At 44.3% G+C, this 288,358-nt stretch overlaps 1 protein-coding gene and 1 long non-coding RNA gene across 4 annotated transcripts; both read left to right on the forward strand.

Annotated features, from left to right (window-relative positions):
• The first annotated feature begins 42,229 nt into the window (after positions 1-42,229).
• Positions 42,230-188,101, forward strand: LOC138671992 (uncharacterized). 2 transcript variants are annotated; one of them, XR_011319518.1, is made up of 3 exons: positions 42,230-42,306; positions 66,644-66,731; positions 187,982-188,101. It is a non-coding gene; the product is annotated as an uncharacterized lncRNA (long non-coding RNA). The 2 variants fall into 2 exon arrangements; XR_011319519.1 differs by lacking the exon at positions 66,644-66,731 and adding an exon at positions 170,957-171,247.
• A 4,491-nt stretch (positions 188,102-192,592) lies between these two features.
• On the forward strand, positions 192,593-252,518 carry RAP1A (RAP1A, member of RAS oncogene family). Of its 2 annotated transcripts, XM_069761723.1 has the most exons (9): positions 192,593-192,995; positions 220,216-220,274; positions 234,705-234,794; positions 240,939-241,007; positions 242,011-242,067; positions 243,214-243,354; positions 247,866-248,009; positions 250,608-250,726; positions 251,761-252,518. In XM_069761723.1, the coding sequence occupies exons 3-8, from the start codon at positions 234,738-234,740 to the stop codon at positions 250,695-250,697; spliced, it is 558 nt and encodes a 185-aa protein (XP_069617824.1). In that variant the 5' UTR covers positions 192,593-192,995; positions 220,216-220,274; positions 234,705-234,737; the 3' UTR covers positions 250,698-250,726; positions 251,761-252,518. The 2 variants fall into 2 exon arrangements, with proteins under 2 accessions (XP_069617824.1, XP_069617825.1); XM_069761724.1 differs by lacking the exon at positions 234,705-234,794 and having other exon boundaries at positions 192,833-192,995.
• The last annotated feature ends 35,840 nt before the right edge of the window (positions 252,519-288,358 follow it).

Here is a 288,358-nt window from a genome sequence, read left to right on the forward strand (position 1 = left end):
AGTTTACAGTTTATGAATACTTTGTACAAGTATTGTAAGTGCACATTCACATTGTGGCAATTAACAGACAAATATAATTTAGAATAAAAATATTATAGCCTGCAGTAAGAAAATAAATAGTAGCAACACATGTAAAAAAAACACAAAGCACTTATTTGACTTTTTTCTTATTAAAAAGAGTAAATGTTTATTCTTTTGAATAAATCAAACTCAGTAAGTCATGATGATTCGGGCTACAAAACATAGGCCTGTACACGGCTACCATGGCATTTCTTCGCAGCCAACCAACTTTATAGCTCAGGCAGCCCTTACATTAGAGGTAGCTGCAAGTGGAAAGGCAATGAGTTATGAGAAGAAGATGCAAGAAGCATTGGTAAGGCCAAGTTCACACTGTCAGAATTTGGTCAGTTTTTTACCTCTATATCTGTTTGCCAAATTTAGTAGTGGAACATTCAGAGGAAAAGTATAATAGAAACACGTCACCTCACCACTTCTGCATTTATCAACCACTCCTGGTTTTGCCTTACACATACTGATGTAACTGTTTCCCTTTCATTACTCTCTTTGCCTTCCCTGTATATAAAAACGTAATATCTAATAGAAATATTGAAACACAAATACTGATGTAAAATACGAATCAAATACCGAACATGTGAACATGGCCTAAGAGTTCTGTGGCTGGCACACTATTTTCAGACATCTTTAGCAATAGAGATATGTGTAGCAGATCCTGCTCCTGGAGCATCTGTTGTGGACACTGTTTTGGGGGCATCTATGGCTGAAACTAGATTTACAACATTTTTGGCTTTACTGTCTAAAGCTGCCGTGAAAAAAATATTCATAATTCATGTCTCCAACGTCAACAATACCCTGTGGACGGACAATCAATGAAGATTTGTCACCACATTCACCACTAACTAGAAACTTCTATGGTGTGGGTATATGCATATATGCTGATTTAAGGAACATACAGATTATATTAGCATAAGCACTGTAAATGCAGCTGTATAGAACAGTGCATGCATTAGTTAACAATAGAGGCACGGATGATTGACCTCGTGGAGACCAAAACATCCAACACCGCGGAGACACCATCACGTGTTTTTCAACGCAGTGATCCAGAACACTGCCCCCAAATATGCAAATGCATGTAGAGGAGTTGCGGAGACACCATCACGTGTTTCTCAACGCAGGCAGTGAATAGCCAGGCCTTTCCCCGGGAAGGAACAACCAAGGGAAGGGCAGCATCCAATAAAGGAAAACCACCTATGCCAAGCATGGTATCCATCCACAGACAGCTGTTTCAGGGTTTTTGCCTCTCATCAGTGTGGAGTAGGAAACTGGCTATCAGGTGGATGGATACCATGCTTGGCATAGGTGGTTTTCCTTTATTGGATGTTTTCCTTTATTGGATGCTGCCCTTCCCTTGGTTGTTCCTTCCCGGGGAAAGGCCTGGCTATTCACTGCCTGCGTTGAGAAACACGTGATGGTGTCTCCGCAGCTCCTCTACATGCATTAGTTAACAATAGCGCAATTAGTTGTGCATAACTCACCTGCCACCATCAATGTGAAAACTGCTGAACCAATTATGGCAGGAATTCAGTAAATATGTTCAGGAGACCTTTTATCAGGGAATTTATTATCCCTTGTACATCAGAAAACCAACAACAAAAAGTTCAAAAAAAAATGTTATGACTCTTTGCCCTTTTGCACTGGCCCAGATATTTGATCAAAAAGTATGTAGAATGAAATAAAAGGGGACATTGTCACACTACAAGTTTCATATAATGTAAAAATTTACAGAGAAACTAGAAAAAATGATATAAGAACATCCAAAAATATATATAGTGTGACGCCCGAGAGACCGGGGTACCCAGCACCGGACCAATGGGGTCTGTCTCTTGAGGGGGATGTCACGGGTGGCTTGACCCGGTGCTGTGGCCTCAGGCAATGCACAGTGTAAAGGGTATCGTGAGGGAACAGGCACTTACTTGATCAGCAGCAGGTTCTCCCAGCGGTGATGATCCCAATCCTGGATAGATGGCTATTGTCCAAATGAAAGACTGAGGCACTGAAACGTTTAACCAGTTTACTTTAACAAAAAAGGATTTACAACCAGTCCTGTCACCGGAGTCTGTATGGGAACTCTGAGTTACTTTGACCCTGCCGGGGTCTTCGCCTCTTATTGTACGCAATATCTGTGTGGCCCTGCTGCTGTATGTGAACTGGCTGCCGGCCCAATCTGTCCCCTCCGGGTCCTGGTTCGACGGGCAACCCGAGTCCTTTTATCGGCTTACCCCCTCTGGGAGTACCGCTGAACTCTGTGTCTGTTGCTGCGTCCGGCCCTAGTGAAGCTGATATCACCTCACGTTTTTCCGGTTGCTGTATTATATATAATGAATACAGCCACGGATCCGGTATCCGTCTTTGCGCCTTTTCTGGGTAGTGATTAATGCTACCCGGTTCTCACAATGTCCTTTTTCTCTATCCCTCTTCTCCTCAGGCCGGTGATTTGGGCCTGGAAACCGTCATAGGGCTGTTAGAAATTCAGCTGTATGACCTCTCACTTTCAGCTCCTTAGCCCAACTGCCCAACTGCCAGTTCTTCTCTCAGACCAGAATGGATCAAGGGGAGTCTCTGGAGCTCCCCCTTCTGGCCGGAGGAGGTAGTGCAGTCTTGCTATTTTAGTATTTGTATTCAGTGTCAGTAACTATATTTGTGGCAAATACCTCTAGGGGTGCCACAATAGCAACATAAAAAGTATCGTTGTTAAAAATTAGTGAATCTTTATTAGATAAACTCATTAAAAATACCCAAATAACAACACAAAACTATACATGTAAGAGGAGGAACAAAACATAAAAAGCAATAAGGTGGGAAGGGGAACTGGCACCTACAGTATGCCCGTAACACCCAAATTCTTAGTTGCCCCTACCTGAGCTTCGGAGGTTGGTACCATAAATTTGCGTAATGGCGCCCCTGCTCAACGTAGGCTAAGCCTAGCAATAGATTATTTTAGCCTATTGATAATACTATGGAAAAAACAAACAGGACATCTTACAGTGTATAATCATAGATAGAAAATACCTTCATAATATAAAAAGGTACGTTTTTCCAAAACCGTTATTGCCTCAATGCGAGTCACCTGTGATATATCAAGTTCCTCAGGATGCCAGGAGGAACAATAAGTTATCATTCCTATATAGGATGATGCAGAGGGATGCCTATATAGTCCTCTGGTGTGTGTAGGGTGATACAGAGCTTAGCTTTCAAGGAATTGGTAGATCTGCTGCAGACAAAACTGTGATTTTATCAAAACTGCAGCGAGGAGCCCAGTAAGTGACATATCACTTGTCCCTTTATCATGCTAGTTTCAGGTGGAGTATTTAAATCCTGGTGAAATCTGTATCTTGGGGTACCGTCACATTTAGCGACGCCCCAGCGATATAGACAACGATCCGACCTAAACTAGATCGCTGGAGGGTCGCTGTTAGGTCGCTGTAGAGATGTCAAACACAGCAACTCCAAAACGATACAGGAGCGATCCAGTGACGTACTTATCGTTCTCGCTGGTTGTTAGCTCTGTGAAAAAACATTGCAGGCATCGTTGCTTTTGCTGTCAAACATGACGAATCACGCCGACCTGACGACCAAATAAAGTTCTGGACTTTCAGCTACGACCAGCGATGTCACAGCAGGATCCTGATCACTGCTGCGTGTCAAACACAACGAGATCGCTATCCAGGACGCTGCAACGTCACGGATCGTTGTCGTTCTCGTTGTAAAGTTGCTCAGTGTGAAGGTACCTTTGGTCCAATAGTCATGGACCATAATGTTTGGACAGGTCGTGGATGTCCATTTGACATAGAAATATATGGAGATGTCGTGCTCTAGTTGAGAGAATACATGCATTGCAGTCCATGATCGAACCAAGACGTCTTCATGAGCCCCTCAGTTTTTTGTTTCCAATATAATAATATGAAGCTTACCAAACTTAATGTGAAACAGTATGGTTTCACTAGTCATTTTTTTAGTGTTCTGGATCCATTATTTTAAAATTTTGGCCATATGTCAAAACGTCAAAGATTATTCTATCAACTACCCAAAGAAAAACTAAGTGCTGGATCTCCTGTTTTCTCTGGTGTTGGGAGTGTTATCCCTTTAAGGCCTCATTAACACCTCATCAGTATGTTATCTGTGTGTCAATCAGTGTTTTTCACATTTGGATAAAAATCTTTTATACATTGCAATGTTGAACACATACAGCAGATGGATTCGCCCTTGTCATCAGTGATGACGGAAAAAAACGGACATGCTGTCTTCTGTTTTGCACAGACACACGGTCCGTGAAAAACATGGACATCTGAACAGCAGCATAGGTTAAAATGGGTTCGTGTATCAGTGAGAAAAACATACCACACATACATGCATCACGGACATCTGAGGCCTAAGGTTGGATTCCAGTATGCAGTCGGTGAGCTGACTTTTCTGTGTTTCCATATACTGCTGGATTTTTACTTGTACACCTGCTTTTGCAATTTAAAAGGTCATTAATATGAGATTTAAAGACAACAATGAATTTGGAGCCTGTAGGGATGTCAGAACAGCCTACAGTGGAATGTAAAAGTTTGGGCACCCTGGTCAAAATTACTGTTATTGTTGAAGTGAGTAACTTGAAGAATAAATGATCTCTAGAAGGACTAAAGTTAAAGATGGCACATTTCCTGTATTTTCTGCAATTACATATATAGGTAGTCTTTTTTTTTTCATTTTAAAAACTGCCAAAAGGAAAATGGGCTGATGCAACAGTTTGGGCATCCTTGGAGATTCGTGTGCTCAGATAACTTTAAGCAAGGTTTCAGACCTTAATTAGCCTGTTAGGGTTGTGGCTTGTTCACTATCATCGTTAGTAAAGGACAATTTCCCAGCTTAATATAAAAATTCAGCCTCCCCTAACCTTGTGCCAAAACCAGCAGGCATGGCTTCTTCTAAGTAGCTGCTTAGCACTCTGAAAGTGAAAATGATGGAGGCCCATAAAGCAGGAGAGGGCTACAAGAAGATAGCAAAGCTTTCTTCAAGTTGCCGTTTCCTCAGGTCAAAATGTAATTAAGAAAATGGTAATTAGACATACCAGTAATTGTGTTTCCAGGAATCCATCCTGACAGCACTATGGAGGTCGTCCTTCTTATCCTTACTGGGACAGGAAACAATGAGAGGTTAAAAGGACCCTTTCATCTCCATCCCACAGTGTCTTTTCCGAGTACAACACCAGGATTGATGCAGCAAAATTTATTAACCATTCTTTATACAAACGTTACGTCACATAAGTATAGAATTTCTCAGAAGGGAGGGAACTAGACGTGCTGTCAGGATGGATTCCTGGAAACACATCCTGGAGACATATCTGAAAACATATCTGATAGTATTAAGGCAGGTGGTAATTATCTATTTGATGCCAAAATCTCATGCTGCATCGCCTCAATGCATTTCGCTACTCAGCTCATCAGGAGGCTTGATAGAATAAAAGGGTATGATGCTGTGGTAATGATGCTGGCCACGATGCTGGCCCGCAGAGATGGTGGCACTGGAAGTGGTGCCACAGGGGATTCAACGTGTCCGAGGCAGACGATGGAGCCGAGAGACTCCTGGCATGAGGAAGCGGCTCGCAGCGCTCACCAGTTAGGCTGAGGGACACCCATTGGAGGACGTCAGCCACAGACTGCATGAGAGTGGGAAAAGAAAGGCTGGGCCCCCGATCCGTGCTGGGTCTGCCAGGTACATGCCTTCTCTCATTGTTCCTATCCTCACTGGGACAAGAAAAACACTGAGGCACTGAGGGGTGGAGATCAGTGGGTCCTTTTAACCTCTTGTTGTGTCCTGTCCCAGTAAGGATGAGAAGAACGACCTCCATAGTGCTGTCAGGATTGATGACCTGGAAATGGCACTTAACAGGAACAACGGAGATCAAGATAAGGTCTGGAAGACGAAGCAAAATCTCAGTGATTGCTGCTCATAGGATTGCTAGAGAAGCAAGTCAGAACCCTGGCTTGACTGGAAAAGACCTTCAGAAAGATTTAGCAGACTATGGAGTTATCATACATTGTTCTACTGTTCAGAGACACCTGCACAAATATGACTTTCATGGAAGAGTCCTTGGAAGAACACCTCTCCTGCATCCTCACCATAAAATTCTGCATCAGAAGTATGCAAAATAACATCTAAACAAGTCTGATGCATTTTGGAAATAATTTATGTGTACTGATGAGGTTAAAATAGAATTCTTTGGCCACAATGCTTAAAGGTATGTGTGGAGGAAAAGGGACACATTAATCATGCTTTGGGGTTGTGTTGCAGCCATTGGCACAGGGATCATTTTACTGATAGACGGAAGAATAGATTTAATGAAATTTCAACAAATTCTGAGATGCAAACATAACACCATCTGTAAAAGCTGAAGTTGAACTATGTACCACAACTCCAGGGTCTGCCAGATTTTTCTGAAGGCCTTTTGCAGTCAAGTGTGGGTTCTGATTTGCATCTCTAGCAATCATGTGAGAAGCTCTCACTGAAATTTTGCCGGATCTTCCAGACCTCATCTTGACCTCCACTGTTCCTGTTAATTGCCGTTTCTTAATTACATTTCAAACAGAGGAAAGGGCAACTTGAAAATGCTTTGCAATCTTCTTATAGCCTTCTCCTGCTTTGTGGGCCTCCACTAGTTTCATTTTCAGAGACCTAGGCAGCTGAATAGAAGAACTCCTGGCTGCTGTTTTTTGGCACAAGGTTAGAGGATGCTGGTTTTTTTATAAAGTTTGGAAATTTGCATCACCTTGCCTTTTCTAAAGATTCAAGTGAACAAACCATAACTCTAACAGGCTAATTAAGGTCTGAAACCTTGGTCAAAGTTTTCTGAGCACACAAATCTCCAAGGGTGCCCAAATTTTTGCATTGGCCTATTTTCCTTTTTGCAATTTTTTTAAAATGAAAAAAAGACAATATATATATTTTTTCAAAATACAAAGACAATGTGTCATCTTTAAGTTCAGGCCTTTTAAGGATCATTTAATCTTCAACTAGCATAACTGTTCACAATAACAGTGATTTTGACCATGGGTGCTTAAACTTTTACATGCCACTTTATTAATCCAGAGGAAGGTAAAAACCCCATAGTGCAGATATTAATAGTTCCATATTCGGGGGAAAAATTCCTTCCCTACTCCACAAACAGCAACCATGCTAGCTCCCTCGATCAACGCCCCATTAATCAATTTAGTGCCAATAACCTGAAACATTACACTGGTCAACGCAATTTTTCTGGCAAAAGGTTTTAAAACATATTTTAAGTCAATTTTGGCTGCTGATTACGAATATGAATTCCATTTTTGGCTATCACATCAAGAGTTCGAGATATTTTCAATTTTTGATGAAAATTACTCCTAATGTTTTATGATAAAAACATATGATTTTTGGTACTACATTTTGGATATTTTTAATCAAGGAATAACAAAGATTACAAAGTCTATGTACAACAAATAAAATATACTTACAGAATTAAACTGCAAAATATAAAAACACATATACATGGCACACAGATGAATGAGAAATGACAGTTATTTGAGCTTTCTTTTCTTGGCTGATCTGTGATGTACAGCTTCTGGTTTGTCTCTCATCAAGCTCCAGCAATAGTCAGCCATCATATGTGAGTCTCACCGGCCTTGATACCGTTCTTCCATTGTTTTAATGTCCTGATGAAAACGCTCCCCTTGTTCCTCGCTCACATCTCCAAGGTTCTCTGGAAAAAAGTCCAAATGGCTGTGTAAATAGTGAATCTTGATACTCATTCTGCATCCATGATTTCGCAGACTCATTAGTAGCTCTTCCACAATCTCTTCATAGTTGTCTGCTTTCTTATTCCCTAGAAAATTCTGCACCACATTACAAAATGCATTCTAAGCTCTTTCTTCTGTCTCATTCATTGATGTGATAAAATTTGTGTCTCTCATAAGTGTTATTATTTGAGGTCCATCAAATATTCCAGCCTTTTTCTTCTCTGCACTAAAACCAGGAAAAGTTAAACATATATAGTTAAAGCATTCTCCACTGTGATTGAGAGCTCTGACGAACTGCTTCATCAATCCAAGTTTTATGAGTAAGGGAGAAAAGACAATGTCCTTCCTATCCACTAGAGGATCATGGATGACATTCTTATCACCAGATGCCAAACTCTGTCGCTGAGGCCATTCAGTTTTCACCCAATGCTCTGCTGTAGCTCTATTGTCCCAGTAGCACAGAAAACAAGGGTGTAATCATAACAAATGGGAATTATGCATGTTAAAAGAAAACAAAGATATTCTCACATTTATTGGGAGACTAAATGAAAACTAAATTTATCTTAGTGAACCGTATAAACCAGCACTTGTCATACACTACTTATATTTGTCATGGAATTCTTGAAAATGGGCTATATACCTATTGCGCCATCCACCTCTCGTGTCTCCCCTTTTCCTCATAGTTTGTAAGCTTGCGAGCAGGGCCCTCATTCCTCTTGGTATCTATTTTGAACTGTGATTTCTGTTATGCTGTAATGTCTATTGTCTGTACAAGTCCCCTCTATAATTTGTAAAGCGCTGCGAAATATGTTGGCGCTATATAAATAAAAATTATTATTATTATTATTATTGCGCAAAAACGTGATGTGATAGAGAAATTGTAAGATCAAATTTGAATTCAGCACCCTCAAATTAGTCTAAACTGTTCTTAAAGTTCATGCCAGAAATTTTTTTTTTTGTAGACCAGTGTTATATTTATCAAAAAAGGCATCAAGATCCTTCTTCAATTTTAGTAGTAAATCAACCTTTACAACATCATGCGGCAGAGAGGTCAATATTCCCACTGCTCTTAAGGTACCTTCACACATAACAATTTCGTTAACGATATCGTTGCAACGTCACGCTTTTTGTGATGTAGCAACGATATCGTTAACTAGATCGTTATGTGTGACAGCGACCAATGATCAGGCCCCTGCTGGGAGATCGTTGGTCGCTGGGGAATGATCAGGACCTTTTTTTGGTCGCTGATCACCCACTGTCATCGCTGAATCGGCGTGTGTGACGCCGATCCAGCGATCTGTTCACTTGTAACCAGGGTAAATATCGGGTTACTAAGTGCAGGGCCTCGCTTAGTAACCCGATATTTACCCTGTTTACCATTGTAAAAGTTAAAAAAAAAACACACTACATACTCACATTCCAATGTCTGTAAGGTCCCCCGCCGTCAGCTTCCCTGCACTGACTGTCAGCGCCGGCCGTAAAGCAGAGCACAGCGGTGACGTCACCGCGGGGGACATGACAGACATTGGAATGTGAGTATGTACTGTTTTTTTTTTTTTTACTTTTACAATGGTAACCAGGGTAAATATCGGGTTACTAAGCGCGGCCCTGCACTTAGTAACCCGATGTTTACCCTGGTTACCCGGGGACTTCGGCATCGTTGAAGACAGTTTCAATGATGCCGAAGTCGTTCCCCTGATCGTTGGTCGCTGGAAAGAGCTGTCTGTGTGACAGCTCCCCAGCGACCACACAACGACTTACCAACGATCACGGCCAGGTCGTATCGCTGGTCGTGATTGTTGGTAAGTCGTTTAGTGTAACGGTACCTTTACAGTAAAGAATCTGCGTCTGAGATAATGATAAAACTTTCAATTCCTCTAGACTTAAAGAATGCCCCTTTGTCCCTGTCACAGGCCTAAGTGTAAAAAGATCATTGCAAAGATTTTTGTACTGTTCCCTCATATATTTGTACATGGTAATAAGATCGCTCCTAATCCTTCGTTTTTCCAAACTGAATAACCCCAAGTTTAACAACCTGTCTTGATATTGCAGTCCACCCAATCCTTTAATAACCTTTGTTACATTTCTCTGCACCCGCTCTAGTTCAGCTATGTCCTTCTTATACAGCAGTATTCTAACTGTGGTCACACTAATGACTTGTTCCCGTCATGAACAACTATGCCTCTTGTAATGCATCCCATTATTTTATATTTCATGACAGCAGAAACCTGACACTGATCACTAAAGTGGAGTTCAAGTATACACCCAAGTATTTTTAAGTGACAGTTTTACCCAGTGTTTTACAGCTTAGTACATAATTATACATTTTATTTCCACTGCTAAAGAGCATGACATTACATTTATCTGCATTAAACTTCAATTGCCATTTCACTGCCCATAATTCCAGCTACATAAATCTTTCTGTAATATTTAATTATTTTCCTCTGTGTTGATTACCCTGCAGAGTTTAATATAATCTGCAAATATTGTAATTCTTCTCTATATGCCCCCTACGAGGTCATTAATAAATTTGTTAAAAAGAAGAGGGCCCAGTACTGACCCCTGTGGTTTCCCACTGTTAACTGTGACCAAGTGTGTTCCATTAATAACTATCACTTGTTTGCTATCACTTAGTCACTTGTTAACACACTTAAGGTACCTTCACACTAAACGACGCTGCAACGATCCAGACAACGATCCGGATCGCTGCGGCGTCGCTGTTTGATCGCTGGAGAGCAGTCACACAGACCGCTCTCCAGCAACCAATGATGCCGGTAACCAGGGTAAACATCGGGCTACTAAGCCCAGGGCCGCGCTTAGTAACCCGATGTTTACCCTGGTTACCATCCTAAAAGTAAAAAAAACAAATGCTTCATACTTACCTTCCGCTGTCTGTCCCCGGCGCTGTGCTTCTCTGTACTGGCTGTGAGCACAGCAGCCGGAAAGCAGAGCGGTGACGTCACCGCTCTGCTTTCCGGCCGCTGTGCTCACAGTGAGTGCAGGAAAGCACAGCGCCGGAGGACAGACAGCGGAAGGTAAGTATGAAGCGTTTGTTTTTTTTACTTTTAGGATGGTAACCAGGGTAAACATCGGGTTACTAAGCGTGGCCCTGCGCTTAGTAACCCGATGTTTACCGTGGTTACCAGCGAAGACATCGCTGAATCGGTGTCACACATGCCGATTCAGCGATGTCAGCGGGAGAGCCAGCGACCAAATAAAGTTCTGGCCTTCTAGCCCCGACCAACGACATCACAGCAGGATTCTGATCGCTGCTGCGTGTCAAACTAAACGATATCGCTAGCGAGGACGCTGCAATATCACAGATCGCTAGCGATATCGTTTAGTGTGAAGGTACCTTTACACATATGTTCCCCTATTCCCATTGTTCTCATTTTATATACCAACCTTTGTGTAGCACCATATCAAACGCCTTTGAAAAGTACATTTAGACAACAGCCACTGTGATTCCTTTGTACAGTTTGGAACTTACATCCTCATAGAAGCAGATCAGATAAGTTTGACAGGACCAATCCCTGATAAACTCATGTTGTTGCTGGGTCATGGCACTTATTGAGATACTCCAGGATAGCATCTTGTAGGAAACTCTCAAGGATTTTACCCACAGAAGAGGTTAAACCTACTGGCCTATAAATTCCAGGCTCAGTTTTTCTCCCTATTTTAAATATTGACATTACATTTGCTATGCGCCAGTCCAGTGGTACAGACCCGGTTATTATGGAATCTATGAATATTAAAAATAATGGTCCGTCTATCATGTTACTTATTTCCTGCAGTTCTCGGGGGTGTATGTCATCCAGCCACGGGAATTGTCTACTATAGTGATTGGTTAAGCAGATGACATTTAGTGGAGCATTTCTAATATTATGATATGCTAATACATGCTTATTCTACGGTATAAGTCACAGGCAATTATTTCAGTTCCGAACACCAGCAATTTTTCTTCCTTTGACATTACATTGACCTTACCATCTCATTGGATTACATGTAAAAGTGTTTAAAATTGTCATGGTTTATGTCATGTGCGCAGAATTCTGCCACAATTTCCATTGGCCTGATTGGGGCTTGCCTACATTCCTTTGGGAGTTGGTCTTTTAACCCTGCTGTTCTGTTGGTCAAAAATGACCGACTTTGAACTTCAATATTCTTTAAAATATTCAAGATGCGGCTCTGAAACCCATGGCCGACCGACCCATCCTCATTTAAGTCAATCAACCACAAGTTTCAGAACCGCATCTTGAACACCCCAAAAAATACCAAAGTTCAAAATAGGTCTCCCCAGACCGAACAGAACAGCAGGGTTAACCTACCCTTGGATTAGAAAGCATGGTCTATTCACAAGTCCACTTAACAGAAATAGCAGATTAACAGCCTTTAAATCTAAATTATACAGTATGAGTGAACTTGCCATCACACATGCTTCATTGCATGCATTCTTTGCGTTTATTTCTGTCACTATAAGTGGTAATGTCCTGTTCAGCGAATAAGGAAAGAGGTTGTGAACATGCAATACATCTTGCCGACAGAATGTTTACTTAAAAGGGTTATCCGGTTTCTAAAGAAAAATTAGGATAAAAGAACAGCTCACCTCTTCTTTCCCTTAGTGATCCAAGGCATATTTTGTGCATTCCCCCTGATTCTCCAGTTGCCATGATGCCGTGAATGAGTGGATACAGAGGTCATACGCCGTTCGTTAATGGCATCACTGTTCTCGGTTGAACCATGGTACTAGAAGTGAAACATGTGACCATCTACTCATGACTGCAGATTCATGACTGCAAATTCTGTCTACAATGTCTAAGAGGTAACATTAATTATGTACCTGTAAAATGCACTTTACCACAATCACAATCTTTGGAGCACTTAGGAATATCGTGCAGGGCTCCCCTTCTTCATCACATTTGTAGCCTTGGCATAAAGATGGAAGACAGTAATACTGGCATAATTGGAAACTCCTTTTTTCTTCATCTTCCAATATTCTGTGTGAATGTAATAAAATCGTTACCTGAGCCTGGCTTTCGTCTGACGGCATCTTCCATGGATATCAGTCGCCTGCCAGGGCCGTGGGATACTCGGTACTGGGTCCGGAACTTAAAGGGGTTGTTACGGTGACGGCGACCCAGTCTGTGGCCCTGGGTGCCCAAGTAAAAAGGGATGTCCTTAGAGGGGTTTGGAATAAAGTTTGTGTTCGTGACGCCACCTGTGGTATTTGGTCAATGGGGACTGACGCTGCTTAAAGGGGTCTCTTTTAGGTTTGCAGTCTCTTTACCTGGTTTACTGAAGGCTTCAGGCAGCTGCAGTCCATGGCACCAGATCACAGTTACAGGCAGGGACCGGCTGGCTTGGAAGCAAGTTCAGAGTCCCCTTTACCAGGTGTAGATGAAAGCCTTCCTACCAGCGCTTTGGTGTAGTACCTTGCTGCCTGTGGCTTCTGAAAAGGTCCTCACTGTTCTTTCTGCCCTCCATAAAGGTGGGACACAAACCCGTATGACAGGTGGATTGAGCCTTTTTACAAGGTCTCTATCATGACCCCGGCTCTATGTGCCACTGTGCCTCCTGAATAGACTGTTAAAATTTGCATTATGGCAAGAAAAAAGCAGCTAAGTAAAGAAAAACGAGTGGCCATCATTACTTTAAGAAATGAAGGTCAGTCAGTCCGAAAAATTGCGAAAACTTTGAAAATGTCCCCAAGTGCAGTGGCCACAATCATCAAGCGCTACAAAGAAACTGGCTCACATGAGGACCACCCCAGGAAAGGAAGACCAAGAGTCACAACTGTTAAGAGGAGACTTTGTGCAGCAGGCCTTCATGGTAAAATAGCTGCTAAGAAACCACTGCTAAGGACAGGCAACAAGCAGAAGAGACTTGTTTGGGCTAAAGAACACAAGGAATGGACATTAGACTAGTGGAAATCTGTGCTTTGGTCTGATGAGTCCAAATTTGAGATCGTTGGTTCCAACCACCGTGTCTTTGTGCGATGCAGAAAAGGTGAACGGATGGACTCTACATGTCTGGCTCCCACCGTGAAGCATGGAGGAAGAGGTGTGATGGTGTGGGGGTGCTTTGCTGGTGACACTGTTGGGGATTTATTCAAAATTGAAGGCATACTGAACCAGCATGGCTACAACAGCATCTTGCAGCGGCATGCTATTCCATCCGGTTTGCGTTTAGTTGGACCATCATTTATTTTTCAACAGGACAATTACCCCAAACACACCTCCAGGCTGTGTAAGGGCTATTTGACCAAGAAGGAGAGTGATAGGGTGCTACGCCAGATAACCTGGCCTCCACAGTCACCAGACCTGAACCCAGTTGAGATGGTTTGGGGTGAGCTGGACCGCAGAGTGAAGGCTTAAGGGCCAACAAGTGCTTAGCATCTCTGGGAACTCCTTTAAGATTGTTGGAAGACCATTCCCGGTGACTACCTCTTGAAGCTCACCAAGAGAATGCCAAGAGTGTGCAAAGCAGTCATCAAAGCAAAAGGTGGCTACTTTGAAGAACCTAGAATATAAGATATAATTTCAGTTTGAAATGGAAAGAAGGTGGGCACCACTTAATAAAATACAATTACACCATACAGCCAGGTGCTACTCAATGAGCAACCAGAATTATAAAGTGTAAAGAAAAAGAGCGCAAAATATAGTGCACACAAGGCAATAATAAATAGAAAGAGGCTTTATTACAACAACAACAATGCCAAGACAGACAAAAAAATCAATTAAAAACAATTAAAATCATGATGGAGCGACATGCAAGACAATAAAAGGCAAGTGAAATAGGAAATGTGCAAAATTACAAAAATCTTCAAAAATGATTATAAAGGCAGTCAATATTGTGAATACATGATAGATATGGTATAAAAGAGGCAATGAAAGGATTTCCAGGGAAAATGATGTCAAATGTCCATGGCTGGGAAAGAAAATAATATTGGGTGTCTAACAGACTATGTGATATAATAATGAAATGTTCAAATAACTGTAGTAAGCCAACTGATCAATCTTCCTGAGAATCGAATCTACTATATAATTGTCTAAGGGTCACTTCCGTCTTTCTGTCTGTCTGTCTTTCTTTCTGTCACGGAAATCCCAAGTCGCTGATTGGTCGCGGCAAAACGGCCACGACCAATCAGCGACGTGCACAGTCCGGTGGCAAAATAGCCGCTCCCCACTCTCCTGCCTTCAGTGCCTGCTACATACTCCCCCCCAGTCAGCGTTCACACAGGGTTAATGGCAGCGTTAACAGACCGCGTTATACCGCGGTGTAACACACTCCGATAAAGCTGCTATTAACCCTGTGTGACCAACTTTTTACTATTGATGCTGCCCATGCGGCATCAATAGTAAAAAGATCTAATGTTAAAAATAATAAAAAAAATAAAAAATCATTATATACGTACCATCCATGGGCCCCTGGATGCAGCCCAGGCCTTTCCCGCTCCTCGCGATGCTTCGGTGACCGGTCCATGCATTGCGGTCTCGCGAGATGATGACGTAGCGGTCTTGTGAGACCGCTACGTCATCATCTTGTGAGACCGCAATGCACTCTTGGGACCGGAGCGTCATGAGAAGCATCGGTAAACGCCTCGGCTGGATCCGGGGGGCCGACGGAGGGTGAGTATATAACTATTTTTTATTTTAATTCTTTTTTTAACAGGGATATGGTGCCCACATTGCTATATACTACATGGGCTGTGCTAGATACAGTGTGGGCTGTGCTATATACTACGTGGCTGTGCAATATATTAAGTGACTGTGCAATATACTATGTGGCTGTGCAATATATTACGTTGCTGAGCAATATACTACGTGTCTGTGCTATATACTATGTAAATCAAACAATACCCCTAAGGACTGGAAGGATACTTTATAAATATAAGTCAACTACAATCACTTTTTATAGAATATAAATATATATCCAAACCAATTGATAGTAGGCACCTGTTCTACGCTAAATATATAGGAACATATAGAGACTGAAGCGTATTTAGAACAAACATATAACAATCTTTATTGAAACACGATATACAAAAGTCTAAAAAAGTACCCACAAGAGGTGTTAAAGTAGATGAGCCAAAAAATCTAAAGTGGTACCATAACTGAGCAGATGGTCAGGCAAAACCCAGTAACCCACATATAACATGGCACACTACTATACACATATTACCACTGCATAAGAGAACGTGATGACACTAAATACTAAAATTGCTGAGAGCAACTAGATAAAGCCAAATTGGCATGTCAACGTTACTCTGCATGAGACATGAATAAGCAGCCAAAAAAGTCCCGCCGCACTAGTAGTTACTGTCACAGAAGTAATATAGCAGGGTCTTACCAGGGCTCAGGAGATGGTGCCACTACCATAATAATAAAAAAAGTGGCACCTTCCCCTGACGAAGCGGCTTGCTTTTCGCCGCGATACGCGTTGGGTTCAGCTGCCTCCCGGGCCTGCTACACTCCTGGCTGCTACCTCCTGCTGCTGCCTTCACCCTCCCTACTATAGGTGATTATTGGGTGCCGGCGCGGCATGCTGCTTTGCTTAGGGTACTTCTTCCTTCTGGGACCATTTTGTTGCCGGCCTGTATTTGAAGGCGGTTTGGAGTATATCCGCTTTTCTCTGTATTCTGTTCCCTAATGGTGTGCCAACTTTTTGGTCTGAATCCGTGCATCAGTTGGGGGTTCAAGGGATCATTCAGGTGAATATATAACCAAGCGTTGATATTCCTTACGTGTGGTGATTACCTTGTATTTGTATACATTTGGATCCCTCGGAGTGGTTTATTACAGTGATTTGTATATTTGTATGTTTTTGTATTCGCTATTACTTTGGGGTTATATTTGCAGCATGTGAGGGGTGTACAGGCCGTATACATGGGGGGTAGGCAGCTGGTAATTGTATTGGTTTTAACTGTTTTTAACTATGCTTCCAATAAAGTTGTTCCTTTTTGATATATATTACTGGTGGTGTGCGAATATGTTGTAGTGGCATCTTTTTCTTCTTGTCTTCACATTATCTTGCCACTTAGGTTCGCACCCCCATTTGTTCTTATATAAGTTACTAATATCAGAGTGCGCAAGCTTTTTACAAATAAGTGAGAATCAGGCCACCATCTAGTCATATATAAATACCCACCTAACAAGTGCTGTATATAAAAAATATAAACATGCATGAATCAATGTATAAAGTCATAGATCACCAGAGTGGAGATAGTCCATCAGAGGCTCAAACACACATGCAAACACTCAGAATGTGTTTGTGACAAAATACTAAGGCAGAAATAAGCATCACATGTGTGAACAAGCCCCCATGGTGAGCTGACAGTCACCAAGTTTCTCAATAGAGACCGCACAAATATCTAAACATACTTACTAAGTCAGCATGCCCTAGCTCTGCCCTGATATAATAATGAAATGTTCAAATGACTGTAGTCTAAGGGGTAACGTTTCTCCTTATGGAGAGTGACACACTAGCTGGCTTGTCAAGGTAAGGAGGCTTATTCGCCATGCAATGCTCCTCTGGGAAATTAAATATGCAAATTGCCTCTTCTGAGAAAAAGAGGACTTAAACTCTATAGCACCACCTGTTGGAAGTAGCAATCCTACAAGTCACAGTCAACCCTTTAACGAGTCATGCAATATGACTTAGGATAAAAGCCAAATCAGTATCTCAATTCGCAGACACGGTGTTTCGGGCTGTTGGCCCTCGTCAACAGGTTGCACTATAGAGTTTAAGTCCTCTTTTTCTCAGAAGAGGCAATTTGCATATTTAATTTCCCAGAGGAGCATTGCATGGCAAATAAGCCTCCTTACCTTGACAAGCCAGCTGGTATGTCACTCTCCATAAGAAGAAAAGTTACCCCTTAGACCCCAGTCCAGAGCCTCTCACCTAGCCAAATCAGTTCTCATGCTTCACACTGACGAGGGCCAACAGCCCGAAACACCGTGTCTGCAAATTGAGATACTGATTTGGCTTTTATCCTAAGGCTGCCGTCACACTAGCAGTATTTGGTCAGTATTTTACATCAGTATTTGTAAGCCAAAACCCGGAGTGGGTGATAAATACAGAAGTGGTGCATATGTTTCTATTATACTTTTCCTCTATTTGTTCCACTCCTGGTTTTGGCTTACAAATACTGATGTAAAATACTGACCAAGTACTGCTAGTGTGACGGCAGCCTAAGTCATATTGCATGACTCGTTAAAGGGTTAATTGTGACTTAGGATCGTTACTTCCAACAGGTGGTGCTATACCACCTAAGCCTCCTTACCTTAACAAGCCAGCTGGTATGTCACTCTCCATAAGGAGAAACGTTACCCCTTAGGGTATGTGCACACGATGCAGATTTACTGCAAAATTAGTGCAGTTTTGCAGCAGATTTTTCTGCAGAACTGCATTGTGATTTACAGTACAATGTAAATCAATGTGAAAAAAAAAGCTGTGCACATGGTGCAGAAAAATCTGCGCAGAAACGCTGCAGATTTCAAAGAAGTGCATGTCACTTTTGTTGTGCGTTTCTGCAGCATTTCTGCACCTCTCCATTAATAGAAATCTGCAGTGGTAAAAACTGCACAAAAAATGCACAAAATCCGCATCAATTCCGCACAAAAACGCACAAAAAACGCACTAAAAACACATAAAAAACGCATAAAATTCTGCACCACATTTCCTACGTGTGCACATAGCCTTAGACCCCAGTCCAAAACCTCTCACCTAGCCAAATCAGTTCTCATGCTTCACACTGACGAGGGCCAACAGCCCTCTCGAAAACACCGTGTCTGCGAATTGGGATATTGATTTGGCTTTTATCCTAAGTCATATTGCACGACTCGTTAAAGGGTTGACTGTGACTTGTAGGATCGCTACTTCCAACAGGTGGCGCTATAGAGTTTAAGTCCTCTTTTTCTCAGAAGAGGCAATTTGCACAAATGACTGTAGTAAGCCAACGGATCAATCTCACTTAGAACCAAATCATATATAAATACCCACCTGACAATTGTCATATACAGGTCCTTCTCAAAAAATTAGCATATAGTGTTAAATTTCATTATTTACCATAATGTAATGATTACAAGTAAACTTTCATATATTATAGATTCATTATCCACCAACTGAAATTTGTCAGGTCTTTTATTGTTTTAATACTGATGATTTTGGCATACAACTCCTGATAACCCAAAAAACCTGTCTCAATAAATTAGCATATTTCACCCATCCAATCAAATAAAAGTGTTTTTTAATAACAAACAAAAAAACCATCAAATAATAATGTTCAGTTATGCACTCAATACTTGGTCGGGAATCCTTTGGCAGAAATGACTGCTTCAATGCGGCGTGGCATGGAGGCAATCAGCCTGTGACACTGCTGAGATGTTATGGAGGCCCAGGATGCTTCAATAGCGGCCTTAAGCTCATCCAGAGTGTTGGGTCTTGCATCTCTCAACTTTCTCTTCACAATATCCCACAGATTCTCTATGGGGTTCAGGTCAGGAGAGTTGGCAGGCCAATTGAGCACAGTAATACCATGGTCAGTAAACCATTTACCAGTGGTTTTGGCACTGTGAGCAGGTGCCAGGTCGTGCTGAAAAATGAAATCTTCATCTCCATAAAGCATTTCAGCCGATGGAAGCATGAAGTGCTCCAAAATCTCCTGATAGCTAGCTGCATTGACCCTGCCCTTGATGAAACACAGTGGACCAACACCAGCAGCTGACATGGCACCCCACACCATCACTGACTGTGGGTACTTGACACTGGACTTCAGGCATTTTGGCATTTCCTTCTCCCCAGTCTTCCTCCAGACTCTGGCACCTTGATTTCCGAATGACATGCAAAATTTGCTTTCATCAGAAAAAAGTACTTGGGACCACTTAGCAACAGTCCAGTGCTGCTTCTCTGTAGCCCAGGTCAGGCGCCTCTGCCGCTGTTTATGGTTCAAAAGTGGCTTTACCTGGGGAATGCGGCACCTGTAGCCCATTTCCTGCACACGCCTGTGCACGGTGGCTCTGGATGTTTCCACACCAGACTCAGTCCACTGCTTCCTCAGGTTCCCCAAGGTCTGGAATCGGTCCTTCTCCACAATCTTCCTCAGGGTCCGGTCTCCTCTTCTCGTTGTACAGCGTTTTCTGCCACATTGTTTCCTTCCAACAGACTTACCATTGAGGTGCCTTGATACAGCACTCTGGGAACAGCCTATTTGTTGAGAAATTTCTTTCTGGGTCTTAAGGTACCTTCACACATAACGATATTGTTAATAAAATCGTTATGTGTGACAGCGACCAACGATCAGGCCCCTGCTGGGAGATCGTTGGTCGCTGAATAAAGTCCAGAACTTTATTTCGTCGCTGGATCTCCCGTGGACATCGCTGGATCGGCGTGTGTGACACCAATCCAGCGATGTCTTCACTGGTAACCAGGGTAAACATCGGGTAACTAAGCGCAGGACCGCGCTTAGTAACCCGATGTTTACCCTGGTTACCATCCTAAAAGTAAAAAAAACAAACAGTACATACTTACCTACCGCTGTCTGTCCTCCAGCGCTGTGCTCTGCACTCCTCCTGTACTGGCTGTGAGCGTCGGTCAGCCGGAAAGCAGAGCGGTGACGTCACCGCTCTGCTTTCCGGCCGCTGTGCTCACACAGACAGTACAGGAGGAGAGCAGAGCACAGCGCTGGAGGACAGACGGCTGTAGGTAAGTATGTTCTGTTTGTTTTTTTTTACTTTTAGGATGGTAACCAGGGTAAACATCGGGTTACTAAGCGCGGCCCTGCGCTTAGTTACCCGATGTTTACCCTGGTTACCGGCATCGTTGGTCGCTGGAGAGCTGTCTGTGTGACAGCTCTCCAGCGACCAAACAGCGACGCTGCAGCGATCCGGATCGTTGTCGGTATCGCTGCAGCGTCGCTTAATGTGAAGGGGCCTTTACCCTCTTGCTTGAGGGTGTCAATGATGGCCTTCTTGACATCTGTCAGGTCGCTAGTCTTACCCATGATGGGGGTTTTGAGTAATGAACCAGGCAGGGAGTTTATAAAAGCCTCAGGTATCTTTTGCATGTGTTTAGAGTTAATTAGTTGATTCAGAAGATTAGGGTAATAGGTCGTTTAGAGAACCTTTTCTTGATATGCTAATTTATTGAGACAGGTTTTTTGGGTTATCAGGAGTTGTATGCCAAAATCATCAGTATTAAAACAATAAAAGACCTGACAAATTTCAGTTGGTGGATAATGAATCTATAATATATGAAAGTTTAATTGTAATCATTACATTATGATAAATAATGAAATTTAACACTATATGCTAATTTTTTGAGAAGGACCTGTATACAAAATATAAACATGCATGAATCAATGTATAAAGTCATAGATCACCAGAGTGGAGACAGTCCATCAGAGGCTCAAACACACATGCAAACACTCAGAATGTGTTTGTAACAAAATGCTAAGGCAAAAATAAGCCAAATAGGGATCACATGTGTGAACAAGCCCCCATGGTGAACTGACAGTCACCAAGTATCTCAACAAAGACCTCACAAATATCTAAACATACTTACTAAGTCAGCATGCCCTAGCTCTGCCCAACGCGTGTCGCTCAAAGCAGCTTCATCAGGGGTAGTCATTGTTGTTGTTGTTGTAATAAAGCCTCTTTCTATTTATTATTGCCTTGTGTGCACTATATTTTGCGCTCTTTTTCTTTACTCTACATAATTTTAGCTGTTTCACACTTTTTTGTTAAATATATAATTTCACATGTGTTAATTCATAGTTTTGATGCCTTCAGTGTGAATGTACAATTTTCATAGTCATGAAAATACAGAAAAATCTTTAATTGAGAAGGTGTATTCAAACTTTTGGTCTGTACTGTATATAGGAGAGCCACCCACAAACTGGATCAGAGATCCCCCTTCTGGCCTGGAGTGTGAACAAGTTGCATGTTTGTGTTACCTGATAGAAGAGATCTTCCCTTGCTTCCAAGCGTGACATCACTCTCCCCATGAGGAAAGCAATGCCACTGTAACAACCAGGACCCTGGGGTGTTATGTAAAGTGTAAAGTGACTCATGAAGGAGGGTTTTCTGCCTGGGTGTGTGGACTTGTGCTGTGAGGGTGCTACACCTGTGCCAACTACATGCTTCCGATGTTGCTGGTTGGCCAGGACCACATGTTTGAAAGATGAAGGAGGGAAACCACCAGTTTAAAATAAACTTTTTACTGCAAATTAATGTGGGGAGAGTTATGTGCGTTTCCTTAACAATACTAAAATATTTAGAATTGAGACTAAAACAAATTCTGAAGAATCACATATTTATGCACAACATAGCACAGAGGAAAAAAAAAGGGGGGGGGAACCATGGATAAGACATTTGTTTTAGTCTTTGCCTGATGAAGAGACCTGTGTAGTCTCGAAAGCTTGCAATTTGTTACCATCTTTTCAGTTAGCCATTAAAAGGTATCAACCACTGATGACTCTCAATTCTAAATATTTTTCTATCTACTGGCCAACACGGTACCAAGATATATATCTTTCCCTTAACAATAGTAAACATTTTTCTCACACAAATTCAATCCCTTTCTCTTCTCTTTCTCTATTTGTCCTCTGTCTTCATTATTCCTCACTACTTCACCACAACCCAGCTCAACACTACAGGTCAGCTAGCAAGAGTCCTTTACTCAACCCCTGGATCTGCTTCTTTCTTCCCCTTAGGGGAGCTACTTTGCCAGTATGGCCAGTAGTTATCTTCTCTTATGCCGATGCCGGGGCACTCTCTTTGTCTTGCGTGTACTCCATCCTGTCTAGGCCCATTACCTTTAGGCGTTATAAACTCTGGGATGTACTGCAAGGTGTCCTCTCTCAGGACCCATCTCTGGTAAACCACTCTGTCTCTCAGTCATGCTTCCTCGTTTCTCCCCGGATCATCATCTCTTTCTCCTCATCTCCTCTCACTGCTAGGGACACCCAAAAAATGCAGCACTGCTCTCACCAGACCATAAGTCTCTTCTCTATGCATTCTGAGCCCTATCTGACATCCCAATGGGAAACTGTCTCTGTCCCTTCAGCTTATCACTTCCCACTCTGGGCTAGTCCCAAACATTAACTGTTGCTTTCCCTGTAAACTACCTGTTGCTGGGCAGAGCACAATACACACAACATAACACATTTCACATTATACATCAACAATACACATATTCTTCAAGGGGGAATGTGGGCAATATGTACATCTCCTTACACTGCTCTATATTAGGATTACTTCTTTAAGGTCCTGTATGCTGAATGTTGAAAGATTGGGAGAGAAGCAGTTTTGTGTGCCTAATTATGCCGTTATTGCCATTTTCCATCTACTGTACATGCTGATGCAGCAATTGTTGTGAAGTAGGGAAGCCCTGGAAGATATTCTTTCAAATTAAAAAAATTGATATTGTGGTAAAGTGCATTTTACTTATTTGTCCTTGATGGAAGTGTTTAGACGGCTTCTTTGAACTTTTCAAGCACCAGTCTTTTTTGTTTGTGAGTTGGTATTGTACTTGACTGTTTCCTAATTAGTTATGCTTATGATATCTATGTTTCTATTTGGGTAAGCAGTCATCATACAGTCCTTCTACTGATGTTTTGGGACTTTTGTTAATATAATTTTAGTAACTATCATAATTTTAGGGTGAGGTCACTGCTAGGGTTGAGCGAAACGGGTCGTTCATTTTCAAAAGTCGCCGACTTTTGGCAAAGTCGGGTTTCATGAAACCCGATCCGATCCCTGTGCGGGGTCGGCCATGCGGTACGCGACTTTCGCGCCAAAGTCGCGTTTCAATGACGCGAAAAGCGCCATTTCTCAGCCAATGAAGGTAAACGCAGAGTGTGGGCAGCGTGATGACATAGGTCCTGGTCCCCACCATCTTAGAGAAGGGCATTGCAGTGATTGGCTTGCTGTCTGCGGCGTCACAGGGGCTATAAAGGGGCGTTCCCGCCGACCGCCATGTTACTGCTGCTGATCTGAGCTTAGGGAGAGGTTGCTGCCGCTTCGTCAGAAGCAGGAAAAGCGTTAGGCAGGGTCCATTAACCACCAAACCGCTTGTGCTGTAGCGATTTCCACTGTCCAACACCACCTTCGGTGTGCAGGGACAGTGGAAGCTACATTTTTTTTTTTTTTCCTCAGTGCTGTAGCTCATTGGGCTGCCCTAGAAGGCTCCCTGATAGCTGCATTGCTGTGTGTACGCCGCTGTGCAAACCAACTGCTTTTTTCAAAGCACAAATCCTCTTGTTCCTTCCTTTCTGCACAGCTATCTTGTTTGTTTGTCCACACTTTTTATTTAATTTGTGCATCAGTCCACTCCTTATTGCTGCCTGCCATACCTGGCTGAGATTACTGCAGGGAGATAGTAATTGAAGGACAGTTCCTTTTATTTTATTTTTTATTTTTTTTGTGGGAGATTAAGATTGGCATTTCTGCTAGAGTGCCATCCCTGTCTGTGCCATCTCTCACTCAGTGGGCCATAGAAAGCCTATTTATTTTTTTGCTTGATTTGGGTTCTAAAATCTACCTGAAAAAATCACTACATCAATCAGTGGGAGAAAAATATTGGCCTCAGGGCTTGTGTGCCACTCCTGACTCCTGTGTGCATCATCACTCACTCAGTGGGCCATAGAAAGCCTATTTTTTTTTTTTTTGCTTTATTTGGGTTCTAAATTCTACCTGAAAAAATCAATACATCAATCAGTGGGAGATTAATATTGGCCTTTGGGCTTGTGTGCCAGTTCTAAGCGTGCCATCTCTCTCTCTCAGATAGTGGGCCATAGAAAGCCTATTTATTTTTTTTATTGGGTTTATAAATTTTCCCTGAAAAAAAAAAAAAAAGTGGGAGATTAATATTGGCCTCTGGGCTTGTGTGCCAGTCCTGAGCGTGCCATCTCTCTCACAAATAGTGGGCCATAGAAAGCCTATTTATTTTTTTTTTTTTGTTATATAAATTCTCCCTGAAAAAAAAAGGGAGATTAATATTGGCCTTTGGGCTTGTGTGCCAGTCCTAAGCGTGCCATCTCTCTCTCTCAGATAGTGGGACATAGAAAGGCTATTTTTTTTTTTATTGGGTTTATAAATTTTCCCTGAAAAAAAAAAAAAAGTGGGAGATTAATATTGGCCTCTGGGCTTGTGTGCCAGTCCTGAGCGTGCCATCTCTCTCACAAATAGTGGGCCATAGAAAGCCTATTTATTTTTTTGGTTGATTTGGGTTCTAAATTCTACCTGAAAAAATCAATAAATCAATCAGTGGGAGATAAATATTGGCCTCTGGGCTTGTGTGCCACTCCTGACTCCTGTGTGCGTCATCTCTCACTCAGTGGGCCATAGAAAGTCTATTTTTTGTTTTATTTGTTTTCTAAATTCTCCCTGAAAAAATCGTTTTATTTTATTTGGTTTCTAAATTCTTCCTGAAAAAATCATTTTTTTTAATTATTTTTTTTTTCTAAAGTCTCCCTGAAAAAAAAAAAAAATCAAATCAGTGGAAGATTAATATTGCCCTTTCTGCTTGTGTGCCAGTCTTGACTCCTGGGTGTGCCATCTCTCTCTCTCTCCAATTGTGGGCCATAGAAAGCCTATTATTTTTTTAGCTTGATTTGGGTTCCAAAATCTACCTGAAAAAATCACTAAATCAATCAGTGGGAGATAAATATTGGCCTCTGGGCTTGTGTGCCACTCCTGACTCCTGTGTGCGTCATCTCTCACTCAGTGGGCCATAGAAAGCCTATTTTTTGTTTTATTTGTTTTCTAAATTCTCCCTGAAAAAATCGTTTTATTTTATTTGGTTTCTAAATTCTTCCTGAAAAAATCATTTTTTTTTATTATTATTTTTTTTCTAAAGTCTCCCTGAAAAAAAAAAAAATCAAATCAGTGGAAGATTAATATTGCCCTTTCTGCTTGTGTGCCAGTCTTGACTCCTGGGTGTGCCATCTCTCTCTCTCTCTCCAATTGTGGGCCATAGAAAGCCTATTATTTTTTTAGCTTGATTTGGGTTCCAAAATCTACCTGAAACAATCACTACATTAATCATTGGGAGAACAATATTGGCCTCTGGGCTTGTGTGCCACTCCTGACTCCTGTGTGCGTCATCTCTCACTCAGTGGGCCATAGAAAGCCTATTTTTTGTTTTATTTGTTTTCTAAATTCTCCCTGAAAAAATCATTTTATTTTATTTGGTTTCTAAATTCTTCCTGAAAAAATCATTTTTTTTTTATTATTTTTTTTTTCTAAAGTCTCCCTGAAAAAAAAAAAAAAAAAATCAAATCAGTGGGAGATTAATATTGCCCTTTCTGCTTGTGTGCCTGTCTTGACTCCTGGGTGTGCCATCTCTCTCTCTCTCTCTCCAATTGTGGGCCATAGAAAGCCTATTATTTTTTTAGCTTGATTTGGGTTCCAAAATCTACCTGAAAAAATCACTACATCAATCATTGGGAGAACAATATTGGCCTCTGGGCTTGTGTGCCACTCCTGACTCCTGTGTGTGTCATCTCTCACTCAGTGGGCCATAGAAAGCCTATTTTTTGCTTTATTTGTTTTCTAAATTCTCCCTGAAAAAATCATTTTATTTTATTTGGTTTCTAAATTCTTCCTGAAAAAATCATTTTTTTTTAATTATTTTTTTTCTTCTAAAGTCTCCCTGAAAAAAAAAAAAAAAAAATCAGTGGGAGATTAATATTGCCCTTTCTGCTTGTGTGCCAGTCTTGACTCCTGGGTGTGCCATCTCTCTCTCTCTCTCCAATTGTGGGCCATAGAAAGCCTATTATTTTTTTTGCTTGATTTGGGTTCCAAAATCTACCTGAAAAAATCAATAAATCAATCAGTGGGAGATAAATATTGGCCTCTGGGCTTGTGTGCCACTCCTGACTCCTGTGTGCGTCATCTCTCACTCAGTGGGCCATAGAAAGCCTATTTTTTGTTTTATTTGTTTTCTAAATTCTCCCTGAAGAAATCATTTTATTTTATTTGGTTTCTAAATTCTTCCTTAAAAAATCATTTTATTCTATTATTTTTTTTTCTAAAGTCTCCCTGAAAAAAAAAACAAAAAAACAAATCAGTGGGAGATTAATATTTACATTTGTGCTTCAGTGACAGTCCTGCGTGTGTGGCATCTCTCTCATTTGTTGCCACCAAAAACAAAGTGTGTAACATTGTGCCTGATTTTCCTTGCGGTCTCACCCACCTGTAAAGGGGTAGCTAAATCATACTGAAGTTATAGCTCACCATGTAAGTTGTGTGAAAGCAACAAATACCGTTAGTTTGGTTACGTTTTTAAAACAATGAGGAAGTCTGGTGGAAGAGGTCGTGGCCGGGGGCGTTCATTGTCAGCTGGTAATGAGGGTAGTGGTAGTGGTGGAGCATCAGGTGGTCGTGGGAAAAAAAATATTGCACCTAAGTCTGGAGCTGTGGAGCCAGGTTCGTCGTCTGGCTACACAAGGCCTCGAACGCTCCCTTTTCTGGGAGTAGGAAAACCGCTTTTAAAGCCGGAGCAGCAAGAGCAAGTTTTGGCTTATCTTGCTGAGTCAGCCTCTAGCTCTTTTGCCTCCTCTCGTGAAACTGGTAAATGTAAAAGCAGTGCGTTGTTAGTGGATGTTCACGGTCAGGGACAAGTCGCTTCCTTGTCCTCTTCAGCAAAAACAACAACAGAGAAGAATGCAGCAGGCGACACAATGGGTTACTCCATGGAGCTCTTTACACATACCGTCCCTGGCTTAGAAAGTGAAGCAGTTAACAGTCCATGCCCATTACAAGTTGAATCTGACATGGAGTGCACTGATGCACAGCCACAGCCAGACTACTATGCTGGTCCTTTGACTCAGACCACAACATTGCCCTCGCAGGGTAATGATCAAGAATCAGACCCTGATGAGACTATGTTGCCCCATCACGAACGCTATACCACCGACCGACACGGTGACACAGACGAAGTTGCACACGAGCTACAAGAAGAGGTAATAGATGACCCAGTTCTTGACCCCGATTGGCAGCCATTGGGGGAACAGGGTGCAGGCAGCAGCAGTTCTGAAGCGGAGGAGGAGGGGCCGCAGCAGGCATCAACATCGCAACAGGTTCCATCTGCCGGGCCCGTATCTTGCCCAAAACGCGTGGCAAAGCCAAAACCTGTTGGAGGACAGCGTGGCCATCCGGTTAAAGCTCAGTCTGCAATGCCTGAAAAGGTATCCGATGCTAGAAAGAGTGCAGTCTGGCATTTTTTTAAACAACATCCAATTGATCAGCGCAAAGTCATCTGTCAAAAATGTTCAACTACCTTAAGCAGAGGGCAGAATCTGAAAAGTCTCAATACAAGTTGCATGCATAGACATTTAACCACCATGCATTTGCAAGCTTGGACTGACTACCAAACGTCCCTTAAGGTTGTAGCACCCTCGGCCAATGAAGCTAGTCATCAACGCAACATCCCTTCCGGCAGTGTAGGGCCACCATTTTCCGCACCACCTGCAGTATCTGTGCAGGTTTTTTTGCCAGGCCAAAGCAGTCAGGGTCAGGGAATCACCAGTTTCGTAGTAGGAAACACTGCATCTAGGGCACCGGCGGCAACAATACCATCTCCCACCGTCTCTCAGTCTGCCATGTCCACCGGCACCCCCGCTAGTTCCACGATCTCCAGCTCTCCAGTCCAGCTCACCCTACATGAGACTATGGTTAGAAAAAGGAAGTACTTAGCCTCGCATCCGCGTACACAGGGTTTGAACGCCCACATAGCTAGACTAATCTCGTTAGAGATGATGCCCTACCGGTTAGTTGAAAGCAAAGCTTTCAAAGCCCTGATGGACTACGCTGTACCACGCTACGAGCTACCCAGTCGACACTTTTTTTCCAGAAAAGCCATCCCAGCCCTCCACCAGCATGTTAAAGAGCGCATCGTCCATGCACTCAGGCAATCTGTGAGCACAAAGGTGCACCTGACAACAGATGCATGGACCAGTAGGCATGGCCAGGGACGTTACGTGTCCATCACGGCACACTGGGTGAATGTTGTGGATGCAGGGTCCACAGGGGACAGCAATTTTGGGACAGTTCTGCCTAGCCCACGGTCTAGGAAACAGTTGGCTGTAGCCGTTCGCACCCCATCCTCCTCCTCCTCGTCCTCCTGCAGAAGCGAGAGCTCGTCCACAGACCGCAGTCGCACAACCACTCCATCCGCAGCTGCCACTGTTGCACACCAGGTCTCCCATTATGGGGCAGCTACTGGCAAACGTCAGCAGGCTGTATTGGCTATGAAGTGTTTGGGCGACAACAGACACACCGCGGAAGTTCTGTCCGAGTTCTTGCAGAAAGAAACGCAGTCGTGGCTGGGCACTGTAGATCTTGAGGCAGGCAAGGTAGTGAGTGATAACGGAAGGAATTTCATGGCTGCCATCTCCCTTTCCCAACTGAAACACATTCCTTGCCGGGCTCACACCTTAAACCTGGTGGTGCAGTGCTTCCTGAAAAGTTATACGGGGTTATCCGACCTGCTCCTCAAAGTGCGTGGACTTTGCTCACATATCCGCCGTTCGCCCGTACACTCCAGCCGTATGCAGACCTATCAGCGTTCTTTGAACCTTCCCCAGCATCGCCTAATCATAGACGTTGCAACAAGGTGGAACTCAACACTGCACATGCTTCAGAGACTGTGCGAACAGAGGCGGGCTGTTATGTTTTTGTGGGAGGATACACATACACGGGCAGGCAGTAGGATGGCAGACATGGAGTTGTCAGGTGTGCAGTGGTCGAAGATTCAAGACATGTGTCAAGTCCTTCAGTGTTTTGAGGAATGCACACGGCTGGTTAGTGCAGACAACGCCATAATAAGCATTAGCATCCCCCTAATGCGTCTGCTGATGCAAAGTTTGACGCACATAAAGGATCAGGCGTCTGCAGCTGAGGAAGAGGAAAGCCTTGATGACAGTCAGCCATTGTCTGGCCAGGGCAGTGTACAGGACGAGGTAGCGGGCGAAGAGGAGGAGGAGGACGAGGAGGATGATGGGGATGATTATATTTTTAGTGAGGAAGCTTTTCCGGGGCCACTGGAAATTGTTGGCGCGGCAAGGCCGGGTTCTGGTTTTTGGAGGGACACAAGTGACGTGAATTTGCCTGAAACTGCCCCTCAACCAAGCACAACCGCAGATTTGAGAACTGGAACTTTGGCCCACATGGCGGATTATGCCTTACGTATCCTCAAAAGGGACACACGCATTACTAAAATGATGAACGATGACGATTACTGGTTGGCCTGCCTCCTTGATCCTCGCTATAAAGGCAAATTGCAAAATATAATGCCACATGACAACTTGGAACTAATATTAGCAACCAAACAATCAACTCTTGTTGACTGTTTGCTTCTGGCATTCCCTGCACACAGCGCCCGTGATCGTTCTCACACGAGCTGCAGGGGCCAGCAGACCAGAGGTGTTAGACGGGCAGAAATCAGAAGTGGCGTTGGCCAGAGGGGTTTTCTGACCAGGTTGTGGAGTGATTTTGCTATGACCGCAGACAGGACAGGTACTGCAGCATCAATTCAAAGTGACAGGAGACAACATTTGTCCAGTATGGTTACAAACTATTTTTCATCCCTTATCGACGTTCTCCCTCAACCGTCAGTCCCATTTGATTACTGGGCATCCAAATTAGACACCTGGCCAGAATTGGCAGAATATGCATTGCAGGAGCTTGCTTGCCCGGCAGCTAGTGTCCTATCAGAAAGAGTATTCAGTGCTGCAGGTTCAATACTAACAGAAAAAAGGACTCGTCTGGCTACCCAAAATGTAGATGATCTAACCTTCATTAAAATGAACCACAACTGGATTTCGAAATCTTTTGCCCCACCTTGCCCGGCTGACACCTAGCTTTCCTATGAAAAGGTCTTGCCTGTGGACTATTCTGAATGACTTTTCCAATCTCGTAATTTTCTGCACCTGATTGTCCAGCATACGACATGTTTACACCTCACTAAATGGCCAAACTCCCCACACGGGGCCGTGGTATCGCCACTTGGCGCCAGCACCCGTGAGAGTGCTGTTTGTCTGAAGAGGTGGGTGTGCCCGCTTTTGGTCGACGGCACTGCCACTGGGTCCCTCATAGTACAATAAAGTGTCTCTGGCGGTGGTGGTGCGCACCCAACGCCAGACACACCGTTGTAATATGAGGGGCCCTGGGCCTGTACCGCCGGCCACAAGACAGTTCCCCTCCCCAGCTCAAACAGTGCTCTACCACTTGCAAAATTATCTCTCACAGCTCCACCAATGTTTAGTCTATGCGCTGACATCCTTCAATGCCTGGCACTGACAATACCATTGTATTGACATTTTTGTTATGTTAGGCCTTCGAAGCCTGTCTGCGGTCCCTCCTTCCACAAGGCCTCCACTGACCATTGTACTGCTGCCCGTGTACCCCTGGAACCAATTTTAAATTGCCAACAGCCCTATTTTTTTATGTTAGGCCTTCGAAGCCTGTCTGCGGTCCCTCCTTCCACTAGGCCTCCACTGACCATTGTACTGCTGCCCTTGTACCACTGGAACCAATTTTAAATTGCCAACAGCCCTATTTTTTTATGTTAGGCCTTCGAAGCCTGTCTGCGGTCCCTCCTTCCGCTAGGCCTCCACTGACCATTGTACTGCTGCCCGTGCACCCCTGGAACCAATTTTAAATTGCCAACAGCCCTATTTTTTTATGTTAGGCCTTCGAAGCCTGTCTGCGGTCCCTCCTTCCACTAGGCCTCCACTGACCATTGTACTGCTGCCCGTGTACCCCTGGAACCAATTTTAAATTGCCAACAGCCCTATTTTGTTATGTTAGGCCTTCGAAGCCTGTCTGCGGTCCCTCCTTCCACTAAGCCTCCACTGACCACACCACTGCTGCCCGTGTACCCCTGGAACCAATTTAAAATTGCCTACAGCCATCTGTTATTATGTTAGGCCTTCGATGCCTGTCTGCGGTCCCTCCTTCCACTAGGCCTCCACTGACCACACCACTGCTGCCCGTGTACCCACGGAACCAATTTAAAATTGCCTACAGCCAGCCCAATTTTTTTATTTTAGGCCTTCGATGCCTGTTTGCGGTCACTCCTTCCACTAGGCCTCCACTGACCACACCACTGCTGCCCGTGTACCCACGGAACCAATTTAAAATTGCCTACAGCCATGTGTTATTATGTTAGGCCTTCGATGCCTGTCTGCGGTCACTCCTTCCACTAGGCCTCCACTGACCACACCACTGCTGCCCGTGTACCCACGGAACCAATTTAAAATTGCCTACAGCCAGCCCAATTTTTTTATTTTAGGCCTTCGATGCCTGTTTGCGGTCACTCCTTCCACTAGGCCTCCACTGACCACACCACTGCTGCCCGTGTACCCACGGAACCAATTTAAAATTGCCTACAGCCATGTGTTATTATGTTAGGCCTTCGATGCCTGTCTGCGGTCACTCCTTCCACTAGGCCACCACTGACCACACCACTGCTGCCTGTGTACCCACGGAACCAATTTAAAATTGCCTACAGCCATGTGTTATTATGTTAGGCCTTCGATGCCTGTCTGCGGTTACTCCTTCCACTAGGCCTCCACTGACCACACCACTGCTGCCCGTGTACCCATGGAACCAATTTAAAATTGCCTACAGCCAGCGCAATTTTTTTATTTTAGGCCTTCGATGCCTGTCTGCGGTCCGTTCTTTCTACAACTACTACACTGACCAGGCCACTGCTGCCCGTGTTCCCCTGGAACCAATTTAAAATTGCCCACAGCAATGTGTTATTATGTTAGGCCTTCGATGCCTGTCTGCGGTCACTCCTTCCACTAGGCCTCCACTGACCACACCACTGCTGCCCGTGTACCCACGGAACCAATTTTAAATTGCCTACAGCCATGTGTTATTATGTAAGGCCTTCGATGCCTGTCTGCGGTCACTCCTTCCACTAGGCCTCCACTGACCACACCACTGCTGCCCGTGTACCCACGGAACCAATTTAAAATTGCCTACGGCCAGCCCAATTTTTTTATTTTAGGCCTTCGATGCCTGTCTGCGGTCCGTTCTTTCTACTACTACTACACTGAACAGGCCACTGCTGCCCGTGTTCCCCTGGAACCAATTTAAAATTGCCAACAGCAATGTGTTATTATGTTAGGCCTTCGATGCCTGTCTGCGGTCACTCCTTCCACTAGGCCTCCACTGACCACACCACTGCAGCCCGTGTACCCCTGGAACCAATTTAAAATTGCCTACAGCCAGCCCAATTTTTTTATTTTAGGCCTTCGATGTCTGTCTGCGGTCCGTTCTTTCTACTACTACTACACTGACCAGGCCACTGCTGCCCGTGTTCCCCTGGAACCAATTTAAAATTGCCAACAGCAATGTGTTATTATGTTAGCCCTTCGATGCCTGTCTGCGGTCCCTCCTTCCACTAGGCCTCCACTGACCACACCACTGCTGCCCGTGTACCCCTGGAACCAATTTAAAATTGCCTACAGCCATCTGTTATTATGTTAGGCCTTCGAAGCGTGTCTGCGGTCCTTCCTTCCAATAGTTCTCCACTGACCAGACCAATGCTGGCCGTGTACCCCTGGAACCCAGCTGAAAGTGCATGTAGTCTCCTTTTTTTCTTTGTTTTATATTTAGAAAGCCCAGATGAACTACGCTGTGCAACGGTTCAAGCTACCCAGTCGACATTTCTTTTGCGAGAAAAGCCATCCCAGCCCTCCACCGGCATGAAAAAGTCTGCATTGTCATAGCACTCAGGCAATCAAACAGTAGAAAGGTGCACCTGACAAGAAACGCATGAACCAGTAGGCATGTCCACAAAAAGTTACGTGTCCATTACGGCGCACTGGGTTAATGTGTTGGATGCATGGTCCACAGGGGACAGCCTACAAAGTCTGTCTGCAGTCCCTAATTCCAATTTTCCTCCACTGACCACACCACTGCTGCCCGTGTACCCCTGGAACCAATTTTACAGTGTCTACAGCCTAATTTTGTTATGTTAGGCCTACTACGCCTGTCTGCGGTCCCTCCTTCCAATACTCGTCCACTGACCACACCACTGCTGCCCGTGGACCCCTGGAACCTATTTTTAATTGCATAGAGCATCCTTTTTTTAATAGAAGGCGTACAAAGTCTGTCTGCGGTCCACTATTGAAATTGTCCTCCACTGCCCAGAGCACTGCTGCTTGTGTACCCCTGTAACTTTTTTAAGCTGCAGTGAGCCACATTTTTGGGTTAAGTCCTACTACCTGTGTCTGTCTGCGCCACTCAATTCAGCTGTGTTCCTTTGAAAAAAGCTGAGCGTCAATAGTCTTGTTTTCAGCCTCTAGGAATTTTAAAACTGCATTGGGGGTACAACTTTGGTAGGGCCTACTAACGGTGTCTGCCTACCCAAGGTGTGCCCCAGGTTTCCTCGCCATTGCTTCGATCTTAATGCTCTCGTTTAGTAGTTGTTGGAAACTACGCTGCATTAGGCCTACAAATTGGGTATGGGGTGTAGAGAGATGGTGTGTTCCACTCCAAGGTGTTCTCCAGGTTGCCTTTCCTGAGCTTCGATCTTCCGGCTCTCGTTTAGTAGTTGTTGGAAACTACACTGCATTAGGCCTACAAATTGGGTGTGGGGTGTAGAGAGATGGTGTGTTCCACTCCAAGGTGTTCCCCAGGTTTCCTCTCCATTGCTTCGATCTTCATGCTCTCGTTTAGTAGTTGTTGGAAACTACGCTGCATTAGACCTACAAATTGGGTATGGGGTGTAGAGAGATGGTGTGTTCCACTCCAAGGTGTTCTCCAGGTTGCCTTTCCTGAGCTTCGATCTTCCGGCTCTCGTTTAGTAGTTGTTGGAAACTACACTGCATTAGGCCTACAAATTGGGTATGGGGTGTAGAGAGATGATGTGTTCCACTCCAAGGTGTTCCCCAGGTTTCCTCTCCATTGCTTCGATCTTCATGCTCTCGTTTAGTAGTTGTTGGAAACTACGCTGCATTAGACCTACAAATTGGGTATGGGGTGTAGAGAGATGGTGTGTTCCACTCCAAGGTGTTCTCCAGGTTGCCTTTCCTGAGCTTCGATCTTCCGGCTCTCGTTTAGTAGTTGTTGGAAACTACGCTGCATTAGGCCTACAAATTGGGTATGGGGTGTAGAGAGATGGTGTGTTCCACTCCAAGGTGTTCCCCAGGTTTCGTCCACATTGCTTCGGTCTTCCGACTCTCGTTTAGTAGGTGTTGGAAACTACGCTGCATTAGGCCTACAAATTGGGTATGGGGTGTAGAGAGATGGTGTGTTCCACTCCAAGGTGTTCCCCAGGTTTCCTCGCCAATGCTTCGATCTTCATGCTCTCGTTTAGTAGTTGTTGGAAACTACACTGCATTAGGCCTACAAATTGGGTATTGGGTGTAGAGAGATGGTGTGTTCCACTCCAAGGTGTTCTCCAGGTTGCCTTTCCTGAGCTTCGATCTTCCGGCTCTCGTTTAGTAGTTGTTGGAAACTACACTGCATTAGGCCTACAAATTGGGTATGGGGTGTAGAGAGATGGTGTGTTCCACTCCAAGGTGTTCCCCAGGTTTCCTCGCCAATGCTTCGATCTTCATGCTCTCGTTTAGTAGTTGTTGTAAACTACACTGCATTAGGCCTACAAATTGGGTATGGGGTGTAGAGAGATGGTGTGTTCCACTCCAAGGTGTTCTCCAGGTTGCCTTTCCTGAGCTTCGATCTTCCGGCTCTCGTTTAGTAGTTGTTGGAAACTACACTGCATTAGGCCTACAAATTGGGTATGGGGTGTAGAGAGATGGTGTGTTCCACTCCAAGGTGTTCCCCAGGTTTCCTCTCCATTGCTTCGATCTTCATGCTCTCGTTTAGTAGTTGTTGGAAACTACGCTGCATTAGACCTACAAATTGGGTATGGGGTGTAGAGAGATGGTGTGTTCCACTCCAAGGTGTTCTCCAGGTTGCCTTACCTGAGCTTCGATCTTCCGGCTCTCGTTTAGTAGTTCTTGGAACCTACACTGCATTAGGCCTACAAATTGGGTATGGGGTGTAGAGAGATGGTGTGTTCCACTCCAAGGTGTTCCCCAGGTTTCCTCGCCAATGCTTCGATCTTCATGCTCTCGTTTAGTAGTTGTTGGAAACTACACTGCATTAGACCTACAAATTGGGTATGGGGTGTAGAGAGATGGTGTGTTCCACTCCAAGGTGTTCTCCAGGTTGCCTTTCCTGAGCTTCGATCTTCCGGCTCTCATTTAGTAGTTGTTGGAAACTACGCTGCATTAGGCCTACAAATTGGTTATGGGGTGTAGAGAGATGGTGTGTTACACTCCAAGGTGTTCTCCAGGTTGGCTTTCCTGAACTTCTATCTTCAGGCTCTCATTAAATTGTGGTTAAATGGAACAATTGCATTTGGCGTACTAGTTGGTTTGGGGCCTACTATCGGTGTCTGCCACTCCTTGCTGTTCTCCTGGTTTCCTGTCCTGAAATTCCATTTTCAGGCTCTCGTTAAGTAGTTGTTAATGTTAGACTGCATTTGGCCTACTAGTTGGGTTGGGGCCTACTATTGGTGTCTGCCACTCCTTGCTGTTCTCCTCCACTGAACAAAGCTGTGCCGCCTGTTTACTACGGTTGCCAATTTTGAACTGCATTTCGACTACTTACTGATTTGGGCCTACTCTCTGTGTCAGCCTCTCATTCCAGTTGTCCTCCACTGCAATGCCCCCTGGTTAGTCCTGTGTTACCAATTTTGAACTGCATTTAGCCAACTTTATTCTTTGGGCCTATATCTGTGTTTCCTCCTCATCCTGCCCATTGCCCAGCCAGTGATAGATGAGTCTGCTGGTACATTGACCCATAACGCAAAATTCCCCGTGCACGCTACACAGCAAGATTGTGACCCTGCTGAATGTCAGGTTCCTCTTCCCGCATACCATACCACCTTACACGGGGACAAAGAGGAAGGTGCAGATGAAAGTGCAGGTTCCTTCATCAGGTGGGGAGAGGAATACTAGTTGGCGACGTCACTGGCACAGGGCCTCTCATAGTACGCAAAAGTGTTGCTGCCGGTGGGAGGTGCCCCCGCCGTGCAAACACACCGCTGTACTTTGAGGGGCCCTGTGCCAGTGCCAATGCCAACGAGTGGGCCCCCCCTGCTTGCTCAGGATCACAGCACTTGCAAAGTTGAAATACTTACCTCTCCCTGCTCCACTGCCGTGACGTGGTCCAGATTTACTGGGCCCACTAATTACTTGAACCAGCCCTACCCCCCACAACTTTAGCCAAATGACCCCCAATTTCAAATGCCTTCCAATTATTATAAGCTAAATTACGATTGACAAGCTTCTGTAACAAGAATGGATGTTTTTGCCATTAAAATGGGCAGTGTAGGTGTTTTCCTGGCCTCCACTCACTGCCGACTATGCTCCCCCATTGACTTGCATTGGGTTTCGTGTTTCGGGCGATACCCGACTTTTCGCCATAATCGGCCAATTCCACTCGACTCGACTTCTAAGATAGTGGGGTTTCGCGAAACACGACTCGACTCTAAAAAGGTCAAGGTCGCTCAACCCTAGTCACTGCACCTACAGCAATGGCTAATTGTCCCATGATTTTGTTTCACAATCATGTAACCATTGGATAGCTGCAGGTGAGTAGATGTTTCACTTCGTACTGAGCTGCACCTTTGGATGCACCCTTCGTGTTCACAGCAAAGACATTTAGAAAAATTCATATTAATGGGGTTTTCCCAAAATTATAAGTTTTCGATAAGTTATAGAATAGCTTGTTGATTAGTAGGAGTCCGTCCTCTAGGAGCTCTGGAACCCCATGAACAGGGCACTGTTGCACCAATAGTACCCTGCAGCGATGAGAAATAGGAGACAAGTTAAAAATTTGGGAAACCTCTTTAATATTCTGAACTATGGACCTTCATTATTTGTCATCTGTAGCATTAATGGTTTTTCAATGTGACTGTAATCTTTATCCAGAGAAAAACAAAAATAAATTTAGCAATCCTGTTCTACATCCTGGCATCTATAGAGATGGCAAGCACTTAGGCTCAAATTCAATATACACTGCTCAAAAAAATAAAGGGAACACTAAAACAACAGAATATAACTCCAGGTAAAACAAACTTCTGTGAAATCACACTGTCCACTTAGGAAGCAACAGTGTTTGACAATCAATTTCACATGCTGTTGTGCAAATGGAATAGACAACAGATGGAAATTATTGGCACTTATCAAGACATACTCAATAAATGAGTGGTTCTGCAGGTGGGGACCACAGACCACAACTCAGTACCAACACTTTCTAGCTGATGTTTTGGTCACTTTTCAATGTTGGTTGTGCTTTAACACTTGTGGTAGCATGAGACGAACTCTATAACCCACACAAGGGGCTCAGGTGGTGCAGCTCATCCAGGATGGCACATCAATGCGAGCTGTGGCAAGAAGGTTTGCTGTGTCTGTCAGCGTAGTGTCCAGAGGCGGGAGGCACTACCAGGAGACAGGCTAGTACACCAGGAGATGTGGAGGGGGCCGTAGGAGTGCAACAACCCAGCAGCAAGACCGCTACCTCAGCCTTTGTGCAAGGAGGAATAGGAGGAACACTGCCAGAGCCCTGCAAAATTACCTCCAGCAAGCCACAAATGTGCATGTGTCTGTGCAGCGCCCGAGGGTCCTGGTCATTGCAGTAATATCATTCTCCTCCAGGGGGGAGTGATGTTACATTTGGAGGCAATAAAGGAGATCTCTTTACCAGGTGTCACAAACAAGCAACACATTTCATACTCCAGTCCACGAGGGGGAGCTATGCTCCTATTTATTAGGGCACTCTTCACAATTAGGTAAAACTGGTGGTCTGGATATGAAGTTAGGCAGAAGCTGGCTGAGCTTTACTCAGCCAGATGCTGGCTGAGCTTCGGCTCAGGTAGTGGGTCCCTGGCAGGGGTGGGATCCTCTCAGAGGCCTAGACAGAAGGCTACGGAGCTGCACCTGCCCCACGTGCGGCAGCTTCCAGAAAGAGACACGAACAGAGAACTGTATTGTAGAGGGTGATAAATGAAGTCATAGCAAAAGGAGAGGAAACTAGAAGGAGTTCTGCCCTACACAGGCTGCCTCCTTCTGAGGCGCAGGATTCTGGTAGCCGGAACACCGAGGGAGCAACAGTTCTTTATGCCTTGCTCCAGAGACCGGCAGGACAGCTAATTCCACGTTACCTGCCCACTTTATACCCAGGAGGCATGGTGGCACCCACGAGAGGCTGGGGCATGATAGAGTCCCTACAAAAAGCCTCACGCCACTGGTCATACGGGTTTGTCCTATCCATCTGGGGGACAGACAGAGAGAGACACAACATCTAGAACATCTACAACAGTTGTGAGGACCTTATGAGAGGCTCAGCAATAAGGTACTACAACACCCAGGCACTAGAGGAAGGTTACTGATTTCCACCTGGATAAAGGGACTTCTGGATTTGCCTCCAAACCGGCCAGACTCTGCCTGCCCTGTGATCTGGTGATCTGGACTCTGGATGCTGAAGCTTTCAGTAAAGGTATAGAGACTGCAACCTTGTGTCCTTGTTCTTCACTGCGCCTCACACCATTCACCATCTACACACTGGAAAGCCCTGTGGACATACTTCACCTGTGGGAAGGTATACCATCTAGCTTCCATAACATCACCCCAGCAGACCCCTCAAAGCAGTGTCGGTCACCCTGACCGAATACCACAGGTGGCATCACAAACTTTCCCTTTAAAGAGCTTTCCCCTTTAACACGGACCTCCCGAGGGCCACGGACTGGGTCAGCCACTGTGACATCCCCCTTTGAGAACCGAAGGACCCGGTACCGAGTACCCCACTACCCACGGGGGCGCTCCATCTGCACAAATGGTTAGAAACCGACTCCATGAGGATGGTCTGAGTGTCCGACGTCCACAGATGGGGGTTGTGCTCACAGACCAACACCGTGCAGGACGCTTGGCATTTGCCACAGAATACCAGGATTGGCGAATTCGACACTGGCACCCTGTGCTCTTCACAGATGAAAGCAGGTTCAAACTGAGCACATGTGACAGACGTGAAATAGTCTGGAGGGAGGCACCGTGGAGAGGGATCTGCTGCCTGCAACATCCTTCAGCATGACCGATTTGGCAATAGGTAAGTAATGGTGTGGGGTGGCATTTCTTTGGAGGACGGCAGAGCCCTCCATGTGCTCTCCAGAGGTAGCTTGACTGCCATTAGGTACCGAGATGAGATCCTCAGACCCCTTGTGAGACCATATGCTGGTGCCGTTGGCCCTGGGTTCCTCCTAATGCAAGACAATGCCAGACCTCATGTGGCTGGAGTGTGTTCGCAGTTCCTGCAAGATGAAGGTATTGAAGCTATGGACTGGCCCACCCGTTCCCCAGACCTGAATCCGATTGAACACATCTGGGACATCATGTCTCGCACCATCGACGAACGTCATGTTGCACCACAGACTGTCCAGGAGTTGGCGGATGCTTTAGTCCAGGTCTGGGAGGAGATCCCTCAGGAGACCCTCCGCCGCCTCATCAGGAGCATGCCCAGGCATTGTAAGGAGGTCATACAGGCTCGTGGAGGCCACACAATACTGAGCATCATTTCCTTGTCTTGAGTCATTTCCACTGAAGTTGGATCAGCCTGTAACTTAATTTTCCACTTTGACTTTGAGCATCATTCCAACTCCAGACCTCCGTGGGATATTAGTTGTTAATTATGTTGATCATTTTTAGGTTTTATTGTTCTCAACACATTCCACTATGTAATGAATAAAGATTTACAACTGGAATATTTCATTCAGTGATATCTAGGATGCAGGATTTTAGTGTTCCCTTTATTTTTTTGAGCAGTGTATATGCCAATTTGCCCAAATAATTCAATGACCTAAAGTACCGTATGTCAAATGGTGCTTCTGGCAGAGGCTTGACTAGAAAATATTTGGATCCTGCAGCACCAATTATGCTTGTTAGTAAATCTGTATATTATTTCTTTTACATAGCAAAACATGACAGATGAATGCAATGTGTATAAACATAATGATTGGATATTTGTTTAGTGGGACAATACAGTACACTGATCTTCAAATCTTCAGTCTTGATGAAATCTACTATAATCTATTAGGATTAGTACAGTACTTATATTAGTCTATTCAGGGTAAATCTTAGCGAAGTGCCACCTTTTTTGTTGCACTGGTTCATCAGTAGCTTCTAATTGGAACTATAGTTATTCTACAGTTCACAGTGAATGCAGCTAATCTTTTTGTTCCCAATTTTCAAAAGTGGACATACATAATCTAACCTCTTGGGAACTGGATATAAAACAATATATAGTAGGGTATCAGACACACCCTTGAAAAATTAGGAGCAAGAGTCAGATCATGGCCCTGTAGATATGGTAGAGAAGGGGGACACTAAAAATTACAAGAAATGTATGTCTTTGTTTGGATGGGAAGGGGTGCATGGTAATACACTCTGAGGCAGTGGCCAGTGTTACATGTAGGGGTCACTGTGTGTTCTTCCCAGGATGCGCACAGAGGCATATTGAGGCCATGGGAGTGCATTGCAGTCACAGATGTAGTTGTGATTGCAATGCAGAATAAAAGTGAGTATTGGTTCTGGGCATGCTATGTGTCCAGGGCAGATTTAGGGAAAACCTGTGCTGGGCTTTTGTGTTTTGAAACAGACTACAGGATGGTAGTCATGCAGTCCATTTCATTCCTGGCTGGGTTTTCCATGTGGCTGAAGGCCATTGGTTCCTTGTAAAAACACCTGAAGCAGAGGGTTGGGTGTGTCAGGGTCAGTGTCCGTCTGGTGTTGATAGGAGTACAGAGCAGGAGGCTCTACAGAGCTCCACCTGTGTGAGGCCGCACAGGCAAGCTGAGCCAAACAGCCAAGGTAGTTGAAATGCCTGGCACCCACAGCGTACACAGTGGTGCAGTCGCCCACAGCAACTAGTCTCGGAGGTGGACTGGCGCATTTATTGGCTGCAAACTGGAGGATATTGTGTACTGTGTAGTGCTGTGAGTTGAACATTAACACGGCGGTGCAGGCGCCCATGGCAACAGGTCACAAAGGTGGGCTGGCCTGTTGGCTGCAGTCCAAAGGATATGTTTCCCGGCTGCAATCCGGAGGATATCGTGTGCTGTGTTTTTGTGAGTTGAACATTAAAGGGACGTTTTGCTTTGAACTTTGCTGGGTCATTGCCTCATCACTGCACAGTGTGGATACTGCTGCACTACAACACCCTCGAAAAAGGAACATAATATTTGACTTTATGTTCCACTGCTCTCATCATGTGGGATTGCAAATTCTGGACCAATCCATACATTGTTCATTTTGATGAGAGTCAGCATGTCAGCACTCTGACAAACGCTATCAGCCGGACAGGCAAGCAACTCCTAGACATAGAGGGACAGTTCATGCAACGTGACCAGCTTGAACACTCAATAGCTGTATGGCACAGAGGAATCACGGAGGATGCCGGTAAGGTGGGCTAGGTAGTGTCCCCCTGTCTCTGTTGGACCTGTTGTGTGTCTTCCTCTTCTCTACTCCTTTGTTGTCCAAAGAACTCTGACCTCTGATGCCAGCATTGTCAGATGGGATTTTTTTTACTACTTCTTCTACTAAGGCCTTCTTATATTACACCATTTTCGTAGCCCTCTCTGCCATAAGAAGTGGTGGAAAGTTATCCTTGTAGCATGGGTCAAGAAGTGTGAACATCCAGTAATAGGTGGTGCCCAAAATGCTTATAACACTAGGGTCACGTGAAAGGCAGTGGGACATAAAGTCTGCCATGTCTGCAAGACTCACAACAGTCAAAACTTCCCTGTCCTCAGTAGGAGGACAATTTTACATGTCCTCCTACCTCTCCTCCTTTTCAGGCCATCTACGCTGAAAAGACAAGACGCTGACATTGGTAGTACCCTCTGTAGCTCAAGTAACCATCTCCTATTCCTCCTCATTATGACAAAATCCGCTCTGTGAAGATGAGATGAGCCAGAGCTGGGTACTATGACCCTGTCTACTTTCTTCCTCCATTGCCATCTGGCATCTTTCATTGTGAACAGCTGTAGCTGACTTGGGGAAAGAGTACACACATCGCATAACTTGACAAGTAGCTCAGGCAAATCAGGGTGACTTTTTGGAAAGCGCCTAACCACTAATTGAGCACATGGGCCAAGCATGGTACTTTATGAACTTTATTGAATTTACCAAATGGCTGCAATGAAACTAAGAGTGAAAATTTTAAAGTGGTCTGATTACTTTCCATACCCGCTATATGTGTGTGGTAGCATGCATTTGTGTATGTATGTGTGAACATATTTGTTTTGGTTGATGTACTGTAGTTGTAATACTTAATTATAATTGTTGATACAGTAATTGTAAAGAATAGGAAAATCAACCTGGCTCTTCAAAGGGTAGGGAGCGCTGCATGGTCTCCTCAGAATACACACGGAGGCGTATTGAGGCCATGGGAATGCATGGCAGTTGCAGGCATATGTTTAATGGTGAGACAACGTTCGGCATTATTGTAAATGGCAAGTATGTGTTGCAGAGAAGCTCCTCTGCACTGTAAGCTGATAATGTTGCTTTGGGACCTGTCGTCCTATGAGCCTTGTGTTTGTGTAGCTTTAAAGGGAGGCTTACACAGTTAGTCAGAAAGCTGGGCAGGTCTGACTAACCACACATACCTCCCACCTATGGGAGTGGTTACAGGTACATAATGTGACCTTGGTGTGGTCACGTGTTGTGAATTCTGCTCTTGGGCTCCCTCCGGTGGTTGTGAGTGGTAGTGCTGCTGTCTTTGGATCGCAGCATTTATCAGGTGTGTCCACTTAATTGCAATTTGGACTGGGCTATTTAGTCTTGGTTGATCCTGTAGTCAGTGCCAGTTGTCCATTGTTTTTGGAGGATTCACATCCATTCCTGGTCTCTCCTGTTTTGCTGTTCTTTTCAACAAAGATAAGTTCTGGCTTTGTTTTTGCTGTCCACATGCTGTGGACCTTATAGTTCTGTGCATTTTCATGTTTTGCCTTGTCCAGCTTTGTCTGTGAAGGATTTTTTGCAGCCAAGCTGTGTCTCTGGAGATGCAGATATACCCTCCATGTCTTTAGTCAGATGTGGAGATTTGTATTTTCTGTGGTGGATATTTTCTAGTGTTTTAATACTGACCGCATAGTACTCTGTCCTATTCTTTCTTTTTAGCTAGAATGGCCTCTTTTGCTAAATCCTGATTTCTGTCTGCATATGTCATTTCCCTCTCCTCTCACAGTCAATATTTGTGGGGGGCTGTCTATCCTTTGGGGATTTTCTCTGAGGCAAGATAGTTTTCCCGTTGTTATCTTTAGGGGAAGTTAGTTCTTAGGCTGTGTCGAGGGGTCTAGGGAGTGTTAGGTACTTCCCACGGCTACTTCTAGTTGCAGTGCTAAGTTCAGGGTTTGCGGTCAGTACAGGTACCACCCTCTCCAGAGTACGTCTCATGCTGCTCCTAGGCCACCAGTTCATAACAGTACAACTGGCCAACAATGAGTTAAATGCATCTCAGAAGAAGGGAAGAAAAGTGCTGAGCCATTTTTTTTCTGTAGTCTGTTTTGTCTTTCCTTCCCTCTTTTCCTCTGGGTGGCTCAGGAGTTTAGCGCTGGCATGGAGGTTCAGGAATTGGTTTCTCATGTGGACCAGCTTGCTGCTAGAGTACAGGGTATTTCCGATTATATCGTTCAGACTCCGGTTTTAGAGCCTAGAATTCCAACTCCTGATTTGTTTTTTGGGGACAGGTCCAAATTTTTGAGCTTTAAAAATAACTGTAAACTGTTTTTTGCTCTGAAACCCCATTCTTCTGGTGATCCCATTCAGCAGGTTAAAATTGTTATTTCTCTGTTGCGTGGTGATCCTCAGGATTGGGCATTTTCCCTGGAATCTGGGAATCCTGCTTTGCTTAATGTAGACACCTTTTTTCAGGCGCTAGGGTTATTGTATGATGAACCTAATTCAGTGGATCATGCAGAGAAGACCTTGTTGGCCCTGTGTCAGGGTCAAGAAGCAGCAGAATCGTATTGCCAGAAATTTAGAAAATGGTCTGTGTTGACTAAATGGAATGAGGATGCCTTGGCGGCAATTTTCAGAAAGGGTCTTTCTGAATCTGTTAAAGACGTTATGGTGGGGTTCCCCACGCCTGCTGGTCTGAGTGATTCTATGTCTCTGGCCATTCAGATTGATCGGCGCTTGCGCGAGCGCAGAGTTGTGCACACTGTGGCATTGTCCTCCGAGCGGAGCCCTGAGCCTATGCAGTGTGATAGGATTTTGTCTACAGCTGAACGACAAAGATTCAGGCGTCTGAATAGGTTGTGTTTTTACTGCGGCGATTCTGCTCATGTTATTTCTGATTGCCCTAAACGTACAAAGAGAATTGCTAATTCTGTTACCATCAGTACTGTACAACCTAAATTTCTGTTATCTGTGACCTTGATCTGCTCATTATCGTCATTTTCTGTCATGGCATTTGTGGATTCAGGCGCCGCTCTGAACTTAATGGACTTAGAATTTGCCAGACGTTGTGGTTTCTCCTTGCAGCCTTTGCAGAACCCTATTCCTTTAAGGGGGATTGATGCTACACCGTTGGCTATAAATAAACCTCAGTTTTGGACACAGCTGACCATGCGCATGGCGCCAGCCCATCAGGAAGATTGTCGTTTTCTGGTGTTGCATAATTTGCATGATGATATTGTGCTGGGTTTTCCATGGTTACAGGTACATAATCCGGTGTTAGATTGCAAATCTATGTCTGTGACTAGTTGGGGTTGTCAGGGGGTTCATGGTCACGTTCCTTTGATGTCAATTTCCTCTTCCCCCTCTTCTGAAATTCCTGAGTTATTGTCAGATTTCCAGGATGTATTCGATGAGCCCAAATCCAGTTCCCTTCCACCGCATAGGGACTGTGATTGTGCTATTGACTTGATTCCAGGTTGTAAGTTCCCTAAGGGCCGACTTTTCAACCAGTCTGTGCCAGAACATGCCGCCATGCGGAGCTATATTAAGGAGTCTTTGGAGAAGGGGCATATTCGGCCATCTTCTTCACCTTTGGAAGAAGGTTTTTTTTTTGTTGCCAAGAAGGATGGCTCCTTGAGACCCTGTATTGATTATCGCCTCTTGAATAAGATCACGGTCAAATTTCAATACCCTTTGCCTTTGCTTACTGATTTGTTTGCTAGGATTAAGGGGGCTAGTTGGTTTACTAAGATTGACCTTCGAGGGGCATATAATCTTATTCGTATTAAGCAGGGTGACGAATGGAAAACTGCATTTAATACGCCCAAAGGCCATTTTGAATACCTTGTGATGCCATTCGGACTCTCTAATGCCCCATCTGTGTTCCAGTCCTTCATGCATGATATCTTTCGGAGTTATCTTGATAAATTCATGGTTGTATATTTGGATGATATTTTGATTTTTTCCGATGATTGGGAGTCTCATGTGAAACAGGTCAGGAGGATGGTATTTCAGATCCTCCGTAATAATGCTTTATTTGTGAAGGGATCGAAGTGCCTCTTTGGAGTGCAGAAGGTTTCTTTTTTGGGCTTCATTTTTTCTCCCTCATCTATAGAAATGGATCCGGTTAAGGTTCAGGCCATTCATGATTGGATTCAGCCCACATCTGTGAAGAGCCTTTAGAAATTTTTGGGCTTTGCTAATTTTTATCGTCGTTTCATTGCCAACTTCTCCAGTGTGGTTAAACCTCTGACCGATTTGACGAAGAAAGGTGCTGATGTGACAAATTGGTCCTCCGCGGCTGTTTCTGCCTTTCAGGAGCTTAAACGCCGATTTACTTCTGCCCCTGTGTTGCGTCAGCCGGATGTTTCTCTTCCATTTCAGGTTGAGGTTGACGCGTCTGAGATTGGGGCAGGGGCCATTTTGTCTCAGAGGAATTCTGATGGTTCCTTGATGAAACCGTGTGCCTTCTTTTCTCAGAAGTTTTCGCCTGCGGAACGCAATTATGATGTCGGCAATCGGGAGTTGTTGGCTATGAAGTGAGCATTTGAGGAGTGGCGACATTGGCTTGAGGGGGCCAAGCACCGTATTGTGGTCCTGACTGATCATAAGAATCTGATTTACCTCGAGTCTGCCAAACGACTGAATCCTAGACAGGCTCGATGGTCCCTGTTTTTCTCCCGTTTTGATTTTGTGGTCTCGTATCTTCCGGGTTCTAAGAATGTTAAGGCTGATGCCCTCTCTAGGAGTTTTTTTCCTGATTCCCCTGTGGTTCTTGAGCCGGTCGGCATTCTGAAGGAAGGGGTGATTCTTTCTGCCATCTCCCCTGATTTACGATGGGTTCTTCAGGAATTTCAGGCTAATAAACCTCACCGCTGTCCTGTGGGGAAACTGTTTGTTCCTGATAGATGGACTAGTAAAGTGATTTCTGAGGTTCATTGTTCTGTGTTAGCTGGCCATCCTGGGATTTTTGGTACCAGAGATTTGGTTGGTAGGTCCTTTTGGTGGCCTTCTTTGTCGCGGGATGTGCGTTCTTTTGTGCAGTCCTGTGGGATTTGTGTGCGGGCTAAGCCTTGCTGTTCCCGCGCTAGTGGGTTGCTTCTGCCTTTGCAGATCCCTGGGAGACCTTGGACGCATATTTCTATGGATTTTATTTCAGATCTTCCGGTTTCCCAGAGGATGTCGGTTATCTGTGTGGTTTGTGACCGGTTTTCTAAGATGGTTCATTTGGTACCTTTGCCTAAATTGCCTTCCTCTTCTGATTTGGTTCCGTTGTTTTTCCAGCATGTGGTTCGTTTGCATGGCATTCCGGAGAATATTGTGTCCGATAGAGGTTCCCAGTTTGTTTCTAGGTTTTGGCGGGCCTTTTGTGCTAGGCTGGGCATTGATTTGTCTTTTTCTTCCGCATTTCATCCTCAGACAAATGGCCAAACCGAGCGAACTAATCAGACTTTGGAAACTTATTTGAGATGCTTTGTGTCTGCTGATCAGGATGATTGGGTGGCTTTCTTGCCATTGGCCGAGTTTGCCCTTAATAATCGGGCTAGTTCTGCTACCTTGGTTTCGCCTTTTTTTTGTAATTTTGGTTTTCATCCTCGTTTTTCTTCAGGGCAGGTTGAGCCTTCTGATTGTCCTGGTGTGGATTCTGTGGTTGACAGGCTGCAGCAAATTTGGGCTCATGTGGTGGACAATTTGGTGTTGTCTCAGGAGGAGGATCAGCGTTTTGCTAACCGTCGTCGGTGTGTTGGTTCTCGGCTTCAGGTTGGGGATTTGGTCTGGTTGTCTTCCCGTCATGTTCCTATGAAGGTTTCTTCCCCTAAGTTCAAGCCTCGGTTTATTGGTCCTTATAGGATTTCTGAGATTATCAATCCAGTGTCTTTTCGTTTGGCCCTTCCAGCCTCTTTTTCCATCCATAATGTTTTCCATAGATCTTTGTTGCGGAAGTATGTGGTGCCCGTTGTTCCCTCTGTTGATCCTCCGGCCCCGGTGTTGATTGATGGGGAGTTGGAGTATGTGGTTGAGAAGATTTTGGATTCTCGTTTTTTGAGGCGGAAGCTTCAGTATCTGGTCAAATGGAAGGGTTATGGCCAGGAGGATAATTCTTGGGCTGTTGCCTCCGATGTTCATGCTGACAATTTGGTTCGTGCCTTTCATTTGGCTCATCCTGATCGGCCTGGGGGCTCTGGTGAGGGTTCGGTGACCCCTCCTCAAGGGGGGGGTACTGTTGTGAATTCTGCTCTTGGGCTCCCTCCGGTGGTTGTGAGTGGTAGTGCTGCTGTCTTTGGATCACAGCATTTATCAGGTGTGTCCACTTAATTGCAATTTGGACTGGGCTATTTAGTCTTGCTTGATCCTTTAGTCAGTGCCAGTTGTCCATTGTTTTTGGAGGATTCACATCCATTCCTGGTCTCTCCTGTTTTGCTGTTCTTTTCAACAAAGATAAGTTCTGGCTTTGTTTTTGCTGTCCACATGCTGTGGACCTTATAGTTCTGTGCATTTTCATGTTTTGTCTTGTCCAGCTTTGTCTGTGAAGGATTTTTTGCAGCCAAGCTGTGTCTCTGGAGATGCAGATATACCCTCCATGTCTTTAGTCAGATGTGGAGATTTGTATTTTCTGTGGTGGATATTTTCTAGTGTTTTAATACTGACCGCATAGTACTCTGTCCTATTCTTTCTTTTTAGCTAGAATGGCCTCCTTTGCTAAATCCTGATTTCTGTCTGCGTATGTCATTTCCCTCTCCTCTCACAGTCAATATTTGTGGGGGGCTGTCTATCCTTTGGGGATTTTCTCTGAGGCAAGATAGTTTTCCCGTTGCTATCTTTATGGGAAGTTAGTTCTTAGGCTGTGTCGAGGGGTCTAGGGAGTGTTAGGTACTTCCCACGGCTACTTCTAGTTGCGGTGCTAAGTTCAGGGTTTGCGGTCAGTACAGGTACCACCCTCTCCAGAGTACGTCTCATGCTACTCCTAGGCCACCAGTTCATAACAGTCACGTTAGAGAGTGTATGGACCTGATTGGTCCTTGTGTTAGGTCCTGGAAGGCCTATTTGTTGGAGGTGCTAACTTCCTGAAGAGCACATGGTGAGGCTTTGGACCTGGTGGCCTGTATGTTGGACGGTTCCAAGTGGGGATGGACGTCCAGAACAGCACACAGAGAGGCCGTGTTTGCAGAGTCAGTGATGGTACTGCGTTTGGGGGAGCTACCTTATGTCTGAGGATCTGGACTGTCGGGAGTGCACTGGTCAGAGGGACGATGATCCCAGTTCGGTAGCTTCCCCAGGAGAGAGGACTGATAAGAGGTCAGTGTGTGGAGCAGGAGCTCCAGGAAGTTAACTCCAGCAAGGGGGTTGTAACGGCTGGGCTTTTCTTCTCTTAGTAAAACAACATTGCGTGGTTGCTGCTATTGTCCTGGGCACTTAAGCCCGTGTGGACTGTCTGGGCACCTGGGTCCTTCTAGCTAGATTCAGGAAATGCTCCTTCTCTTAACTGCAGCTGACCCCTCCTACATTAACTAGTTCCTTACTATGTGGAATTCCCATCTAATACTATGTACACTATTCTAAGGTACTCCATCTAATGGGCGAACTTCAGCACTACACTTTCCCTATATAACAAGGACAAGCAATAGAACATCACATACTGTACATTAGGCACATAGCAGCAATAATAACTTTATCACAGGAGAAGGGGGTGGAATATGATATGTACTGCCACATCCCCTACATATACATACATGCACACACATACACGCATATACATACACTCATACACTCATATGTGCATAGATACACACACATATACTGTACATACATACATACATAAACATATCCATACACACACACACATGCATAAACACACATACACATACATAAACACATGCATACATACACACACACACACATATACACATGCAAATACATACACAAAAAATATGCATACACAGACATTCATAAATACTTACATACAGACACAGATGCACAAATACACAGACACACAAATGCATAAACACATACACAAATACATGCTTAAACACATACATACCTATACACACATACAGACACACATATGGATGCACACACATGTATAAATATATAAATACACATACATGCACAGACAGACACACAAGGCTGGCTCATGGTTTTCATGGGCTCCAGGGAAAGAGTCTCTTGGGTTCTTAAACACATACCAGAATTCATGATGCACAGATACGACAGAGATATATAGGTATAGTACAATGCCAAAGATATCACTTCTTAGATTACATAATTAATATCTATTGTAAATTCTACAATACCATACAGCAGAGGGGAATCAGGTGATCGAGAGTCCACAGGTTTCAGGGTCTCAGTACCTGTAGTATTAGGCTGCCATCACACTAGCAGTATTTGGTCAGTATTTTACATCAGTATTTGTAAGCCAAAACCAGGAGTGGGTGATAACTGTAGAAGTGGTGCATATATTTCTGTTATACTTTTCCTCTATTTGTTCCACTCCTGGTTTTGGCTTACAAATACTGATGTAAAATACTGACCAAATACTGCTAGTGTGACGGCAGCCTTAGAGGTAAACAGGATATTGATAAATGTACTCTACCAGTAGAAACTGTCCTCAGCAGTGTACCCTTTATAAAAGTCAATTTCATCCTATATAGTTCTCCATACATTATGGGTACCACATAGTGCTCCATTATATGGGACCATTATACTGTATGGATGATTATATGGGGCCCATTTTTCTTTAAGGAGCATTATATGGGGTCCATTATACTGTATGGGGCATTATATGGGGCCCATTATACTGTATGGAGCACTGTGTAGGGCCATTATACTGTATAGAGCAAGATATGGTGAGATTTTCTGTATGGAGCAATATATTGGGCCCATTATACTCTATGGAGCAATATATGGAAACCATCGTACTGTATAGAGCAATACATGAGGGCCATTATTCTGTATGGAACAATTATTGGGCCACTATACTGTATGGAGCACTGTGTGTGGCAATTATACTGTATGGAACAATATATGGGGCCCATTATACTGTATGGAGAATTATACAGCTTTGGCAAAAATTAAGAGATCACAACATCAGAGCCCTGTCATGGGTAGCCCATTCTCTAGACCTAAACCCCATTGAAAACCTCTGGAATGTAATCAAGAGGATAATGGATAGTCACAAGCCATCAAACAAAGAAGAACGGCTTATATTTTTGCTCCAGAAGCAGTGTGAAAGACTGGTGGAAAGCGTGCCAAGACGCATGACAGCTGTGACTAAAAATCATGGTTATTCCTCAAAATATTGATTTCTGAACTCTTCCTGAGTTAAAACATTAGTATTGCTGTTTCTAAATGATTATGAACTTGTTTTCTTTGCATTACTTGTGGCTTGAAAGCACTGTTTGTTTTTTATTAATTTTGACCATTTCTCCTTTTCAGAAAAAAAAACAAAATTTATTGCTTGGAAATTCGGAGACATGTCAGAAGTTTGTAGACTAAAAGAACTATTTACATTTTTGATCCAAAATATACCTATAAAGAGAAAAATCAGACAAACTGAACATTTTGCAATGGTCTCTTATTTTTTGCCAGAGCTGTATACTGTATGGGGCCCATTTAACTATATGAAGCAATATATGGGGCCCATCATACTGAATGGAGCAATATATGGAGCCACTATATGATATGGAGCCTTGTGTGAGACCAATGTACTGTATGGAGCATTATATGGGGCCCATTATACTGTATGGAGCAATATATGGGTCCCATTACACTGTATTGAGCTGTATATGGGGCTCATTATACTGTACTAGATGGAGGCCCGATTCTAATGCATCGAGTGTTCTAGAATATGTATGTACGTATGTACGTCACGCTTAGCACAGCCATGTAGTATATAACACAGCCACGTAGTATATAACACAGCCACGTAGTATATAGCACAGCCACGTAGTATATAGCACAGCCACGTAGTATATAGCAGCCACATAGTATATAGCAGCCACATAGTATATAGCACAGCCCACGTAACACAGACAGTCTTGTAGTATATAGCACAGCCACGTAGTATATAGCACAGCCACGTAGTATATAGCAGTCACGTAGAGTATAACACAGCCCACGTAATATATAGCACAGCCCACGTAATATATAGCACAGCCCACGCAGTATATAACACAGGCCACGTAGTATATAACACTGCCCACGCAGTATATGACACAGCCCACGCAGTATATAACACAGCCCACGCAGTATATAACATAGCCCACGTAGTATATAACACAGCCCACGTAACACAGATAGCCACGTAGTATATAGCACAGCCATGTAGTATATAGCAGCCACATAGTATATAGCAGCCACGTAGTATTTAACACAGCCCACGTAATATATAACAAAGCCCACGTAATATATAACACAGCACACGCAGTGTATAACACAGGCCATGCAGTATATAACACAGTCCACATAGTATATAGCAGCCACGTAGTATATAACACAGCCCATGTAATATATAGCACAACCCACGTAATATATAGCACAGCCCACACAGTATATAACACAGGCTATGTAGTATATAGCACAGCCCATGCAGTATATAACACAGCCCACGTAGTATATAACACAGCCCACACAGTATATAACAGAGCCCACGTAGTATACAGCAGTGTGGGCACCATATCCCTGTTAAAAAAAAAAATTTATCTAAAAAATAGTTATAAACTCACCCTCCGGCATCCAGCGAAGCTGTGCCGATGCGCGCGATGCTGCCGCCAGCTTCCATTCCCAGTGATGTATTGCGAAATTACCCAGATGACTTAGCGGTCTCGCGAGACGGGGCGACACACTGGCGCTGACTGGAGGGGAGTAGGGAGGGGGCACTGACTGGAGGAGAGTAGGGAGGGGCCAATTCGCAGCCGGACTGAGCCTGTCGCTGTCAGCAACGCAGGATTTCCGTTACGGAAGTTGCAGACAGACAAACAGATGGAAGTACCCCTTAGACAATTATATATAGAATTAAATGAAGGGGCCCAGGATGATGAGGACATTATTAAATAAAGGGGCCTAGGATGGGGACATTCTTAAATAAATTGGCACAGGATTGGGAGATTATTAAATAAAGGGGCCCAGGATGGGGAAATTATTACTGGAAGGGGCCCAGGATGGGACATTATTACTGGAATGGGCTGAGGATGGGAACATTATTAAATAAAGGGGCCTAGGATGATGGCAACATTATTAAATGAAGGTGCCCAGGATGGGGTCCTTATTAAAGTGTACATAGGGGTCCAGGATGGGGGCAACATAAAGGGGCACAGAATGGGGAAATTAAGTAAAGGGGTGACATTTTTACTGTATGGGGGTCAATTGTTATGGAGGCAATCCAGTAACACAGTGTGCCAGTAATCAGAGCACATACAGTGATCTGACAATAACCCAAAAACAATAGAACGAGCTCTGAGACGTGGAATCTCTGTAGACCGCAATACCTGAACCTATCCTAAACACAACTAAAGGCAGCTGTGGATTGCGCCTGACACTACCTATGCAACTCGGCACAGCCTGAGGAACTGACTAGCCTGAAGATAGAAATACAAGCCTGACTTGCCTCAGAGAAATACCCCAAAGGAAAAGGCAGCCCCCCACATATAATGACTGTTAGCAAGATGAAAAGACAAAACGTAGGGATGAAATAGATTCAGCAAAGTGAGGCCCGATATTCTAGATAGAGCGAGGATAGCAAAGAGAACTTTGCAGTCTACAAAAAACCCTAAAGCAAAAACCACGCAAAGGGGGCAAAAAGACCCACCGTGCCGAACCAACGGCACGGCGGCACACCCCTTGCGTCTCAGAGCTTCCAGCAAAAACGAAAAGACAAGCTGGACAGAAAAAACAGCAACAAAAGCAAAGAAGCACTTATCTAAGCAGAGCAGCAGGCCACAGGAAAGATCCAGAAGCTCAGATCCAACACTGGAACATTGACAAGGAGCAAGGAAGAAAGAATCAGGTGGAGTTAAATAACAAGGCAGCCAACGAGCTCACCAGAACACCTGAGGGAGGAAGCCCAGAAGCTGCAGTACCACTTGTGACCACAGGAGTGAATTCAGCCACAGAATTCACAACAGTACCCCCCCCTTGAGGAGGGGTCACCGAACCCTCACCAGAGCCCCCAGGCTGACCAGGATGAGCCACATGAAAGGCACGAACAAGATCTGGAGCATGGACATCAGAGGCAAAAACCCAGGAATTATCTTCCTGAGCATAACCCTTCCATTTAACCAGATACTGGAGTTTCCGTCTAGAGACACGAGAATCCAAAATTTTCTCCACAATATACTCCAATTCCCCCTCCACCAAAACAGGGGCAGGAGGCTCAACAGATGGAACCATAGGTGCCACGTATCTCCGCAACAACGACCTATGGAATACATTATGTATGGAAAAGGAGTCCGGGAGGGTCAGACGAAAGGACACAGGATTGAGAATCTCAGAAATCCTATACGGACCAATAAAACGAGGTTTAAATTTAGGAGAGGAAACCTTCATAGGAATATGACGAGAAGATAACCAAACCAGATCCCCAACATGAAGTCGGAGACCCACACGGCGTCTGCGATTAGCGAAAAGTTGAGCCTTCTCCTGGGACAAGGTCAAATTGTCCACTACCTGAGTCCAGATCTGCTGCAACCTGTCCACCACAGAATCCACACCAGGACAGTCCGAAGACTCAACCTGTCCTGAAGAGAAACAAGGATGGAACCCAGAATTGCAGAAAAATGGAGAGACCAAGGTAGCCGAACTGGCCCGATTATTAAGGGCGAACTCAGCCAACGGCAAAAAGGACACCTAATCATCCTGGTCTGCAGAAACAAAACATCTCAGATATGTTTCCAAGGTCTGATTGGTTCGTTCGGTCTGGCCATTAATCTGAGGATGGAAAGCCGAGGAAAAAGATAGGTCAATGCCCATCCTACCACAAAAGGCTCGCCAGAACCTTGAAAAAAACTGGGAACCTCTGTCAGAAACAATATTCTCAGGAATGCCATGCAAATGAACCACATGCTGGAAGAACAAAGGCACCAAATCAGAGGAGGAAGGCAATTTAACCAAGGGCACCAGATGGACCATTTTAGAAAAGCGATCACAGACCACCCAAATGACTGACATCTTTTGAGAAACGGGAAGGTCAGAAATGAAATCCATCGAAATATGTGTCCAAGGCCTCTTCGGGACCGGCAAGGGCAAAAGCAACCCACTGGCACGTGAACAGCAGGGCTTAGCCCTAGCACAAATCCCACAGGACTGCACAAAAGTACGTACATCCTGTGACAGAGATGGCCACCAGAAGGATCTAGCCACTAACTCTCTGGTATCAAAGATTCCTGGATGACCAGCCAACACCGAACAATGAAGTTCAGAGATAACTTTACTAGTCCACCTATCAGGGACGAACAGTTTCTCGGCCGGACAACGATCAGGTTTATTAGCCTGAAATTTTTGCAACACTCGCCGCAAATCAGGGGAGATGGCAGACACAATGACTCCTTCCTTGAGGATACTCGCCGGCTCAGATAAACCTGGAGAGTCGGGCACAAAACTCCTAGACAGAGCATCCGCCTTCACATTTTTAGAGCCCGGAAGGTACGAAATCACAAAATCGAAGCGAGCAAAAAATAACGACCAACGGGCCTGTCTAGGATTCAAGCGCTTGGCAGACTTGAGATAAGTAAGGTTCTTATGATCAGTCAATACCACCACGCAATGCTTAGCTCCTTCAAGCCAATGACGCCACTCCTCGAATGCCCACTTCATGGCCAGCAACTCTCGGTTGCCCACATCATAATTACGCTCAGCAGCAGAAAACTTCCTGGAAAAGAAAGCACATGGTTTCAACACTGAGCAACCAGAACCTCTCTGTGACAAAACCGCCCCTGCTCCAATCTTAGAAGCATCAACCTCGACCTGGAACGGAAGAGAAACATCTGGTTGACACAACACAGGGGCAGAACAAAAACGACGCTTCAACTCCTGAAAAGCTTCCACGGCAGCAGAAGACCAATTAACCAAATCAGCACCCTTCTTGGTCAAATCGGTCAATGGTTTGGCAATGCTAGAAAAATTACAGATGAAGCGACGATAAAAATTAGCAAAGCCCAGGAACTTTTGCAGACTTTTCAGAGATGTCGGCTGAGTCCAATCCTGGATGGCTTGGACCTTAACCGGATCCATCTCGATAGTAGAAGGGGAAAAGATGAACCCCAAAAATGAAACTTTCTGCACACCGAAGAGACACTTTGATCCCTTCACGAACAAAGAATTAGCACGCAGGACCTGGAAAACCATTCTGACCTGCTTCACATGAGACTCCCAATCATCTGAGAAGATCAAAATGTCATCCAAGTAAACAATCAGGAATTTATCCAGATACTCACGGAAGATGTCATGCATAAAAGACTGAAAAACAGATGGAGCATTGGCAAGTCCGAACGGCATCACTAGATACTCAAAATGACCCTCGGGCGTATTAAATGCCGTTTTACATTCATCTCCTTGCCTGATTCTCACCAGATTATACGCACCACGAAGATCTATCTTAGTGAACCAACTAGCCCCCTTAATCCGAGCAAACAAGTCAGATAACAATGGCAAGGGATACTGAAACTTAACAGTGATCTTATTAAGAAGGCGGTAATCAATACACGGTCTCAGCGAACCATCCTTCTTGGCTACAAAAAAGAACCCTGCTCCCAGTGTTGATGACGATGGGCGAATATGTCCCTTCTCCAGGGATTCCTTCACATAACTGCGCATAGCGGTGTGTTCAGGCACGGATAAATTAAATAAACGACCTTTAGGGAATTTACTACCAGGAATCAAATTGATAGCACAATCACAATCCCTATGCGGAGGTAGGGCATCGGACTTGGGCTCTTCAAATACATCCTGATAATCAGACAAGAACTCTGGGACCTCAGAAGGAGTGGATGACGAAATAGACAAAAATGGAACATCACCATGTACCCCCTGACAACCCCAGCTGGATACCGACATAGAGTTCCAATCCAATACTGGATTATGGGTTTGTAGCCATGGCAACCCCAACACGACCACATCATGCAGATTATGTAGCACCAGAAAGCGAATAACTTCCTGATGTGCAGGAGCCATGCACATGGTCAGCTGGGCCCAGTACTGAGGTTTATTCTTGGCCAAAGGTGTAGCACTTTCACAGAGAAAAAGTTGAACTATGGGGACCTCTACTTTTAACAACTTCACAGAAAAAAATCCCCAGTGTAAACTAGATAAAAAATACCTTTATTAATTAATTAAAACCTATAATAATAAGTGCACTTCACATAAACCATCACCATGACAACAACATAAAATAGAAAAGACCAGGGTGATGCCTAGCCCTGTACTGCACTACCTGCACCCTACCTACCAGCGGAGGTTGGCACCCTAAAGACCTGCGCAATTGGCGCCCCCGCTCACCGTCGACTATCCCTTCTACCCCTATTGGGCCCTAATAGGACGGGATGAAAATACATACACAGTCATACAAAAGTGCTATAATATGATGGAGAAACAGGGGGAGTCTATATTGCTACCTGCTCTTCCCCTACCTCTCAGCGGAGGTTGGCACCCTATGATAGTACGTGGCGCCCCCGCTCAACGACGACTGTACACTAAACTGTCCCTTTTTTAGATGTTTCGGGAGATAAACTACTGTATGTATAGTAAAGTGCTGTAGTGCTTGTAAACCATGTCTAAACACACTCCACAGGTTTAAATATACTTGTATGGATTCTCTTTATATATATATAGCGCTCATTCATAAACCAGGTACTCCAGACAAAGTGAAGTTTGATATACACAAGATGTAAATAATCAGTGTTCATCAAGATAAACCTGATGCACCGATTGGACACCCAAATACCTAGTCCAAACCCACTAGGCTGAATCCCCAGTCAGGCCACAAACAAAAAAACACAGTCAGTCGGTACCTTTGTTATAGAGAATCCCTACATAACAACCATTTGGGTCACCCCAATACCCTACTGATGTATATATATAAACACAATTAGTATATTCTCAAACAAAGCCTCCCTTGTAGACTCGACGCGTTTCCCCTCACTGTTACATGAGGTTCATCAGGAGTAAAACACGATAATAAGGGGTTACTTAGCTTGTATTAGATGTCAAAACCGAAACCGATACATGGTATAGCATCCCAGGGCTCCAGGGCAGATCCCCTCTTGATATGGCGCCTCGAAAGAAGTGCTAAAGTGTATGCGCTTTATACCTTGCTTTTAGATTGTGCCACCCACCTTGTAGCTCTGCGTACATGCCGGTATAGACTTCCGGTAAACTCTCGGCGTTCCGGATGTGATCACATCACACAAGGGACTCCAGTGTGATGTGCGCATGCGCAGAAATCTCGCGCACGCGCTGACGCTCAAGCGTTCCACAGATGCGTTCCAGTTGCTGCGCTTGCGTGGTAACACGTCCCCACAACTGTACCAGCGTTATACAAAGGCACTATGGAGACTGCGCATGCGTCCCCCTCAATATGGATCCAGCGATCTGTAGACATATCAAAAGCACTGCGCCGGCGCAACCCACATATGTATGGGAAGCGCTAGTACCGCACTACAAACCAAGAGCTGAGGTACCACAACTGACACAGATGTAGAAGGTACCGTGTTACCAATGCTGCAGACATAGATAATGGTAAAAATATGATTAAACCATAACCCATAGAAATAGCCGATAAACTTATTGCAACCATACCTTAATATCACAATTTAGGCTTTTACTACCCATATTTACACTATACATCTCTAAGCGCATATCACTACTAAATCTCATTATGATTCATGTGTCCGGGAATATATTTCCACAACACACAATTAGATGCAGTATCTCAAAATTGAGATCAGTGAATATATATTTATACAAGTTTGTCCCATTAGGAACAATACTGCAGGAGAAAAATCAGGTGACCAATATTTTATCAACAGGGAATAATTTACAGATAACACCCAAAGTTCATCTGTTCATTGAGTCCCCTAGGGAAAACCGTGTCCAACCTATGGATCCATTTCAACTCCTTCTGTAGAATGGTCCTATCCCAATTTCCACCCCGAACTGATGGGGCCACAACCTCCACTGCACAGAAAGAAAAGGAACTGAGGTCACCCTGGTGAACATCACGAATATGTCTAGATACGGGAGTGTCCCTAGCATGCCTGATGTCACCCAGGTGTTCACCTATCCTTCTTCTCAGTTCTCTTTTAGTTTTTCCCACATAGTTCTTTGGGCAGGCACACTTAAAAAGATATATCAAACCACTCGTTTTGCAATTAGCAAAATGTCTGGTCTCAAAAACTCGACCTGTACTAGCACTGGAGAAATGTTTACCCGTAGAAATATACCCACAGAAGGAACATCCTCCACATCTAAAAGTACCCATCTGTCTTTTGTCAAGCCAAGTACCACTCTTTCTTGGGGGGGTAAAAGTGCTGTGCACCAATTGATCCCTCAATGACCTCCCCCTTTTATAGGTAATGGTCGGTGTTCCTGGTAAAAATTCATGAATGTCAGTGTCTGCCAACAAGATATCCCAGTGCCTGCCGATAATATCTCTCACCTCCCGGGAACAGTCATCAAAGTTACCTATGAGTCTTACAATGGAGTCAGATTCTACCTTGCTCTTAGATTGTAACAGGCTGCTTCTTGGGATTTTTTCTACATACTTAAATGTATCCCGAAGGATATTATTGGGGTAACCCCTTTCACGGAATCTATTTCTCAGGTTTCTCGTTTCAACGTAAAAGGATGAGTCCGTGGAGCAATTTCTCCTTGCCCTCATATATTGACCTTTGGGTATCCCCCTTCTGAGCCCATAGGGATGATGACTGCTCCATCTGAGCAGATTGTTAGTAGAGGTCGGCTTCCTGTATATTGCGGTTTCCAGGCGACCCTCCTTATCCTTACTGATAGTAACATCCAGGAAGTTGATTTTTTCTTTATCAATCTCAGCTGTAAACCTTAGGCCAATGTCATTCTTATTCAAACCCTCTATGAAGGTGTTGAAAGAAATGGTGTCGCCTGTCCACAAAATCAGAACATCATCTATATATCGCCCCCAGAATAGTATCTGGGGGCACCACCAAGATGACCTCCCTTCATCAAAAACCACGGTATCCTCCCACCAGCCCAGGAGCAAATTGGCATAGGTAGGGGCACATGAGCTACCCATAGCCGTGCCCCTGAGCTGGTGGTAAAATTTGCCGTCAAAAAGAAAATAATTGTGGGTCAACATAAAATTTAATAGGCGACCTATGAACCGGTTATGCTCCACAAACTGAATCCCCTTAGTTTTTAGAAAATAATCAACAGCTTGCAAGCCTGCATCATGAGGGATACTGCTGTATAAGGCTTCCACATCAATAGATGCTAGCCATGTATCCTCCCCAACTGTGATATCCTCTATTTTTAATAAGAGATCAGCAGTGTCTCGTATATATGAAGGCAGAGCAATAACAAATTCACGTAAGACTTTATCAATGTAGATGCCACAATTCTGTGAGATTGAGTCATTACCCGAAACTATCGGTCGTCCCCTCAAAGGTACCAGCCCCTTATGTACCTTTGGCAAGGCATAGAATACAGGTATTGTTGGTGTTTTTTGTACCATAAAGTCCCTTTCGTTCTTTGATATTAGCCCCTGTGTCAGAGCCTCATCCAATAAATAGACAAGTTCAGAGTTAAACCTATCAGTAGGATCCTTCCTCAAGAGTCCATATGTTGACTCGTCCTTTAATATTTTAAGACACATATCTCTATAGTTGTCACAGTCCAGGATCACGAGGTTACCCCCCTTATCCGAAGGTTTAAACACCAGCTCCTTCTTTTTTGATAGAGCATCAAGGGCCCTCCTTTCACATGATGTTAAGTTTGACATATTGCTCTTCTTTTTGGCACCTAGTCTCTTGAAATCAGTCAATACCAACTGTGTAAATATATCTATACTGGTGTTTATAGACAAGGGGGGCATCCTCGTGCTTCCAGGTTTGAGTTTAGTAAAAGGACCCATGCCCATTGGTCTCATACCTTCCTCCAACATATCTGTCAGAATTCTTACATCAGATAGTTCAGTTATGTCAATACCCAAACTTAGGCACTCAGCTTGATCATGACTCTTGAAGAATTTTTTCCACTTTAGTTTGCGAGCAAACAGATTAATATCCTTCACCCACTCAAACTCATCGAACCTATTAGTCGGGACAAAACCTAAACCTTTATCAAGGACTCTCTTTTCTACATCCGACAAGGTATAAGATGATAAATTAATAATGCTGTTATCATTATTTCCTTTTCTTAGTACCGGGGAGTTCCCAGTCGCTCCCTTAATTGGTAGGGGAGCCCTCGTCTCTCTAAAAAAGTGGAAGCAGAGGGCACAGTTGAGGACCCAGATGTACCAGAATGACCCGGATAAGGTGGTTGATAGCCCATTCCACCTCTTGGTGCACCATATCTCTTTTTTGTATTCCTTCCCCATCTCTCTCTACGGGGTCTGAAAACTGGACTGGTATTATTACTTCCCAGATACCTAGAGGACCCACTTTTTTCACTATCTGATGTCTCAATGTCTGATGATGATACACTTGCCCCTTCCCTTCTCTGGGGAGGGTCTTCTTCCAGAAAACAAAACACCCTATTATCCTTAAAATCACGACTATCACGATTGAACTGTTTGTGTTTCCTTTCCTTGATATCAGTTTGGAATTTTTCTATGTTAGTTTGAAGGGTTGACTCCCTCCGATTGAAATCTGGATCACTCTTATGTTTAATAATGTTCTCTATTAATTCAGTCAATCTCTTACTTGTTTTGTCAAAAGTATTTTTTTCTTCTTGTAAAAGAATCTGCATAAGTCTCACCGAGCTCTCAATCAACTCATTCCGCCACTTATGCAATAATTCAGGTGTTCTAGCCCTACGTGCTGGAATAATGTTCAGTCTCAGTCCTTTAGGTATAATTTTAGTCTTAATATAATTCTCCAGTGACTGTACCTCCCACCAAGACCTGATGTTATCTCTGTAGCAGCCAGTCAATTCATGAAAAAGATCCCTTAGATCAGGTGAGTAGGTTGGATCATTGGTATCCCTAGGGTCACTATATACATCCCTGGCGTCACATGCCCATGATTCCCTGTTGATTGGTCCTGCAAGAAACCCTGCCATAAGACTAATTGTAACACTTTCACAGAGAAAAAGTTGAACTATGGGGACCTCTACTTTTAACAACTTCACAGAAAAAAATCCCCAGTGTAAACTAGATAAAAAATACCTTTATTAATTAATTAAAACCTATAATAATAAGTGCACTTCACATAAACCATCACCATGACAACAACATAAAATAGAAAAGACCAGGGTGATGCCTAGCCCTGTACTGCACTACCTGCACCCTACCTACCAGCGGAGGTTGGCACCCTAAAGACCTGCGCAATTGGCGCCCCCGCTCACCGTCGACTATCCCTTCTACCCCTATTGGGCCCTAATAGGACGGGATGAAAATACATACACAGTCATACAAAAGTGCTATAATATGATGGAGAAACAGGGGGAGTCTATATTGCTACCTGCTCTTCCCCTACCTCTCAGCGGAGGTTGGCACCCTATGATAGTACGTGGCGCCCCCGCTCAACGACGACTGTACACTAAACTGTCCCTTTTTTAGATGTTTCGGGAGATAAACTACTGTATGTATAGTAAAGTGCTGTAGTGCTTGTAAACCATGTCTAAACACACTCCACAGGTTTAAATATACTTGTATGGATTCTCTTTATATATATATAGCGCTCATTCATAAACCAGGTACTCCAGACAAAGTGAAGTTTGATATACACAAGATGTAAATAATCAGTGTTCATCAAGATAAACCTGATGCACCGATTGGACACCCAAATACCTAGTCCAAACCCACTAGGCTGAATCCCCAGTCAGGCCACAAACAAAAAAACACAGTCAGTCGGTACCTTTGTTATAGAGAATCCCTACATAACAACCATTTGGGTCACCCCAATACCCTACTGATGTATATATATAAACACAATTAGTATATTCTCAAACAAAGCCTCCCTTGTAGACTCGACGCGTTTCCCCTCACTGTTACATGAGGTTCATCAGGAGTAAAACACGATAATAAGGGGTTACTTAGCTTGTATTAGATGTCAAAACCGAAACCGATACATGGTATAGCATCCCAGGGCTCCAGGGCAGTAGTTTATCTCCCGAAACATCTAAAAAAGGGACAGTTTAGTGTACAGTCGTCGTTGAGCGGGGGCGCCACGTACTATCATAGGGTGCCAACCTCCGCTGAGAGGTAGGGGAAGAGCAGGTAGCAATATAGACTCCCCCTGTTTCTCCATCATATTATAGCACTTTTGTATGACTGTGTATGTATTTTCATCCCGTCCTATTAGGGCCCAATAGGGGTAGAAGGGATAGTCGACGGTGAGCGGGGGCGCCAATTGCGCAGGTCTTTAGGGTGCCAACCTCCGCTGGTAGGTAGGGTGCAGGTAGTGCAGTACAGGGCTAGGCATCACCCTGGTCTTTTCTATTTTATGTTGTTGTCATGGTGATGGTTTATGTGAAGTGCACTTATTATTATAGGTTTTAATTAATTAATAAAGGTATTTTTTATCTAGTTTACACTGGGGATTTTTTTCTGTGAAGTTGCCAAAGGTGTAGCATCAATTCCTCTCAACGGAATAGGACACCGCAAAGGCTCCAAGAAAAACCCACAACGTTTAGCATAATCCAAATCCATCAGATTCAGGGCAGCGCCTGAATCCACAAACGCCATGACAGAATACGATGACAAAGAGCATATCAAGGTAATGGACAGAAGGAATTTGGACTGTACAGTACCAATGACGGCAGACCTATCGAACCGCTTAGTGCGCTTAGGACAATCAGAAATAGCATGAGTGGAATCACCACAGTAGAAACACAGCCCATTCAGACGTCTGTGTTCTTGCCGTTCAACTCTGGTCATAGTCCTATCGCACTGCATAGGCTCAGGTTTAATCTCAGACAATACCGCCAGATGGTGCACAGATTTACGCTCGCGCAAGCGACGACCGATCTGAATGGCCAAAGACATAGACTCATTCAAACCAGCAGTCATAGGAAAACCCACCATGACATCCTTAAGAGCCTCAGAGAGACCCTTTCTGAACAAAGCTGGCAGCGCAGATTCATTCCACAGAGTGAGTACTGACCACTTCCTAAATTTCTGACAATATACTTCTATATCATCCTGACCCTGGCACAAAGCCAGCAAATTTTTCTCAGCCTGATCCACTGAATTAGGCTCATCGTACAGCAATCCGAGCGCCAGGAAAAACGCATCGACACCACTCAATGCAGGGTCTCCTGGCGCAAGAGAAAATGCCCAGTCCTGAGGGTCGCCGCGCAAAAAAGAAATAATAATCAAAACCTGTTGAACTGAATTACCAGAAGAATGAGGTTTCAAGGCCAGAAATAGCTTACAATTATTTTTGAAGCTCAGAAACTTAGTTCTATCACCAAAAAACAAATCAGGAATAGGAATTCTTGGTTCTAGCATAGATTTCTGATCAATAGTATCTTGAATCTTTTGTACATTTATAACGAGATTATCCATTGAAGAGCACAGAGCCTGAATATCCATGTCCACAGCTGTGTCCTGAAGCACCCTAATGTCTAGGGGGAAAAAAAGACTGAACACAGAGCTGAAAAAAAAAATGATGTCAGAACTTCTTTTTTCCCTCTATTGAGAATCATTAGTTTGGCTCCTTGTACTGTTATGGAGGCAATCCAGTAACACAGTGTGCCAGTAATCAGAGCACATACAGTGATCTGACAATAACCCAAAAACAATAGAACGAGCTCTGAGACATGGAATCTCTGTAGACCGCAATACCTGGACCTATCCTAAACACAACTAAAGGCAGCTGTGGATTGCGCCTGACACTACCTATGCAACTCGGCACAGCCTGAGGAGCTGACTAGCCTGAAGATAGAAATACAAGCCTGACTTGCCTCAGAGAAATACCCCAAAGGAAAAGGCAGCCCCCCACATATAATGACTGTTAGCAAGATGAAAAGACAAAACGTAGGGATGAAATAGATTCAGCAAAGTGAGGCCCGATATTCTAGATAGAGCGAGGATAGCAAAGAGAACTTTGCAGTCTACAAAAAACCCTAAAGCAAAAACCACGCAAAGGGGGCAAAAAGACCCACCGTGCCGAACCAACGGCACGGCGGCACACCCCTTGCGTCTCAGAGCTTCCAGCAAAAACGAAAAGACAAGCTGGACAGAAAAAACAGCAACAAAAGCAAAGAAGCACTTATCTAAGCAGAGCAGCAGGCCACAGGAAAGATCCAGAAGCTCAGATCCAACACTGGAACATTGACAAGGAGCAAGGAAGAAAGAATCAGGTGGAGTTAAATAACAAGGCAGCCAACGAGCTCACCAGAACACCTGAGGGAGGAAGCCCAGAATCTGCAGTACCACTTGTGACCACAGGAGTGAATTCAGCCACAGAATTCACAACAGTCAATATGAGGAACATACATTATTGATTTATGGTGGCATGTGGGGACATAATTACTTTGGGGTCCAATCAAAGGACATTATTAGTGCTGTAGTGTATCTTACTTTTGAGGATACTGTCTTGCACTAGGGGGAAAAAAGTAGGTTCCTGTTACTGTGCAGAGCGGCTCTTTGTCACTTTTTTTCTTTGTCTAAGTAAAAAGGGCAGCACACTGCAGCGCCAAAACATGCAAACTTGAAAACACGAAATTTGAACTGCATTACTGCACTAGAAATATGAAAAATGAGAGCTTTTAGCGCATAAAAATGGCCATATTTATGTGTACCTCGTAGCCACTTTACGGCATCTCTCTTATACGAGGTCCTACGCTTGACCTACCTCACCGAGAATAAACGTCTCCATCTGAATGGGTACATGTGAAACCTCTTCTTGGACTCAAATTCTCTCTTTCTGTGGAGGGGTATTGGACCTACTATAATTAAAACACCTGTGGCTAGGAGGCGGGGAGTGCACGATCAGAAGGCTAAAGAATACATTTCAAAAACCTGACCTGCACATCCAAACATAGACTGAGTGTGAACAGCACCTGTTCACCTGTTCACACTCAGTCTATGTTTGGATGTGCAGGTCAGGTTTTTGAAATGTATTTTTTTCTTTGTCTGACATACTGGAGAAGTTGGGAATGTGCTCTGCAAGCAATCAGCTATTGATAACTGTCTTATTTTCTGCAGAGATGATTTCTGGATGGAAGAATTGATGGCGGTCTGCACTGGATGAAGAAGAAAATCGAAGATGAATGACTACAGACATCACTGATAAGTCAGTTTGTTACCTGTACACTGACACTATACACTGTATACACAGAGCTTCTGTATTTAATGTCACTGGTGGTCACTTTATTGCATGTACACTATATACAGAGCTCCTGTGTATAGTGTCACTGGTGGTCACTGTATTACCCATACATTTATATCTAGAGGGGAAAGTAAGCATTTGATATACTGCCAATTTTGCAAGTTTTCCCACCTACAAAGAATAAAGAGGTCTGTAATAGTTATTGCAGGTACACTTCATCTGTGAGAGACAGAATCTTTAAAAAAATCCAGAAAACCACATTGTATGATTTTTACATAGTTAATTTGCATTGTATAGCATTAAATAAGAATTTGATACATGTGATGCAGTGACCCCTGTTACAGCTAGGGGGCGCTGTGTGTGCTCCTCGGAATATGCATGGAGTCGTATCTGTGGTTATAATGATGGTGAAACAGTGACTGGCAGAGTTGTAATTGGCTGATAGGTGTCGCAGAGGGAGTTTGCGCTGTAAGCCTGAAGTAATGTTGTTGTTATGGGACCTGTAGTCCCACAAGTGTTTGTATAATTGTGAAGGGAGGCTTACAGGGCTAGTTATGAGAGCTGGGTGGGTCGAACTAGCCACACACATACACACCACCCACCTATGGGAGTGGTTACAAGTATATAATGTGACCAGGGTGTGGGTCACATGGTTCCTGTGTATGAACCTGAATGGTTCCTGTATATGGACCTGAATGTTCTCTGTAGTGGAGAGTGTGAGATCCTGGACGGCTTGTGTGTTGGGAGGTCCTACATGTGGACTGGATCCCTGAATAGCGCACTGTGAGGCCGTGGATCTGAAGACTGGTGTGTTGGGAGATCCTGGGAGTAGGATCGGATCCCTGAACAGCGCACTGAGAGATTTGTGTGTTGGACTGTCCCAGGTGGGGACGGATGTCCTGAATGGAGGACTTCCTGAATAGCACAACCTGTGTTGGGAGTCCTGGGAGTAGGATTCCTGAAGAGCACATGCGAAGGAGTGGAGGCAGAGTCTGCAATGGCACTGCACTGGGGGAGCTACAGCCCGTCTGAGGATCTGGACTGTCAGGTGGCCTAGTGAGCAAGGCATTGTCCGGGATGTGATCCCAGGTGGGCAGGTTCCCTGAGAAAGAGAGGACTCACAGGAGGTCAGTGTGTGGAGCAGGAGCTCCAGAAAGGTAACATCTGGGAAGGGGGCTATTATAACAGCAGATAAGTATCTGCTAGTGGAACAGACTGTTGGTGCTTGTTGTGTTCCATGGACATTGATGAACTGCTCGGAGTACGGTCACCCATGGTAACTGGACGAAGTGAGAGATCCAGCATGATTAGTGTCTGTGAGTTAAAGACGTATATGAAATATATGAGTTAAAGCTGCAACTTAATGTCACCGGTTGGTGCCTTTTGTGTTCTATGAAGTTTACAATGAACTGTGCATAACCCAGTTTATAACTGCATATTAAACCCTATGGACTGTTTTTGTTAGAAAAACATGCCTGTGTGACTGAATCCCGTTGCTAAGCGAGTGTCCCCCAACACATACCATAAGCGCTATTTCACATGCAATAGAAAAACATAGCTTAAGGGTATGTGCACACGTATCTGTGAGGGCTGCAGATTTTTCCGCAGCGGATTTGAAAAATCCGCAGTGCAAAACCGCTGCGGTTTTTCATGCGGATTTATTGCGGTTTCTATTGCGGATTCTGCTGCGGGTTTAAACCTGCAGTTTTCTTTTGGAGCAGGTGTAAAACCGCAGTGGAATCCGCACAAAGAATTGACATGCTGCAGAATGTAAACCGCTGCGTTTCCGCGTGGTTTTTTCCGCAGCGTTTCCGCGCATTTTTTTCCGCAGCATGTGCACTGCGGATTTCATTTCCCATAGGTTTACATTATACTGTAAATGCATGGGAAACCGCTGCAGACCCGCAGCTGCGGATCCGCTGCAGATCCGCAGCAAAATCCGCAGTGTGTGCACATACCCTAATATTTGTTAAAGAAACCTTTGCTTCCTGAAATTCTTGACCAATTTTGCACACACTGCTCCATACAGATCTTTTTATCTTTCAGGTGTCGGGGCTGTTGCTGGGCAACATTGAGCTTCAGCTCCCTCCAAATATTTTCTATTGGGTTTAGGTTTGGAGACTAGCTAGGACATTTCAGGACCTTGAAATTCTTCTTGCGGAGGCACTCCTTAGTTGTCCTGGCTGCTGGTTTTTCATGCTGTAAGACTCAGCCATGACCCATCTTTAATGCTCTTATTAAGGGAAGAAGGTTGTTGGCCAAAATCTTGTGATAAATGACCACATCCGTCCTCCCTTCATTACAGTACAGTTGTCCTGTCCTCTTTGCAGAAAGGCACCCCTAAAGTATGATGTTTCCCCCTCCATGCTTCAAGCATGGGATATTGTTCTTGGGGTTGTACTCACCTTTTTTCTTCCTCCAAACACAGTGAGTGAAGTTGATACCAAAAAGTTCCATTTTGGTCTCATCTGACCACATTACCTTCTGTCATGTCTACTTTGGATCATCCAGATGGTCATTGGTTAACTTCAAATGGGCCTGGACATGTGCTCGCATGAGCTGGGAGACCTTGCGTGCTCTGCAGGATTTTAATCCATGACGACATAGCATGTTCCTAACAGTGATGTTTGAGACTGTGGTCCCAGTTTTCTTTAGGTCATTGGCCAGGTCCTCCTGTGTAGTTCTGAGCTGATTCCTGATTTTTCTTAGAATCATCCTTACCCCATGAGGTGATATCTTGCATGGAGCCACAGACCTAGGAACATTGACAGTCATCTTGTGTTTCTTCCATTTTCTAATAATTGTTCCAACAGTTGTTGCCTTCGCACAAAGCTGCTTCCTATTGTCCTGTAGCCCATCCCAGCCTTGTGCAGGTCTACAATTTTGTCCCTGCTGTCCTTAGACAGCTCTTTGGTCTTGGACATGGTGGAGAGGTTGGAGTGTGCTTAATTGAGTGTGTGGACAAGTGTCCCCACTGTACAGAGCTCCTGTGTATAATGGCACTAATGAACACTGTATTACTTGTATACTTTATACACAGGAGCTTTGTTTATTTTGTAATGTCACTGATGATCACTGCATTACCTGTACACTGACGCTACATACTGTATACTATGTACAGAGTTCCTGTGTATAATGTCACTGGTGATCACTGTATAACCTGTACACTGAAACTATATACAGAGCTCCTGTGCATAATGTTAGAGGTTATATTAGTGTTATTAGCATTGTGGTTTTTATTAATGGTCAGTATTGTAGTATTTGGTTACTATGTAGTGGTAATATGTGATCTGATCATGGTGTGGTAGTATTTCTCTCTTGTATGTGGTATTATTTGGTCGCTATAAGGTGGTAATATGTTGTCTGATTATAGTTTGATTGTATTTATGCCCTGTATCTGGTATTATTCAGTCACTATGTGGTGGTAATATGTGGTCTGGTCATGGTGTGATGGTATTTATCACCTGTATGTAATATTATTTGGTGACTGTGTGGTGATAATGTACAGTCTAGTCACGGTGTGGTGGTATTTGTTCCTTGTATGTGTATTATTGGTCTTGGTATTAGTGGATTGTGTTGTGTATGGAGGTCACTTGCTCTCTCTGATATCAATAAGGGGAAGATTCTTGATTTCCAATAGAGATTAAATACTTCACTGTTTAACCCCTCCTTGTAATGTGACTATAAATATGCACTTACCGAGGTTCAATGGTAAAAACAAGTAATCACTTATCTAAAACCATGTTCACACATTCAGTATTTGGTCAGTTTTTTGCCTCAGTATTTGTAAGCCAAAACCAGGAATAGTTGATAAATGCAGAAATGGTAACTACTAGTGTTGAGCCACCTCCCTAGTGTTCGGGTTCGGTTCGTCGAACAGGGAGGTGTTTGCCGAACTGTTCTTCGAACGTTCGACGAACACTGTCGAACCCCATTGAAACCAATGGCAGGCAAACACAAACACATACAAACACATGGAAAACACATAGAAAACACCTTAAAAGGTGTCCAAAAGCTGACAAACTGTTCAGAAGACACAACAAACATAAAAAGTCACAACTGCATATAGTCATGCAAAAAGAAAAGAGGTGGAGGAGTAAAAGGAGGAGGAGACACAGATATAGGCATGTCATGCCCTACTAAAATCAAGAAAGGATGGAGTAAAAATCTAAACTCACTCTACCAACACCCAGACGTCTTGACAAAAAAAATAAAAAAATAAATATCTTTAGGTAAAATGGCGACGGGTCCATTCAGAATACATTCCTTAGAAGACGTAGTGGTACCCCCATTGGGAGTTGTGCCAAAAAATGAACCCAATACATTCAGACTAATCCACCATTTGTCATATCCAAGGGGCAGGTCAGTAAACAACAACATCAACGCAGAACCAAGTACAGTACTGTACCTCCTTTGACAAGGCAATCAGGTGGGTCAAGAAGTTGGTAAGGGGCACCCTAATGGCCAAAACAGACATTACATTGAGGGGGTGTTCTGGTTACTACCTGTGCCTCAGAATAGTGTCCTCCCATTGGGCTACTTCTGTGAAGGAGCATACTACATAGATCGCTGTTTGCCCATGGGGTGCTCCATATCCTGCTCACTATTTGAGGCGTTTAGTTGATTCCTCGAATGTGTCGTCATGGACGTTTGTAAGGCGGCACATATTATCCATTACCTCGACGACTTCTTATGCCTGGGCCCAAAAGATTCGCCACAGTGTGAATACACGCGGTAGTCCACCTGTGAGAAGGAGAGAGCTGGAGGGAGAGTGGACACCCCAGAGACGAGGGGTTAGATTGAGAAAAAAGTGCTACTAGGCCCAAAAGGATTTCCTGGGCCAGATGCCGTTAAAAAATAGCACTTAGGTAAACAGGCAGTGTAGCTTGCTTCATGGGTGGGGTACACTGCTGAGTAGCACTAAATTCTACTAGGCCCAAAAGGATTTCCTGGGCTAGATGCCATTACAAAATAGTAGTTAGGTAAACAGGCGGTGTAGCTTGCTTCATGGGTGGGGTACGCTGCTGAGTAGCACTAAATTCTACTAGGCCCAAACGGATTTCCTGGGCTAGATGCCGTTAAAAAATAGTACTTAGGTAAACAGGCAGTGTAGCTTGCTTCATGGGTGGGGTACTCTGCTGAATAGCGCAAAATGCTATTAGGTACAAAACGATTTCCTGGGCTAGATGCAGTTAAAAATTTGTAATTAGATCAACAGGCGGTGTTGGTTGCTTCATGGGTGGGGTACGCTGCTGAGTATCACTAAATTCTACTAGGCCCAAAAGGATTTCCTGGGCTAGATGCCGTTCCGAAATAGTAGTTAGGTAAACAGGCGGTGTAGCTTGCTTCATAGGTGGGGTACGCTGCTGAGTATCACTAAATTCTACTAGGCCCAAAAGGATTTCCTGGGCTAGATGCCGTTACAAAATAGTAGTTAGGTAAACAGGCGGTGTAGCTTGCTTCATGGGTGGGGTACGCTGCTGAGTATCACTAAATTCTACTAGGCCCAAAAGGATTTCCTGGGCTAGATGCCGTTACAAAATAGTAGTTAGGTAAACAGGCTGTGTAGCTTGCTTCATGAGTGGGGTACGCTGCTGAGTATCACTAAATTCTACTAGGCCCAAAAGGATTTCCTGGGCTAGATGCCGTTCCAAAATAGTAGTTAGGTAAACAGGCGGTGTAGCTTGCTTCATAGGTGGGGTACGCTGCTGAGTATCACTAAATTCTACTAGGCCCAAAAGGATTTCCTGGGCTAGATGCCGTTACAAAATAGTAGTTAGGTAAACAGGCGGTGTAGCTTGCTTCATGGGTGGGGTACGCTGCTGAGTATCACTAAATTCTACTAGGCCCAAAAGGATTTCCTGGGCTAGATGCCGTTACAAAATAGTAGTTAGGTAAACAGGCTGTGTAGCTTGCTTCATGGGTGGGGTACGCTGCTGAGTATCACTAAATTCTACTAGGCCCAAAAGGATTTCCTGGGCTAGATGCCATTCCAAAATAGAAGTTAGGTAAACAGGTGGTGTAGCTTGCTTCATAGGTGGGGTACGCTGCAGAGTATCACTAAATTCTACTAGGCCCAAAAGGATTTCCTGGGCTAGATGCCGTTACAAAATAGTAGTTAGGTAAACAGGCGGTGTAGCTTGCTTCATGGGTGGGGTACGCTGCTGAGTATCACTAAATTCTACTAGGCCCAAAAGGATTTCCTGGGCTAGATGCCGTTACAAAATAGTAGTTAGGTAAACAGGCTGTGTAGCTTGCTTCATGGGTGGGGTACGCTGCTGAGTATCACTAAATTCTACTAGGCCCAAAAGGATTTCCTGGGCTAGATGCCGTTGCAAAATAGTAGTTAGGTAAACAGGCGGTGTAGCTTGCTTCATGGGTGGGGTATGCTGCTGAGTATCACTAAATTCTACTAGGCCCAAAAGGATTTCCTGGGCTAGATGCCGTTACAAAATAGTAGTTACGTAAACACGCTGTGTAGCTTGCTTCATGGGTGGGGTACGCTGCTGAGTATCACTAAATTCTACTAGGCCCAAAAGGATTTCCTGGGCTAGATGCCGTTACAAAATAGTAGTTAGGTAAACAGGCGGTGTAGCTAGCTTCATGGGTGGGGTACGCTGCTGAGTCTCCCAAAATTCTACTAGGCCCAAAAGGATTTCCTGGGCTAGATGCCGTTACAAAATAGTAGTTAGGTAAACAGGTGGTGTAGCTTGCTTCATGGGTGGGGTACACTGCTTAGTATCACTAAATTCTATTAGGCCCAAAAGGATTTCCTGGGCTAGATGCCGTTACAAAATAGTAGTTAGGTAAACAGGCGGTGTAGCTTGCTTCATGGGTGGGGTACGCTGCTGAGTATCACTAAATTCTTCTAGGCCCAAACAGATTTCCTGGGCTAGATGAAGTTACAAAATAGTAGTTAGGTAAACAGGCAGTGTAGCTTGCTTCATGGGTGGGGTACGCTGTTGAGTATCACTAAATTCTACTAGGCCCAAAAGGATTTCCTGGGCTAGATGCCGTTACAAAATACTAGTTAGGTAAGCAGGCAGTGTAGCTTGCTTCATGGGTGGGGTACGCTGCTGAGTATCACTAAATTCTACTAGGCCCAAACAGATTTCCTGGGCTAGATGCAGTTACAAAATAGTAGTTAGGTAAACAGGCAGTGTAGCTTGCTTCATGGGTGGGGTACGCTGTTGAGTATCACTAAATTCTACTAGGCCCAAAAAGATTTCCTGGGCTAGATGCCGTTCCAAAATAGTAGTTAGGTAAACAGGCGGTGTAGCTAGCTTCATGGGTGGGGTACGCTGCTGAGTCTCCCAAAATTCTACTAGGCCCAAAAGGATTTCCTGGGCTAGATGCCGTTACAAAATAGTAGTTAGGTAAACAGGCGGTGTAGCTTGCTTCATGGGTGGGGTATGCTGCTGAGTATCACTAAATTCTACTAGGCCCAAAAGGATTTCCTGGGCTAGATGCCGTTACAAAATAGTAGTTAGGTAAACAGGCAGTGTAGCTTGCTTCATGGGTGGGGTACGCTGTTGAGTATCACTAAATTCTACTAGGCCCAAAAGGATTTCCTGGGCTAGATGCCGTTACAAAATACTAGTTAGGTAAGCAGGCGGTGTAGCTTGCTTCATGGGTGGGCTACGCTGCTGAGTATCACTAAATTCTACTAGGCCCAAAAGGATTTCCTGGGCTAGATGCCATTACAAAATTGTAGTTAGGTAAACAGGCGGTGTAGCTTGCTTCATGGGTGGGGTCCGCTGCTGGGTATCACTAAATTCTACTAGGCCCAAAAAGATTTCCTGGTCTAGATGCCGTTCCAAAATAGTAGTTAGGTAAACAGGCGGTGTAGCTTGCTTCATGGGTGGGGTATGCTGCTGAGTATCACTAAATTCTACTAGGCCCAAAAGGATTTCCTGGGCTAGATGCCGTTACAAAATAGTAGTTAGGTAAACAGGCTGTGTAGCTTGCTTCATGGGTGGGGTACGCTGCTGAGTATCACTAAATTCTACTAGGCCCAAAAGGATTTCCTGGGCTAGACGCCGTTACAAAATAGTAGTTAGGTAAACAGGCGGTGTAGCTTGCTTCATGGGTGGGGTCCGCTGCTGGGTATCACTAAATTCTACTAGGCCCAAAAAGATTTCCTGGGCTAGATGCCGTTCCAAAATAGTAGTTATGTAAACATGCGGTGTAGCTAGCTTCATGGGTGGGGTCCGCTGCTGGGTATCACTAAATTCTACTAGGCCCAAAAGGATTTCCTGGGCTAGATGCCGTTCCAAAATAGTAGTTAGGTAAGCAGGCGCTGTAGCTTGCTTCATGGGTGGGGTACGCTGCTGAGTAACACTAAATTCTACTAGGCCCAAACGGATTTCCTGGGCTAGATGCCGTTAAAAAATATTACTTAGGTAAACAGGTGGTGTAGCTTGCTTCATGGGTGGGGTACGCTGCTTAGTATCACTAAATTCTATTAGGCCCAAAAGGATTTCCTGGGCTAGATGCCGTTACAAAATAGTAGTTAGGTAAACAGGCGGTGTAGCTTGCTTCATGGGTGGGGTACGCTGCTGAGTATCACTAAATTCTACTAGGCCCAAACAGATTTCCTGGGCTAGATGCAGTTACAAAATAGTAGTTAGGTAAACAGGCAGTGTAGCTTGCTTCATGGGTGGGGTACGCTGTTGAGTATCACTAAATTCTACTAGGCCCAAAAGGATTTCCTGGGCTAGATGCCGTTCCAAAATAGTAGTTAGGTAAGCAGGCGCTGTAGCTTGCTTCATGGGTGGGGTACGCTGCTGAGTAACACTAAATTCTACTAGGCCCAAACGGATTTCCTGGGCTAGATGCCGTTAAAAAATATTACTTAGGTAAACAGGCGGTGTAGCTTGCTTCATGGGTGGGGTACTCTGCTGAGTAGCACAAAATGATATTAGGTACAAGACGATTTCCTGGGCTAGATGCCATTAAAAATAGTACTTAGGTAAACAGGCGGTGTAGCTTGCTTCATGGGTGAAGTACGCTGCTGATTAGCACCAAATTCTTTTAGGCCCAAAAGGATTTCCTGGGCTACATGCCGTTAAAAATAGTACTTAGGTAAACAGGCGGTGGGTGGCTGGGCTACTCTGCTGACTAGCAGACACTGAAGCTTTGGAGCAGACCTCTGAATCCCAGGCCATAGTATGAGGAAACAACTCTGCAGACGACCCCACCCACCTGGAATTGATGATGGCAACGTCATATAAAACTCAGCAAGGGGACTAAATAAAAGAGTCTCCATTTTTTCCAAAAATTCGGCCACAGACACTACTTAAGTGGCATTAATTTCGGCAGAGTTTTTTAAAACGGTTGGTGAGGTGATTTTCAAAAATCATCAAGCTTTTAGTCTCCCCAAGATGACACAGGGGTAGAAAAGTCCTTGCGGATCCAGGATTTGTTCATCTTGATGAACGTTAGTCCGTCTACATTGTCATTGGACAGCCGCGTGCACTTATCTGTTAGCACACCACCAGCAGCGCTGAACACACGTTCAGAGAGAACGCTGGCTGCTGGGCAAGACAAGATCTCCAAGGCATGAGTGGCGAGCTCAGCCCATTTTTCAAGATTGGAAGCCCAAAATGAGCAAGGGTCCAGTTCCACAGGCATGGCATCGATGTTAACTTGGAGATACTCTTTTACCAACCTCTCTAGGCGTTGGCTGTGCGTCAGTCTTCTTGTCTCCTGTGACCATGCAAAGGATGGTCTAAAAAAAATCTTGAAACGATTGGAAAAAATTGCAGTTACCACCAGATACAATGTTACTGTTACGGTTTGAGTGATGACTCGATAGTCCCATGGTTGGTAAGTTAGAACTCAGAGATTGACTATGTGCACCACTGGTGTTTTGTGGAAAAGCAGATGTTAGATTCTGTAACAGTCTCTGCTGATACTCCTGCATGCGTGAATCCCTTTCTATGGCAGGAATTATTTCACCAAATTTGCTTTTGTACCAGGGATCTAAGTGTGCGGCAACCCAGTAGTCGGCATTAATTCGGATCCTGACAATCCGAGGGTCATGTTGCAGGTAGTGCAGCAAGAAGGCACTCATGTGCCTTGCGCATCCAGGAGGACCAAGTCCTTGTTTTCTTGGTGGTGGCAAGGTGAGAATCATGCTTCCTTCGTCTGTCCTCTCCCCCCAACCTCGCACAACAGAAATTTGATCAAGGTCTCCCTCATCTGATGAGTCTTCCATGCCCAGCGACAGTTCGTCCTCCACTTATTCCTCGCCTCCTGCACCTTCCTCAACAGTTTGACTGCTACCATGCGCCCTCGGTAACCCCTCTCCCCCAGCCTCCAATTCCAGCCGCCTTGGTGCTGCCAACCTTCTTGACCTTGGAGATATGATCCCTTCTGCATACGACTCCTCCTGTTCCTTCTCCTCCTCCTCCTCCTTTTGTTCCACCACCTGACTTTGAACACTGTGTAAGGTGTGCTCCAGCATGTAAATCACCGGAATGGTCATGCTGATAATGGCATCGTCAGCACTAAACATCTTCGTTGCTATTTCAAAACTGTGCAGAAGGGTACATAGGTCCCTGATCTGAAACCACCCCTGCAGCGTGATTTGCCCCACCTCTTGATCTCATTGGCCCGGGCTATACGTCATAACGTATTGCACCAGGGCTCGTCGTTGCTGCCACAGTCGCTGCAACATGTGCAGAGTTGAATTCTACCATGTGGGCACATCACATTTCACCCGGTGAACTGGCAGGCCCAACGACTTCTGTAGAGATGCAAGTCGTCGAGCTGCGGGATGCATTGTTGCACACAGCCTTCCCTGGCTGCAGGTTGAGTGGAGACAACCATTGATGGAACTCGGTCTCCAGAGCTGACCACAACTCCTCTGCTGTGTGACTCACATTTCCCAGACATTTCAATGTAAACACTGCCTGATGCCGTTGAGCCCTGGCATCAGCATAGTGAGGAGATGTGCAGGATTCCTTCTGCGCAGTTACAACGCGGGTGGCATTACAGACAGGCTTTGGGTGCAGGTGGAGGACCGAGAGGAGGTTGAGGAGGCAGAAGCAGTGGAGGAACTTCTAGATACAGAGGATCGATGAGCAACTCGTGGCGATGGCAAGACTTGGACAGCAGCCACTTCTCCTGATGTCGCCGTAGTTACCCAGTGCCCAGTCACCGACATGTAACGCCCCTGTCCATGTCTACTCGTCCAGGTGTCTGCGGTGAAATGCACCCTGTCACACACAGAGTTTCTCAAGGAAGCGGTGATGTTGTGTGCGACATGCTGGTGTAGCACAGGCACAGCTTTCTTTGAGAAGTAGTGGCGACTGGGCATCTGGTACTGGGGCACTGCGACGGACATAAGGTCTCGAAAAGCCTGTCCACCAGGCGGAAAGGCAGCATTTCTGTAGCCAACAGCCTGCTGATGGAGAAATTCAACCTCTTAGCTTTGTCATGGCTAGGAGGAAATGGTCTTTTACTTGTCCACATCTGAGGGACTGAGGGCTGGCTGCCGTGCTTAGACGGAGTTGAGTAGGGTGTCCCCGGCAAACTGCTGGTCTGTGAGGAAGGTGCAGGCGGAGATGTTATGTTGTCTTGATCAAAATGTGGTGTCGATGTCAGAGAGCGCTCAACACTAGCAAGTGTTTCCACTAGCAAATGTCCTGACGACCTGCCAATCACACTGGCTGTTGCGGGTAAAGAGGTCTGCATCCAAAACTATGTGCGACTGCTGTCCCCACAGACACAGAGGATGAAGAGGATGTGGATGCACTTGATGGGGCAGACGGTGGTTGACCCAACCCACTAGGCAGCATTGGAGCACAGTGAGCTTCCCACTGCAACTTATGCCACATATCCATGTGACAGTTCATGCATGAAGTACTCAAGCTAGTGATTTTTTGGCCTCTACTGAGATTTTGTTGACAAACCTTACAGACAACATGAGTTGGGTCATCCTTTGCGATGTCAAAAAATGCCCAGGCTATGCAAGGCTTAGAGCCCGTGCGACCTGAAGAGCCACCACGACTTCTGGTTTGAGGCACAGTTGGGGTTGAGGATGCATTTGTTGACGTGCTTCCAGTACTCCGTCTCTGTCCAGGAAGGTGCACCGTTACCTCATCATCAGACTCGTCACTAGCATCCTCCTCCACCTCCTCTGCTGACTTCATGGACTGGCGGACTGGGGGTTGACAGTAAGTGGGGTCTACAACCTCGTCATCATCATCCTGTGTGTTCTCACACCCCTCTTCCTGCCCCGACCGAAAAGTCAAGTTTTCGTTCCAATCAGGTATCTCAGTCTCATCATCATCTTCCTCATTGTCTCCACCAACAGGAGTTACAGTTTGGGAACGAGGGTCTACATTATGCTCAGAACCTTCATCCTCTGGGCCTGGATCCAACTCACAAAGATTCAGGGCATCAGTGCAGATCATTTCCTCGTCTGGATTCACAGAAGCTCTGGAGCAGACCTCTGATTCCCAGGCTATAGTATGCATAAACAGATCTACAGACTCAACCATGTGTGTTACCCCTTGCTCAGACGGGCGGCTGGAACCTTGGGAGCTGTGAGGAAGCAAGTGCGATTGGGGTGACAACTTTGAGGACTGGAGTAGTTGTGATGTTGAAGTTGACATGGAGGAGAGCCCACTTGAACGAGCACTTGATATCCGTTCAAGCACCTGCTGTTTTTGTGCCTCATCTGGAATTTTGATCCACGAAAAGAAGTAGACATCTTACTTTGGCTGGAAGATGGTCTTTCTTCTGCAGATGTTACTGTTGCTTTACCACCTCCCCCACGGACACAACCTTTTTTTCCCTTTCCCACACGCCTATTCCCCTTTCCACCAGCAGCAGGCATTTTGCCACTCATTTTAGTGCTTAACTAATTGGCAACTCTGTATCTGTAGTTGTTGGCACACAACAATAACTGGATTAGATGCAGTGAAAATAGAGATACACAGGCGGTATGGTTTGTTTCACAGGCGGGCTACTCTGCTGACATGCAGACACTGCTCCTAGGCCCTAAACTAATAACTGGATTAGATGCCGTGAAAATAGAGATACACAGGCGGTTTAGTTTGTTTCACAGGTGGGCTACTCTGCTGACGTGCAGACACTGCTCCTAGGCCCTAAACTAATAACTGGATTAGATGCAGTGAAAATAGAGATACACAGGTGGTATAGTTTGTTTCACAGGTGGGCTACTCTGCTGACGTGCAGACACTGCTCCTAGGCCCTAAACTAATAACTGGATAAGATGCAGTGAAAATTGAAATACTCAGGCGGTATAGTGTTTCACAGGCGGGCTACTCTGCTCACGTGCAGACACTGCTCCTAGGCCCAAAACTATTAACTGGGTTAGATGCAGTGAAAATAGAGATACTCAGGCGGTATAGTTTGTTTCACAGGCGGGCTACTCTGCTGACGTGCAGATACTGCTCCTAGGCCCTAAACTATTAACTGGATTAGATGCAGTGAAAATAGAGATACACAGGCAGTATAGTTTGTTTCACAGGCGGGCTACTCTGCTGACGTGCAGACACTGCTCCTAGACCCTAAACTAATAACTGGATTAGATGCAGTGAAAATAGAGATACACAGGCGGTATAGTTTGTTTCACAGGCGGGCTACTCTGCTGACATGCAGACACTGCTCCTAGGCCCGAAACTAATAACTGGATCAGATGCAGTGAAAATAGAAATACTCAGGCGGTATAGTGTTTCACAGGTGGGCTACTCTGCTGACGTGCAGACACTGCTCCAAGGCCTTAAACTATTAGCTGGATTAGATGCAGTGAAAATAGAGATACACAGGCGGTATAGTTTGTTTCACAGGCGGGCAACTCTGTTGACGTGCAGATATTGCTCCTAGGCCCTAAACTATTAACTGGATTAGATGCAGTGAAAATAGAGATACACAGGCAGTATAGTTTGTTTCACAGGCGGGCTACTCTGCTGACGTGCAGACATTGCTCCTAGGCCCTAAACTAATAACTGGATCAGATGCAGTGAAAATAGTGATAGACAGGCGGTATAGTGTTTCACAGGCGGGCTACTCTGCTGACGTGCAGACACTGCTCCTAGGCCCAAAACTATTAACTGGGTTAGATGCAGTGAAAATAGAGATACTCAGGCGGTATAGTTTGTTTCACAGGCGGGCTACTCTGCTGACGTGCAGATACTGCTCCTAGGCCCTAAACTATTAACTGGATTAGATGCAGTGAAAATAGAGATACACAGGCAGTATAGTTTGTTTCACAGGCGGGCTACTCTGCTGACGTGCAGACACTGCTCCTAGGCCCTAAACTAATAACTGGATTAGATGCAGTGAAAATAGAGATACACAGGCGGTATAGTTTGTTTCACAGGCGGGCTACTCTGCTGACATGCAGACACTGCTCCTAGGCCCGAAACTAATAACTGGATTAGATGCAGTGAAAATAGAAATACTCAGGCGGTATAGTGTTTCACAGGCGGGCTACTCTGCTCACGTGCAGACACTGCTCCAAGGCCTTAAACTATTAGCTGGATTAGATGCAGTGAAAATTGAGATACACAGGCGGTATAGTTTGTTTCACAGGCGGGCAACTCTGCTGACGTGCAGATATTGCTCCTAGGCCCTAAACTATTAACTTGATTAGATGCAGTGAAAATAGAGATACACAGGCAGTATAGTTTGTTTCACAGGCGGGCTACTCTGCTGACGTGCAGACATTGCTCCTAGGCCCTAAACTAATAACTGGATTAGATGCAGTGAAAATAGTGATAGACAGGCGGTATAGTGTTTCACAGGCGGGCTACTCTGCTGACGTGCAGACACTGCTCCTAGGCCCTAAACTAATAACTGGATTAGATGCAGTGAAAGTAGAGATACACAGGTGGTATAGTTTGTTTCACAGGCGGGCTACTCTGCTGATGTGCAGACACTGCTCCTAGGCCCTAAACTAATAACTGGATTAGATACAGTGAAAATAGAGATACACAGGCGGTATAGTTTGTTTCATAGGCGGGCTACTCTGCTGATGTGCAGACACTGCTCCTAGGCCCTAAACTAATAACTGGATTAGATGCAGTGAAAATAGAGATACACAGGCGGTATAGTTTGTTTCATAGGCGGGCTACTCTGCTGACATGCAGACACTGCTCCTAGGCCCTAAACTAATAACTGGATTAGATGCAGTGAAAATAGAGATACACAGGTGGTGTACTTAGTTTCACAGGCGGGCTACTCAGATGACTATTAGACAATGCTACTAGCCCAAAAGGAATGGCTGAGCTAGATTACACCAAATGCTGTGACAAACACTGGCACAACACTGGCACATACCTGCCTGACAAACAGTGCTATGAACTGCTGTAACTTACCCTGAAAAGGGCTGATATTACAACTAGTCCCGACTCCTCCCGACTCCCTAAACCTATCTCTCTGACAATTCGCTAAAAAAAAACACTCCTTGTCTGTATAGCGGCCACAACAGCAGCAGCGGTGCCGTCTAATACTAAGCTGCAGCAGTGAGGAAATGGTGGCAACGGGGCAAATGGCTAGTTCTTATAGGTCAAGGACATGTGACATACATAGCCAATGACACATGCCCTTGCTTGTGTGCATCACATGCACATTGCTGTGTGCGTGCGCACTGCTGATAGGCTGAGAGACTGCACCGCCCCACTGTAAATGCGGGAAAGAAAATAAAAATGGAGATCGGCGTTATTTCAGCACAGATCTATCCCCCGCCCACTATACACTGAAACAGTCTATTAACAATGATAAACAGTTTTAATGTGCAAATCAAGCGAGGCTTTTGCTGAATGAACAGTTATCAAACAGAAACTCGAACAGCCGAATTTTAAGCAAATTGTTCGGGTTCGTCGAACGACTCGAACACCGCCCAAAACAGCTCGAATTTGAGATTGGCGAACAGTTCGACTCGAACACCTCTCATCTCTAGTGGTAATGTGTTTTTATTATACTTTCCTCTTATTGTTCCGCTCCTGCATTTGGCTTACAAATACTGATGTAAAATACTGACCAAACACTAAACGTGTGAATGGGGCCAATCGAACGTGATAAGTTATTAATTGGTGGGTGTCTGACTTCTGGGATCTGCACCGATCTTCAGGATGTGCAACTTTTTCCCCCATTAGAATGCAGCTTGATGTACGACTTGACCACTTATCCATTCATTCCCTAAGTGACTGCACTTGGCTTTTACTGGAAGCCCCCAAAGACTATGACTGGAGCTGCTCCATTCTAAAATGGGGATAAAATGGGGATAAAAGTTCCCTATTCTTCCAATCAGTGTGGTTTCCAATGGGTGGTTTCCACAGATCAATAATATATCTCCTACCTAACCTGTGGATCTGTGATAACTTGTTTTCATCATTGAACACCTTTAGTGCGCATATTCCTCACTGTAATGAGCGGGACCATGTGACCGCTCACACAGGACCTGCTGCCGGCGGCCGCTGAGAGGAGACATCGCGGGAGCTGGAAGCAGGGTGAGTTTTTCCCGGCAGCATGCGTGGGGGGCGCACAGGGGATGGGAGGCGGGAGGGGATGCACAAACTTTATTTTTAAGGGAAAATAAATAAAAAAACATGGATTTTTCATTCCTTCTCTCCAGCGAACTGCAGGGGAGAAGGGATGAATACAGGCTTCAGCACCACACGCAGCGGGGACAGCGCTTACTGTAGCGCTGTCTCTCCTGCGGGCGGTACGTGCACACGGAGGAGAGTGCACACTGTTCTCCATGTGCACGTGTGCTGTCCGTATTGTGGTCCGTGCTGCCGGTAAAAAACGGACATGTCTACGTGTTTTGCACACGGACACACGCACATGTGCAGAAACACATAGATCCTAATGGGTCTACGTGTGTCAGTGTCTCCGGTACGTGAGAAAACTGACACTACACGTACCGGAGACACTGACGTGTGAAAGAGGCCTTATAGTCAATGCTGCACTATAGAAGGGATAATGGCTCACAAGTATTTGGATATACACTGTGTGCAGAATTATTAGGCAAGTTGTATTTTAGAGGATTATTTTTATTATTGATCAACAACTATGTTCTCAATCAACCCAAAAGACTCATAAATATCAAAGCTTAATATTTTTGGAAGTTGGAGTGGGTTTTTTTTTGGATTTGGCTATCTTAGGAGGATATCTGTTTGTGCAGGTAACTATTACTGTGCAGAATTATTAGGCAACTTAATAAAAACCAAATATATTCCCATCTCACTTGTTTATTTTCACCAGGTAAACCAATATCACTGCACAAAATTTAGAAATAAACATTTCTGACATGCAAAAACAAAAACCAAAAAAATTAGTGACCAATATAGCCATCTTTCTTTATGATGACACTCAACAGCCTTCCATACATAGATTTTGCCAGTTGTGTAAACTGTTTACGATCATCATTGCGTGCAGCAGCCACCACAGCCTCCCAGACACTGTTCTGAGAGGTGTACTGTTTTCCCTCCATGTAAATCTCACATTTTATGAGGGACCACAGGTTCTCTATGGGGTTCAGATCAGGTGAACAAGGACCCCATGTCATTATTTTTCCTTCTTTGAGACCTTTACTGGCCAGCCACACTGTGGAATAGTTGGAGGCATGTGATGAACCATTGTCCTGCATGAAAATCATGTTTTTCTTGAACGATACCGACTTCTTCCTGTTCCACTGCTTGAAGAAGCTGTGTTCCAGAAACTGGCAGTAGGTCTGGGAGTTGAGCTTCACTCCATCCTCAACCCAAAAAGGTCCCACAAGTTCATCTTTGATGATACCAGCCCATACCAGTACCCCACCTCCACCTTGCTGGCGTCTGAGTCGGAGTGGAGCTCTCTGCCCTTTACTGATCCAGCCTCTGGCCCATTCATCTGGCCCATCAAGAGTCACTCTCATTTCATCAGTCCATAAAACCTTTGAAAAGTAAATCTTAAAGGGAACTTGACACCCCCAAAATCGAAGGTGAGCTAAGCCCACCGGTATCAGGGGTTTATCTACAGCATTCTGGAATGCTCTAGATAAGCCCCCGATGTATCCTGAAAGATAAGAAAAAGAGGTTAGATTATACTCACCTGGGCGGGTGGTCCGATCCGATGTGCGTCGCAATCCGTTCCGGGGCCTCCCATCTTCATACAATGACGTCCTTTTCTTGTCTTCAAGCTGTCTCTGGCGCAGGTGTACTTTGTAAGAAGATGGGAGGCCCCGGACTGGATCACGATGCCTATCGGACCAGACTGCAGTGGGGAACGCCCCTGGGTGAGTATAATCTAACCTCTTTTTCTCATCTTTCACACATACATCGGGGGCTTATCTATAGCATTACAGAATGCTGTAGATAAGCCCCTGATGCCAATGGGCTTAGCTCACCTTCGATTTTGGGGGTGACAGGTTCCCTTTAAGATATTTCTTGGCCCAGTCTTGACGTTTTATCTTATGTTTCTCGTTCAAAGGTGGTAGTTTTTCAGCCTTCCTTATCTTGGCCATGTCCCTGAGTATCGCACAACCTCTGCTTTTGGTTACTCCAGTAACGTTACAGCTCTGAAATATGGCAAAACTGGTGGCAAATGGCATCTTGGCAGCTTCACGCTTAATTTTCCTCAATTCATGGGCAGTTATTTTGCTCCTTTTTTGCCCAACACGCTTCTTGCGATGAAACGCTTGACTATTCGGTGATCAAGCTTCAAAAGTTTGGCAATTTCAAGACTGCTGCATCCGTTTGCAAGACATCTCACAATTTTGGACTTTTCAGAGCCCGTCAAATCTCTCTTCTGATCCATTTTGCCAAAAGAAAGGAAGTTGCCTAATAATTAAGCACATCTTATATAGGGTTTTGATGTCATTAGACACCACCACTCCTCATTATAGAGATGCACATCACCTGATTTACTTTATTGGTAGTTGGCTCTCAAGCCTGCACAGCTTGGAGTAGGACAACATGTATAAAAAGTATCATGTGATCAAAATACAACTTGCCTAATAATTCTGCACACAGTGTAGATGAAGGGTTGGCCCTTAGAGTCCATTCCTCCTGTGGACCCCAGACACCCTAGTCCGACCCTGTATGTAGTGGTTCTAATTATGCACTGTTGGGTATGGTTATACAATGCTGGCATTGTTGGGCACCATCCTCATGCTGGTCCTGTGTTTATTATACAAACTAGTAATTCTTAGAGACCAAATTAATAATGTGTCCTGCAGTTATACTGAACAGAGAAAGAATAATAATAATGTTGTATCATTGCCAAGGCAGTCATCGGCATCAGTGTCATGCTATGGCTTGTCAGATATTCCCTTTGAATTTAGTGTACTGTCTGTTATGTGCCTAACACCATCTAAGCATCTCAAAACTTCAAAATGAGAAACTGGCTGTAGGAGATATTATCATGACCTGTCAGTTTTATTGCATCCGCTGCAGGAGACAGAGTTCTGTGCAAAGCTCACAGTTTTATCTGTGTCTAAATAGATGAAACCATGGTTTCCCAGAGCTTTCCTCTGTGCGTCTGCGCAGAAGCTGATAACTAGACCATGAAGCTTGTACAGATGCTGCTGTTCCCATACATGGAAACAGTACTAGCACTACATATGTTTTCCTTGCTTGTACCTCACTGCTCCTTGGGTGGAGCTCTTGTGTTAGGATTTCAGGGATTCCTGAAAGATCGTAAGTCAGGATCATTTGATGAAGAGCAGATATTCGTGATAAATATGTAGCAGCGTCTGCTGACACTTGTATGTGTGCAAGTAGCTATTCCAATCATTTAGATGGGATGGGAGTGAATTTCGAATGTGATGCCTAACAGCTGCGAGAAACAGACGCTCATGAGAAAAATGCTGGATTGCGCACCTGTGTTTTACAGCATATTACTGCCATTGTTAACTCAAAAATAAAAAAAGTGTGTTCAGGAAACAAAACAGTTAAAGGGTTATTTCCCCAGATCAAAAATGATATGCTACCCATAACTTGCTGATTAATGGGGGACAACCACTGGGACCTCCTGCGATCAGGAGATCAGAGCTAAGCTATGGAAGCTTAAATATTGGTCATGAATGAAGTGGTGCACATTCTCATCCTCTTACCACATCGTTCATTGGACTGCCAGAAGCAACTAAGTACAGCGCTCTGCTTTGTCAGTCCCATAGAGAATTAATGGAGTAGATGCTAGTCATCAAATTATCCCTTATCCTTACATCTAAGGGATAACCTTTTTCCTTGTGGAGAGTAACATACCGGCTCTGGGATCCATTGTAAGGAGGCTTAAGGTACCTTCACATTAAGCGACGCTGCAGCGATACCGACAACGATCCGGATCGCTGCAGCGTCGCTGTTTGGTCGCTGGAGAGCTGTCACACAGACCGCTCTCCAGCGACCAACGATGCCGGTAACCAGGGTAAACATCGGGTAACTAAGCGCAGGGCCGCGCTTAGTAACCCGATGTTTACCCTGGTTACCATCCTAAAAGTAAAAAAAAACAAACGCTACATACTTACCTACAGCCGTCTGTCCTCCAGCGCTCTGCTTCTCTGCACTCCTCCTGTACTGTCTGTGTGAGCACAGCAGCCGAAAAGCAGAGCGGTGATGTCACCGCTCTGCTTTCCGGCTGACCGACGCTCACAGCCAGTACAGGAGGAGTGCAGAGCACAGCGCTGGAGGACAGACGGCTGTAGGTAAGTATGTAGCGTTTGTTTTTTTTTACTTTTAGGATGGTAACCAGGGTAAACATCGGGTTACTAAGCGCGGCCCTGCGCTTAGTTACCCGATGTTTACCCTGGTTACCAGCATCGTTGGTCGCTGGAGAGCTGTCTGTGTGACAGCTCTCCAGCGACCAAACAGCGATGCTGCATCGATCCGGATCGTTGTCGGTATCGCTGCAGCGTCGCTAAGTGTGACGGTACCTTAAGGCAATGTGGAAGTAAAAAAATTTACATTTTACTTTTTTCCCCCAAAATTTGCTTTGGAACCAATTTTTTTTTTATTTTCACAAGGGTATTGGGAGAAAATGGACCACAAAATTTGTTGTGCAATTAATCCTGAGTACACCAATACCCCGTATGTGGGGGAAAGCCACTGTTTGGGCGCGTGGCAAGGCTCAGAAGGGAGGGAGCACTGTTTGACATCGGCCCTGCGCTTAGTTACCCGATGTTTACCCTGGTTACCAGTGAAGACATCGCTGGATCGGTGTCACACACGCCGATCCAGCGATGTCAGCAGGAGTCCAGCGACGAAATAAAGTTCTGGACTTTATTCAGCGACCAACGATCTCCCAGCAGGGGCCTGATCGTTGGTCGCTGTCACACATAACGATTTCATTAACGATAGTGTTGCTACGTCACAAAAAGCAACGATATCGTTAACAATATCGTTATGTGTGAAGGTACCTTTACTCACTGTGAAAATTAATATGCAAATTGGCTCTTGAGAGAGGAAGAGGATTTGAACTCTATAGCGCCACGTGTTGGAAGCAGCAATCCTACAAGTCATTATCGATCCCAACAAGTCTTGCAATATGACTTAGAATAAAAGCCAAATCAGAATCTCAATTTGAAGACATAGTGTTTTGGGGTATTGATGAGGGGAAGGACCCCAAAACACTGTGTCTGCAAATGGAGATTCTGATTTGGCTTTTATCCTAAGTCATATTGAAAGACACGATAAAGGTTTGACAATGACTTTTAGGATTGCTGTTTCCTACAGGTGGCACTATAGAGTTCAAGTCCTCTTCCTCTCTGAAGAGGCAATTTGCAGTTTAAATTTCCCAGTGGAGCATTGCACGGCAAATAAGCCTACTTATATTGGTATGCCAGGGCCAATATGTCACTTTCCACAAGGAGAATTGTTTCCCCTTAGACCTCAGTCCAGAGCCTTTCACCTAGCCAAATCAGTTTTCATACTTTGCACTGATGAAGGCAATACCCTTAAACACAGTGTCTGCAAATTGAGATTCTGATTTGGATTTTTATCCTAAGTCATATTGCAAGACTCATTAAAGGAGCGATAATGACTTGTAGGATTGCTGCTTCCATGATGACATGTGCCTGATCATGCTGGTGGTGGTTAAGTGCTTAGTGGTCAGGCCCTTGCTGATCTTGGTATGGCACAGGTTTCAAATGGCCATTTTGTTTGTCTCAGAGCTCTCTTTAAAAAAGTCCCAGACTGGGGCACACCTAACTCTTTGACGGAGAAATCCAGGAGTGTCGGTGCTCTGCGGAACTACTGCCCGCCTTCTCCCTCTGGCCACCCCACTGCCTCTTCCTGTCTGTTTCTGTGCTGCCGATCTTTCATCCTCACTTTGCACGCCAGCTTCCCAGGTTGGGTCGGTGACTTCGTCATCCACCACCTTCTCTTGCAACACAACACCTTGGTCCTCCTGACTTCATGACTTAACAACAACAAGACTTAGCGGCAACTGTGTCTCATCATCTTCCTCCCTATCCCAAATTTGTTGTTCCCCATTATCATGTTCTTGTGGCCATGACAGCTCTAAGTTTTGTGCATCACTAAATAGCATGCTCTCCTGTCCCTCTTGGAGCATGCAGGTCGAGAGGCCGCAATCAAGAAATGCTGTAGTAAAGAACTCCTCAGTGTCCTAGTGTGTGATCACTAGTCTCCCGGGACTCAACATGGTGGGAGGAAGGAGGATCAGGGTGAAGGTTAAGTGATCCAGACTTTAGGCTGGTGAGACTGGATCATGTGTGGTGCTGCCAAGCCTGCTGGAAACATTATCTGCTATGCAACGGACCACCTGTTCGCATTGCTCTTGCTTCAGAAGTGGTGCCTTCCTGTGAAATGGGACAGGAGCTTGTGTGTCATGGTTGGGCGTGTTTCTTGTGCTCCAGCAGCAAGCATGTTCTCACCTGCCTCACTTCCTGTGCATCTGGGTGCACCATTATCAGTACTTCCACGTCCCCATCTCTTACGCATTTTGTAATTGCTATGTCTCTTAAAACAAAGTTTATTTTTAATAAAAGAAAAAAAAGTTCACCTGCAGCAATCAAATCAGTTTTTGGGAGTTTTCTCCCCCATACTAAAACAGAAAGAAAAAACACAAAAATGCATGGAAATCAATGACATTCAATCCAGAAAAAGGTTTCAATGTTTTTTTTTTCAGTTTTAGAGATCACAGAAATGTTCACAGACCACGTAACACTGTATGTTTGAGAAAAAGAAGCCTTCAAAAAATTTTAAGAGCTTTTGTTCACTTTTATAGATCACAGAAATGTTCACAGACCACATAAAACTGCATGTCTGAGAAATGGAAGCCTACAAAAATTTTAAAAGCGGTTTAGCAGTTTTAGAGATCACAGAAATTGACTTCACACTACATAATAGTGTATGGCTGAGAAATGTACCCTGGGAAAATGTTTAAATGATTTTTGGGTGTGTTATATTATACAAAAAAGGACCTCAAAGCACGAAAGGGTTGATGGATCAAAATATATTAAATTTTTTCAGTCCCAACAAAAAAACTATATATTTGCCAACGGACTGCACAGACCTAATCCCTGTCTACAGAATGGATACTGTCAGTCTTCCTGCTCCTGCGAATCTCTCTCTCTCCCTAGGCTTAATGTGGATTGTATGTGCTGCAAACGATTAGCCCTCAGAAAGGCTGTTAGTATGATGGCTCAGCTTTAGCATCAGTATCAACACTACAGGCCTCTGATTCGTTATACTGTGAACACAGGCCTAGTCAAGCACTCTCTCCCTCCAATACAAAGTGCCACAGAGCTGTGCAATGGTGTCAGCATGCTGAGCAGGGCAGCGCCTGTCCGTTTATAAACCCTGCTGATGTCAGATGGGCTGGCCACAACCACAATCACAGTAATGCCACAACCAAGATGGCTACGGCATTACAGTGACTCACAGGTAATCCCCGCATGCTTATTGGCTGCGTAACAGGCATCAAAGTTGTGGGGCGGGAAATCGAGCTTTACATGAAGTACTGAACATCACTCGCCGAGTAACAAGTACTAGAAAATATGAAAAATTGAGAATACTTAGAACATTCAGTAAATTGACCAATTCTTGTGTACCTGGCAGCCACGATAAGGCAATTCTCATTGCTGTGACCTGCCTAATGTGAATCCAGATCTTACCTTCCTATTTACCTTTTCAGATTTCCTAATGCAGTAATGCAATTCAATTTTCATATTTCATGCTTGCATGCTATAGCGATACAGAGTGCTACTTTATCTGTTTAGTTGTATATGAATATGGCTACTCTTAGTAAGCACCTGTTCACACCTGATTTCTGTTTGGAAGTGACGGTCAGTCTTGTGATATTCCGATATAGATCGGACATGATGTTGGAAACTGCGGACAGTCACTGTAGTACAGCGGGGGTAAGGGCAGAGGATGAAGTGTATAGTTGTGTGTCATCAGTGTGAGCAGGTAGCGGGATGCAGTAACGGACAGGAGGCAGAGCAAGGGTTAACGTTACTTTACTTGAACATGGGGTTGCTCCGTGCAGGGAGAGGAAGGGCTAAACAGGAGTATAGTGGGTAAAATAAACACAAATGGTGTGCAGAGTGAGATAAACAACAACAATAAGTAATGCAGCAGTTCTTTAAGGGTTAACTTATTGGTCCGGCGGCTTCCTGACTGTAGAGTCCTTGTATCAAAAGGTGATGCCAATGCAGTTAGCGCGTGGTGAATTCGGTATCATCCTGAAGGCATTGACGATCCGGTTTCCGGCAGTGACAGTGGGTCCTTGTTGTCTTGGATGGGGTCCTGAATCCAGGGTTCGTTGTGCGGTATGAAGTGCAATCTCCAACTCTGTTGGAACTTAATGTGGCTTGACAGATGTAAGTGGGTGAGATGGGGCACAGTTCAAGGTGAGTCCCCTGGTCCTTCCTAAGCGGCACGAGCTGAACTTACTGGCCCGGAGCGTTTGGCACCTCCAGCTGGAGGAGCCAACAGACACACAGCACGTCTCTCATCACAGTCCCTGTACATGGTGGCAGGGAATCTATCGCGCAGGCCTGCGCTGCCACAGTGCTCAGAGGATGGAGCACCAACTGCTCCCTGCTGCATGCTGCTTATTTCCGCAAGGACTGGCTGCTTCCGCGTGCTCACTGACCTTTTTAGTTTAGCCACGCCCCCTGCTGCCAAGTACAAAGGTTGGTCCGGGTTTATAAGCTTTCCCCCAGACAGCAGAGGAGACATCCCCAACAGTTCTAGACACGGTGCAAGAGAAGTACCCCCGGTCCTGTCCTTCTTCTCACATCAGCATAAAGATGATACTGAAAGCTAAATTTGCCCAGTTGGCGCCGTGTAGAGAGAGAAGAGAAGAGGGCAAAGGACTGAGTCCTGAGGGACCCCTATAGTGAGTGGAAGAGGAGAAAAAGTGGAGCAAGCAAATGATACACTGAAGGAGAGGTCAGAAAGACAGGAAGAGAACCAGGAGAGAGCATTGTCCTTTATGAATATTGATTGGAGCACAGAGAGTAGGAGATGGTGGTCCACAGTGTCGAACTCTGGTGCTATAGAGTGTAAGTCCTCTTTTTCTCAGAAGTGGCAATTTGCATATTATATTTCCCAGTGGAGCATTGCTCGGTGAATAAGCCTCCTTACCTTGACAAGCCAGAGATGATATGTCACTCTCCATAAGGAGAAACAATACCCCTTAGACCCCAGTTCAGAGCCTCTCACCTAGCCAAATCAGTTCTCATGCTTCGCACTGACGAGGGCCAACAGCACGAAACACCGTGTCTGCGAATTGAGATATTGATTTGGCTTTTATCCTAAGTCATATTGCATGACTCGTTAAAGGGTTGATTGTGACTTGTAGGATCGCTACTTCCAACAGGTGGCGCTATAGAGTTTAAGTCCTCTTTTTCTCAGAAGAGGCAATTTGCATATTATATTTCCCAGGGGAGCATTGCACGGTGAATAAGCCTCCTTACCTTGACAAGCCAGAGATGGTATGTCACTCTCCATAAGGAGAAACAATACCCCTTAGATCTTATAAATGGTGTTGGGACCATCAGTTGTGTTGTGCAGAAGTCTGGTGGATACACAGCTGATAGTGTGTTATGATAGGCAATTCAGTAACACAATGTACATAGCGATCAGAGCACATACAGTGATCTGACAATAACCCAAAATAATAGAACGAGCTCTGAGACGTGGAAACTCTGTAGACCGCAATTCCTGATCCTCTCCAAACAAAACTAGAGGCAGCTGTGGATTGCGCCTAAGGCTCCCTATGCAACTCGACACAGCCTGAGAAACTAACTAGCCTGAAGATAGAAAAATAAGCCTACCTTGCCTCAGAGAAATACCCCAAAGGAAAAGGCAGCCCCCCACATATAATGACTGTGAGTAAGATGAAAAGACAAACGTAGGGATGAAATAGATTCAGCAAAGTGAGGCCCGATATTCTAGACAGAACGAGGATAGGAAAGATAACTTTGCAGTCTACACAAAACTCTAAAGAAAACCACGCAAAGGGGGCAAAAAGACCCTCCGTACCGAACTAACGGCACGGAGGTACACCCTTTGCGTCCCAGAGCTTCCAGCAAAACAAATAGACAAACTGGACAGAAAAAATAGCAACAAATAGCAAAGAAGCACTTAGCTATGCAGAGCAGCAGGCCACAGGAATGATCCAGAGAAACACAAGTCCAACACTGGAACATTGAGAGGAAGCATGGATAAAAGCATCAGGTGGAGTTAAGTAGAGAAGCAGCTAACGACCTCACCAGATCACCTGAGGGAGGAAACTCAGAAGCTGCAGTATCACTTTCCTCCACAAACGGAAGCTCCCAGAGAGAATCAGCCGAAGTACCACTTGTGACCACAGGAGTGAACTCCGCCACAGAATTCACAACAGTACCCCCCCCTTGAGGAGGGGTCACCGAACCCTCACCAGAGCCCCCAGGCCGACCAGGATGAGCCACATGAAAGGCACGAACAAGATCGGGAGCATGGACATCAGAGGCAAAAACCCAGGAATTATCTTCCTGAGCATAACCCTTCCACAGAAATCCTATACGGACCAATAAAACGAGGTTTAAACTTAGGAGAGGAAACCTTCATAGGAATATGACGAGAAGATAACCAAACCAGATCCCCAACACGAAGTCGGGGACCCACACGGCGTCTGCGATTAGCGAAAAGTTGAGCCTTCTCCTGGGACAAGGTCAAATTGTCCACTACCTGAGTCCAAATCTGCTGCAACCTGTCCACCACAGTATCCACACAAGGACAGTCCGAAGACTCAACCTGTCCTGAAGAGAAACGAGGATGGAACCCAGAATTGCAGAAAATGGCAAAACCAAGGTAGCCGAGCTGGCCCGATTATTAAGGGCGAACTCAGCCAAAGGCAAAAAGGACACCCAGTCATCCTGATCAGCAGAAACAAAGCATCTCAGATATGTTTCCAAGGTCTGATTGGTTCGTTCGGTCTGGCCATTAGTCTGAGGATGGAAAGCCGAGGAAAAAGACAAGTCAATGCCCATCCTACCACAAAAGGCTCGCCAAAACCTCGAAACAAACTGGGAACCTCTGTCAGAAACAATATTCTCTGGAATGCCATGCAAACGAACCACATGCTGGAAGAACAAAGGCACCAAATCAGAAGAGGAAGGCAATTTAGACAAGGGTACCAGATGGACCATCTTAGAAAAGTGATCACAGACCACCCAAATGACTGACATCTTTTGAGAAACGGGAAGGTCAGAAATAAAATCCATAGAGATATGTGTCCAAGGCCTCTTCGGGACCGGCAAGGGCAAAAGCAACCCACTGGCACGAGAACAGCAGGGCTTAGCCCGAGCACAAATCCCACAGGACTGCACAAAAGTACGCACATCCCGCGACAGAGAGGGCCACCAAAAGGATCTAGCCACTAACTCTCTGGTACCAAAGATTCCAGGATGACCAGCCAACACCAATGAAGTTCAGAGATAACTCTATTCGTCCACCTATCAGGGACAAACAGTTTCTCCGCTGGGCAACGATCAGGTTTATTAGCCTGAAATTTTTGCAGCACCCGCCGCAAATCAGGGGAGATGGCAGACACAATTACTCCTTCCTTGAGGATACCCGCCGGCCCAGATAAACCCGGAGAGTCGGGCACAAAACTCCTAGACAGAGCATCCGCCTTCACATTTTTAGAGCCCGGAAGGTACGAAATCACAAAGTCAAAACGGGCAAAAAACAACGACCAACGAGCTTGTCTAGGATTCAAGCGCTTGGCAGACTCGAGATAAGTCAAGTTCTTATGATCAGTCAATACCACCACGCAATGCTTAGCTCCTTCAAGCCAATGACGCCACTCCTCGAATGCCCACTTCATGGCCAGCAACTCTCGGTTGCCCACATCATAATTTCGCTCAGCAGGCGAAAACTTCCTGGAAAAGAAAGCGCATGGTTTCATCACTGAGCAACCAGAACCTCTCTGTGACAAAACAGCCCCTGCTCCAATCTCAGAAGCATCAACCTCGACCTGGAACGGAAGAGAAACATCTGGTTGACACAACACAGGGGCAGAAGAAAAACGACGCTTCAACTCTTGAAAAGCTTCCACAGCAGCAGAAGACCAATTGACCAAATCAGCACCCTTCTTGGTCAAATCGGTCAATGGTTTGGCAACACTAGAAAAATTGCAGATGAAGCGACGATAAAAATTAGCAAAGCCCAGGAACTTTTGCAGACTTTTCAGAGATGTCGGCTGAGTCCAATCATGGATGGCTTGGACCTTAACCGGATCCATCTCGATAGTAGAAGGGGAAAAGATGAACCCCAAAAATGAAACCTTCTGCACACCAAAGAGACACTTTGATCCCTTCACAAACAAAGAATTAGCACGCAGGACCTGAAAAACCGTTCTGACCTGCTTTACATGAGACTCCCAATCATCCGAGAAGATCAAAATGTCATCCAAGTACACAATCAGGAATTTATCCAGGTACTCACGGAAGATGTCATGCATAAAGGATTGAAACACTGATGGAGCATTGGCAAGTCCGAACGGCATCACTAGATACTCAAAATGACCCTCGGGCGTATTAAATGCCGTTTTCCATTCATCGCCTTGCCTGATTCTCACCAGATTATACGCACCACGAAGATCTATCTTAGTGAACCAACTAGCCCCCTTAATCCGAGCAAACAAATCAGATAACAATGGCAAGGGGTACTGAAATTTAACAGTGATCTTATTAAGAAGGCGGTAATCTATACACGGTCTCAGCGAACCATCCTTCTTGGCCACAAAAAAGAACCCTGCTCCCAATGGCGACGACGACGGGCGAATATGCCCCTTCTCCAGGGATTCCTTCACATAACTGCGCATAGCGGTGTGCTCAGGCACAGATAAATTAAACAGTCGACCTTTTGGGAATTTACTACCAGGAATCAAATTGATAGCACAATCACAATCCCTATGCGGAGGCAGGGCATCGGACTTGGGCTCATCAAATACATCCCGGTAATCAGACAAGAACTCTGGAACCTCAGAAGGGGTGGATGACGAAATTGACAGAAATGGAACATCACCATGTACCCCCTGACAACCCCAGCTGGACACCAACATGGAATTCCAATCCAATACTGGATTATGGGCTTGTAGCCATGACAACCCCAACACGACCACATCATGCAGATTATGCAACACCAGAAAGCGAATAACCTCCTGATGTGCAGGAGCCATGCACATGGTCAGCTGGGTCCAGTATTGAGGCTTATTCTTGGCCAAAGGTGTAGCATCAATTCCTCTCAATGGAATAGGACACTGCAAGGGCTCCAATAAAAACCCACAACGTTTAGCATAATCCAAGTCCATCAAATTCAGGGCAGCGCCTGAATCCACAAACGCCATAACAGAATACGACGACAAGGAGCATATCAAGGTAATGGACAGAACAAATTTAGACTGTACAGTACCAATGGTGGCAGACCTAGCGAACCGCTTAGTGCGCTTAGGACAATCAGAGATAGCATGAGTGGAATCACCACAGTAGAAACACAGCCCATTCAGACGTCTGTGTTCTTGCCGTTCAACTCTGGTCATAGTCCTATCGCACTGCATAGGCTCAGGTTTAATCTCAGGTAATACCGCCAAATGGTACACAGATTTACGCTCACGCAACCGTCGACCGATCTGAATGGCCAAAGACATAGACTCATTCAAACCAGCGGGCATAGGAAATCCCACCATGACATCCTTAATGGCTTCAGAGAGACCCTTTCTGAAAATGGCTGTAAGCGCAGATTCATTCCATTGAGTGAGCACGGACCATTTTCTAAATTTCTGGCAATATAGCTCTATCTCATCCTGAGCCTGACAAAGAGCCAGCAAATTTTTTTCTGCCTGATCTACTGAATTAGGCTCATCGTACAGCAATCCAAGCGCCAGGAAAAACGCATCGATATCACTCAATGCAGGATCTCCTGACACAAGAGAAAATGCCCAGTCCTGAGGGTCGCCATGCAAAAAAGAAATGACGATCCCAACCTGTTGCGCTGGGTCACCAGAGGAACGAGGTTTCAAAGCCAGAAACAGTTTACAATTATTCTTGAAACTCAGAAATTTTGTTCTATCTCCAAAAAACAAATCTGGAATAGGAATTATCGGTTCTAACAAAGAATTCTGAACCACAAAATTTTGTATATCTTGAACTCTTGCCGTGAGCTGATCTACACATGAAGACAGACCTTTAATGTCCATTGTAACACCTGTGTCCTGAACCACCCAAATGTCTAGGGGAAAAAAAAGACAAATCACAGTGCAAAGGAAAAAAAATGGTCTCAGAACTTATTTTTTCCCTCTATTGAGAATCATTAGTACTTTTGGCTTCCTGTACTGTTATGATAGGCAATTCAGTAACACAATGTACATAGCGATCAGAGCACATACAGTGATCTGACAATAACCCAAAATAATAGAACGAGCTCTGAGACGTGGAAACTCTGTAGACCGCAATTCCTGATCCTCTCCAAACACAACTAGAGGCAGCTGTGGATTGCGCCTAAGGCTCCCTATGCAACTCGGCACAGCCTGAGAAACTAACTAGCCTGAAGATAGAAAAATAAGCCTACCTTGCCTCAGAGAAATACCCCAAAGGAAAAGGCAGCCCCCCACATATAATGACTGTAAGATGAAAAGACAAACGTAGGGATGAAATAGATTCAGCAAAGTGAGGCCCGATATTCTAGACAGAACGAGGATAGGAAAGATAACTTTGCGGTCTACACAAAACCCTAAAGAAAACCACGCAAAGGGGGCAAAAAGACCCTCCGTACCGAACTAACGGCACGGAGGTACACCCTTTGCGTCCCAGAGCTTCCAGCAAAACAAATAGGCAAGCTGGACAGAAAAAATAGCAACAAATAGCAAAGAAGCACTTAGCTATGCAGAGCAGCAGGCCACAGGAATGATCCAGAGAAACACAAGTCCAACACTGGAACATTGACAGGAAGCATGGATAAAAGCATCAGGTGGAGTTAAGTAGAGAAGCAGCTAACGACCTCACCAGATCACCTGAGGGAGGAAACTCAGAAGCTGCAGTACCACTTTCCTCCACAAACGGAAGCTCCCAGAGAGAATCAGCCGAAGTACCACTTGTGACCACAGGAGTGAACTCTGCCACAGAATTCACAACAATAGTGCTACTGAATAGACTGTTAGGCTGCCGTCACACTAGCAGTATTTGGTCAGTATTTTACATCAGTATTTGTAAGCCAAAACCAGGAGTGGGTTATAAATGCAGAAGTGGTGCATATGTTTCTATTATACTTTTCCTCTAATTGTTCCACTCCTGGTTTTGGCTTAAAAATACTGATGTAAAATACTGACCAAATACTGCTAGTGTGACGGCAGCTTTAGAATTTGTATTATGACAAGAAAAAGCAGCTAAGTAAAGAAAAACGAGTGGCCATCATTACTTTAAGAAATTAAGGTCGGTCAGTTCGAAAAATTGGGAAAACTTTGAAAGTGTCGTTAGGTGCAGTTGCAAAAAACAAGCGCTACAAAGAAACTGGCTCACATAAGGACCGCCCCAGGAAAGGAAGACCAAGAGTCACCTCTACTTCTGAGGATAAGTTTACCTGCGTCACCAGCCTCAGAAATCGCGGGTTAACAACAGCTCAGATTTGAGACCAGGTCAATGCCACACAGAGTTCTAGTATCAGACACATCTGTACAACAACTATTAAGAGGAGACTTTTTTCAGCAGGCCTTCATGGTAAAATAGCTGCTAGCAAACCAATCCTAAGGACAGGCAACAAGCAAAAGAGACTTGTTTGGGCTAAAGAACACAAGGAATGGACATTAGACCAGTGGAAATCTGTGCTTTGGTCTGATGAGTCCAAATTTGAGATCTTTGGTTCCAACCACCATGTCTTTGTGCGACACAGAAAAGGTGAACAGATGGACTCTACATGCCTGGTTCCCACCGTGAAGCTTGGAGGAGGAGGTGTGATGGTGTGGGGGTGCTTTGCTGGTGATACTGTTGGGGATTTATTCAAAATTGAAGGCATACTGAACCAGCATGGCTACCACAGCATCTTGCAGCGGCATGCTATTCCATCCAGTTTGCATTTAGTTGGACCATCATTTATTTTTCAACAGGACAATGACCCCAAACACATCTCTAGGCTGTGTAAGGGCTATTTGACCATGAAGGAGCATGATGGGGTGCTACGCCAGATAACCTGGCCTCCACAGTCACCAGACCTGAACCCAATTGAGTTGGTTTGGGGTGAGCTGGACTGCAGAGTGAAGGCAAAAGGGCCAACAAGTGCTAAGCATCTCTGGGAACTCCTTCAAGATTGTTGGAAGACCATTCCCGGTGACTACCTCTTGAAGTTCATCAAGAGAATGCCAAGAGTGTGCAAAGCAGTCAGCAAAGCAAAAGGTGGCTACTTTGAAGGACCTAGAATATAAGACATATTTTCAGTCGTTTCACACACTTTTTTGTTAAGTATATAATTCCACATGTGTTACTTCATAGTTTTGATGCCTTCAGTGTGAATTTACAATTTTCATAGTCATGAAAATACAGAAAAATCTTTAAATGAGGTGTGTCCAAACTTTTGCTCTGTACTGTATGTTGTGTCATGTGAAGTATAGTATGAATAGTGTGTTGCAGTGTTATAAGTAATATAGGCAATGTTTGTAATGTATAATGTAGGGAGTGATAATTTAATGCATAGTGTGCGATGTAGCATTATAAGATAGGTTGTATAGGGAAGTAGCATATTGGTCATGACCGCTTTATAACCACCCTCTGGCCAGTACCCAACCACCCCTGGATGAAGCATTTCATTGCGAAACGCGCATCGGGTGTGGTGGGTCCTCGGGTGCTCGCAAATGGTAACTATACCGTTATTTATTATTATGCATTTATGGTGCACATCCTAATGGTTTAGTGCACTTCACTTGTGCCTATATGATTTGAAATTACTTACCAGCATTTTATATATTTTACACATATTCTTACATGTTTTATATGCACAGTTATTTGGTATATATTTATTGTTTGTATCAGTATTATTTTGGTGTTTTTTTCTTGTTTATTACAATGTATGCTTCTAATATTATAGTTGCCCCCGAGTGAGTCCCACCTTTGCTGTTGCACTGGTGACTACTGCCCCGTTTTATTCTTTTTATATATATTCAATAAAGTTTGTACTTTTTATATATATTTGGTGGTCCCCTTTTTATGAAGGTTTTTCGCTTTGGTTCTCTCTCATTGGTTCCTTCATGGTCCAGTCTGGGATATTATTTGGTGTTTTTTGTGTTTGTTTACCTTTAAGGTAATTCATATCCCTATCCACTATGGATTTTAGAAGTAGAGATGCTTCTAGGACTATTCATGCTCAAAACGTGTTTGGCGGTAGTGGCTCATCAGTGCAGGAGCCGGTCCAGAAAACAGCTTTGAAGAAAACCTTTAGTAGTCTGCTTAATCGTCGTACAAGGCTATGGTGGAATAAAATTTCATTAGAGAACTATGTGTCCAAGAATCTTATCCCTAGAGGGCTGTGAGTCCAGATCTTCCCCTCATTCCCGGTCAGTGATGTGTCTATGCGGTCTAGATGGGAGACAGCGTGCCATTTGTGTTCCATTACCTTTATGAACATTCTTATTGATATCAATGGTAAATCCATCAATGAATTGGGAACTGAGATTGATGAGATCCATAGAAAACTCCAGATGGAATGTACCCCTGATGAGCTCGATAAATTCAAAAAGGTAATGGAAGAGTGTTGCGATACATGGGAGAAAGACATCTCCAGTAGAAAAAATAAAAAAATTCTGCGTGATCAACAGGATAAAACTGATAACAAGGTATATAAATGGTATCATCAGGAACCTGCTAACAAAACTGGTCCTACCTCTGAGTCTATTAGTGTCTCCAGTGCCAATTCTTCCACGTCATCTGTGGGCCAGCCAGTGGAGCGGCATTTGCGGTTTAATCAGAGGCGGAAGAATGACCGTTTCCGAAGTTACAATACTAGGAGGCGTGCGAATAATCAGGATCCGGACTACGACGATGCGCCCCAAAACACCATTATGAAGGTAATTAACCTCTCTGATATCAATCTTTCTTGTGCCCAAATGTTGCTCCTAGCGAAGGGTCTTACTTTTGCTCCATCATCGGCCCCTGACCGATTTTCTGTCCTTAAGGATTTACAACTGTTCACACGAAGGTTGTTTTTTAAAAGACTGTTTTTTCATGACACACAGGATGACTTTTCTCCCACAGAAACCGAGGCAGAGACAATCCAGATTTTAACGGAATTGGCTGAAGAAGCAGATGGTTCTACCACCAGGAATTTTCCTAAACATCTCCTTCCGAAGTCCAAGCGTTTTAAAAGACTGTTTTTTCATGACACACAGGATGACTTGTCTCCCACAGAAAGCGAGGCAGAGACAATCCAGATTTTAACGGAATTGGCTGAAGAAGCAGATGGTTCTACCACCAGGAATTTTCCTAAACATCTCCTTCCGAAGTCCAAGCGTTTTCCACCAACCAATACTGTACCTGTTCTTGATTTGTTCGTTAAATCTGTTATGAAAGAGGTAAGCATGGTCCCTGAGACCATTAGAGGTGATAACCTTAGCAGAGACGAGAGATTGGCTCTCAGGGAATTGAAAAACATCCAGGGGGTGGTCATTAAACCATCTGATAAAGGTGGCAATGTGGTGGTTTGGTCGGCCTCCGCCTATGAAAAGGAGATGATGCGACAATTGAAAAATACATCTTGTTATCACAAATTGACTTTCAACCCCCTTTCTAAGTATAGAGACGAGCTGAGAGCCCTTTTGCAAGAGGCTGTGGATGATGGTGTCCTGACGATCAAACAGATGGAGGGCCTGTGGATTGAAGAACCAACGGTTGCGAGCATTTATCTACTTCCAAAGATTCACAAAGACCCTTTAACACCTCCAGGTAGGCCCATAGTTTCTGGGACCAACAATATCTCTGATCCAATCTCCAAATTTGTCAATTACCACCTCAAACCCCTGGTAGAAACCCTACCTTCGTATCTTAAAGATACTACAGATACTTTGAGGAAACTTGACGGTATCCAGCTAGAACCCAATATGATCCTTGTGACATGCGACGTTGAGTCGTTGTATACATCTATCCGTCATGCAGAGAGTGTGGCAGCTGCTACTTTCTTTTTGGGTCACAGTGGTCTCCATGAGAATTTGTGTGTCTTTCTCATCAAGGCTCTGAGATTTATTCTGACACACAATTTTTTCATGTACCGTGACTCGTTCTTTCTTCAAATACAAGGCACCGCTATGGGCGCGTCTTGTGCGCCCTCATATGCGAACCTCTTTTTGGGCCTTTGGGAAAGAGAGATTTTCCAGACGTGTCCCCATCAGCTGAGTGCTAGAGTCGTTTCCTGGTGGAGATATATCGACGACGTGCTCATGATTTGGCAAGGCACATGTGAAGAATTAGATGCCTTTTTCACCGTCCTTAATGACAATTCCAAGAATATTAAATTGACATATAAATATAGCACTAGTTCTATTGAATTCTTGGATATTTTGATTTTTGTCGACAGTGATGGTTTTTTACAAACTGACCTATACCGCAAAAGTACCTCAGCCAACTCACTACTACACGCCTCCTCTCAACATCCCCGACATCTAATTAGAAACATTCCAACAGGTCAATTTCTGCGTGCTAAAAGAATTTGTTCAAATGACAATCTTTTTGAAAAACAGGCATTGGACCTTTCTAAACGGTTTAAAGAAAGGGGCTATGGAAGGAGGACTATTTGTCGTTCATATCAGCGTGCTTTCCGGAGCCGGAGGATGGATTTACTACAACAGAATAGGACCACTGAACAACAAGACCAGGTACAGTGTATACTTGATTATAATTCCAGGAGCCAGGAAATTAGAAACATCATTGCTAAGCAATGACATATTCTTCAACTTGATGATATTATCTCTAAATTGATTGGTGATACACCTGAGATCACTTTCAGGAGATCACAGAATTTGAGAGATCAACTGGTTCACAGTTATCACAGTGGTCCACAACAGAAGTATATTTTTGGCTCAAAAGGCCCTAAGTGGGGGTGCACCCGATGTGGCAAGTGTGTTGCCTGTAAAAATATCTGTGAGACTACGGAATTTTGTAATTCTACTAAGGACAAGAATTTTGTTATTACTCACACTATTACGTGCACCACCAAGGCGGTAGTCTATCATGCCACGTGCCCTTGTGGCTTAATTTACGTGGGCATGACAACACGTGAGCTCCGCCGCCGGGTGCGAGAACAAATCTTGGATATAGAGAATGCGTCTACTGAGGAGGACATCTATAAACTCAAACCCATACCTCGCCATTTTAAGTCCGCACACAATTGTGACTCTACCGGATTAATGGTCAAGGGTATTGACCGCATCTTTATTGGGCCTCGTGGTGGCAATTGGAAGAGACTCCTAGCCCAAAGGGAGACGAAGTGGATACATAAACTCAAACCCATTAACACCATATGTTCTTAATGACCACAATAGTTTTGCCCCTTTTTTACCCCCTTAGGGCATTTATATAGCAGACTTTTACTGTATGCTGTTTTCTGACCGTTGTTGCTTTTACTGGCTTTTTCTTAATAAACTTGCTTTTACTCATTTTTGTTTTTATTTTTTATTTTTATTAAGGTGATCAGTCGTTTTTGGTCATGTCCCATTAGTTGTACTTCATTCGTCTTTCTCCCTTTCTGGCTCTTTATACTGTGGACTTACGGATATATTGGACCTTTTGGCACACTTCCATGAAGACTTCCAGATTCCCCAGCAATCAAGTTGCCTTTTGCTTCACATTGTTTTTGTTGTTTTGCTTTCACTTTTGTCATATTTTTACATTTTAGCATTTATATTTATTATCATTTTTGTTTATATGGTGCCTTAATCTCTGTTTTCCAATTGTCGTATATTTATTCTTATTTCTTTGTCTTGGGTCACTTATTTTGTGTTAGCATGCCTGCTTACTAATTATGTTCCTTTCACAGGTCACTGTTCATATATGCACTCATGCAGCGGTTGCTAGGACACTTGTGTTTGCGCTGTAGCGCTGTGTTTGTTTGGAGTTTCCATCTCCGAGTTCGACCTGTTTTTTATATGTAGTAGCGCTTCAATTTTTTTACAACGCTTGCTAGGTCGCATGCGCCTGCGCTGTAGCGTTATGTTTTATTGGCACTGTCTCTTTCGTGCCTTGCCTACGGTCTATATTAGTCGCGCTTGTTTGATTCATCTATTTTGGCTGCTAGGTTACCCGCGTTCTTGCGCTGCAGCGCTGTGTTTGGATGATGCCGCCACTTTCAGTTTTTGTTTCCGTGGGCTGATGTGCTCATACTTCCCTGATTGTTTATTTACAATGCTTGCTAGGTCGTACGCGCTTGCGCAGTAGCGTTGTGTTTGTTACTTTGGTTGCTGGGTTTCACGCGTCTGCGCTGTCGCGTTGTGTTTGGCCACTTCCGGTTTCTATCTCCACGGGCTTATGTGTTTGTTTACGTATTACGGTTGCTAGGGTGCTCACGTCTGCGCAGTAGCTCAGTGCCCGGTCGGCGCTTCCATTTCCGGTTCCGGTCCCTTCGCGCTGATGCGCTCTTCTGATTCCCTCAGGATATTTTTTATTCAGGTGCCAGTACTAATTTCTTTTTTTCTATTGGTCATGACTGCTTTATAACCACCCTCTGGCCAGTACCCAACCACCCCTGGATGAAGCATTTCATTGCGAAACGCGCATCGGGTGTGTTGGGTCCTCGGGTGCTCGCATATGGTAACTATACCGTTATTTATTATTATGCATTTATGGCGCACATCCTAATGGTTTAGTGCACTTCACTTGTGCCTATATGATTTGAAATTACTTACCAGCATTTTATATATTTTACACATATTCTTACATGTGTTATATGCACAGTTATTTGGTATATATTTATTGTTTGTATCAGTATTATTTTGGTGTTTTTTTCTTGTTTATTACAATGTATGCTGCTAATATTATAGTTGCCCCCGAGTGAGTCCCACCTTTGCTGTTGCACTGGTGACTACTGCCCTGTTTTATAATTTTTATATATATTCAATAAAGTTTGTACTTTTTATATATATTTGGTGGTCCCCTTTTTGTGAAGGTTTTTCGCTTTGGTTCTCTCTCATTGGTTCCTTCATGGTCCAGTCTGGGATATTATTTGGTGTTTCTTGGGAAGTAGCATAGGTAAGATAAGCAATTAATGTTTGGGACTAGCCATAGAGAGAGGAGACCGAAGGGGAAGGATAGTGAGATCCTGAAGAAAAGTGACTGACGAGACAGAGTGTCTTTCTGGAGACGGGTCCTAGGTCTGGGTCTTAGGAGAGGACGCCGAGCTACGAGACCTAGAACTTGCAATGCAGAAGGTAATGGGCCTTAGCAGGACTGGAAGATGAGGACTAGTGAAAGGTAATTCCAGGGAGCCAGTAGTGGAAGAAAAAGAACACGGAACTGCAGAGTAAGGCTGGAGTCACACTCTGTTTTCCAATTGTCGTATATTTATTCTTATTTCTTTGTCTTGGGTCACTTATTTTGTGTTAGCATGCCTGCTTACTAATTATGTTCCTTTCACAGGTCACTGTTCATATATGCACTCATGCAGCGGTTGCTAGGACACTTGTGTTTGCGCTGTAGCGCTGTGTTTGTTTGGAGTTTCCATCTCCGAGTTCGACCTGTTTTTTATATGTAGTAGCGCTTCAATTTTTTTACAACGCTTGCTAGGTCGCATGCGCCTGCGCTGTAGCGTTATGTTTTATTGGCACTGTCTCTTTCGTGCCTTGCCTACGGTCTATATTAGTCGCGCTTGTTTGATTCATCTATTTTGGCTGCTAGGTTACCCGCGTTCTTGCGCTGCAGCGCTGTGTTTGGATGATGCCGCCACTTTCAGTTTTTGTTTCCGTGGGCTGATGTGCTCATACTTCCCTGATTGTTTATTTACAATGCTTGCTAGGTCGTACGCGCTTGCGCAGTAGCGTTGTGTTTGTTACTTTGGTTGCTGGGTTTCACGCGTCTGCGCTGTCGCGTTGTGTTTGGCCACTTCCGGTTTCTATCTCCACGGGCTTATGTGTTTGTTTACGTATTACGGTTGCTAGGGTGCTCACGTCTGCGCAGTAGCTCAGTGCCCGGTCGGCGCTTCCATTTCCGGTTCCGGTCCCTTCGCGCTGATGCGCTCTTCTGATTCCCTCAGGATATTTTTTATTCAGGTGCCAGTACTAATTTCTTTTTTTCTATTGGTCATGACTGCTTTATAACCACCCTCTGGCCAGTACCCAACCACCCCTGGATGAAGCATTTCATTACGAAACGCGCATCGGGTGTGTTGGGTCCTCGGGTGCTCACATATGGTAACTATACCGTTATTTATTATTATGCATTTATGGCGCACATCCTAATGGTTTAGTGCACTTCACTTGTGCCTATATGATTTGAAATTACTTACCAGCATTTTATATATTTTACACATATTCTTACATGTGTTATATGCACAGTTATTTGGTATATATTTATTGTTTGTATCAGTATTATTTTGGTGTTTTTTTTTTGTTTATTACAATGTATGCTGCTAATATTATAGTTGCCCCCGAGTGAGTCCCACCTTTGCTGTTGCACTGGTGACTACTGCCCTGTTTTATAATTTTTATATATATTCAATAAAGTTTGTACTTTTTATATATATTTGGTGGTCCCCTTTTTGTGAAGGTTTTTCGCTTTGGTTCTCTCTCATTGGTTCCTTCATGGTCCAGTCTGGGATATTATTTGGTGTTTCTTGGGAAGTAGCATAGGTAAGATAAGCAATTAATGTTTGGGACTAGCCATAGAGAGAGGAGACCGAAGGGGAAGGATAGTGAGATCCTGAAGAAAAGTGACTGACGAGACAGAGTGTCTTTCTGGAGACGGGTCCTAGGTCTGGGTCTTAGGAGAGGACGCCGAGCTACGAGACCTAGAACTTGCAATGCAGAAGGTAATGGGCCTTAGCAGGACTGGAAGATGAGGACTAGTGAAAGGTAATTCCAGGGAGCCAGTAGTGGAAGAAAAAGAACACGGAACTGCAGAGTAAGGCTGGAGTCACACGCAACGTATAAAAAAATCAGTCCGTTTTTCACGGACGAGAATCGCACAAGTGTTTCATGAACAGTGATCCGTATGTCATCCGTGTGCAATGCAAGGATGTGATTTTTTTCTCAAAAAATGTATCCATATGACATCCGTATGGTATCCGTATGGTGAGATTTTCTCGCCAGCTTGCAAAATGGACATATAATGGATCCATGGTCTCAAATATTCTTGAAAACATATATCTAGTCCATATATATATATATATGTCAGTGAGACATACATGTATATGTATATATATATATATATATATACATATATATATATAAATTTCATACAGAGTTAGATAGCAGAATAGCCGATCATTCAATTGTCGGCATCTGTAAAATCATTACCAAACCCGACAGGATATGAGACAGGGTTTACATACAGTAAACCATTGCATATCCTTTAGATTGTTATATGTTCTTCACTAACAAAGTTAGTATTGTGTGTGTGTGTACAATTTTGGAGCTGTAGGTGTTAATTTAAATGATTAAATCTCGGAAAAAACTTGCGTGGGCTCCTGTGCAATTTTCTCCACCAGAGAGGGAAAGCCAGTGACTGAGGGTAGATATTAATAGCCTAGAGAGGGACCATGGTTATTGCCCCCCAACGCTAAAAAAATCTACCCACAGCCACCCCAGAAAAGGCGCATCTGTAAGATGCACTTAGCCACTCTCTTCCCATTGCTCTGTAGCATTGGCATATGGGGTATTAAGGGGTTAATTTCACCTTGCTATTGTGAGGTGACATTAATCCTGTTTAATAATGGAGAGGTGTCAATAGAACACCTCTCCATTATTAATCCAATAGTCTGAAATGGTTAAAAATACACAAGCACACTAAGAATAAAGTCTTTTAATGAAATAATAAAACACACAGGTTTTACATCTCTATTGCACTCTCAATCCCAGCGAAGCCCTTGTTCTTGTATAAAAAATTCCAAAATAAAAAAGCAACAATATCCCATACCTGTCCGCCGTACAGTCAAGTCCCACGCTGTAATCCACCTCAAGGGGTTAAATGGTTTACAACCCGAAGCGGTGATAATGCTACCGGCCAGGTTGTAAACCACAGAGGAATAAATGAAAAGCTGCCTGCGCAGCCTCCTTGCCTGACCGGACTTGAACTCTGTAGCATGGGAAAGTTTCAGAACATTTTCTCACGCTGTCAAGTTCACATCAGGACAGGTGGGGCCGATTATTGCTGATGTCACTGAGCATGCGCAGACTCCCCGCCTGATACTGTGAACTTGACAGCGTGGGAAAATGTTCAGAAACTTTCCCACGCTAATGAGTTCATGTCCGGTATTGTGAACCCTCCCTCCAAGCAATGGCTATAAATGTGGAGAATGTGGGTTGCTCCCTCAACTTATTTTTGAGCTCCAAAGAGCTTCACACAGTAGACACCTGGAACAATTACTTCAGAAAGGGACAGTAGATTTCTGGGTCACAAAAGCCATATACCAGATGATTTTCTACTATGCATCAAACAGCGAGTCTCATGCTGGATGGCTCCGACGTTTGTGCAGAGTACTGCTTCCTACATGGCACACATCCGAAACTTAATTGTGCAAATTTTCTTAAAGGAATGAGGAAGTTGGTGGCAATGGCCAGGGAACTGTGTGGTCATTTCAACCAGTATTACCAACCCTCCAGGCTTTGCAAAAAACAGTCGGCTGAGGCAGCAGAGATTACAGTATATGTCTTGATAGACCAGAATGTTTTCTCCGCTAGTGCACCAACCTGATGCATTTCAGCAAACAGAGACGCACCACCTGAACAGCCATATTCAGTCATATATGGAGTGTTTTCTTTCTCCAATAGATACCTTGAGCCCAGACACCATGGACTTCTGGGTCAGTAGATTGGACTGGTGGCAAGAACTGGCCAGGTGTGCCATAGGTGTACTGTAATGTCCAGATTCCAGTGTACTGTCAGATTAGGTATTCGACACTACAGGTGGTTTTGTCATTTGGACCAGATTGTCCTACGCAAGAACATTAAATCTTGTATTTATCAAAATTAAACAGGCATGGATCAGCTGTAGCATCTGCCTGGCAGTCCATTGTGGTCTACACTGTAAAGCTGCTTCTGGTGCTGATGACTTTAACGCTGCTAGGTTTCTCCTCAGTGTCCATTATGTTATATCTACACTGTGCTGTTGCCAGGGTTGCCAGTGCTGGCCACACACAACCTGACATTTCTTTGCCTGACCCAACCTATTCTATAATATGTGGCTTATCCAAAACATTCACATGTCAAAAAGTTTGATCATCTCTAGTTTTAAATATGTGTATCAGAAGTGTAGCTGCAGGGAGAAAATGAGGTTATATTCTCCCTGCAGCCACTTTTTTTCCTGTCTTTGGGGCAGCACTAGGATTGTGACTATTTACAGCACGCTCATTGTGTAGTGAGTGCTGATGATTCACAACCCTGGAGTAGCCTCAGTGACTGGAAGTGATCGGTTGCAGGCAGAATAGTTTCATATTCTTACTGTAGCCACATTTCCAATTAGATTAATGCACATAATTAAAATAGTTTTCACCTGCAGATTACCACTGTGGCTGTAGATAAATACCATTTTTTGTCTGACAAGTTACCATTAAAATTAAAAGGATACAAGGGTTGAACATTCACTGCAAATAAACAATCCAATGCCATTGAAGAAGTTCACATATTAAACTGAAAAGGGAAAGTTAATAAATAACTTATTTAGCCTGATGCAAATACATCCTTATAAATGAGTTGCTAAATCTTTTGGCAGTATGTCATAGAAATCAAATTCCAGCCTGGCATGTTACTCTATCATCCATGAGGGCCTCGCTCTAACATTTGAACTTTCTTGTTTTATGCTTATTCATCTACATAGAAAAATAGATCTTGCTTTGCAGACAAGTGGACAAATGTATAGAGTTTTACAGCAAGAAAGAACCTACACAATCCTCTTATTAATCCTTATTCTCTAATATTAATTCCCTCCAAGCTTTATTAACCCCTTCCCGACCTGTGACACAGCGTATGCGTCATGAAAGTCGGTGCCAATCCGACCTGTGACGCATATGCTGTGTCACAGAAAGATCGCGTCCCTGCAGATCGGGTGAAAGGGTTAACTCCCATTTCACCCGATCTGCAGGGACAGGGGGAGTGGTAGTTTAGCCCAGGGGGGGTGGCTTCACCCCCTCGTGGCTACGATCGCTCTGATTGGCTGTTGAAAGTGAAACTGCCAATCAGAGCGATTTGTAATATTTCACCTAAAAAAATGGTGAAATATTACAATCCAGCCATGGCCGATGCTGCAATATCATCGGCCATGGCTGGAAATACTAATGTGCCCCCACCCCACCCCTCCGATCGCCCCCCCAGCCCCCCGATCTGTGGCCCGCTCCCCTCCGTCCTGTGCTCCGCTCCCCCGTCCTCCTGTCCGCTCCCCCGTGCTCCAATCACACCCCCCCGTGCTCCAATCAAACCCCCCCGCACTCCGATCCCCCCCCGTGCTCCGAACCACCCCCCCTGCACACCGATCCCCCCCCCTGCACACCGATCCACCCGCCCGCACACCGATCACTCTCCCCCATGCTCCGATCCCTCCCCCCCCGTGCTCCGACGCCCCCCCGTGCCCTGATCTCCCCCCCCTGTGCCCTGATCTCCCCCCCTTATACTTACCGATCCTGGCGGGGTCCGTCAGTCTTCTTCCCCGAGCGCCGCCATGTTCCAAAATGGCGGGCGCATGCGCAGTGCGCCCGCCGAATCTGCCGGCCGGCAGATTCGTTCCAATGTGAATTTTGATCACTGTGATATAATCTATCACAGTGGTCAAAATAAAAAAACAGTAAATGACCCCCCCCATTTGTCCCCCATAGATAGGGACAATAATAAAATAAAGAATTTTTTTTTTTTTTCACTAAGGTTGGAGTTAGAACTAGGGTTAGGGTTAGGGTTAGGGGTAGGGTTAGGGGTAGGGTTAGGGTTAGGGTTAGGGGTAGGGTTAGGGGTAGGGGTAGGGGTAGGGTTAGGGGTAGGGGTAGGGTTAGGGGTAGGGTTAGGGTTAGGGTTAGGGTTTCGGTATGTGCACACGTATTCTGGTCCTCTGCGGATTTTTCTGCAGCGGATTTGATAAATCCGCAGTGCTAAACCGCTGCGGATTTATGGCAGATTTACCGCGGTTTTTCTGCGCATTTCACTGCGGTTTTACAACTGCGATTTTCTATTGGAGCAGTTGTAAAACCGCTGTGGAATCCGCAGAAAGAAGTGACATGCTGCGGAATGTAAACCGCTGCGTTTCCGTGCAGTTTTTCCGCAGCATGTGTACAGCGATTTTTGTTTCCCATAGGTTTACATTGAAATGTAAACTCATGGGAAACTGCTGCGGATCCGCAGCGTTTTCCAAAGCGTGTGCACATACCTTTAGAATTAGGCTATGTGCACACGGTGCGGATTTGGCTGCGGATCCGCAGCGGATTGGCCGCTGCGGATCCGCAGCAGTGTTCCATCAGGTTTACAGTACCATGTAAACCTATGGAAAACCAAATCCGCTGTGCCCATGGTGCGGAAAATACCGCACGGAAACGCTGCGTTGTATTTTCCGCAGCATGTCAATTCTTTGTGCGGATTCCGCAGCGTTTTACACCTATTCCTCAATAGGAATCCGCAGGTGAAATCCGCAGGTAAAACGCAGTGCCTTTTACCCGCGGATTTTTCAAAAATGGTGCGGAAAAATCTCACACGAATCCGCAACGTGGGTACATAGCCTTAGGGTTAGGGTTGGGTTGGAATTAGGGTTGTGGTTAGGGTTAGGGGTGTGTTGGGGTTAGGGTTGTGGTTAGGGGTGTGTTGCGGTTAGGGTTGTGGTTAGGGTTACGGCTACAGTTGGGATAAGGGTTAGGGGTGTGTTGGCGTAAGAATTGAGGGGTTTCCACTGTTTAGGCACATCAGGGGGTCTCCAAACGCAACATGGCGCCACCATTGATTCCAGCCAATCTTTTATTCAAAAAGTCAAATGGTGCTCCTTCCCTTCCGAGCCCCGACGTGTGCCCAAACAGTGGTTTACCCCCACATATGGGGTATCAGTGTACTCAGGACAAACTGGGCAACAATTACTGGGGTCCAATTTCTCCTGTTACCCTTGAGAAAATAAAAAATTGCTTGCTAAAACATCATTTTTGAGGAAAGTAAAATGATTTTTTATTTTCACGGCTCTGCGTTGTAAACGTCTGTGAAGCACTTGGGGGTTCAAAGTGCTCACCACATATCTAGATAAGTTCCTTGGGGGGTCTAGTTTCCAAAATGGGGTCACTTGTGGGGGGTTTCTACTGTTTAGGCACACCAGGGGCTCTGCAAACGCAACGTGACGCCCGCAGACCATTCCATCAAAGTCTGCATTTCAAAACGTCACTACTTGACTTCCGAGCCCCGACATGTGCCCAAACAGTGGTTTACCCCCACATATGGGGTATCAGCGTACTCAGGACAAACTGGGCAACAATTACTGGGGTCCAATTTCTCCTGTTACCCTTGAGAAAATAAAAAATTGCTTGCTAAAACATCATTTTTGAGGAAAGAAAAATGATTTTTTATTTTCACGGCTCTGCGTTGTAAACGTCTGTGAAGCACTTGGGGGTTCAAAGTGCTCACCACATATCTAGATAAGTTCCTTGGGGGGTCTAGTTTCCAAAATGGGGTCACTTGTGGGGGGTTTCTACTGTTTAGGCACACCAGGGGCTCTGCAAACGCAACGTGACGCCCGCAGACCATTCCATCAAAGTCTGCATTTCAAAAGTCACTACTTCCCTTCTGAGCCCCGACGTGTGCCCAAACAGTGGTTTACCCCCACATATGGGGTATCAGCGTACTCAGGACAAACTGGACAACAACTTTTGGGGTCCAATTTCTCCTGTAACCCTTGGGAAAATAAAAAATTCTGGGCTAAAAAATTATTTTTGAGGAAAGAAAACGTATTTATTATTTTCACTGCTCTGTGTTATAAACTTCTGTGAAGCACTTGGGGGTTCAAAGTGCTCACCTCACATCTAGATAAGTTCCTTTCGGGGTCTAGTTTCTAAAATGGGGTCACTTGTGGGGGGTTTCTACTGTTTAGCCACATCAGGGGCTCTGCAAACGCAACGTAACGCCCGCAGAGCATTCCATCAAAGTCTGCATTTCAAAATGTCACTACTTGACTTTCGAGCCCCGACATGTGCCCAAACTGTGGTTTACCCCCACATATGGGGTATCAGCGTACTCAGGAGAAACTGTACAACAACTTTTGGGGTCAAATTTCTCCTGTTACCCTTGGGAAAATAATAAATTGCAGGCTAAAAGATCATTTTAGAGAAAATAAAATTTTTATTTTATTTTCATGGCTCTGCGTTATAAACTTCTGTGAAGCACTTGGAAGTTCAAAGTCCTCACCACACATCTAGATTAGTTCCTTTGGGGGTCTAGTTTCCAAAATGGGGTCATATGTGGGGGATCTCCAATGTTTAGGCACACAGGGGCTCTCCAAACGTGACATGGTGTCCGCTAATGATTGGAGCTAATTTTCCATTTAAAAAGCCAATTGGCGTGCCTTCCCTTCCGAGCCCTGCCGTGCGCCCAAACAGTGGTTTACCCCCACATATGGGGTATCAGCGTACTCAGGACAAACTGGACAACAACATTTGCGGTCCAATTTCTCCTATTACCCTTGGCAAAATAGGAAATTCCAGGCTAAAAATCATTTTTGAGGAAAGAAAAATTATTTTTTATTTTCATGGCTCTGCATTATAAACTTCTGTGAAGCACCTGGGGGTTTAAAGTGCTCAATATGCATCTAGATAAGTTCCTTGGGGGGTCTAGTTTCCAAAATGGGGTCACTTGTGGGGGAGCTCCAATGCATAGGCACACAGGGGCTCTCTAAACGCGACATGGTGTCCGCTAACAATTGGAGCTAATTTTCCATTCAAAAAGTCAAATGGCGCGCCTTCCCTTCCGAGCCCTGCCGTGTGCCCAAACAGTGGTTTACCCCCACATATGAGGTATCGGCGTACTCTGGAGAAATTGCCCAACAAATTTTAGGATTCATTTTATCCTATTGCCCATGTGAAAATGAAAAACTGAGGCGAAAAGAATTTTTTTGTGAAAAAAAAAAGTACTTTTTCATTTTTACAGATCAATTTGTGAAGCACCTGAGGGTTTAAAGTGCTCAATATGCATCTAGATAAGTTCCTTGGGGGGTCTAGTTTCCAAAATGGGGTCATTTGTGGGGGAGCTCCAATGTTTAGGCACACGGGGGCTCTCCAAACACGACATGGTGTCCGCTAACGATGGAGATAATTTTTCATTCAAAGAGTCAAATGGCGCTCCTTCCCTTCCGAACCTTACCATGTGCCCAAACAGTGGTTTACCTCCACATGTGAGGTATCGGTGTACTCATGAGAAATTGCCCAACAAATTTTAGGATCCATTTTATCCTGTTGCCCATGTGAAAATGAAAAAAATTGAGGCTAAAAGAATTTTTTTGTGAAAAAAAAGTACTTTTTCATTTTTACGGATCAATTTGTGAAGCCCCCGGGGGTTCAAAGTTCTCACTATGCATCTAGATAAGTTCCTTGGGGCGTCTAGTTTCCAAAATGGGGTCACGTGTGGGGGAGCTCCAATTTTTAGGCACACGGGGGCTCTCCAAACGTGACATGGTGTCCGCTAAAGAGTGGAGCCAATTTTTCATTCAAAAAGTCAAATGGCGCTCCTTCCCTTCCAAGCCCTGCCGTGCGCCCAAACATTGGTTTACCCCCACATATGAGGTATCAGCGTACTCAGGACAAATTGGACAACAACTTTCGTGGTTCAGTTTCTCCTTGTACCATTGGGAAAATAAAAAAAATGTTGCTAAAAGATAATTTTTGTGACTAAAAAGTTAAATGTTCATTTTTTCCTTCCATGTTGCTTCTGCTGCTGTGAAGCACCTGAAGGGTTAAAAAACTTCTGGAATGTGGGTTTGAGTACCTTGAGGGGTGCATTTTTTAGAATGGTGTCACTTTTGGGTATTTTCATCCATATAGACCCCTCAAACTGACTTCAAATGTGAGGTGGTCCCTAAAAAAAATGGTTTTGTAAATTTCGTTGTAAAAATGAGAAATCGCTGGTCAAATTTTAACTCTTATAACTTCCTAGCAAAAAAAAATGTTGTTTCCAAAATTGTGCTGGTGTAAAGTAGACGTGTGGGAAATGTTATTTATTAACTATTTTGTGTCACATAACTCTCTGGTTTAACAGAATAAAAATTCAAAATGTGAAAATTGCGAAATTTTCAAAATTTTCGCCAAATTTCCGTTTTTATCACAAATAAACGCAGAATTTATTGACCTAAATTTACCACTAACATGAAGCCCAATATGTCACGAAAAAACAATCTCAGAACCGCTAGGATCCGTTGAAGCGTTCCTGAGTTATTACCTCATAAAGGGACACTGGTCAGAATTGCAAAAAACGGCCAGGTCATTAAGGTCAAAATAGGCTGGGTCATGAAGGGGTTAAAAAGTTCAACTGAGACTAATCAGCTTCATCTCCCATTATCATTAGCCAAGAGATTAAAGTATTGCTTATATCCTGAGCACCTGTTTCACATACACAATCGTATAATGACACCATTTTGATTTCTTAATAAGTAATCGTTTGCAAAAAGGCGATTATCCTATGTGTTCAAGAGAATGACAGACTGGTATGAGAAACAAAACAGAGATAGGCCATGCACACACATTGCGGATTTTGATGCGTTTCCGTGGCATTTTTGGACTCATGGAATTGCATCAAATCCACAGTGTAGTGCACCACCAATGTTAGTCCATGGGAAATTGAAAATTGTTGTGCGCATGCTGCGGAAAAATACACGCGGATTTGCAGCGTTTTACTTTCCGCAGCATGTCAATTCTTTTTGCGGATCTGCAGCGTTTCTGCACCCATTGACTACCATTGAGACAGGCAAATCTGCAGGTTTAAAAAGATCTGCGGTTTTGCTGCAGAGTTGCGTGCGAGAAACACTACTGATCGGGAGGAGGAAGAGTGTGTGGGTGGAGACTGTGTGTGAGTGGAGATGTGCATGTCTGTGTAGGGCAGTCTGTGTGTATTTGTGTGTGCGTGTGTCTGCGGGTGTGTGCGGTGCTGTCTGTGTGTGTGTGTGTCTGTATGTGGGCAAGCATCGTCCGATGGGACTACTAGTCCCTTCCGCCTATGCCTGCTACAGTGACAGCTAGCCGATGATAGTACAGTAGTAATCCCATCATCTGGCTACTGTTTTCAAGTGTAAAAAAAAAACAAAACAAAACACATACACAAATATACAGTACATACTCACCATACAGCTAATCCTCGACACACTCGATCACCTGTCAAAAAAATAAAATAAACCAACAGTATACTCCTTGTTCCGACTTAATCCATTTAATAACGAGTGTCCCACGACGATCTCCCGTGTAGAGCTGTCACTTTTTCATTATGTACTGAAAATTTCAGCAATTTTCCAATATTAGTTGTGTATATCATCATACTAGGAATTCTATATTTGCATTTCAAATCTCTTAACATTTCCATATATCTGAATAGGGTTATTTTGCACATTGATTTCCCGTGTAGATAAATGGAAAAAGGACAAAAGTGTCTGAATCCAGTCTTCCCACAGTGAATTATATATTTTTTTGTCTTTTGATAACAAAATAGCAAACTATTTAATATCACATTCACATTTAGTTTGAAGCAATATCTTCACTGAAATAAACTAAGGAGGGTTTATTGCTAACATTTTACCTTGCCTATGCTCTTATTTATAGCGGAATCTTACATATTCGCTGAAGACAGATTTTACCCTCGAATTGAGAATTTCGAGGATGAACGATCAGAAAGAAGCAGGCTTCTCTGATAAGATATATTACAAAGTTTCTTATTTTTATTTGTAATATAGATCTATGGAAAAAAATAAAACAATGTTTAGTGTTTAACATTTCAGTGGTGGGAATGAAAAGAATGGATGAAAAGAAAGGAAGAATCTGCTGTAAAAAAATGTTTTTATTTTAGCAAATTATCTTTCTGTAAAGCAGCAGCTTAAATAATTCTACCAAAATATCAGGACTTTGGTCTCATCAACGTTACTGTTAATGTGCAATGCACAGCAGAAAAAGGAACTGGGGGCACTGGTTGCTACTATGGACATCCTGCTGAAGTATGGAAACCTATAGGAAAGAAAGTATGCAAATTACCATACCAGAATAAAATTGACAAATTGTTTCATTTATTTTGTATGCGGCTTATTTAATTAAATTTGAAAATAATTTTTGGTAAGAATCAAGCAGTCATCAGTCCATATGCCACGATTTACAGTATCATTACGAACCCAGATGGCTCGTCAGCATTGATAATCAACCATTGATGACCAGTACAAGGTAAACATATTAATTCTGGTTACTGTAAACGTGTTATTAGAAACAAAACATTGAATCTTGCAAACTCACCTAGCACATCAATGAGGCTTCTGGAAAAAGGGAAGACCTCCTGAATAATGTCCTGGTTGAACACACAAGGAAACAATTACGTTTTTGCTACCAAACACTGGAAGGCGCCATCATTAGATGGCTTCTCAGGGTCCAATTGAGCAGTCAAAGCTGTGTTGACTCAAAAGGTCATGAACACCAGTGAAAATAGCCAAATCACTAAATCACCAAGTAGCTGTCCATGTATGCAACTTGTGTGCGGTGAAGAACTTAACATGGCAGTGGTCACCATGTAACCATTCTACAACATTCTTTTAGCATGCTTCCAACATTTTTTCCCTCACTAAAGGGGTTGTTCACTCTTGGACAACCCCTTCTTAAAGCACCACTGCAATATTTTTTTTTAGCACTGGAACTAATTTAGTTTCCCTTAACCTAGTATTATACTTACCAGCCGCCATTTTCATATCTTCTCAGAGCTACTCTTGTCCAATCTGCCATCTCATGAACGCAACTCGGTACAGGGTCTGGTGTTCACAGGGGGATGTCATGGTGGCTGTGACCCGGTCTGTGGCTTTGGGTGCCCATTTAAAAGGGAAAGGTCTTTAAAGGGATAAAGTCTATTGTTCATGATGCCACCTGTGGTATTCGGTCAGGGTGACCGATGCAGCTTTAAGGGGTCCACTGGGGTGATGTTATGGCAGCTAGATGGTATACCTTCCCACAGGTGAAGTATATCCCCAGGGCTTTCCAGTGTGTAGATGGTAGAATGGTGAGAGGTGTAGTGAAGAACGAGGACACGGAATTGCAGTCTCTTTACCTTGCTTACTGTTGGTTTCAGCAGCCACAGTCCAGAGCACCAGATCACAGGGCAGGTAGGGTCCGGCCGGTTTGTAGGCAAGTCCAGAGTCCCCTTGTCCAGGTAGAAATCAATAGCCTTCCCTTGGCTGTAGTGGTGTAGTCCCTTACTGCTAAGCCTCTCGTAAGGTCCTCACAGATGTGGTGTTTCTCTCTCTCTCTGTCCCCCATATAGGATAGGACAAATCCCGTATGACTGGTGACTTGAGCCTATTTATAGGGTCTCTTAGATAACCCGACTGTGTGGGGTGTCACCGTGCCTCCTTGGTGTAGGTGCGGACAGGTAACATGCAATTTGCTGTCCTGCCGGTCTCTGAAGTAAGGCATAGAGGTCCTTACTACCTCGGTGTTCCTGCTACCGGTTATCTGCGCCACAGAAGGAGGCAGCCTGCTGGTCCCCTTCTGGTATCCTCTCCCGTGCCTTGCTTTCCTGCACGCATGTTGCATGCTTGTGGTACCTGGCGACAGTTATCCTTTCTTGCCTCCAAATGTAATATCACCCTCCCCGTGAGGAAAGCAACATTACTGTGACGACCAGGACCCTGGGGCGCCACACTGCCCCCCCCCCCACCACCACCACCGTTAACTCCAGTACTCCCGGACTGGGAAAAGAAGAAGAACAATACATGTTAATGCAAAAAGACATACAATTTTTGGAATGCTGTAAACTTATAAAACTAATTAATATTATATAAACTAGAGCTTCCCTTCATGAGCAGTAAGGACACTTGAACGTTACAAAAACTTATTTACATTGTACGCGTACTTTTAGGGATAGAACAACCTAATTAACCAGTGCAACAATTAACTAACTATGAAATACGATGACCCTTACGGGTATACTATATTTTAAGTGCAAAGTCTTCATCCAACCCCTGCAGGTTACTTTATTTTCTCCATTTTATCCAAAAGTGCATCATCTACTTCTTTCATATAATACTATCAAAATATCAGTTTATTCGAGTTCACAATATCAGCTTACTAACTGCTATATACTATTGGCTATATAAAATACAATTCTATCTAAGTTCAAGTCTCAATTTTTATTCTTACTCACTATATTAATTCTTTAATATATTAATTCTCTGGCATATAGAATACAACTTTAACCAACTTTGGATATTAATTTCAGCAAAGTGCAACAAATCAACATTCAAGTCTTCTCAATACTGAGGCAATTAGTACGCAAGTCAATCATCAATATTCGAGTCAATCAACAACTCTGTAACAGCAGCAATGAACAAGGGACCCGTCATTAACCCTCAACGTTGGTCTTGGGCGGGCTACAAGGCGTGTATCGAGACCTGGAATCCTGCCGCACCAAATGGGTTTTTCTTCAGGTCTCTGGAAAACAAAACAACTTTCAAAGCAATATTTGACATAGTCTCTTTAAAAGCTTCTTTGTAAAACCAGTAGGAAGCACCTTGCAAACTATCTACAAGCAAAGTTTTTATCATGCACAATTCATGATTCACAGTTCTTTAATCAAGAAGGCAACTTGTGCAAAACATAGGATCCCTTTAAACAGGGGAGCCCTTTAAGTGTAAACCTGGTCAGGTTTAATAAATCTCTGAACAGCAACAGTCATTTTAGAAACTTGTATCAAAAGAGTTAAATTAACTATTTACAGTCATTTTTAGCGTGTACTTTATCTTGGCTGTGGTAGTTTCCACGGTAGCACCTGTGGATTTGGGCGATCCCCACGCAGTACATATAGGGAGTTAGGGAGTCCACGCTCTGAATAGGCTTCTGGGTGCCCACTGAGGTTTGTCTGATGGTAGTTTGTGTGGCCTTCGTACACATGGTGACCGGTGCAGGGGTCACCTGGCCAGGTGGAGGCGATGATGGGGAGTATGGAGCTCCTGGTGGTAGTGGCTCCAGGCCGCGAGGTGCCGGTTTCACCTCATTTAGCTCACATTTATGAACATGGAGGGCATATCACCCCTTATCTCCTTTCTGGTATCCTCACCCGTGTTTTGCTTTCCTGCACGCTCACCGCAACGTATTTGGCTTCCTATATGTCTCTTTCCTGGGAGCTGCAGCTCTTAGGGCATGCACAGCTCTGTGAACCCTCTCCTCTGTCCTCTGACAGGAACTTGCTCCTGCCAGGAACAGCTTCCCTGAAGGACTGACCAACTTTCCCTACAAAAACCACAATATATATATATATATATATGTAGGGGAGTCACCTAGTAAAATAGGATCAAAAGCCCCTCCTTGTGGCCTGGAGTGTGAATATGTTGCATGCTTTTGGTACCTGACGACAGTTATCCTTTCTTGCCTCCAAATATAACATCACTCTCCCAGTGAGGAAAGCGACATTACTGTGACGACCAGGGCCCTGGGGCGCCACAATAGATTTACACTGAGTTGTGACTTCCATATCACCCAGCAAATACTGTAGCAATCCAGAAGCTCAAAACCTGCAGAAGACCAACTGGAGTAGTGCTGAGAACAGAAGAAGATGGCAACTGGTAAGTATAAATTCTAGGAGCAGAGAACTTAGATTAGATGCACCACTCCAGCACTGCAATAAGAAAAAAACCTGGAGTGATGCTGTAAATTATAAAATGCCACAATAAAATGTAAAAAACACATACCTTTGAAACTGGTGCTGCTCCAGCTGATCGCTGCAGTCTACACACTTCCATCCAAGGGAACTGTGAAGGTTGCAGTGACAGACTGACATAGCAATGTCTTCTTACTGATGGAAGAGCTTAAACAGTGCCGATCTGGGAGGTACAGTATGTGGTTTTTAAAAGAAATTCTAGAGCATGTTAACGTTTATAAGGGGTTGTACAGTAGCGGCTATTATGGGATGAGCAAGCCATATATTAATGAGTGTGCCACCTAATATAATCTCACAGAAACATGTCTACCTGATTTAAATTCTTCACATTGGGTAAGTTCTGATGACTCATTATTTATTTCCTCATTTAGAATTTATTTTAGGCCCATTCTGCCTAATGCTCGCTGAGGCATGAACAATTAAATAATGGTTGTCATAGGGATCAATGATCTTTCAGACAATTGCTTTTTATGAGTGATATTAAGGTCGCAGGTAGTCGCAGCTAATGGGCTTGATGACAGCTAAGGTAAACAGAACCTAGGCATGGAAGTCAGGACCTGCAGTAGGAAGGTTTAGATCAGTCATTGAGAAAGTAACATCTGGTATACAAGTTCTATTAATTATCTTTCCCAATTTGGCTTGTAAGTTCACTTTATGGACATAAATTTAGCCTACATTGTGGCTTCTGAAATGTTTATACAGGAAAAAGAAGCGGAATCTTATATGCACACCTTGTCAATGACAGGATAAAATGTGCAAGCACAATAATAGGTTAAACACCCTGCAAAGTACATAAGACACCTGCCTGACAACATAAACCTGACACTCACCACCTGGAGACATTCAGGCCTCAATTTTTATTTCTCAAGCTCAATTTCCCATTGCAAATTATTCAATTTCTTCCTTGGATCGCTTCAAGCATGACATTCTGATCCGTAGGGGAGAACGTGACAAGAATTTGTCTCAGGAATTTTATAGAAATACTTTTATGCCCAAAAAAGACAAAAGTATTCTAAGAGTGATACATTTATTGGCTAAGCAGGAAAAAATATATTTGCAAGTTTTCAGAGTACAGAGGCTCCTTCGTCAGGAAGGTTTACAGATGAATGACTGAGAGGAGCACAACATTTAAAGGGAACCTGTCACCCCGAAATTCGCGGGTGAGGTAAGCCCACCGGCATCAGGGGCTTATCTACAGCATTCTGTAATGCTGTAGATAAGCCCCCGATGTTACCTAAAAGAGGAGAAAAAGACATTATATTATACTCACCCAGGGGCGGTCCCGCTGCTGGTCAGGTCAAACGGGCATCTCCGGTCCGCTGCGGCGCCTCCCATCTTCATTCCAAGACGTCCTCTTCTGATCTTCAGCCATGGCTCCGGCTCCGGCGTACTTTGCTCTGCCCTGTTGAGGGCAGACAAAGTACTGCAGTGCGCAGGCGCCGGGCCTCTGACCTTTCCGGCGCCTGCGCACTGCAGTACTATCCTCTGCCCTCAACAGGGCAGAGCAAAGTACGCCTGCGCCGGAGCCGTGGCTGAAGATCAGAAGAGGACGTCTTGGAATGAAGATGGGAGGCGCCGCAGCGGACCAGAGACGCCCATCCGACCTGACCAGCAGCGGGACCGCCCCTGGGTGAGTATAATATGTCTTTTTCTCCTCTTTCAGGTAACATCGGGGGCTTATCTACAGCATTACAGAATGCTGTAGATAAGCCCCTGATGCCGGTGGGCTTACCTCACCCGCGATTTTTGGGGAGACAGGTTCCCTTTAAAAAATTATACAATATGACATTTGTGCATGGTATGGATGAGGTGAAGTCTCCTAAAATAAGCTAAGGTAATAAAATTAATTTTTTTGTTATAAATCGAGATGTGGTGGGTGAGATGGCTTAAGGCAGGGGTGTCAAACTGCATTCCTCGATGGCCGCAAACCATGCGTGTTTTCAAGATTTCCTTAGCATTGCACAAGGTGCTGCAATCATTATGTGTGTTGGTGATTAAATTATCACCTGTGCAGTACAAGGAAATCCTGAAAACATGACCTGTTTGCAGCCCTCAAGGAATGCAGTTTGACACCCCTGGCTTAAGGCCCCCATACATACTAGGCTGCCGTCACACTAGCAGTATTTGGTCAGTATTTTACATCAGTATTTATAAGACAAAACCAGGAGTGGAATAATTAGAGGAAAAGTATAATAGAAACATATGCACCAATTCTGCATTTATCACCCACTCCTGGTTTTGGCTTACAAATACTGATGTAAAATACTGACCAAATACTGCTAGTGTGACGGCAGCCTTCGACTCATATTGGCTAAACCCACCAATATCGATGTGTTCGGCCAAAACCAGGAGTGGGTGATAAATGCAGAAGTGGTGACCTGTTTCTATTATACTTTTCCTCTAAGGGTATGTGTCCACGTTCAGGATTGCATCAGGATTTGGTCAGGATTTTACGTCAGTATTTGTAAGCCAAAACCAGGAGTGGAACAATTAGAGGAAAAGTATAATAGAAACATATGCACCACTTCTGCATTTATCACCCACTCCTGGTTTTGGCTTACAAATACTGACGTAAAATCCTGACCAAATCCTGATGCAATCCTGAACGTGGACACATACCCTAATTGTTCCACTCCTGGTTTTGGCTTACAAATACTGATGTAAAATACTGACCAAATACTGCTAGTGTGACGGCAGCCTGACTCACGTAGACACATTACAATAAATGTGTCTCTGCACATGTCAGCGTGTTTTCACGGACCGTGTGTCCGTTTGCAAAACACGGAGACATGTCAGTGTTCGTGGGAGCGCACAGATCACACGGACCCATTAAAGTCAATGGGTCCGTGTAAAAACGTACTGCACATGGATGCTGTCCATGTGCGTTTTTCCTGTCATAGGGTTAAAATTGTAAAAATTGTTGCAAGACACAGACACACGTACAGCACACGTACAGCACACGGACCCTAAAAACGTACTCACGGACATCACACGGATCCCACACGGATGGCCTATGTGAGCACACGGACACAGATAAGTCCAGTAAAGTTTTCTCCGGTACCGGAATTATCTGGACGTGTGAGACTGGCCTAAGGCCGGTTTCACACATCCAGGTAATTCCGGTACTGGAGAAATCGGTACCGGAGTTATCCGTGTCCGTGTGCTCACGTAGCACATCAGTGTGGCACATGTGCGGTAGCCGTGTGCCGCTCGTGTGCCAACTGAGGACCACACGGACCGTGCAGGAGACAGCACTAAAGTTAAGCGCTGTCCCCTGCTTTTGGTGCTGAAGCCGGCATTCATTCCTTCTCCCCAGCATCGTTCGCTAGAGAGAAGGAATGAAAAATCAAGGTGTTTTTTTTTTTGTTTGTGTTAAAAATAAAGTTTGGGGTCACCTCCCGCCTCCCATATCCTGTGCGCCCGCCCGCTTGCTGAGAAATACTCACCCAGCTCCTACGATGTATGCTCTCAGCGCCGGCAGCCTATCCTGTGTGAGCGGTCATGTGGTACTGCTCATTACAGTGATGAATATGCACATATTCATCACTGTAATGAGCGGTACCATGTGACCGCTCACACAGGATAGGCTGCCGGCGCTGAAAGCATACATCGCAGGAGCTGGGTGAGTATTTCTCGGCAAGCGGGCGGGCGCACAGGGGATGGGAGGCAGGAGGTGACCTCAAACTTTATTTTTAACACAAACAAAAAAAAACCTTGATTTTTCATTCCTTCTCTCCAGCGAATGCTGCTGGGGAGAAGGAATGAATGCCGGCTTCAGCACAACACGCAGTGGGGACAGCACTCACTGTAGCGCTGTCTCTCCTGCGGGTGGTACGTGCACACGGAGGAGAGTGCACACTGTTCTCCGTGTGCACGAGTGTGGGACGTATTGCGGTACGTGCTGCTGGAGAAAAGCGGACATGTCTCCGTGTTTTGCACATGGACACACAGTCCGTCATTTGAATGGGTCTACGTATGTCAGTGTTTCCGGTACGTGAGAAAACTCAGTACACGTACCGGAGACACTGACATGTGAAAGAGGCCTAAGGAACAGTACTTCAGCCATTGATGGTGCATAGTCAGCTGTAGGAGTTTAATGATCTAGAGTCAGTCTAGTGGAGGTGTGAAGTGTGCTCATGTAGTGAGTAGTGATGGGCAAGCACTAAAATGCTCGGGTGCACGTTGCTCAGGTCGAGCAAATTGGAATACTCGGGTACTCAACCCGAGCAACAAGCCCAATGTAAGTCTATGGGAAACCCAAGCATTTTTGCCACGATTTCCCCGGGGGTCCTTTTAGGGTCTAAAAACATCTGAAATCAAATTTGGAACAGTTCTCAAATGACACGGGAACATAATGGGGAAGACCCCTGGAAGCATTTCTGTCTCCTAGGTCACAGTTGTGACCAATGTTGTCAGAGTGTAACGCCACTTTTATAGGCACACACTATAACATACAAAAACGAAACCAAAATTGATTTTCCTGGGAAATATGTTAAGGAACATCCTTTCCAGGGTAATAATTTGTTTGCAAGGCAAAATAAAGACCCCCCCCCAAAAAAAAAAAAAAAAAGAACCTTCACCACTTTTTGATGCGTTTTTCAACTTTAGCATTGCTTTCAACCAATACAAATGCATTCACTGGGAAATGTCATTGTAACATTGATCAACCTTAGCTGGCCATGTTGTGTGTGATACATTATCAGACACATCTTGTTTCATTTATGAAGAAGGGACTCTTTAAGTCACAAAACCTATTTTTATAGGAGTATCAGGTGGCATTAATATTCTTAAAGGGCCATTATTAAACAGTGGGTCTGCAATACTGTTATTGCCTATGCAGTGATTGGCTGGGCTGCCAAAAATTAGGACGCACCCCAATACCCCTTTCACGAGACATACAGGAGGGCCTGCTGAAAAAATGTTCCCAATATAAGAAAGTGGGTCTCCCATAGTGTTTACCTATGCATTGAATGCAAGGCCTGCCCTGCCCCAAAGTTACATGCACCTCAAAAAGCCTTTGAACCCATGTACTGGATGGCTACAGGAAATCCAAGTCCACCTTATTCATTTGGTACTCCCATACTGTTTGCTTTTGCATTGCATGCAATGCCTGCCCTGCACCAAATTCACACGCACCCCAATAAACCTTTGAAACGATGTACTGGATGGCCACAGGAAAACCAAGTTCACATTATTCATTTGGTACTGCCATACTGTTTGCCTATGCATTGAATGCAAAGCCTGCCCTGCCCCAAAGTTATATGACCACAATAAGCCTTTGAACCCAAGTACTGGATGGCCACATGAAAACCAAGTTCACATTATCAATTTGGTACTGCCAAACAGTTTGCCTATGCATTGAATAAAAGGCCTGCCCTGCTCCAAAGTTACATGCACCCCAATAAGCCTTTGAGCCCACGTACTGGATGGCCAGTGGAAAACCTAGTTATTCATTTAGTACTGCCATACTGTTTGCTTAGGCATTGAATGCAAGGCCTGCCCTGCCCTAAATTCACAGGCACCCCAATAATCCTTTGAGCCCACGTACTGGATGGCCATAGGAAAACCTAGTTCACATTATTCATTTGATACTGCCATACTGTTTGCTTAGGCTTTGAATGCAAGGCCTGCCCTGCATCAAATTCACATGCACCCCAATAAGCCTTGGAAGAGACGTAGAGGTGTACCTTCTGAAAACAATTCCCACTATTAGGAAGTGGGTCTCCCATAGTGTTTGCCTATGAAGTGAATGCAAGGCCTGAAAAAATTAGGAGGCACTCCAATGCCCCTTGAAAGAGATGTGGAGGAGGGCTGTTATGTTTGCTAATGACAGGTGTTATGAAGGCAATCCAGAAACACAGTGTGCTTAGCGATCAGAGCGCACACAGTGATCTGACAAATACCCAAAAATACAAGAACGAGCTCTGAGACGTGGAAACTCTGTAGACTGCACACCTGATCCTATCCTAAACACAACTAAAAGCGGCTGTGGATTGCGCCTAACAACTACCTAGGCAACTCGGCACAGCCTAAGAAACTAGCTAGCCTGAAGATAGAAAAATAGGCCTGACTTGCCCCAGAGAAATTCCCCAAAGGAAAAGGCAGCCCCCCACATATAATGACTGTGAGTAAGATGAAAAGACAAAACGTAGGGATGAAATAGATTCAGCAAAGTGGGGCCCGATATTCTAGGACAGAGTGAGGACAGTAAAGCAAACTTTGCAGTCTACAAAAAACCCTAAAGCAAAACCACGCAAAGGGGGTAAAAAAACCCACCGTGCCGAACTAACGGCACGGCGGTACACCCTTTGCGTCTCAGAGCTTCCAGCAAAACAAAAGACAAGCTGGACAGAAAAAAAAGCAACAAAAAACAAAAAGCACTTAGCTATACAGAGCAGCAGGTCACAGGAACAATCAGGAGAAGCTCAGATCCAACACTGAAACATTGACAAGGAGCAAGGATAGCAGCATCAGGCGGAGTTAAGTAATGAAGCAGTTAACGAGCTCACCAGAACACCTGAGGGAGGAAGCTCAGAAGCTGCAGTACCACTTGTGACCACAGGAGTGAATTCAGCCACAGAATTCACAACAGTACCCCCCCCTTGAGGAGGGGTCACCGAACCCTCACCAGAGCCCCCAGGCCGACCAGGATGAGCCGCATGAAAGGCACGAACAAGATCGGAAGCATGAACATCAGAGGCAAAAACCCAGGAATTATCTTCCTGAGCATAACCCTTCCATTTAACCAGATACTGGAGTTTCCGTCTAGAAACACGAGAATCCAAAATCTTCTCCACAATATACTCCAATTCCCCCTCCACCAAAACCGGGGCAGGAGGCTCAACAGATGGAACCATAGGTGCCACGTATCTCCGCAACAACGACCTATGGAATACATTATGTATGGAAAAGGAGTCTGGGAGGGTCAAACGAAAAGACACAGGATTGAGAACCTCAGAAATCCTATACGGACCAATAAAACGAGGTTTAAATTTAGGAGAGGAAACCTTCATAGGAATATGACGAGAAGATAACCAAACCAGATCCCCAACACGAAGTCGGGGACCCACACGGCGTCTGCGATTAGCGAAAAGTTGAGCTTTCTCCTGGGACAAAATCAAATTGTCCACTACCTGAGTCCAGATCTGCTGCAACCTATCCACCACAGAATCCACACCAGGACAGTCCGAAGACTCAACCTGTCCTGAAGAGAAACGAGGATGGAACCCAGAATTGCAAAAAAATGGAGAAACCAAGGTAGCCGAGCTGGCCCGATTATTAAGGGCGAACTCAGCCAACGGCAAAAAGGACACCCAATCATCCTGGTCTGCAGAAACAAAACATCTCAGATATGTTTCCAAGGTCTGATTGGTTCGCTCGGTCTGGCCATTAGTCTGAGGATGGAAAGCCAAGGAAAAGGATAGGTCAATGCCCATCCTACCACAAAAGGCTCGCCAAAACCTTGAAACAAACTGGGAACCTCTGTCAGAAACAATATTCTCAGGAATGCCATGCAACCGAACCACATGCTGAAAGAACAAAGGTACCAAATCAGAGGAGGAAGGCAATTTAGCCAAGGGCACCAGATGGACCATTTTAGAAAAGCGATCACAGACCACCCAAATGACTGACATCTTTTGAGAAACGGGAAGGTCAGAAATGAAATCCATCGAAATATGTGTCCAAGGCCTCTTTGGGACCGGCAAGGGCAAAAGCAACCCACTGCCACGAGAACAGCAGGGCTTAGCCCTAGCACAAATCCCACAGGACTGCACAAAAAGTACGTACATCCCGTGACAGAGATGGCCACCAGAAGGATCTAGCCACTAACTCTCTGGTACCAAAGATTCCAGGATGACCAGCCAACACCGAACAATGAAGTTCAGAGATAAGTTTATTAGTCCACCTATCAGGGACGAACAGTTTCTCTGCTGGACAACGATCAGGTTTATTCGCCTGAAATTTTTGCAGCACCCGCCGCAAATCAGGGGAGATGGCAGACACAATGACTCCTTCCTTGAGGATACCCGCTGGCTCAGATAAACCCGGAGAGTCGGCCACAAAACTCCTAGACAGAGCATCCGCCTTCACATTTTTAGAGCCCGGAAGGTACGAAATCACAAAGTCGAAGCGGGCAAAAAATAACGACCAACGGGCCTGTCTAGGATTCAAGCGCTTGGCAGACTCGAGATAAGTCAAGTTCTTATGATCAGTCAATACCACCACGCGATGCTTAGCTCCCTCAAGCCAATGACGCCACTCCTCGAATGCCCACTTCATGGCCAGCAACTCTCGATTGCCCACATCATAATTACGCTCAGCGGGCGAAAACTTCCTGGAAAAGAAAGCACATGGTTTCATCACTGAGCAATCAGAACCTCTCTGTGACAAAACCGCCCCTGCTCCAATCTCAGAAGCATCAACCTCGACCTGGAACGGAAGAGAAACATCTGGCTGACACAACACAGGGGCAGAACAAAAACGACGCTTCAACTCCTGAAAAGCTTCCACAGCAGCAGAAGACCAATTAACCAAATCAGCACCCTTCTTGGTCAAATCGGTCAATGGTTTGGCAATGCTAGAAAAATTGCAGATGAAGCGACGAAAAAAATTTGCAAAGCCCAGGAACTTTTGCAGACTTTTCAGAGATGTCGGCTGAATCCAATCCTGGATGGCTTGGACCTTAACTGGATCCATCTCGATAGTAGAAGGGGTAAAGATGAACCACAAAAATGAAACTTTCTGCACACCGAAGAGACACTTTGATCACTTCACAAACAAAGAGTTAGCACGCAGGACCTGAAAAACCATTCTGACCTGCTTCACATGAGACTCCCAATCATCTGAGAAGATCAAAATGTCATCCAAGTAAACAATCAGGAATTTATCCAGATACTCACGGAAGATGTCATGCATAAAAGACTGAAACACAGATGGAGCATTGGCAAGTCCGAACGGCATCACTAGATACTCAAAATGACCCTCGGGCGTATTGAATGCAGTTTTCCATTCATCTCCTTGCCTGATTCTCACCAGATTATACGCACCACGAAGATCTATCATAGTGAACCAACTAGCCCCCTTAATCCGAGCAAACAAGTCAGATAACAATGGCAAGGGATACTGAAATTTAACAGTGATCTTATTAAGAAGGCGGTAATCAATACACGGTCTCAGCGAACCATCCTTCTTGGCTACAAAGAAGAACCCTGCTCCCAGTGGTGATGACGATGGGCGAATATGTCCCTTCTCCAGGGATTCCTTCACATAACTGCGCATAGCGGCGTGTTCGGGCACGGATAAATTAAATAATCGACCTTTAGGGAATTTACTACCAGGAATCAAATTGATAGCACAATCACAATCCCTATGCGGAGGTAGAGCATCGGACTTGGGCTCTTCAAATACATCCTGATAATCAGACAAGAACTCTGGGACCTCAGAAGGGGTGGATGACGAAATCGACAAAAATGGAACATCACCATGTACCCCCTGACAACCCCAGCTGGATACCGACATGGAATTCCAATCCAATACTGGATTATGGGTTTGTAGCCATGGCAAACCCAACACGACCACATCATGCAGATTATGCAACACCAGAAAGCGAATAACTTCCTGATGTGCAGGAGCCATGCACATGGTCAGCTGGGCCCAGTATTGAGGTTTATTCTTGGCCAAAGGTGTAGCATCAATTCCTCTCAATGGAATAGGACACCGCAAAGGCTCCAAGAAAAACCCACAACGTTTAGCATAATCCAAATCCATCAGATTCAGGGCAGCGCCCGAATCCACAAACGCCATGACAGAAACCGACGACAAAGAGCATATCAAGGTAATGGACAGAAGGAATTTGGACTGTACAGTACCAATGACGGCAGACCTAGTGGACCGCTTAGTGCGCTTAGGACAATCAGAAATAGCATGAGTGGAATCACCACAGTAGAAACACAGACCATTCAGACGTCTGTATTCCTGCCGTTCAACTCTAGTCATAGTCCTATCTCACTGCATAGGCTCAGGTTTAACCTCAGGCAGTACCGCCAAATGGTGCACAGATTTACGCTCGCGCAAGCGTCGACCGATCTGAATGGCCAAAGACAAAGACTCATTCAAACCAGCAGGCATAGGAAATCCCACCATGACATCCTTAAGAGCCTCAGAGAGACCCTTTCTGAACAAAGCTGCCAGCGCAGATTCATTCCACTGAGTGAGTACTGACCACTTCCTAAATTTCTGACAATATACTTCTATATCATCCTGACCCTGGCACAAAGCCAGCAAATTTTTCTCAGCCTGATCCACTGAATTAGGCTCATCGTACAGCAATCCGAGCGCCAGGAAAAACGCATCGACACTACTCAATGCAGGGTCTCCTGGCGCAAGAGAAAATGCCCAGTCTTGAGGGTCGCCGCGCAAAAAAGAAATAATAATCAAAACCTGTTGAATAGGATTACCAGAAGAATGAGGTTTCAAGGCCAGAAATAGCTTACAATTATTTTTGAAACTTAGAAACTTAGTTCTATCTCCAAAAAACAAATCAGGAATAGGAATTCTTGGTTCTAACATAGATTTCTGATCAATAGTATCTTGAATTTTTTGTACATTTATAACGAGATTATCCATTGAAGAGCACAGACCCTGAATATCCATGTCCACACCTGTGCCCAGAATCACCCAAATGTCTAGGGGAAAAAAAAAAAAAAGTGAACACAGAGCAGAAAAAAAAAAAAAATGATGTCAGAACTTTTTCTTTCCCTCTATTGAGAATCATTAGTTTGGCTCATTGTACTGTTATGTTTGCTAATGACAGGTGTTATGAAGGCAATCCAGAAACACAGTGTGCTTAGCGATCAGAGCGCACACAGTGATCTGACAAATACCCAAAAATACAAGAACGAGCTCTGAGACGTGGAAACTCTGTAGACTGCACACCTGATCCTATCCTAAACACAACTAAAAGCGGCTGTGGATTGCGCCTAACAACTACCTAGGCAACTCGGCACAGCCTAAGAAACTAGCTAGCCTGAAGATAGAAAAATAGGCCTGACTTGCCCCAGAGAAATTCCCCAAAGGAAAAGGCAGCCCCCCACATATAATGACTGTGAGTAAGATGAAAAGACAAAACGTAGGGATGAAATAGATTCAGCAAAGTGGGGCCCGATATTCTAGGACAGAGCGAGGACAGTAAAGCGAACTTTGCAGTCTACAAAAAACCCTAAAGCAAAACCACGCAAAGGGGGTAAAAAAAACCACCGTGCCGAACTAACGGCACGGCGGTACACCCTTTGCGTCTCAGAGCTTCCAGCAAAACAAAAGACAAGCTGGACAGAAAAAAAAGCAACAAAAAAACAAAAAGCACTTAGCTATACAGAGCAGCAGGTCACAGGAACAATCAGGAGAAGCTCAGATCCAACACTGAAACATTGACAAGGAGCAAGGATAGCAGCATCAGGCGGAGTTAAGTAATGAAGCAGTTAACGAGCTCACCAGAACACCTGAGGGAGGAAGCTCAGAAGCTGCAGTACCACTTGTGACCACAGGAGTGAATTCAGCCACAGAATTCACAACAGAGGGCATCATAAAAAAGTTACCATCATAAAGGATACATATATGCTAGCCACCTTAGGGAGAGACCCAAGTTGGGCTAAATGTAGCGGGACGAAAGAGACCGAAAAGCCCTCTATTATGCTACTTGCAAGTACTTTCCGTTTCAGGAAAGCATCCACTATGTATTTCCTTTAAGTAGAGGGCTTTTCGGTCTCTTTCGTCCCGCTACATTTAGCCCAACTTGGGTCTCTCCCTAAGGTGGCTAGCATATATGTATCGCTTGCTCACCGAGCCCCACTCCATACAGCCAACCAATTCCAGCCCTGTGCTGATGAGGGCCTAAAGCCCGAAACACGTGTCCACAGGTAGGAATTGGTTGGCTGTGTAAATTTAGAAACTAATCCGCAGCATTGCACGCTTGGCGGTTCCAAGCGCTGTGGATTAGACTGGGTGGAAAGAGATGATTTGCATAGCTCCGCCTACTGCAAAGGATTCTGGGTAAACCTGCTATTCTTTGTATTATGCTGCTTGCAAGTACTTTCCATTTCAGGAAAGCATCCACCATCATGAAGGAGCAGATGTCCTATACTTGGAAAGCATACACAAAGTGTATGGGCTGACAAACATTTCCTCCTGGGGGGTACACATTATTATTATTTTTTTTTGTTATTTTTTACAGGCATCATAAACACCCTTTCCAAAAAATAGAGTGGCTGTTGCATCACGGAATACATTGACCCTGGTGTTCTAGTGGTGGTGTCTGAAGAATCTTTTCCCAATTTAAAGGAGCAGGTCTCCTATACTTGGAATGCCCATACACTAAGTGTATGGGCTGAAAAACATTTCCCCCTGGGGAGTACACATTATTTTTCTTTTTAAATAAAATATTTACAGTAATCATAAACACACTTGCAAAAACATAGAGTGGCTGTTGCATCATGGAATACGTTCACCCTGGTATTCTAGTGGTGGGAGAATGATAAGGATGAGGAGAAGGAGGAGGATATCACCAAATAGCCAAAAGCAGGAAGCGTATACCCATGTGTGGGTGGGAAGAGGTGCATGGGAATACACCCCCCAAAAAAAGACACTGTATTGGAGGTTATATTTCGCTGTGCTCATTCGGTGGTGTACAGAAGTCTGGCCCAATCCAGCCCTTGTTCATTTTTATAAGAGTCAGCCTGTCAGCATTTTCAGTTAACAGGCGGATGCGCTTATCAGTTATAATTCCACCAGCGGCATTAAAAACACGCTCTGACAAAACGATATCGGCAGGGCAGGCCAGGATCTCCAAGGCGTAGAGAGCCAGTTCAGTCCAGCTTGGATACCCAATAATTAAAAGGCACAGAGGAATCTCGGAGAATATTGGTATGGTCAGCAAGGTACTCCCTTAGCATCTTCCTAAACATTGCACTCCTTGTGACAGTACCCCTTGCCTCTGGGCCAAGGTGATGGGGGGTCTGAGAAAACTGTCCCAGAACTTTGCCAGTGTTCTCCTGCCTCTGCTCGATTGGAGTTGTGTCTCTCTCGCCTGTACTCCTTGGTCGTCCAACAAACTATGACGTCTGCCACCAGCGTTCTCAGATGGGATTTTTTTAGTAATTCCGCAACAAGGGCCCTCTTGTACTGCACCATTTCAGTACACCTGTCTGCCTCCGGAAGAAGAGAGTGAAAGTTTTCCTTGTAGCATGGGTCTAGAAGTGTCACTAGCCAGTAATGAGTGTCACCGAAAATGTTCAAATGCGAGGGTCACGGGAAAGGCAGCACAACATAAAGTCAGCCATGCATGATAGACTGCTAACAGGCAATACTCTGAGTCCTCACCAACAGGACAGAGCAGAGAGCTTTTCAGAATGCAGAGAAGCGGGATGGTGACTCTAATTACAGCATCATCGCCACTCACCATCTTGGTGGAGTCCTCAAAGTTTTGTATGACGGTATATATGTCTAACATCAATGTCCACTCCTGAGGTCTTATGTGTGGAGTCTGAACTGAATAACGACATGCTTGTTGATGCTGGTAGTCAACAACTGCCCATTTCTGCTCACAAATCCTTTCCAATATATGCAGTGTACAGTTCCAATGCGTGGGGACATTACACATCAGTCGGTGAGCCTGAAGATGCAAACGCTGCAGAAGCACTGCAAGGGCGGCTAAAACTGTAGCTGACTTTCTAAAATGGTCACACAGGTGGCATACTTTCACAAGCAGATATGGCAGCTATGGGGAGCTTTTGAGAAACCGTAGAACGATGAGGTTAAGCACATGGGCCAGGCATGGTACGTGTGTGAGCTCACCTTGCCTCAGAGCCACCACCAGGTTCCGGCCATTGTGACACACGACCATGCCTGGTTGTAGGTTCAGCGGTGTCAGCCACAAATCTGAGTGCTCTTTCAGAGCTGTCCACAACTCTTCAGCATTGTGCCGTTTGTCACCTAAGCAGATTAGCTTCAGCACAGCCTGTTGCTGCTTGGCTGAGGCAGTGCTGCAGTGCTTCCAGCTTGTGACTGATGTCCTCATTTCAGAGATGGAGGCTGAAGAGGCGGAGATAGAGGAGGAGGTGTAGGAGCTGTAGACTGTGGGGGCAACCCTGATTGATGTAGGGCCCGCAATCCTCAGCATCGAGAGGACATGTTCCATCCCATGTTCCGACTGGGTCCCTGCTTCCACTATGTTAACCCAGTGTGCCATCAGTGAGATGTACCATCCCTGCCCACAAGCACTTGTCCACGTGTCCATTGTTAGGTGGACTTTCCCAGTAACAGCATTGTTGAGGGCACGGGTAATGCTGTGGGACATGTGCTGGTGTAATGCCGATACAGCACACCGGGAGAAATAGCGACGGATGGGGACCGAGTACCTTGGGAAGGCAGGCATTATCATGTTGCGGAAAGCTTCTGTCTCCACAAGCCTAAAAGGCAACATTTCGAGCGCAAGCAGATGAGAAATGTGTGAATTTAGTACTGTGGCCTGTGGGGCATTGGCTGCGTATTTCCACTTGCGTTCCAATTACTTGGGTATGGACAACTGATGGCTGCACTGGGACAAGGACGTGCTTGATGATGGTGCTAGTTGACTATGGGCAACAACAGGTGCAGGGCACGAGGCATCTTTGCATGCACCGTGGACAGGGGATTGGCTTGCATGCACAACAGTGGAAGAAGCAGTGGTGTCACCCGCAGACACTGTTCCTGGAGCCTGGGGTTCAGCCCACAAAGTCGGGTGCTTTGCTGCCATGTGCCTGATCATGCCATTGGTGGACAGGCTGGTAGTTTTGCTAACCCTGCTGATGCGGGCATGGCAGGTGGTGCAAATGGCCTGTTTGAGGTTATCAGCAGAGTCTTTAAAAAACCAGACTCGGGAAGACCTAACAGTTAGAATGGCAACTTCCGCCATGTTGGTGTCATGGGGAATGGATGTACTTCTGTCTGCGGCCATCACACCGCTATGCCTCCTTCTCCATGTGTGCTGCTGTCTTTGCTCTGCATGTTCTCCTGCCAGGTTGGGTCAGATGCCATACCATCCACCACCTCATCCTCCACATCCGCACCCTAGTCCTCCTCCTGACTTTCTGGAAATTGTGTCTTATCATCGTCCATCTCTTGTGACACTTTCCCACCGTCGCCTTCGTGTGACTGTGGCTGGTCAAATATTTGGGCATCGCTACATGCGATCTCATCTTGCCCGGCTTCGAGCATTTAATCTATAAATGGAAAAGTGAACAGCTCTTCGGAGTATCCAAGTGTGGGATCAGTTGTCTCCGGGCACTCGGCATGGTGGGAGAAAGGAGGATCAGGGTAATATGCGGTCCAGACTCATGGCTACTCAGACTTGACTGTGTGGAAGACGTGTTAGTGGTGATGGTGGCAAAGTGACTGGAAGTATTATCCGCTATCCAATCAACAACCTTTTTACACTGTTCTGGGTTCAATAGTGGTGTGCTGCGTCCCCTAGTAATTCTGACAGCAAGGTTGAGCGAGAAGATGTGGGTGTTTGTTGTGGCACACTTTCAGCCTGCCCACGGCCTCGACCTCTGCATGCACCATCAGCATCACGTCCACTTCCCCATCCCTTGCCACGCACCTTGCCTACTTTAGTTTCAATAAATTTTATTTAAGTATATGGTATTGAAAATATACAATTGCTTGCAGTTATTCTCCGAAGCCGGAGTGGTGCAAAATTTGCATAACAATTAACAGATACAAGCTAGACATAAGGGAAGACAAGACATAGACAAAGGTAGGATAGTACAAAAGGAAGGGAAACAGATAATACGCAATATATTTTATATCGACATTACCTACAGTGTCAACTATATAATATATTATAATCGTGTCATGTGTGATGCAGCGGTAGGACCATACACAGTGAAACAGAAGTGACCCAAGCAAGTTAAAACAAAACATTCTTTTATTGTGTTACTTCACACAGTCAATATAGTATACGGCTTGTTCATACAGTCCATTAGCAATGCATGGCTATATGATGCAGTCAATACATAGGCCGAACTTCCCTCTGTCCAGTTTCCCTGGGTGACCGCACGCCGGTAACAAGTCTCGTTACTCACTCAGTGCACTGCACTCTTTATCCTCTGGAGTGCAGCCGGATGTTACGCCACAGAGAGCTGGTAGCTAGAGTGGACAAAAAGCAAAAAAAGAATATCCAGCTCAACGAGACAGTGAAAAGTAAAAACTTGGTACTTTATTCACTTCATGTAGAAGCAGAGGATAAAAACATCAGCACAATAAGGCTAAGAACACTATCTATCTACGCGTTTCAGGTGGCAAAGCACCCTTAATCATGATGGATTCCCCACGCCTTGACACAGCGTTTCCGTGCTCCGAGTTGAACTGTTACTATGGTGAGCTGGATTTTCTTTTTCGTAGCTAGAGTGGACCCACTGGACCGTGGGAATGACCCTTCCCTGAGCGAGCACTCCAGAATATTCCAACCCCTATACAGGGATAGTTAGGATGCAGGGTCTGGGACCTCCAAAACCACAGACGCCAGGACCAGGGGTCGGCTCAGAGAGGAAGGCAAACAGAAGAAGGGAAGAAACGGAGAAAACTGGCAGAGTGAAATAGGAAATGGCAGGAACGGTGGGGAAAGCCGAAAATAGGAACAAGGGAAGCACAGGGCAGGAATGGAGGATGAAGGGGAAAATAGAGACAACACTAAATGACAAGCTAGGCGGGCCTGAGCGAGAGACAAAGGGGCCAAACTATAGCAATAGAACGCAATAATCAGGCACCTCCACAGAGGGAGGAAGGCCTGAAATACCTGACACCTGTCCGCGATTGGACAGGAAGTTCTGCAGGGTCAGGTCACACGGGAGCATAAAGGAGACGGGAACACGCACGGCCGCATGATAGAGCGCCTGCGCTGGCCATAGGAGGCGTGGCCAAGGATGGAGGAGGAGCGCGTCAAAGTGCCCATGCAGACACCCAGCAGGGAGCACGAACCAAGAAGCAAGGGAGCGAGGAGGACGCGGTGTGAGCAGCCGAGGACCCAACGCCGTCGAACGGAGTGGTAACACCGGGTACATATAAGACAGCCAAAGATGCAGGGTGTCAGTCTCTCTGGTTCCTTTAGCCTCTGTGTTGCTCCAGACAGAGAGAGCTCTGCAGACAACTGCCCAGTCAGCTTCCTAGAACACACTGACACACCTCCCCCACTACTCCAGGGCTTTTTAATCAGTCACTGCTTCACTATTCAAATTACAGCCACACCTGTGTCTGTAGTACGTCCTCATGGCCTCACTACGCTTCCATGCACATTCTGGAGAGCACACACAGCACCCCCTAGCTGTAACAGGGGTCACAGCATCACACATGTTATACATAGGATGCATGTTTGAACTAAACAGGAGGATAATACAATATTATAACTGGGTGTAGTCCATCAAAAGTAAACATTTATGTCCCCAGTTTCGTGTAATGATCTACCTTTTTAAAGATTTCTAGGTCTTGTTCTATCAAGGAGACAAACGTAGGGTCTGGTTAAATTGTGTGCTTGGGTCCAACTCCATCAACGGATTCCAAATCTTGAAGAAACAGTCCCACATGTTGGCTCTAGTAGCTTCGAAACGTTCCTAAAGCATAATAGCATTCATCCTCTCTCTTACCAGGGATATCGAAGGCGAAGAGGATTTCCATGCCACGATATGGATCCTGGCAGCCATGAATAAAAATATATCAATTCATGAAAATTATTAAAGAATCCCAGATGTTTCACACCCAATAAGAACACAGAGGGTTTTAAATGTATTACTCCACCAAATATTTGCTCCACTAATAGTTTGACCCTTTGCTACAAATCTAGTACTACTGGGCAAGTCCACCAAACGTGCCTCATATCTACTCGTGTATTGCATCCTCTAAAGCAGTTATCGGAAACATTTTGATAAATGCTATGGAGTTTAGCCGGGACAAGATGTGTTCTATGAAGAAACTTCAAAGATGTCTCCACAAGTGATGTCTGGTTGTTACCCGTTGATAATGTATCACAGCAATGTCGCCAATCTTCTATCCCCATAGTAAATTCCAAATGGAGTAGTACCTGGTAGCTTCTTATTGCACAAGTCTGACCTCACCATCAGAGGCACCAGCGAACACCTAGGAAGCTACTTAGTTACGCCCCTTCCAGGGTAGTTTGGTCTGTGGTCCAGTGGGGCCACACCCAAAGATGCCCGCGCCAACCAGTCTCGGCGCGAGCGTTACAGAGGAGGATTAATAGTTGAATATATCAGTTATATTTTTCCTCTACCTGTCGGGTCATTCAAACATTTTTTTTTCAAAGCTGGTTGAACAAAGAGGGGTTTTATTTGGGAAAATTTGCTTGGTGAACAGAATAATCTGATTTATTTGCATGAATTCTCTGGCTGGGGGTTCATATTTCCAGATAAACTCCTGTCTATCAAGCAATGTATTGAATGGAGAAAAGAGGTGTTTGAGAATAGTGATCCCCTTTAATTTCCACCACGAGAAAAGGTGGGGTTCAAGGCCAGGTAAAAACATTGTGTTTTGTAGTATAGAGATTAATGGAGGGGGCTAGATTGCAATTTATATTTAAATCTTGCTTTACTCCTTAGTGAATGGGCTGTAAGGGGGTCAGAGATGGTTAAACCCTGTGGGAGTTCTCCCATAGTCCACATTAAATCCGGTAATGAGAGTGGCTTAGTAAGAAATGACTCAAGGAGAACCCATCTAGGCTTGCTATTATATGAGCATGTATTGGTTAATTGGGCTATTTGTGTAGATTTTAAATATAAAGCAATATTAGGCAAGGATAATCCCCCTGATCTTCTGTGGAAAAATATATTTTTTTGTGATATTCTAGGTTTCTTTCCTTGCTACATAAACCTAGAAATTATGGTGTGTATATTAGAAAACATTTCAGTTGGTATCATAATCGGAAGAGAATGAAAGAGATATAAAAAGCGAGGTAATGACACCATTTTTATTTTGTGTAGTCTGCCAAGCCAGGATAGGGTTGAGGAAGACCATCTGATCAAGTCAGCCTGAAAGCTCTGGATTAATTGGGTGTAGTTCCACTTGAACAGCGTCGACCTATTAGTTGTTAGATTGATCCCGAGATAAGTCAGGTAATGTTTAGTGATGAGTGAGTATACTCGTTGCTCGGGTTTTCCCGAGCACGCTCGGGTGGTCTCCGAGTATTTGTGACTGCTCGGAGATTTAGTTTTCCTTGCCGCAGCTGCGTGATTTGCGGCTACTAGACAGCTCATGTGGGGATTCCCTACAACCAGGCAACCGCCACATGTACTATGGCTAGCAGCTATAAATCATGCAGCCAAAATACTGTTTAGAGTGAGGGTAACAGACAGCAAATACAGTGGAATGGAGGCGTGAAATGGCCAAATTTGTAGCCCACAGATAGATCAGGTGTCTGACAGAGGTACAACAATGCTCAATATGTGGCCTGTATTTTTTTTTAACACAAAATACTCTTTAGAACTAGGGTAACAGATAGCAAATACAGGGTAATGTAGGCCTGAAATGCCCAAATTTGTAGTCCACAGATAGATCTGGCATCTGACAGAGAAACCACAATGCTCAATATGTGGCCTGTATTTTTTTTAACCAAAAATACTGTTTAGAAGGAGGGTAACAGACAGCAAATACAGTGGAATGGAGGCGTGAAATGCACAAATTTGCAGCCCACAGATAGATCTGGCGTCTAACAGAGGTACCACACTGTTCAATATGTGGCCTGTATTTTTATCCCAAAATACTGTATAGAACGAGGGTAACAGACAGCCAATACAGTGGAATGGAGGCCTGAAATACCCAAATTTGTAGCCCACAGATAGATCAGGCGTCTGACAGAGAAACCACAATGCTCAATATGTGTACAAGCAAAAAAAAAAAAAAAAAAAAAAGGGGGGGGGGGCTTTGTATTGCTTTGGAATAAAATAATCAGGATTAAGATGCCTAAAAAATTCTTCCTAGCCACTGATACCTGGGGCTAGGTATATACGGTGTGTAATAGACAGCAGCAGACAGTGTGGAATGGACCCTCTTGATGTATGGAATGATATCTATATACCCACATACAGTGCCTGTATTCCTTGCACTGATATGTATAGAGCCACATACACACCCCTGTCTACCTAGCACTGCAAACTATATACTCCTTAGAAGGACTGTTGGTTTAGCTGGATTTGTGTCAAATCTGGTGGTATGCCCACACTAACTGATAAACCCCCAAATCTGACCTTATCTCGGCAGCACCTGTCCCTACACTGTCTGAATCAGGAGCTGAAGGCAACGAGCAGGGCGGCGCCAGGTCTCTTATAGACCTGATGATGCTGTGCGGCCAGCCACTGTAATGCCACATCCAAGATGGCTACTGCATTACAGTCTGTGGCAGACAATCCCTGCATGTTGATTGGCTCTGTAAAAAGCGCCAATCATGCAGGGCGGGGACCCGAGCTCCCGCCAAGCAAATCCAGAAATGCTCGGTGCTCACCTAATACCGCAAGTACAGCGATGCTCGGGCGAGTAACGAGCATTACCGAGTATGCTCGCTTATCACTAGTAGTGGGTGATAAATCCAGGTCTTAGATCTAGTCAATGAAGCAAACCAAACACTGTGGGCAATAGCAAATGTAGCCTAGAATAAAAACAAAAAGAAGAAGCACTGCAGTGAGTAAATAAATAGTACTGCATGTAGAAATATAAATGGTAAAAAAGAAAAAAATAGAGTAAAAGCCATCCCACCGCAAAATGGTGTTCCCAATCAGGATGATCCCCATCTCTAATATCTCACCTCCCCGTGTGCCAGATAAAATGTATATTGTTTTTTGAGCCATACAAATATTTATATAGATTTTTCTGGCTATCATGATACCAAAATATCATTTTTATTGTACCATAATCACAGGAATTGTACATTCCGTAGGCAAAAAGGTACTAATTTCATTACAGATCCTGTAACAGAGAGGCTATAACATGATTCCTCCTCCTCCTCTCATCTTCTCACAGCACACATTTAGTATAACAGCTATATATTATAGTGTAGCTTCATTACTATGATTCCTTACATATACTATAGAAAATAATAACTGTGACATACAGTAATTTGGAAATTCCTACTGGAGAATAACTCTTTTTCCAGACCCCTGATAAGGTCTACTTTAGAAAAACTATACAGTTGTATCATGAATAAGAACGATTACTTTAGAAGATTGAAACTGCAGGTTGACACCTGTCCACACTAGCTAAGATGAGCTGGCCATTTTTCTCTATTTGTATCAAACCCTTTTTGGACTTGTGCAGTCCTACTCCCATCAGCCACAGGTGATTTTAAGTAGTTAACTGGTCCGTTCCTGCACCATAAATTGTACCTTTTTTGCCTAGGAGAGGTGACATATCAGAACAGGGACCCAACGCCTTGACATTGGCAGTTGGGCTCACATATAGTGGCCAATCTATGCACTAAGTACCTTCTTTTTTACTGTAATTTTTTATAGCAATTTTGCAGATATATATTTCATATATACAGTGGGGCAAAAAAGTATTTAGTCAGTCAGCAATAGTGCAAGTTCCACCACTTAAAAAGATGAGAGGCGTCTGTAATTTACATCATAGGTAGACCTCAACTATGGGAGACAAACTGAGAAAAAAAATCCAGAAAATCACATTGTCTGTTTTTTTATCATTTTTTTTGCATATTATGGTGGAAAATAAGTATTTGGTCAGAAACAAACAATCAAGATTTCTGGCTCTCACAGACCTGTAACTTCTTCTTTAAGAGTCTCCTCTTTCCTCCACTCATTACCTGTAGTAATGGCACCTGTTTAAACTTGTTATCAGTATAAAAAGACACCCGTGCACACCCTCAAACAGTCTGACTCCAAACTCCACAGTGGTGAAGACCAAAGAGCTGTCAAAGGACACCAGAAACAAAATTGTAGCCCTGCACCAGGCTGGGAAGACTGAATCTGCAATAGCCAACCAGCTTGGAGTGAAGAAATCAACAGTGGGAGCAATAATTAGAAAATGGAAGACATACAAGACCACTGATAATCTCCCTCGATCTGGGGCTCCACGCAAAATCCCACCCTGTGGGGTCAGAATGATCACAAGAACGGTGAGCAAAAATCCCAGAACCACGCGGGGGGACCTAGTGAATGAACTGCAGAGAGCTGGGACCAATGTAACAAGGCCTACCATAAGTAACACACTACGCCACCATGGACTCAGATCCTGCAGTGCCAGACATGTCCCACTGCTTAAGCCAGTACATGTCCGGGCCCGTCTGAAGTTTGCTAGAGAGCATTTGGATGATCCAGAGGAGTTTTGGGAGAATGTCCTATGGTCTGATGAAACCAAACTGGAACTGTTTGGTAGAAACACAACTTGTCGTGTTTGGAGGAAAAAGAATACTGAGTTGCATCCATCAAACACCATACCTACTGTAAAGCATGGTGGTGGAAACATCATGCTTTGGGGCTGTTTCTCTGCAAAGGGGCCAGGACGACTGATCCGGGTACATGAAAGAATGAATGGGGCCATGTATCGTGAGATTTTGAGTGCAAACCTCCTTCCATCAGCAAGGGCATTGAAGATGAAACGTGGCTGGGTCTTTCAACATGACAATGATCCAAAGCACACCGCCAGGGCAACGAAGGAGTGGCTTCGTAAGAAGCATTTCAAGGTCCTGGAGTGGCCTAGCCAGTCTCCAGATCTCAACCCTATAGAAAACCTTTGGAGGGAGTTGAAAGTCCGTGTTGCCAAGCGAAAAGCCAAAAACATCACTGCTCTAGAGGAGATCTGCATGGAGGAATGGGCCAACATACCAACAACAGTGTGTGGCAACCTTGTGAAGACTTACAGAAAACGTTTGACCTCTGTCATTGCCAACAAAGGATATATTACAAAGTATTGAGATGAAATTTTGTTTCTGACCAAATACTTATTTTCCACCATAATATGCAAATAAAATGTTAAAAAAACAGACTGTGATTTTCTGGATTTTTTTTTCTCAGTTTGTCTCCCATAGTTGAGGTCTACCTATGATGTAAATTACAGACGCCTCTCATCTTTTTAAGTGGTGGAACTTGCACTATTGCTGACTGACTAAATACTTTTTTGCCCCACTGTACATTATATAGCATTTTTTCCTTTTTGCCCATTTTCTATGCCAGTAATGCAGTTTCAATGTCCTAGAGTAATCATTCTTATTCTTGGTGCAACCTTGTGGCTTTTCTAGTTATGTTTTTTGGTTGGCACCTGTTCACACTAGCTTAGATGTGCTGGTCCTTTTTCTCTATTTGCATCAATGTCTACTTCAGTACTTTTAAATGGAGTTTGTGCCGCAGAAAAATTTTAATTAAATTGCTAAAATAATCAAATAAGGGACTTTGTTGTACAGATTTCAGTAATTTTGTTTTACATAAAAAAATTTTTTAATACATATATAAATGATGGGACCTTGGTACACCCTTGATGCATAGGATTTAATTGAAGGTGCGGAAAAAGTGCATTGAGCACTTGGCCTTGCCAAAGGTAAACTCATTTACATTTGCATTGATTTTCATCAAAAACAAAATGAATGAAATCTGTACTACAGGTATGATTTTGTCTTTGTTATAATACTAATAATTTTATTTCTATAGCACCAACATATTCTGCAGAACTTAACATTTTAGAGGAGACTTGTACAGACAATAAAAGACATTACAGAACAACAATAATCACAAAAATCAAATCAGATAGCAAAAGAAGTGAGGGCCCTGCTTGCAAGCTTACAATCTAAGAAGGAAATGGAGGAAACATGAAAGGTGGATGGTGACAATTGCTTGCACTGTACGGTATTGCCATCAATTTAATAAATAGGATGTTCATGTAATGCTGCACGAACCGGTAACCAACCAGTATGTGTAAAAGTACAGATACAGAGGGCTATTACTTGCATAAAGAGTGTGGGAACAGATTATACGAGGGTCCTGGTTTTGAAGAAAAGTTTGTATGGGAAAAACAGGGATAGTTAGATAAGTATGTTGAGGAGATAGGTTAGTCTGAAGAAATGTTTTTAGGACATGCTGAAAACTGGGCATTTGTAATTAATTGAATTGTTCTGGGTAGTGCATTCAAAGGAACTGGCACAGCTTGTGAGAAATCTTGAAGACGAGAGTGAGTGGTTCGGATTATTGAGGATATTGAGACGGCAGTGCTGAGTTGTTCTATGTGAAGGAGATGAAGCTTCATCCAGGGCACTTTGCAGTGTTTCATTATGATATTGCAATGCAGAGTCAGGACATGAGAGGGAGGATATTGGGGTCAATGACTGCAAAATCTTTCTTAAGTTTCTGAGTGTTAATGGCTCGTAAGGAGACAAGGCGGGTCAGCAGGCGCCCTGGTCCGCTAGCCAAAAACACATGGACCAAGGATCATCCCACCAAATTCCCATTCTCCATTTAATGTGAACGTAATGCTACTCAGTCAACACAGGGTAAGGGTAAAACAGTGTGGTAATTTATTGAACCACCAACACACAATAGGATATAGAACAGTCCCAGCAAATACCCAAGATGGTGCAAATTACAGAGCCTCACCCTTCCACTGACTCGCCAGGATAAGAGCAGCTGTTACTTCAGAGCTTCAAGTGCCAACTATCTCACCTGTGACACGCACAGAGAGGAGGTAACAACAAGCTTAGGAAGATGACAGTCCATTCAGGTACAAGGCCAGTTGACCGGAGGGTCACAGTCTGGCTTCTCCAAACATCTCCATGGAGGCAGGCGACCGGGAGGTCTCATTCCTGGTTTTCACAAACGTATCTATAGTTCAGCAATGGTCAATGTAGCAAATCTGTATTCTCCCAATCGGGGGCCGAGGTCTCCTAAGTTGGCATCATCTAGAATGACAAATCTCTGTCCCTTGTGATGGAGCCATGATGTCTTAGCTGCTGACCCATAGAGAGTCTTTGGTTTTTGGATCTCTGGAGCTCTTGGCTGTCTGGAGGTATATCTGTCTCATGCTACAGAGGCGTATGACCTCTTTTCAAAATTAACAACTGTCCTTCATCCAGCATTCTCAGGTAAAGGAAAATAATAGAGAGGAGACTAACTTGCATTGTTTGATTATGTAATCTACTTGCATAGTTTTTCCGCCTCTGTTTTGTAAGCCAACAAACTAGCTGGTCCAGACAATGTGTATATCAGGAAACATCATCGTTCAATGACAATGCATGAAAGAAGAGTCAACATTTCAGACTCTTGACCAACTGAAGAATAAAAAATGCATAAATTCAACAGTCAACATATAAACAACAGTCTATTCCTCCCGGCTTGCTTAACATAGACATCTGGTTAATTAAGATAAAATGCTGTGTCATCCCAGCATATATATACCTATAAGTATGGAAAGTGGGGATCTCCTGAGCGGGGTGACAGTTCTTGACAGAGAGGATCATACACTGAGCAGAGTCTGGAGAAGACCAGGTGGTGCAGCGCTCCCTGCTGGTATAACCTCATATGAACTCGAGCATGAGAAAATATTCACAAAAATTCCCACACTCTAGTTCATATGAGGTTATGCCAGCAGGGGGCGCAGCACCGCAAGTCTAGGTAGCTACGATTCCCTGCTTTCCACTCATTCCCCAGTTTTTACAGGCAGGAGCACAGCTGCATTAGCAGAGCACCTGCTTGTAAAATTATTTAACCCCTTCAGATGGATTTACATCGTGGGACATGACTGTAACGGCGGAAAGGTATAGGATATTGTTGTTTTTTATTTTTCCTTATTTACAGAACGAGGGTCGTCATTTGGATTAAGAGTATAATAAACTATTACAACACCCTGTGTCTTTATTTCATTAAAATACTTTTTTCATAATGTGTGTGTGTTTTATTAACCCTTTATTACTATAGGATTAATAATGGAGAGGTGTCTTATTGACGCCTCTCCATTATTAACCTGGCTTAATGTCACCTTACAATAGCAAGGTGACATTAACCCTTTATTACCCCATATCCCACCGCTACAGGGGAGTGGGAAGAGAGAGGCTAAGTGCCAGAATAGGCACAGATGCGCCTTTTTTTGGGTGGCTGGGGGCAGATGTTTTTAGCCAGGGGGGGTGCAATAACCATGGTCCCTCTCTAGGCTATTAATATCTTCCATCAGTCACTGACTTTCCCACTCTAGCGGAGAAAATTGCATGGCAGCTCACACCAGTTTTTTCCGTGAATTAACCATTTATTTTAACTGCTAGAGCCCCCAAATTTTGCATACACACACACTACTAACATTAGTAGTGAGGAATATGCAAAAAAAAAGGGATATGAAAAGGTTTACTGTATGTAAACCATGTCTCATATCATGTCAGGTTTCGGAAGGAGATATCAAAAGCCGGCAATTGAATTACCGGCTTACTGCTATCTAGCGCTATATGAAATATAAATATATGTATATATATATATGTGTCTCACTGATTATATATATATATATATATATATATATATATATATATATATAGACTGTATATATGTTTTCACGAATATTTGAGCCCATGGATCCATTCTATGTCTATTTTGCAAGCCAGCGAGAAAATCTCGCTGTACGGATGCCATACGGATTACATACGGAGGTTTGCATGCGTAAAATACGCAGCCACACCCTGCCTACGGATGACATACGAATCACTGTTTTGGGATAATTTCTGCGTATCTCGCATGTAAAATACAGACCGTATTTCCCTACGCTGAGTGTGACGCCGGCCTCACTGTCTGCACTTTAGGCATGTCAATTATAATGTAAAAACATGCTCTTACAATGATGATTAATGCAAATGATTATAATCATGTATACTCTTTATATACTTGGCACTTTCACATGTTCACTGCTTGAGAAAGGTTCCTGTTGGGACCGAAACGTCGCTTTCTGGGCTGATTAAATAGCTCCTTTTCACTACAAAAACGGTGTGCTGCCTCCAATTTTTCTTGATTTTTTCAATAAGAAAGCATACACAATTTTTTCAGTCAACACCAGTAGTGTATAATAGCCAGGTTTCGTCAAACTCAATCTGACAGGTGCCCCGCCCCTATCAAAGTGTATCAAAGTGTGTAACCCCTCCCCTCCCCTTGTTTGACGGCTGGACCCCTCCCCTCCCCTTGTCTGACGGCTGGTATCCAGCTGTCCCTCCTTGTTTGATTTCCCCTTTTGATATAGTTTAATATAGTTTAATTTGTTGTAGTTTTGATATTATTCCCGTATTTTGTGGAATAACACATGTTTATAATTATAGCCTAGTCGTGTATTTATTTTACACGTGGTTTATAACACCTTTTTCATTTGTTTTATAATAGATTTTATACGTAGCCCCGAGTTTGATTCTGTAAGCTTTTGTTTTATTCACAGTGTATCCATATAGTGAATAGGGCTGATGTTTCTGTATGCAATCCTACAGCCTGTTATGTGAAAAGTATTCTCAAACACTAACTAAATGGTGAACATTACCTAAATTAGGTTAACTGTGGGTCAGCGGCTTATAGCACCTAGGTCAAGCAATTGTTGTTGTATTTGCGTACCCCATAAATGTTTATTCTCACAAACAGAAAAGTTATTGTGTCCTGAAGATGGCATCTGAGGTTATTTGTTTTTTGTATTAGCTTTCTCAGAAAACAGCTGTGTTATCTGAGGGTCAGATATTTTTGTACAAACTCATGCTGTTTGGTGATCTTTGTGAAGCAGAACTTTGTTTTATAACACATTTGTACTTGTATTGTACCTGAATTGATATTTGCTTTCTCTTTTTTGTGTCCTGAAGATGGCATCTGCAAATGGAATAACACATGTTTATAATTATAGCCTAGTCGTGTATTTATTTTACACGTGGTTTATAACACCTTTTTCATTTGTTTTATAATAGATTTTATACGTAGCCCCGAGTTTGATTCTGTAAGCTTTTGTTTTATTCACAGTGTATCCATATAGTGAATAGGGCTGATGTTTCTGTATGCAATCCTACAGCCTGTTATGTGAAAAGTATTCTCAAACACTAACTAAATGGTGAACATTACCTAAATTAGGTTAACTGTGGGTCAGCGGCTTATAGCACCTAGGTCAAGCAATTGTTGTTGTATTTGCGTACCCCATAAATGTTTATTCTCACAAACAGAAAAGTTATTGTGTCCTGAAGATGGCATCTGAGGTTATTTGTTTTTTGTATTAGCTTTCTCAGAAAACAGCTGTGTTATCTGAGGGTCAGATATTTTTGTACAAACTCATGCTGTTTGGTGATCTTTGTGAAGCAGAACTTTGTTTTATAACACATTTGTACTTGTATTGTACCTGAATTGATATTTGCTTTCTCTTTTTTGTGTCCTGAAGATGGCATCTGCAAAGTTATTTGTTATCTACTGAGGCCATTGCAAGTTGTGTTTATTCACATTGTAGCAGGTTTTATCCTTGTGGCTGCCTTATATACACAGAAGAGATATGCACCAATGTCACAACACAAGTTATAATATGACCCAATGTTACAACACAAGTAAGAAGCGGCGTGTTTTATACGAATAAAAACCAAAGACACGATATTGTAAAAAAAAATTTAAAAGATTTATTTCTCACAATAAAACAGCATCTCAAAGACATTTCATTACTATAAAAATTCATACAGAATATAAAAAGTAAAAACATTAAAATAGTACAATGAACAATTACACTTCTTACAAAATAATTAATATAGCGTTACAAGGCGTGTACAGCATTTATCCAGTACATTCTTTACATCGTGAGCCACATGGTTTGCAGCATCGGTAGAGACCTTTTTTTAGGTAGCAGAGTTCCACGTGTGGTACCTAATGACGGGGAATGTAAAGATTGAATTGTACGGGGAACCGCCGCTAACTTCAGCGGTGTAGATACAGAGCGTGTCTCACTGTTGGTAATTTTTAATTCATCTAAAAGCTTCCTAGTAGCGGGGTTACCCACAACTGTAGACGGCATATTTAGTTCGGCCATAGCCTGCATAAATGAATCCCAACCCGGTGGTAAATTTCTACTGTTCAGAGCATGACTCTGCGTTGTACTACGTACCAAATCCAGTAAGTTAGACCCTGGTATTACGGATCCTTTGAAAATAAATTCAGCATTATTATTCCATGCTGTGACATTTTTATTCTGCAGCAGCCTGTTTAGTAAAAATTCAGCATTCTTTTTATATCTTTGGTTTATATGTCCGACAATTTCAGCGATCTCATGATTTTTATCAGAGTCGGTATTTGGCAATTGCTGCTGACCAGGATCAGGAGGGCTAACGAGATTTAAAGCCGTTACTTCTTTTGAGCTGTGCCTCGTATGTACCAAGTAGCGTTGTAGCACAGCGCTATACATTTTAATTTTCACATCATCGGGAATGTCACGACGCTGTAAAATGTCGCTAATCTCACCATCAAGGCGCCGAATAACACTGTCGCGTATGTTATCTGTAGTACCGGGTCTTAGTTTGTCTAGCTCCTGTTTGGGGACTAGATACATTTTCGTTGTATGCTCCATTATCTTCCGGCGATCAGGCTTGTTATTATTGGGATTGCAAAAGCTAAAAGAGGACCGATAAACCCGCCGGCCTGTTTTAGTAGGCGCTTCTTTTTCTTTATGGGCTGAGACCTGTCGCTCAGGGTTCTTATAGCTTTACGCCACTTCTTTAATATACCTTTTTGGCGCTCTTTCAGCGGAATCCTGCCTTTTAAGATATTTAAAGCAATCTCGCCTATGGCTGTAATTAAATCATTGCTTGCATCGCGCAAAATAGACTTTCTGACAGCGGGGGTTGCTTTCACTAGGGTTTTTAAGAGAGCCCAGTTACGCCGGAGCCTCTCAGACATCTTTACATCACAACGACCACAGCGTAGAATGTCTGATACCTGGTAAAATTCACTTTTTAGAAGTTTTTTTCTTCTGAACATAGACAGCGGGCAGCGCGGGTGGAAACAACCCAGTCCTTAAACGCAGATCCTCAGGAGTATTAGCTCTCAAATCTACAAGCAAATACCCGTAAGGCTCCCGCGTGGCATCCTCAAAAGCTTCTAGGAAAAAACGTGTTTTTCCGGGATACATCTGACGAGCTAGAGTTAAAATTTGTAATTTATCTCGGGGGTTGTTAAAAAGCACCATGTACTTTGTGTTTAAATTTATCGTACGGCTTTTCTTGCCCTGACAAAATATGTTTTGCACCAGGTAGAAAATGCTGAGATTTCTGTGGTGCACATACTTGGTAAAGGCTTTTTCTATCTCACAATTCTCACTAGCACTCTCCATGAGATCATCAACAATCGCCAAATTCACCTTCTCCGGTGGGAATAATTCGTCATCTACGAATGTATTCGGCAGACCCTCCACAAATCTGGCGTGGGGAAAAGAGAGAGAGATTTCATCATATAGTTTTTGCCAACACGAATAAAACCATACAATATTATCAGGTTTCTGAGAAAAATTAGCTTCAATATTATATAGCAGCTGTTTTACAAAATAGCTCTTTCCAGAATTAGACGGGCCTGCTAGAATGCACGAGAACGGGTGTTGCAGACGCGTATCCATCACAATACTCGACTAATACCCAAAAGGTAATGTTGTGAAATCGTCTAATAGTCGCCGCTTTGTATAAACGCACTTTTGTGTTTTGCGTAATGGCCTTGTTTCAATATCCCAGTACTTTTTATTTCTCACAATGGACGCCTGCTGTACGACAATACGTTTCTGAGTTTCTGCGGCAGAATTGCGCGGGTAGTCCAGAACTAGATCTTTCAGACTGTTGAAATTAATAGATTGAGAGTTACCAACATTTAGTGTTATCCCCTTAACTTTTAAGACAGTTTTACCGGTGTTGAGTTTGTAGCCGTAAGTTTTGGGGCCCGCGGATACAAATTCTGTGATGTGTGTACCATCGGGTATTTCACTGGTCAGCTCCACCAGGTAATCGCCTAAAGGCGGTTGCCACTCACCATCTCTCTGTACAAAAATAACTGAGTCTGTGTCGTGATAAAGGCACCTCTCCTGCAGCCGGTCCAGCAGCGAATAGAGCTCTAACCGAGCATACGCTGTTGTAAAACACGCTATAAAAATGTTTGTGTTTTTGTTGAGTGTGTGGTGGCCTTTTGCATATTTCCAGTTAATGGTTGCGGTGTCATCATCAAGGAAATGTAACATCGAAATGTCATAGTAAGGCAGGAACAAATACTTAAAAAGCTCATCTGGATCCCTAACAATGCTGGTACATGATAGATTAGATCTCTGAGCAAACTTTCCCCATAAAGAATTTAAGAAAAGCTTGGAGATCTGGCGCTTAGCAGGATTGACAGCTATATTTTCAGGCCGTAATTGGACACCTTCTTTTTCAAGAAAAGAGTCAATGTACTGCCGTTTCTTGGCGTCATCAGTGCACCAGCTAGGATAACCAGAGGCTTCCTGCTTATCCCTAAGATATAATTTAATGTAAGGCGCAAACAGATCATCAGTGGTTTTAGGAAAATGCCATATTTCATAGATGTGAGCGATCCGATACCCTTTTTCTATCGCCATCTCGAGCTCTATAGTGCACCAGGTGCCTGTCAGCGCCCGTTCTTCATCACTGTGGGCACAAATATCTGCCTGGGAATTTGCAGCGCATGTGTAGCAAAGGGGAAACATTAATTTTTTGTTGAGTTTTACCGGTAGAACTGGAAAAAATAAATCTCTCGGCGGGTAGACCTTGACTCTAGCAATGCCAAAGTATTTTTTAATGAATCCAAAATTGTCGTAGATGATGTCTGGATGGCCTACAGGGTATGTTTTAGTTTTGTTTACAAAGGGGTACAGACTGGTGAAATCGTAGTAGTGTAAAGTCTCCCCTTCTTCCAGATGGTGATAGAGCTTAATGGCGTTAGTTCGCCCGCCATAAAGCGCATCACGGGGGTCTAAAGGAGCGGGGAATTCCATCTGACGAAGAAATGTTTGAAGGTTAGAATCATTTTCAACCATTTCATTCCACTCATGTTCCCACATCAGTCTTACTGTGTACCCGCAACACTGTAAGTAACGCTTTTTAGCTAAAAAGGTGTAATATAACTGTCCGTAGGACGTGCTTGTGACCTTATTTGTGTCATTTTCATTATAGCACACGGGGCAACCGTGGTAAAAACACCCCTGAAATTCAAAGGCTATGTGCTGGCCGCTAACATAGGCATAGCCATCTAGAAAATACTTCCCGACCTGTTTTTCACCGCCTCTCAAAGCGTGCTGTATGTCGATGTTCTCAGAGTGGGCTACATACATGAGCCACTGTATAGCGGGTGTCGAGTAGCGCTTTTTTGCCTTGTGATAATTATCACCAGGTAAAATGGCGATTGTCTTTTTTGGAAGAAATTTAAACCGGTACATTGTCATACACACCGAGGCCAGGGTGATGAGCTGAAAAGGATCAACACATCTGCGCACTACAATCTTTTGCTTTTGACGCTTACAGTATTTTTTAACATTTTTCTGCGTCATCTGCATAATACGCTCTCTATAGATCTCGCAGGCGTGCCTCAAAATTTCAACATCTTGTTTGCAATAAGATTTTAGCTCGGCCTTGAAGTCAAAAGTTGTATTTACCTGTGTCTCATACCACTCCAGGAACTCTACCTTCTCACCAGGTGACATGTACTCCACCCCATAATATTTTACATCAGGTATGGGACCTACATAGTTTTGGTTTTCTCTGGTATTGAAAAAGTGTGGAAAATGCCCTTTGCCTCCTGAAAAGCCCATGGCCTGTGGTAATTTACTGAGTTTCATGGGGATAAAATTTAGAGAGTCTATGAACCTTATAGACAAATCGGGTAGCGACACACACAAGAGGCGGCCACCTTGGGTTATCAACTGTACTTGTAGTTTTTCAGAAATCAGTTCCTTAACAATAAAGTATGCATCATATCTTCCACCATTGTGGGCAATAAATGTATGATCTGAAAATTTACCGCCTGTAAAGAACTGTACAAAGTCATGTGTACAGGTATCGCCCTCAAACTCCCAGGAGGGGTGGCCATACAGCGTTGTAGCATAAATGTAATTCGGGATGTGCGTGCCTGTCTCCTGCATACATTCAAAATCATAAAAGATATAGCAATCTGACTCATCCTGTGCTACATACTTCCGCATGTAACAAAGATGGGCATCGAATTTATTTATATGTCTGCGACATACAGGACAGCGCAAACCATTACATTTATGCTCTGTTTCACTATTTCTGGGGACAAAAAGGTTGCATTTATCACAAAATGTTTTAAGTCTGCAGAATGCTGGGTCGCCTAATCCAAATTGTTTGTGATAATCTAAGCACACGCTCGAGCGGCAATAAACTCTGCAAACAGGACATCTGGGCTGTTGGTCGGCACCGCTTTCCACGCAATTCTCTCTCTGACAGGCTTTACAAAAATACTGACAGGAATGGTTGTTTTTGTGGTGAAACACTGAATTGCAGAGCTCACAAAAGTACTTAGCACCGATAAAACCCTTCATATTTTTGATACCGTAGTAGTGATTATCATGGAACAATATGAATACTGTTTTGCCATTAGCTGTATTACCGCTCTCAAAGTAACGCCAATCGCCCTGACTATAGTACAGTACTTTAATGGTGACCCCCAAATATTTTTCAAATGCAGGGATGTCGCTAAAACTCACTAATTGGTCATCAGGGATGCCCAGTGCTGCGTGTATGTTTTTAGAGCGGCTCAGTAAAACACCATCAGTGACATTCGTGGCGTCCATCAGGGCGCACACACTAGCAGCCAAACACAGATTTGTCGTGTAATTGTTAAAATCATACAGCCATTGTCTCTTTTGTTTAATGATCTGACTGCTCGCTATAGATTTCAAGCGCCTTTTTTGTTTTACACCACCGCGTCGGTTTTTAATGATGGTGACGACTAGCTTTAGCGAATTGGATGATATGCATTCACTGTTACTTTGAAGTGCGCGGGCAACAGCATTTAAAAAAGATTCGGAATTAAAATCTTCACGGGTTTGTTTTGTAGTGAAAATAGGGTCTAAAGTATCACCGGCATCAAACCTTAACTGTACAAAGTCGCCAGGTTCAATGTCCCTGATGATTCTATCCAGTAATGCCTGAATGCCTTCATGAACAATATTCAAGCCCTCTTCAAATGATCGTACACGCTCTAAATTTACAAATCTAAAATGATCTGTATGTATATGACCGTTGAAATTGCGGAGGGCTCTTTCATGATGATGGATGTGTTGCAAAAATACTGTATGATCGGGGCGCCGCACATTACCAGCAGCGTCTGCGGCTTGTGAATTTTGTGTAGATGCCTGTGCGGCAGCTGCAGAGCTGCCTGGACTATGTGAGTGCTGTTCTGACTCTTGTGACGACATCTGTGGTGACTGTAGAGGCATTGCAGGACACATGGCACCACGGCGCCTCCTAGAGCATAGCGCCCGTCTAGCGCTGACCAACAATTTTAGAGCCCTCTTTATAACTCTAGCCCTATTATACCTGGGTAGTGTTAGTTTAGGTGGTTTATGCATGCCGTAGCCGACCATATCTAGTCATAATGGGGTCGCTGTAGTTGTTATCTCGCCATCCAGCAGCAGGCTCCGAAGTGCGTATAGTTCGGACTTATTAGCCTGTGTTGGGTTTTGTGTTAATAATAATTTTTCAAAAGTATCACAAAAAAACATTATTTTGGGGACCCAGCGTTTGTAGCGTAAGTAGCGGCCGATGTGTTCCTGAAATACAAGCATTTCAACGGGGTCCCAGCTGCGGTATTCATGCTGCAGATCTATAGCTGGCGCATGAATCCGTGGCTTTTTACACACCTTAAGCTCTTTACACCCCTTAACATCATCCGGCCGCGACCTCTTTGACCGTTTCGTGATCCTGACCGACCCATCCCCTATACAGTTTACTCTGGGTACTAAGTTAAAATTTATTTTCGGCCTGCAGACCGTCGATGACTCCCCCGTTGCTTTAATGCCGTGGAATCGGCGCTTTTACCCCGATTCAAAGGCTGGTTTTTATTCGCTTTTTGTATACACTGATATAATTCAGCATCAACTTGTAGGTGACAGTTACGTTCAACTGCTACGAACCGTAGAAGTTAGCGGCGATGATAATGATATTGTCACGGTGCGCTACTCACGGCCCGATTACATACCGCTGTGCAAGCAACACTTTGACTCCATAAACATTACAGTCATGTCGGACCAGGGAACGCCGGTTAAATTCAGATACGGCAAGTGTATAGTGCGATTACATTTTAGACCTCGCCAGCATTGACACGATAAAATGCTGTCTCAAAGGGTGTATGGAGATCCTGCTGTTTATGCCCGCTACTATACTGCACAGTCGGGGCACGGTCTAGAGGGATTCCGCGGGAGCGAGTACATGTATGGCTCTGGACTGGCAGGACTATTTAAAGGTTTATTTCGTCGCGCCGTGCCGCTTTTCAGAAAAGGCTTAGAATTAGTAAAACCACACGTTCGGACTGCTGCCCGGAACATCGCTGCAGATGCCGTGACATCCGCATCGACTGCCCTTATGAAAAGGATAAATACGCCAACCCATCAAGACGGCTCTGGGATAATCTATGTCGCTAAAAAAGCCCAAAAAAGAAAGCGCCGCGTTTGCCCTCCTTTACCGCCGATGCTCATGAATAAAACTACATCCAAGAGACGCCCCCGTCAGAAACGAGTAAGACGCTCTGCGGACGACATCTTCTAATCAGTTACCATGGCTTTCCTGCATGACGCTTCTGTAGAGTGCGCAAAATCTGAACTGGATATTTTTGCCGTACCACCGACTCAAACAAGTATCGAGAAATCTCTATTTGTAGAAGTACAGCCTGTTGCTGCTCTGTCAGACAATGGACCGTTGGAGTTTTACATATCTGGTAGTGGTGATTATTATTATGATCTGAACAACACGCTACTGTACATAAGCTGTCGCATCGTGAAGCATGATAATACGGCCATCGCCGATGGTGCGCGTGTGGCGCTCATAAACTACCCTCTAGCCACTCTTTTTAACCAGGTCGATATTACTCTGGGAGACCGACTTATCTCACAATCGGACAATCTCTACAGCTATAGAGCCTACATAGAGACCCTTTTAAATTACAGTTCACAGACGCTGGCATCGCAATTTACAGCCGGTTTGTTCTATAAAGACACTGCGGGGCATCATAATGACAGGCGCCTGGATGGCGCAAATGCGGGATTTATCAAAAGAGCCAGTGCCGCCTCTCGCTCAAAACCCATCGACCTTTTGGGACCCATATTTGGGGATATATTTAACCAGCCAAAGTTAATATTGAACGGCCTTGACCTTAAGGTTAAACTGTCAAGAAATAAGGATACTTTCTGCCTCATGTCCGCAGAAGCCGAGCCGCTGAAGGTACAAATCTCGCAGGCGGCTCTCTATGTGAAAAGAGTGCAGGTATCACCGGCTGTCCGAATCGGCCACAGCCAGGCCCTCCTAGCAGCAACAGCCAAGTACGCTGTTGACCGAACATGCCTGAAAGTGTACAGCATCGCCGCAGGGACACGAATCACGAACCACGAGAACCTCTTCCTAGGACAGATACCAAAAACTGTTATATTGGGGTTTGTAGATAATGAGGGCTTCAGCGGTTCTTATACAAAAAACCCACTGGACTTTCACCACTACCACGTCAATCACGCGGCATTATATCTGGATGGTCAGCAGATACCCGCGAGGCCTTATAATCCTAATTTTAATGCTGATTTAGCCATCAGAGAATATATGGCGCTTGCCCATATATCGGGCAAGCAAAAGGCTGATTGTGCCATGGCGATAGATCGTGAAGAATTTATGGCTGGCTTCACGCTATTTGCTTTTGATTTATCGCCTGATCAAGAGCCTGGAGGCCATTTCTCGCTCATTAAAACAGGTAATCTGCGTGCTGAAGTCCGCTTTGCGATAGCGACACCCCACACGATAAATATGATTGTCTTTGCAGTCAACCACACCATTCTGGAAATTAATAACAGGCGAGAGATCTTGTACGATTTTAATTAAGCAACGATGGACAGTCTGCAGCTTACAGTTGTAGCGCGGTCCGATAATTATACAGACCGCATATTCGCCGGATATAGCGCGAGGCTTTCCATTTAAGAAGATTTTACAAAATTTTACGTCTGACATGCAGAATAATGATCGAGCCGTATCAGATTTTGTGACATCAAGATTTTCAGGCGCCGTTATTTGTTCATCGTGTCGTTATCAGATACAGCAAAGATGCATTTGTCAGCATCATGCTGTTAGCTAACTTAAAATTTGAGCTGTTGTTTTATCGTGAGAAATAAATCTTTTAAATTTTTTTTTTACAATATCGTGTCTTTGGTTTTTATTCGTATAAAACACGCCGCTTCTTACTTGTGTTGTAACATTGGGTCATATTATAACTTGTGTTGTGACATTGGTGCATATCTCTTCTGTGTATATAAGGCAGCCACAAGGATAAAACCTGCTACAATGTGAATAAACACAACTTGCAATGGCCTCAGTAGATAACAAATAACTTTGCAGATGCCATCTTCAGGACACAAAAAAGAGAAAGCAAATATCAATTCAGGTACAATACAAGTACAAATGTGTTATAAAACAAAGTTCTGCTTCACAAAGATCACCAAACAGCATGAGTTTGTACAAAAATATCTGACCCTCAGATAACACAGCTGTTTTCTGAGAAAGCTAATACAAAAACAAATAACCTCAGATGCCATCTTCAGGACACAATAACTTTTCTGTTTGTGAGAATAAACATTTATGGGGTACGCAAATACAACAACAATTGCTTGACCTAGGTGCTATAAGCCGCTGACCCACAGTTAACCTAATTTAGGTAATGTTCACCATTTAGTTAGTGTTTGAGAATACTTTTCACATAACAGGCTGTAGGATTGCATACAGAAACATCAGCCCTATTCACTATATGGATACACTGTGAATAAAACAAAAGCTTACAGAATCAAACTCGGGGCTACGTATAAAATCTATTATAAAACAAATGAAAAAGGTGTTATAAACCACGTGTAAAATAAATACACGACTAGGCTATAATTATAAACATGTGTTATTCCACAAAATACGGGAATAATATCAAAACTACAACAAATTAAACTATATTAAACTATATCAAAAGGGGAAATCAAACAAGGAGGGACAGCTGGATACCAGCCGTCAGACAAGGGGAGGGGAGGGGTCCAGCCGTCAAACAAGGGGAGGGGAGGGGTTACACACTTTGATACACTTTGATAGGGGCGGGGCACCTGTCAGATTGAGTTTGACGAAACCTGGCTATTATACACTACTAACACCCCATAAAATGATATGGGTCTATTTGGAACAAAAGAGAAGGAATATTTCACCCTAATAGGTTACTATAATAGCCCTTCATACCAGCAGAGGTTGTCACCCTAGACCTGCGTATTGGTGCCCCCGCTCGCCGTCGACTCTCCCTCCATTTCCCTAAACAACCTTATCCAGATAGGATGCACAGAAAAAAATCATCATAGTACCATATGCAGTAGAATTAGTACCCAACTTCTGATATAACATATGGTACGTGAAATATATCAGAGAGGGAGAAGAAATTGGCCAGAGGCAAAACACCAAAATCATATAGAGTTTAGAAACATAGGCAGATATTACAGTTGTAATATATATTCCCTTTAGAAATTAGTGCCGGAAACAGTATCCTAGAGACTGCAACATAGATCATCAGCTTGCAGATACTTCTCCAATACTATCTTTATTGCACTATAGTCAGGTTTCACAATATAGGTGTCAAAATAGATAATATCCCAGCAGATGCATCACAGGCAATCATTGTGTCATCTCTCAGTCGATATTACATTTATATATATTTCACATTACTCATGAAAAAGGAACATATATCAACAAGTTCCAAGTTGACATAACACATATAGTAAGGGAAAAAAATTCCAGCAAAAAGATCAAAGTGCTATTAGTTGCACTCCTCAGAGGGATTAGATAGTCAATTTAGACCCTCTATTCATTAGGCCGGTTTCACACGTTAGGCCGGTTTCAATTACAATCAATGTATCTGTGCAAATGTCATTGATTTTTTGCGGACCGTGTCTCCGTGTGCCAAACACGGAGACATGTCAGTGTTCGTGGGAGCGCACGGATTACACGGACCCATTAAAGTCAATGGGTCCATGTAAAACACGTACCGAACACGGACGTTGTCCTTGTGCAGTCCGTGTGCCGTGCAGGAGACAGCGCTACAGTAAGCGCTGTCCCCCCAATGGTGCTGAAGCCGTGATTCATATCTTCTCTGCAGCAGCGTTTGTTGTAAAGAAGATATGAATAATCCTTTTTTTTTGTTGTTTCTCGTGTTTAAAACAAAAGGTCCATGTCCCCACCCCCCTCCCACCCCCTGTGCGCCCGCCCGCTCGCTCGCTGTTCTTAAAATACTCACCCGGCTCCCTCGCTGGCTGGCGCTGCTTCCTGTCCTGGCCGCACCTTCTACTGTAGGAGCAGTCACGTGGGGCCGCTCATTTACAGTGATGAATATGCGGCTCCACCCCTATGGGAGGTGGAGCCGCATATTCATGACTGTAATCGGCGGCCCCACGTGACCGCTCATACAGGAGAAGGACATGAACATTTATTTTAAACACGAGAAACAAAAAAAAAAGGATTATTCATATCTTCTCTACAGCAAACGCTGCTGGAGAGAAGATATGAATCGCGGCTTCAGCACCAGATGCAGGGGACAGCGCTAAACTTTAGCGCTGTCTCCTGCACGGTGCGTGTGGTACCCAGTGGGCACACGGGCGGCACACGTGTGCCGCACGTGTGCCACAATGATGTGCCACAGAAACGCACGTGCACACAGACGCGGATAATTCCGGTACTGATTTTTCCGGTACCAGAATTATCTGGACGTGTGGGACTGCCCTTATAGTCATTCAGAAAGGTTTTAATACCCCATATAGACCAATACCAACAAATGGCCAGTATGCATATTTCTCGACGCTTTTCCCAAAGTATTGGTTCTTCAGGAGAACATACTGGTATAGATATCCCATAAAAAGGGAGACTTATCTTGTCTATAGATCAGGGCGACAACGTGGGAATAATGCCATATTAGCATGTCAGGAGCCGATACCTGCCATCTTTTCAAACCTCCTTTCAACCCCACCATTTATGGCATCTAGCCTTATCGCTTCCGGGGGATCGGAACATCCGCATCCTGTGTTTTTGGAATACAGATGCGGTCCACCCGGCGCAGGCGCACATACCACGTCCATAGTACCAATGAGACGTACACTGTGGTAAATCATTTGAAAGCAGTCCTGGCTCTTGGAGCGCAGATGCGTTCCACCGGGCGCATGCGCACATAGGCTGTGCAGATATGCCCTCCACATCAAGGGAACCAGTGCGCTCCACTGTGCACAAACGTTGGCAGCAAACAACATGCAGGCAGCCAAGGCTCAGATACCTTCCACCAGGTGCATGCGCACACAAATTGTGCAAATATCTCCTCTATATCAAGGGCACCAATGCATTCCACTGGGCGCACTGTATCTTGCAGGGAGCTATATTCATAAGTAGATAATTACTTTCATATTATTAGTTTATTAAAAATCAGGTGGATCATATGACCATTTGTTATCTATTTCAAACATCTTTTTCTGAGGGGTATAGTTTTTAAATGGGGGTAACCAATTTGTTACAAAATGATAAAGTGAATGTAGTATAAAAATACTGATACGGACCAAAACCCATTAGGGTCAATGAGCCCACATAACAGGGTTTCCTCCAGGATAGTCCAGCAGGGAGGCACAGGCTGCCACACTATATAGGGATGTGGGGTCACACAAAACAGCCAAACTGTAGCTGTTCATTTAGGCCGTCTGGAGACACACTATTCATACGGTGGACCCATCTTGCCACCTTTTGTAGAAGTAGACGGTTCTAGTCCCCACCCCCAGTTGAACCCCCCCAATTCTAACTCCAACCCTAACCCCAACCCACCCCCAACTCTAATGCCAACTCTAACTATAACCCTAACCACAAACCTAACCCTAACGCACCCCTAACCCTAATCTCAACCCTAACCCTAAAGCTAACCCCAACCCTAACCGTAGTCCTAACTTTAGCCCCAACCCTAACACTAACTCTAATAGGAAAATGGAAATAAATGTTTTTATTTTATTATTTTTCCCTAACTAAGGGGGTGATAAAGGGGTTTTTATTTACTATTTATAGCGGGGTTTTATAGTGTTTTTTATATTTGGCAGCTGTCACACACTAAAAGACGCTTTTTATTGCAAAAAATAGTTTTTGCATCACCACATTTAAATTTTTCCATATTTTGGTCCACAGAGTCATGTGAGGTCTTGTTTTTTGCGGAACGAGTTGATGTTTTTATTGGTACCATTTTCGGGCTCATGACATTTTTTTGATCGCTGTTTATTCCGATTTTTGTGAGGCAGAATGAACAAAATCCAGCAATTCATGAATTTCTTTTGGGGGGGCGCTTATACCTTTCCACGCCTGGTAAAATTGATAAAGACGTTTTACTCGTCGGGTCAGTACGATGACAGCGCTTCCTCATTTATATCATTTTTTTATGTTTTGGCGCTTTTATACAATAAAAACTATTAATATAAAATATAATTATTTTTGCATTACTTTATTCTGAGAGCTATAACTTTTTTTTTTCTGGTGATGGAGCTACATGGCAGCTTATTTTTTGCGGGACAAGATTACATTTTCAGTGGTACCAGGCTTATTTATATCCGTCTTTTTGATCGTGTGTTATTCCACTTTTTGTTCGGCGGTATGATAAAGCATTGTTTTTTGCCTTGTTTTTTTATTGTTTTTTTTATGGTGTTCACTTAAGGGGTTAACTGGTGGCACAGTTTTATAGGTCGGGTTGTTTCAGACGCGGTGATAATAAATATGTGTACTTTTATTTTTAGACTTTTTTAAAATTCAAATATTTATGTATTGATGGAATAAATATTGATTTTTGTATTATTATTTTTTGTAATATTTTTACAATTATTAAAAAAAAAGTTTTAAATTCATTCTAACTTTTACACTTTGTCCCACTATGGGACACTTATTATATGCAGGCTGATTTCTTATATGGCATGCACATCTGCACACACTGACCTCAGAGACTTCCTGACATGCACTGCGCATGACAGGAATTCTCTCAGCTCTGGTAACCTGGATGTCGTTGGGAGCGATCGGGACCCCGTGTCATGCCATTGGGTATCCGATCCAAAGGCAGAGGAGCTGTCATCCCCTCTGCCAGCTCTGGAACACTGCGATCATGTTTGATCGCAGTGTATTGGGGGTTAAAGTGCCGGGAGCGGTCCGTGACCACTCCTTGCACTTAGTGCCGGGTATCAGCTGTGAGAATCAGCTGACACCCGGCCGCGATCAGCTGCGCTCCCCCAGGTGCAAAATCGCCTGGATGTATCCATACATCCAAGGTCGTTAAGTAAGTACCAGGCAACCTGGACGTATGGATACGTCTAAGTGCGTAAAGGGGTTAATGAGATTTGCAAGCTTTCTGAATGTAGTAGGTGAGGATAGAGTGAGCAGATGGTTAAGTGATTTGTGAGTGTCTCTTGCGTTGTATGATGGGACTGAATGGATCTGTGCACCTTATGATTGTGAAAAGAGCATGAGTGCTGTACATTGGTGGAGAGAGGGGCTGATATGGATGGACTGCAAAGAGTTTGTGCAAGGACAGTGGATGTGAGTGAATGCTGCAGCCAAAATATAAATTATACAAATACATATGGGGAATATTTGATGCAATCCAAATGTTCTGGAAGTAGGTTTCTTTGAATGTCTTACCTGTTGTGAATTCTGTGGCAGAGCTCCCTCCTGTGGTCACAAGTGGTACTTCGGCTGGTTCTCTCTGTGAGCTTCCGTTGGTGGAGGAGAGTGGTACTGCGGCTTCTGAGTTTCCTTCCTCAGGTGATGTGGTGAAGTCGTTAGGTGCTGCTGTATTTAACTCCACCTAGTGCTTTGATCCTGGCCTCCAGTCAATGTTCTAGTATAGGACCTGTTTCCTCCTGGATCGTTCCTGTGGCCTGCTGCTCTGCATAGCTAAGTTCCGCTTTTGCTATTTTGTTTGCTGTTTTTTTCTGTCCAGCTTGCTTTTTGTTTTTTTCTTGCTTGCTGGAAGCTCTGGGACGCAGAGGGTGTACCTCCGTGCCGTTAGTTCGGTACGGAGGGTCTTTTTGCCCCCTTTGCGTGATTGTTTGTAGGGTTTTGTGTTGACCGCAAAGATACCTTTCCTATCCTCGCTCTGTTCAGTAAGTCGGGCCTCACTTTGCTAAATCTATTTCATCTCTACGTTTGTCTTTTCATCTTAACTCACAGTCATTATATGTGGGGGCTGCCTTTTCCTTTGGGGTATTTCTCTGAGGCAAGGTAGGCTTATTTTCTATCTTCAGGCTAGCTAGTTTCTCAGGCTGTGCCGAGTTGCATAGGGAGCGTTAGGCGCAATCCACGGCTGCCTCTAGTGTGGTTGGAGAGGATTAGGGATTGCGGTCAGCAGAGTTCCCACGTCTCAGAGCTCGTTCTATGTTTTTGAGTTATAGTCAGGTCACTGTATTTGCTCTGACTTCTATGTCCATTGTGGTACTGAATTACCTTATCATAACAGTACTGGAGGACAAAAGTACTAATGATTCTCAATAGAGGGAAAAAAGAAGTTCTGAGACCATTTTTTTTTCTCTGCACTGTGTTTTGCCTTTTTTTTTTTCCCTAGACATTTGGGTGGTTCAGGACACAGGTGTAGCGATGGACATTAAAGGTCTGTCTTCATGTGTGGATCAGCTCACGGCAAGAGTACAAAATATTCAAGACTTTGTGGTTCAGAATTCTATGTTAGAACCAAGAATTCCTATTCCTGATTTGTTTTTTGGAGATAGAACTAAATTTCTGAGTTTCAAAAATAATTGTAAACTATTTCTGGCTTTGAAACCTCGCTCCTCTGGTGACCCAGTTCAACAAGTTAGGATCATTATTTCTTTATTACATGGCGACCCTCAAGACTGGGCATTTTCCCTTGCGCCAGGAGATCCTGCATTAAGTAATATCGATGCGTTTTTCCTGGCGCTCGGATTGCTGTACGATGAACCTAATTCAGTGGATCAGGCAGAGAAAAATTTGCTGGCTCTGTGTCAGGATCAGGATGAGATAGAGGTATATTGTCAGAAATTTAGAAAGTGGTCCGTACTCACTCAATGGAATGAAGGTGCGCTCGCAGCTATTTTCAGAAAGGGTCTCTCTGAAGCCCTTAAGGATGTCATGGTGGGATTTCCTATGCCTGCTGGTCTGAATGAGTCTATGTCTTTGGCCATTCAGATCGGTCGACGCTTGCGTGAGTGTAAATCTGTGCACCATTTGGTGGTATTATCTGAGTATAAACCTGAGCCTATGCAGTGCAAGAACACAGACATCTGAATGGGCTTTGTTTCTACTGTGGTGATTCCACTCATGCTATCTCTGATTGTCCTAAGCGCACTAAGCGGTTCGCTAGGTCTGCCACCATTGGTACGGTACAGTCAAAATTTCTTTTGTCCGTTACCTTGATCTGCTCTTTGTCATCTTATTCTGTCATGGCATTTGTGGATTCAGGCGCTGCCCTGAATTTGATGGACTTGGAGTATGCTAGGCGTTGTGGGTTTTTCTTGGAGCCCTTGCAGTGTCCTATTCCATTGAGAGGAATTGATGCTACGCCTTTGGCCAAGAATAAGCCTCAGTACTGGACCCAGCTGACCATGTGCATGGCTCCTGCACATCAGGAGGTTATTCGCTTTCTGGTGTTGCATAATCTGCATGATGTGGTCGTGTTGGGGTTGCCATGGCTACAAGTCCATAATCCAGTATTAGATTGGAAATCCATGTCTGTGTCCAGCTGGGGTTGTCAGGGGGTACATGGTGATGTCCCATTTCTGTCTATTTCGTCATCCACCCCTTCTGAGGTTCCAGAGTTGTTGTCTGATTACCGGGATGTATTTGATGAGCCCAAGTCCGATACCCTACCTCCGCATAGGGATTGTGATTGTGCTATCGATTTGATTCCTGGTAGTAAATTCCCAAAGGGTCGACTGTTTAATTTATCTGTGCCTGAGCACGCCGCTATGCGGAGTTACGTGAAGGAGTCCTTGGAGAAGGGGCATATTCGCCCGTCATCGTCGCCATTAGGAGCAGGGTTCTTTTTTGTAGCCAAGAAGGATGGTTCGCTGAGACCTTGTATAGATTACCGCCTTCTAAATAAGATCACGGTTAAATTTCAGTACCCCTTGCCGTTGTTATCTGATTTGTTTGCTCGGATTAAGGGGGCTAGTTGGTTCACCAAGATAGATCTTCGTGGTGCATATAATCTTGTGCGTATTAAGCGAGGCGATGAATGGAAAACTGCATTTAATACGCCCGAGGGCCATTTTGAGTATCTAGTAATGCCATTCGGACTTGCCAATGCTCCATCAGTGTTTCAGTCCTTTATGCATGACATCTTCCGAGAGTACCTGGATAAATTCCTGATTGTGTACTTGGATGATATTTTGATCTTCTCGGATGATTGGGAGTCTCATGTGAAGCAGGTCAGAACGGTGTGTCAGGTCCTGCGTGCTAATTCTTTGTTTGTGAAGGGATCAAAATGTCTCTTTGGTGTTCAGAAGGTTTCATTTTTGGGGTTCATCTTTTCCCCTTCTACTATCGAGATGGACCCTGTTAAGGTCCAAGCCATCCATGATTGGACTCAGCCGACATCTCTGAAAAGTCTGCAAAAGTTCCTGGGCTTTGCTAATTTTTATCGTCGCTTCATCTGCAATTTTTCTAGTATTGCTAAACCATTGACCGATTTGACCAAGAAGGGTGCTGATGTGGTCAATTGGTCTTCTGCTGCTGTGGAAGCTTTTCAAGAGTTGAAGCGTCGTTTTTCTTCTGCCCCTGTGTTGTGTCAACCAGATGTTTCGCTTCCATTCCAGGTCGAGGTTGATGCTTCTGAGATTGGAGCAGGGGCTGTTTTGTCGCAGAGAAGTTCTGATTGCTCGGTGATGAAACCATGCGCCTTCTTTTCCAGGAAGTTTTCGCCTGCTGAGCGAAATTATGATGTTGGCAATCGAGAGTTGCTGGCCATGAAGTGGGCATTCGAGGAGTGGCGTCATTGGCTTGAAGGAGCTAAGCATCGCGTGGTGGTCTTGACTGATCATAAGAACTTGACTTATCTCGAGTCTGCCAAGCGGTTGAATCCTAGACAGGCTCGTTAGTCGCTGTTTTTTGCCCGTTTTGACTTTGTGATTTCGTACCTTCTGGGCTCTAAAAATGTGAAGGCGGATGCTCTGTCTAGGAGTTTTGTGCCCGACTCTCCGGGTTTATCTGAGCCGGCGGGTATTCTCAAAGAGGGAGTAATTGTGTCTGCCATCTCCCCTGATTTGCGGCGGGTGCTGCAAAAATTTCAGGCTAATAAACCTGATCGTTGCCCAGCGGAGAAACTGTTTGTCCCTGATAGGTGGACGAATAAGGTTATCTCTGAGGTTCATTGTTCGGTGTTGGCTGGTCATCCTGGAATCTTTGGTACCAGAGAGTTAGTGGCTAGATCCTTTTGGTGGCCATCTCTGTCGCGGGATGTGCGTTCTTTTGTGCAGTCCTGTGGGATTTGTGCTCGGGCTAAGCCCTGCTGTTCTCGTGCCAGTGGGTTGCTTTTGCCTTTGCCGGTCCCGAAGAGGCCTTGGACACATATCTCTATGGATTTTATTTCAGATCTTCCCATCTCTCAAAAAATGTCAGTCATTTGGGTGGTTTGTGATCGCTTCTCTAAGATGGTCCATTTGGTACCCTTGTCTAAATTACCTTCCTCCTCTGATTTGGTGCCATTGTTCTTCCAGCATGTGGTTCGTTTACATGGCATTCCAGAGAATATCGTTTCTGACAGAGGTTCCCAGTTTGTTTCGAGGTTTTGGCGAGCCTTTTGTGCTAGGATGGGCATTGACTTGTCTTTTTCCTCGGCTTTCCATCCTCAGACTAATGGCCAGACCGAACGAACCAATCAGACCTTGGAAACATATCTGAGATGCTATGTTTCTGCTGATCAGGATGACTGGGTGTCCTTTTTGCCTTTGGCTGAGTTCGCCCTTAATAATCGGGCCAGCTCGGCTACCTTGGTTTCGCCGTTTTTCTGCAACTCTGGGTTCCATCCTCGTTTCTCTTCAGGGCAGGTTGAGTCTTCGGACTGTCCTGGTGTGGATACTGTGGTGGACAGGTTGCAGCATATTTGGACTCATGTAGTGGACAATTTCACCTTGTCCCAGGAGAAGGCTCAACGTTTCGCTAATCGCAGACGCTGTGTGGGTCCCCGACTTCGTGTTGGGGATTTGGTTTGGTTATCTTCTCGTCATATTCCTATGAAGGTTTCCTCTCCTAAGTTTAAACCTCGTTTCATTGGTCCGTATAGGATTTCTGAGGTTCTTAATCCTGTGTCTTTTCGTCTGACCCTTCCCGATTCTTTTTCCATTCATAACGTATTCCGTATTCCATAGGTCATTGTTGCGGAGATACGTGGCACCTATGGTTCCATCTGTTGATCCTCCTGCCCCGGTTTTGGTGGAGGGGGAGTTGGAGTATATTGTGAAGATTTTGGATTCTCGTGTTTCAAGACGGAAACTCCAGTATCTGGTTAAGTGGAAGGGTTATGCTCAGGAAGATAATTCCTGGGTCTTTGCCTCTGATGTCCATGCTCCCGATCTTGTTCATGCCTTTCATATGGCTCATCCTGGTCGTCCTGGGGGCTCTGGTGAGGGTTCGGTGACCCCTCCTCAAGGGGGGGGGTACTGTTGTGAATTCTGTGGCAGAGCTCCCTCCTGTGGTCACAAGTGGTACTTCGGCTGGTTCTCTCTGTGAGCTTCCGTTGGTGGAGGAGAGTGGTACTGCGGCTTCTGAGTTTCCTACCTCAGGTGATGTGGTGAAGTCGTTAGGTGCTGCTCTATTTAACTCCACCTAGTGCTTTGATCCTGGCCTCCAGTCAATGTTCTAGTATAGGACCTGTTTCCTCCTGGATCGTTCCTGTGGCCTGCTGCTCTGCATAAGCTAAGTTCCGCTTTTGCTATTTTGTTTGCTGTTTTTTTCTGTCCAGCTTGCTTTTTGTTTTTTTCTTGCTTGCTGGAAGCTCTGGGACGCAGAGGGTGTACCTCCGTGCCGTTAGTTCGGTACGGAGGGTGTTTTTGCCCCCTTTGCGTGGTTGTTTGTAGGGTTTTGTGTTGACCGCAAAGATACCTTTCCTATCCTCGCTCTGTTCAGTAAGTCGGGCCTCACTTTGCTAAATCTATTTCATCTCTACGTTTGTCTTTTCATCTTAACTCACAGTCATTATATGTGGGGGCTGCCTTTTCCTTTGGGGTATTTCTCTGAGGCAAGGTAGGCTTATTTTCTATCTTCAGGCTAGCTAGTTTCTCAGGCTGTGCCGAGTTGCATAGGGAGCGTTAGGCGCAATCTACGGCTGCCTCTAGTGTGGTTGGAGAGGATTAGGCATTGCGGTCAGCAGAGTTCCCACGTCTCAGAGCTCGTTCTATGTTTTTGAGTTATAGTCAGGTCACTGTATTTGCTCTGACTTCTATGTCCATTGTGGTACTGAATTACCTTATCATAACACTTACCTGTCTCTTGCCCTATCTAACTGCCATGTTCAACTGTCAGGCAATTTGAAGAAAATGCATTTGGAATAAAATGTGCATAAATGCCCCCCTACATACTGTTAATGCTTCCCCAAAGCTTTGTCTGAATGTATAGGAGGTGTTTTCTTAGATCTATCACTAATTTGACTCTTTATTCGTTAACAATCAATCAACTAAGTTAAGACAGCAAGAGACAATAAGTGTAGAGATACGAACAAATTTGCAATCCAACATGGATCATAAAACGCTTTGAGCCTTTGGAATGACCTTACAGCATCAGGGACCAGATCAGTAAGATGAATTAATTATATACCATTAAAACATGCTTGCAGAGATGAAAATAAGGTTGCAGGATATAGGTAGCAGATGAATGAAATATATTGCAGCAGGCCAAGATGTGTAACAATCATTAAAAAGATGTCTGTCCTGTCCATTCATATATTTGTAAATTGTAATTCGATCAGCTCTAAACCTTCGTTTTCTCAAACTAAATAATACTAAGTTTTATAACACTCAGGTCACCTGTGTCCTTAATAATTTTGGTCACTGATACTGATAGTGTGGACACACTAGTAACTTGTGTCGAGACAAAACTATGTTCTTGCCATATGCATCTATGCCTCTTTTAATGCATCCCATTATTTTATTTGCCTTGGCAGCAATTGCTTGGCACTGGCTACAAAAGTTTTTTTGCTATCTACTAATATAATCCAGTCTATTTTAGTGGAACATTTACTCAGTGATTTTCCATTTAGTACATAAACATAAATTTTATTTCCTCTGGCCAAGTTCATGATTTACATTAAACTTAATTTGCCATTTTTCAGCTCATGCTTCCAGTTTACCCAAGTTCATCTGTAATATTAAATTATCCCCCTCTATGTATAAAACCTTACAGCTTAGTTAATCTGCAAAAAGTTTTATTCCATTGTGTATGTCCTCTACAGGGTCATTGATGAATATGTTAATGGAGGGGTGTGGCCTGACCGCTGATCATGGCGGCTGCTTGAGATCTGAGCTCCAGCAAACCTCCGACCTAAAAGCGAAACATACCAACTCTCATCCAGTGAAACAGCTCCTCCGATATACGAACACCCGGTGATCGCAATGCCTAGGGTTAGGTCTTGCAAGCAGTGCTCTCCAGCCAAGCCTAATGACTTTTTCGCCAGAGATACAACTCCAGCACAAGCGGGCAAAATGGCATCGTCTCAAAAGTCCACATAAACTGTTTTGAGGAGGTAAGTTCCAGAGTGTATCAGATTGGTCCATGTTTCATGTTGTGTTATGGGGTTATTTTTGGTGAGATACTCCAGGTTAGCATCTCTTACAAAACACACAGTGATGATGGTCGTCATTTCAACAAATTTTACATAAATCCACAGTACAACCAAATATAAGAAATAGTGATGAGCGAATATACTCGTTACTCGAGATTTCTCGAGCATGCTCGGGGGTCCTCCAAGTATTTTTTAGTGCTCGGAGATTTTGTTTTTTTAGCCGCAGCTGAATGATTTACATCTGTTAGCCAGCTTGATTACATGTGGGGATTCCCTAGCAACCAGGCAACCCCCACATGTACTTATGCTGGCTAACAGATGTAAATCATTCAGCTGCGGCAAGAAAAACTAAATCTCCAAGCACTAAAAAATACTCGGAGGACACCCGAGCGTGCTCGGGAAATCTCAAGTAACGAGTATATTCACTCATCACTAGTAAGAAACTTTGCTAACTATATTAGCAGAGAAATCTACTTCTTTCTCTCCTAATTAGCCACTTTTTTCCATACCCCCATGAACTCTTCATTCACTCTGTATGTGCACACGTTCAGGATTGCATCAGGATTTGGTCAGGATTTTTCATCAGTATTTGTAGCCAAAACCAGGAGTGGGTGATAAATACAGAAGTGGTGCATATGTTTCTATTATACTTTTCCTCTAATTGTTCCACTCCTGGTTTTGGCTACAAATACTTATGAAAAATCCTGACCAAATCCTGATGCAATCCTGAACGTGTGCACATACCCTAAAAAAAACTACTCAAATCGGTATTGGTTAGAGCAAGACGGACTGACACCACAGTGAGGAGTCAGATTACACCTATTATACTTTATGAAGAAGGGAGCGGGAATAAAGCGCAATCAGCACAGTGAGATCCCAGACAGATGTGAGCAAACAAAAGCATATAGAGCTGCAGCTTCACGTGACTGTTTCACCTCACTATAGTGCTGAATTCACAGCCACCGAGCTCACTACTGCTGTATAATCTTCTCCATGCTGATCCTGCATCTATCTCTCTCATCTGCTACAGAGGATGGAGAGCAGGAATCCCACAGTCTTCACCCACTAGCTCAAAGAGAACTGAACACTAAAGATAGAGCTTGCCAAGTGGAAAACTGGTGAAGAATGCAATGCAGAACACTGTAAATGTAACACAATTTGGAAAGTCATAAATTGGCCAAAAATAGTGTTATTCCTCATGACAACTGCATCCGAAAAGTTACCTGAAAAAAAATAAGGCATCTTTATTAGGAGACTGCCCCAATAACACATTTCGCTCTCCCTAAAAAACAATATCATATCGGCAGCAAATATCTCGGCCTTTCATTTATGGTATAATACACCCAAATTATTACCCAAATCATTTACCCAGCTCAATGTTATCTTTGTCTAAATTAAAAAAGACTCCACACAGTAGTTTCACAAAGGTAATTACTAAAACAGAAACTAAATTGTCGAAATAGAGTAACTAGGTATTTATTTCAGGGTGTGTATTTGTATGCCCCTATTTAGTTACCCACATCTGCCACCCAGATAGCGGTATCAGTTTCCTCCAGTATGTCTAGATGGAAGCTGCTACTTTACCATGACCTGTAGCTGCAGTTACACAAAACCGATGACACTTTCCTGACTCAACAAGGCTCATTTAACCCTCTGATTTCAAAGTCAAGCAGCACTAATACTATACTTTCACTTCATAGGGAATACATATACTGCAATATTTACCATTTTTCTTTTTAATCGCAATTGTACTTTGAAGAATTTAGATGTAACACCCAAATCCCACTACCTCTTCCTTCTACTGAACCTAACTTACAGGACTGAAGATCCCAAATGAGGTGTTATACTAAGCACCTCAATTAGCTAAAAAAAATCTACCATCTACCATGGTTAAATCCACTGCACTGGAACATGATAAGATGATTGCAGAGTGACGTTTTCAATGAAAAATTAGATTTTGAAACACAATACACAGTACAGCTATCGAAAGTTCACGCCCAGGGAATCGAATAAAAGAGAAGTGCCAGTGATGTCAGAAGTCAGATGACTCCCTGCTACATGCAGAAGATCCTATCAGATCACTTTGTGGATTAAAAGCCTTCTGAATTAAATAGGTAACCTCATCTTATTCCAAAGCAGCTGGAGAAGGTTGCACCTCCTTTTTTAAGATCAGCTTAAGGGACTATTCACACATCATTATTTTTGGTCAGACATTCAGCAGTATCTGGAAGACAAAACTAGGAGTGGTTCAAAAACCTGAAGAAATTTGAATCTTTCAATTATACTATATAAAATCCACTACTAATTTAGTTTTACAAATACTGATGACTCACTGACCAAAGAAGCTGAAATATGAAGAACTTAATAGTGAGATGGGACCCTTCTGTCTTCACTGCCATAAGATTTTCAGAATATATATACACAAGTGCTTCTCACTAAATTAGAATATCATCAAAAAGTTAATTTATCTCAGTTCTTCAATACAAAAAGTGAAACTCATATGTTATATAGAGTCATTAAAAACAGAGTGATCAATTTCAAGTGGTTATTTCTGTTAATATTGATTATTATGGCTTACAGCCAATGAAAACCCAAAAGTCATTATCTCAGTAAATTAGAATAATTAACAAAAAAAAACACCTGCAAAGGCTTCCTAAAGAATTACAAAGGTCCCTTAGTCTATTTCAGTAGGCTCCACAATCATGGGGAAGACTGCTGACTTGACAGATGTCCAGAAGGCAGCCATTGACACACTCCACAAGGAGGGTAAGCCTCTCATATTTCACTTTTTGTATTGAAGAACTGAAATAAATTAACTTTTTGATAATCTAATTTATTGATAAGCAAGTTTACAAATAACTTGATTTTTTTTTGCTGTGATTCTCCTGCAATGAGAGCTTTTAGCTATAGTCTACAGTGGTTTCCATGAAGCTTGGCCACTAGTGTCTTCCCAGACCCACAGCGTGAAGAAGTTACATTTCAAGTGAGGAGTCAACTCCTAACAAGATAGCCCCTCTCTTCAGCCCACTGATTTATATACAACAGTTATCTGATTGCATCCCTCCTCCTCAGCATCGGACAGGCTGCTGTTTTAAATCTTGCAAAATCACTGCCCAAAACCATATGCAAATTGCCCCTTCAGAGAAAAAGAGGACTTGAACTCTATAGCGCCACTTGTTGGAAGTAGCGATCCTAAAAGCCTCTGAGAAACCTTACCCATTAGACCTCTGGCCAAAACCATTGATTTCTCCTAGAGCAGTTCTCTTAATCAGGGGTGTCAAACTGCATTCCTCGAGGGCTGCAAACAGGTCATCTTTTCAGGATTTCCTTGTACTGCACAGGTGATAATTTAATCACCAACTCTTTATTTATGTAGGTGATTAAATTATCACCTGTGCAGTACAAGGAAATCCTGAAAACATGACCTGTTTGCAGCCCTCGAGGAATGCAGTTTGACACCCCTGCTCTTAATCATGGATCTAGTTGTCCTAAGCCGCATGCTTTTTCGAACGCTCTGTCATCTCTGCAAATATGTAGTGATAGCAGTGGAGACTCAGAAATAAACACTGATAGCTGAATTTATGTTGAGCTTTTAGGCATGGTTCAGATGGACAAATTGTATGGTCTGAATATGGACTGATTGTGAAATACAGCTATCTGAACCTGGTCGAAAGCTGAAATCCAGCAAATATTTTTGCATACATTGTGCTGCAGAGGCTATTATTAAACAACAATGTAGGGGTTCTTTTGTTTACATGTTTTACTAGACTTTCCATTTCTGGGTTGCCTGCATTTCTTTGGTTCTCTCATAGTTCCCCTAAAGCAGGTTACATTTCTCATTATGTTTATGGTTTTGCATAGGGGATGAAGTCTCATCCAATTAAATTTTTTTTGCACTGAATTCTACTTAAGGGGAGCATTGAAAAATCAGTGAAATAAAATGCTGTCGCCTCACACTTGTGACACTAGTCAGGACTCACGGACAGGCCGTGAGGCAGAGAAGTCAGATGTTCCAGGGTCAGTACCAAGAGAGCGTGTTGTAAACTAAGGGAAAAGACGAAGACATAAGTCAGGTCACAGTCCAGGGTCAGAATAGCAGAGAAAACAAATGGGTAGTCAGAACACAGTCCAAAAGGTCAGGCAGCAGAAGATCAGACCACACCAGAGAGAGGAAGCTTTGACTTGCAGTGATATGGGCCACACAGCAAAGCTGTCCACGACTGAGTCCCAGACACACTGAGCGAAGGAATCATAACACGCTACACTCTCAGTGAATCCTATGTGATGCAGCTTCAGCATGTCTCCTCTACCTCCTGCATGTGATAGGTTTCTCTCTGTCAGCTGTTATAAGGATGAGGCAGAAGAGACGGGATGGAGGTGCATCTCTTGGGGTACACTGGATACGCTGGGCAAAGCACACAAGGATGCTATAGACAGGCAGAGCAATCATAGAAAGAATAGCTAAAGCTGTATGAGGACATACAAAGCAACAGGTGCATTGATAGGGGATGTGAGTGTGAGCTGACAGGAGGGCTAGGGTAGGTGATGATGTCATCCTGTAGTTCACAGAGAGTTAATAGACGGACATTCAGTTCATGTAGGAGACTGAAGATTATACAAATGACAATAAAGAAGTGGTACAAAAAGTTTGGTTACAATTAAGCTTGAAAAATAACTACAATGCTAGAATAGTGCTGGTGAAGTTTATCAATAAATACAGTGTGTTTTCATACATACAGTATATAGGATCAATTTCCAGAATCGGAAAAGTAAAGTTCGCGTCTCACATTCAGCTAGAGTTTTTTCAGTCTCCTGACTTGTCACACAAATAAGGACTTGCTATAATTAAGTCATCTATTTGTGCCCTTTTAGCATTCTATTTTTGCATGAACAGAAACAGCCTACTCCTAGGAGGCATTTTAAGCAATAATGGAAAGCCATATTAACCGTTTATAATTATTAAAACTTTTGACAACATTTTCCCACTATATTATTTCATGCGACACATACGAGGTTTAATTGTTTTCAACAATAAATTATGCCGTCCCACCACAAGAAAATTTGCATGTTTCTAAAAAAAGTAATGTAGCACAGTCACAAACACACACGTGGTCAAAATTGTTGGTACCCCTCGTTTAATGACCCACAATGGTCATAGAAATAACTTGAATCTGACAAAAGTAATAATAAATAAAAAATCTATGACAATGAACAAATGAAAGTCAGACATTGCTTTTCAACTATGCTTAATATTTTGTTGCACAACCTTTTGAGGCAATCACTGCAATCAAACGATTCCTGCACCTGTCAATGAGACTTCTGCACCTCTCGACAGGTATTTTGGCCCACTCCTCAAGAGCAAACTGCTCCAGTTGTCTCGTGTTTGAAGATTGCCTTTTCCAGACGGCATGCTTCAGCTCTTTCCAAAGATGCTCAATAGGATTTAGGTCAGGGCTCATAGAAGGCCACTTCAGAATACTCCAATGTTTTCCTCTTAGCCATTATTGGGTGTTTTTAGCTGTATATTTTGGATCATTATCCTGTTGCAAGACCCATGACCTGCGACTGAGACCGAGTTTTCTGACACTGGGCAGCACATTTCTCTCTAGAATCCCTTGATAGTCTAGAGATTTCTTTGTACCATGAACAGATTCTAGACCCCCTTTGCCAGATGCAGCAAAGCAGCCCCAGAACATAACATAGCCTCCTCCATGTTTCACTTTAGGGACTGTGTTCTAGCCTTGATATGCTTCATTTTTCCGTCTGTGAACATAGAGCTGATGTGCATTGCCAAAAAGTTCAGCAATTATTAATATTAGTCAACTATTACCACCAGTTTATTCCTCACTTTTTGTCTCGGACTGCCTTCATTTAAGCGATGATCCACAAGGGGGCCAATCAAAAGGTTTGGACTCCAGGGACTGAGAATGCATTTCTATCTCTAAAACAAGCGTTCTCCTCTGCTCCTGTACAACATAGGCCTGAGATTAACAATCAACACTTACTGAAAGTGGATGCTACATCCTCTGGAGAAGGGGCTGTTCTCATGTGGTTTCTTCTCCAAGGCCTTCTCTGCCCCTGAACATAACTACTCAATTGACGATCGTGAGTTATTAGCGAATAAGATGGCTTTAGAGGAGTGGCATTACCTACTCAAAGGGGCAGTTCACCCGTTCGTCATATACACTGCCAATAGGAACTTGGCTTACCTACAGTCCACACAAAGGTTGAATCCGTGCCAAGCCAGGTGGTCGCTGTTTTTTGCCCACTTTGACTTTGTCCTACATTTTTGGCTGGCCAACAAGAACAAGAAGTTCCAATTCAAAAGCGATGTTAGATTTTCATTAGTTGATATTCAGTGAATTTTAATTGAAAATTACTTTTGTCAGTTTCAATTTATTTCAGTGATAATTGTGTGTTTTTCTATTTTATGTTTTTTTTCTACAGAAATGTGATTGAAAACCAAATTATTAGCCCTGCCATTTTACTACACTTATGCCATAGGTTAAAATTTAACTGAACATAGATGATTTTTTTTAAAGTTTCTCCCAAACTCCCAGAACAAAGTGATAGGTTAATTGGCTTCCTATAGAGTGTGTACATGTAACTAGAACAAAAAATGTGATTGGATGTAGGAAGCAATATGTACATAAGAACTATCTTGTATGCAGTGGTACGCTGCTGTGCAAAACAGGATGTGGATGTAGCATACAAGAGCAACTGATAAAATAAGACAAGATACATTCTGTCGGAGAGAGTCATCCCCATATAAGCGTATATCCTGAAGGTGACATCTGTGAATTATGATAAGTTAACAAAGGACAATACATACTAAAATGTAGCTCACTGGCGATCAGTAAGCATATTGCTTGAAACATACAGTACATATCCTCACAGCCTGTGAATGATGTCAACCCATTTACCCTTGTGCAGCAACTTCCTTAGTTCCTTGAACTGGATGCACATGACCTTTTTGCACAGCAGCTACATCCACATTATAAATTGGATAATGCAGCAGTATCTATCAGCCAATTGTTGCAGATATAGAGTCAACTTGCCAATGTGAAATCCTTTGAAAAAATGTACAACATAAATTGACATGCTGCGAATGACAGATCTGCAGCTCCGGTGAAATTAAGCTGTGGATATTCTCAACAGTGCATGGAAGTAATTTCATTAAATCTATGATGCTGGTGCTCAGGATATTCTGGACAGAATATTGTAGCATATCTGTTCCACATGTAAACAGGAAATTAGACTGAAGGAGGAAAAACGTGCCCTTTAAGAAAAATCTTTCAGCTTCCCACTAAGCAGGGATGTCAAACTAAAATACACAGAGGGTCTAAATTAAAAACTTGCACAAAGTTGTGATAAAAAAAGTCTACAAATGAGAAAGTTGTTCCTTATTATCAAATAAAACCTTGAACCTTTTCATATGGAAACAAACTTAATGGGGTTGTCCCAATACAAAGTACATTTTAATCAATAGATCTTAGAATAAAAAAAAATAATAACAAATGGGGCATGCTGGAATAATATAATGTTATGTAAGAGCAGTAAAAGCATATGTCCCAATGGCCTAATTTAAATATGTAATAACAAAGGATAAAAACGTTGAATAATAAAGATAATAAAGTATGATGTCAACAAAAGTGCCCGACAAAAAAAGTAAGATAGGCCCACAGTGAATTACCCCACAGTACCCTTCACAGGCATGGTAAGATGACCCTAAAGTACCCCCCACCTCAAACCACCCTGGCGAAGTATGATGACCCCATCACAATATGATAACCCAAGGTCCCACATAGTCCTCCATACAGTAGAATGGACCCTACATAGTCCTCCATTGAGTATTGATGCCTCCACATAGCTCTCCATACAATATAATGGCCTCACATAGTTCTTCATACAGTATAATAGGCTCAGCATTACATTCCACATAGTATAATGCCCCACATAGTCCTCTATAGAGTATAATGACCCCACATAGTCCTCCATACAATATAATGGCCTTACGTAGTTCTCCATACAATATAATAGGCCCGGTATTGCATTCCATACAGTATAATGGTCTCACATAGTCCTCCATAGAGTATAATGGCCGCACGTAGTCCTCCGTACAATATAATGGCCTCACATAGTTCTCCATACAGTATAATAGGCCTGGCTTTGCATTCCACATAGTATAATGGCCCCACATAGTCCTCCATACAGTATAATGGCCTCACATAGTTCTCCATACAATATAATAGGTCCAGCATTGTATTCCATACAGTATAATGGCCCCACATAGTCCTCCATACAGTATAATGGGCCCCACATAGTCCTCCATACAATATAATGCCTCACATAGTTCTCCATACAGTATAATAGGCCTGGCTTTGCATTCCATATAGTATAATGGCCCCACATAGTCCTCCATACAGTATAATGGCCTCACATAGTTCTTCATACAGTATAATAGGCTCAGCATTGCATTCCACATAGTATAATGCCCCACATAGTCTTCCATAGAGTATAATGGTCCCACATAGTCCTCCATACAATATAATGGCCTTACATAGTTCTCCATACAATATAATAGGCGCGGTATTGCATTCCATACAGTAAAATGGCCCCACATAGTCCTACATACAGTATAATGGCCTCACATAGTTCTTCATACAGTATAATAGGCTCAGCATTGCATTCCACATAGTATAATGCCCCACATAGTCTTCCATAAAGTATAATGGTCCCACATAGTTCTCCATACAATATAATGGCCTTACATAGTTCTCTCTACAATATAATAGGCCCGGTATTGCATTCCATACAGTAAAATGGCCCCACATAGTCCTCCATACAGTATAATGGGCCCCACAGTCCTCCATAGAGTATAATGGCCCCAGTCCTCCATACAATATAATGGCCTCACATAGTTCTCCATACATTATAATAGGCCTGGCATTGCATTTCATATAGTATAATGGCCCTACATAGTCCTCCATAGAGTATAATGGCCCCACATAGTCCTCCATACAATATAATGCCTCGCATAGTTCTCCATACAGTATAATAGGCCTGGCTTTGCATTCCATATAGTATAGTGGCCCCACATAGTCCTCCATACAGTATAATGGCCTCACATAGTTCTCCATACAATATAATAGGCCCAGCATTGCATTCCATATAGTATAATGGCCCCACATAGTCCTCCATATAGTATAATGGCCCCACATAGTCCTCCATACAGTATAATGGCCTCACATAGTTCTCCATTAACAGTCCCAAATACTGTATCACTCAATGTTGCAACAAAACTTTTGGGCGTCTGATAAAAAGCTGAAGATTAATTTAGCTTGCCAGCAGGACAATTACCCTAAGCCCACCCTCCTGTTAATACAAGGAAGAGTGGGCAAACATTGCCAATTCTAGATGTGCCATGTTGATAGACTCCTGCCCAGCAAGACGGAATGATGTCATTAATTGAAAGAGTACTTCAACAAAGAATAAGTATAAGGGTGTACAAATTTATGCAACCACATCATTTCAGTTTATTTTTCAATTGAAAGGTAATCTGTCACCAGGTTTCTGCTAACCCATTTGAGAGCAGCAGGACGTAGAGACCCTGATACCAGCAATGAATCACAAACTATGCCGCTTGCTGTAGATTTGATAAAATCCGTATTTTATCTGCTGCAGATCTAGCAGTTCTCTGAATACTGAGATTTTTATCATCCCGCCCATATCAGTGAGTGGCAGCTTTCTGTGTACACTGTGCATAGGAAGAAAGATACCAATCAATTTTGGGGACAGGATTAAAAAACGCTCATGAATATGGAGGACTATATGGCAGCAGGTTTACTAGATGATCTCCTGCTGATAAAATGGTGATTATATCAAAACTACAATAAGCATCCCAGTAAGTGATACATTACTGGTCTCCGTTCCTACATTGTGCTGCTCTCAGATGGGGTATCAAAAACCTGGTGACAGACTCCCTTTAAGAAATGCATTTGGCAGCCAAGCCTTGCCAGTAACTGCTATGTGGTGTAGAGATCAAACAAGGTGATAAAAGTTACAATATGTAAAACAGTCATAAATGTCACCTGATTCATATACAGGGAAAGTAGAAGCAGTAGATTAGTGTATGTGTGAAATACTCTGTGAAATATTTTACTTTTTGAATGGTTTCCACACCCTACTTATTTAAGGAAGTTCCACTGCGAGAATAAAAAAAATAGTATAAAAACACCATATCTTTATGTGACATCATCACTCCATTCACATAATACTCAGAATTAGATGCAATATTGTGAAATATTGTGCAAAAAGTATGTCTGCATGTGAGGTGCCAAGTACCAAATAACGCCGCATAACCTTAGATATAATCTTCACTTTAAATTGTCTTCCGTACCCAACTTCCTTTAGCTGCATTGTGGCCCACACCCATCCACTTGGTCGGCAATACCACCGATTGCTCAATCTATGACAAACTATCATCCTGCCAGCACATTCAACGCTTGGGTCTTTAAGGCATTCTAAAATTAAAAGGGGTTTCACCAGATCGTTCAAAAATGGTGCTGCAGTTTAGCAAATCACAGTACATTGCAAAAGTGCTTTATTTTCCAAAGATGCAATAAAGGGGCAATATTTCACTATGGAACACAACTGGCAGCCACATGTCACAGTCACAGTGGCTGGAGCAAAGGGGACATGTGTATACATGCATACCGATATACTGTGCTGTATGCAATAATATATACTGTATTTGTATATACAAGCACAACGTTGATAGATACTAATCTATATACTGGATGACTATATATATATATATATATATATATATATATATATCACTGACTATATATAATGAGATAGATCACTATATGTACAGTATACAGTATATATATATATATATATATATATATATACACACATACAGTACAGACCAAAAGTTTGGACACACCTTCTAGTCATTTAAAGATTTTTCTGTATTTTCATGACTATAAAAATTGTACATTCACACTAAAGGCATCAAAACTATGAATTAACACATGTGGAATTATATACTTAACAAAAAAGTGTGAAACAAGTGAAATTATGTCTAATATTCTAGGTTCTTCAAAGTATCCACCTTTTGCTTTGATGACTGCTTTGCACACTCTTGGCATTCTCTTGATGAGCTTCTAGACGTAGTCATCGGGAATGGTCTTCCAACAATCTTGAAGGAGTTCCCAGAGATGCTTAGCACTTGTTGGCTCTTTTGCCTTCACTCTGCGGTCCAGCTCACCCCAAACCATCAGGTCATCTGGCGTAGCACCCCATCACTCTCCTTCTTGGTCAAATAGCCCTTACACAGCCTGGAGGTGTGTTTGGGGTCATTGTCTTGTTGAAAAATAAATGATGGTCCAGCTAAACGCAAGTCGGATGGAATAGCATGCCGCTGCAAGATGCAGTGGTAGCCATGCTGGTTCAGTATGTCTTCAATTTTGAATAAATCCCAACTGTGTCACCAGCAAAGCACCCCCACACCATCACACCTCCTCCTCCATGCTTCACGGTGGGAACCAGGCATGTAGAGTCCATCCATTTACCATTTCTACGTCGCACAAAGACACGGTGGTTGGAACCAAAGATCTCAAATTTTGACTCATCAGACCAAAGCACAGATTTCTACTGGTCTAATGTCCATTCCTTGTGTTCTTTAACCCAAACAAGTCTCTTCTGCTTGTTGCCTCTCCTTAGCAGTGATTTCCTAGCAGCTATTTTACCATGAAGGCCTGCTGCACAAAGTCTCCTCTTAACAGTTGTTGTAGAGATGTGTCTGCTGCTAGAACTCTGTGTGGCATTGACCTGGTCTCTAATCTGAACTTGGATGACTTGGATAAACTTATCCTCAGATGCAGAGGTGACTCTTGGTCTTCCTTTCCTGGGGTGGTCCTCATGTGAGCCAGTTTCTATGTAGCGCTTGATGGTTTTTGCCACTGCACTTGGGGACACTTTCAAAGTTTTCCCAATTTTTCGGACTGACTGACCTTCATTTCTTAAAGTAATGATGGCCACTCGTTTTTCTTTACTTAGCTGCTTTTTTCTTGCCATAATACACATTCTAACAGTCTATTCAGTAGGACTATCAGCTGTGTATCCAACAGACTTCTGCACAACACAACTGATGGTCCCAACCCCATTTATAAGGCAAGAAATCCCACTTATTAAACCTGACAGGGCACACCTGTGAAGTGAAAACCATTCCCAGAGAATGCCAAGAGTGTGCAAAGCAGTCATCAAAGTAAAAGGTGGCTACTTTGAAGAACCTAGAGTATAAGACATAATTTCAGTTGTTTCACACTTTTTTGTTAAGTATATAATTCCACATGTGTTAATTCATAGTTTTGATGCCTTCAGTGTGAATGTACAATTTTCATAGTCATGAAAATACAGAAAAATCTTTAAATGAGAAGGTGTGTCCAAACTTTATATATACTGTGTATATATATATATATATATATATATATAAATATCTTGAAAATATCGAAATAATAGGTGGCACTACAGGGAATTAGTCCTAAAAATCAGGGGAGGGTGTTTTCTATTTACGGTACTCATATCTGAGCATCGCTTTGGCTCTAAAAACAAATCTTTCTTAAAGGCTGGAGAAAGGCTCAAGTGTTTAGATCCTAACAGGTATGGGTAAGTAAAAAACACCTTCACATTTTTCATCACTAATTCTTTGGACTACCACCTATGCATTTTTTGTACTCTATCGGAGGTCACAAAATCAGGGTCTGGAGGCTTGCACCCCATCCTTGCCACAGTGCTACTTACTTTATTCACGAGCATATTTAGGTATACATACAGTGGGGAAAATAATTGATACACTGCCAACTTTGCAAGGTTTCCCACCTACTAAGGATGGAGAGGTCTGTAATTTTTATGGTAGGTACACTTCAATTGTGAGAGACAGAATCTTAAATTTTTTTTCCAGAAAATCACATTGTATGAATTTTACATAATTGATTTGAGTTTCAGGTCCCTCCAAAGATTTTCTATTGAGTTCAGGTCTGAAGACTGGCTAGGCCACTCCAGGACCTTGAAATGCTTCTTAGCCTAAGTACACATTAGCGTTTCTGTGCACAGTGTATCATCTGCATGCGCAAACACATGCCAAAATGAATGCAAACGCTGCATTTTTACTCCGCATCATCTTAGGCATGATGCAAAAAAAACCACGCTGCGTGTGCATGCATTTAAATGCGTTTGGCATGCGTTTGCATTGTTTATGCGCATGGTGGAGGTGGTTAAATCATTTCCTGGACATGTGCAGTCTGAAGTACACATGCATATCGAATGTATGCATGTCCTAGCATACCAATGCGTTCCCATAGACAGTAATGCGTTGTTTTGACGCACTCATCCGCATAACCAAGCCTGCACATAATTGATGCCTCAAAAAATGCAACATGTTGTGTTTGCCGCACACCGCAAAATGACGCATGCGTTCGCATCCGCAGGCGAACTGATCCCCACGCATGTCCGTGCGCACACAATGTTAAATATATGTTCGCAAGACGCATGCGGATCTGTAAGCAGGTATATGCTGCGCACAGATATGCTAATGAACCCGGCCTAACGGAGCCACTCCTTAATTGCCTTGCCTGTGGGTTATTGTCATGCTGTAATATCCAGCCACGACCTATTTTCAATACTCATACTGAAGGATAGTATACGGTTTCCCCCACCATGCTTCACGGTTGGGACAGTGTTTTTGGGGTTGTATTCATTCTTCTTCTTCCTCTAAACATGGTGAGTTGATACCAAAAAGTTCTATTTTGATCTCATCTGACCACATGACCTTCTCTCCTGCCTCCTCTGGACCATCCAGATGGTCATTGGTGAACTTTAAACAGGCCTGAATATGTGCTGGGGTGAAGAGAGGGGACATTGCGTGCCCTGCAGGATTTTAATCCATGACAACATAGTATGTTACTAATGGTATTGTGTGAGACTGTGGTCCCAGCTTTCTTCAGGTCATTGACCAGATCCTCCCATCTAGTTCTGAGCTGATTCCTGACCTTTCTCAGAATCATCCTTACCCACGAGGCGAGATGGAGCCTCAGACCGAGAAAGATTGATAGTCATCTAGTGTTTCTTCCATTTTAAAATAACTGTGCCAACAGTTGTCTTCTCCCCTAGCTACTCACCTATTATCCTGTAGTCCATCCCAGCCTTGTGCAGGTTTACAATTTTGTTCTTGGTGTCCTTAGACAGCTCTTTGGTCTTTGCCATGGTGGAAAGGTTGAAGTGTGATTAACTGAGTGTGCGGACAGATGTCTTTTATATAGGTAAGAAGTTTAAACAGGTGCAATTAATACAGATAATTAGTGCAGAGTAAAAGGGCTTCTTAAAGAAAAGCTAACAGGTCTGTGGGAGCCAGAAATCTTGCTTGTTTATACAATAAAATGCAATTTAATGATTTAAAAACGATTCAAGAATAATACAATGTGTTTTCATTTTTAGATTCTGTCTCTCACAATTGAAGCATACCTACGCTAAAAATTACAGACCTCTCTATTTTTTTCTAGGTAGAAAAACTTGTAAAATCGGCAGTGTATAAAATACTTATTTTCCCCACTGTAAGCATCTCTTGGTGTTTTGGGTTTGGTATGGCCTATGGAGGTGACCAGGATTAGGCAATCCAGCTACGTAAACCGCTGCTGGAGGAATTTGACATTGGTTTGCTCTGCTCTTGCATACAGAGCACATGAATGCTCAGCCGAGCTGAGCATCCATGTGTATATGGTAAGCAGTAAGTATAGCTGTGAGCTATAAAGGAATTCTGTTGACAGCTATTTAAGGCGTAAGGACACGGGCCATGATTATGGCTCAATCAGTCATTTTGAAAGTATTTTTATTCCCTGATGGATCTCATAGTCCTCTTATGTATGTTTGTTCTGGCTGTGGCCACAACTACGGTATATAACAACTAATCAGTTACAAGTATAATGATAGAATAAGTGCTAAATGTATGCGTTAGTGATGAGCGAACGTGTCCAGATAAGATCTTATCAGAGCATGCTCGGGTGCTGACCGAGTGTCTTCGGCGTGCTTGAAAAATATGTTAGAGTCCCCGTGGCTGCATGTCTCGCGGCTGTTAGACAGCTGCAATCCCTGCATGTGTTATGGCAGTCGAACAGCTGCAAGACATGCAGCCGCGGGGACTCTAACATATTTTTCAAGCACGCCGAAGACACTCGGTTAGCACCCGGGCATGCTCCGATAACACCTTATCCGAGCACGCTCGCTCATCACTAGTAGGCATGCATTCACATCCAGCCATGGGCACACTAAATACATGGAAAGTAATACAAGCATAATAAAACATCAAAATTAGATGAAATATTTAAAGCACACTGTACCAAGTACAACATACAATAGTAAATAGATAGCACTACAAACCTCAGCATTATATAGACCATAGAATACACGCTGAGCCCAAAATCGGGGACTATGACAAGACTAGTCGCTATATAGCACAACCAAACAGAATTGGTCCACGGGGACCAAGAACAAACGACCAAACAGTCAATATCAAAATACAAATATAGAAAAATCTTTATTCAATATAACAACAAAAACATAGAACAAGAAAGAAACAAGTAGGGGGAAGCACCGCATGGTGTGCACATCTGCCTCACCGGTGCATAAAAGACCACAGACGCACGGGACCAGGGAGGAAGGACATCCGCATATATAAAAATGAGTAACAAGGAAGCTAAGAGAGTCAGCAGCCACAGAGGCCCAACATGGATGATACTGCAGAACAAAGCTTAATAAGTAAACAAAGACCACCCATTCTTACATAATGAAGCTCAAATTAGTGCGTATAGTGAGACTCCACTACAAAAAGCAGTACCGCAGCATATACAGCATATAAATAATGGCCATGGCGCAGCGCTTACCTCGGATGTAAGAAGCAGAGCACTCCTCCCTGGGACCGTACGCCCTCCCCGACGCGCGTTTCGGCAACACACCTTCTTCAGGCCCCCTGAAGAAGGTGTGTTGCCGAAACGCGCGTCGGGGAGGGCGTACGGTCCCAGGGAGGAGTGCTCTGCTTCTTACATCCGAGGTAAGCGCTGCGCCATGGCCATTATTTATATGCTGTATATGCTGCGGTACTGCTTTTTGTAGTGGAGTCTCACTATACGCACTAATTTGAGCTTCATTATGTAAGAATGGGTGGTCTTTGTTTACTTATTAAGCTTTGTTCTGCAGTATCATCCATGTTGGGCCTCTGTGGCTGCTGACTCTCTTAGCTTCCTTGTTACTCATTTTTATATATGCGGATGTCCTTCCTCCCTGGTCCCGTGCGTCTGTGGTCTTTTATGCACCGGTGAGGCAGATGTGCACACCATGCGGTGCTTCCCCCTACTTGTTTCTTTCTTGTTCTATGTTTTTGTTGTTATATTGAATAAAGATTTTTCTATATTTGTATTTTGATATTGACTGTTTGGTCGTTTGTTCTTGGTCCCCGTGGACCAATTCTGTTTGCAAGTACAACATAGGCTAATATTGCATGATGTATGGGCCACATCATTTAAAATTTAGCTTTTTCAACAAATACATTCTCCTATATGCAAATAAGCATATACAGTAGTTCTATAGGAACCTCTTACAATGAAAAAAATCTATTTTTGTTTTATATTTATCCAGGTGGATGAACACGAAGGTGGGCTGCGCTGCTGGATGATGGAAATGAGGAAAAGGCTTTTTATTCACAAAGCGTTTCAATGTCGTACCGGCATCTTTTTCAAGTGAAAAAAAAACAAATGTTTATATTGTGATTTTTTTTGTTCTGAAAATTAGCATATGCAAACTAGTCCAAATATCCATTCACTGGTGAACAGATTTTGCTATTGAATCTCTGGGCACATTGATGATGAGATGTGGCTCTGTTATACACGACAATAGCACAAGTATGATGTGGTTTCTGTAGAATTCGGGAACCTTATTAGAGTATGTTCACGTGCTGCCTTCTTCAGGCGAGTTCCACCTAGAATACACCTGAAAAAGCATGTACATATGCACAGTTGTCGAAATGTCTTACTGTGCATATGGTTTATCTTTACTTTTAACCATTTCAGGCTTTGACAGCTGTGAAGAGGCTAAAAGAAGTGACTTTGACCATTTTTGGGGCGTTTTCCTCTTGAAATATATAGAGAACTCATTTAAAAAAGATGTCAGCAGTGAAGCAACTGCAAAAGACGTCCAGAAAGGTGCGAGAAAAGATGCTTGAGGTAAAACATCGCCGAAGTCTTCCTGAGGTATGCAAGCATCTATAAGATGTGTGCACCCACAAGCCTAGAGAATGGCAGCTCTGGCTTTTGCCATTTCTCAGTGTTAGTAAAACTTCTATTTTGGTCTGAATTTCCATAACCAATCACCAAATATTAGACGTCCCTCTAAATAGAATTGAGGACATACTGCTATGTTCATTTATAACCATCGAGCTACTATGATACATTGAGTCCTTGAGCAGCAAAAATACTTGAGATATTTCAGGCGGCACTACAATGGCTTTACTTCAGTGTGAAAGTACAGATCAGCAGCTTCCTGCTTCAGCACAGGCCACATAAGCTCCTTAAAGAATTGCTGAATTTCACTACGAGAGCGGAAGCCTCACATGACGGCCGGGCTGTAACGACATCACTAACACACTGCTGAGTGCACATTACGTCTCTCTGGAATGAGAAAAATCCTCTCAGATGTTTGCTAAAAATGTACTTCTAGTTAGAGGAAAGGAAGTAGATTTCCATTTGTCACAGCGGTTTCCCCCTTTTCATAAACTATTATTATATAAAGAGTTTTAGAGAATAACCAAGGCCCATGTTCTTGTCCTGGGATCCTTAGCCACGTTCACACGTTCAGTAATTGGTCAGTATTTTACCTCAGTTTTTGCCAAAACCAGGAGAGGAACACTCAGAGGAAAAGTATAATAGAAACACGTCGCCACGTCTGTATTATCACCCACTCCTGGTATTGGCTTACACATACTGAGGTAAAATACTGACCAAATACTCAACGAGTGAATGTGGCCTTACTTGCCTTGCATTCAAGGTTTTGGGACACACCTGGGAATAGATTTAGGTTTTTCATTCAGTCCCATTACTACCGGTGTATAAAATACATCTCTTAGCCATGAAATCTGCCTTTACTCTAATTTGTTACAGCATGACCCGTGATAAACCACTCACAGAATTCGAGCGTGGTCCTGTAGTAGGATGCCTCCGGTGTAACAAGTCAGTTTGTGAAAATATTTCCCTCCTAAAAATTCCACCAACTGTGGGTGATGATGTTGAAAAGTGAGAGGGTTTAGGAACCACAGCAACAAGGGCATGAAGTGAAGACCACGTAAAGTTACAGAGCGGGGTCACCAAGTGCTGATGAGCATAGCGCAGAAAAGTCATCAACGCTATGCTGACTCCATAATTGCACAGTCCAAACCTCTTTTCTCATTAACATCAGCACAAACATATGCTGCAGGAGCTTCATGGCATGGGTTTCCATGGCCGAGTAGCCGCATGCAAGTCTTACATCACCAAGCACCATGCAAAGAGTTGGATAAAGTGATGTAAAGCACACCACCACTGGATTCTGAAGAGGTGGAAACTTGTTCTGTGGAGTGACGAATTACACTTCTCTGATTAGTAATCTGATGGCGAGACAGGATTTGACCAGTGCTAATAAAACGCTATCTGCCTGACTGCATTATATGAACTGTAAAGTTTAATGGGGGAGTGATGTCAAGGTGTAGTTTTCAGGGGTCATCCTAGGCCCCTTAGTTCCAGTAAAGAGTCTTAATGCTACAGCCTGCCAAGATATTTTGGACCATTATATGCTCCCATGTTTGTGGGAACAGTTTGGGGAAAGATACTTTTCTGTTCCCCATGATTGTGCCCCAATGCACAAAGCAAGGTCCCTGAAGACGTGTTTAGGTGAGTTAGATGTGGAAGCACTTGACTGGTCGCAGAGCCCTGACCGCAACGCCATCAAACAGCAAAATCTAGATTTAGAATTTGGATTTTGCCACAAAACTGGAGCAAATCCGACACTATGTATTGAAAAGGGTTAATTAAGAGAGCAAGAATCTGAGGTGGGGACCTGCAATACAATTTGTAATACCCCATCTGTTAGCATTGTAATGTACTATACTGCAAATTTTAGGGACAGATGATTCACCAAATACATGATCTTCCAAGGCCGAACATAACCTTACAGTTGATATGGCTGATTAGAAAAAGGGAATTAGTGATTAGGGTATAACTCACACAGAAGTTATTATTGAAGAAAAAGACAAAATGTCTCCATATTGTAAAGCAATAGTCGAGCACAATTGTGCCCCAAAATTGACACTTTTTAAAATGTCTGAAATGATGAATTACGTGTGAAAATATCTGCAATTGTCTATCCAAGCCCACACTGATGAACAAAAAACAAGAGTGGCAAGGAACGTAAAGAAGGCACAATAAAGTGAAAAGGGTGAAAAAAAACCAAAGGCAAATAAAAAAGAGTGCAAATTAAATGATGAATGGGCCCCTTTATGTGGGGCTATGCAATCTTTTTTTCCATTATGGTTAAACTTTATCATAGAACTGCACCTCTGAGCTGTATATTGCATGATCAAGGGGTCTCAGGACAAAGCCCCACTGATCAGTAGCATTTTTCAGACTGTATAACATACAGAATTTTTTGTAAATGATAAGTACGCTTTAAAACAGGAAAACAAAGCTTTAGAAAGTCTGTCTTAACCCCTTCACCGCCCAAGCCTATTTTCACATTGATGAGCAGGCCAGATTTTGCAATTCAGACCAATGCCATTTAATGAGGTAATAACCCTGGAACACTTCAATGAATCCCATTAATTATCCTCGATCATTTGGAAGATATCCCATATCAGTACAATAACTTCCAATCGCTGGGGTCCAAACGGATCCTAATAACCAAGGATCTGAAGAGCACTGGGTGAAAGGAGCGGTGGACATTCATGGGCACCCCTCATTCTCTATGGGACCTGAACCAGAGATATCCCAGTGCAGCTGAATCCTTCTAAGTGCTATGTAGAAAAAGGAGGTCAGTTTTGCCTGCACATGTCATCACTCTCTGCAAAAGCCCCTTGTAGGTGGGAGGAGGAGCAGCTGGGTCAGAAGTTGAAGAGGGGAAGCATAAATGTTGGTACAAGAGACTTCCTGTTTCCACATAGAGCAAAGAGAAGAATTAACTGGGTAGAAAGAGAAAATGAGCAATTGTAAGTACACAGTGCTATATAATATGATGACCGCAATATATTAAGGATAAAAAATTTGATGGAGGAGTGCTTCTTTAAGAAAGAATGGAAGATAGGTGTGTAGGATTGACCCATGCTGAATTCGGCTGCTGCTATTAAGGCCCCCATGCCCATTAGATGAAAATGGGATAACGAACGATCATTCGTTGACAGCCAAGAATACGTCTCAGGCTGCATTGACCAATATTGGATTTATTCACCTCACTGTACAGCCAGTTCTTATCATAGTCCCCAAACAATCCAACATGTGTTCGCGATTGTATCACCAAGTAGCCATCGATTGTTCATTATGAAGTCAGCCATTTCAGCTTTTACCTAATGTGTATGGGCACCATAAGGCCAGAATTCACCCTGTATCGTGCTCATGAGGCTCGGCCAGGCCGCCTGGTCTCCTCACATGAGGTAACTGCCGTGTAACTATACATAAAGCACTTCAGTTAGCACCGGTCAGGATATCTGGCGGTCAGGCTGGGTCCTCCAATGAGTGATTTACTAGTCTATGCTCTTCGTACTGGTTTTAATAATATTCATCTTTGAATGTTTTTTCCCAATAAATATACAATAGACAAACAGTTTCCTGATGTCAAAGAAGGTTGCCTCACACTTTTGCGATTGGTAAGGCATTTAGATCACTCTGAGATTCCTCAAGACTACTGCAAGAACATTCAACCAATCACATTTTGGCTCTCATTTTTTCAGTCACCTTTTACCAAATAGAAGCAGCAACTTGATTGATTGCTATGGAGAAGTGTCCCAGCTGTCCATAACAACCAATCAGAATCCTACTTGTATTAAATACACAACACAGTGGAATTGAAAGCTGAACGCTGATTGGTCTGTTTTAGGAGAGGCTTTGAGAAGGTTTTCTTAGATTATAAGACCCTATTGGAAGAGCTGCACTTGTTGCCTGATCCGGATTGGAGCGCTGAGGTCAGAGGCGGGACAGGAGGGCTCAGTGCCCCAGTGGTTGACCCCAGGGCGGGGTCCTGACACGTCACTGTGCCTATAGCGTACTTTGCTATTGGCTGCGGACATACACGTTGTAATTACAGCCGCTTCTATACGCACGTACCACTGGCGGTGTGTGACAGGAAGCCGGGCTCCTACATCACATAACGGTCCCGCAGCGCCTGCTCTCTCATTGGTTGTGTCGCCAGACGCCGCGCGCTCACTGGCTGCAGGCCCCGCCTCTTCCCCGCGAGTAGGAGGCGGTGACGCGCACAGGCGAGGCGGGCTCCCGGCGTGAGGCGCTAGTGTCGGCAGTGCTACGCTCGTGTGTTCGGCTAGGAGACATCTCTGGGCGCACACCAGGGGAGGAGGGCACTGCCGGGGGATCCGGCTGGAGGTGGCGGCAGCAGCGCTGTGGAAGAAGCGAACCTCCGGGTGAGTGGAGGCTGTCCGGGAACTTCTGTGGTGAAGAGGGCAGCGGGCAGGACGCTCAGGAAACGCCGGGGATGCGGCCCGCTCTTCACATTAGGCCCCGGGTTGTCATCTTGTCCGGGCAGGGTGGGGAGGGCGGAAGGGTTAAGGCCTGGCTGACTTCCTCCCGGCGGCGCTGCGCTCACCCTGAGATCCCCGCTACTGCCGGAGGAGTGAGGCTGTCAGCGCCCCGAGCACTGCCTGCCACCGTGGTGCCCAATGGGTGTGGTGGGACTGCTGACGGGCTGTGACCAGGGAGAGGATCGGGGCTGCTGGGCATCTGCCAGGGGGCATCAGGTCTGTGTATGGAATACCTCTCGGGTCTGCCCGCTATGGGGTCTGTGTATGTAATACCTCTCAGCTCTGCCTGCTATGGGGTCTGTAGGGGGCGTCAGCCTGTGCTATACTGAGTGATCTGTGTATGTAAACCCCTCAGGCCTTTCTGCTATGGGATCTGTAGGGGAAGCCTGTTCTCTGAAGGGTCTGTGCTGTGTGTAATACCCCTCAGATTTCTCTGCTGTGACATTCAATCTAAAGGGTCATAGACAGAGGAGTTTGACACTTTGCTGATGCCAACAGTTTGTTGTACTAGTTTGGTTTAAATAAAAGCAGCGCACAGATGAGAGGCTAGGGGGCGCACTTGTTCCAGTTCACAGCCGCCCATCCAGGGATGGAAATGATTTGTCATCTGTGGTGATAGTGACTGTTCTGTGACCACCCTTAGCAGGGACGTGACGAGCTTCTCTCCAGGAAGAGTTAAGCGGGCTGTCATGTTTCTTCTGACTTTCCACTGGCATTTCATGCCCTGCCTAGTTCATCATCTGTAGGAAGCTTGGTGACTTCTGTGGATTTTTGCCCGACTCTGTGACGTATAGTGCTGATGGACAGCCAGGGCATTCACATGTTTATTTACATTGTGCTGGGTTAGTCACTGTGATCAAATCATAAGACACTGCAGCTTATCAGAAATTCCTCACTGCAGTCTGATTCAAGCTATAAGGAACCTGTCATGTGATTCCTTCTGCCCATCATTCCGGGGGCTCATAAGGAGGTGGGCACAGAGGATCCAGCTTTTCACAGTATGCTTTTCTGAAATGCCGCAGCGTGTCAGAACTGCAATAATGCGACCAGTGTCTGACTCATCCTGACCCTGGTTTACTATCTTTTACAGTTTTTCTTTAAATATATTTATCTGCTCAAAATTGCCTCTTATAGTGGTAGTCTCCTCTTCGTAAATAGGTGCTTCTTTTTAAAAATTTTCAACCCTTCGTGATATATTAATAATTTTGTTTACAGATCGTTGCCTTGGAGACTGACCACTGCTACTAGGCAGCAGAACATGCTCGGTCATGAGAAGCTGGGGCACGCTGGTACCCCCTAGCCAGCTTCATCTAGGTACCCACAGTGGTGGGCGGTCTCTTAAATGTAAACAAAGTGTTAATATCTCCAGAATGGCTGCAATTTTATAGGTTAACCAGTTCAGGCCTTGGATATTTATCCCTCCCCCATTAATGAACTGGCACACTTTCAAGGTTTTTTTTTTTTTTTTTCTAGTTTTTTTCTGTCACATTCTTTTATTTTTTGCTGTATGTTTCAATATCACCACACGGCATACTTTTAAAAGCTGTCTGGGTCTCCTATTTTCCCGCAGCTCCTGCTTCCTCACTATGCACAGTGAGTACATGATGTGCCGTCAACGCTTCCCATTTCTCCATACACATCTCTTCTTATGCATTGTGTATACAGCGATGGAGAAGGCAGACAGTAATAAAATAAGTTCCCTCCGTAACTATTGGCACAGCCTGATCCCCGCAGCTACATGTGGCTGCATGAGTATGCAGGGACGATTTAGAAGGTCACTGCAGAGTAAGAGCAAGACTGGCTGGACTTATCGAATCTATGGGCCGTCCTGAAGCTGATAAAATAAGTAAATGACAAAAGCACTTGTTTCTACAAGCAGGTTTGACAATATCCATCTGTGAAGATGGGAATGCCACTTTAAGGCAGGGGCTTCACGAGGACTTTCTCTCCCCCCCCCCCCCCCCCCAGCCACAAAATACAGGACAGTAAATTGTCAGACAGGCCGCAGAGCTACACGAATACAGTGCAGGTGACCGCTGCAGCCAGTCACTGCGTACTTGGCTTGATAAATTATTCAGTCGCTATGGTGTGTGCACATGTTCAGGATTTTTCAAGTTTTTTTGCGTTATTTTTAACTGTAAAAACGCGATAAAACCGTGAATAAAAATGCATATATTAAGCATCCTATTAAAATGCAAACCCCAATTTTTGTGCACAAGTTGTTTTTTTTCGCGGCGGAATCGCATTCTGGAAAAAAACGCAGCATGTTCCTTCTTTGAGCAGAATCACGGGGATTCCGCACACATAGGAATGCATTGATCCGCTTACTGTCCGCATGGGGCTATGCCCACCATGCGGGAAGTAAAGCGGATCATGTGTGGATGGTACCCAGGGTGGAGGAGCAAAGACTCTCCTCCAGGCCCTGGAAGCCATATAATTGTTAAAAAAAAATAAATAAAATAAAAAATCGTGATATTCTCACCTTCCTTCGTCCCCGGCAGTCTTCCCGCTCCTCGCGATGCTCTCCTTCCCAATAAGGCCTTGCAGCAATGACCTGTGATGACGTAGCAGTCTCGCGAGACCGCTACGTCATCACAGGTCATTCTCGCAATGCATTACTGGGAACGAGAGCATCGGGAACGCTGCAGGGGATGCCGGAAGGTGAGAATAAAATGATTTTTTTATTTTTAAAGGGAACCTGTCACCCCGTTTTTTCAGTACGAGGTAAAAATACTGTTAAATAGGGCCTGAACTGTGCGTTACTATAGTGTATTTTGTGTACCCTGATTCCCCACCTATGCTGCCGAAATAACTTACCAAAGTCGCTGTTTTCGCCTGTCAATCAGGCTGGTCAGGTCAGATGGGCGTGGCGACATCGCTGTTTCTTCCCCCAGATCTTGCATATCTTTCCGTTGGTGCCGTAGTGGTTTGCGCATGCCCATCTTCTGAATCCACTGGGCAGGAGAAGAAAAAACGCGTGATCTGCGCTATTTCCCTGGTGATCTGTGGGGGCGGCCATCTTCCTGAGGCCGCGCGTGCGCATATGGAGTCCTCTGCTGCCCGGGGCTTCAGGAAAATGGCCGCGGGATGCCGCGCGTGCGCAGATGGAGATCGCGGCGGCCATTTTCCTGAAGCCGAGTTCGCATCTCTGGGGGAAGAAACAGCGATGTCGCCACGCCCATCTGACCTGACCACCCTGATTGACAGGCGAAAATGGCGACTTTGGTAAGTTGTTTCGGCAGCATAGGTGGGGAATCAGGGTACACAAAATATATAGTAATGCACAGCTCAGGCCCTATTTAACAGTATTTTTATCTCGTACTGAAAAAACGGGGGTGACAGGTTCCCTTTAACATTATATCTTTTTACAATTGATGCTGCATAGGCAGCATCAATAGTAAAAAAGTTGGTCACATTTGTCAAACACTATGTTTGACAAGTGTGACTTAAGGTACCTTCACACTGACCAACTTCACAACGATATCGCTAGCGATCCGTGACGTTGCAGTGTCCTGGATAGCGATATCGTTGTGTTTGACACGCAGCAGCGATCGGGATCCTGCTGTGACATCGTTGGTCGGAGCAGAAAGTTCAGAACTTTATTTCGTCGCTGAATCGGCGTGTGTGACGCCGATTCAGCGATGTCTTCACTGGTAACCAGGGTAAACATCGGGTTACTAAGCGCGGGGCCGCACTTAGTAACCCGATATTTACCCTGGTTACCAGTGTAAATGTAAAAAAAAAAAAAAAAACTTCATACTTACATTCCGGTGTCTGTCCCCCGTCGCTGTGCTTTCCTGCACTGTCGGCGCCGGCCAGCCGTAAAGCAGATTACAGCGGTGACGTCTTCGCTGTACTTTACGGCCAGCCGGCGCTCACAGTCAGTGCAGGAAAGCACAGCGACGGGGGACAGACACCGGAATGTAAGTATGTAGTGTTTTTGTTTTTTACATAAGCACTGGTAACCAGGGTAAACATCAGGTTACTAAGCGCGGCCCTGCGCTTAGTAACCCGATGTTTACCCTGGTTACCAGGGGACTTCGCATAGTTGGTCGCTGGAGAGCTGTCTGTGTGACAGCTCTCCAGCGACCACACGGCGACGCTGCAGCGATCGGGATCGTTGTCTAGATCGCTGCAGCGTCGCTAAATGTGACGGTACCTTTAAGGCCTCTTTCACACTTCAGTCTTTTGGCATCAGTCTAAAACCGCTATTTTCCCATAGACATACTTTAATGACGGATTGTGGCGGATGGTCGTCCGTTCCATCCGCCATGTGACGGATCTGTCGATATTTGGCGGACGTCATCTAGACATTGACGGACATTATAACGTTTTTTTTGTCTACGCTGAAATGGCGGTTCGCAACGGATCCGTCACTTCCGCCATTCTATAGAATAGCCGCCTATGGGCGACGGATCCGTCGCGACCGTCATTTCGGCGGATCCGTCGCCCCAATCCGCTTTTCCAATTGCGCATGCTCCAAAAAGTAGATAATTTTCCCTGACAACCCCCAAGTAACGGATCCGTCAAAAAAACGGATCCGTTAGAACCGTTTTCTCAACAATTGTGACGGATCCGTCGATCCGTCACTATGTCGGAGCAATCTGACGCCAAACAACTGAAGTGTGAAAGAAGCCTAACCTGTCAATCCGTTTTCTAAGCGACGCTACAGATCGCTTGGAAAGCTCTAGCATTCTGCAAGCTAATTACGCTTGGAAAACGCTAGTGTTTAGCGGGAAAACGTATGGCGATTCTGCATGCGTTTTTTCCGTGGCAGGGAGTTCCGGAATTGCGGCTGAAATTTCTGCGGCAATTCCTGACGTTTGCACATAGCCTTCATGTGGTGCTCTGTCCTGATCGTCATCCTTTTGGATTTAAATGACAGGTATCGGATCCTTCAATACTGAATATTATAACTGTTGAAAAAAATCCCATGTAGCAGGCGCCGGCAGCAGCATCTCCTCTGCAGCATGATTGCATCTATAACAGGCATTCAATTGTTTTATTTAGTCATATACATTTATTCTGAAAATGTAATAAAATCTTAAAATGGCGGCGCTTGCACAGTAGCATCTATTGGCAATCCGATAGATGCTACCGTGCAACTGGCACCATTTAGCTAGCTAGAGGGGAAAAAATTGTCTTTACCAAGATGGCGGTGCCTGTGCAGTAGCATACCGTAATTCGGATGGCCAATAGATGCTACTACGCAGGTGCCGTTTAATGCAATATTATAAACATGTATAACTGAGGGGGTGATAGCATGTGAATGGGATTCCTTCCAAACACAGCAGATACGGCTATATTAAATCTGTTTCTAACAGATGAGGACAGAAATCAGTTCTTGTGTACCATTTATGGTCTCCTTTGGCGCCATGACTTGGCACTAATGCTTAAGGCTACGTTCAGACTAGCGTTGTGCGCCGCTGCGTCGGCCACGCAAAAACGCGGCAAAACGCACGCAAAAACGCTGCGTTTTGCGACGGGTGCGTCGTTTTTTGCCAAAAATCGGACGCAAGAAAAATGCAACTTGTTGCGTTTTCTTGGTCCGACGCTTGCGGCAAAAAAGACGCATTTGTCGCAAAACGCAACAAACAAAAACGCATGCGTCCCCCATGTTAAACATAGGGGCGCATGACGCGTGCGTCGCCGCTGCGTCACCCGACGCACACTAGCACAACACTAGTCTGAACGTAGCCTTACTATGGCAGTCAGTGGCCTCCTATAAAGGCCTCTGTCGTCTCCATCTTGCTGCTTTATGCTGAGCCTTAAAGGAGGCAGAGATTTGCTCTTGATATTGAATTATATAGTATGACTGACTGGATGAATGTAGGTTCAAATCCCCTAAGGGGACTAATATTGGTGGGTGGGATCAAAATATCCTAAAACCCTAAAGATTACAACCACTGACCTGTTCTGCTGAATTGGATAATCAATTCAGAATGTTATCACAATGAACAGCGGTCGGTGCAGATTACTCCCATCAGGTGAGCGGTGTCGATAACATTACCACACATAACTGCAGTGGCGCATGCTGAAGAATAAAATAAAATAAAACCCTAATGCAGTTGGTATGATCGTCAAAACAGGTCTACTGTAACTGCTTTACAAGGTTATCGAACATGGTCAGCAGCTTTAAAAAACACAAAAGATTCTGGCAGACCATTTAAGGCAGTCATGCACACTAGATGATTAATGTTGATCGAACACTGAGTTCAGTGGGAAAATATCACCATGTAATGTGTGTGTAGACATATGTTCAGCGAAAGAAGGGTCAGGTTATGGCTTCACTTGGTTTTCTCACAGTTCCATATGCAATGAATGAGGCTGTTAAGCCTGTGCTCTACCTCTGCTCCATTCAAATGGTTACATGGGACCCTGTTCTCATGATCTAGCATTTATCACCTCTGGTGGACTGGCAATAATTTGTGAATGAGAAACTTGTGACTTAGTTACATCTGGCCCGTGTGGATTGTTGGATGTCACCAGACGTAGGTGGATCTGTCATTGGTCTGCAAATTAATACCTTGTGTGCTTGGCCAACATTAAAGGGAATCTGTCACCCCAAAAATCGTATATGAGCTGCAGCCACCGGCATCAGGGGCTTATCTACAGCATTCTGTATTGCTGTAGACAAGCCCCCGATGTAACCTGAAAGGTAAGAAAAACAGGTTATATTATACTCACCCAGGGGCAGTCCTGGTGTAGTCCGGTCCGATGGGTGTTGCAGTCCGGTCCGATGGGTGTTGCGGTCCGGTCCGGGGCCTCCCATCTTCATACGATGACGTCCTCTTCTTGTCTTCCTAGCGCGGCTTCGGCGCAGGCGTACTTTGTCTGCCCTGTTGAGGGCAGAGCACCGTACTGCAGTGCGCAGGCGCCGGGCCTCTCTGACCTTTCCTGGCGCTTGCACACTGCACTACTGTGCTCTGCCCTCAACAGGGCAGATAAAGTACGCCTGCGCAGGAGCCGCGGCAGGAACGCAAGAGGAGGACGTCATCGTATGAAGCTGGGAGGCGCCGGACCGCGACACCCATTGGACCGGACTAGAGTGGGAACGCCCCTGGGTGAGTATAATATAACCTGTTTTTCTCATCTTTCAGGTTACATCGGGGGTTTATCTACAGCATTACAGAATGCTGTAGATAAGCCCCTGATGCTGGTGGCCGAAGCTCATACGATTTTTGGGGTGACAGATTCCCTTTAATAATGACCAGTTAATTTCAGTGGTCTGCACCACACACAAATGGTTCTAAGATTACACTTCATCTAAAATTCTCATATTTGCTCAAGTTCACATTACAGGTGGAATCTGTGTTCCTGATATTTGGAACTCCAATATGTAGCCTCCTGATGTGCTGATTGTGAGCTTTTTGCTTTATTTGCGTAATGACAGGCATTTATTACTGCACTTAGGTTCAGGGCTCTATATAAAATGTTGTCCGTTTGCTTATAAAATGCGTAAAGTCCCAATCTTTGCATCGTAGGCAGTACTAGTGCCAAAAGCACAACTTACTGTTCACCGTTAATAACTGGTCAATCCATTATAATTAATTAAAATGCTGGACATTTTTCCGTGCTGTATAATGGCCTTTTCTGTGATTAAACCATTTATCTGGAATTATTAGACTCAGTTTTAATGGTTCTGGCATAGTTAGCTTGTCACACGGAAAAGACAAATACGTTATTGTCTATACCCAACAAGGAGCTGATGTGTTTGGCTACATGGAAAATGATAGCATTTATTTTGCTGTCACATTCCGTTGTGTAATGTACAATTGGAAGTAAAGACTTTACGAACTTCGTAACCTGCAAAATATGGCTGCCAGAGCCACCTGTTAGAACAGATCTGGGCAAAGTGCGGCCCATGGGCTACATCCGCCCCCCTGGCTCTCTCAGTACGGCCCGTGGACCAAAACATTGGCTCATGGGCTGCATCATGCCCTTCCCGCTCACCATTCACCGTCTGCTGATATACATAGTTTGATACACCATTTGCAGCTGCAAGAGCAACCACCCACCTAGATCATTACTACTACAGGCTCTCCATGTATGTTGTGACTGTCACACAGCCGTGACGCATGAAGCTGCGGCACCGAACAGCTGATTATCAGGAGCGCTCCAGGTATCTGGGTTACCGATGCAGCTATTCAGAGAAGCACTTATCCGAAGCTATTCCATCATCCCTAATAATTATTATTCCAAGAAATATTAATTTAAAATATACCTTGTGTGACAACCCCTTAAAGGGAACCTATCGCCAAAATAATGCAGTTAATCTACAGGTTAATGGCGTTACTATCCTTCCTGGCACCCTCACTTAACAAAATGATGCGGTGAGAAAATGAACATTATTCCCTCCTGCAGCGTTTGGGTTTCAGGGGGCAGCAGTTCAATCACTGCTCTGAGGGTACAGAGCAGTGTCTGTAACCGCCCCCGGCCCTGACTGGCCAATTGTTTGGCAAGGTCTCCCATACGCTGGAGCACTTGACTAGCTTAGTGCTTCTGTGTTCTCTTAGGGTATCTTCCCACGGTCAGTAAACTGTGTGGGTTCGACGCTACGTACATCCGCTGCATCCAACCCTCAGTGGCCCGATGTTACAGCATAGTGGATGGGATTTCAAGATATCCCATCTCCACTATGCGTGCACGGACACCTCCGGCTTCCCTGCGGAGACGGACATGCGGCGCGCCTTTCCAGACTGCAGCATGTCTATTTATCTTGCGGAGACACTCTGTGTCTGCAAGATAAATCTCACCAGTCCAATGTATTGAGACGTGGTAATTCCGCACGGTTCAATGAACACATTGCGCTTTGAATGCAGCGGCCAAGTGCTGCGTCCAGAGCGCCGCCGATTACTGACCGTGGGGACATAGACAGTCGTCTGTTTTTATTTTTTTTAATCCAAAGCAAATGAATTCAGCAGGAAGAGAGGTAAGTCCTTCCTTAATGTTTTCCATTCTTTTTGTATCTACTACTGGCATACTACCATTCTGTACCAAAAACTGCTATAATAACTCGAGTAGTGATTCTAGGAAAATTATCCTGCTCGTGCCTTTCCTCTATGTGCCATAAAAGAGACACTTTTTGCCAGCAGCTCCATCTGATTTGCCATCCATCATGCAATATGTGCTGAAATTGTAATCATTGGCTGGCAGCAAATGCGACTAAACTCAGACTTCTGCGGGCAGGTGCAGGCAACCGTAGGTTCCCCATCTGAGAAAAATGGCCCAATTGTGCTGTTAAGACTGATCCATTCTTCTCAGATGCGGATAATTAGGGGGAAAAAAAGTTCTTTTCTTCTCCTTTCCGTCTGTTATGTCATCCGAGTGCGGTCTGATTTGTTTTTTTTCCATGGACCAATAGACATAAATGGGCGCATTTATCAATTCTGGTGTAATTGCTTTGGTTAATTGGGGTCCACGTGTGAGCTGGGAAGTGTCTTCTACAATGTGAGCCTATGGAGCCTTGTTCTGAAGCTCCAAAGCATTAGTGTAAAAGCCACTTCTGGCTCACACCGTGGCCCCGATTCATCTAGACCACTTTTGTTCACGCCGATCTTGATGAGATGTACTGGAGTCAGACGGTCTTGATCCATGAAGAGGCGCACGCCACTGCTCATCATGAATTTGACAATGGGCGTTTGCCAAGCCCCCAATCCCGCTTCTGCTCGGTCCGCTTTGTCAGAACTGGTTGAAAATGACATCAAATGTTGAGTTGTGCAACGTTTCAAGAAAAGATTATTATTCTTGCCTAAAGGTACTGTCACACTAAGGGTACCGTCACACTAAAACGACGCTGCAGCGATACGACAACGATGTCGATCGCTGCAGCGTCGCTGCTTGGTTGCTGGAGAGCTGTCACACAGACAGCTCTCCAGCGACCAACGATCCCGAAGTCCCCTGGTAACCAGGGTAAACATCGGGTTACTAAGTGCAGGGCTACGCTTAGTAACCCGATGTTTACCCTGGTTACCAGCGTAAACGTAAAAAAAAAAAAAACACTACATACTTACATTCCTGTCGCGTCCCTCGGCGCTGTGCTTCTCTGCACTGACAGTGAGCGCCGGACAGCCGGAAAGCACAGTGGTGACGTCACCGCTGTACTTTACGGCTGGCCGGCGCTCACCAGTCAGTGCGGGAAGCTGAAGGCGAGGGACATGACCAGACACCGGGAAGGTAAGTATGTAGTGTTTTTTTTTTGTTTTTTTTTTACATTTACACTGGTAACCAGGGTAAATATCGGGTTACTAAGCGCGGCCCTGCGCTTAGTAACCCGATGTTTACCCTGGTTACCAGTGAAGACATCGCTGAATCGGCGTCACACACGCCGATTCAGCGATGTCCGCGGGAGATCCAGCACCGAAATAAAGTTTCAAACAATCTGCTACGACGTACGATTCTCAGCGGGGTCCCTGATCGCAGTAGCGTGTCAGACACAGCGAGATCGTAACGATATCACTGGAACGTCACGGATCGTGCCGTCCTAGCGATCAAAGTGCCACTGTGTGACGGTACCCTAAGCGACGCTGCAGCGATACCGACAACGATGTCGATCGCTGCAGCGTCGCTGTTTGGTCGCTGGAGAGCTGTCACACAGACAGCTCTCCAGCGACCAACGATCCTGAAGTCCCCGGGTAACCAGGGTAAACATCAGGTTACTAAGTGCTGTGCTTTACGGCTGCCCGGCGCTCACCGGTCAGTGCGGGAAGCTGAAGGCGAGGGATATGACCAGACACCGGGAATGTAAGTATGTAGTGTTTGTTTTTTTACATTTACAACGGTAACCAGGGTAAACATCGGGTTACTAAGCGCAGCCCCGCGCTTAGTAACCCGATGTTTACCCTGGTTACCAGTGAAGACAACGCTGAATCGGTGTCACACACGCCGATTCAGCGATGTCAGAGGGAGATCCAGCGACAAAATAAAGTGCTGGACTTTCCCCAGCGACCAACGATCTCCCAGCAGGGGCCTGATCGTTGGTCGCTGTCACACAGAACGATTTAGTTACGTCACAAAAAGCAACGATATCGTTAACGATATCGTTCAGTGTGACGGTACCTTAAGGTACTGGGAGATCGTTGGCGGCCCTGCGCTTAGTAACCCGATGTTTACCCTGGTTACCCGTAGACTTCAGGATCGTTGGTCGCTGGAGAGCTGTCTGTGTGACACCTCTCCAGTGACCAAACAGCGACGCTGCAGCGATAGACATCGTTGTCGGTATCGCTGCAGCGTCGCTTAGTGTGACGGTACCTTTTGACTCGCAGCTTGACCAAGAGTGTGTGAATTACCTTCCCGTGACTCTGAGGGTATGTGCACACGTCAGGTTTTTTTCCTGACAAAATCCGGAGAATTCTGGCAGAAAATCGCGTTTTTTTTTCGCGGATTTTTTGCAGAATTTTGGCTTTTTTTTTTTTCCTGAAAGTCATTTTGGCTTATAAATCCGCAAAAAATCCACAAAAAGAATGAGCATGTCCATTTTTTTTGCGGAATGCGTTTTTTTTGCGGTAAACGCATCCATCTGAACAAAAAATCCGGAATGCATTCTAAATGATAGGATGCATATTTTTAGCGTTTTTGATGCGGAATTATAGCGTTTTTATTGCGAAATTCCGCAAAAAAAAACGCTAAAAATCCGGACGTGTGCACATACCCTGAAGAGGAGCAGAATAGCGCTGGTTACCGGAAAAAGCAGTGATCACTGAATTTATTAACCCTGACACTACACTAACATTTACATGGATTCAGGGAATTAAAAAAAAAAAAAAACTTTAATTATGACACATTGCCTTTGAAATTTGGTAGTGGTTTCGACATACTGTTAGGAACATATTTTTTTGGCACATTTTTCTTATTGCAGACATGAATACCGTATAATACGTCCTGTGAATGTTCTATTATCCCCTGGGTGCACTATTGCTATTTGTGATGTGACTAGTAAAGGCCCCTTCACATTAAAGGGAACCTGTCACCCCCGTTTTTTGAGATTGAGCTATAAATACTGTTAAATAGGGCCTGCGCTGTGTTCCTATAGTGTATGTAGTGTACCCCGATTCCCTATGTATGCTGAGAAATAACTTACCAAAGTCGCCGTTTTCGCCTGTCAATCAGGCTGGTCAGGTCGGGAGGGCGTGGTGACATCGCTGGTTCTTCCTCAGCTTTACGTTGGTGGCGTAGTGGCGTAGTGGTGAACAAGCAGCGCGCGATCTGCGCTGTAATCCCTTGCATCGGTGGGGGCGGCCATCTTCCTGGGGCCGCGCGTGCGCAGATCGAGTGCTCTGCTGGACGGGGCTTCAGGAAAATGGCCGCGGGATGCCGCGCGTGCGCATTAGAGATCGCGGCGGCCATTTTCCCAAAGCCGAGATGCAAACTCGGCTTTGGGAAAATGGCCGCCGCGATCTCTAATGCGCACGCGCGGCATCCCGCGGCCATTTTCCTGAAGCCCCGTCCAGCAGAGCACTCGATCTGCGCACGCGCGGCCCCAGGAAGATGGCCGCCCCCACCGACGAAAGGGATGACAGCGCAGATCGCGCGCTGTGTCTTTACCACTACGCCACCAACGTAAAGCTGAGGAAGAACCAGCGATGTCACCACGCCCTCCCGACCTGACCAGCCTGATTGACAGGCGAAAACGGCGACTTTGGTAAGTTATTTCTCAGCATACATGGGGAATCGGGGTACACTACATACACTATAGGAACACACAGCGCAGGCCCTATTTAACAGTATTTATAGCTCAATCTCAAAAAACGGGGTGACAGGTTCCCTTTAAGCGACGCTGCAGCGATACCGACAACGATCCGGATCGCTGCAGCGTCGCTGTTTGGTCGCTGGAGAGATGTCACACAGACAGCTCTCCAGCGACCAACTATGCCGGTAACCAGGGTAAACATCGGGTAACTAAGCGCAGGGCCGCGCTTAGTAACCCGATGTTTACCCTGGTTACCATCCTAAAAGTAAAAAAAAAACAAACAGAACATACTTACCTACAGCCGTCTGTCCTCCAGCGCTGTGCTCTGCTCTCCTCCTGTACTGTCTGTGTGAGCACAGCGGCCGGAAAGCAGAGCGGTGACGTCACCGCTCTGCTTTCCGGCTGACCGACGCTCACAGACAGTACAGGAGGAGAGCAGAGCACAGCGCTGGAGGACAGACAGCGGTAGGTAAGTATGTACTGTTTGTTTTTTTTACTTTTAGGATGGTAACCAGGGTAAACATCGGGTTACTAAGCGCGGTCCTGCGCTTAGTTACCCGATGTTTACCCTGGTTACCAGTGAAGACATCGCTGGATTGGTGTCACACACGCCGATCCAGCGATGTCCACGGGAGATCCAGCGACGAAATAAAGTTCTGGACTTTATTCAGCGACCAACGATCTCCCAGCAGGGGCCTGATCGTTGGTCGCTGTCACACATAACGATTTTATTAACAATATCGTTGCTACGTCACAAAAAGCAACGATATCGTTAACAATATCGTTATGTGTGAAGGTACCTTAAGACCTGTAAGTTGCCAGAGACTTGGGGATGAGTGTCATTTATAAAAAGGGTCATCCACCCCTGAGGAAATTTTTGACAGCTCTTCTTGTGAAATATTATTGGTGTGGCATTGAGACGGGTTGCTTCTGGGGAACAGTGCCTGACTGAGGCAACAAATGGTTGCACAAGGGTATTACAGATGTGATCACTCTGTGTGCATGCAATAGTGACCTAATATTTAAGCTGCTTGTGTGTCTGAACCTATGGAAGAATACCTGTTACCCGTGGACCTTTTGGTTAAGGAAATATTTGTCACTTTGTGTGGGAGGCGGATAAGACCATTTCTGTTGCATGGATGGGTGTGAACATCTGCTTTTCCTGATATTTCCAGAATATTTTGTACAGCTTTTCTTTCCCATATGAAAATTAACCCCTTCATGACCCAGCCTATTTTGACCTTAAAGACCTTGCCGTTTTTTGCAATTCTGACCAGTGTCCCTTTATGAGGTAATAACTCAGGAACGCTTCAACGGATCCTAGCGGTTCTGAGATTGTTTTTTCGTGACATATTGGGCTTCATGTTAGTGGTAAATTTAGGTCAATAAATTCTGCGTTTATTTGTGATAAAAACGGAAATTTGGCGAAAATTTTGAAAATTTCGCAATTTTCACATTTTGAATTTTTATTCTGTTAAACCAGAGAGATATGTGACACAAAATAGTTAATAAATAACATTTCCCACATGTTTACTTTACATCAGCACAATTTTGGAAACAAAATTTTTTTTTGTTAGGAAGTTATAAGGGTTAAAATTTGACCAGCGATTTGTCATTTTTACAACGAAATTTACAAAACCTTTTTTTTTAGGGACCACCTCACATTTGAAGTCAGTTTGAGGGGTCTATATGGCTGAAAATACCCAAAAGTGACACCATTCTAAAAACTGCACCCCTCAAGGTACTCAAAACTACATTCAAGAAGTTTATTAACCCTTCAGGTGCTTCACAGCAGCAGAAGCAACATGGAAGGAAAAAATGAACATTAATTTTTGTGACTAAAAAGTTAATCTTTTAGCAACAATTTTTTTATTTTCCCAATGGTAAAAGGAGAAACTGAACCACGAAAGTTGTTGTCCAATTTGTCCTGAGTACGCTGATACCTCATATGTGGGGGTAAACCACTGTTTGGGCGCACGGCAGGGCTTGGAAGGGAAGGAGCGCCATTTGACTTTTTGAATCAAAAATTGGCTCCACTCTTTAGCGGGCACCATGTCGCGTTTGGATAGCTCCTGTGTGCCTAAACATTGGCGCTCCCCCACAAGTGACCCCATTTTGGAAACTAGACCCCCCAAGGAACTTATTTAGATGCCTAGTGAGCACTTTAAACCCTCAGGTGCTTCACAAATTGATCTGTAAAAATGAAAAAGTACTTTTTTTTCACAAAAAAATTATTTTCTCCTCAATTTTTTCATTTTCACATGGGCAGTAGGATAAAATGGATCATAAAATTTGTTGGGCAATTTCTCCCGAGTACGCCGATACCTCATATGTGGGGGTAAACCACTGTTTGGGCACTCGGCAGGGCTCGGAAGGGAAGGCGCGCCATTTGACTTTTTGAATGGAAAATTAGCTCCAATTGTTAGCGGACACCATGTCGCGTTTGGAGAGCCCCTGTGTGCCTAAACATTGAAGCTCCCCCACAAGTGACCCCATTTTGGAAACTAGACCCCCCAAGGAACTTATCTAGATGCATATTGAGCACTTTAAACCCCCAAGTGCTTCACAGAAGTTTATAACGCAGAGCCATGAAAATAAAAAATAATTTTTCTTTCCTCAAAAATGATTTTTTAGCCTGGAATTTCCTATTTTGCCAAGGATAATAGGAGAAATTGGACCCCAAATATTGTTGTCCAGTTTGTCCTGAGTATGCTGATACCCCATATGTGGGGCCATTTGGCTTTTTAAATGGAAAATTAGCTCCAATCATTAGCGGACACCATGTCACGTTTGGAGAGCCCCTGTGTGCCTAAACATTGGAGATCCCCCAGAAATGACACCATTTTGGAAACTAGACCCCCAAAGGAACTAATCTAGATGTGTGGTGAGGACTTTGAACCCCCAAGTGCTTCACAGAAGTTTATAACGCAGAGCCATGAAAATAAAAAAAAAAAAATTATTTTCTCAAAAATGATCTTTTAGCCTGCAATTTTTTATTTTCCCAAGGGTAACAGGAGAAATTTGACCCCAAAAGTTGTTGTCCAGTTTCTCCTGAGTACGCTGATACCCCATATGTGGGGGTAAATCACTGTTTGGGCACATGCCGGGGCTCGGAAGTGAAGTAGTGACGTTTTGAAATGCAGACTTTGATGGAATGCTCTGTGGGCGTCACGTTGCGTTTGCAGAGCCCCTGATGTGGCTTAACAGTAGAAACCCCCCACAAGTGACCCCATTTTGGAAACTAGACCCCGAAAGGAACTTATCTAGATGTGTGGTGAGCACTTTGAACCCCCAAGCGCTTCATAGAAGTTTATAATGCAGAGCCGTGAAAATAATAAATACGTTTTCTTTCCTCAAAAATAATTATTTAGCCCAGAATTTTTTATTTTCCCAAGGGTTACAGGAGAAATTGGACCCCAAAAGTTGTTGTCCAGTTTCTCCTGAATACGCTGATACCCCATGTGTGGGGGTAAACCACTGTTTGGGCACACGTCGGGGCTCAGAAGGGAAGTAGTGACTTTTGAAATGCAGACTTTGATGGAATAGTCTACGGGTGTCACGTTGCGTTTGCAGAGCCCCTGGTGTGCCTAAACAGTAGAAACCCCCACAAGTGACCCCATTTTAGAAACTAGACCCCCCAAGGAACTTATCTAGATATGTGGTGAGCACTTTGAACCCCCAAGTGCTTCACAGACGTTTACAACGCAGAGCCGTGAAAATAAAAAATCATTTTTCTTTCCTCAAAAATTATGTTTTAGCAAGCATTTTTTTAGATTCACAAGGGTAACAGGAGAAATTGGACCCCAGTAATTGTTGCGCAGTTTGTCCTGAGTATGCTGGTACCCCATATGTGGGGGTAAACCACTGTTTGGGCACACTTCAGGGCTCGGAAGTGAGGGAGCACCATTTGACTTTTTGAATACGAGATTGGCTGGAATCAATGGTGGCGCCATGTTGCGTTTGGAGACCCCTGATGTGCCTAAACAGTGGTAACCCCTCAATTCTACCTCCAACACTAACCCCAACACACCCCTAACTCTAATCCCAACTGTAGCCATAACCCTAATCACAACCCTAACCGCAACACACCCCTAACCACAACCCTAACCCCAACACACCCCTAACCCTAACCACAACCCTAATTCCAACCCTAACCTAAGGCTATGTGCCCACGTTGCGGATTCGTGTGAGATATTTCCGCACCATTTTTGAAAAATCCGCGGGTAAAAGGCGCTGCGTTTTACCTGCGGATTTTCCGCGGATTTCCAGTGTTTTTTGTGCGGATTTCACCTGCGGATTCCTATTGAGGAACAGGTGTAAAACGCTGCGGAATCCGCACAAAGAATTGACATGCTGCGGAAAATACAACGCAGCGTTTCCGCGCGGTATTTTCCGCACCATGGGCACAGCGGATTTGGTTTTTCATATGTTTACATGGTACTGTAAACCTGATGGAACACTGCTGCGAATCTGCAGCCAAATCCGCACCGTGTGCACATAGCCTAATTCTAAAGGCATGTGCACACGCTGCGGAAAACGCTGCGGATCCGCAGCAGTTTCCCATGAGTTTACAGTTCAAGTAAACCTATGGGAAACAAAAATCGCTGTACACATGCTGCGGAAAAACTGCACGGAAACGCATCGGTTTACATTCCGCAGCATGTCACTTCTTTTGTGCGGATTCCGCAGCGGTTTTACAACTGCTCCAATAGAAAATCGCAGTTGTAAAACCGCAGTGAAATGCGCAGAAAAAAACGCGGTAAATCCGCCATAAATCCGCAGCGGTTTAGCACTGCGGATTTATCAAATCCGCAGCGGAAAAATCCGCAGAGGACCAGAATACGTGTGCACATACCGAAACCCTAACCCTAGCCCTAACCCTAGCCCTAACCCTAGCCCTAACCCTAGCCCTAACCCTAGCCCTAACCCTAGCCCTAACCCTAGCCCTAACCCTAGCCCTAGCCCTAACCCTAACCCTATTCTAACATTAATGGAAAAAAAAAATTTCTTTATTTTTTTTATTGTCCCTACCTATGGGGGTGACAAAGGGGGGGGGGGTCATTTATTATTTTTTTTATTTTGATCACTGAGAGAGATTATATCTCAGTGATCAAAATGCACTTTGGAACGAATCTGCCGGCCGGCAGATTCGGCGGGCGCACTGCACATGCGCCCGCCATTTTGGAAGATGGCGGCGCCCAGGGAGAAGACGGACGGGACCCCGGCTGGATCGGTAAGTATGATGGGGTGGGGGGGACCACGGGGGGGGGGGGATCGGAGCACGGGGGGGGGGGATCGGAGCACGGGGGGGGGGATCGGAGCGCGGGAGGAGTGGAATGGAGCACGGGGGGGCTGGAATGGAGCACGGGGGGCTGGAATGGAGCACGGGGGGGCTGGAATGGAGCACGGGGGGGCTGGAATGGAGCACGGGGGGGGGGTGGATCCGAGTGCAGGGGGGGGGTGATTGGAGCACGGGGGGGTGATTGGAGCACGGGGGGAGCGGACAAGAGCACGGGGGGGAGCGGAGCACTGGACGGAGGGGAGCCGGAGCAGTGTACCGGCCAGATCGGGGGGCTGCGGGGGCGATCGGTGGGGTGGGGGCACATTAGTATTTCCAGCCATGGCCGATGATATTTCAGCATCGGCCATGGCTGGATTGTAATATTTCACCCGTTATAATAGGTGAAATATTACAAATCGCTCTGATTGGCAGTTTCACTTTCAACAGCCAATCAGAGCGATCGTAGCCACGAGGGGGTGAAGCCACCCCCCCTGGGCTAAACTACCACTCCCCCTGTCCCTGCAGATCGGGTGAAATGGGAGTTAACCCTTTCACCCGGCCTGCAGGGACGCGATCATTCCATGACGCCGCATAGGCGTCATGGGTCGGATTGGCACCGACTTTCATGACGCCTACGTGGCGTCATGGGTCGGGAAGGGGTTAAAATCTAAATGTCCAATTTAACGGTGTATATCCAGCAGGGTGCCAAGGAAAAATGAACTTTGCAAATTGGTAACTCTTACCCCTCAAATTTGTTCCTTTCACCATGTAAAATATGTTGACATTAGGCTGTGTGCACACGTTGCGGTTTTTTCGCGTTTTTTCCCCCGATAAAAACGCTATAAAACCGCAAAAAAACGCATACAATAAGTATCCCATCATTTAGAATGAATTCTGCATGTTTTGTGCACATGATGCGTTTTTTTCCGCGAAAAAACGCATTGCGGTAAAAACCGCAGCATGTTCATTAATTTTCCGGGTTTTTTTTGCGGATTTCCCACTCCAAAATGCATTGGGAAGTGTCTGGGAAAAAACCGCGGCAAAAACGCATGCGGTTTTCTTGCGGATTTCTTGCAGAAAACGTCCGGAATTCTCAGGAATTTTCTGCGAGAAATCCTGAACGTGTGCACATAGCCTAAATTTAGACTTACCACTTGCTCAAGAGATATGCATGCATACTGCACCAAACACAATACCTGAGTGCAGGCATCCCCATCAAGCAGTCTGGCTTCTTACAACACACACACACACACACACACACACACACACACACACACACACACACACACACACACACACACACACACTTGGTATCGCCGCGTTCAGTAACGCCAGATCCATCAAAATATAAAATCAATTAATCTGATCGGTAAACAGCATGACATACCATACATAACGCGGGATATGCATGACTGTAAATACTAAATAAACATTTCAAACAGCAATATGATGTGCCATTGAGCAACCAGTAAATGATAACTACGGTAATCTTAAAAAAAGAAAATTATAAAATATCTATGACCAAAAAGGAACAAAATTAGGAGGCAAGACCTTCAAAAACTTGCTACTTAATTTTTACCATGCATTTCCTTGGCACCCTAATATCCAGTTTAGAAATTAAACCAATTTTGGGGGAGATCTGTGTTTTGACTTGATCTAATACGAAAATGAGAGGGGCAGAGGTGCAGTTTTGAGTACTGTTCCCATTTGATCCTCCCATGGCTTTTGAGAAATTGTTGGGTCTGTTGGTGGAGTGCGGTGTCCTCTTTTGACAGAGTACTGCAGAAGTATGCTGATTTCCATGCAAGAGGACTGCTCTACGCTCCTGGCCAGTTTGTTTTTAGTAAATGGTCAGCACTGGTTGAATAATTTTATTTTTTTCTAAATGTTTTGAAGGATTAACAGCACAATGCAGGAAAATCTCCAGCTTTGTTATAGCAGAAGGATAAAATTTCCATACCGTATATACTCGAGTATAAACTGAGATTTTCAGCCCATTTTTTGGGTTGAAAGTTCCCCTCTCGGCTTATACTCGAGTCATACCCAGGGGTCGGTAGGGGAGGGGGAGCAGGGGCTGTCTAATTATACTCACCTGCTCCTGGCGCCCCAGCTTCTTCCTGTACTGAGCGGTCACATGGTACCACTCATTACAGTGGTGTGCGCATGTCCAAGTTCCGAATTCCCTGCGCGCACGTGAAGAAACAGCGCGCGATCTGCGCTGTTATCCCTTTCATCGGTGGGGGCGGCCATCTTCCTGGGGCCGCGCGTGCGCAGATGGAGTGCTCTGCTGCACGGGGCTTCAGGAAAATGGCCGCGGGATGCCGCGAGTGTGCAGAAGAGATCGCGGCGGCCATTTTCCCAAAGCCGAGATGCAAACTCGGGAATTCGGAACTTGGACATGCGCACACCACTACGCCACCAACGGAAAGCTGGGGAAGAAAAGAGCGATGTCACCACGCCCACCTGACCTGACCAGCCTGATTGACAGGCGAAAACGGCGACTTTGGTAATGTATTTCTCAGCATAGGTGGGGAATCGGGGTACACTACATACACTATAGTAACGCACAGCGCAGGCCCTATTTAACAGTATTTATATCTCAATCTGAAAAAACGGGGTGACCGGTTCCCTTTAACTTACTGATGTCTCAATTAATTTTACTTTTATTGGTATCTATTTTTTTTCTTTTGACATTTACTTGTAGCTGCTGCATTTCCCACCCTAGGCTACTCGAGTCATTAAGTTTTCCCAGTTTTTTTGTGGCAAAATTAGGGGGGTTGGCTTATACTCGAGTCGGCTTATACTCGAGTATATACGGTATGCATTTCAAATAAGCTGCTGTACATGCTGACAGCAACAAATGATCATTTATTTATTGTTGGTCACAAATTTGCTTTTTACTGGTATTTTCTGTCGCCTTGTAACCCTAACCTAATTCTGCACTGTTGGGTCGGGAGCCAACGATCCAGAAGTAGCAGAGCTTTGGATGCAGTGTATGTTCGCTGCCTTCTATTGAACACTGGTAAGAGGTCATGTGTACACAGCGTCCAATACGTTCTATTGGTGACATTTCTCTTGCGTAGACACTGGTCAGTGTCCACTGGTGAGCCGCAGGCGACTATGCACGCATAGTGGACGTGGGATTTCTAGAAATCCCATCCTCTGTTATGTAACATTATTATTTATTATTAGGGTATGTGCACACGTTGCGGATTTTGCAGCGGATCCGCATCAGTTTCCCATGAGTTTACAGTACAATGTAAACCTATGGGAAACTAAATCCGCAGTGCACATGCTGCGGAAAAAAAAACGCGTGGAAAAGCAGCGTTTTATTTTCCGCAGCATGTCAATTCTTTTTGCGGATTCCGCAGCGTTTTTACACCTGCTCCAATAGAAAACTGCAGATGTGAAACCGCAATAGAAAATGCGATAAATCCGCTGTAAAACCGCAGCGGTTTTGCACTGCAGATTTATCAAATCTGCTGCGGAAAAATCCGCAGAGGAGTTTTCTACGTGTGCACATACCCGTATTAAATATAAATATGCAGCATCAAACCCACAGCAGTTCCAGTTTGTGGGCACGTACCCTAAGAGAACCTGTCGCCAGGTCAGGAGTGGCCTCTAAGTTTATTCCCACTGCTTTCTTTCAGTGTTTTTCCCTGTACTGTTCCAGAAATATGAGCTCTTTTATTAGTGCCATTTTTTTTAATGGCTTTCACCAACTTGGCGTAGTTCACAAATTAGTGTGGGGGTGGAGGAGGTGATGGTAGGAAGGGGTCTTTAGGCTGCTGTGCAATGTTGCTTTGTGAGCTGCACCTTCTTGGAAAAAAAAATATAAAAATTAGTACTAAACACTGTCCATATCTCTGGAACTATGTGGTGGATTTAGAAAAAGCAAGCAAGCAAACAAAAGGTGGAATAATTAGGCCATGTGCACACGTACAGTATTTTTCGTGTATTTTTCGCGTTTTTTCGCTATAAAAACGTGATAAAAACACGAAAAAAAGCTTCCATATGCCTCCTACTATTTACAATGTATTCCGCATTTCTTGTGCAAATGTTGCTTTTTTTTCCGCGAAAAAATCGCATTGCGGAAAAAAAAAGCAACATGTTCATTAAATATGCGGAATTGCGGGGATTCCGCATACCTAGGAGTGCATTGATCTGCTTACTTTCCGCATGGGGCTGTGCACACCATGCGGGAAGTAAGCAGATTATGTGCGGTTGGTACCCAGGGTGGAGGAAAGGAGACTTTCCTCCACGGACTGGGCACCATATAATTGGTTAAAAAAAAAAAAAGAATTAAAATAAAAAATAGTCATATACTCACCCTCGATGTCTTCTCGCCTCTCTGCGCTGCATGCTGCCGCTTCTGTTCCTATAGATGGTCTGTGTGAAGGACCTGCGATGACGTCGCGGTCCTGTGATTGGTCGCGCGACCGCTCACGTGACGTCATCGAAGGTCCTTCACACACACACACACACACACACACACACACACACACACACACACACACACACACACACACACACACACACACCATCTATAGGAACGGACGCCGCTGAGGAGATCTGCTGTCCTGCTGTCTGCGGGTGAGTATAACCTTTTTTTTTTTTTTTTTTTTTTTTTTTATTATTTTTAAACATTCCATCTTTTACTATTGATGCTTCTTAGGCAGCATCTATAGTAAAAAGTTGGTCACACTTGTCAAACACTATGTTTGACAAGTGTGACTAACCTGTCAGTCAGTTTTCCAAGCGATGCTACAGATCGCTTGGAAAACTTTAGCATTCTGCAAGCTAATTACGCTTGCAAAATGCTAAGAAAACCGCAAAAAAAACGCGGAAGAAACGCAAAAAAAAAAAAAAATGTGGATTTCTTGCAGAAAATTTCCGGTTTTCTTCAGGAAATTTCTGCAAGAAATCCTGACGTGTGCACGTACCCTCAAAGGAGCAGCGGGAATAAAGGAATAGTAAAATCTTGCCATTTTAAAGCGAATCTGTGATCAATCCTCGGTATGTGATCAGTAAACCAGTATAACTGTATCTATGTGGATGTTATCAGTAGGAGCATGGTGAAGAAAAGGCTTGGTGTCAGCTGTGCATTTCCTAATTGTGAAGAAGAAGAAACTTGCTAAAAGATTTCAGAATATATAGGTAACCAGGAGACCAGTTTAGACATATCAAGCAGTTTTACAGGGTAAAACTCCTGAGATTTCTTTTAGTAGTACTAAACTGTATTGGCAGCTATTGTTTCTCCTTATATAGAATGTGAATAATATACAATAATACTTACAAATATAAAAGCTATTTGGCAGTGTGAAGCCCCCTCTACTTGCCGATTACCATATTTTTCGGACCATAAGACGCACCCCAATTTTTCGGAAGGAAAACAGGGGAAAAAAATGTGTCAAATGGGAGTCCGTCTTAGGCTTCTTTCACACTTCCGTCTTCCAAATGTGCACAGGATCCGTCAAGGTGTTGAAGTGACGGATCCTGTGCAGATTGTGGAAAACGTGTGCACTGGGCCCGTCTTTCTGACGGACCCGTCGAGCCTATGTGCACCTTTTGTGTATGCGTCTTCGCAGCGGTTTTCTGCTGCGAAAACGCATAGTCAACACAAACCAGGTTAAAGAAAATAAATTGCAGTATTCTCACCTACCGGCGTTCCCGCGCAGCGATGCTCCCGGCAGCTAGCGTTCCTAGTAATACATTGCGAAATCTCACTAGAAGTCGCAGTCTCGCGAGACCGCGACTTCTTGTGAGATTTCGCAATGTATTACTAGGAAGTAACGCTAGCTGGGGCGGCGTAGCTGCCGGGAACATCGGTGACGCTGCGCGCGGAATGACAGTAGGTGAGAATATTATTATTATTTTTTTTATTATTATTTTTAACATTATATCTTGTTACTATTGATGCTGCATAGGCAGCATCAATAGTAAAAAGAGCGAGAGAGAATTTCCCTGACGGGAGCTTCTTCCACACATGCTCTCTTTGAAAAGGTGGGACCCGTCGCTGGATTCCTGCTTTTCACAGGCAGCGACACATCCTGCGCCCATAGGCTACTGTTGTAGCCAGTGACGGGCAGCGCAGGATGCGTCGCCGACCGATTTTTTTTTTTTTTTTTTTTTTTTTTTTTTTTTTCCCCGACGTGCAGAAAAAAACGTTCCTCTGAACGTTTTCTTTGCCCGACGGACCGTTTTTTTTAATGCCGGATCCAGTGAAAGACGGATGAAACGGATGGCCATCCGTCACAATCCGTTCCTAATATAAGTCTATGAGAAAATGCAGGATCCTGCATTCTCAAAAAACGACGAATTCAGTTTACCAGGGAAGGGATCGGCACAGGTGGAGGAGTGGTCACAGGGGTCGTTCGATGGTCCAGGCTGGTGCGGTGGCTCTGTGCTGGGGCAGGGGCGGCAGCGGCACTGTGCTGGGGCAGGGGCTCAGATTCAAATCTCGTCAACAAGATCTCGTCTCCCAAGATCTCGGGACGAGATCTGAATCTGAGCATGCTCCGCCGGCATGGCAGCAACGGATGTGCGGGGGCCTCCGGGCTTTGACGAAATGCCGGCAGAGCCCCCATGGAGTGTACAGAGTTGCTGCCACTGCCCTGGAGCACAGTGCCACTACCACACCACACCACAGAGCCGCACCGCCACAGCTGCAGGATTTGTAAGTATATTGTGATATAAGATGCACCCCCATTTTTCCCCAAAAATTTTGGGGAAAATGTGCGTCTTATGGTCCAAAAAACACAGTAATTTTGCCCTAGAGCAAAGTGAGTTTGTGAACTTGTATCCATTATCGATGGCCTCCTCTCCCAGCCACTGGTAGACCATTGCTTGGAAGTTATTGCAGGTGATGGGTGCCAGGCTTCCGGCCTTGTCTCAGGCTGGCCATGAGTTATTAGGGCAGAGGTAGGCTGATAATTGTGTGCCAGAGAGCAGCTCTGCCCCAAAAGATCTTAGGACTGGGCTACACACTGACTTTTTGTATCTACTGACTGACTGTAACTATTTTGCTGCTGCTACAGTCCAAAGCAATACATTGCATTTAACCCCTTAGTGACTGGGCCATATTTTTTAATAATGACCAGTGTCGCTGAATGCCGTAATGACTCTGGAATATTTAATTGATTTTGAAACTTTTTTTCATGACACATTGGACTTTATGCTAATGGTAAATTTAGATCAATGTTTTGTGTTTATAAAAAAAATCAGAAATTTTATAAAAATGTTAAAAAATAGCAATTTTCAAACTTTGATCATTTCTTTAATCCAGATAGTCATACCACACACAAACATGAAATAACATTTCCATCGTGTCGGCTTTACATCAGCACCATTTGTAAAACGCTATTTTATTTTGTTTAGAAAGTTGAACAATGTAGCAGTCATTTTTTCAAGGAAATTTTAAAAACCTTTTTAAGAAACCCTATTCAGTTTTGAAGTGACTTTGGGGGTCCTATAAATTGGAAAAAACCCCAAAGTGATACCATTTTAAAAATGGCGCACCTCAACGTATTCAAAATTGCTTTCAGGTAGTTTATTAACCCTTCAGGTGCTTTTCGGAAATTAATGCAAAGTGGCATGACAGACCTGAAGAAATGTATTTTTACAATCTAAATGCCTCTAACTTCTGAAGAGGCTGCTATTTGTCCATGAACTGCTATGGCAAACATCAGGACCACACAATCATGATCTCAGAGTGCCGATGGGGATTAAGACGAAGCCCCTACACTCTTGTGAACCATCTAGACGCTCTAGCCGCTATTTACAGCAGCATCTAAGGGGTTAAATGGCTATAGTCGGTGCCAACACTGATCCTGGCTGATGCAGCAAGTTGTCAGTTATAGTGTACAGCCGGCAGCTGCTGGATTGTCTCCTGTATGGGGATGCTAGTCTTTTATATCACTGGTCAGTGAAAGACGTATTGGTCGTTGGTTACTAATGGGTTAATAGTTAAAATCCCTCTGTAGTGCTGCAAAAAATGTTGCGGTGTAGCCCAGGATTTAACCCCTTAGTGACCACCAATATGTCTTTTTACTGACTGCAGATATAAGTGCCTTGCCTCCCCATACAGGTGACAATCCTCGCTGTCGGCCGTACGCTATAGCTGACAACTTGCTGCATCAGCCCTGATCAGTGTTGGCACCGACTATAGCTGTAGATTCACAGTTCTACAGTCAGTTAATACAGACTTGTAGCTTAAGGGTACCGTCACACAGTCCCATTTCAATCGCTACGACGGTACGATTCGTGACGTTCCAGCGATATCCATACAATATCGCTGTGTCTGACACGCAGCAGCGATCAGGGATCCTGCTGAGAATCGTACGTCGTAGCAGATCGTATGGAACATTCTTTCGTCGCTGGATCTCCCGCTGGCATCGCTAGATCGGTGTGTGTGACACCGATCTAGCGATGCGTTCGCTTGTAACCAGGGTAAACATCGGGTTACTAAGCGCAGGACCGCGCTTAGTAACCCGATGTTTACCCTGGTTACCAGCGTAAAAAAAAACAAACAGCACATACTTACATTCTGGTGTCCGTCAGGTCCCTTGCCGTCTGCTTCCCGCACTCACTGACTGCCGGCCGTAAAGTGAAAGCAGAGCACAGCGGTGACGTGTGCTGTGCTTTCACTTTCACTTTACGGCCGGCAGTGAGTGCGGGAAGCAGACGGCAAGGGACCTGATGGACACCAGAATGTAAGTATGTGCTGTTTGTTTGTTTTTTACGCTGGTAACCAGGGTAAACATCGGGTTACTAAGCGCGGTCCTGCGCTTAGTAACCCGATGTTTACCCTGGTTACCTGGGGACCTCGGCATCGGTGGTCGCTGGAGAGCGGTCTGTGTGACCGCTCTCTAGCGACCACACTACGATTTACCTACGATCACGGCCAGGTCGTATCGCTGGTCGTGATCGTAGGTAAATCGTATAGTGTGACGGTACCCTAAGACCGGACAAGTCACCAAGACGTTACATTGCATTACAGTGAGAAGTTGATAGTATATTTATATCACTTGCGAAGTAATGGCCCTAGCGATATTTGTGGGAATCCGTATGTAAATGTATTACTTGTGAGCATAACATTAATCACCAATGTCACTTAAAATAAATATGTTTTACAGGTCTTGGACACTATTCCAAAAACACGGAGCAGAAACTGTTTACATGCTCAGGATAGCAAGTAAGTTTTCTGTTGTGTCTTCACTAAACTGTGGTGTAAGTCCTGCTCCACACTCTCCCCTCAAATAAGCCATGTAGCATATTATTGTCATGGGGTTTTATTACACAATCAATCCTATTCTCCTGAACACTTGGAGCAGCACAGCCACACTATACACGCTGGTAGCGCTCTGCGTCGGTTTCCTGCGTGCCTCGTCTTCCCACAGCGCTGTTATGGCAGGGCTACTGGCGTGCGTCTGTATATATTAACTACTGCTTGATATTAACGTGTAGGAGGAAGCAGCAGCTGCAAATTCTGTCTGTTGAAATTCTTGGTCACATTTTCAACCTTGTTCGTTGCTGTCTGGAGCCCTGTGTATTTCAACAGACAGCGATAAACCATAGCCAAATAATTGAATGTTTTTCTATAGATGTAGATTGGAGTACTGTAGGTAAAACATGTCAATCCTTGTCTTAACCCTTTGGCAGAATACCTGTGTGCAGAATTATGTACGGTAACTAACAGAAAACGTTAATTTTCCCATCTCAGTAGTTAATTTTCATCTTATAAAGTGAGAATAACCAAACAACTCAATGTACAAAATACATTTCTGCATTGAAAAAAGTGTGTATCGATCTATCAGTATTAGTGACCAATATAGCCACCCATCTTTTCAATTCGTTATGTTTCCCATCCATCCAGTTTCTTAATCTATTGATGATCCACTTTTTGGGCCACGACAACTTCCGGCTCCCAAACACTGCTCAGAGAGATGTACAGATTTCCTTCACGGTAAACTTCTTGTTTCAGAATGACCCATAAGTATTCAATAGGGTTTGTTTGCTGAGGAAGGGGGTCATATCATTATTCTTTCATCTTTAACCCCTTTACAAAATTGGACATATATGTGCATTCAAGGTCATCTACACCTGTTTTATTCTGACTCCAGTGCTGAGCCCGCATCTTTTCTGGCATATGACAGCTGATTTGATCAGCTATCATGTGCTCTTAACAGCTGCTGGTCACGATTCACCTGTGGCTGTTCACATGTTACATGTCAATCACTGACAGCAGCATTTAACCTGAGAGCGCTAGAAGCGGATCATAAGACCCGCTTATCGGCGCGCCTGTCGCCTTATCTCGGGGTGCTAATGAGTTGGCATAGCAGCCACGGGTCTGCCGAAGAGATGAGATGACAATTTCTGCTACAGTTCAGCCCTGCTATATGTAGCACATGCGATCCGATGATCGGAGCTTTAAGCCTCCTAAGTTGACTATCAACCCCTTTCCGATGTTGGGCGTAATAGTATGCCGATGTCGGACACCCTCCCTTTGATGTGAGCCCAAATCTTTCCTGGCACATATCAGCTGTTTTGAACAGCTGACATGTGCCCGGAACAGCCGCTGGTGGAATCGCGATCCACCCTTGGCTATTAACCCGTTAAATGCTGTTGTCAAACGCTGACAGCGGCATTTAACATGCGCTTCCAGCAATCGCGCCGGAAATCCGCCCACTGCTGACCCCGTCACGTGATCGTCGATCACCAGTGCATTGGCATGACAACCAGAGGTCTCCTGGAGACTTCCACTATGGTTGTCGCTGTCTGCTTGCTGTGAGTGCCATCCAGTGGTTGGTGCTCATTAATTTAGTAATTCAGCTACATAGGGGCGATCTGATCATCGCCTGTATGTAGTAGGGGCGATCGGGTTATGGCAGCTTCTAGTCTCCCATGGAGGCTATTGAAGCATGCAAAAAGTAAAAATATATATATATATATATATATATATATATATATATATATATATTTATTATTAGTATTATTATTATTTATTATAGCGCCATTTATTCCATGGCGCTTTACATGTGAGGAGAGGTATACATTATTATGTATACCCCTCCTCACATGTAGAGCGCCATGGAATAAATGGCGCTTTAATATATATATTACTACACACACACACATTTTATATATATATATATATTTATATATATATATATATATATATATATATATATATATATATATATATATATATTATTATTATACATAAGCTCAAATCGCCCCCCTTTTCGCCACATTCAAAAAAATGAAGCAAACACATATTTAGTACCGCTGCATTCAGAATTGCCCAATCTATCAATAAAAAAAGGATTAACTTGATCACTAAACGGCATAATGAAGGCCAAAATGCCATAATTGTTTTTTTGTTCGCAGCAACGTTGCATTAAAATGCAATAATGGGCGATCAAAAGAACATATCTGCACCAAAATGGTATCATTAAAAATGCCAGCTCAGCATGCAAAAGATAAGCCCTCACCCAACCCGAGATCATGAAAAATGGAGACGCTACGGGTATCGGAAAATGGCACAATTTTTTTTTTATTTTTTAAAATAAAGTTTAAAATTTTTTTTCACCACTTACATAAAAAAGAACCTAGAAATGTTTGGTGTCTATGAACTCGTAATGACCTGGAGAATCATTAATATCAGGTCAGTTTTAACATTTAGTGAACCTCGCAAAAAAACCAAACAAAAAAATGTGTGGGATTGCACTTTTTTTTGTGCAATTTCACCGGACTTAGAATTGTTTTCTATTACACGACATGGTAAAACCAATGGTGTCCTTCAAAAGTACAACTCGTCCTGCAAAAAAACAAACCCTCACATGGCCATGTTGACGGAAAATTAAAAAAGTTATGGCTCTAGGAAGAAGGGGAGCGAAAAACCGAAAATACCTCCGGTCATGAAGAGGTCAAAGCAATTAAAAAAAATTTGAAATATAAAACTTCAAATCACCCTATTCAAAATAAAACCATAACAAAATACAGATTGCTGCTTTCAGAAATGTCCAATCTTTCAAAATGTAAAGTAAATTAAGGCAACGAAAAATAAAAACGCCATACTTTGTTTTCTTTGCCTGTTATTCCAAAAGATCGTATCTACCCTGAAATTGTCAGCTCGGCGCCAAAACTATACCCTCACCCAGATTCCGAAAAATGCAGATGCCACGTTTTTTATATGCAACCTTTTATATATATTTTTTTTCTTAACACAATTTTTGTTACCCTGTTGCGACTATTTGCAGCAAAACTTTTGATGGTTCTGTGATCACGCCCCAATATCTCAGCAATTTCAGGAGTGCTGCATCATTTTAGAAGACCTGTAACAATATGCCCACTTTGCATGAGGAAAACCAGCTGTGGTGTAGTTCTTCACTCTTTGATAAAGGGTGCTGAGATTCTCAGGCTATGTACACATGTTGCGGATTCGTGTGCTGATTTTTCCAAACCATTTTTGAAAAATCCGCAGGTAAAACAGTGTTTTATCTGCAATCTAACCGCGGTTTTCCAGTGTTTTACCTGCGAATTAACCGCGTATCTTTGTGCGGATTTCACCTGCGTTTACCACCTGCGGATTCCTACACAGGAACAGGTGTAAAACACTGCTGAATCCGCTGAAAGAATTGACATGCTGCAGAAAATACAACACATCGTTTCCGCGCGGTATTTTCCGCACCATGGGCACTGCGGATTTGGTTTTCCATAGGTTTACATGGTACTGTAAACCGCATGGGAAAACTGCTGCGAATCCGAAGCGGCCAATCTGCTGCAGATCCGCAGCCAAATCCGCAACTTGTGCACATACCCTCATACAGCTTTCAGTTGGAAAATATGCATAAGTGATATAGTCAAAATGCTCATCTATTAATTGTGCACACAATGTTAAATGGAGCTGTCATTTAAAAATTAATTACCGTATATACTCGAGTATAAGCCGACCCGAGTATAAGCCGACCCCCCCTAATTTTGCCACAAAAAACTGGGAAAACTTATTGACTCGAGTATAAGCCTAGGGTGGAAATGTAGCATTTACCGGTGAATTTCAAAAATAAAAATAGATCATTATTTCCCCATAGCTGTGCCATATAGTGCTCTGCACCGTTCATATTGCCCCATAGATGCTGCACAGATGCCCCATATAGTGCTGTGTGCCGTTCATACTGCCCCCATATAGTGCTGTGTGCCGTTCATACTGCCCCCATATAGTGCTGTGTGCCGTTCATACTGCCCCCATATAGTGCTGTGTGCCGTTCATACTGCCCCCATATAGTGCTGTGTGCCGTTCATACTGCCCCCATATAGTGCTGTGTGCCGTTCATACTGCCCCCATAGATGCTGCACATAAATCTGTGCTGCCGCTGCTGCAATAAAAAAAAAAACCACATACTCACCTCCCTTGATTGCAGCTCCCAGCGTCCGGTCCCGGCGCCTCCATCTTCCCGGCGTCTCTGCTCTGACTGATCAGGCAGAGGGCGCCGCGCACACTATATGCGTCATCGCGCCCTCTGCCTGAACAGTCAGAGCGCAGACGCCGGGAAGATGGAGGCGCCGGGAAGATGGAGCGGCGGCTGGAACGCGGACAGGTGAATATAACATACTTGCCTAGTCCCAGCGATCCTCGCGCTGTCCCTGCCTTCCTCCCCGTCTTCTGTGCTGCAGCATCTTCCTGTCAGCGGTCACCGGCACCGCTGATTAGAGAAATGAATAGGCGGCTCCGCCCCTATGGGAGGTGGAGCCGCTTATTCATATCTCTAATGAGCGGTCCCACGTGACCGCTGAAGAGGGGAAGACGCTGCAGCACAGAAGACGGGGAGGAAGGCAGGGACAGCGCGAGGATCGCTGGGACTAGGTAAGTATACCTCAGCGACCTCTCCCCCTCACCCGCCGACCCCACCACTACCGTGACTCGAGTATAAGCCGAGGGGGGGCACTTTCAGCCCAAAAATTTGGGCTGAAAATCTCGGCTTATACTCGAGTATATACGGTACCTCTCCTAGTGAGCACTGTAAACAAAAAAATAAAACCCACAATTTTAAATTACATTTTTCTGGTTGCTGCACATTTCACAAAAAAATACAATAAAAAGTAGTCAAAACATTGTATGTACTCAAATGACATCAGTAAAAAATGTATGTCACATGCAAAAAGCTATAAAGGCACAGATGATTGGCCTCGGGGAGACCAAAACATCCAACACTGCGGAGACACCATCACGTGTTTCTCAACGCAGTGATTCCAGAACACTGCCCCCATCCCTTATGGGAAATATGCAGATGCAGGTAAAGAAGCTGCGGAGACACCATCACGTGTTTCTCGACGCAAGCAGTGAATAGCCAGGCCTTTCCCCGGGAAGGAACAACCACGGGAAGGGCAGCATCCTATGAAGGAAAGCCACCTATGCCAAGCATGGTATCCATCCACAGACAGCTGTTTCGGGGTGTTTGCCCCTCATCAGTGTGGAGTAGGAATCTGGCTATTAGGAGCAGTGCCTAGTAAAAAGGCTATAAAGGCACAGATGATTGGCCTCGGGGAGACCAAAACATCCAACACTGCGGAGACACCATCACGTGTTTCTCAACGCAGTGATTCCAGAACACTGCCCCCATCCCTTATGGGAAATATGCAGATGCAGGTAAAGAAGCTGCGGAGACACCATCACGTGTTTCTCGACGCAAGCAGTGAATAGCCAGGCCTTTCCCCGGGAAGGAACAACCACGGGAAGGGCAGCATCCTATGAAGGAAAGCCACCTATGCCAAGCATGGTATCCATCCACAGACAGCTGTTTCGGGGTGTTTGCCCCTCATCAGTGTGGAGTAGGAATCTGGCTATTAGGAGCAGTGCCTAGTAAAAAGGCTATAAAGGCACAGATGATTGGCCTCGGGGAGACCAAAACATCCAACACTGCGGAGACACCATCACGTGTTTCTCAACGCAGTGATTCCAGAACACTGCCCCCATCCCTTATGGGAAATATGCAGATGCAGGTAAAGAAGCTGCGGAGACACCATCACGTGTTTCTCGACGCAAGCAGTGAATAGCCAGGCCTTTCCCCGGGAAGGAACAACCACGGGAAGGGCAGCATCCTATGAAGGAAAGCCACCTATGCCAAGCATGGTATCCATCCACAGACAGCTGTTTCGGGGTGTTTGCCCCTCATCAGTGTGGAGTAGGAATCTGGCTATTAGGAGCAGTGCCTAGTAAAAAGGCTATAAAGGCACAGATGATTGGCCTCGGGGAGACCAAAACATCCAACACTGCGGAGACACCATCACGTGTTTCTCAACGCAGTGATTCCAGAACACTGCCCCCATCCCTTATGGGAAATATGCAGATGCAGGTAAAGAAGCTGCGGAGACACCATCACGTGTTTCTCGACGCAAGCAGTGAATAGCCAGGCCTTTCCCCGGGAAGGAACAACCACGGGAAGGGCAGCATCCTATGAAGGAAAGCCACCTATGCCAAGCATGGTATCCATCCACAGACAGCTGTCTGTGGATGGATACCATGCTTGGCATAGGTGGCTTTCCTTCATAGGATGCTGCCCTTCCCGTGGTTGTTCCTTCCCGGGGAAAGGCCTGGCTATTCACTGCTTGCGTCGAGAAACACGTGATGGTGTCTCCGCAGCTTCTTTACCTGCACATGCAAAAAGCTCACGCAGTTCTACTGCTGGAAAGTAAAGTTGCAAGTGTCGGGGAAATGGAGATAAAAACCTTTTTTTTTTTTTTTTTTTTTTTTTTTTTTTAAATCTAATGAAAACAAAACTGTTTGGCTGGCCTCTCTATAACAGTACTGAAACATACAGGTGAGCACAAAAAAAAACAATGGCAGAATTATATTTTTTATTCCAGTAAGAATTTTTTTCGTTCTGCAGTGCATTATATGGTAAAGTCAATGGTGTCATTCATAATTACAACTTGTCCTGCAAAAAAATATAGCTCAAAAAAGAAAATTAAACTACAATTGCCCTTTCCTGAAGGGGTTAAGCTGGGGCTTATTAGGTAGTTTGGATAGAGGAGAGTATTGCTATACCACAGACACAGTAATGGTTTGTGCTGTGTTTCTGCACCATTTGTTGGAAAATGCAGTGTAGGAGTGCTCAGGAACGAGAACAATGCTCTAGACGTGAACAGTGACAGATTGTTCTCATGAACGGATCACAAATCACCAATTCTCGTGTTCAGAAGAAGAAACCTAGAAGTACCAGCAAACGGACTACCCTTGGGGTTCCATCTTGTGTATAATGGTGGATACTTCCTTCTCCCAGAAGCTGGGATAGGTGGTACCGGAGTCAGCGCGTGCACATGCCACACTATGGTATTGAAGACACTGTATGCAAATTCACAGCCACAGTGTGTTCAACAAAATGGCGCCGTACACCGCAGGATGCGGATGCGTTGATTCCGGCTCCATTTTATTGAAGAATTGTTCTACAACATCAACATAGCAGTGTGCATTTGCTGGCTGTCGCCATTATCCCTATGGCGTGCGCACACTATATTGACATTGTAATACATTACTTCAATCATTTTATCGAAGACATTGTATAAATGTACCAAAAAAAATTCACGCGACCCGGGCGTAAAATGGGTTCAATAGCCAGTATCATTATATTGTTGTGCAAGAACCTGTACAGCCGTAGCATTAGTTTCATTAGTAAAATCATCGGATTCTCTTTAATGATCAATGCCACCTCTGGGAAGCCCACCAATTCTGATTTTATAAGAGGCTTCTTTTTCAGTTTTTCTTCTGTATGGGAGCGTTTCAAGGCATGTTCCGCTTGGAATATCCGTTTTAGAGGGAATCTGTCAGCAGGTTCACCTCTCTTAAACTGTCTATATGGGAATGAAGCTCATAGGAAGCTGAATATAATGATACATTGATATCTGATATCTTCCAAAGAAACCCTCTTTTTGTCTTATGTGAATGAGATGTTTCAAGCTATGGGATGTTGCCTGGCAGATAACTTTACTTCCAGAGCTTACATGAAGGAGGAGTTACCAGTGGGAGACCAGTAACTAACACAGAACAGGAGAAATTAAATTGTCTTGGCAAACATATTTTTTGCATTTCTTAGCTCCACTGTATTGCAACAATAATATTACAACCTTGTCTGCCTGTGAGATGGAAGCTGAGAGTGACCTGCAGATGTGTTAGGTATAACCACACACAGCTCTGCAGGGAGATCGTGAGAAAAGAGAGCGTCCATTACACATAACTGGTAACTTCCCGTTCATGTAAAATAATCTTTGGAGACCGTTATCTTCCAGGCAGCAGCCTCCCCATAACCTGGAAGAGGTCATTTACAGTGGGGAAAATAAGTATTTGATATACTGCTGATTTTGCAAGTTTTCCCACCTACAAAGAATGGAGAGATCTGTAGTTTTTATCATACAGTGGGTACAGAAAGTATTCAGACCCCTTTACATTTTACTTTCATTGCAGCCATTTGGTAAATTCAAAAAAAGTTAATTTTTTTCTCATTAATGTGCACCCTTCACCCCATCTTGACAGAAAAAAACAGTAGTAATTTTTGCAAATTTAGTAAAGAAAAACTGAAATATCACATGGTCATAAGTATTCAGACCCTTTACTCGGTATTGAGTAGAATCAACCTTTTGAGCTAGTACAGCCATGAGCCTTCTTAAGAATGATGCAACAAGATTTTCACACCTGGATTTGGGGATCCTCTGCCATTCTTCCTTGCAGATCCTCTCCAGTTCAGACAGGTTGGATGGTGAACATTAGTGGACAGCCATTTTCAGGTCTCTCCAGAGATGCTCAATTGGGTTTAGGTCAGGGCTCTGGCCGGGCCAGTCAAGAATGGTCACAGAGTTGTTCTGAAACCACTCCTTTGTTATTTTAGCTGTGTGCTTAAAGTCTGTCTTGTTGAAAAGTAAACCTTCTGCCAAGTCTGAGGTCCAGAACACTCTGGAAGAGGTTTTAATCCAGGATATCTCTGTACTTGGCCGCATTTATGTTTCCTTCAATGACAACCAGTCGTCCTGTCCCTGCAGCTGAAAAACACCCCCCAAAACACCCCCATAGGATGATGCTGCCACCACCATGCTTCACTGTTGGGATTGTATTGGGCCGGTCAGTCTCCAGACCTGAACCCCATAGAAAATCGATGGAGGGAGTTGAATCTCTGTGTTGCCTATTGACAGCCCTGAATTCTGAAAGATCTGGAGAAGATCCATATGGGCCAAAATCCCTGCTGCAGCATGTACAAACTTGGTCAAGAACTACAGGAAACTTCTCACCTCTGTAATTGTAAACAAGGTTTTCTGTACCAAATATTAAGTTTTGTTTTCTATTGTATCATACTTATTTCATGTAATAATATGCAAATTGTGATTTTTCTTGTTTTCATTTTTAGATTGTCTCTCACAGTTGAAAACTTGCAAATTCGGCAGTGTATCAAATACTTATTTCCCCACTGTATATAAAGTGATAACATTTCTCAACAACAAGGCATCTGATATGAGGCACACAGGGATGACTTTTTTTTTTTCAACAGTCTATATTGTCAGGAAAATTGAGGATTTGGAGATTTGGCTTACTGATTCAACAGCCCTGCCTGTATGCCCATATAATTACACTGCTCCAAAAAATAAAGGGAACACTTAAACAACAGTATATAACTCCAAGTAAATCAAACTTCTCTGAAATCAAACTGTCCACTTAAAAAGCAACACTGTTTGACAATCCATTTCACATGCTGTTGTGCAAATGGAATAGACAACAGATGGAAATTGGCAATTGTCAAGACACACTCAATAAAGGAGTGGTCCTGCAGGTGGCGACCACATACCACATCTCAGTACCAATGTTTTGGTCACTTTTGAAAGTTGGTTGTGCTTTCACACTCGTGGTAGCATGAGACGTATTCTACAACTCACACAAGTGGCTCAGGTAGTGCAGCTCATCCAGGATGGCACATCAATGTGAGCTGTGGCAAGAAGGTTTGCTGTGTGTCAGTGCAGCGCCCCAGAGACCTGGTCGTTGCAGTATGGCACTCTGCCGCTAAGGGGAGTAGCGGTACGTCTGATGGCACTAAGGAGTTCTCCTGACCAGGTATCACCAGAACACATTACACTTCACACTCCGGCCACTAGGGGGAGAAAAACGCTTTTATTTATTGGGCCACTCCTCACACTGGTAAAACTAGGGGCTGGGGAGGAAGTTAGTCAGAAGCTGACTGGGTTGGATCCAGGCAACATCCCGTGGCAGGGGGTGTTGCAGGGAGAAGGCACAGGGGGGCCCCTGTCGGGCGTGGGAACCTGGCAGGTGCCTAGCGAACAGAACAGGATGTAACGGAACCGCGCCTGCACACCCTGCGGCGGTATCCTAAGAAAGAGACACGAAGGGAAGGATATTGTGGAACCGTGTATGGCTATGTGCACATGTAGGAAATGTGGTGCAGAATTTTCTGCACTAAATCTGCATCTGCAGATTTGATGCTGTTTCTGTGCAGTACAATGTAAATCAATGTGAAAAGAAAAAAGCTGTGCACATGGTGCAGAAAAATCTGCGCAGAAACGCTGCAGAACTGCACAAAAGAAGCGACGTGCACTTCTTTGAAATCTGCAGCGTTTCTGCGCAGATTTTTCTGCACCATGTGCACAGCTTTTTTTCACATTGATTTACATTGTACTGTAAATCACAGTGCAGTTCTGCAGCAGAAAAATCTGCTGCAGTTCTGCACCAATTCTGCACTAAATCTGCATCGTGTGCACATACCCTATACGAGATCAGCACAAAGGAGAGCCAGTAAGAGTCGTGCCGAGAGAGAGAGGCAACATCTTACTGAGGCGCGTAGTCGGTGGCCGGAACACCGTAGGAGTAACTGACTTCAGGCCTTACTTCAAACTCCGCCGGACAGTTAATCATAGGTTGGCTGTCTACCTTACTACACCTACGAAGACATAGGGGGCAACATTGGGAGAGGGGCGTCTCTAGGGTCCCGGAAGACCTCCAAGCCTTCCCGTCACACGGGTGGCATCCTAGCCATAACATACCTGGGGGACGTTAGAAACTAGTAACATCTGGAACCAAAGAACGAGAGAGAGCTGTAGAGAACGAACGAACGAGAACATCAGTTGTGAGGACTATTCCGAATGCTCAGCAGGGTAGGACTACAACACACAGGCGCTAGTGGTAGGCAACGATTTCCATCTGCGAAGGAAACTCTGGATGTGCCCATCGGACCGGCCGGTCTCAGAGAGCCCTGTTAAACGTACTCTGGATTGAGGATCCTGAAGCCTTCAGTAAAGAGGTAAAGAGACTGCAACCTTGTGTCCTCATTATTGACTGAACCTCACACCATCACCATCCACCTTAGCTGGGAAGCCCTGGGGACATACTTCACCTGTGGGAAGGTATACCATCCAGCTGCCATTCCATCACCCCAGTGGACCCCATAGCAGCGTCGGTCACCCTGACCGAACACCACAGGTGGCATCACGAACCCCTGACAGACTGCTTTACTACTTTCATTGGACGCCCCTTAGCAGGGTCGCAGACCTGGTCTAGCCACCGTGACAGCCTCAGAACCGAACCAGAGAGGCCTGGTACTGAAACGCGTGGCCCTGTGACCAGGGGGCGCTCCATCAGCGTAGTGTCCAGAGGCTGGATGTGGTACCAGGAGACAGGCCAGTACAACAGGAGACATGGAGGAGGCCGTAGGAGTGCAACAACCCAGCAACAGGACCGCTACCTCAGCCTTTCGGCAAGGAGGAACAGGATGAGCACTGCCGGAGCCCGGCAAAATGACCTCCAGCAGGCCACAAATGTGCATGGGTCTGCACAATCGGTTAGAAACCGACGGATGGTCTGAGTGCCTGACGCCCACAGATGGGGTTGTACTCACAGCCCAACACCGTGCAGGACACTTGGCATTTGCCACAGAACACCAAGATTGGCAAATTCGCCACTGGCGCCCTGTGCTCTTCACAGATGAAAGCAGGTTCACACTGAGCACATGTGACAGACGTGACAGAGTCTGGAGACGCCATGGAGAGCGATCTGCCTGCAATATCTTTCAGCACGACCGGTTTGGCAGTGGGTCAGTAATGGTGTGGGGTGGCATTTCTTTGGAGGGCCGCACAGCCCTCCATGTGCTCGCCAGAGGTAGGCTGACTGCCATTTGGTACAGAGATGAGATCCTTAGACCCCTTGTGTGACCATATGCTGGGGCGATTGGCCCTGGGTTCCTCCTAATGCAGCACAATGCCAAACCTCATGTGGCTGGAGTGTGTCAGCAGTTCCTACAAGATGAAGGCATTGAAGCTATGGACTGGCCCGCCCGTTCCCCAGACCTGAATCCGATTGAACACATCTGGGACATCATGTCTCGCACCATCCACCAACGTCACGTTGCGCCACAGACTGCCCAGGAGTTGGCGGATGCTTTAGTCCAGGTCTGGGACCGCCGCCTCATCAGGAGCATGCCCATGCGATAAAGGGAGGTCATACAGGCACGTGGAGGCCACAAACACTACTGAGCATCATTTCCTTGTCTTGGGGCATTTCCACTGAAGTTGGATCAGCCTGTAACTTCATTTTCCACTTTGTTTTTGAGCATCATTCCAATTCCAGACCTCTGTGGAATATTAGTTGTGATCTTTGTTTGATAATGTTTAGGTTCTGTTGTTCTCAACACATTTCACTATGTAATGAATAAAGATTTACAACTAGAATATTTCTTTCAGTGATATCTAGGATGTGGGATTATAGTTTTCCCCTTATTTTTTTGAGCAGTGTAGTTTGAGCTAGGATAAATGTGGTGCCAGATTCCCTATAAGTTGCCTTCAAAAAGGCACCTCTAACATTGTATATTTGTAAACATTGTGGATGTCATTCTCCTCCATAATTTTTCCTGTGTCCATGATTAATCTCAATTTACTGCAGCTATAGAGGGGTGAGGCAGTTCCATTATTACAAGTGAAACTGAAATCTGCCAGCATGATTGATAGAATAAAGAAGGCAGAATAAACATGGGAGCAAAGATGTTTATTAGTGGGTTTTGTCATTCTCCTTATTTGTCAGGGAGGAGCAGTAGAGGAGAGTAAGGATCTCAGACGTTAAAAGGAGGGAGATTTCCATAAAAAGGCATAAATCTGCAGAGCCCGGCCATGGAGGAATTACTTGGAACAACAGTGTGTTGGAACTTGGCAAAGAAGAGACAAGTCCTCTGAGAAATCCCTAAAAGCCATATATATACACATAAGAGCTTTTTATTACGTGCGGCTTCTTTATTTCACCATGGGTAGATTGTATTCTTATATCATGGTAACTGGTGTTACCTGGTAATATATATTGATTTGCGCAGTTCACGACTGCATTAATATCCCACCGCTTTACTTATTTTATGGCTATTGGTTCCTCCCAACAATTCTTAGAATTTCATGTGTTTTTAGGAATGGCATTTTGATGGTGTCATTCTTGGGTACACATTTAAAGGGAACCTGTCACCCCGTTTTTTCAGTAGGAGATAAAAATACCGTTAAATAGGGCCTGAGCTGTGCTTTACAATAGGGTATTTTTTGTTCCCTGATTCCCTACCTATGCTGCCGAAATACCTTACAAAAGTGTCCTTTTTCGCCTGTCAATCAGGCTGGTCAGGTCGGAGCGCGCCCGCCGCTATTCAGCGGTTTCTCGGTGGGCGCGGCCATCTTCCTGAGGCCGCGCGTGCGCAGATGGAGTCTCCTGCTTCCCGGGGCTTCAGGAAAATGGCCGCGGGATGCCGCGCGTGCGCAGATGGACATCGCGGCGGCCATTTTCCTTAAGCCGAGTTCGAACTCTGCTTCAGGAAAATGGCCGCCGCGATGTCCATCTGCGCACGCGCGGCATCCTGCGGCCATTTTCCTGAAGCCCCGGGAAGCAGGAGACTCCATCTGCGAACGGATCGACTCTACATGCCTGGTTCCCACCATGAAGCATGGAGGAGGTGTGATCGTGTGGGGGTACTTTGCTGGTGACACTATTGGGGATTTATTCAAAATTGAAGGAATACTGAACCAGCATGGCTACCACAACATCTTGCAGTGGCATGCTATTCCATCCGGTTTGTGTTTAGTTGGACCATAATTTATTTTTTAACAGGACAATGACCCCAAACACACCTCCAGGCTGTGTAAAGGCTATTCGACCAAGAAGGAGAGTGATGGGGTGCTACGCCAGACCTGAACCCAATCGAGATGGTTTGGGGTGAGCTGGACCGCAGAGTGAAGGCAAAAGAGCCAACAAGTGCTTAGCATCTCTGGGAAATCCTTCCAAATTGTTGGAAGACCATTCCTGGTGACTACCTCTTGAAGCTGATCAAGAGAATGCCAAGAGTGTGCAAAGCAGTCATCAAAGCAAAAGGTGGCTACTTTGAAGAACCTAGAATATAAGACATAATTTCAGTTGTTTCACTCCTTTTTGTTAAGTATATAATTCCACGTGTGTTAATTCATAGGTTTGATGCCTTCAGTGTGAATTTACAATTTTCATAGTCATGAAAATACAGAAAAATCTTTAAATGAGAATGTGTCCAAACTTTTGGCCTGTACTGTACATGGTTTTAGTTATCACAGATTTTTTTTTTTTTTTTTTTCATCTTTACAGTTTTCATCAGTATTTGACAAACCAAAAACCATAATGCGCGAGTACAAGCTCGTGGTCCTTGGTTCTGGAGGAGTCGGGAAATCTGCACTGGTAAGAAGAAATTTAGATTTATAACATTCCGCTCGGCTTATGATTATACCATGCTGTCCACAGATCAGACTGCATGTACAACATGACATGTTCTCTTTAAAAAGAACCTGACTGCTGATAGATGCTGCCACGTGGCAGCATCTATCTGACACTAGCTGCATGACTTCATCCATTTACAGTTTTGCTCAAAAGTTTACATATCTCGGCAGAATTTCTGCTTTCTTGGCCTTTTTTCAGAGAATATGAATAACACCAAAACTTTTTCTCCACTCATGATGAGTGGTTGGGTGAAGCCATTTATAGTCAAACTACTGTGTTTTCTCTTTTTAAATCCTAATGACAATTCAAAGCATCTAAATTACCCTGATCTAAAGTTTACATACCCCATTTCTTAACTGTGTATTGCTCCCTCTAACATCAATGACAGCTTGAAGTCTTTTGTGGTAGTTGTGGATGAGGTTCTTTATTTTCTCAGATGGTAAAGCTGCCCACTCTTCTTGGCAAAAAGCCTCCCTTTCCTGTAAATTCCTGGGCTGTCTCGCATGAACTGCGCACTTGAGATCTCCCCAGAGTGGCTCAATGATATTGAGGTCAGGAGACTGAGATGGCCACTCTAGAACTTTCACTTAGTTCTTCTGTAGCCAATGACAGGTCGACTTGGCCTTGTGTTTTGGATCGTTGTCATGTTGGAACTTCTAAGTATGTCCCATGCACAGCTTCCAGGCTGATGACTGCAAATTTGCCTCTAGTATTTGCTGATAATGTGCTGCATTCATCTTTCCTTCAATTTCGACCAAGTTTCCTGTGTCTTTGTAGCTCACACATCCCCCAAAACATCAGCGATCCACCTCTGTGCTTTACAGTAGGAATGGTGTTACTTTCATCATAGGCCTTGATGACCTCTCTCCGAATGTAATGTGTATGGTTGTGGCCAAAAAGTTCAATTTTGGTCTCGTCACTCAAAATTACCTTGTTCCAGAAGTTTTGAGTCTTGTCTCTGGGCTGTTTTGTGAGCTACTTTGTGGCATTTGCACAGTAATGGCTTTCTTCTAGCGACTCGACCATGCAGACCACTTTTTTTTGCCTCCTTATTGTGCATCTTGAAACAGCCACACCGCTAGTTTTCAGATAGTCCAGTATTTCTGTTGATGATGTTTGTGGGTTTTTCTTTGCATCCTAAACAATTTTCCTGGCAATTGTGGACAAAATTTTTGTTTGTCTACCTGACCGTGGTTTTGTTTTTACAGAGCCTCTGATTTTCTATTTGTTTATCAGTTTGAATGCTTGCTGACTGACATTATCAATTCCTTGGATATCTTTTTGTATCCCTTTCCTGTATTATACAGCTCAACTACCTTTTGCCATAGATCCGTTGACAATTCTTTTGCTTTCCCCATGACTCACAATTCAGAAAGGTCAGTGGCTGGATGAAAGATGCAAGAGTCTGTCTGGATCCCAGAAACTCACTTAGCTTTAAGGTTATGTGCACCCGTCAGGATTTCTGGCAGAAATTTTCCTGACAAAAACCGGACATTTCTGCCAGAAATCCACATGCGTTTTTTTCGGGGTTTTTTTTTTTTTTTTTTTTTTTTTGATGCGTTTTTTTTTTTTTCCAAATGCATAGAATAGCGAAAAAAAACGCAAAATTAATGAACATGCTGCTTTTTTTTTTTACCGCAATGCGTTTTTTTCGTGGAAAAAAACGCATCATGTGCACACAAATTGCAGAATGCATTCTAAATGACAGGATGCATAATGCATGCATTTTAATGAGTTTTTATAGTGTTTTTATCACGAAAAACCTGAACGTGTGCACATACCCTTATGCACACACACGCACACACTGATTACAAGTAAACAGGTCATGGGTGAGGATGTTACCTTTAGTAGCCATTCAAACCGATTTGTGTCAACTTCTGTGCATGTTATCAGGCCAAAATCGCCAGGGTATATGAATTTTTGATCAGGGTCATTTGGATGTTATTTTATTTCCTCTAATAAATCAGCAGTACATTCCCTATCCTGGTGTGCATGGCTTCTCATGCCCATTCTGGCACGCATGGACCCATCCGAAAAACTTTAAAATACATAAACCATTCTACTTACCTTCTTGCGCTCCCTCGCAGCGTTTTGTTTAGATGCCAGCGGCTAATTTATGTTTGTAAGCAGTGCATGGCAGTGACATCATGTGCTGCGTAATGGCAAAGGACAGCTGCCGGAATACTCACTGCTCCCCACGCTGAGGACTATGTGCGTGGAGACCAGTGAGTATTCGTCGCTCTTTAGTAGCGGACACAGTAGTAACAGCTGGGCGTTCACATGTGCCCGCTACCAAAGGGAATGGTTATTCACTGCCCTCCACGCCCATGGGAGTGGAGGGCAGTTAATATTCACTCCTTTAAGTTGCGGGCACACTTGATAGCCCGGCCATTGCAGGAAGGCTGCGACTACTGTGCCCTCTATTAAAGAAAACTGAATATTCACTGCCAGAGCAGTGAATATTCATTTCTCTTTAGTAGCTGGCACAGGCTTTAACCGCAGCAGCCGTCTCCTGCCTCCTGTGACCCACCGCTTGCCTTCCATATTGTGGGACCCTCACTCGAGTATAAGCCGAGGGAAGGCTTTTTCAGCATAAAAAAATGTGCTGGAATAACTGCTTATACCCGAGTATATACCGTATGTTATTCCTCATGTACACATGTGACACACCGTTGCATTTAAGGCCCTTTCCAGCATGATTAAAGAGTGAAGTGCCTCCAGTATGCCCTCCCCCAGAGAGGTAATGAGACCTAGCTACATGAGACCTTCCCATTAATATGTGAAATCTGAGAACAATCAGGACAAGCGATGCAGTAGAGGAGCATTGTCGTCTTCTCTGCTTCTGTTTGGACAAGTTCATCAAACACTATGCAGGATCAAAGGTTATTTCTGTGCAGATGGGCGGCGATATACTCGCTTGCTGCTCTCGTGCATCAGGTGATGGAACATGTTCTTCCACTTTGCTACAGCGCTAAACCTGCGTGTAGTGTAGATGTTATAGAGCAAGCATTGTTTGCCAGCTCCTGGGCATTGTTTGGGTTGGTAATTGGGATAATTGAGTATTACATAGAACACAAGGCTCCTGCCTTCAGCCTATTGTGATTGCTCTCATTTCAATGACTTCTGCATAGTGTCATTTTTCATACATTCAAAATATGTACTGCTGTATGTATAAACCTAATCTTGTATTCTGAACATAAAAGGGTTGTTTAATGGGTGGTCTTCAGGAGTGCCCCACTCCCCAACCTCCCAGTTTCCTGCTTTCTGAAAGCTTTGAACTCCTCGTGATTGACAATTTTTTAAAGGTAACCTGTCACATATAAAGTAGGGACAGCACCTGTAGGCCCTGTGTGTCAGCATTCTAGAATGCTGTAAATGTCCCCAATTTGCCTTCCAAAAGCACCGCTTTTATTATGCTCTCCTAGAGAGCTGCTCTTGATCTGGTGCCTCCTCTCTTCTTGCTTCATGCGTACATGATGCATTTTATGTCATTCACAACAGTGTCCTTGGCATCATGCCACTCTGTAGAGCGCATTGGGCACTTATAGGCCGCATTCTAGCATGCTGTCACATAGGACTTACATACTACTTTATATTGGAACTAGCTATTGAACCCGTTCTACGCCCGGGTGGCGAGCATTTATATTGGTATATGGTCTCCATCCTGGTATGTGCTGCTCCATCCTGCGTCTCCATCCTGGTATGTGCTGCTCCATCCTGGTATGTGCTGCTCCATCCTGTGTCCCCATCCTGTCATGTGCTGCACCCATCCTGCGCCCCCATCCTGTCATGTGCTGCACCCATCCTGCGTCCCCATCCTGGTATGTGCTGCACCCATCCTGTGTCCCCATCCTGCGTCCCCATCCTGTCATGTGCTGCACCCATCCTGCGTCCCCATCCTGTCATGTCCTGCACCCATCCTGCGCCCTCATCCTGTCATGTCCTGCACCCATCCTGCGTCCCCATCCTGGTATGTGCTGCACCCATCCTGTGTCCCCATCCTGGCATGTGCTGCACCCATCCTGTGTCCCCATCCTGCGTCCCCATCCTGTCTTGTGCTGCACCCATCCTGCGTCCCCATCCTGGTATGTGCTGCACCCATCCTGCGTCCCCATCCTGTCATGTGCTGCACCCATCCTGCGCCCCATCCTGTCATGTGCTGCACCCATCCTGCGTCCCCATCCTGGTGTGTGCTGCACCCATCCTGCGTCCCCATCCTGCGTCCCCATCCTGTCATGTGCTGCACCCATCCTGCGCCCCATCCTGTCATGTGCTGCACCCATCCTGCGTCCCCATCCTGTCATGTGCTGCACCCATCCTGCGTCCCCATCCTGTCATGTGCTGCATCGATCCTGCGTCCCCATCCTGTCATGCGCTGCATCGATCCTGCGTCCCCATCCTGTCATGTGCTGCACCCATCCTGCGCCCCCATCCTGGTATGTGCTGCACCCATCCTGCGTCCCCATCCTGCGTCCCCATCCTGTCATGTGCTGCACCCATCCTGCGTCCCCATCCTGGTATGTGCTGCACCCATTCTGCGTCCCCATCCTGTCATGTGCTGCACCCATCCTGCGTCCCCATCCTGTCATGTGCTGCACCCATCCTGCGCCCCCATCCTGTCATGTGCTGCGCCCATCCTGCGCCCCCATCCTGTCATGTGCTGCACCCATCCTGCGCCCCATCCTGTCATGTGCTGCACCCATCCTGCGCCCCATCCTGTCATGTGCTGCACCCATCCTGCGTCCCCATCCTGTCATGTGCTGCACCCATCCTGCGTCCCCATCCTGTCATGTGCTGCACCCATCCTGCGTCCCCATCCTGTCATGTGCTGCACCCATCCTGCGCCCCCATCCTGGTATGTGCTGCACCCATCCTGCGTCCCCATCCTGTCATGTGCTGCACCCATCCTGCGTCCCCATCCTGGTATGTGCTGCACCCATTCTGCGTCCCCATCCTGTCATGTGCTGCACCCATTCTGCGTCCCCATCCTGTCATGTGCTGCACCCATCCTGCGCCCCCATCCTGTCATGTGCTGCGCCCATCCTGCGCCCCCATCCTGTCATGTGCTGCACCCATCCTGCGTCCCCATCCTGGTATGTGCTGCACCCATCCTGCGTCCCCATCCTGTCATGTGCTGCACCCATCCGGGGGCCTGAGCAGGCGGGGACACCGGCGCGCTGTGGGGGTCAGGTGCCGGTATCGCCGCCAGCTCAGGCCCCCCAGCACTTAATATATTCACCTGTCCTCCGTTCCACCGCTGAGCGCCGCCATCTTCCCGGTCCTCTGGCTGTGACTGTTCAGTCAGAGGGCGGCGCCGGCGCGCATTAAGTGCGTCATCGCGCCCTCTGAACTGAAGGTCACAGGCCGAAGACCGGGAAGATGGCGGCGCTCAGCGGTGGAACAGAGGACAGGTGAATATGGCCGATACTCACCCTCCTGGCGGTCCCTGCTTCTCTGTTGGAGATCGTGGTGTGCGTTCAGTGTGAACGCATACCGCGATCTCCCGGGAGCGTCACTCTGTGAGGCCCAGACTGCTCCGGCGCTTGCACCTGCGCAGTCCATAAAGGCTTCGGACAGAGTGACGCTCCCAGCGTTATATTATAGATAACCTGGTGACGGGTTCCCTTTAATCCAGTGGCACAGCTAGGCGCTCTCCCATGCTTCAGGGGGCAGCGGCTTTACCTCTGCAGCATTGGAGGAGCCTCCTATCCGGCCATCTTCACAGCAGCACTTGCAAGCTCTTTGCTATCCAGTTTGTAAGTGCGCGCTCCTTGCCTAAGAAGCTGGGCACTACAGATTTTCATTTTTACTCTGCATATGGATGAGCTTGCCTAAAATGCTACTGGTGTAATTAGCGACATATTTGCCGCTGAAAAATCCTCTGCTTGTTGAGAGCTGCTGTAAATATCGTGAAATAAGCAATAGGATTACGGTCTAAAGGGATGTATATGTGAGATGAATGTCCACCTCCACTGACCCCAGCAGGAAAGGACAAGTGTGTAATGTGTATGGTGGGCTCTTGATTTGCCCTGATGTGTAGAAAAATAAATTGTATTTTATTTACTGGTTTTGTATCATTATTTTACACTTTTTTTTTTTTTGTAGACAGTGCAGTTTGTGCAAGGAATTTTTGTGGAAAAATATGACCCCACCATAGAAGATTCCTACAGAAAGGTAAACTGCATGATCAAATGTTTGTGTGAGCACATTGAGAATGTCTCTAGGGCAATCTATGTGGAACGAGTGACACCCGCTTACCGTGAGGTTCCCTTTCCAGGCAGCCCTGTTTGGCCTTACCCTGACGGCTGGTACTTGCTGCTGTAGTAACCCAGCCATTGTTATAGCTGCCGGGTACCGAGCCGTACTGTTCTCCAGTTGTACAGGTGGTCCCTTGCAGCTTCTCCCAGCCCACTGACAGTGACTGACAGGCCTCCACTGCGTTCCAGAGACAAACATGCATGGCTGGGGGGCTACAGCCCATGGTCTAGGCTGCATGTATCAGCGGACAGGTTCCCTTTAACTGCTGCAGTTTTGTCAGTGTTTAACGGGAGTCTGTCTGAATGATGCACCTCTACTCTTCATATGGTCATGCAATCTGTTGCTCCTTAACTGAAAATCACGGTTTTAATTAATACACAAATGAGGCTAAAGTGCTCTGGGTGTGCCAAGGCACTTCTCAGGCCTCTGCCTTCTTGTCTCTTCTCCCGGCCCAGCCCCACCATCCTCTGTGTGATTGACGTCTCACTATATCAGGCAAATGGAGGAAGGTGGATCGGGGCGAGGAATAGCACAAGGGAAGCAGCGTCCTGTGCTTTGACTATGCACAAAGCTCTTAATCCTCATTTGTATGTAAATTAAAACTGCAATATTTTTTTTTTCTCAGTCGGGTAGCAACAGATTGCATCATTAAAGATATGGAAATATATATATAATATACCTACACACATACACCTGGATTGGGAACTACAAAGGAACCCATATACGGTACATAAAGTGGAAAAATCAGGCCCACATTGGTTTGACACCAGTCTCCGTATCCATTGTGTAATAACCTCCCCAGTAAAGGAAGACACTAATATGCCAATTAAAACAATTTAGCAGGTATTTCTCAGTGTGTATGATAAAATGTGTATGTTTCATAGTGCTAAATAACTTTTATTTTTTTTCATGCTCTTAGCAAGTGGAGGTAGAAGGACAGCAATGTATGCTTGAAATTCTCGACACAGCCGGGACTGTAAGTGACTTGTAATGTTACAGGTTTTTTTTTTCCATCTTGTGAAATGTTACTATTGCTGTTACAATGGATTATTTTCATAACAAATACTTCGATAAATAGGCTAAATTCACACTTAAAGGGAATCTCACCAGGTTATGTCCCCTGATTGGAGATCAGGACAAATACCATGATTCCAATGATGTATCACTGACCGGGCTGATTTCTGTAGTTTGGATTAAAATGTATTTATCAGCAGGAGATGATCACTAATAGTCCTCCATATTCATGAGCTCTATATAATCCAGCATCACCGCTGATGGCAGCTTTCTCTGTACACTGGCAGCTTTCTGTCTATGCACAATCAGTGGGGTGATACAGATACAATAAGTGACACATCACTGGAATCTGGGTCTCTGCCCCTACAGCGTGTTGCTCTCAGATGGGGTAGCAAGAACCTGCTGACAGATTTCCTATAAAATAAATTTTTTTGTTTATTTATTTTTTATAAGGTTCAGTTGTGGGTCGATAAGGTAGTATACTCGCCGGTCCCCATCTTCTCCTGATATCAGTCCGTTCCTTGTACCATGTGACTGCAGTTATGACCTGCCGGAATCACAGTGGTTGCTGTGTGGAGCGGAGGCCACTTCTTGAAAGGCTAGAGTGCTTTGTTTTGCGGCTCATACACTTGTATTGAGAGCGTTACCGCTGCTTCATACAGTGATTCAGCAGGTTACAGGTGTGGTGCTGGAAAGGTCTGCCGTGCCCCTGACGCTGGGGGAAGAGGGCTACCGGGGAGTGTTACTACCAAACACACACAAGATGCCCAACAAAGGGGTAAATAAAATCTCTCTCCTGTGATTTATAGATTTTACATTTTAGTGCAAGTTTTCTACACTTAAATGTGAATATGGTATGTAAAGATCTATTTACGTGCTGCAGGAACAGCCTTAGATATATGCAGGTCTTCCTCCACAGAACATTCTGCTGCCACCTGCAGGCCACAGATGGTAGCAAGTGTAACATTTCTGCTGCAGTCTGGACTGCCATTGTGCAGGATGATCTGAAGCACTGGGTGTTTTATGCCACTTTTTAGTACCTAAGCACTCTTCACGAGCCATTTTGTTTGCCCTCTTTAACATGATTTTTTTTGTTGTTTTTTTTTAGGAACAGTTCACGGCTATGAGAGATTTGTATATGAAGAATGGTCAGGGATTTGCACTAGTTTACTCTATCACAGCACAGTCCACGTTTAACGACTTGCAAGACTTGAGGGAGCAGATTTTGCGAGTTAAAGACACAGAAGATGTAAGTCTGAAAGGGGTTTTACTGACTAGTGTGCAAATTAATGCATGAAGAATGCTTTATTCCTCGACACAGATTGCATTACAGGGTTATTCCCTTGTTTCTAGATGGTAAACTACAAACTGCTTGTAAAAACAAGTGACTTTACAATTTTTGCTAAACATCTTCTTAGTTCTGACGAAGGGCGGGATTTTATCCTTCCATACCTAGGTTACCGGCCACCTTCAATCTAACAGCAGGTGCCAAATGTACAGTGCTTACAATCTTCCATAGAGCTTGTAAGCACTGCACTGAGGCTGGCCGGGATCCCTGGGGAGTACTGTTCCCTACTGTCATATAGCAGCATCGTAGAGCGCACAGATCGGGCCCGAGACTCAACGATACTACTGGTCTGAACTATGCAAGTCCAGCAGCAATGCACAGCCTCCGAGCAAGCGGGAAGGTGGGAAAACTACGTTCAAAGAAAATTTTGTCTTTGATTTATGCTGCCTGAATCAAGGGCAGCTTAAAGGGGTTGTCCAGGCTAGAGACAAGTCTGCAGTTATTTTTACTGCAGATTGTTGAATCGTGACAGTGTATGGTGTGCACATACTCGCTTATGTGCAATTTGCATTTTTTGTGGTCTCATCTTTACTAAACTCCATCTGAATTCCTGACCACAGAAATGCAGTCGCGCACACGAGGTGACAGACGCTGCGCACGCGAGGCTTGTGACAATGTCTGTGTTGCTAGCTTTAACACTATGTGACTGCAGATATTTTGTCCCAAGTTTGGCCAGTTTCTTTAAAAGGGACGTATCTCCATGCAATATATTTTGTTTTTTTGTCCTGTAAAATGGTGGCCTTCAGAGCAAAAATCAAACTGATCCCATTATAGTTCCTTGAGTTCATCTAGATCCGTTTCGCCTGTCATAGTCCAGGGCCGCTTCTTGCAGCAGTTCAGTTTTCCTGTTCTACTACAAGAACACGCTTTCATGTAGATTCAGCTGTATGAACAGAGGAATTGTATTGTTCTGCTGGCAATCTACTATATAATTGTCTAAGGGTCACTTCTGTCTGTCCTTCTGTCACGGTTATTCATTCGCTGATTGGTCTCACTAGCTGCCTGTCATGGCTGCTGCGACCAATCAGCGACAGGCACAGTCCGGAAGAAAGTGGCCCCTCCTTACTCCCCGCAGTCAGTGTCCCCGGCGCTCCGCTCCATACTCCCTGCAGTCAGTGTCCCCGGCGCTCCGCTCCATGCTCCCCACAGTCACTGTCCCCGGCGCCCCCTCCATACTCCCCTCCAGTCACCACTAACAGAGTTAATTCCGGCGGTAACGGACCGCATTATGCCGTGGGTAATGCACTCCGTTACCGCCGCTATTAACCCTGTGTGTCCCCAACCTTTTACTATTGATGCTGCCTATGCGGCATCAATAGTAACAAAAGTAATGTTAAAAATAGTAAAAAAAAAAAACCAAAAAAAAAAAACCTGCTATACTCACCCTCCATTGTCCGCTCGCGCCTGCCGCCATCTTCCTTTCCCAGCGATGCATTGCGAAATTACCCAGAAGACCTAGCGGTCAAGTCATCTGGGTAATTTCGCAAAGCATCCTGGGAACGGAAGATTGCGGCAGCACAGCGCCCATCGGCACAGCGCCGTTGGATCCCAGGAGGCGGAGAGACGGGACGCTGAGAAGCAGCGACAAGAATGGTGAGTATGTTAAACTACAAGGGGCCCTCGGATCGTTAGGCGAGTATGTTTATTTTTTAACCTGTGACATACGTGGCTGGGCAATATACTACGTGTGGCTGGGCAATATACTACGTATAGCTGTGCAATATACTACGTATAGCTGTGCAATATACTACGTATAGCTGTGCAATATACTACGTATAGCTGTGCAATATACTACGTATAGCTGTGCAATATACTACGTATAGCTGTGCAATATACTACGTATAGCTGTGCAATATACTACGTATAGCTGTGCAATATACTACGTATAGCTGTGCAATATACTACGTATAGCTGTGCAATATACTACGTATAGCTGTGCAATATACTACGTATAGCTGTTCAATATACTACGTATAGCTGTGCAATATACTACGTGGCTGTGCAATATACTACGTGGCTGGGCAATATACAGTTAGGTCCATATATATTTGGACAGAGACAACATTTTTCTAATTTTGGTTATAGACATTACCACAATGAATTTTAAACAAAACAATTCAGATGCAGTTGAAGTTCAGACTTTCAGATTTCATTTGAGGGTATCCACATTAAAATTGGATGAAGGGTTTAGGAGTTTCGGCTCTTTAACATGTGCCACCCAGTTTTTAAAGGGACCAAAATTAATTGGACAATTGGCTCCAAGGCTATTTCATGGACGGGTGCAGGCCTTCGTTATGTCATTCTCAATTAAGCAGATAAAAGGCCTGGAGTTGATTTGAGGTGTGGTGCATGCATTTGGAAGGTTTTGCTGTGAAGTAAACATGCGGTCAAAGGAGCTCTCCATGCAGGTGAAACAAGCCATCCCTAAGCTGCGAAAACAGAAAAAACCCATCCAAGAAATTGCTACAATATTAGGAGTGGCAAAATCTACAGTCTCGTACATCCTGAGAAAGAAAGAAAGCACTGGTGAACTCATCAATGCAAAAAGATCTGGGCGCCCACTGAAGACAACAGTGGTGGATGATCGCAGAATAATCTCCATGGTGAAGAGAAACCCCTTCACAACAGCTAACCAAGTGATCAACACTCTCCAGGAGGTCGGCGTATCAATATCCAAATCTACCATAAAGAGAAGACTGCATGAAAGTAAATACAGAGGGTTCACTGCATGGTGCAAGCCACTCATAAGCATCAAGAATAAAAAGGCTAGACTGGACTTTGCTAAAAAGCATCTAAAAAAGCCAGCACAGTTCTGGAAGAACATTCTTTGGACAGATGAAACCAAGATCAACCTCTACCAGAATGATGGAAAGAGAAAAGTATGGGGAAGGCGTGGTACAGCTCATGATCCAAAGCATACCACATCAGTAAAACACGGCGGAGGCAGTGTGATGGCTTGGGCATGCATGGCTGCCAGTGGCACTGGGTCACTAGTGTTAATTGATGATGTGACACAGGACAGAAGAAGCCGAATGAATTCTGAGGTATTCAGAGCCATACTGTGTGCTCAGATCCAGCAAAATGCAGCCAAACTGATTGTCGTCATTTCATACTACAGATGGACAATGACCCAAAACATAAAACCAAAGCAACCCAAGAGTTTATTAAAGCAAAGAAGTGGAATATTCTTGAATGGCCAAGTCAGTCACCTGATCTCAACCCAATTGAGCAGCATTTCACTTGTTAAAGACTAAACTTCAGACAGAAAGGCCCACAAACAAACAGCAACTGAAAACCACCGCAATGAAGGCCTGGCAGAGCATCAAAAAGGAGGAAACACAGCGTCTGGTGATGTCCATGAGTTCAAGACTTCAGGCAGTCAGTGCCAACAAAGGGTTTTCAACCAAGTACTAAAAATGAACATTTTATTTAAAATTATTGAATCTGTCTAAGTACTTTTGGTCCCTTTAAAAACAGGGTGGCACATGTTAAGGAGCTGAAACTCCTAAACCCTTCATCCAATTTTAATGTGGATACCCTCAAATGAAAGCTGAAAGTCTGAACTTCAACTGCATCTGAATTGTTTTGTTTAAAATTCATTGACGTAATGTCTATAACCAAAATTAGAAAAATGTCTCTGTCCAAATATATATGGACCTAACTGTAGTACGTGGGCTGGCCAATATAGTACGTGGGCTGGCCAATATAGTACGTGGGCTGGCCAATATAGTACGTGGGCTGGCCAATATAGTACGTGGGCTGGCCAATATAGTACGTGGGCTGGCCAATATAGTACGTGGGCTGGCCAATATAGTACGTGGGCTGGCCAATATAGTACGTGGGCTGTGCAATAATACTACGTGGACATGCATATTCTAGAATACCCGATGCGTTGGAATCGGGCCACCATCTAGTATACTATGAATCTGCAGCCGGCTCTAATCTGTAACTCCGTTATTGCAAGATCTGTGGGTTAGATCTGAAAAGGAGAACCGGGGGGGACTGGCACAGCAGAGCTTTACTGGGAAGGCTGGGAACTCGCTGCTGGGAGCTGACTTTTTTTTTTTTTTTATAAACTTTTTTGATTTACTTAGTGTGTGCAGTCAGGACATGGAAATTACATGTATCTATGTTACATGTTACATAGATTACATGTATCTAATTACATGAAATCTATGTATTTAATTTTTTTAATATAATTTTGAAAATAACATTTCATAATATACCGGTAATCCAGGACTATAACTTGGTGGTTGGTAAATGTAAAAATCAACGCTGGCTCCCTCATTACCAACACTGTTTCACTGTGAGAGGTTGTTACTTAAAATCTTCAGGAAATAAACATACTAGAACTTATTTGTCTTTTTTTTTTACTCCCAACTAATAAATATATATTTTTGTCAACATTTCAGGTTCCTATGATATTAGTGGGAAATAAATGTGACCTGGAAGATGAGCGGGTAGTTGGCAAAGAGCAGGGACAAAATCTAGCCAGACAGTGGAATAACTGTGCCTTTTTAGAATCTTCTGCAAAGTCCAAAATCAATGTAAATGAGGTGAGTAACCCTTTCCTCTAATATGTAAAGTCTTGTATAGTAATGATGCTTTATCCGTGACCCAATAAAGGCGATTCCTGAATGTAATCTGGTGTGGAAGAGCCAGTAGGAATTGTAGGCCAGGTTCATTCAAGGCATTTTCAGACAAATCTGACTTTTGGCGGGATCGGTAAAGGTTTTGTCCAATCTGTCCATCCAAGACAAATGTCTGGACATATTGCGAAAAATGCACATATTTCATTTCAACTTGTTTCCTGCTGGGGAGAAGCCGCAGGCAGAGTTGTCTGGCAGCGGCTTGTTCTCCCTGTCTCTACTGAGATAAACATTCCCACCTAGGGCTCATTCACGTGTGTGGTTGTGGGTCTTCACATGACTGCTCCATATATTAGGCTATCACACTGGGGTTGGGAGACCCGTGCAGAGTCCATGATGAGGCCAAGATCCACGGACGTCTGCATGAGCCTTTGGGCAAGTGAAAAACACATGTTTATGGTGTAGTGTGGTGAAATGGCTCCTCAGTTGACGCTTATAGCCTGGCCTTAGGTTCATTTATGTTCCCATCATGCTTTAACTATGGTGGTTTTCATGATCACGTATGCCAAAATAGCACTGTCTATTGGATCACATGAAAGCGACAGTATGTTTCCATAAAAGAAATCCACAGAACCCTTAGAGTAAAAATAGAAATCTTGGTCAAGGGTGTACATTTCCTTCATGGCCTAATTTTGCATTTAAGAAGGCAACTTATTAACCCGTTTTTAACCAGTCTACACAAATGTTAGACCGCCTGTGGCAGCCAAGTGATACGGGTGCTGTGAAAGCTTCTACATCCTCTGTATTAGGCTACTTTCACACTAGCGTTGGAATCTGCCCGTCGCAATGCGTCGGGCCAAGATTCCGGCGCTAGTGTTTGATGCGCCGCACAATGGGTGCAGCGGATGCATTTCTCCGACGCATCCACTGCCCCATTGTGAGGTGCGGGCGGAGTTCCGGTCGCGCATGCGCGGTCGGAAAAAGCGGTCCGTCGGCAGCAAAAAACGTTACATTTAACGTTTTTTGCTCCCGGCGGTCCGCCACAACACGGCACAACCGTCGGACGACGGTTGCTGCGTGTGGCAATGCGTCGCTAATGTTAATCTATGGAGCAAAAACGCATCCTGCAGACAACTTTGCAGGATGCGTTTTTTCCCATAAACGACGCAATGCGACGTATTGCAAAAAACGCCAGTGTGAAAGTAGCCATAGGGCTGTGCGCCCCGGAGAAAGCATATATACAGTATAACGTCACAGCTCACTTACAAGACAGTGAATGTCTTCAACAATGGCAGAGTTTGGGATTTTTTTTTTGCCCTCTATTCAATTCCACAACGTTTGCTTGTTGCTTTATATTTTCAGTAGAGATATATAAAAAGAATCGATTAAAACCTTATAAGCCTCTGGTAGAAAGCATTGTTGATGGGTCATATGTATACAACTGTAAGTTTCATGTTAAATCTTCCCACTTACATGTATAGAACTACAGACCTTATCGGATGTTGGGGGGATTACAGACGCTGGCGTGCCCACATCGTTTTGAAGCAGAAGACTATTCAGGATAATGCCCAGCAGTGTTTTTCCTGAAACGTCGCCATCTTTTTTGCCTAGCTATATATTTCACATTTCAGTGTGGCAGCTTTTTTTTTTTTTTTTTCTCCCTTTTTAAAGTCCTTGCAATGTTTGCTTCAAGGGACTGACCCATGGATGCACTCGGCAATTAAATAAGCTGCTTGGGAGTTTCCTTGGGTGGAGGCAAATCTGATTGCAGCAATGAGTGAACTTAATGTCTTCAACTTAAGATTTGTTGCCTTATATTTTTCAACTTTATATAACTAGTGTGTGTGTTCTGTGTTATTTTACTACTTTTTACTTTGCGGTTTTCAATCAAACCTCATTGCACAGAGTGAATTCACAATAATCCTCCTCTTCTATGTATGTGAGTGTCAAGTGTTAATTGCGGTCGTCTTCTTTGAATTCTGAAGTCTTTTGATCCTCACGTTGAAAGTATTGTCTACTACTACGACATTATATTAAGGTGGTCCAAAACCTGCCCGCTCCCTCCACCCATAACGTCTCCTGCAGAGGATGGATGTGAACAGGCTGTGGAGTGGAACATCCATACAGTTTAGTGGCCGCTCAATGGCGACTGCAGATCACCTCATATTTCTGTGTTGGCAGACTGATCACCTTGTGGGTCATTTTATGTGGACCTCTCAGATTTTACAATAGAAATTGTTTAAATTATCAAATGGATCTCTTGGCGCTGATGAGGCGACTGCATTTAAATATCTAAATGGCTGTATAATTCTATTTTGAAAGTCTCCCTGCTTAATATCCACATTGGCATTTTGAGTCACTGGAATATATAAAATGCTCATTTTAATCTGAGGCCTATGCAGTCATTCTCTTTAGGTTTCTCAGTAAGTACACCAGCGCCACTGGGTGTAAGATCTTTTTAATAATGTATGCGGTTTCTATTGTGGAATCTGGGAAAGGACCACATAAAGCTAACACTCATATTGTGTTGTCCTTGCTGATTGTTACTGTCATCATCTGTTTCAGATCTTTTATGACTTGGTCAGACAGATAAATAGGAAAACACCAGTGGAAAAGAAAAAACCTAAAAAGAAATCATCGTGTCTGCTGCTCTAGACATGGGTCAAGCAGCAGGTCTGAGCCAGGTGAGCTGTGATATCGGTGTTATTTTTCCTTTAATCTGCAGACTGCCTTGTAGTTCTAGCTTCTTTCTAACTTGAGGACAGACTCTTAACTTTATGTTGTAAATTTCTTATTGAAATCCAAAATTTGAATTGTTGAATTTCTCCTCTGGCTGCTATGAAGGTCAATACTTTCCCTATGACTGTGTTGACAGTCCATAAATCATTGGGATACATGTTACTCTTCACTTATTGTACCAGAATCCCCTCCGTGTAAAAGTTGAGGAAAGTCCCCTTAATTCTGACCATTCACATGTGATAACACATCAGCAAACTGCAATAATTTCTGACTATCCCCCCCCCCCCCCTATACACAAGCATGTTGCTCATCTGAGCCAGCTTTTTGGGGGGAAGAGGGGGAGTGCTGCTGCCACACACCCATGGCACTGGCTTTCTCCCCTTAAATCAAGATTCTGTTGAAATTCTAACAACTGAGTTGGGAGACACCACCCCCATTCCCCCCACCCCCCGACACATCAGATGGTCGTACAGTCCTGCCGACATTGGCAGGTTAGGCAGACTTTCATCTGAAAGGGAAGGAGACAATCTCCAGTTCGCCATATGGAAGCTTCCGGTATGTGCCGTGTAAGCCATAGAGCCCTATAGTCCCACTGATTAAAAGCTGTCCTTTTGACATCTGCCATGCTCTGTATACTAGTTGCTTTTTGTGTGTGTATATATAATATATTAACTATTGCAACCTTTAGATAATGTGCTGCCGTGTTCCAATATAGTCACGTTCATTGAAGCCTTCTGTCTGACAATATTTCTGATATACTGTGTATCTCTAATGGAGTGGGGAAGACCCATTACGGTAATTTTCAAGTCCTGAGCGCGTGCAATCAAATGATTACAGCCAATTAATTTAAATTGAACTTGTATTACTCCTGGCACAATCGGGGTTGTTCCGCTGCCTTACACTGCTCGTACTTGTACGCTTTGCATCTTACAACGTTTTTTTTTTTTGTTCCCCCCCCCCCCTTTTCTCTCAACTATAGACTATAGGAATGAAGAACTGTTGCCTGGTTGGAAAGTGCCAGCATTCCAAAATGTAAAAAAGAGCTATCCAATCCTAAGTTAACATATCTGAAGAGGCTCGTCTGTTTTCTATACTGTATCATGTGAAGACGTTAGATCTCCAATACCGTTTGCACAAGGTTCCCTGGCAATGATTTAGCTGTTTCTCTCTGAAAATAAGACACGGTCGTGTCAACTTTTGCAATAGTGGCGCTCACAGATGTGAAATAAACATACTTGACTCGATTCTGAATGATTATGAGAGCATGAATGCATTTCATATGTTAAATATTGCTAGTTTAATGACTTAAATGATTTTCATATTGACGTCCTCCAACTCCTCTCCCAGTCATGCCTGTGTCAAGCACTAAAAATGTAGCCATTTCTAGTTTTCCTTTATAAATATATAGAGAGAGATATATATCCCCTTTAATGAACTCAATGGGGCTAATACCTTTTTGAGTCACGGTGACTTCATTTTATATTTAAAACTTCTGGGTTTATTATAACTTTCATCTTGCCATTATATTATAATTAAGAAACCATTTTGTGCATAATGCTTTTTGGGGGAGGGATGGATGGTGGGGTCTTTTTATAGGAAAACTGGGATACTGATTTCTATGGATTTCAAAGCTGAAATATATAATATACTAAAACGACTCTAATATTGCTTCTTGTGTTTTACTGTCACAAATTAAATTACAGCTTTTATGAATGATTAAATTTTAGTACATTTTCATTTTCTTGATTGTGTGTTTTTGTTTCACCCTCCTGTGCCACAGCTTGTTACTCTTAAAAGGGTTTTCCACTCTTAGGCTATGTACACACGTTGCAGAATTGCCGCGGAAAATACGCATGCAGAATTGGCATGCATATTCCCGCTAAACACTAGCGTTTTCCAAGCGATCTGTAGCGTCGATTGGAAAACTGATGGACAGGTTGATCACACCTGTCAAACATAGTGTTTGACAAGTGTGACCAACTTTTTACTATTGATGCTGCCTATGCAGCATAAATAGTAAAAAGATATGTTAAAAAAAAAAATTAAAAAATCGTGATATTCTCACATTCCGGCGGCCCCCACAGCCTTCCTGCTCCTCGCGATGCTCCCGTTCCCAGTAATGCCTTGCTGCGATTCTGCACAAAGAATGAACGTGCTGCTTTTTTTTTCGGAATGCGATTCTGTCGCCGCACAAAACGCAGCATGTGCACAAAAAATGCGGGATGCATTAAAAATGATGGGATGCTTATTTAAGCATTTGTTTTTTAAGCATTTTTCAGCCGAAAAATGCTAAAATTCCTGGATATGTGCACATAGCTTTAAACTGCAAGTTTGTAGTTGCTGTGTGACTGCAGACTTGTGAATCTTGACATTGCGCTTCCTGCGAGGATTCTCCAGGAATGGTGATTTGTATACTTGCGGTCACATTTCAACTAGATTGTTTCCAGCCTCACTTAATACACTTGCATTTAGCGAGGTTGCTGGGAGTATGTCATATGACCACCGCTCCAGTCACTAGGGAATCCGGACAGCTTGCTGGGCGCACGATGTGTGGGTTCACAAATCTCTGCAGACTTGTAGTTTAAAGCCACCGTACACACTAGATGGTTTTCCAGCGGGCAGCCATCTGCAAAATCTCTCACATATGTGATCGCTCCTGTGGTCTCCATGAGTGAGCCACCAGCAGGCTGCTTTAGTAGCGGCTTATCTCCAGGAGACCATACGATTTAGTCTAAAATCAGACATGCTGGATCAATCAATCATCAATTGTCTGGGGGCCCCCATACACATGTGACTGTTGGCCGAGCCTGTCTATAGCGGTGGGTTAGTTTGTTGTGTATGAGGGGCATTAGACTGAGTTTTAGAACACATTTTATCGGCTTTTTTTTTCCATACTATATTTTAACAGTGAAGAGAGGTTGGAAACAGTAGATTATTCAGTGCTAGAAAACCACTGAGTGTAATAGGTTTTGGAGATCATATTTAGGCTATGTGCACACGTATAATGGTCCACTGTGGATCTTTCCGCAGCGGATTTGATAAATCTGCAGGGCAAAAACGCTGCGTTTTTGCTGCAGATTTATTGCGGATTTACCGTGGTTTTTCTGCAGATTTCACTGCGGCTTTACAACTGCGGTTTTCTATAGAAGCAGCTTTAAAACCGCTGCGGAATCTGCAGAAAGAAATGACATGCTGCGGAATGTAAACCGCTGCGTTTCCGTGTGTTTTTTTTCTGCAGCATGTGCACAGCATTTTTTGTTTCCCATATGTTTACATTGTAATGTAAACTCAGGGGAAACTGCTGCGGATCCGCAGTGTTCTCTGCATCGTGTGCACATACCCTCAATGGATGAAGAGGACTCCACACTGGCGTAGCACCACTGGCCAGGAGAGCACAGGCTTTCCTAAAACCAGGTAATCAATATTATTATTCTGGAAAATCCCTTTAAGTACTTAAGCCCTGAGTTTTGGGTTTTGTTTTTTTTTTGTCTCATTCATATATAATCTATTATTAAAAAATAAGTAGCATGCTCCATTAAATCAGATGCTTGATCTAATGTTTTCTCTGGAATTTCCCTATGTCAACATTATTATAAAAGCAAAGTATACAGCATTACATGGAGTTCTGGAATTTATCAATGCACTATGCCAATATTCTGCTGTAGAAAATTTAAGAATTATGACAACATAATTTGCAAATTTTTTCCTCTGCTCGCAACACTTTTTATTTAACCCCTTCCCGACCTGTGACACAGCGTATGCGTCATGAAAGTCGGTGCCAATCCGACCTGTGACGCATATGCTGTGTCACAGAAAGATCGCGTCCCTGCAGATCGGGTGAAAGGGTTAACTCCCATTTCACCCGGCCTGCAGGGACAGGGGGAGTGGTAGTTTAGCCCGGGGGGGTGGCTTCACCCCCCCGTGGCTACGAACGCTCTGATTGGCAGTTTCACTTTCAACAGCCAATCAGAGCGATTTGTAATATTTCACCTAAAAAACTGGTGAAATATTACAATCCAGCCATGGCCGATGCTGCAATATCATCGGCCATGGCTGGAAACACTTATGTGCACCCACCCCACCGATCGCCCCCCCCAGCCCCCCGATCTGTGGTCCGCTCCCCTCCGTCCTGTGCTACGCTCCCCCGTCCTCCTGTCCACTCCCCCCGTGCTCCAATCACACCCCCCGTGCTCCAATCAAACCCCCCCGCACTCCGATTCCCCCACCCGCACAGCGATCCCCCCCGTGCTCCGATCCACCCCCCCGCACAGCGATCCCCCACCCCGTGCTCCAATCCCCCACCCTGTGTTCCGATCCACCCCCGTGCTCCAATCCACCCCCCCGTGTACCGATCCACCCCCCGTGCTCCGAGGCCCCCTACCCCCCCCGTGCCCTGATCTCCCCCCCCCCCTATAGCCTCCCGGGGTCCGTCCGTCTTCTTTCCTGGGCGCCGCCATCTTCCAAAATGGCCGGCAGATTCGTTCCAGAGTGAATTTTGATCACTAATGTTGGGGTAAGAATTAGGGGTAGGGTTAGGAATGTGCACACGTATTCTGGTCCTCTGCGGATTTTTCCGCAGAGGATTTGATAAATCCGCAGTGCTAAACCGCTGTGGATTTATCGCAGATTTACCGCGGTTTTTCTGTGCATTTCACTGCGGTTTTACAACTGCGATTTTCTATTGGAGCAGTTGTAAAACCGCTGCGGAATCCGCAGAAAGAAGCGACATGCTGCGGAATGTAAACCGCTGCGTTTCCGTGCAGTTTTTCTGCAGCATGTGTACAGCGATTTTTGTTTCCCATAGGTTTACATTGAACTGTAAACTCATGGGAAACTGTTGCGGACCCGCAGCGTTTTCCGCAGCGTGTGCACATACCTTTAGAATTAGGCTATGTGCACACAGTGCGGATTTGGCTGCGGATCCGCAGCTGTGTTCCATCAGGTTTACAGTACCATGTAAACATATGGAAAACCAAATCCGCTGTGCCCATGGTGCGGAAAATACCACGCGGAAACGCTGCGTTGTATTTTCCGCAGCATGTCAATTCTTTGTGCGGATTCCGCAGCGTTTTACACCTGTTCCTCAATAGGAATCCGCAGGTGAAATCCGCACAAAAAACACTGGCAATCCGCGGTAAATCCGCAGGTAAAACGCAGTGCCTTTTACCCGCGGATTTTTCAAAAATGGTGCTCAAAAATCTCATACGAATCCGCAACGTTGGCACATAGCCTTAGGGTTGGAATTAGGGTTGTGGTTAGGGTGTGTTGGGGTTAGGGTTGTGGTTAGGGGTGTGTTGGGGTTAGGGTTGTGATTAGGGTTATGGCTACAGTTGGGATTAGGGTTGGGGGTGTGTTGGGGTTAGTGTTGGAGTTAGAATTGAGGGGTTTCCACTGTTTAGGCACATCAGGGGGTCTCCAAACGCAACATGGCGCCACCATTGATTCCAGCCAATCTTGTATTCAAAAGGTCAAATGGTGCTCCCTCACTTCCGAGCCCCGACGTGCGCCCAAACAGTGGTTTACCCCCACATATGGGGTACCAGCATACTCAGGACAAACTGCGCAACAATTATTGGGGTCCAATTTCTCCTGTTACCCTTGAGAAAATAAAAAATTGCTTGCTAAAACATCATTTTTGAGGAAAGAAAAATGATTTTTGATTTTCACGGCTCTGCGTTGTAAACGTCTGTGAAGCACTTGGGGGTTCAAAGTGCTCACCACATATCTAGATAAGTTCCTTGGGGGGTCTAGTTTCCAAAATGGGGTCACTTGTGGGGGGTTTCTACTGTTTAGGCACACCAGGGGCTCTGCAAACGCAACGTGACGTCCGCAGACCATTCCATCAAAGTCTGCATTTCAAAAGTCACTACTTCCCTTCTGAGCCCCGACGTGTGCCCAAACAGTGGTTTACCCCCACACATGGGGTATCAGCGTACTCAGGAGAAACTGGACAACAACTTTTGGGGTCCAATTTCTCCTGTAACCCTTGGGAAAATAAAAAATTCTGGGCTAAAAATTATTTTTGAGGAAAGAAAACGAATTTATTATTTTCACGGCTCTGCGTTATAAACTTCTGTGAAGCACTTGAGGGTTCAAAGTGCTCACCACACATCTAGATTAGTTCCTTTGGGGGTCTAGTTTCCAAAATGGGGTCATTTGTGGGGGATCTCCAATGTTTAGGCACAGAGGGGCTCTCCAAACGCGACATGGTGTCCGCTAATGATTGGAGCTAATTTTCCATTTAAAAAGCCAAATGGCGTGCCTTCCCTTCTGAGCCCTGCCGTGCGCCCAAACAGTGGTTTACCCCCACATATGGGGTATCTGCATACTCAGGACAAACTGGACAACAACATTTGTGGTCCAATTTCTCCTATTACCATTGGCAAAATAGGAAATTCCAGGCTAAAAAATCATTTTTGAGAAAAGAAAAATTATTTTTGATTTTCATGGCTCTGCATTATAAACTTCTGTGAAGCACCTGGGGGTTTAAAGTGCTCAGTATGCATCTAGATAAGTTCCTTGGGGGGTCTAGTTTCCAAAATGGGGTCACTTGTGGGGGAGCTCCAATGTTTAGGCACACAGGGGCTCTCCAAACGCGACATCGTGTCTGCTAACGATTGGAGCTAATTTTCCATTCAAAAAGTCAAAAGGCGCGCCTTCCCTTCCGAGCCCTGCCGTGTGCCCAAACAGTGGTTTACCCCCACATATGAGGTATCGGCGTACTCGGGAGAAATTGCTCAACAAATTTTAGGATCCATTTTATCCTATTGCCCATGTGAAAATGAAAAAATTGAGGCGAAAAGAAATTTTTTGTGAAAAAAAAAAGTACTTTTTCATTTTTACGGATCAATTTGTGAAGCACCTGGGGGTTTAAAGGGCTCACTATGCATCTAGATAAGTTCCTAGGGGGGGTCTAGTTTCCAAAATGGGGTCACTTGTGGGGGAGCTCCAATGTTTAGGCACACAGGCTCTCCAAACGTGACATGGTGTCCGCTAAAGAGTGCAGCCAATTTTTCATTAAAGTCAAATGGCGCTCCTTCCCTTCCAAGCCCTGCCGTGCGCCCAAACAGTGGTTTACCCCCACATATGCGGTATCAGCGTACTCAGGACAAATTGGACAACATCTTTCGTTGTTCAGTTTCTCCTTTTACCATTGGGAAAATAAAAAAATTGTTGCTAAAAGATAATTTTTGTGACTAAAAAGTTAAATGTTCATTTTTTCCTTCCATGTTGCTTCTGCTGCTGTGAAGCACCTGAAGGGTTAATAAACTTCTGGAATGTGGTTTTGAGTACCTTGAGGGGTGCAGTTTTTAGAATGGTGTCACTTTTGGGTATTTTCAGCCATATAGACCCCTCAAACTGACTTCAAATGTGAGGTGGTCCCTAAAAAAATGGTTTTGTAAATTTCGTTGTAAAAATGAGAAATCGCTGGTCAAATTTTAACCCTTATAACTTCCTAGCAAAAAAAAAATTTTGTTTCCAAAATTGTGCTGATGTAAAGTAGACGTGTGGGAAATGTTATTTATTAACTATTTTGTGTCACATATCTCTCTGGTTTAACAGAATAAAAATTCAAAATGTGAAATTTTCAAAATTTTCGCCAAATTTCCGTTTTTATCACAAATAAACACAGAATTTATTGACCTAAATTTACCACTAACACGAAGCCCAATATGTCACGAAAAAACAATCTCAGAACCGCTAGGATCCATTGAAGCGTTCCTGAGTTATTACCTCATAAAGGGACACTGGTCAGAATTGCAAAAAACGGCAAGGTCTTTAAGGTCATGAAGGGGTTAAAAAAAAAAAAGTCTGCCTAGATTTTCTGTGTTTTACACAAGAGATGCGTCTTCTGATTAGTAGGCAACCGTAACAGCGATTTAATCGCTGTGCTACTAATCATAAGAGGCACTGGGAGGCCTCAGGTATTCGGCCCACCAGGGCTGTGCAGTCGGTAAGCCAAACCTCCAACTCCTCAATTTCCATGATGCCGACTCCACCAAAATGAGCTCTGACTCCACAGCCCTGCGGCCCACACAACTTGTTTGTTGCCCATGGACTACTCATATGGCTACTGTAATAGGGTCCTAGCTAATCTTTTTGCTCAACTCCATTTGAGGGTATCTAATGCATTTTTTTTTCCAAGTTTGGACACTTTCTAGTAACATTTCTGAGATGCCAGGTCACTGATTCTTTACCAAACATGAAGCCAAACACAAAAATAATCACTGGTCAACGCAATTTTTCTGGCAAAAGGTTTTGAAACCTATTTTAAGTAAATTTTGGCTGACGAATATGAACTCCGTTTTTGGCTATCACATCAGGATTTCGAGATAGGAGTAATTTTCATCAAAAATTGAAAATATCTAATGTTTTATGATAAACACATGATTTTCGGTACTACATTTTTTATATTTTTAATTAAGGAATAACAAAGATTACAAAGACTATATACAGCAAATCAAATATACTTACAGAATTAAACTACAAAATATAAAAACACATATATATGGCGCACAGATGAATGACAAATGACAGTTATTTGAACTTTCTTTTCTTGGCTGATCTGTGATGTTCAGCTTCTGGGTTGTCTCTCATCAAGCAAATAGTCAGCCATCATATGTGAGTCCCACCGGCCTTGATACCGTTCCTCCATTGTTTTAATGTCCTGATGAAAACGCTCCCCTTGTTCCTCGCTCACATCCCCAAGGTTCTCTGGAAAAAACGTCCAATTGGCTGTGTAAATGGTGAATCTTGATACTCATTCTGCATCCATGATCTTGCAGACTCATTAGTAGCTCTTCCACAATCTCTTCATAGTTGTCTGCTTTCTTATTCCCTAGAAAATTCTGCACCACATTACAAAATGCATTCCAAGCTCTTCTGTCTCATTCATTGATGTGATAAAATTTGGGTCTCTCATAAGTGTTCTTATTTGAGGTCCACCAAATATTCCAGCCTTTTTCTTTTCACTAAGACCAGGAAAAGTTGAACATGTATAGTTAAAGCATTCTCCACTGTGATTGAGAGCTTTGACGAACTGCTTCATCAATCCAAGTTTTATGTGTAAGGGAGGAAAGACAATGTCCTTCCTATCCACTAGAATCATGGATGACATTCTTATCACCAGATGCCAAACTCTGTCGCTGAGGCCATTCAGTTTTCACACAATGCTCTGCTGTAGCTCTACTGTCCCAGTAGCACAGAAAACAATCCCTCCTTGCAGATCCAAAAGAAAGTTAACCATTTTCAAATCAACACAAATTAACCACCCATGAACATTATATTGTAACCTCTCTAGAACAATCTTGATGTTTTTATATTCTTCTTTAAGTTTTACAGAATGACCTATTGGTACAGAGCCATACTTATTTCCATTGTGTAACAGAACACATTTTAAACTTCTTTTGGAACAATCAATAAAAAGCCTCCAATCCCTTAAATCATATGCTGGAAGTCCCATAAAGAGTAGTAGCCCTTCAACATCAGTACAATAGACATGCTGGCCATCTGAATGGAAGTACTTACGCAGTTCTGCTTCCCTGTTACGATAAAATGAGACACTTGTACCGGGTTTCAACATTTGATTCTCTTGTAGTCTTGAAGCCAATAGTTCAGCAGACTCTTTTGGTAGATAAAGATCTCTAACCAGATCGTTCAAAGCAGACTGTGACAAACCAATTCTGTTTACTCAATCTTGATCACATGGCTGAAAAATATCTGGACTGTCTTCATCAGTATAACAATGTGAGGAGAGTTCTGTGTCAACCTTTTTCTGGAAGCGCAGTAAATTTTGGAACGCGTATGTCTTCATTATGGGCAACTGGTCGAATAGCTGAAGGGATACTCAGGTATTGCAAATATTGCTTGTTTTTCTTATTGAAACCTTTTACATGGACAAGGCAGAAATAGCAGTCTTCTAAATGATTGCTTGGTTCTCTCCAAACCATAGGAACTCCAAACTGAAGTTTAGCATTCTTTCTTTGAGACCATGATCTCAAGCTCTCAATACAGGTTTTGCACACTTTGTGAGGAGCCCATTGCTTGCCTTGGTCTCCAAGTTTTTCTTTGAAGTATGCAAAATGCACCCTCTTAACATAGTAATGTTGCGCCTCTGAGTCTTCACAGTAAAGTTTCCACAGATGTAACCAAAAATATGTTGATCATTTGAGCACGGTCTTCTGCGAGATGTAGAGGCCAATGTTAGATCAGCAAAACATCCTGCAGAGAAATACAAGATAAAAGTTATTAGCTACCTGAGTTGTTCATTGAATTCCTGCAAACCCCCCCCACACACACACACTCACACTCTTAGGCCATGTTCACACCATCCTTTTTTTTATGCGGAACCGCTGCGATTTTCCCGCTGCGGGTCCGCAGCTGTTTTCCATGCAGGGTACATTACAATGTACCCTATGGAAAACAGGAACTGCTGTGCCCACATTGCGGAAAATCCCAAAAAAAGCCGCGCTGAATAGCTGCGGTAAAAAAGAAGTACCATGTCACTTCTTTTTGCGGAACTGCAGCGGTTCTGCACCCATTGACCTCCATTGTGAGGTCAAACCCGCAGATGAAAAAAATATCTGCGGGTTTTCTGCGGTTTGTGGTGCAGAACCGCTGCAGTGTGGCTGCCCCCCCCAGTGCTCCAATCCCACCCCCCGTGCTCCGACGCCGTACCCCCCCCCCCCGTGCCCTAATCTCCCCCCCTTATACTTACCGGGCCTCCCGATGTCCGTCCGGCCGTCTTCTCCCTGGGCGCCACCATCTTCCAAAATGGCGGGCGCATGCGCAGTGCGCCCGCCGAATCTGCCGGCCGGCAGATTCGTTCCAGGCACATTTTGATCACTGTGATAACCTCACAGTGATCAAAATAAAAAAAAAAGGTAAATGCCCCCCCCCCCCCCCTTATCACCCCCATAGGTAGTAACACTAATAAAATAAAGAATTTTTTTTTTCCCCACTACAGTTAGAACTAGGGTTAGGTAGGGTATTTTCAGCCATTTTAACCCTAAAAAAACTTCCTAGACTCTGCAGAGAAAACTGCATTAAAAAAAACGCATCAAAAAACGCACCAAAAAACGCACCTGCGTTTTCTGCCAAGAGCTGCGGTTTTTAGTGCAGAAAAAACAGGGAAATCAGGAACGTGTGAACATGGCCTTACACCTTAGGTATTGATTCACAAACAAAAAACAAAAACAGCAGGATAAAAACAAATATCAAAATTCATTGAGAATTTGAATAAATAAAACAGTACCTGCACACGGCTGTTGTGTGCGTTGAAGACCGTTTGTTTACTTTATTATCATAACAAATGGGAATTGTGCATGTTCAAAGAAAACAAAGATATTCTCACATTTATTGGGAGACTAAATGAAAACTAAATATACCTTAGTGAACCATATAAATCGGCACTTTTCATACACTAATATTTATCATGGAATTCATGAAAATGGGCTATATACCTATAGCGCAAAAACGTGATGTGATAGAGAATTTATAAGATCAGATTTGAATTCAGCACCCTCAAATTAGTCTAAAACTGTTCTTAGGCTATGTTCACACGTTCCTGATTTCCCTCCTTTCTTTTCAGGACTAAAAACCGCAGCTCTTGGCAGAAAACGCAGGTCCTTTTTTTGGTGCGTTTTTTTATGCAGTTTTCTATGCAGAGTCTGTGTGTTTTCTAGGAAGTTTTTTAGGGTTAAAATGGCTGAAAATACCCTAACCCTAACCCCATTCTAACCTTAGTGGAAAAAAAAAAAAAATTCTTAATTTTTTTATTGTCCCTACCTATGGGGGTGACAAAGGGGGGGGGGGGGGGGTCATTTACTATTTTTTTTATATTGATCACTGAGAGGTTATATCTCAGTGATCAAAATGCACTTTGGAACGAATCTGCCTGCCGGCAGATTCGGCGGGCGCACTGCGCATGCGCCCGCCATTTTGCAAGATGGCGGCGCCCAGGGAGAAGACGGCCGGACGGACACCGGGAGGCCGGGTAAGTATAAGGGGGGGAGATGAGGGCACGGGGGGGGGAGAGGCGTCGAAGCATGGGGGGTGGGATTGGGGCACGGGGGGGCAGCCACACTGCAGCGGTTCTGCACCACAAACCGCAGAAAACCCGCAGATATTTTTTTCATCTGCGGGTTTTACTGCGGGTTTGACCTCACAATGGAGGTCAATGGGTGCAGAACCGCTGCAGTTCCGCAAAAAGAAGTGACATGGTACTTCTTTTTTACCGCGGCTATTCAGCGCGGCTTTTTTCGCGATTTTCCGCAATGTGGGCACAGCAGTTCCTGTTTTCCATAGGGTACATTGTAATGTACCCTGCATGGAAAACAGCTGCGAACCCGCAGCGGGAAAATCGCGGCGATTCCGCATTAAAAAAAGGATGGTGTGAACATGGCCTTAAAGTCCATGGCAGAAAAATTTTCTTTTTTTTGTAGACCAGTTTAAACTTTTATTTGTGCTAGAAGTCTATGCCAGACAAGACTGCCAATGTATACCCACACATCTAAAGTAGTACATAGGTTCTTCTGAAGAAAGTAAAGGCAAAATAACAGATTACACTTGCACATAGATGCCACCTGATTTTAACTGTAGATATTTGTTTTTGAGACGGATGTGTCAAATCAGAATACTGGTGGTATTTGTTTGACACTGCAAAATATAGTGTGAATTTGGCTTAAAAATGCATCTATGGCATCGTTCCTGGGCTTTAACTTTGCTCTATTGTAAATTTACAGTGTAAGGTTATCACTGTTAGCCCCCAAGCCTGTCTTCATTAGAGATGAGCAAAACTTTCATGGTTGGACAAATCATTTGACATTTGACGAACGTACCTGAACCCTATTAGATTCAATGGGCGACTAAACTTATACACAACACTGACGATAAACTTCCCAAACAGCTAAAATTAGGGGCAGATGCCATGAAAAGTGGCATCAATTGACCCACAGTACAAATTTGCAAATGGCACAGCTGCGTTCAGCCATGGGCCATGCATGAGTTGAGGTATCAGGGTCTGGCCCAGCATTTACAGCTTGAAATTGAAGTTTTAATGAGGATTTAGTGGTTAAAGGAGCGGTGTAAACTGCCTTAGCTGGGTGACCACCGCATACCTCATGCAGCACTTCAAAAACATTTTTTTTTTTTTTTTAATTCTAGCCACACTCAAATGACTCAGACATCTGTTTCATAGACTGCTATTAGTAGAAAAATGTAAGAATTGTAACCCAGTTGACTGATGAATTGACCCACAGTAGAACATCTTATAATGGCACAGCAGCAGTCGGCAAATAGGCCATGCATGAGGTATCGGGGTCTGGGCCAGCATTTACAGCTTTGAATTTAAGTGTAAATTAAAACTAGGTGGGTGAGGGACCAGTGTAGGCCGGCTGTGCTGGGAGCCCTGATACCTCATGCAACAGCTAATTTTTTTTTTATTTACCCAGCCAGACTCAGGCGGCACAAATATCAGCTTGATTAGGCACTAATGTTAGGAAAATGTAGGGATAGTAACTTGTGGTTGACTAAAAATAAGTGCAGGCCTGTCGATCTGGGAGTCCTACTGCTACAGGCAACACACATGAAAGAATCTTAACTTGGAGTACAAATCTTTACCAAAATTAGGGGCATACAACAGGAAATATGGCATCAATTTACCTACAGTAGAAATTTGATAATGACGCAGCAGAAGTCAGCCATGTGCCATGAATGAGGTGTCAGGGTCTGGGCCAGAATTTAGAGCTTTGAATTGATGTTTCAATTAAGATGTGTTGGCTAAGGGAGCAGTGTAAACCTTATCTGGGAGTTCTGATACCTCATGCAACAAACTGTTTTTTTTTTCCCCCTCTATTTCCAGCCATACTCAGAAGCCACACACATCAGTTTCATACAGTATTATTGGGACAAAAATGTAATAAAAGCAACACAGGTAGTTGACTGAAAGTGAGTGCAGGCGCCTGCCTGTCTTGGAACCCTACTTAAACAGGCAACCCAGCAGATGGAGAGCCTATGTGGAATCTCCACAGTTCCTAAAATAATTGTCACACACCACTAAAGTGGCATCAATTTCCAGAGTAGACACCGTATAATCGGCTTCTGACACATTCTACTACAGGTAACATATCAGATGGAGACCCGGAATCTACAAATTTAAAAAAATTGTAACATTAGCAGCAGTAGTAACATCAGGCACAGATGACACAGACTGCAATAACGTGAGATCAATACATGACACTACAAACGATACCATCGCCCAGTCTGACTGGATTGCAAAAGTATTTGGAGATCCATAACTTGTTCATTTCAATGAAAATTAAGTGGCCTACACTTTGAGGGGACAGCCGGATGCGCTCATCCCATCAGGACATTGCCAGCAGCGCTGAAGACATGTTCTGAGAGAATGATGGCTGCCGGGCATGACAAAATATTCCTGCAACATCCTCTCCAGACGTTCACAATGTGTGAGACTTGTCTACAAGTGTTTTGATACTCCAGCATGTGCGTATCCCTTTCCAGGAGTGAGAATCATCTTGCTAAATTTTCTCTTGTACTGTGGGTCTAACAGTGGCAACCCAGTAGTCTGCATTATTTCTAACCGTAAGAATATGGGCATCATGTTAAAGATGCACCATGAAGGCGCTCATGTGTTGGGCATTTTCATGAGGTCCAAGTCCATGGTGTGTTTGTGACAGGATAACACTCAAGGTTGCTTCCTCCATCCCCTCCCGCCAATCATGCAGAACAGAAAGCAGATCAGTATCCTCTTCATCTCCTGACTGTTGCACGTCCACCACCTCGTCCTCTGGATTTGTTCCTTGGCTCCTGCATCTTCACTAACAGTGGTACGATGAGCCCCCCCTTAATGCTGTAAGCCACCCTCCCATTGTACCCACCTGTGCAACGACTATCTGGAAATTTGAGGTATTGTTATCCCTTCCCCATCCTCTGCTACCACCTCTTCCTCTAGGACTATCACCTCCTCACGCAGACTATTCAAAGTGTGCTCCAGCATATACATGACCAGAATAGTGATGCTGATGACGACATTTTCACCGCTATCCATCTTAGTAGCCATTTCAAAACTGAAACTCTTCAGAAGGGTGTAGAGGTCCTGCCCCTGTGCCCACGTCGCAAGTGATTTGCACCACATCTGGACTGCGCTGGCTCAGACTGCTGCCACAGCCGCTGAAACGTGTGCAGAGTGGAATTCCACCATGTCGGAACATTGGTAATCAAACAGTAAACCGGTAGGCTCTAAGTTGATGATCTGCTGGGTGCAATAGTCAGAAGTGAGCACACAGCGATCGTATTTTCTGTAGCAGCGCATCCAGGCCACGATACTGGCGGAGAAATTGCTGTACCACCAGGTTGAGGACATGAACCATGCAAAGCACGTGCATGAGATTGCCACAGTGCAGTGCCACCACCAGTTTTGCACCATTATCGCACAGGGCCTTCCCAGGCTCCAGGTTTAGTGGAGATAGACATTGCTCTAATTCGGCCTGGATACCTGTCCACAACTCTTGAGTTGTGTGACTGCGATCTAAAAGGCATTTTAATTTAAACACTGCCTGATTGCGGTGAGCCATGGCTGCGCAGTACGGAGGTGGGGGAGATTCTATCTGTTTTGTTGGAGCACATGTCTGATTAAGGAATAGGTTGAGGGCACAGGTGGAGGAGGCAGAAGCGGTGGAAGAACTGTTATATACAGAGTTTTGTCCCGCAAGCCTTGGGGATTCCAAGACTTGTGGAACAGTTCTTTGACCTTCTTCCCCTACAGTCAACATAGTCATCCAGTGCCCAGTCAGTGAAATGTAACGCCCCTGCCCTTGTTTGCTCGTCAGATGTCTGGTGAAATGCAGAAAAAAAAAGTATATTTCAGCTCACCCTTAGTTCATCTGTCCGATGTGGTAAGTATCCATCCGAGCACGGAAACAAAGTGTTGCTGCCACAACACTGGTCGACGTGTAGAGAAAGGAAATGTGGATCCAGCTCCAGGAATAAAATGTAAAAACTTTATTAGTTAATAATAATAATAATCTTTATTTTTATATAGCGCTAACATATTCCGCAGCGCTTTACATCACATTATCATCACTGTCCCCGATTGGGCTCACAATCTAGAATTCCTATCAGTATGTCTTTGGAATGTGGGAGGAAACCGGAGTGCCCGGAGGAAACCCACGCAAACACGGAGAGAACATACAAACTCTTTGCAGATGTTGTCCTGGGTGGGATTAGTTCACATTAAAATGCTGCTGAGACATGACCGGCATAGTGTCCAGTCGGGTGCTGGTTGCTCTCCTTTACCCACTATGCCGGTCATGTCTCAGCAGCATTTTAATGTGAACTAATAAAGTTTTTACATTTTATTCCCGGAGCTGGATCCACATTTCCTTGTGGGCGCTCCTACACGTCTAGTGAAATGCACCCTGGCAGACATAGATTTTTTTTTCAGGGAATGGGTGATGTCGGCATCATGCCGGTGTAGCGCAGGCACAGCTTTCTTAGAGAAGTAATTGGAACTGGGGGACTGTGACGGCCATCAACTTTCTGAAACCGACTGTATCCACCAAGCAGAAAGGCAGCATTTTGATGGCCAACAGATTGGAGTTTGTGGAGTTCAAAACCTTATCTTGGCCATTTGTAGGAGGAAACATTCTTTTATGTGACCACAACTTCGGGACCGAGGGCTGGCTGCTGTGTTGAGAGAGGGCAGAGTACAGAGAACAGGACGAACTGCTGGATTGTGAGGTGCTGGCGGAGACGATATGGGGGATTGAGAAAGATGTGTTTTGCTAGGTGACACAAAAGCAGCAGTCATGTCTGCTTCCATAACAGCTGACCGCCTCGCACTCACCCCAACTGTGGTGGGTAAACAATTGTAGTTTTTGCGGGTGGAGACCTGCGTGAGGAGACTTGTAATGCTGATAGTGCTGATGGATGAGGAAGAAGCCCTGACACCACAGTTCAGTCTACATGCGCCTCTGGTATCTGAGTCTCATCAGGATCACCTCTACTCTTGGTGGCTAACGTCTGGTGATGAGGGTCTGGATCCAACTTGAAAATATTTAGGGCATCGGTGCAGATGCTTTCCTCTTCTGGATTCTATGATTCTTCGGAGGGTTCTGATGCTCATGGAAAAGAATGTGTGAACAGCTCTGCAGAATGGCCCATGTGAGGCTCCCCACTCAGTCGGGCGTTTGGAAATTGACAGGGAGGGGAAACAAGGAGTGATTGGGTGCCACCTCTGAGGATTGTACTGTGTGTGATGTTAAGATGGAGGAAGAGGAGGAGAAACCACTTGATGCAGCACTTGCCATCCTCTGTAGAACATGCTATTTCTGATATTCATCTACAGGGCATACCGCTGAGCGGCTGTCAAAGAAAAGCAATTGAGTAGCTCGGCAAGTAACAGATGTTGTCAGTAGTCTTGGATAGGATGAGACGGTGTTTGTTCAATTGAGCTTTCATTGATATTAACACCTAACCCACGTACATGTCAAACACCAAGCCTATTCCCCCTTCTACCACAACATCACTTTTTCCCACTCATGTTGTATGTATCCTTCCCCTCTTGTAACTTGCTGTTTATTCGAACGTCCGTGACAGCACCACCTGAAAGAGGGGATCTGCCCTTCAGGAACAGGAAACCTACAGATACAAAAGGGTAGCACCTCTCCCACACATCAATTGGTTTCCTGTTCCTAGAGAACAGGATGCCCTACAGATCATCATCTTTTGATCATCAGGATTCTCAGGCCGGCTGTCCGCCACAGGTAGTGTGGGGGGGTCTCCTACCTCGGTCAGTGCAGGGTTCCTGAAAGTGCCACGATGGGCCCTAGCAGGGCTCCACGACAATGTGCGGAGCAGGAGGAGCAGGGTCCGGAGGATTGCCGTCTCCAGAGCTAGCGCCAGTATGTAAGTATGCCCCCGGGTCCGTCCTGGTGTGCGGTCCTTCTGCGGTTCGGGCTGCCGTCTGGCGCCTGCCGGCGTGGCGCGCAGGGGGCTGTGCCGGTCCTGGCCGGGCCATGCCGCCGCGAAACTGTCCTCCTGCGTGTCCCCGCGCGTTCATTTGAGCGCCGGAAGTGATGCGGCGGGGCGCCGGGCCGGAAGTAGGATGCCGGCCGGCATTTTTCCTTGTGGGCGATCCGGGTCGCGGTGGTGCGGTGCAGGCATGGCAGTCTGGGCAGCAGGGGGTGGGGTGGAGCACCATAGGATGGGCTACAGAACATCCCGAATGGGGGAGGCGAATCCCCTGGCCACACACCTGCTGACCCGGATACAGAGGGAAGGCTATAAAAAGCTATAAGACATGCTGCAGGGCTGCTTTTGGCCCAATCCAGCGATGGATGAGCCGGAGGCTCCCGTGGAGCTGGAGCAGGAGCGTGCCTTTGAGAGGTCCCATGCAAATCCCCAGCTGAAAAACCGAGGACGAAGCGAGCAGCCCAGCCGCAAAGGTTCTTCCAGGCTGGAAGACTCAGCTTGCTCCCCCCATGATCTGGTACCTACCGCTACTGCTTGGGTAAGAGATCTTCGTGAATGTACCCTGATGCGGTATTTCCCTTATTTATTTTTCTATGTGAAGAAATGCTCTGGTAAGACGAAAAACAGGGAATGTGCCCTTTGCAATTCTCCCTTGCCAGATACCTGCCCTAAAAAATTGTGTCAACCATGTTTGGGACAGACGGTAGGCGATTAAATAAAGGGGGAGCGGTAGTCCCTAGTTAAGGCGTAGTCCTTTACTCTTTCCCCCACTTTCACAGGTGGCGGAAGAAAGCCCTGACTTCACTGCAAGCCTAAGGGAAATTATTAGGATGGAAGTTAAGGATTCCTTAAAGTCCCTATCTCAAAGGGAATCTTCTAAGAAGAAAAGAGGAGCAAGTTTCTTAGGGTCAGAGTCCTCAGCTGCCCTAGGAAAGGCGATTATTCTTCAGAGGCCTCTGCCTCGTCTTCTGCATCATCTTCAGAGGAGGACTCTAACCGTTTCTGCTTCCCCCTAGATCAGATGGACAAATTGGTCAAGTCAGTAAGGTCCACTATGGGGGTAACTGACACAAAACAAGATCTCTCAGTGCAAGATCTGATGTTCGGCAGCCTTGACCCTAGGGAATGCAAGTCTGCTGCTACATGCACAGTCAGATCCATGATGGTCTGGCTGGACCAGCTTGAATCCCAGCTGGAAGATGGAGACTCGAGAGAATCCATCCTAAAATCCCTGCCTTTGTAGCCGATGCTTCGGCAGACTCAGCAAGGTTGGCAGCCAGGACTATCAAATGCTGCACGAAGGACTCTGTCGCTGAAGTGTTAGCCAGGGGACATCCAGGTCAGATCCTGTCTCTGCTCCATTCCATGTGAGGGAAATTATCTGTTCGGTCCGGTTCTGGACGAACTTTTGGAAAAGGCTGGAGATGATAAAAAGAAATTCCCCTGTCTGCCGACCCCTTCTTATAGACGTCCCTTCACCAGGAAAAAAATTTCAAAGAAGGTCCAGAGATCAAGGCAGATGGGATGAAAAAAGAGAGGTGCCATATTTGTTTGGAGGTGGGGGCGCCAGGAAGGAGCATCCCAGGAGCCTAAGAAACCACCCCAATGACTGGCGGCTCCGGTGGGAGGTAGGCTAACTGCCTTCTACCCGGCCTGGTCCCTGATTTCTAATAGCAACTGAATTCTGAGGTTAATAGCCACGGGTCTACGATTAGAATTTTCCTGTATCCCCCGAAACAGGTTTAAGATTACCCCATTCAGGTCTTCCCCATCGGAGCAGGCGGCCCTGGAAGCCGAAATTCATGACCTTTGCAGCAAAAAAGTCCTGACAGAAGTGCCGGAGGAAGATGGGGGCAGAGGTTTCTTCTCTCCTCTGTTCTTAGTCCGTAAGCCAGACTGCTCCCTTAGGACAATAATAAATCTGAAAGCTCTCAATAAATTTTTGGTCATACGGCCGTTTTAAAATGGAATCCATCAATTCCACAATAAAATTGTTGTTTGAAAACTGCTTTATGGTGGTGTTAGATCTAAAAAACACCTACTACCACATACCCTTTCATGCAGCTCACCAGCGATTCCTTAGAGTGGCGGTTCATTTAGAGGGGTCAATCCGACATTTCCAATATGTTGCCCTTCCCTTTGGTATTGCAGTCGCCCCCCGAGTGTTCACTAAGGTTATAGCTGAGGTTATGGCCCATCTGCGTGAGTCAGACATTTTAGTGATCCCCTACCTTGATGACTTCCTTATTATAGGCCAAACAGTGGAACATGGTTTGGAGCAATTACAAAAAGCAGTGTCTGCCCTGGAGCGGTTATGGTGACTGCTAAACATCAAAAAATCCCGTCTGCAGCCCATGAGAATTCAACAATTCTTATGCCTAATCTTAGATTCCCAGAATCAGGAATGCCGTCTGCCTCCCGAAAAGTTAGTCCACCTACACTATCAGGACCCTGAACACCTCCAATAACCCCACCATGTCCCTCAGGAAAGCCATGTCTCTTTTGGGCTCTCTCTCGTCCTGTATTCCCGTGGTCCGGTGGGCACAGTTCCATACAAGGAAACTACAGGGTGAGGTTTTGTTACATCAAAAGTTTTTTGGGGGTTATCTAGAAGGCCAGCTAACTTTGTCCCAAAATGCTATATAATCCCTCGATTGGTGGCTAGATGGAAACAATCTATCCAGAGGGGTCCCCTGGGAATATAACATAACTTGTATTGTCACTATGGACGCAAGGCCTCCCGGTTGGGGGGGCTCATATGGGTGAGGTTTTAGTCCAGAGTCTATGGAAGCATCACCAGGTAGAGATGTCTTCTAACCTGAAAGAATTAACAGCAGTGGAACAGGCGGCTAAAAGACTCCTTGCGTATCAACAGGGTTATCACATACGAGTGTTCTCCGACAATCAGGTCACCGTGGCGTATATAAATCACCAAGGCGGGACTCGTTCCACACCCCTGATGAATGTAGCAGAACATTTGTTCCAACTAGCAGAGCAGCATTTTCTGCCTTTAACCGCTCTGCACATAAAAGGAAAAGAAAACACCACAGCGGATTACTTAAGCCACAATCTTCTAAAACAAGGGGAATAGTCCCTAAAAACCTCAATCTTCGACCTGATTGTGCAAAGGTGGGGTCAGCCAGAAGTGGATCTTTTCGCCACCAGAGAGAACAGGAAGATGAAAAGATTCTGCTCACTAAATCCCAGAGAAGACCCTTTGGCAGTAGACGCTTTTTTGATAAAGGGGATTTCACACTAACCTATGCCTTCCCTCCCCGTCTCTATTACCCCTGGTGATGAAAATCAAGAGAGACAGGGCGAGAATTATAGTGATCGCACCGTTTGGGCCCGTCTGACCCGTTGGTCCTACCAGACATCCCTGATCTCCTATTCCAGGGCCCAGTCTGCCATCCTCAAGTGGATGGCCTTCATCTGACGACGTGGATTTTGAATGGTCACTACTGAAGGATAGAAGTTTCTCCCCTTGATTAATACTCCTTAAAAGCAGGAAAGTAATCACGACCCAAATATACGTCAGAATCTAAAAGGTTCGTTCAGGACTCAGGGGTGGTAGCTGGCCAATCAACACCAATAAATAAGATTCTAGAATTCCCACAAAGAGGACTGGACATGGGGCTATCCACTAGTACCCTTAAAGTGCAAGTATCAGCCTTAGGAGCTCTTTTTAGCTGTAATATCGCTGGTAATCACTGGATCAATAGGTTCATTAAGGCAGCAAGTAGGTCCAAAGCAGTGGTAAAAGATAGGGTCATGCCGTGGGATTTAACCCCTTAGTGACAGAGCCAAATTTTTGAAATCTGACCAGTGTCACTTTATGTGGTAATAACTCTGGAACGCTTCAACAAATCCCAGTGATTTTGAGATTGTTTTTTCGTGACACATTATACTTTATGATAATGGTAAATTTAGGTTGATATGCTTTATGTTTATTTATAAAAAATATCAGAAATTTGAAAAAAATGTTAAAAAATTAGCAATTTGCAAACTTTTAATGATTATCCCTTTAATCCCGATAGTCATACCACAGCAAAACATTAATAAATAACATTTCCCACATGTCGGCTTTACAACAGCACCATTTGCAAAATGTTATTTTATTTTGTTAGCATTTTAGGAGGATTAAAAATGTAGCAACAATTTGAATTTTTTTCAAGGAAATTTACAAAATGTATTTTTTAGGGACCTATTCATGTTTGAAGTGAATTTGGGGGTCCTATATATAGGGAAATCCCCACAAGTGATACCATTTTAAAAACAGCACCCCCTGATATATTGAAAACTGCTGTCAGGTCGTTTGTTAACCCTTCGGGTGATTTTCAGGAATTAATGCAAAGTGGCATGAGAAAAATGAAAATGTGTATTTTTATCACCTAAATGTCACTAACTTCTGAACAGATTACTACAGCCGACAGACTCTAAGGCCGCTATTTGGTCATGAATTGCCATGGCAAACATCAGGACCACACAATTATGATCTGAGACCACCAACTGGGATAAAGAGGAAGCCCCCACAGTCTGTTAACCGTTTATAATGATGTAGTCACTATTGACAGCAGCATCTAAGGGGTTAAATAGATTTGGACGGTGCAAACACTGATCGTGGCTGATGCAGCAAGTTGTCAGCTATAGTGTACAGCCGACAGCTACTGGATTGTCACCTGTATGGGGATTCTAGTCTCTTATATCTCAGGTCAGTTAAAAGGCGTATTGGCGGTCACTAAGGGGTTAAACCTAATCCTCACGTCCATGACAGAGGCCCCATTTGAACCTATCTCAGCGGCCTCCATAAAAAATCTGTCCCTTAAAGTAGCCTTCCTGGTAGCACTGACATCAGCTTATAGAGTAAGTGACATCCAGGCGTTATCCAGGCTTCCTCCTTATACACAATTTAGGGAGATAGAGTAATACTCAGACCTGACCGAGCATACCTGCCTAAGGTAGTCTCTAGTTTCCATAGAACGCAGGAAATAGTCCTTCCATCCTTCATCCCTAATCCTGGTAACGAAAAAGAAGAGAAACTCCACATCCTAGACGTTAGGAAATGTCTCCTAGAATACCTAGCAGTTACTGATTCCTGGAGAAACGATAACACCTTGTTTGTCTCCTATCAGGGCACTAGGAATGGGCCTTAGGGCATCAAAAATCACACTAGCTAGGTGGATTTGGGAGGCTATTTCACTAGCATACACCTCAAAGGGCAGGTCGGCACCTGGAAGACTGAGGGCACATTCCACTAGAGCCATGGCAACCTCGTGGGCAGAGAGATCGGAGGTTTTGATTGACCAAATATTTGGGCTGCTACTTGGTCCTCTCCAAGCACGTTTTTTAATTGTTACAGACTAGATCCGGATGCTTCCTCAAACCTCTCCTTTGGTGTAAGGGTTCTGCAGGCTGCAGTCCCTCCCAAAATTAGTTATTACTCTCTGTAATTCTCTCAGGTGATGCTGTCATGGACGTTCAAATAAAGTCTTAGTTACTCACCGGTTAAGGGCTCATACAAATACGGCCGAGTCTCACATGTGAAACTCAGCTCTGCCGTCGGCACTCCAGAGCGGAGCATGTGGCCGCATAGCAATACATGGAGCTGCACGCTCCACTCCCAAGTGCCGGTGGCAGAGCCGGGTGTTACCATGTGAGACTCGGCCGTATTTCACGCAAGTGAGTATAAGCCCTAACGGTATTTTTTGGAAGTGCAAGACAGCACCCGTAGATTCTCTTCCTTTTTTGTTTAGTTCTGGGTGTGCACTTCTTCCTCTTATGATCCACATTTTGGTGGAATAGTTAGTGGTAATAGTATTGTACATAAATCATGTCATTAACCTTGGTGGTCATTTTGTACTCTGTAATCCAACTGATGCATGGGAGAGGTGCCGCCCTTTTGTCTCTGTAGCTTTCCTGTTCCTGAAGGGCAGATCCCCTCTCTCAGGTGGTGCTGTCCTGGACTTCGAAAAACACCGTTAACCGGTGAGTAACTAAGACTTTCACAACCTTAGGCACACAGCTCTCAGTCACCTGTCACTAAATGAACAATCACTATTTATTTTCTCAGATAGTGTGCCTGAACTTCACTGCTATACCTAACTATTTCTAATTTTAACCCCTTAGCGACCGCCGATACGCCTTTTAACGGCGGCCGCTAAGGGTACTTAAACCACAGCGCCGTTAATTAACGGCGCTGTGGAAAAAGTGTATAGCGCCCCCCAGAGGCCGAATTTCTCCGGGGTCTCGGCTGCCGGGGGTAGCCGAGACCCCAGAGAACATGATTCGGGGTTTTTTTTACCCACCCCGCATTTGCGATCGCCGGTAATTAACCGTTTACCGGCGATCGCAAAAAAAAAAAAAAAAACGCGATTTGCGTTGTGTTTCTCTCCCCTCTAATGTGATCGGACATTAGAGGGGAGAGAAATAGGGTCCCCCGAGCCCCCCACGGTACCTAATGTACCGGTGAAGGTGCCCCCCCGGTCCCCGAACCTCCTCCTTCCGGTGCGGGCTCTAAAATGGCGGGCGCAAGTGCAGATGCGCCCGCCAAAACCTAGCTTCCCCCGGTGTATTGGGGTCGGTTTTTACCAACCCCTGGAGCGATCGCAATCCAGGGGGTCTTTACAGACCCCCGGGGTTGCGATCGCTGCAAATAGTTTGTGAAAAAAAAAATGCTTTGCATTTCTCTCCCCTCTGATGTGATCGCACATCAGAAGGGAGAGAAATAGAGCCCCCGAGCCCCCCACCATACCGCCTGCTCCTGTCCCTGGTCCCCGGTCCTCAGTCCGTGGTCCCCGGTCCTCAGCCCATGGCTCCTGGCCCCCCTTCTTCTTCTCTGCTGGAAGAAAATGGCGGGCGCATGCGCAGTGCTCCTGCCATGATCTGCCAGCAGAGACCCAGCAACCTATGAGAATTTTCTCATTGGCTTCTGGGTTTTGATTACTGTAATATGTCCAATTACAGTGATCAAAACCCCTAATATTTGATAAACATGGCAGCACTTGGGCTGTACCTTTCTCTTCTCTCCTTGTAGTTGTTCTAGGAGAGAAGAGAGAGAGACTACAGTTCAAGTGCTGCCCTGTCAGTTACAAAAAACATATCTGCCTCCGCCAGCATCCAATTTACCCACCCCCGTTCTCCGTAATCCCTGCATCATCAGCAGAGGATTATAAAAAAAAAAGAAAAAAAAAAAATTATAATTTTTTTTTTTTTATTTTTTTTAGGGTTAGGGTTAGGGGAGGAATTAGATAAAATGGCCCGCATAACTTTTAGCGCGGAGCAAGCTTACAGCCTGCTTTGCTCCTGCTTCTGCCCCTGAAGTTGAGCAGTTTTCAGACAGTGATGACGACTCTTCCTCCACGGGATCCCCCAGCCCGGTGGTAGCGGAGTCGTCGTCACTGCTGAAGCTTCAGAGGCAGGACCAAGTACCGCAGTCCCCCCACCGCTGTGGTATAATGACACCTCATTTTCCCCTCAAATTCCCCCTTTTTCTGCAGTCCCTGGAATAAAAGTAGATGTCGCCAATTTTACCCCCATTGATTTTTTTGAAATTTTCATTAGCCCCGAAGTCCTGCAATTAATCGTCCACCAAACAAATCTATATGCCCGGCAATATATTTCCCAAAAACCCACTGCCTTTCATTCCCGTTCCTGGATCCCCACAAATGTCCCTGAAATAAAAAAATTCTTAGGCCTCACCCTGAATATGGGTATAGTAAAAAAACCCACTCTCCGCTCTTACTGGGCAACAAAAGCTGTCCACTGCACCCCTGTATTTGCAGCCATCATGTCCCGAGCCCGTTACGAAGCCCTGATGAGATTCCTCCACTTCAGTGACAATTCCCAAGCTCTCCCAAGAACTGACCCCAACTACGATCGGCTAAATGAATTAAGACCCCTAATTTCCCTCCTAAAAACTTCCTTTCTAAATTCCTATACCTCAGAGCAAAATATGGCAGTCGACGAGTCCTTGATGAGCTACAAGGGCCGTCTGTTATTCCGCCAATTTATTCCCTCCAAGAGAGCCAAATACGGCGTAAAATTATATAAAGCTTGCGAGAGCTCATCAGGATACACGTCCACCTTCCTAATTTATGAAGGTAGGGACCGCCAAATAAACCCCCCAAACTTCCCCCAGACAATTGGTATCCCAGGCAAAATTGTCTGGGAGCTAATGACGCCCTTTCTCAATCAAGGGTACCACGTGTATACCAATAACTATTACACGAGTATCCCCCTATACAGTGGCGTAACTACAAAGTTAGGGGCCCCGGTGCGAACTTCCAAATGGGGCCCCCCCCCCTGCAGCCCTGCCATACAACTCAATGTAACCCCCATAGAATAATGGCCACACATGATGCTCAATACTGTATAACGGCCACCACACATGATGCTCCATACTGTATAATGGCCACACATGATGCTCAATACTGTATAACGGCCACCACACATGATGCTGCATACTGTATAACGGCCACACATGATGCTCAATACTGTATAATGACCCCCCTCCTGTATGCATGGCTCATCTCCCTCCTATCCCATATACATAGCTCATATTACCCCTCCTGTATGCATGGCTCATATTCCCCCCTGCATGGCTCATATTCCCCCCTGCATGGCTCATATTCCCCCCTGCATGGCTCATATTCCCCCCTGCATGGCTCATATTCCCCCCTGCATGGCTCATATTCCCCCCTGCATGGCTCATATCCCCCCCTGCATGGCTCATATTCCCCCCTGCATGGCTCATATTCCCCCCTGTATGCAGGCTTAGCTCTCCGCTCCTGCTCGGCGCGCTGGCTTATGTCCTCCTTCATCCCCCCCCCCCCCGTTCCCCCGTCCCCCCGTCCCCCCGTCCCTCGTCCCTCATACTCACCTGTCTTCCCACTGCACGGCCGTGCCGACATCCCTCGCGCTCTGTCCCGACTCCAGACGGCGGCGCCGGCGCAGCACCTTCTTCCTGCTTGAGCGGTCATGTGACACCGTTCATTAAGATCATGAATATGCGCATATTCATGATCTTAATGAGCGGTGTCACGTGACCGCTCAAGCAGGAACGAGCTGCAGTGCAGACGCCGAGACCATCGCTGGAGCAGGGTGAGTATTCAAGGCAGCGGCGGCGGCGGCGGGGAAGGGAGGGGAGGCCCTGGAGCGGGGGGAGGCACTGCCAGTCCGAGCCTGCCTGCCGGGCCCGGGCCCCTGACCTGCCGGGCCCGGTCGCACTGGCGACCGCGGTAGTTACGCCACTGCCCCTATACAAATCCCTCCATGCTGCAAATACAGCGGCCTGTGGGACAGTGAGGAAAAACAGAGTGGGGTTTCCGTCACAGTTGGTGTCCAGACGTTTGGAGAAGGGGGCGTCATTTTCACTTGCAAGCGACCAACTTCTTGCAGTGAAGTGGAAAGACAGGAAGGACGTCTATATGCTTTCCACACTGCATACGGACACCACTGTGACGGTCAGAGAGAGGGGTGCCACCAGGGACAAAGAAAAACCAGTCTGCGTCACAGACTATAACAGACATATGGGTGGCGTAGACCTGTCAGACCAGGTTCTGCAACCATACCTGGTCAAGAGGAAGACCAGGGCGTGGTATAAAAAGGTGGGAATCTATCTAATTCAGACTGCCACCTACAACAGCTTTGTCCTATATAAAAAATCTCAAGGACCGCTAACTTTCCTGCACTTTCAGGAAAAAGTAGTAGAGAGCCTCATATTTGAGTCCATGGCACCGGGGGAAGCCTTCGACTCTGAGGATTCCCGGAGACTGTCAGAACGCCATTTTCCTCACCCTGTCCCTGTCACTCCCACCCAAAGGTATCCTCAAAAAAGGTGCCGAGTTTGCAGAAAGCATGGCAGGCGGAGTGATTCCCGATTTTATTGCCCCACATGTCCATCCCAACCAGGCCTTTGTATCTCCCCCTGTTTTGAGACCTACCACACCACCTACAATTATTAGTTTGCTTTTTTTCAATAATTTTTATTTTCTGCTTAGTGGTCCCAGTAGTACAATTTGGAACAATTGATAAATAATATTTTAAATTAGTAGATCCCATTTTACCCCATTTCACAATTAATTCCAGAACTTGATCAATCCCATACCAAACTACTATCCCAACAAATTCTCGTCCACGTACCCACGTCTGTACGCTCTAGAGTGTGTGCCCCACAAATGTTCTTGCAAAGTCAGGTCATCTGAAAATTCTACGACTCGATCAATCCCATACCAAACTACTATCCCAACAAATTCTCATCCACGTACCCACATCTGTACGCTCTAGAGTGTGGACCCCACAAATGTTCTTGCAAAGTCAGGTCATCTGAAAATTCTACGACTCGATCAATCCCATACCAAACTACTATTCCAACAAATTCTCGTCCACGTACCTATGTCAATAAGCGTTAGAATGTGGACCCCAGAAATGATCTTGAAAAGTGAAATCATCTGAAAATGAATTCTAGGACTTGATTACTCACAAACATTTTTGACCATTTATCTAACTTTGACTGCTTTATGACTTTTGCTACACAAAACTTTGGTTTCCATTTATATTACTTATATTTATGTTGATGATACGGGCATGATCATTTTATTGTAGGATTTCTAAAAAAATTAGCAAGTTCCGTACTTATACACTATGGGCTTTACTTTATGGTTCTTGCCGAACCTCTGGTACCAGACAATACTTTCTATAGAGAACTGGTTGTTTTGTGCATATAGCGGTTCTGACCTTGGCGGGTGGGAGCTTGCTATGGTGTACCACGTCTATTGGCACATTCGTCTCTCATATAGGGATTGATGGAGCTAAAAGGACGTTGTACGACCAGTCTCTGAAAGTGTCTGCCATTCGAGCCCTGATGGTGTTCTTTCATCTTTGGAACAAACTCCGCTTTGCCACATAGTTGGCTGCATTTTCCTACACATTTTGCCCTTCATTCCAGTACAGTTTATTCTTCCTGCTACAATATACGCAAATGCGGGACAACTGTTTTGTTAGCAAGACCAATTTTATAGTCAGCCATTGTGTTTTAGGAGCATGCCTCCCTCTGTGAGTAATAATTCCTGGAAGGATTTTCTTTTTTGCTCAATGTCTCTAGAAGCTTTGAATGGGTCCTGGATCTTCAATTTCAAATAAAGCCAAATTTGTCACATTGTGCCCCTTTCTGTCCAAGCCCTGCCATTTGTCCAAACAGAGCTTTTTGACTACATATGGGATATCGCTGCGCTCATAATAAAGTGGGTAACGAATTGTGGGGTCCACTTTTTGATGTTATTTCTGAAAAAGTGAGACATTCAGGTCTAAAACAAGATTCTCGTGGAAAAAAATGAATTTTTTCAATATGACGACCTAATGTTATCAAACTCTGTGTCATACATGTGGGTTCAAATTGCTCAATATACCCCTGATTAAAATCTTTGAGGGGTGTAGTTTCCAAAACGGGGTCAGTTGTGGGGGGTTTCTGCTGTTAGGCACATCTACAAACCCAAAATGGCGTCCGCTCTCACAATTAAGAGATTAAAAATTCAAACGGCGCTCCTTCCCTTCCAAGCTCCGCAGTGCTCCCAAACAGAGGTTTACCCCCACATACGGGGTATCGACATACTCAGGACAAATTGCACAACAACTTTTGGGGTCCAACTTGTCTTGTTACCCTTGGGAAAATAAAAAATTGGGGGTGAAAAGATCATTTTTGTGAAAAAAGAAATGATTTTTAATTTTTTCGGCTCTACGTTATAAACTTGTGTGAAGCACTTGGGTGTTCAAAGTGTTGACCACACACCTAGATAAGTTCCTTAGGGGGTCTAGTTTCCAAAATGGTGTCACTTGTGGGGGGTTTCCACTGTTTAGGCACATCAGCGGCTCTCCAAACGCGACATGGTGTCCGATCTCAATTCCAGAGAATTCTTTGTTGAAAAAGTCAAATGGCGCTCCTTCCCTTCTGAGCTCTACTGTGCACCCAAACAGAGGTTTACCCCCACATACGGGGTATCGACATACTCAGGACAAATTGCACAACAACTTTTGGGGTCCAATTTGTCTTGCTACCCTTGGGAAAATAAAAAATTGGGGGTGAAAAGATCATTTTTGTGAAAAAAAAATGATTTTTAATTTTTTCGGCTCTACGTTATAAACTTGTGTGAAGCACTTGGGTGTTCAAAGTGTTGACCACACACCTAGATAAGTTCCTTAGGGGGTCTAGTTTCCAAAATGGTGTCACTTGTGGGGGGTTTCCACTGTTTAGGCACATCAGCGGCTCTCCAAACGCGACATGGTGTCCGATCTCAATTCCAGAGAATTCTATGTTGAAAAAGTCAAATGGCGCTCCTTCCCTTCTGAGATCTACTGTGCACCCAAACAGAGGTTTACCCCCACATACGGGGTATCGACATACTCAGGACAAATTGCACAACAACTTTTGGGGTCCAATTTGTCTTGCTACCCTTGGGAAAATAAAAAATTGGGGGTGAAAAGATCATTTTTGTGAAAAAAAAATGATTTTTAATTTTTTCGGCTCTACGTTATAAACTTGTGTGAAGCACTTGGGTGTTCAAAGTGTTGACCACACACCTAGATAAGTTCCTTAGGGGGTCTAGTTTCCAAAATGGTGTCACTTGTGGGGGGTTTCCACTGTTTAGGCACATCAGCGGCTCTCCAAACGCGACATGGTGTCCGATCTCAATTCCAGGGAATTCTATGTTGAAAAAGCCAAATGGCGCTCCTTCCCTTCTGAGCTCTACTGTGCACCCAAACAGTGGTCCTTCCCCACATATGGGGTATCGGCATTCTCCGGACAAATTGCACAACAAATTATGTGGTTCATTTTCTTTTTTTACACTTGTGAAAATAAAAAAAATTGGTTCTGAAGTAAAATGTTTGTGAAAAAAAGTAAAATGTTCATTTTTTCCTTCCACATTGCTTCAGTTCCTGTGCAGCAACTGAAGGGTTAATAAACTTCTTGAATGTGGTTTTGCGCACCTTGAGGGGTGCAGTTTTTAGAATGGTGTCAATTTTGGGCATTTTCTGCCACATAGACCCCTCAAACTGACTTCAAATGTGAGGTGGTCCCTAAAAAAAATGGTTTTGTAAATTTTGCTGTAAAAATAAACAATTGCTGGTCAAATTTTAACCCTTATAACTCCCTAATAAAAAAAAAAATTTATTCCAAAATTGTGCTGATGTAAAGTAGACATATGGGAAATGTTATTTATTGACCATTTTGTGTGACATATCTCTTTGATGTAAGGGAATAAAAATTCAAATTTTGAAAATTGCTAAATTTTCAAAATTTTCGCCATATTTCCGTTTTTTTAATAAATAATCGCAAGTAATATCGAAGAAATGTTACCAGTAACATGAAGTACAATATGTCACGAAAAAACAATCTCAGAATCAGCGGGATCCGTTGAAGCGTTCCAGAGTTATAACCTCATAAAGTGACAGTGGCCAGAATTGCAAAAATCGGCTTGGTCATTAAGTACCAAATTGGCTCTGTCACTAAGGGGTTAAATTTGGCCTTCTGATTTGCCACTGAAACAGTTTTATCACAAACGATTTGGATTAGCAAATTGGCCCTCCAGGCTGCACTTCAATATTAGTCCTAATGATTCTTATGTGTAAATCTGGCCTTCTGATTTGCCACTGAAACACAGTTTTATCACAAAAGATTTGAAGTAGCTAATTGGGCCTCGTGGCTGCACCCCAATATTAGGCCTAATGATTTTTAAGTGGAAATCGGGCCTGATTTGCCACTGAAACACAGTTTTAGCACAAATGATCTAGAGTAGATAATTGGGCTTCGTGGCTGCAACCCAATATTACAAATGAAAAATGACTGACTAGCACTGCCAAGATAGTGTGAACAGGTGCATACTTGGAGCAGCCATCTCCATATACAATAAACAAAAAAAGTTGCACTCTGTAGTGGTAAAGCATGTCAATATGAAATATTTGAAAAATGAATAGCAATACTGTTACTGTATACTAGGAAAAAACTATTTTCGCCACTTTTTTTTTTTTCTTTTACTTATTCCCACTATGGGACTTTCACTCTCTGCAGTCTGATCGTAGTTATAAGGTGTAGCCATGCAGGAGCATTGCTGTATCTTATAACTGTCAGTGCTGCAGACACAAGTTGTTAGATCATGCATTGCGCATTATCTAACTAACTTGCTAGTGCCTTGTAACTCGGATGTCGTCATGACAACATCAGGTCACCATGGCCACGATCGGGCCTCCGCGGCTTTTTTCCCTTTGCCTGCTCTCTAAATGCTGTGATCACAGCATTTAGGGGGTTAAAGTGAGGGGAACGGTGCAAGCACTGCTCCTGGCACTGAGAGCTGGGTGTCAGCTGTCAGAATCAGCTGACACTCAGCGGTGAGCCTCTGCACGGGCGATCACCATGACGTATCATTACGTCCATGGTCGGTAAGCACCAGATGACCTGGACTCAGTAGTGTAGCTACCGGGGGGCAGTAGGGGTGGTCACCTCGGGCCCCATGCTCTGAGGGGGCCCACCGGCGCTACACTATTGTAACTATATCAACGTGCACAGTGCGCCTATACAGTTACTTTCTGCAGCAGAGCAGGGAGATTGAGTCTGCACTAGGCTGATGTGGGTCCCCTGAACAGGCAGGGGTCCCGATGCCCCCCTTCCCTTCATCGCAAGTTCAACTGTATCGGCTAGATGACGATACAGTTGACGGCACTGATGAGAGTTTGAGTGACAATTTCCCTCTCCCATCATCCCCCTCTCAGCGTCTGACATCCCTGACACAGACACTGACGGGGTCGCGATTACATCACTACCCACTTTCTGGAGATGTGCAGGTCCTCGGAGCATTGAAGGAACTAGGAACCGAGTGCATTATACTATATAGTGTCTGTCTATTGGGGGTGCATTACACTGTATAGAGTCTCCCTATGGAGAGTGCATTATACTATATAGAGTCTCCCTATGGGGAGTGCATTATACTATATAGAGTCTCCCTATGGGGAGTGCGTTATCTACTATATAAAGCTGAATGTGTGTGTGTGTATGTGTGTGTGTATGTCCGGGATTGGCATCTGCACCGTCGCAGCTACAGCCACAAAATTTTGCACAGTCACACGTCTGGACCCCAAGAGCGTCATAGGCTATATTGTGAGGCGAAATTTTAACCGCGCGCGTTCCAATTCACCAAACAATTTTGCCCCTATCTACATAATGGGGAAAAAAGTGAAAGGAAAAGTGTTGGAAGCGTCGCAGCTACAGCAACAAAATTTTGCACAGTCACACGTCTGGACCCTGAGAGCGTCATAGGCTACGTTGTGAGGTGAAATATTAACCCCGCGCTTTCCAATTCACCAAACAATTTTGCCCCTATCTACATAATGGGGAAAAATGTGAAAGGAAAAGTGTTGGAGGCGTCGCAGCTACAGAAACAAAATTTTGCACAGTCACACGTCTGGACCCCGAGAGCGTCATAGGCTATATTGTGAGGCGAAATTTTAACCCCGCACATTCCAATTCACCAAACAATTTTGCCCCTATCTACATAATGGGGAAAAAAGTGAAAGGAAAAGTGTTGGAGGCGTCGCGGCTACAGCAACAAAATTTTGCACAGTCACACGTCTGGACCCCGAGAGCGTCATAGGCTATGTTGTGAGGTGAAAAATTAACCCCGCGCTTTCCAATTCACCAAACAATTTTGCCCCTATCTACATAATGGGGAAAAAAGTGAAAGGAAAAGTGTTGGAGGCGTCGCAGCTACAGAAACAAAATTTTGCACAGTCACACGTCGGGACCCTGAGAGCGTCATAGGCTTCGTTGTGAGGTGAAATTTTAACCCCGCGCGTTCCAATTCACCAAACAATTTTGCCCCTATCTACATAATGGGGAAAAAGTGAAAGGAAAAGTGTTGGAAGCGTCGCAGCTACAGCAACAAAATTTTGCACAGTCACACGTCTGGACCCCGAGAGCGTCATGGGCTATGTTGTGAGGTGAAATTTTAACCCCGCGCTTTCCAATTCACCAAACAATTTTGCCCCTATCTACATAATGGGAAAAAATGAAAGGAAAAGTGTAGGAGGCAAATTGACAGCTGCCAGATGTGAACAAGGGGGACTTAAAGAATGAGAGCGATGGCGCCAAAGAGTATATACCGTACAGTTGCTAAGGTGGGGCCTCGACATGGGATACTCACCACAAACGGGGATATGAACACACACAAAATGCGCCACACACTACCACGTGCTTGAACATATATTACCCTCAGCACACATTTCACCACAAATACATCAACCTCGCCACATAAAAGTCAAAACACAAAAGTCGCTCAAAACTCGCCACACGCAGAACTCGCCACATGCAAAAACTAGGCTCTTGCAAAACTCGCCACAAGTGCAAAATTCTCCTCATGAAAAACTTGCCACACGCAAAATTTGCACACGCGGAAAAATTGCCACATGCACAAAAGTTGCAACACATGCAAAAGTTGCCTCACACAAAACTTGCACATACTCAAAAGGCACCACACATAATACTCGCAATGCGCAAAACTCGCCATGCGCAAAACTTGCTGCACACAACTTGCTACACTAACCTGTCACATGCAACTCGACACACAAAAAGTTGCTACACGCATGTTGCTACACAAAACTCATCTCACAAAAGTCGCTACATGCATGTCGCCACACGCAACTCAACACACACAACTTGACAAACGAAACTCGCCCTAAAACACACACAAGTCTGGTATTATCCTTCAAAAATAAAAATCTGATTAATAAGCAGACAAACTACAACAATTGCACCATATAGGAAATACGGCAGCTGTCAGTCACATGACCTGTCTATTATGTGTATGTGTGAGCTAATATATACTGCCAGGGGGAGGGCTTCCTGTTGGCTGGGGATTTATCAGGCTGCCAATTTAGCTTACAAATACTGAGGTAAAAATACTGAGCAAATAACGTGTGAACGAGGTCTAATACAGGAGGAGATGACACATAGGCATATACTATATACAGGGGAGATGACACACAGATATATACTATATACAGGAGAGATGACACACAGGTATATACTATATAGAGGAGGAGATGACATATAGGTACATATATATACAGGAGGAGATGACATACAGGTATATACTATATACAGGAGGAGATGACATACAGGTATATGCTATATATAGAAGATGACATGCAGGTATATACTATATGCAGGAGGAGATGACACTCAGATATATACTATATACAGGGGAGATGACACACAGGTATATACTATATACAGGAGGAGATGACATACAGGTATATGCTATACAGGTCCTTCTCAAAAAATTAGCATATAGTGTTAAATTTCATTATTTACCATAATGTAATGATTACAATTAAACTTTCATATATTATAGATTCATTATCCACCAACTGAAATTTGTCAGGTCTTTTATTGTTTTAATACTGATGATTTTGGCATACAACTCCTGATAACCCAAAAAACCTGTCTCAATAAATTAGCATATTTCACCCATCCAATCAAATAAAAGTGTTTTTTAATAACAAACAAAAAAACCAACAAATAATAATGTTCAGTTATGCACTCAATACTTGGTCGGGAATCCTTTGGCAGAAATGACTGCTTCAATGCGGCGTGGCATGGAGGCAATCAGCCTGTGACACTGCTGAGATGTTATGGAGGCCCAGGATGCTTCAATAGCGGCCTTAAGCTCATCCAGAGTGTTGGGTCTTGCGTCTCTCAACTTTCTCTTCACAATATCCCACAGATTCTCTATGGGGTTCAGGTCAGGAGAGTTGGCAGGCCAATTGAGCACAGTAATACCATGGTCAGTAAACCATTTACCAGTGGTTTTGGCACTGTGAGCAGGTGCCAGGTCGTGCTGAAAAATGAAATCTTCATCTCCATAAAGCATTTCAGCCGATGGAAGCATGAAGTGCTCCAAAATCTCCTGATAGCTAGCTGCATTGACCCTGCCCTTGATGAAACACAGTGGACCAACACCAGCAGCTGACATGGCACCCCACACCATCACTGACTGTGGGTACTTGACACTGGACTTCAGGCATTTTGGCATTTCCTTCTCCCCAGTCTTCCTCCAGACTCTGGCACCTTGATTTCCGAATGACATGCAAAATTTGCTTTCATCAGAAAAAAGTACTTGGGACCACTTAGCAACAGTCCAGTGCTGCTTCTCTGTAGCTCAAAAGTGGCTTTACCTGGGGAATGCGGCACCGGTAGCCCATTTCCTGCACACGCCTGTGCACGGTGGCTCTGGATGTTTCCACACCAGACTCAGTCCACTGCTTCCTCAGGTTCCCCAAGGTCTGGAATCGGTCCTTCTCCACAATCTTCCTCAGGGTCCGGTCTCCTCTTCTCGTTGTACAGCGTTTTCTGCCACATTGTTTCCTTCCAACAGACTTACCATTGAGGTGCCTTGATACAGCACTCTGGGAACAGCCTATTTGTTGAGAAATTTCTTTCTGGGTCTTACCCTCTTGCTTGAGGGTGTCAATGATGGCCTTCTTGACATCTGTCAGGTCGCTAGTCTTACCCATGATGGGGGTTTTGAGTAATGAACCAGGCAGGGAGTTTATAAAAGCCTCAGGTATCTTTTGCATGTGTTTAGAGTTAATTAGTTGATTCAGAAGATTAGGGTAATAGGTCGTTTAGAGAACCTTTTCTTGATATGCTAATTTATTGAGACAGGTTTTTTGGGTTATCAGGAGTTGTATGCCAAAATCATCAGTATTAAAACAATAAAAGACCTGACAAATTTCAGTTGGTGGATAATGAATCTATAATATATGAAAGTTTAATTGTAATCATTACATTATGGTAAATAATGAAATTTAACACTATATGCTAATTTTTTGAGAAGGACCTGTATATAGAAGATGACATGCAGGTATATACTATATGCAGGAGGAGATGACACTCAGATATATACTATATACAGGGGAGATGACACACAGGTATATACTATATACAGGAGGAGATGACATACAGGTATATACTATATATAGAAGGAGATGACATTCAGGTATATACTATATATAGTGGAGATGACACACAGCAGGTATATACTATATACAGGGGAGATGACATACAGGTATATACTATATACAGGAGATGACATACAGATGTATACTATATATAAGGGAGATGACAAACATGTATATACTGAGGTGATGAGGTGAAAATGAGAGGTGTGAGGTGAAAATGAAAAGGTGTGAGTGCAAAATGAGAGGAGTGAGGAAAAATAGTGGAGTGATCAGAAAATGACAGATGTGAGGTTGAAATGACAAGTGTTAGGGGGGAATGAGAGGAGTGAGGGAGAAAATGAGAGGTGTGAGGGAGAAAATGAGAGATGTGAGGGGGAAAATGAAAGATGTGATTGGGAAAATGAGAGGCGTGATGGGAAAATAAGAGAAGTGAGGTGCGATAACTAACCACAGATATTTACTATGCCCAGGCAACGCCGGGCTCTTCAGCTAGTCTAATATATAAAGCTGAATGTGTGTGTGTGTGTGTGTATGTGGGTATGTCCGGGATTGGCATCTGCACCGTCGCAGCTACAGCCACA

Source organism: Ranitomeya imitator, chromosome 3, assembly GCF_032444005.1.
Source record: "Ranitomeya imitator isolate aRanImi1 chromosome 3, aRanImi1.pri, whole genome shotgun sequence".
NCBI lineage: Eukaryota > Metazoa > Chordata > Amphibia > Anura > Dendrobatidae > Ranitomeya > Ranitomeya imitator.

Bases quoted from the DNA above. Each gene is read 5' to 3' on its own strand.
- RAP1A (XM_069761723.1), top strand. From the start codon at position 234,738: ATGCGCGAGTACAAGCTCGTGGTCCTTGGTTCTGGAGGAGTCGGGAAA. The intron at 234,795-240,938 runs GTAAGAAGAAAT...TTTTTTTTGTAG, and splicing joins GAGTCGGGAAATCTGCACTG to ACAGTGCAGTTTGTGCAAGG. The intron at 243,355-247,865 runs GTAAGTCTGAAA...TCAACATTTCAG, and splicing joins GAGTTAAAGACACAGAAGAT to GTTCCTATGATATTAGTGGG.